The sequence below is a fragment of the Pristis pectinata genome, chromosome 37 (assembly GCF_009764475.1).
Source record: "Pristis pectinata isolate sPriPec2 chromosome 37, sPriPec2.1.pri, whole genome shotgun sequence".
NCBI lineage: Eukaryota > Metazoa > Chordata > Chondrichthyes > Rhinopristiformes > Pristidae > Pristis > Pristis pectinata.
The window spans coordinates 6,887,243-7,108,849 of NC_067440.1; the positions used below are offsets into that span (position 1 = coordinate 6,887,243).

General features: G+C 49.0%; 3 protein-coding genes, 1 long non-coding RNA gene and 19 other non-coding genes across 29 annotated transcripts; 11 read left to right on the plus strand and 12 right to left on the minus strand.

Annotated features, from left to right (window-relative positions):
* Window positions 1-762: 762 nt before the first annotated feature.
* trnak-cuu (transfer RNA lysine (anticodon CUU)) lies at window positions 763-835 on the plus strand. Its single transcript has one exon. It is a non-coding gene; the product is annotated as a tRNA-Lys (tRNA).
* A 949-nt stretch (window positions 836-1,784) lies between these two features.
* Window positions 1,785-1,857, minus strand: trnak-cuu (transfer RNA lysine (anticodon CUU)). Its single transcript has one exon. It is a non-coding gene; the product is annotated as a tRNA-Lys (tRNA).
* A 654-nt stretch (window positions 1,858-2,511) lies between these two features.
* On the plus strand, window positions 2,512-2,584 carry trnak-cuu (transfer RNA lysine (anticodon CUU)). Its single transcript has one exon. It is a non-coding gene; the product is annotated as a tRNA-Lys (tRNA).
* A 1,294-nt stretch (window positions 2,585-3,878) lies between these two features.
* trnak-cuu (transfer RNA lysine (anticodon CUU)) lies at window positions 3,879-3,951 on the minus strand. The gene has a single exon. It is a non-coding gene; the product is annotated as a tRNA-Lys (tRNA).
* A 1,688-nt stretch (window positions 3,952-5,639) lies between these two features.
* Window positions 5,640-5,712, minus strand: trnak-cuu (transfer RNA lysine (anticodon CUU)). The gene has a single exon. It is a non-coding gene; the product is annotated as a tRNA-Lys (tRNA).
* A 311-nt stretch (window positions 5,713-6,023) lies between these two features.
* On the plus strand, window positions 6,024-6,096 carry trnak-cuu (transfer RNA lysine (anticodon CUU)). Its single transcript has one exon. It is a non-coding gene; the product is annotated as a tRNA-Lys (tRNA).
* A 981-nt stretch (window positions 6,097-7,077) lies between these two features.
* trnak-cuu (transfer RNA lysine (anticodon CUU)) lies at window positions 7,078-7,150 on the minus strand. The gene has a single exon. It is a non-coding gene; the product is annotated as a tRNA-Lys (tRNA).
* An 802-nt stretch (window positions 7,151-7,952) lies between these two features.
* Window positions 7,953-8,025, plus strand: trnak-cuu (transfer RNA lysine (anticodon CUU)). The gene has a single exon. It is a non-coding gene; the product is annotated as a tRNA-Lys (tRNA).
* A 1,246-nt stretch (window positions 8,026-9,271) lies between these two features.
* trnak-cuu (transfer RNA lysine (anticodon CUU)) lies at window positions 9,272-9,344 on the minus strand. Its single transcript has one exon. It is a non-coding gene; the product is annotated as a tRNA-Lys (tRNA).
* A 2,044-nt stretch (window positions 9,345-11,388) lies between these two features.
* On the minus strand, window positions 11,389-11,461 carry trnak-cuu (transfer RNA lysine (anticodon CUU)). The gene has a single exon. It is a non-coding gene; the product is annotated as a tRNA-Lys (tRNA).
* A 316-nt stretch (window positions 11,462-11,777) lies between these two features.
* Window positions 11,778-11,850, plus strand: trnak-cuu (transfer RNA lysine (anticodon CUU)). Its single transcript has one exon. It is a non-coding gene; the product is annotated as a tRNA-Lys (tRNA).
* A 952-nt stretch (window positions 11,851-12,802) lies between these two features.
* Window positions 12,803-12,875, plus strand: trnak-cuu (transfer RNA lysine (anticodon CUU)). Its single transcript has one exon. It is a non-coding gene; the product is annotated as a tRNA-Lys (tRNA).
* A 1,250-nt stretch (window positions 12,876-14,125) lies between these two features.
* Window positions 14,126-14,198, minus strand: trnak-cuu (transfer RNA lysine (anticodon CUU)). The gene has a single exon. It is a non-coding gene; the product is annotated as a tRNA-Lys (tRNA).
* A 300-nt stretch (window positions 14,199-14,498) lies between these two features.
* trnak-cuu (transfer RNA lysine (anticodon CUU)) lies at window positions 14,499-14,571 on the plus strand. Its single transcript has one exon. It is a non-coding gene; the product is annotated as a tRNA-Lys (tRNA).
* A 1,779-nt stretch (window positions 14,572-16,350) lies between these two features.
* On the minus strand, window positions 16,351-16,423 carry trnak-cuu (transfer RNA lysine (anticodon CUU)). Its single transcript has one exon. It is a non-coding gene; the product is annotated as a tRNA-Lys (tRNA).
* Window positions 16,424-16,798: 375 nt separating this feature from the next.
* On the plus strand, window positions 16,799-16,871 carry trnak-cuu (transfer RNA lysine (anticodon CUU)). The gene has a single exon. It is a non-coding gene; the product is annotated as a tRNA-Lys (tRNA).
* Window positions 16,872-17,740: 869 nt separating this feature from the next.
* Window positions 17,741-17,813, plus strand: trnak-cuu (transfer RNA lysine (anticodon CUU)). The gene has a single exon. It is a non-coding gene; the product is annotated as a tRNA-Lys (tRNA).
* A 936-nt stretch (window positions 17,814-18,749) lies between these two features.
* On the minus strand, window positions 18,750-18,822 carry trnak-cuu (transfer RNA lysine (anticodon CUU)). Its single transcript has one exon. It is a non-coding gene; the product is annotated as a tRNA-Lys (tRNA).
* Window positions 18,823-19,246: 424 nt separating this feature from the next.
* trnak-cuu (transfer RNA lysine (anticodon CUU)) lies at window positions 19,247-19,319 on the plus strand. The gene has a single exon. It is a non-coding gene; the product is annotated as a tRNA-Lys (tRNA).
* A 12,513-nt stretch (window positions 19,320-31,832) lies between these two features.
* LOC127586682 (protein phosphatase inhibitor 2-like) lies at window positions 31,833-67,425 on the minus strand. Of its 3 annotated transcripts, none has more exons than XM_052044804.1 (7): window positions 67,187-67,425; window positions 59,954-60,061; window positions 57,220-57,288; window positions 54,796-54,893; window positions 53,397-53,513; window positions 50,724-50,780; window positions 31,833-32,093 (listed from the first exon to the last, which is right to left on the minus strand). In XM_052044804.1, the coding sequence occupies exons 1-7, from the start codon at window positions 67,267-67,269 to the stop codon at window positions 31,969-31,971; spliced, it is 657 nt and encodes a 218-aa protein (XP_051900764.1). In that variant the 5' UTR covers window positions 67,270-67,425; the 3' UTR covers window positions 31,833-31,968. The 3 variants fall into 3 exon arrangements, 2 of the variants coding, with proteins under 2 accessions (XP_051900764.1, XP_051900766.1); XR_007958717.1 differs by lacking the exon at window positions 50,724-50,780 and adding an exon at window positions 42,776-42,916 and having other exon boundaries at window positions 32,032-32,093; XM_052044806.1 differs by lacking the exon at window positions 50,724-50,780 and having other exon boundaries at window positions 31,957-32,093.
* A 5,314-nt stretch (window positions 67,426-72,739) lies between these two features.
* Window positions 72,740-82,742, minus strand: LOC127586661 (uncharacterized). The gene is made up of 5 exons (XR_007958715.1): window positions 82,599-82,742; window positions 78,084-78,157; window positions 76,566-76,639; window positions 75,009-75,082; window positions 72,740-74,427 (listed from the first exon to the last, which is right to left on the minus strand). It is a non-coding gene; the product is annotated as an uncharacterized LOC127586661 (long non-coding RNA).
* Window positions 82,743-89,585: 6,843 nt separating this feature from the next.
* Window positions 89,586-183,706, minus strand: neurl4 (neuralized E3 ubiquitin protein ligase 4). Of its 2 annotated transcripts, none has more exons than XM_052044745.1 (28): window positions 183,456-183,706; window positions 176,466-176,856; window positions 167,632-167,897; window positions 163,330-163,441; window positions 158,125-158,213; window positions 154,462-154,534; window positions 150,575-150,836; window positions 146,847-147,028; window positions 144,492-144,577; window positions 140,604-140,766; window positions 136,896-137,094; window positions 133,965-134,041; window positions 132,438-132,516; window positions 129,937-130,106; window positions 128,142-128,270; window positions 125,272-125,417; window positions 123,065-123,280; window positions 117,699-117,797; window positions 112,412-112,555; window positions 111,128-111,292; window positions 109,317-109,475; window positions 108,077-108,256; window positions 106,780-106,873; window positions 104,562-104,669; window positions 102,960-103,104; window positions 101,429-101,541; window positions 97,723-97,885; window positions 89,586-92,130 (listed from the first exon to the last, which is right to left on the minus strand). In XM_052044745.1, the coding sequence occupies exons 1-28, from the start codon at window positions 183,618-183,620 to the stop codon at window positions 91,926-91,928; spliced, it is 4,380 nt and encodes a 1,459-aa protein (XP_051900705.1). In that variant the 5' UTR covers window positions 183,621-183,706; the 3' UTR covers window positions 89,586-91,925. The 2 variants fall into 2 exon arrangements, with proteins under 2 accessions (XP_051900705.1, XP_051900706.1); XM_052044746.1 differs by having other exon boundaries at window positions 89,606-92,130; window positions 97,723-97,882.
* A 122-nt stretch (window positions 183,707-183,828) lies between these two features.
* Window positions 183,829-220,767, plus strand: gps2 (G protein pathway suppressor 2). Of its 4 annotated transcripts, none has more exons than XM_052044849.1 (12): window positions 183,844-183,948; window positions 185,555-185,645; window positions 186,966-187,093; window positions 192,600-192,709; window positions 194,949-195,067; window positions 199,752-199,831; window positions 201,869-201,945; window positions 202,975-203,143; window positions 204,425-204,511; window positions 207,608-207,687; window positions 217,484-217,567; window positions 218,455-220,767. In XM_052044849.1, exons 3-12 carry the CDS (start codon window positions 187,000-187,002, stop codon window positions 218,536-218,538), a joined length of 984 nt encoding a protein of 327 aa, XP_051900809.1. In that variant the 5' UTR covers window positions 183,844-183,948; window positions 185,555-185,645; window positions 186,966-186,999; the 3' UTR covers window positions 218,539-220,767. The 4 variants fall into 4 exon arrangements, with proteins under 4 accessions (XP_051900808.1, XP_051900810.1, XP_051900809.1 ...); XM_052044847.1 differs by having other exon boundaries at window positions 183,846-183,953; XM_052044848.1 differs by lacking the exon at window positions 185,555-185,645 and having other exon boundaries at window positions 183,829-183,953.
* The last annotated feature ends 840 nt before the right edge of the window (window positions 220,768-221,607 follow it).

The following is a 221,607-nucleotide window of genomic DNA, read 5'->3' on the forward strand; positions in this document are numbered from 1 at the left end:
AGCAGGCGGTCAACGTTTCGGGTCAGGACCCTTCTTCAGGACTGAAGATAGGAAAAGGGGAAGCCCGATATATAGGAGGGAAAAGCAGAGCAGTGATGGGTGGACAAAAGAGGGGAGGCGGGGTGGGCACAGGGTGGTGATAGGTAGATGCAGGTAAGAGATGGTGATCGGCAGGTGCGGGGAGGGGTCAGAGATGTGGGGACAGGCGGCATGGGGGGAGGGGGGGAGAGGAAAAGCAGAGAGAGGGAGAAATGGCCAGGAGAAAAAGGAGAAATCGGCTGGGAAATGGAAGAAGTGATGAGGCACGGTGGTGGGGCGGTGGGTCACAAAATTCAATGTTCATGCCGTCAGGCTGCAAGGTTCCAAGACGGAAAATGAGGAGCTGTTCCTCTTTGCGCTTGGAATTCTCCCGGCAGTGGAGGGGGCCGAGGACTGACATATCAGTGATAGTGTGGGAGGGGGAGTTGAAGTGACTCCATGTGTTTGACCCGGTGGATCTGCTCTCCCCTCCTCCCTATAGAGATACCTATAGAAAATTACAGCCACATGGATCCTATCTCTCTCCTGCCCTTCCCCTCCCTCTCGCTTCCTCTCTCTCTCCTTCTGTCTCTATCTCTCTCTCCCACCCTCTCTCTCTCTCTCTCTCGCACACACACACACACACACACACACACACACACACACACACACACACACACACACACACACGTATGTACACACCCAGTGGCCAGTTCAAGGAACAAAGAAGTGTCTCCCCTCACAGCCCGGCTAGCTCAGTCGGTAGAGCATGAGACTCTTAATCTCAGGGTCGTGGGTTCGAGCCCCACGTTGGGCGCAGCTTCCTTTAACTTCCCTCTGCCGTTCCCCGGCCCTCACTCCCACCAGCTCCCTCACTGCTTCCCACAGCGGCTCGGATACAAACCCTGCCCTCCCAGGGGCACACGGCCACTCACTGGCAGCCAAGGCGAGTTCCCTCCCTTCCCCACCTCTGCGCCTCTTGTTCCTATTACCGACACCCCGGCGCTCGGATTATCTCCCGCTCCCCCTCCCTCTCACTCCTGGTCACACGCGGGGCATTGCTCTCCCGGCACGGGACTGTTCACACACACACACACACACACCCCGACACATGTACACAGGTGCCGGGACACACACTCACCGCTCACCGCCCGCTGACACACACGGACACAGACACAGCTGCGTGGAACCGACCGCTTCCCAAACCCACCCTCCCTCCAACCACACCCTGTCCCCTCCCTCCCAAATGTTCCCCACTCACAACATCTCCTCCTTTCCCTCCCCTCCTTCCCACATGTCTACACACTGGAACCGTGTCTGATATTGTATCGTCCGGGACAGTGTTGGGATATCATGATACACTGGTGAGAGCGCACAGGGATTATTGCGTGACGTTCTGGTCGCTGTACCGTAGAAACGGTGCGATGCCGTTAGAGAGGAAGCAGAAACGATTCACGAGGATGTGGCTGGAAATGGAGGGCTTGAGTTGTAAGGTGAGACTGAATAGTTTGAAGCCAAGAGACTGTGGATGCTGGAATCTGGAGCAAAAATCGAGTTACTGGAGGAATTCAGCGGGTCGGGCAGCATCTGTGGAGGGAAATGGACAGTTGACGTTTCGGTCGAGACCCTTCATCTGGCCTGAAAGAGCAGAGGGGAGAGAGCCGGTACAGGGAGGGGAAGGAGTGGGGCGAGAGAGGCTGGGACGGTTCTGAGAGAAGGAGGTTGAGGGGTGGCCTGGTAGAGGTTTATATCAATAAAGGAAGCTACGCCCAACGTGGGGCTCGAACCCACGACCCTGAGATTAAGAGTCTCATGCTCTACCGACTGAGCTAGCCGGGCTGTGAGGGGGAGTCACTTCCTGCTTTCTTGTCTCAGTCACACACAGTGCGGGGGCAGAAAACGGTTAATGGTTAACTGGCAACTGAACATCAGACGTGTGCACTTTTCTGAGGCTCTGCGTACAAACACACACACGCACAGATATACACACAAACACACACACACACAGATATACACACATACACACGCACAGATATACACACAGGGATCCACAAAAATACGGACACACAGACACACACACACACACACACACACACACAACTGGAGAGCGCGACTGGGAAAACACTGTGAACTAAGTGTGAGAGATTTAAGAGAACAAAGCAGTGGGAAATCACATTCAGACCAACAGGCGGTGCTCGGGGGCCACGGGTTGGAAGCGGCCGCCAGCTGGGTGCTGTGAAGTACGCGCTGAGTGGGCACTGACGGCGGGTGTGAGCAGCGAGACCTCGGAACAGAACGGTTGAGATGGCCGGTGCCCATGGTTGGTTCACTCAGCTCTTCGACAGCCCGTGAGTGTGTGTGTCTGTGTGTCTGTGTCATCTGTGTGCGCAATTTTATGAAAGTCAACGTGTCGAATACTTAATTTCAAGTGAACCATTAACCACTTCCTATCCCCGCACTGAGACAAGGAGCCAGGAAGTGTCTCCCCTCACAGCCCGGCTAGCTCAGTCGGTAGAGCATGAGACTCTTAATCTCAGGGTCGTGGGTTCGAGCCCCACGTTGGGCGCAGCTTTCTTTAACTTTATACTGCCGTTCTCAAGCCCGAGGCAGCTTCTACTGAGTTCTGAGGAGCAGGATCGTTGGAGAGGTTGGAGGGGATTTGATGACACGTGGACATCCTTTCACACCGTGTCTGCATCATTCACGCACAGAATCACTTGCACTCACGCTGTCTTACACATACATACATACAAACACACACAGCCACAAACAAAATGATTCACACACACGTAACCTTGCATCATGACACACAGACAATTCCTATCACGAAGACTTTCTCTGCCACAATCTCGCATAGTTATGTAAAGAAAATTAAAACCACAGGGATGTTCTTGCTCTCTCTCACACACACACAGACAAACACACACATATACACATAGACACACATACATACACAAGGACAGGTACACACGCACATACACACAGGCGTACAAACACACACGCACACACACACACAGAAGATGCTGGAGGAACTCAGCGGGTCGGGCAGCATCTGTGGAGGGAAATGAACCGTCGACGTTTGGGGCCGAGACCCTTCATCAGGACGGGTCGACGTCGCTCCAGATTCCAGCATCTGCGGTCTCATGTGTCGCCCACCTAAGCCAGTCCCACCTGACTGGGTTTGGCCCGTATCCCTCTAAACCTTTCCCATCCACGGACCTGTCTCAGTGTCTGTTAAATGTTGTTAATGTACCCGCTTCATCCACTCCCTCATTCCATGTGCGGACCACCGTCCCAGTGAAAAAGTTGCCCCTCTGGTTCCCATTAAAACTCTGACCCCTCAGTTTAATCCTGTGTCTTCCAGTTCTTGTATCCCCAACCCTGGGGAAAAGACTGTGCGCATTCACCCTATCGATGCCCCTCGTGATTTTATACACCTCCATAACGTCACCCCTCAGTCTCCGTCACACCTCAGTGCAATCATTTTGATGCTTTTGTGGGAGTTTGTATCAGAGGGAAGAGAAAGAGATTCTTTGTGATTGGAATTGTCTCCGTGTGTTGGTGGGAGGTTCAGTGTGAGTGAATCATTGAGGTTGAGTGTGTTTGGAAGGGAGGCACAGTCAGTGGAGGTGTGTGTGTGTGTGTGTGCAAGTGACTCTGTGTGTGACTGATGCAGAGACTGTGTGAAAGGATATGTACGTTTCTCAGTGTGTGACTGAAGGTAGGATTGTGAACAGATGTGTCTGAATGTTTCTGTGTGTTGAGAGCAGCCTCCGGGGCCCACAGTGAGTTACTGGTCCGCACGATGCAGTGTGGGGACATCACATCACGTCCCTGCAGAGGGAAGTTAAAGAAAGCAGCGCCCAACGTGGGGCTCGAACCCACGACCCTGAGATTAAGAGTCTCATGCTCTACCGACTGAGCTAGCCGGGCTGTGAAAGGGAGACGCTTCCTGCCTCCTTGAACCGGCCACTAAGTCTGTAAGTGTGTGTGTGCGTGTGTGTGTGTGTGTGTGTGTGTGTGTGTGTGTGTGTGTGTGTGAGAGAGAGAGAGAGAGAGAGAGAGAGAGAGAGAGAGGGTGAGGGAGGGAGGGAGAGAGAGCGCTGTGAGTACACACACACAGATACACACACACACACAGATATACACACAGATATACACACGCACAGATATACACATGCAGACACAATCACACACAAATACATACACACACAGATACATACACAGAGATTCACACATACACAGATACACACAAACTCATGCAGTCACAGAGATCCACAAAAATACGGACACACACACGCGCGCGCGCACACAACTGGAGACAGCGCGACTGGGGAAACACTGTGAACTCAATGTGATAGATTTAAGAGAAAAAAGCAGTGGGAAATCGCAATCATATCAACAGGCGGTGCTCGGAGGCCGCGGGTTGGCAGCGGTCGCCAGCTGGGTGTTGTGAAGTACGCGCTGAGTGGGCACTGACGGCGGGTGTGAGCAGCGAGACCTCGGAACAGAACGGGTGAGGTGGCCGGTGCCCACGGCTGGCTTACTCAGCTCCTCGACAGCCCATAAGTCTGTGTGTGTGTGTGTGTGTGTGTGTGTGTGTGTGTGTGTGTGTGTGTGTGTGTGTGTGTGTGTGTGTGTGTGTGAGTGTGTGTCTGTCTCTGTGTCATCTGTGTGCGCAATTTTATGAAAGTGAACGTGTCGAATACTTAGTTTCCAGTGAACCATGAACCATTTCCTATCCCCGCACTGAGACAAGGACCCAGGAAGTGTCTCCCCTCACAGCCCGGCTAGCTCAGTCGGTAGAGCATGAGACTCTTAATCTCAGGCCCCACGTTGGGAGCAGTTTTCTTTAACTTTATACCGCTGTTCTCAAGCCCGAGTCATCTTCTCCCGAGTTCTGAGGAGCGAGATCGTTGGAGAGGATGGAGGGGATTTGATGAAACGTGCACATCCCTTCACACCGTGTCTGCATCATTCATGCACAGAATCACTAGCACTCACACTTGTACTCACTCTGTCTTACACACACACACACACACAGCCACAAACACAATGATTCACACACACGTAATCTTGCATCATGACACACAGGCAATTCCCATCACGAAGACTTTCTCTGCCACAATCTCGCAGTTATGTAGAGAAAATTAAAACCACAGGGATGTTCTTGCTCTCTCCCACACACACACACACACACACATATACACATACACACTCAGATAGACACGCACATACACATACGCGTACAAGTACACACACACACAGAAGATGCTGGAGGAACTCATCGGGTCGGGCAGCATCTGTGGAGGGGAATGGATGTCAGAGGGGAGAGAAAGAGATTCTTTGTGATTGGAATTGTCTCCGTGTGTTGGTGGGAGGTTCAGTGAGTGGAGGTGTGTGTGTGTGTGTGCAAGTGACTGTGTGTGATGATGCAGAGACTGTGAGAAAGAATGTGTACGTTTCTCAGTGTGTGACTGAAGGTAGGATTGTGAACAGATGTGTCTGAATGTTTCTGTGTGTTGAGAGCAGCCTCCGGGCCCACAGTGAGTTACTGGTCCGCACGATGCAGTGTCGGGACATCACATCACATCCCTGCAGAGGGAAGTTAAAGAAAGCTGCGCCCAACGTGGGGCTCGAACCCACGACCCTGAGATTAAGAGTCTCATGCTCTACCGACTGAGCTAGCCGGGCTGTGAGGGGGAGATACCTCCTGGTTCCTTGAACCGGCCACTAGGTGTGTGTGTGTGTGTGTGTGTGTGTGTGTGTGTGTGTGTGTGTGTGTGTGTGTGTGTGTGTGTGTGTGTGTGTGTGTGACAGAGAGAAGGGGAGAGGGAGGGAGGGAGAGAGAGCGCGGCCTGTTGGTTTGATTGTGATTTCCCACTCCCACATCACACGCGTGTGTCTGGGTACCGCACTGGCCCGGAGTTAACCGTTTGCTGCCCACACAGCCCCCAGTACTGACAGTGACTGGGACAAGGAACCAGGAAGTGTCTCCCCTCACAGCCCGGCTAGCTCAGTCGGTAGAGCATGAGACTCTTAATCTCAGGGTCGTGGGTTCGAGCCCCACGTTGGGCGCAGCTTTCTTTAACTTCCCTCTGCCGTTCCCCGGCCCTCACCCCCGCTCACTCCCACCAGCTCCCTCACTGCTTCCCACAGCGGCTCGGATACAAACCCTGCCCTCCCAGGGGCACACGGCCACTCACTGGCAGCCAAGGCGAGTTCCCTCCCTTCCCCACCTCTGCGCCTCCTCTTCCTGTTCCCGACACCCCGGCGCTCGGATCATCTCCCGCTCCCCCTCCCTCTCACTCCTGGTCACACGCGGGGCATTGCTCTCCCGGCACGGGACTGTTCACCCGCACACACACACACACCGACACACGTACACAGGTGCCGGGACACACTCTCGCCGCTCACCGCCCGCTGACACACACGGACACAGACACAGCTGCGTGGGTCCGACCCCTTCCCAAGCCCACGCTCCCTCCACCCACACCCTGTCCCCTCCCTCCCGAATGTTCCCCACTCCCAGCACCACCTCCCTTCCCTCCCCTCTGTCCCACATGTCTTAGAGGGACACCAGGTGTCGTCTGCACACTGGAACCGTGTCTGATATTGTATCGTCCGGGACAGTGTTGGGACATCCTGATACACTGGTGAGAGCGCACCGGGATTATTGCGTGACGTTCTGGTCGCTGTACCGTAGAAACGGTGCGATGCCGTTAGAGAGGAAGCAGAAACGTTTCACGGGGATGTGGCTGGAAATGGAGGGCTTGAGTTGTAAGGTGAGACTGAATAGTTTGAACTCAAAAGACTGTGGATGCTGGAATCTGGAGCAAAAGTCGAGTTACTGGAGGAACTCAGCGGGTCGGGCAGCATCTGTGGAGGGAGATGGACAGTTGACGTTTCGGTCGAGACCCTTCCATCTGGCCTGAAAGAGCAGAGGGGAGAGAGCCGGTATAGGGAGGGGAAGGATTGGGGCGAGAGGGGCTGGGACGGTTCTGAAAGAAGGAGGCTGAGGGGTGACCTTATAGAGGTTTATATCAATAAAGGAAGCTGCGCCCAACGTGGGGCTCGAACCCACGACCCTGAGATTAAGAGTCTCATGCTCTACCGACTGAGCTAGCCGGGCTGTGAGTGGGAGTCACTTCCTGATTTCTTGTCTCCGTCACACTCAGTGCGGGGGCAGGAAACGGTTAATGGTTAACTGGCAACTAAACATCAAACGTGTGCACTTTTCTGAGGGTGTGCGCGCACGCACACGCACACGCACAGATATATATACATACACACACGCACACACAGATACACACACATATATACAGGTACACACACATACACACAGATACACACACACAAATACATACACACACAGATACACACACAGAGATCCGCACACAGATACACACAAACACATCACTCACAGACATCCACAAAAATACGGACACACACACACACACACACACACACACAGAACTGGAGACAGCGAGACTGGGGAATCACTGTGAACTGGATGTGAGAGATTTAAGAGAACAAAGCAGTGGGAAATCACAGTCAGACCAACAGGCGGTGCTCGGGGGCCACGGGGTGCAAGAGGCCGCCAGCTGGGTGCTGTGAAGTACGCGCTGAGTGGGCACTGACGGCGGGTGTGAGCAGCGACACCACGGAACAGAACGGTTAAGATGGCCGGTGCCCATGGTTGGTTCACTCAGCTCCTGGACAGCCCGTGTGTGTGTGTGTGTGTGTGTGTGTGTGTGTGTGTGTGTGTGTGTGTGTGTGTGTGTGTGTGTGTTACTGTGTGTGTCTGTGTCTGTGTCATCTGTGTGCGCAATTTTATGAAAGTCAACATGTCGAATACTTAATTTCCAGTGAACCATTAACCACTTCCTATCCCCGCACTGAGACAAGGAGCCACGATGTAACTCACTTTCACAGCCCGGCTAGCTCAGTCGGTAGAGCATGAGACTCTTAATCTCAGGGTCGTGGGTTCGAGCCCCACGTTGAGCGCAGCTTTCTTTAACTTTATACTGCCGTTCTCAAGCCTGAGGCAGCTTCTCCTGAGTTCTGAGGAGCGAGATCGTTGGAGAGGATGGAGGGGATTTGATGACACGTGGACATCCTTCCACACCGTGTCTACATCATTCACGCACAGAATCACTTGCACAAACACACACAGCCACAAACAAAATGTTTCACACACACGTAACCTTGCATCATGACACAGAGAGAATTCCCATCACGAAGACTTTCTCTGACACAATCTCGCACAGTTATGTAGAGAAAATTAAAACCACACGGATGTTCTTGCTCTCTCTCTCACACACTCAGACAAACACACGCATATACACATAGACACACATACACGCACAGGTACACACGTGTACACATACACACACACACAAACACACACACACAGAAGATGCTGGAGGAACTCAGTGGGTCGGGCAGCATCTGTGGAGGGAAATGAACCGTCGATGTTTGGGGCCGAGACCCTTCATCAGGACGGGTCGACGTCGCTCCAGATTCCAGCATCTGCTTTCTCCTGTGTCTCACACCTAAACCAGTCCCACCTGACCGCGTTTGACCCATATCCCTATAAACCTTTCCCATCCACGGACCTGTCTCAGTGTCTGTTAAATGTTGTTAATGTTCCCGCTTCATCCACTCCCTCATTCCATGTGCGGACCACCGTCCCAGTGAAAAAGTTGCCCCTCTGGTTCCCATTAAAACTCTGTCCCCTCAGTTTAATCCTGTGTCTTCTAGTTCTTGTATCCCCAACCCTGGGGAAAAGACTGTGCGCATTCACCCTATCGATGCCCCTCGTGATTTTATACACCTCCTTAAGGTCACCCCTCAGTCTCTGTCACTCCTCAATGCAGACATTTTGATGCATTTGTGGGAGTTTGTGTCAGAGGGAAGAGAAAGAGATTCTTTGTGATTGGAATTGTCTCCGTGTGTTGGTGGGAGGTTCAGCGTGTGTGAATCATTGAGGTGGTGTGTGTTTGGAAGGGAGGCAGAGTCAGTGAAGGTGTGTGTGTGTGTGTAAGTGACTGTGTGTGACTGATGCAGAGAATGTGTGAAAGGATGTGTACGTTTCTCAGTGTGTGACTGAAGGTAGGATTGTGAATAGATGTGTCTGAATGTTTCTGTGTGTTGAGAGCAACCTCCAGGGCCCACAGTGAGTTACTGATCCGCACGACGCAGTATAGGGACATCACATCACGTCCCTGCAGAGGGAAGTTAAAGAAAGCAGCGCCCAACGTGGGGCTCGAACCCACGACCCTGAGATTAAGAGTCTCATGCTCTACCGACTGAGCTAGCCGGGCTGTGAGGGGGGAGTCACTTCCTGCTTTCTTGTCTCATTCACACACAGTGCGGGGGCAGGAAACGGTTAATTGTTAACTGGCAACTAAACATCAGACGTGTGCACTTTTCTGAGGGTGTGCGTACACACACACACAGATACACACACACAAATACATACACACAGATACACACACAGAGAGATACACACACATACACACACAGATACACACACAGAGATCCACAAACACACAGATACACACAAACACATGCACTCACAGACATCCACAAAAATACGGACACACACACACACACAACTGGAGACAGCGCGACTGGGGAAGCACTGTGAACTTAATGTGAGAGATTTAAGAGAACAAAGCAGTGGGAAATCACAGTCAGACCAACAGGCGGTGCTCGGGGGCCACGGGTTGGAAGAGGCCGCCAGCTGGGTGCTGTGAAGTACGCGCTGAGTGGGCACTGACGGCGGGTGTGAGCAGCGAGACCTCGGAACAGAACGGATGAGGTGGCCGGTGCCCACTGGTGGCTTACTCAGCTCCTGGACAGCCTGTGTGTGTGTGTGTGTGTGTGTGTGTGTGTGTGTGTGTGTGTGTGTGTGTGTGTGTGTGTGTGTGTGTGTGTGTGTGTGTGTGTCATCTGTGTGCGCAAGTTAATGAAAGTGAACGTGTCGAATACTTAGTTCCCAGTGAACCATTAACCACTTCCTATCCCCGCACTGAGACAAGCAGCAAGGAGGTGTCTCCCCCTCACAGCCCGGCTAGCTCAGTCTCTTAATCTCAGGGTCGTGGGTTCGAGCCCCACGTTGGACGCAGTTTTCATTAACTTTATACCGCCGTTCTCAAGGCCGAGGCAGCTTCTCCCGAGTTACGAGGAGCGGGATCGTTGGAGAGGATGGAGGGGATTTGATGCAAAATACTTTATCTCACACACAGGGAAACGTGGACATCCTTTCACACCGTGTCTGCATCATTCACGCACAGAATCACTTGCACTCACACTTGCACTGACTGTCACTTCCACACACACACACACACACACACACACACACAGCCACAAACACAATGATTCACACACACGTAATCTTGCATCACGACACAGAGAGAATTCCTATCACGAAGACTTTCTCTGCCGCAATCTCGCACAGTTATGTAGAGAAAATTAAAACCACAGGGATGGTCTTACTCTCTCCCACACACACACAGACACACACACACACACACACACACACACAGAAGATGCTGGAGGAAGTCAGCGGGTCGGGTAGCATCTGTGGAGGGGAATGTTTGGGGCCGAGACCCTTCATCAGGACGGGTCGATATTGCTCCAGGTTCCAGCATCTGCGGTCTCCTGTGTCTCCCACCTAAGCCAGTCCCACCTGACCGCGTTTGGCCCATATCCCTCTAAACCTTTCCCATCCACGGACCTGTCTCAGTGTCTGTTAAATGTTGTTAATGTTCCCGCCTCATCCACTCCCTCATTCCATGTGGGGACCACCGTCCCAGTGAAAAAGTTGCCCCTCTGGTTCCCATTAAAACTCTGACCCCTCAGTTTAATCCTGTGTCTTCCAGTTCTTGTATCCCCAACCCTGGGGAAAAGACTGTGCGCATTCACATTATCGATGCCCCTCGTGATTTTATACACCTCCATAACGTCACCCCTCAGTCTCCCTCGCACCTCACTGCAATCATTTTGATACAATTGTGGGAGTTTGTATCAAAGGGAAGAGAAAGAGATTCTTTGTGTTTGGAATTGTCTCCGCGTGTTGGTGGCAGGTTACGTGTGTGTGAATCATTGAGGTGTGTGTTTGGAAGCGAGACAGAGTCAGTGGAGGTGTGTGCAAGTGACTCTGTGTGTGACTGATGCGGAGACTGTGTGAAAGGATGTGTACGTTTCTCAGTGTGTGACTGAAGGTAGGATTGTGAATAGTTGTGTCTCAATGTTTCTGTGTGTTGAGAGCAGCCTCCAGGGCCCACAGTGAGTTACTGAGCCGCACGATGCAGTATAGGGACATCACATCACGTCCCTGCAGAGGGAAGTTAAAGAAAGCAGCGCCCAACGTGGGGCTCGAACCCACGACCCTGAGATTAAGAGTCTCATGCTCTACCGACTGAGCTAGCCGGCCTGTGAGGGGGAGACACTTCCTGCCTCCTTGAACCGACCACTAGGTCTGTGTGTGTGTGTGTGTGTGTGTGTGTGTGTGTGTGTGTGTGTGTGTGTGTGTGTGTGTGTGTGTGTGTGTGTGTGTGTGTGTGACAGAGAGAGGGAGAGGGAGAGAGGGAGAGAGAACGCGGCCTGTTGGTTTGATTGTGATTTCCCACTCCCACATCACACGCGTGTGTCTGGGTACCGCCCTGGCCAGAGTTAACCGTTTCCTGACCACACAGCCCCCAGTACTGAGAGTGGCCGGTTCAAGGAACCAGGAGGTGTCTCCCCTCACAGCCCGGCTAGCTCAGTCGGTAGAGCATGAGACTCTTAATCTCAGGGTCGTGGGTTCGAGCCCCACATTGGGCAAAGCTTTCTTTAAATTTATTTACCGCCGTTCTGAAGCCCGAGGCAGCTTCTCCCTAGTTCTGTGGAGCGGAATCGTTGGAGAGGAAGGAGGGGATTTGATGCAAAATACTTGATGACACACACAGGGAAACGTGCACATCCCTTCACACCGTTTCTGCATCATTCACGCACAGATCACTTGTACTCACTCTGTTTTCCGCTCACACACAGCCACAAACACAGTGATTCACACACAGGTAATCTTGCATCATGATACACAGACAATTCCCATCACGAAGACTTTCTCTGCCACAATCTCGCACAGTTATGTAGAGGAAATTAAAACCACAGGGAATTTCTTGCTCACAAACACAAACATATACTCATAGACACACAGATATACATACACTTGCACACACAAATACATACACACACAGATAAATACACAGAGATTCACACATACACCGATACACAAAAACACATGCAGTCACAGAGATCCACAAAAATACAGACACACACAGTAATACACACACACACAAACACACACACAACTGGAGACAGCGAGACTGGGGAAACACTGTGAACTTTTTGTGAGAGATTTAAGAGAACAAAGCAGTGGGAAATCACAGTCAGACCAACAGGCGGTGCTCGGGGGCCACGGGTTGGAAGCGGCCGCCAGCTGGGTGCTGTGAAGTACGCGCTGAGTGGGCACTGACGGCGGTGTGAGCAGCAAGTCCTCGGAACAAAACGGGTGAGGTGGCTGTTGCCTGCGGCAGCCCGTGTGTGTGTGTGTGTGTGTGTGTGTGTGTGTGTGTGTGTGTGTGTGTGTCAGTGAGTGTGTGTCTGTCTCTGTGTCATCTGTGTGCGCAAGTTTATGAAAGTGAACGTGTCGAATACTTAGTTTCCAGTGAACCATTAACCACTTCCTATCCCCGCACTGAGACAAGCAGCAAGGAGGTGTCTCCCCCTCACAGCCCGGCTAGCTCAGTCGGTAGAGCATGAGACTCTTAATCTCAGGGTCGTGGGTTCGAGCCCCACGTTGGGCGCAGATTTCTTTAACTTTATTCCCGAGGCAGCTTCTCCCGAGTTCTGAGGAGTTCTGAGTTCGTTGGAGAGGATGGAGGGGATTTGATGAAACGTGGACATCCTTTCACACCGTGTCTGCATCATTCACGCACAGAATCACTTGCACTCACTCTTGTCTAACACACACACACACACACACACACACACAGCCACAAACAAAATTATTAACACACACGTAACCTTGCATCATGACACACTGACAATTCCTATCACGAAGACTTTCTCTGCCACAATCTCGCACAGTTATGTAGAGAAAATTAAAACCACACGGATGTTCTTGCTCTCTCTCTCTCACACACACACAGACAAACATACACATAGACACACATACACACACACGCACAGGTACACACGCACATATACACAGAGAAGATGCTGGAGGAACTCAGCGGGTCGGGCAGCATCTGTGGAGGGAAATGAACCGTCGACGTTTGGGGCCGAGACCCTTCATCAGGACGGGTCGACGTCGCTCCAGATTCCAGCATCTGCGGTCTCATGTGTCTCCCACCTAAGCCAGTCCCACCTGACCACGTTTGACCCATATCCCTATAAACCTTTCCCATCCACGGACCTGTCTCAGTGTCTGTTAAATGTTGTTAATGTACCCGCCTAACCCACTCCCTCATTCCATGTGCGGACCACCGTCCCAGTGAAAAAGTTGCCCCTCTGGTTCCCATTAAAACTCTGACCTCTCAGTTTAATCCTGTGTCTTCCAGTTCTTGTATCCCCAACCCTGGGGAAAAGACTGTGCGCATTCACCCTATCGATGCCCCTCGTGATTTTATACACCTCCATAACGTCACCCCTCAGTCTCCGTCACACCTCAATGCAATCATTTTGATGCTTTTGTGGGAGCTTGTGTCAGAGGGAAGAGAAAGAGTTCTTTGTGATTGGAATTGTCTCCGTGTGTTGGTGGGAGGTTCAGTGTGAGTGAATCATTGAGGTTGTGTGTGTTTGGAAGGGAGGCACAGTGAGTGGAGGTGTGTGTGTGTGTGTGTGTACAAGCGACTGTGTGTGATGATGCAGAGACTGTGTGAAAGGATGTGTACGTTTCTCAGTGTGCGACTGAAGGTAGGATTGTGAATAGTTGTGTCTGAATGTCTCTGTGTGTTGAGAGCAGCCTCCGGGGCCCACAGTGAGTTACTGGTCCGCACGATGCAGTGTCGGGACATCACATCACATCCCTGCAGAGGGAAGTTAAAGAAAGCTGCGCCCAACGTGGGGCTCGAACCCACGACCCTGAGATTAAGAGTCTCATGCTCTACCGACTGAGCTAGCCGGGCTGTGAGAGGATACACCTCCTGGTTCCTTGAACCGACCACTAGGTCTGTAAGTGTGTGTGTGTGTGTGTGTGAGTGTGTGTGTGTGTGTGTGTGTGTGTGTGAGAGAGAGAGAGAGAGGGGGGGGGAGAGGGAGGGAGGGAGAGAGAGCGCGGCCTGTTGGTTTGATTGTGATTTCCCACTCCCACATCACACGCGTGTGTCTGGGTACCGCACTGGCCCGGAGTTAACCGTTTGCTGCCCACACAGCCCCCAGTACTGAGAGTGACCGGGACAAGGAACCAGGAGGTGTCTCCCCTCACAGCCCGGCTAGCTCAGTCGGTAGAGCATGAGACTCTTAATCTCAGGGTCGTGGGTTCGAGCCCCACGTTGGGCGCAGCTTTCTTTAACTTCCCTCTGCCGTTCCCCGGCCCTCACCCCCGCTCACTCCCACCAGCTCCCTCACTGCTTCCCACAGCGGCTCGGATACAAACCCTGCCCTCCCAGGGGCACACGGCCACTCACTGGCAGCCAAGGCGAGTTCCCTCCCTTCCCCACCTCTGCGCCTCTTCTTCCTGCTCCCGACACCCCGGCGCTCGGATCATCTCCCGCTCCCCCTCCCTCTCACTCCTGGTCACACGCGGGGCATTGCTCTACCGGCACGGGACTGTTCACCCGCACACACACACACCGACACGTACACAGGTGCCGGGACACACTCTCGCCGCTCACCGCCCGCTGACACACACGGACACAGACACAGCTGCGTGGGTCCGACTCCCTCCACCCACACCCTGTCCCCTCCCTCCCGAATGTTCCCCACTCCCAACACCACCTCCCTTCCCTCCCCTCCGTCCACGTAATCTCGCACCATAACACATAGAGAATTCCTGTCATGAAGACTCTCTCTGTCCCCTCTCTCTGAAACAATCTCGCAGAGCTACGTATAGAAAATTACAATCACAAACATTCTCTCTCTCTCCCTCACTCACTCTCCCCCCTCTCAGAATCTCTCTCCCTCTCTTCCTCCCTCTCCCCATCACACACTCTCTCTCTCCCTCTCCCTCTCTCTCTCTCACACACACACGCACTCAAGTTCAGACCTAGTGGCTGGTTCAATGAACCAGGATGTGTCTCCCCCTCACAGCCCGGCTAGCCTGGTGGTACGTGCCCTCAGACTCCTGTATCTTCTGCCTGATGGAAAAGAGAGAATGATCCGGGTGGGTGGGGTCTTTGATTATGCTGGCTGCTTCACCAAAACAACGAGAGGTATAGACAGAATCCATGGAGGGGAGGCTGGTGTCCGTCATGGGCTGGGCTGTGTCAACAACTCTCTGCAGTTGCCGAACCAAGCCGTGATACATCCAGATAGGATGCTTTCTGTGGTGCATCGATAAAAGTTGGTGAGCGTTAAAGGGGACAAACCAAATTTCTTTAGCCTCCTAGGTAGAGGCACTGGTGAGCTTTCTTGGTCCCACTCGCACTCAGTGTATGGGAAGGAAAGGGCTAATTCCGGGCACAGTGTGGAGCTCAGACACACGTGTGTGATGTGGAAGTGAGTGGGAAATCACAATCAGACCAACAAGCGGTGCCCGGGGGCTACGAGTTGGGAGCGGCTCCCAGCTGGGTGCTGTGGTCCGCGCTGAGGGGGCGCTGAGGGGGCGCTGACGGCGGGTGTGAGCAGAGAGACCTCGGGACAGAACGGGTGAGGTGGCCGGTGCCCGCGCCGGCTCGCTCATTCATCGAGAGCCCGTGTGTGTGTGTGTGTGTGTGTGTGGGGGGGGGGGGTCTGTGTCTATGTGTGTATGTACACGTGTGTGTGAGAGCGAGAACATCCTTGTAATTTTAATTTTCTGTATGTAACTGTGCGAGATTATATCAGAGAAAGTCTTTGTGATAGGAATTGTCTGTGTGTCATCGTGCAAGATTACGTGTGTGTGAATCATTGTGTTTGTGGCTGTGTGTGTGTGTAAGAGAGTGAGTACAAGTGTGAGTGCAAGTGATTCTGTGCGTGAATAATGCAGACAAGATGTGAAAGGATGTCCACGTTTCCCTGTGTGCGAGATAAAGTATTTTGCATCAAATCCCCTCCATCCTCTCCAACGATCCCGCTCCTCAGAACTCGGGAGAAGCTGCCTCGGGCTTGAGAACAGCGGAATACAGTTAAAGAAAACTGCGCCCAACGTGGGGCTCGAACCCACGACCCTGAGATTAAGAGTCTCATGCTCTACCGACTGAGCTAGCCGGGCTGTGAGGGGCAACACTTCCTGGTTCCTTGTCCCAGTCACACCCGGTGTGGGCAGGAAAGGGTTAACTCCGGGCACAGTTCGGAGCCCAGACACACGTGTGCGATGTGAAAATGACTGGGAAATAACAATCAAACCAACAGGACACGCTCTCTCTCCCTCCCTCTCCCTCCCTCTCTCCCTGCACCTCTCTCTCTCCCTCCACCCCCCTCTCTCCCTCCCTCCTTTTCTCTCTCTCTCTCCCTCCCTCCTTCCCTCTCTCTCTCTCACTCACACACACACACACACACACACACACACACACACACACACACACACACACACACACTTACAGACCTAGTGGTCGGTTCAAGGAACCAGGAGGTGTATCCTCTCACAGCCCGGCTAGCTCAGTCGGTAGAGCATGAGACTCTTAATCTCAGGGTCGTGGGTTCGAGCCCCACGTTGGGCGCTGCTTTCTTTAACTTCCCTCTGCAGGGACGTGATGTGATGTTCCCACACTGCATCGTGCGGATCAGTAACTCACTGTGGGCCCCAGAGGCTGCTCTCAACACACAGAAACATTCAAACACATCTGTTCACAATCCTACCTTCAGTCACACACTGACAAACGTACACATCCTTTCACACAGTCTCTGCATCATCACACACACAGTCACTTGCACTCACACACACACACACACACACACACACACACACTGCCTCCTTTCCAAACACACACAACCTCAATGATTCACACACACTGAACCTCCCACCAACACACGGAGACAATTCCAATCACAAAGAATCTCTTTCTCTTCCCTCTGACACAAACTCCCACAAAAGCATCAAAATGATTGCACTGAGGTGTGACGGAGACTGAGGGGTGACGTTATGGAGGTGTATAAAATCACGAGGGGCATCGATAGGGTGAATGCGCACAGTTTTTTCCCTAGTGTTGTAGAACTAGAAGGCACAGGATTAAACTGAGGGGTCAGAGTTTTAATGGGAACCAGAGGTGCAACTTTTTCACCCGGATGGTGGTCCGCACATGGAATGAGGGGGTGGATGAGGCGGGTACATTAACAGAGGGCAGGGTTTGTATCCAAACCGCCATGGGAAGGAGTGATGGAGGCGGTGGTAGTGAGAGGGGGTATGGGTGTGTGTGTGTGTGTGTGTGTGTGTGTGTGAGAGAGAGAGAGAGAGAGAGAGAAAGAGAGAGAGAGAGAGAGGGAGGGAGAGGGAGCGTGTCCTGTTAATGTGGTTGTTATTTCCCAGTCATTTTCACATCACACACTGAGTGTGACTGGGTCAAAGAGCTAGGAAGTATCTCCCCTCACAGCCCGGCTAGCTCAGTCGGTAGAGCATGAGACTCTTAATCTCAGGGTCGTGGGTTCGAGCCCCACGTTGGGCGCAGCTGTCTTTATTGATATAAACCTCAACAAGGTCACCCCTCAGCCTCCTTCTCTCAGAAACGTCCCAGCCTCTCTCGCCCCACCCCTGCCCCTCCCTCTACCAGCTATCAGCCAAATGAAGGGTCTTGACCTGAAACATCGACTGCCCATCTCCCGACCGGCTGAATTCCTCCAGCAACTCGATTTTTGCTCCAGATTCCAGCATCCACAGTCTCTTGACTTCAAACTATTCAGTCTCACCTTACAACTCAAGCCCTCCATTTCCAGCCACATCCCCGTGAATAGTTTCTGCTTCCTCTCTAACGTAATCGCACCGTTTCTACGGTACAGCGACCCGAACAGCACGCAATATTCCCGGTGCAGTCTCATCAGTTTATCATGACGTCCCAACACTGTTCCGGACGATACCAGATCAGTCACGGTTCCAGCCTGCAGACAACACCTCGTGTCCCTCCAGCAAAAGTGGGACGGAGGGGAGGGAAGTGGTGTTGGGAGGGGGAATATTCGGGAGGGACGGGACAGGGAGGGAGGAGGGGTGGAGGGAGGGTGGGCTTGGGAAGGGGTCGGACCCACGCGGGTGTGTCTGTGTCTGTGTCCGTGTGTGTCAGCGAGCGGTGAGCGGTGAATGTGTGTCCCGGCACCTGTGTCGGTGTGTCGGTGAACTGTCCCGTGCCGGGAGAGCAATGCCCCGCGTGTGACCAGGAGTGAGAGGGAGGGGGAGCGGGAGATGATCCGAGCGCCGGGGTGTCGGGAACAGGAAGAGGAGGCGCAGAGGTGGGGAAGGGAGGGAACTCGCCTTGGCTGCCAGTGAGTGGCCGTGTGCCCCTGGGAGGGCAGGGTTTGTATCCGAGCCGCTGTGGGAAGCAGTGAGGGAGCTGGTGGGAGTGAGCGGGGGTGAGGGCCGGGGAACGGCAGAGGGAAGTTAAAGAAAGCTGCGCCCAACGTGGGGCTCGAACCCACGACCCTGAGATTAAGAGTCTCATGCTCTACCGACTGAGCTAGCCGGGCTGTGAGGGGAGATGCCTCCTGGTTCCTTGAACCGCCACTGGGTGTGTGTGTGTGTGTGTGTGTGTGTGTGTGTGTGTGTGTGTGTGTGTGTGTGTAGGTGTGTCTGTGTGTTTGTGTGTCTGTGTGTATATATGTGTGTGTATGTGTCTGCGTGTCTGTGTATGTGTCTGCGTGCCTTTCTGTGTGTATATATGTGTGTGTGCGTGTGTGTCTGCCTGTGCATGTGTGTCTGTGTGTGGATGTGTGTGTGTGTACATGTGTGTCTCCGCCTGTGTGTGTGTGTGTGTGTGTGTGTGTGTGTGTGTGTGCGCGCTCAGAAAAGTGAACACATTGGATGTTTAGTTTCCAGTTAGCCATCAAACATTTCCTGCCCCCTTACTGAGTGCGACTGAGACAAGGCACCAGGAAGTATCTCCCCCTCACAGCCCGGCTAGCTCAGTCGGTAGAGCATGAGACTCTTAATCTCAGGGTCGTGGGTTCGAGCCCCACGTTGGGCGCTGCTTTCTTTATTGTTATAAACCTCTATAGGGTCACCCCTCAGCTTCCTCTCAGAACCATCCCAGCCTCTCCTACCCCACCATTACCCCTCCCTATACCAGCTATCTCCTCTCTATCATAACTCAAACAGCAATGATTCGGAGTACAGGAAGGAGATAGAGATCTTAGTGGAATGCTGTCATGAAAACAACCTTACCCTCAATGTCAGCAAAACAAAAGAGCTGGTTATTGACTTCAGGAAAAGGGGTGGTGTACATGCACCTGTCTACATCAATGGTGTTGAGATTGAGTGGGTCGAGAGCTTCAAGTTCCTGGGAGTGAACATCACCAACAGCCTCTCCTGGTCAAATCACGTAGATGCTATGGCCAAGAAAGCTCACCAGCGCCTCTACTTCCTCAGGAGGCTGAAGAAATTTGGTTTGTCCCCTTTGACTCCCACCAACTTTTACCAATGCTCCATAGAAAGCATCCTATCTGGATGTATCACGGCTTGGTGTGGCAAATGCTCTGCCCAGGACTGCAAGAAACTGCAGAGAGTTGTGGACACAGCCCAGCATGTCACAGAAACCAGCCTCCCCTCCTGGTCTTTACCTCTCACTGCCTTGGTGTAGCAGCCAGCATAATCAAAGACCCCACCCACCCGGGTCATTCTCTCTTCTCCTCCCTCCCATCAGACAGAAGATACAGGAGCCTGAGGGCAGGTACCACCAGGCTCAAGAACAGCTTCTATCCCACTGCAATAAGACTATTGAACGGTTCCCTTATACAATGAGATGGACTATGACCTCACGATCTACCTTGTTGTGACCTTGCACCTTATTGCACTGCACTTTCTCTGTAGCTGTGACACTTTACTCTGTACTGTTATTGTTTTTACCTGTACTACCTCAATAACTCAATGCAACTGCACCGTGCAATGAATTGACCTGTACGATCAGTATGCAAGACAAGTTTTTTCACTGTACCTTGGTACAAGTGACAATAATAAACCAATACCAATAAAAACCTTGGACTCTTGCCACTAGCGTGCACGATGCCGGGCACCGTGTACACACGGTGTTATCATGTGTGTGTGTGTGATTCACGATCCCCTGACCCTGAGAAGCAGTCTCTTCTTTATGTTGTCTCTGTTGTACATAAGCTGCATCTTCTATTTTCTAAAACTTTATTGAAGCATCCACAATATGTAGTTCATACAATGGACCAATACCAAAGACAGACGGCGAATGTAGCATAGATCAACACTCCAAATACCAGTGCCGAGCCAACAGTCAGAACTACATTGGATCTACTGTCACCTGGAAGGAACAAGGATAATTATTCACCTGAGATATTAGGACCTCGAAGTAAGCCGGCTTGGACGCGGCAGAAGGTGGGCTGGTTTCCCCCACCTGTTTTCCGAGCTCCATAAAAAGTGCTCCCAATAAAACTCTGACAATCCGGCAGTTTGGATGCTCTGGATTAGTGCAGAATGTGAGCCAGGGGTCCCGGGTGCAGTTGGGACGAAGCCTAGAATGTGGCCTGGGGTTGTGGTGCAGAACACCAGGGGTCGGGAACCAGGGTCCGGAGTCCTTGTACACTTCCCACTCCCTTTAAACCCACCAGGTCCACTGGAAAATTTGTTGTACTGCAGTCTAACACGCAATAAAAAAGAAATAAAGACATCTGTGGAATAGCATCCAAAGCTCTGGAAAATCTGCTGGTCTGGCACGTTCAAAGTGCCGGATTATCAGAGTTTCAACGGTGTGAGTGCGGGGTAAAGGAATTCTCGGATCACGCAACTTGACCCACGTCCAGTGCAGTGTGAAAGGTGCTGAGTGGTGGTGTTGCAATGATACTTGTAGCCTCAGTTACCAATCAGTGAGTTCAATCCCCGCCACCTCAGCTGTGAAATTTAAAATTAAGTAAAAATAATTCAGAATTTTTAAAATGAATTTAGCCTCCATTATGATGATTATGTACCTAATGGACTGCTGTTAAAAATCCACCTGGTTTAAGTGTTCTTCAAGGAAGGAAACCTGCCCTCCACACAGAGTTTGGCTTCAGACCCAGTGAGATTGACTGTTAAATGCCCTCTGAAATGGCTAACAAGATACTCTGCTGTATTATAACCACTACTTGGAAACAGCAAAAGGATAAGATCAAATGGGCCACCTGTTATTGACCCAGGCAGCAAGTACAAACATGGTAAAGATGCTCCCAGCCTGGGCAATTATACCCCCTCACACACACCAGGAGGCTGACGTCTAGAACATAGAACACTACAGCACAGTACAGGCCCTTTGGCCCACAATGTTGTGCTGATATTTTATCCTGCTCTAAGATCTATCTAACCCTTCCCTCCCACATAGCCCCCCATTTCTCTATCATTCATGTGTCTATCTAAGAGTCTCTTAAATGTTCCTAAAGTATCTTCCCCCACAACCTCTGTTGGCAGTGCGTTCCACGCACCCACCACTCTCTGTGTAAAAAAACTTACTCCTGACATCAGCCTTATACCTTCCTCCAATCACCTTAAAATTATGTCCCCTTGTGTTAGCCATTGTCGCACTGAGAAAAAGTCTCTGACTGTCCACTCGATCTATGCCTCTTATCATCTTGTACACCTCTATCAAGTCACCTCTCATCCTCCTTCTCTCCAAAGGGAAAAGCTCAATCAACCTATCCTCATAAGACATGCTCTCCAATCCAGGCAACATCCTGGTAAATCTCCTCTGCACCCTCTCTAAAGCTTCCACTTCCTTCCTATAATGAGGCGACCAGAACTGAACACAATACTCCAAGTGTGGTCTGACCAGAGCTACAACATTACCTCGCGGCTCTTGAACTCAATACCTCAACTAATGAAGGCCAACACTCCATACACCTTCTTAACAAACTTATCGATCTGCGCAGCAACCTTGAGAGATCTACGGACGTGGACCCCAAGATCCCTCTGTTCCTCCACACTGCTAAAGAGTCCTGCCATTAACCTTCTATTCTGTCTTCAAATTCGATCTCCCAAAGTGTATCACTTTACACTTATCACACCAAGCAACAGCCACATGTTATATGCACAGGATCACACATTATACCCTACGTCCACGGGTAAGGCTTGTCCCACCAGTAGGAAGGATCCACAAGAAGTGGCAGCACAGTCAATACAAGTGGGAGGGGGCAGCCTTCAGCATTGAAACCAGACCCTAAGAAGTCTCAAGAAATTTCGTAGCACCACTACTGAGTTAGCTGACCAAGTCCCACAGGACATAATTGCCAGAGCAGGTCCAAGGCTAGCAATGAGTGAACCAAAGAGCTAGCAGGTGGGTTCAGCAAGTGGTGACGAAGGTAAACAGCATGTTGTGCGTTATTGAGATGGGGTCAGTGTTCAGAAATAGGGAAGTGTTGTTATAGTTGGTACAGGGTGTTGGCAAGGCCATACAATGAGTACCTCACACAGTTTTGGACTCGTCCTATACTCCGCTGGATAAAAGATTCTGTCTATCTCCTCGATTTCTGCCCCTCGTAATTTTATAAACCTCTAAGGTCATCCCTCAGGGAATGAGCTGCCAGAGGAAGTGTTTGAGGCAGGTACAATGAAAGACATTTGGACAGGGGCCGGGGTGGGAAAGGTTTGGAGAGATGTGGGTCGAACTGGGCAAATGGGACTCGCTTGGATGGGCATCTAGGCCAGCATGGATGAGTTGGGCCAAAGCTGTTTCCGTGCTGTGTGTCTCCGTGACTCTATGACTCAAGCCTCCTACACTCCCGTGAGATTAAACCCAACCTCTCCAATCTCTCCTTATAACTACAGTCCTCCATTCCAGACAACTTCCTGGTGAGTCTCTTCTGCACTGTCTCTGTTGCTATCACATCCTTCCTGTAGTGTGGTGACCAGAACTGTACACAGCTTCTGACAGCATGCAGTGGTGTATCTTTCTGCAAATGATGATGGTCTACAAGGAATTTTGGATGCTCATTTCAAAGCTGTCACATTTGTTCTGAGTCTATCCCATTTCCCACAATGGTACGACTACACAACACACCTCAGGTTTGCTTGGTGTGGAGCCAGGGGCTTTGCGTGCAACAGACGGTGATGTGGTAAACATGGGCATACAGCTGATTGCTAAGGTCAAGGTCAAGTAGATTTATCCCTTGTACTGGTTCACTCTGCCCTGCCTCGGACATGACCTGGATGTGATGTGCTTTAGGATTCGACTTGTTGTATACAGTTCTGGTCGCCCCATTACAGGAAGGATCTGAGGCTGCAGAAGAGGTTCACCAGGATGCTGCCTGGATTAGAGGGCATGTGCTATAAGGAGAGGTTGGACAAACTTGGGTTGTTTTCTCTGGAGTGTCAGAGGCTGAGGGGAGACCTGATGGAGGTTTATAAAATTATGAGAGGCGTAGGTAGGGTCGACGGTCTCTTTCCCTGGGTAGAAATCTCAAATACCAGAGGATACAGCTTCAAGGTGAGAGGGGGAAAGTTTAAAGGAGATGTGTGGCGCAAGTTTTGTACACAGAGAGCGGTGGGTGCCTGGAACGGGCTGCCAGGGGTGGGGGTGGAGGCAGATACGATAGTGGTGTTGAAGACAGGTACATGAGCATGCAGGGAGTGGAGGGATGTGGATCACTTGCAGGAGGATAGGTTTAGTTTAATTTGGGATCATGGGTCGGCACAGACATTGTGGGCCGAAGGGTCTGTTCCTGCGCTGTACTGTTCCCTGTGCTGTTACCAGGCCATACTTCAATGATGGGCACTGAAGCCCACCACCCAAAGTCCATCCAATGTCCTTGCTTCAACAGGTGCCGTTCAACACGGAGCACCGGTTCGTCGACTGGGGCGTCAGCTCATGGATCCGCTGCCTCACAGCTCCAGCGACGCAGGTTCAATCCCAACCTCCGGCGCTGTCCGTATGGAGTTTGCACGCTCTCCCTGTGACCGCGTGGCTTTCCCCCGGCTGCTCCGGTTTCCTCCCCCGTCCCAACGACATAATAATGGGTTGATTGTCCCCCTAGTGCAGTTGAAGTAGAATTGATGGGAACACGGGGAGAATAGATTACAGGGAAAATTAGTGAGGAGGAATGAGATAGCTCTGTAAGATAGCATAGACTGAAAGGGATGAATGGCCTCATTCTGTATCATATGGAGGGAGGGTAGGAGATAATCAGGTGGTGGTCTCCTCGCATACATTTTACCAGTTGACCTGATGTCAATGAGTGATTGAGGTCTTCAAGGGTGACTCCTGTCTGTAGTCCATGGTGTCAACTTCTGGTGGGACGGCATTGGCCAAGGGACAAGACATTCCTGGGGCTCACAATAGATTCATAGAACTATACAGCACGGAAACAGGCCCTTCGGCCCAACTGGTCCATGCCGACCAAGTCGTCTACCTGAGCTAGTCCATTTGCCTGTGTGTGGCCCATATGCCTCTAAACCTTTCCTATCTGTGTACCTGTCCAACTGTCCTTTAAACGTTGTAATTGATCTGCATCCATCACCACTTGATCCACATAACCACCGTCCTTTGCGTGAAAAAGTTGCCCTTTAAAACTTTCCCCTCTCTCCTCAAACCTCTGCCCTCTAGTTTTGGACTCCCCTGCCCCGGGGAGGTGGGTGGATGGAGACGTCCGATACGTTGACTGCGAGCTATGTTCTAATTGTACAGGCTGTTGCTTAATCAGTCTGTGAGAGAGCACTCCAAATTGAAACCATAGAAACCATAGAAAAACTACAGCACAGAAAACAGGCCATTCGGCCCTTCTAGTCCATGCTGAAACATTATTTGGCTAGTCCCATTTACCTGCCCCCAGCCCATACCCTTCCAGACCTCTCTCATCATAATTGTTCCGGTGATCCTCGTAAGGTTGACTGGGTGTATGAATTCGGTGCCCAGGGACGTGCTGGTGACCTGCCAGGTTTAATTCTAACTAGCCATGGTATAACTAATTGACTTGCGCGGTCACTTCAGCGTGAACCAGATCACAGCGGACACACACAGGCGTGACAGGGAGAGCAAGGCTTTTAAACTATTTGAATTATTACTTAAACCGATGATTGATAATGAGCCATGAGTCAACCAGGTGAATTTTTAAACAACAAACCGGTAGCTTTTTGATTACAAATTAATAAGAATTTTTAAATTCCACATTATTAAATGCTTTTGTAGCCAAGGAGGATACAACACACGTCTGGATTGAAGGATGAAATGTCTGGGATATTGGTCCCGTACGTTACGCTATGTGTCATCTGCGGACAGAAGGGTTTTACTGTGATGGGTGTCAGGTGTATCAATGTTGTAGAGGCATGTATGGGGTATATTGGGAGTATTACAGCTAAAATCTAGGCTATATATATATATTAGAGAGTGTCACAGTCAGGGGTGTGTCAGTGTTACAGTGAGGGGTGTATCAGTGTTACAGTGAGGGGTGCGGGGTGTGTCAGTGTTACAGTGAGAGGTGTGGGGTGTGTCAGTGTTACAGTGAGGGGCGCGGGGTGTATCAGTGTCACAGTGAGGGGTGCGGGGTGTGTCAGTGTTACAGTGAGGGGTGTGGGGTGTATCAGTGTCACAGTGAGGGGTGCGGGGTGTGTCAGTGTTACAGTGAGGGGTGTATCAGTGTTACAGTGAGGGGTGTGGGGTGTGTCAGTGTCACAGTGAGGGGCGTGGGTTGTATCAGTGTTACAACGAGGGGTGCGGGGTGTGTCAGTGTTACAGTGAGGGGCGTGGGGTGTGTCAGTGTTACAGTGAGGGGCGCGGGGTGTATCAGTGTCACAGTGAGGGGTGCGGGGTGTGTCAGTGTTACAGTGAGGGGTGCGGGGTGTGTCAGTGTTACAGTGAGAGGTGTGGGGTGTGTCAGTGTTACAGTGAGGGGCGCGGGGTGTATCAGTGTCACAGTGAGGGGTGCGGGGTGTGTCAGTGTTACAGTGAGGGGTGTGGGGTGTGTCAGTGTTACAGTGAGGGGTGCGGGGTGTATCAGTGTCACAGTGAGGGGTGTGGGGTGTGTCAGTGTTACAGTGAGAGGTGTGGGGTGTGTCAGTGTTACAGTGAAGGGTGTGTCAGTGTTACAGTGAGGGGCGCGGGGTGTATCAGTGTCACAGTGAGGGGTGCGGGGTGTGTCAGTGTTACAGTGAGGGGTGCAGGCTGCCCACAGACAGAGGACAAAGTCTGGTGAAAGTGCAGACACAGATAAGTCAGAAGTGATGCATTTCTTGAGAAGATTTCCAACATCTCGACCTTTGTTGCCTTTGAAGGGAAACAGAAGAGGCAGGGAATGCCGAGAGAGATCCCACTGGTCAGCCTGGAGGAGGGTACAGAGACTGGAGGAGGAAAGGGAGTGCGAAGCCTGCCCGTGAAGGGAAAAGAATTTATAAATTTACTTGATAGAAGCTTGGCCAACACAGGAGTAAAGTGTGAAGTTGAATTGGACGATGTAAGCCAATTTCTTGCAGCTGGAGTAAAAACCCATGTTCTTTGAGGGATCAGCAGTGACCCTGGGCCTTTCATGAGTGCCTCACGAAAGAACCTGGCCCTTGCATTTCTATAGCGCCTCTTGTGCTTCAGAACGTCTCAGAGTGCTTTGCAGTCAGACCAGCTGTGATCTTCTTGAGTGGCGGAGCCATTCCTGCCCCTGATTCAGAAGTTTGTGCGTATGTTTGAAATACTCTTTTGGTGTAGGGATTACCGGAGGTAATGTGTGCACAGCAAGATCCCAGTAATGTTTTTAGTCATGGTGATTGAGGGTTAAATATTCGGCCATGCACGGCGGGGTGCACCTATCTGATATTGTTATATTCTCTCCCAACATAGGAGGAGGCCATTCAGCCCATTTGAGTCTAGACTGGCCCTCTGACCAATCCCATCAGGCCCATTACCTTCACTTATTTCCCTGGAACCTGATCTTTCTCCTATTTCCATCAACTCTCGACTGATTCCCCTACCCCCCACCCATGCACTAGGTGTGTAATTTCCAGTGGCCAATTAACCCACCAACCCCGTACATTGTTGGGATGTGGGAGTGAACCGGGACATCCGGGGAGAAACCCATGGGGTCACAGGGAGAACGTGCAAACTCCACACACACACACACACACACACACACACACAGAGCCCTGGAGGTCAGGATAGAATCTGGGTCTCTGGAGCTGTGGGGTTGTGGCTTGTGTATGTGTGTTTGTGTATGTGTGTGTATCTGTATGTGTGTATGTGTCTGTGTGCATTTGTGTGTGTCTGTATGTGTGTGTCTGTATGGGTGTATGTGTGTCTGTATGTGTGTGTCTGTGTGTGTCTATGTGTGGATATGTCTATGTGTGTATGTGTCTGTATGTGTGTGTGTCTGTATATCTGTATGTGTGTGTTTGTGTATGTGTGTATGGTATGTGTGTGGGTGCATATGTGTGGTTATATGTGTTTCTATGTGTGTACTGTGTGTGTTTCTCTGTTTGTGTGTGTATGTGTATCTGTGTGTATATCTGTGTGTGTGTGCGCGCGCGCGTGTGCATGTGTCCGTGTGTGCGTGTGTGTGCGTGTGTGTGTGCGTGTGTATCTGTGTGTGTGCGTGTGTGCATGCGTGTGTATCTGTGTGTGTGCGTGTGTGTGTGCGCACGCGTGTGTGCGTGTGTGTGTGCGTGTGCGTGTGTATCTGTGTGTGTGTGCGTGCGTGCGTGCGTGCGTGTGTGGTGGGGGGGGCAGAGGATGCTTCACAAGATGTCGTTACATCTGACAGATGGCACCTCTGATGCTGGGTCACCGCCACACTCCCTGCACGATGTGCGGGGCCTTGGGGCTGACCCTTCCTCTCTTGTGAAAAAGCCGGTAAAGTGGCCGGGTGCAGCAGACCCTGATCTGCAGATGCCCGCCTTTGCTCCGTTCTCCTCCCACCTCCCTACAACGCGCAGGGTCGCTGGGTTAGTTGGCCCCCCGGTGTGCAGGTGAGGGGTAGAACCTGGGTGGGGGGGGGAGTTGATGGGAATGTGGGGAGAATAAGAAACAGGACTGGCGTCAGTGGGTGACAGACGGCCGGCACGGACTCAATGGGCCGAAGGGCCTGCTTCTGTGACTCTAATCATCTAGAGGAGCACTTGAACCGGCAGGGATAGAAGGTCACAGAGCAAGTGCGGGTAGTACAGATGAGTGCTTGATGGTCAGTGAGATGAAGGGGCCTGTTTCTGTGCTGTGTGACACAATGACCCCATAACCTCCTAAAGTTTCGGCACAGACTAGAAGGGCCAAATGGCCTGTTTTCTGTGCTGTAGTGTTCTACAGTTCTATGGTTCTAACCTGCATTTGCGTAGCACCGTCAATGTAGCAAAACTTCGGAAGGCAACAAAGACGCGAAAATTGACCGAGCCAAGGGAAGGGGTGTTTGGAATGTGACCAACAGCTCGGCCAAAGAAGCAGATGCTGAGATGGCTGGGAGTGGTGGGATGGGATTCCGGAGCTTGAGGGCCAGGCAGCTGGGACGTCATGGCCACTAGCGAGGAGCTGGTGGCCATCCAGCCCAGCACATCACAGAAACCAGCCTCCCCTCCACGGGCTCTGTCTACACTTCCCGCTGCCTCGGGAAAGCAGCCGACATAATCAACGGCCCCTCCCACCCCGGTCATTCTCTCTTCTCCCCTCTCCCATCAGGCAGAAGATACAAAAGCCTGAAAGCACGTACCACCAGGCTCAAGGACAGCTTCTATCCTGCTGAACGGTTCCCTAGATGGACTCTTGACCTCCCAATCTACCTCGTTACGGCCTTGCACCTTATTGTCTGCCTGCACTGAACTTCCTCTGTAACTGTAACACTTTATTCTGTATTCTGTTATCATTTTTACCCTGTACTACCTCAATTCATTGTGTAATGAATTGATCTGTACGAAAGGTATGCAAGACAAGTTTTTCACTGTGCTTTGGCACAAGTGACAACAATAAACAAATTTACCAATTTATCACGAAGCAGAGATCCCAAAGAGTTGGCCTGCAGAAGGAGAGAGGTTGGTGAAGCGGGTTTCTAGGGCTGATTGGCCTGTTCTCAATGTATGCCAGTTATAAGGGAGTATCTTTACAGAACCATCTTAAAATAGAGCACATTTTAACTGTGGTCAACTCGTTAGCAGGGGCCATTGTGAGTCTTAACCTGGGTCTCATCCATGGTTGTTTGTACATAGTGTGAACTTAGGGCCTTCGATTCACCCAAGTAGCCCTCTGGGGCAACCTGTAGCGGACACAATGATTATAGGTATGATTTAATGATGAGATATAATGCTAAACATGGGACAATGGACATACCAATGATGGAAAGAATAGGGAGACATTTGAGATATTGTAGGACAGGTGCAGGTTCACCAGGACACTGCTGGAAAGAGGTAGGGGGAGAGAGGGGCTGTGGGTATGAGGAGGGAATAGCAGAGAGAACCAAGGTTGCAAAGTCTGGTTCTTTCTTAATATGGGGCAACGGAAATTATTTTGAAATTGGAGGAGGGCGAGGACAAAGCGGAGGGAAACAGGCCACTTCCAATTTCCAAGATTAAACGAGATGGAGGAAGGAGAATAATTCAGGTTAGGACCATGTGGAAAAAGTCAACACGGACGCTACGGATCTACAGACTTCACATGTTGGAACATTGGGGGGAAATATGGCAAATGTCAACATGGTCCCAATGAGTCTACGGGCAGTTCCCGTGTTGGACCTTTCCTGTGGTTCTGTTGACAAAGGACCCCCTCCCTCTCCATCCTAGTTGGGTTCATTCCCATTTTGGACAAGTGGCAGATTCTCAAAATCGAGACCTTGACCACACGGTGTGCCAGGGTCCAAGTAACAGAGCTGAGACTTTCTGGAGGCCTCTCTTAACGACAACTCACCTGGAATTAAAGCAACCAGTGGTCAGTTCTAGGAGCACCACCCCCTAGATCATGAACTGAGGGTACAGGGCAGTGCTTTGTCACCACCCTTGGGCCTGCTCAAGAGCTGCTGGATTTGTATCAAGCCTCTGCCTCCTTCTCCTTGAAACATGTAGTTAGCAGAGAAATTGGGCTAGTTTTATGTAGAATGAGAGATATATTCTCCCCCCTGCCATCGGGCAGAAGATACAAAAGCCTGAAAGCACGTACCACCAGGCTCAAGGACAGCTGCTACCCCGCTGTTATAATACTATTGAATGGTCCCCTAGTACGATAAGATGGATTCTTGACCGCACAATCTACCTCGTTGTGGCCCTTGCACCTTATTGTCTGCCTGCACTGCACTCTCTCTGTCACTGTAACACCGCATTCATTAGTGTTTTTCCCTTGTACTACATCGATGTACTAATGTGATGAAATGATCTGTGTGGATGGCAGGCAAAACAAAGTTTTTCACTGTACCTCAGTACTTGTGACAATAATAAACCAATTTACCAACTTAGAATATCCTGTGCCTACCCAGAGACACCCTTGACCCTGGCACCAGGAGGCAACACACCACCCTGGAGTCTCACTTGCGGCCACAGAAACGGCTATCTGTGCCCCTGACTATCGTGTCTCCTGTCACTAAATAATAAACCAATTTACCAATTTAATTTACTGATTTTCAGAAGCCCGTCTTAACAGCAAACCTGTCCTGAGCTAAAGCAACCAAGGGTCAGGTCTTGGGAGATGTTGAATATTGGGCTTTGCAAGGTTGGAAAATTGAATCTTGTTAGCAGAGGAGATCTTCCTAATTTAACCCCAGGTTGCCCACTTCCATTCCCCAACGACTCCCAATGTCACTGGTTGCTATGGGGAATTTGGAACTCTTTTGCCTGCCAGCTTTTTTGTTTAGGGAAAACTGACTCCAAGAATCATCCTGGCATTAATCGAGTCATTAAATAAGCTCTTCCTACTTTGCTTGCCGAGTTACAGTGATCATTACAGAAATCAGATCGACGTCCATTCCAGAGTAGGCCTTACCAACACCACTACGTAGGCTTTCCTCAAGTAATTGTGCCTCATATCCAAGAATCATCCTGGCATTAATCGAGTCATTACGTAAGCTCTTCCTACTTTGCTTGCCGAGTTACAGTGATCATTACAGAAATCAGATCGACGTCCATTCCAGAGTAGGCCTTACCAACACCACTACGTAGGCTTTCCTCAAGTAATTGTGCCTCATATTAAGCATGCCTTAAAGAATCAGAGAGTAATACAGCACAGAAACAGGCCCTTCAGCCCAACTGGTCCATGCCGACAACAGATAGGCTGGTAAGTGAGCGAAAGTCAGAGTGTCATACAGCTTGGAAACAGGCCCTTTGGCCCAACTGGTCCATGCCGACCAAGAAAGCCATCTAGTCCCATTTGCCCGTGTTTGGTCCATATCCTTCTAAACCTTTCCTATCCATGTACTGATCAAAATGTCTTGTGAATGTTGTTATTGTACCTGCAAATATTATAAGGATCAGGTAAAGAATATTATAGCATTCATGTAAATGTTTCCTAGGTGATGATGGTAGATGAGTGGCCCTGTCCTGTTGCTAAGAGTTTACGGCCTACTAAAAAGGTTTCAGGTCACAAGGTTTTGATGCTCAGTTTATTGAATGCTATTGATAAAACGCACCATTCCAGAAACTCACAGTATTTACAAAGTCCTTAAATATCAGTAAAACATTTATAAATGGCAGTCTTTTGTCAACCAGGCAGACAAATTTATGGGACACAATGTCTTAGCAAGGCATTACATAAAGCAGCTATTTAACCACTGCAGGACACAGTTACTTTGTGTGGGTGCTAGCAAATGCAAATCTTGGGAGCCTAGAAATTGCTGCCTCCCCTCGTTTGGGCTGGGATCTTGGAAGGGTTCTGCAGGAGAGAGAAAGCAAGTCAGATCTGTGAATTAGTGCAAATAAGCACGCAAAGCAATTTCATTTCAATGTCCTGGGTCCTTTCCTTATCTTTGACATCTCTTGTTTCTTCCTACTGGCAGCCCTTTATACAGGTCCCCCACACCGGGCTATGAACGCCCGACTTGTGAACAGCCCGTACATATGAGCGAGCGTTTGGGAGACTGGCAGGGATGGATTTGCCGGCTGCTGCAAGTATCTTCTGCCGGGTGGGAACTTGTGAACTGTCTGGATTGTGGATAGTTCACAGGGACGGAACGCTGCTGTATTCTGGGAAGGAGCTGACCTGAACCAACAGGGGTTTAGGGTGACCAAACGGTACAAAGCAAGGCAGTAAAAAGCAGTCCAAAGTAAAAATAACCAGGGGGAGGTTTCTCGGAACGAGTGTCCCAAGCCAAGCAGGGAAGAAAAATATTCCAACAGAATTTGAGATTACTCAGGTTTTGGTAATTTGTTGGAAACAACTGATAGGGGTTAATCATGGCAGCTACTTTCATACCTGTGGCTCCCTTTGGAATTGTATAGGATTATACTTTCAACTATGGAAGTATTGGATATCCAAGCAGCTTTATGAAGTGCTTTTCAATTAGAGATTGTTAGTTGCAAGGTTAGAAAATAGAATCTCGACCGCACAGGAGGGGCCATTTGGCCCGACGTGCCTGTTCTGCCCCTCTGGAAGAGATCTCTTGATCTAACCCTAGGTTGTCCACTTCCTGCCCCCACACCCCCTCGATGCCAAGGAGCCAGTCCTCTTCCAAAGCTCATCTCACTGGAAAGACCGCTAGTGTTCAGAGAGAGTTCAAACCGGCAGGTAAAAATCAACACGGTGCCTTGTCGCTTCTCTCGAAAGCATCGTGGGGCGTGTCGAATGGCAGCCACCGTTTCCCCACACACACCCACCCCCCCCAACTGAGAGGTCAGGAGTGATAGGGATGGGGGGTGCATTTGTGTAGGTCAGGGGTACATCAGGGAGGGGGTGTTGACATTGGCCATGACCCTGGGAGTGTAGAAGATCTCCAACTCCCCGCTACAATAATTGGGTGGGGGCCAGAGAAAATTAACCATGCCACCCACTCGAACCTCTGGTGGGCACTCTCCAGCTGCCAGGTCTCTGACAGAGCGGGGTTGGTACTAACAACAGCACCCGTCCCTGCCACTCCATTGGGACAAGGAAATAGGAGCAGGAGGAGGCCACTCGGCCCCTTGGGCCTATCCTGCCATTCCATTCCATCACTGACCTCTTCTGTTCCAGTTCCCAATCCTCAAATTTTTCAAACATTTGTCCGTCTCCACCTCAAATACACTTAATGATCCTCCCTCCACCACCCTCAGGGGACAGAGAATTCCAGAGATTCACCACTCTCCGAGAGAAGGCATTTCTACGCACCTCCGTTTTAGATGACCGTCCCCTTATTTTGTAGCCACGTTCCCCTTGTTCGTGACTCTCCCACTGGTGAAAACATCTCAACATCTCCCCTGTCAAACCCACTCAGGGTCTTATGTGTTTGAACAAGATCACCCCTCATTCTCCTGCATCCATGGAACACAGACCCAAAGCGTCCATCCTCTCTTGGGAGGACAACTCTCTCACCCCAGGAGTTGCCCTGGTGACTCTCTTTTGGACTGCCTCCACTCCTTTGTTAGGTAAAGGGACACAACACTGTGCACAGTACCCCAGGTGTGGCCTCACCTACACCCTGCACAACCGTAACAAAACCTCCCTATTCTTAAATTCCATCCTCATTTGCAATAAAGGCCCAACAGGGCATTTGCCTTCTTAACTACTTGTTGGACCTGCCTTCTAACTACTTGTGACTCCTGCACCAGAACACCTAGGTCCCTCTGACCTTCATTTGCAGTCTCTCTCTCCTTTTTGATGATAATCCGCCTTTTGATTCCTCTTCCCAAGGTGCAGGACCTCACACTTCCCCACAATAAACTCCATTTGCCAGAATTTTGCCCACTCACTCAATCTATGTCTACGCAGAATTTCAACGTCCTCATCACAACACACCCTTGCACCTATTTTTGTATCATCAGCAAATTTAGGAGCCTTATATTTCTTCCCTCCTCCAGGACATGAATGAAGCTAGTAAACAACTGAGGGTCACGGACTGGTGGGAGAGCCAGTTCCATCGCGGGTACAGCTCTCCCCACTGCCGAGGACATCTACAAGAGGCGACGTCTCAGGAAGGCAGCATCCACCATCAGGGACCCCCACTGGGGGCAGTGCCTTCTTCTCGATGCTGCCATCAGGCAGGAGGTACGGGAGCCCTGAAGACCCAACACCTCAAGGTTCAACAACAGCTTCTTCCCCACTGCCGTCAGGTTCTTGAACCCACCTGAAAAACCCCGACACTGCCTCGGACTGGATTTCTTTTCTCTCTCCCAATCTTGCACTAGTGTCATTATGTTTATTTTGGAAATACGGTATGTTAATTTATGTTAATCCAGGTTGATTTATGTTAATCTATGTTAATCTAGGTTGATTTATGTTAATCTACATTAATTTTTGTTTAACATCTTGTAATGTACTGTGCTGCTGCTGCAAAAAGCTAACTTTCATGGAATTTATACACCGCGTATGTATGCCCATGACAATAAACTCGAACTTGATCCCTGGGGCACTCCACTAGTTACATCCCTCCAGCCTAAAAGGGACCAACTTATTCCACAACATGCTGGAGGAACTCAGCAGGTCGGGCAGCATCTATGGAGGGAAATAAACGGTCAACGTTCCGGGTCGAGACCCTTCATCAGGACCCTTCACCAGATGAAGGGTCTCGACCTGAAATGTCGACTGTTTATTTCCCTCCACGGATGCTGCCTGACCTGCTGAGTTCCTCCAGTACTTTGTGTGTGTTGCTCCAGATTCCAGCATCCGCAGAATCTCTGGTGTCTCCAATTTACTCCAAGTCTTTTGTTTTCTGTGGGATATCCAGTTTGGGTGTGGCTGTAGCACTTTGAGGCTAAGTCTTACTGGGGTGAATGAGCCTCCCTCTCCCTTCCCTGACCCACCCCCGCTCACCCTACAATGGGGAGCCAATTTGCGGGAATTTCTTCCAACACGATTTATACGGAGGTTTCAAAAGATCCACGTCACCAGATGGGCAACGTGGCAACAACATTGTTCCCTGTGACACACTCTAGGGGGAAGATCGGTCTTCATCGCCCTCTTGCCATGTTTCCCACCCACCATGGATGGCCAATTGGATCTGGCCATTCAGCCCTTCAACTCCTCCCTAACCCATGAGTTCGTTGGTCCCTCACATACACCTCCCCCTGCGGTAACGTGATCGCCTGTATTGCTCCTGCAGTGAGAGGTGCCCTGTGGTCCAGGTAATACCTCATAGAGTTACACAGCACGGGAACAGGCCCAACTCGTCCATGCCGACCAAGTTGTCCACCTGAGCCAGTCCCATTTGCCTGCGTTTGGCCCATATCCCTCTCAACTTTTCCTATCCGTGTACTTAAGACCATAAGATACAGGAGCAGAATTAGGCCATTCGGCCCATCAAGTCTGCTCTGCCATTCGATCGTGGCTGTTTTTTTTTAAACTTATTCTCCTGCCTTCTCCCCGTAACCCTTAACCCACTGACCAGTCAAGAACCTATCGATCTCTGCCTTAAATACACCCAATGACTTGCCCTCTGTGGCAACGAATTCCACAGATTCACCACCCTCTGACTGAAGAAATTCCTCCTCATCTCATTCCTAAAGGGACGTCCCTTTATTCTGAGGCTGTGCCCTCGGATCCTGGACTCTCCCACTGATGGAAACATCCTCTCCACGTCCGCTCTATCCAGGCCTTTCAGTATCCGGGAGGTTTCGATGAGATTCCCCCCTCATCCTCCTGAACTCCCATCAAGTACAGGCCCAGAGACATCTCAACTTAAACCTATGCCCTCTAGTTTTAGACCCCCCCTACCCTGGGCAAGAGACTGTGACCGTCCACCTGATCTATAACCCTCACGATTGGAACCCACCATAACGACTTTGGACTCCCGACCTTAAGTGGTAGAATTTACAGCACTAAACAGGCCATTTGGCCCATCTGCTTCAAGCTTTACATAAGCCTCCTCCCATCACATCTCCTCAGCACCTCTTCTTCCTTTCTCCCTCCACTTTGCCTCAGCTGATCCAATCGGGAATGAGTCCCACCTTCCCACCAGTCACTTGGGAAGTAAGTTTCTCCGGAATTCCTTTGCATGTCTCCCTCTTATCAAGGACTTGGAAATTCCACTAGAGTTTGCTATTGGTTAGTTGTAGGAAGTGTTTCTGCTAAACTTTTTCATGACAATTTTGTGCAATTGTTGCAACAGGGAAAAGCTGCAGAGACACATTCCTTCCCCAGCCTGGTACAACAGAGGGAATGATGACTCTTGCATTAATTAACAGGAGTCCTGTATGGTTCTTCCATTTTGGAGCCAAATTATTTGCCAACATAACGGAGATGGCTCAATTCGGACCAAACAGGGAAATTCAGCCTTTCTCATTTTAGCTTTGGGATCTGTGGGCTGTTAAACCACTGGGTGAATTGTCCTTGAGAATTAACTGTAGACAGGTAGCAGTAGTTCCACAAACAATATGGGTACTGAGCCACACACAAAGAGCTGGAGGAAATCAGCGTGTCAGGCAGCATCTGTGGGGGGAAGTCCAGATGAAGGGTCTCGACCTGAAACGTCGACTGTCCACAGGTGCTGTCTGACCCAGTTGAGTTCCTCCAGCAGATTGTTTTTTGCTCCAGATTCCAGTGTCTGCAGTCTGCAGTGTGTGGCTACTGAATTGGGAAGAAGGCTCCCAGCAGCCACATAGAGGCCAGGACCTTCAACTGCAGTCTGATGGTTGATGTCAGTACACCACTTGGCTGAATGGAGACACAAGAGACCGCAGATGCTGGAAATCTGGAGCAACACACAAAACGCTGGAGAAACTCAGCGAGTCGGGCAGTATCTGTGGAAGGAAATGGACAGTCGACGTTTCAGGTCGAAGCCCTTCACCTGGACTGCTGTGAAGGGTCTCGACCTGAAATGTTGACGGCCCACTTTCCTCCACAGATGCTGCCTGACCCGCTGAGATCCTCCGGCGTTTTGTGTCTTGGTTTGCCTTAAGCCGGCTTTACCGTCCAAAGGGGCAAGTGTTGAGAATGACTGAGACAACAGGAAGCGAGGCTTGCCAGCAGGAACATAGAGCAGAGAAATGTACAGCACAATACAGGCCCTTCGGCCCACAATGTTGTGCCGACCTTTAAACCTCTCCTAAGACTATCTAACCCCTTCCTCCCACATATCCCTCTTATTTTAAATTCCTCCATATGCTTACCTAGCAATCTCTTGAATTTGACCAACGTATCACCACCGCCCCAGGCAGCGCATTCCATGCCCCAACCACTCTCTGGGTAAAAAACCTCCCTCTGATATCTCCCTTGGACTACCCACCCATTACTTTAAAGCCATGCCCTCTTGTATTGAGCATTGGTGCCCTGGGAAAGAGGTGCTGGCTGTTCACTCTATCTATTCCTCTTAATATTTTGTACACCTTTATCACGTCTCCTCTCATCCTCCTTCTCTCCAATGAGTAAAGCCCTAGCTCCCTTAGTCTCTCCTCATAATCCATACTCTCTAAACCAGGCAGCATCCTGGTAAATCTCCTCTGCACCCTTTCCAACGCTTCCACATCCTTCTTGTAATGAGGCGACCAGAACTGGATACAGTACTCTAAGTGTGGTCTAACCAGAGTTTTATAGAGCTGCATCATTACCTCGTGGCTCTTAAACTCAGTCCCTCGTCCAATGAAAGCTAACATCCCATAAGCTTTCTTAACTACCCTATACACCTGTGAGGCAATTTTCAGGGATCTGTGGATCTGTACCCCCAGATCCCTCTGCTCCTCCACACTCCGCAGAATCCTGCCGTTAACAGCAAGAAGTGCAGCGAAGTTTTTAACGATTGACACACTAATCATTTTCTGTCAATCGGGTCGAATAATGTCGAATGGGGAGGTTTCTCTGGGTGTTTACATGGAGTCAAACAGTCACACAGCACAGAAACAGGCCCTTCGGCCCACTACATTCATACTGACCTTTTTGCCGATCCACACTAATCCAATTTTCCTTCAATGCCTTACCTATTCAAGTTCCTGTCTAAACATCGTGACTGTATCTGAGAATGGTTAATATTTGGAACTCGCTGCCAGAGGAGGAGGTGGCAGCCCTGTGTGAAAAGCCCTCCCCTCAGAGGGTGGTCAATTTATGGAATGAGCTGCCAGAGGGATATTGAGGCTCTGGTCAGGAAAAAGGAGGGATAGGAATGTTTTAGAGGGATATGGGCCAAACGTGGGCAAATGGGATTAGCTTAGATGGGAATCTTGGTCGGCATGGACCAGTTGGGCCGAAGGGCCTGTTTCTGTGCTGTGTGACTCTATGGATTCTCTGTATTCCACACCCATCGCCTCACCACTAGCGGTTGTATCATGAGCTGCCTATACCCTAGCTCTAGAATTCCCTCCCTAAAGCTCTTGTTCCACCTTCTAGGCCCCTTAAAACCTCTCCCTTTCCCTGTCTCGCTATCCCCTTGTGTAAGCTTGGTGTCAAATACTACGGGTATGCCTGAGGTGCTTTAGTGACAACCGTGCAGACTGCTTCTCTCAAGGACTGGGAAGAGTTGGTGGACTTCCTAGAGATGGAGTGAAACCAGGGCAGGACATGCGCAGTGAACGGCCGGGCCCTGGGGAATGTTGTAGAACAGAAATTGGATTCAACACGGAAAGAGATCTGAGAGTGCAGGTACATAGTTCCCTGAAAGTAGCGACACAGGTAGACAAGGTGGTGAAGAAGGCCCATGGTACACTTGCCTTCATTGGTTGGCGCATTGAGTACAGGAGTTGGGACGTCACGTTAGAGCTGTCCAAGATGTTGGTGAGACCACATCTGAGGTATTGTGTGCACCACACTATAGGAAGGGTGTGATTAAGCCAGAGAGGATGCAGAGAAGATCTACAAGGATGTTGCCGGGACTGGAGGGCTGGAGGTGTAAGGAGACACTGGACAGGCTGGGACTGTTTTCCCTGGAGTGAAGGAGGCTGAGGGGTGACCTTATAGAGGTTTATAAAATCATGAGGGGGCGTAGATAATGGTTTTTCCCAGGGTAGGGGAGTCTAAAACTAGAGGGCACAGGTTTGAGGGGAAAGATTTAAAGAGGACCTGAGGAGCAACTTTTTCACACGAGTGTGTAGAAGGTATATGGAACGAGCTGCCAGAGGAATTGGTAGAGGTGGGTACAGTTGTAACGTTTAAAAGATATTTGGACAGGTACATGGATAGGAAAGGTTTAGAGGGATATGGGCCAAACACAGGCAAATGGGACTAGCCTAGATAGAAATCTTGACCAACATGGATGAGTTGGATCCAAGGGTCTGCTTCCCTGCTGAATAAGTCTATAAAACTATGAAGGTTTTATGGAGTGAGATAGCATTTGGTAGGAAAGAGACCATCTAGTTTCTCAGATGCTCCTAGAAACAGATACTCCAGATGTGGACCACATGGTGTTCAGTTATTGGATCAACTAGGAAAGAGCGAGACGCAGATTAAAAGATCAAAAGAATTTGTACACCGATTCCTCAGGGACAGCTACTACATCATAGAATGACATTCTTTCAGACATCCTTAGAATCTAAGACTAATATCTAAAGTTACCTCTACTGAGGTAACCCTTAATGAGTAGGACATTTTCCTCAGGCCATGTCTACCCTGGCTCAGTGCATGGTGCACTGTTTCTCTGCCGAGACAGCAGATCATGGGATTAGGTCCCACTCTGGAGGCTACATTCGGAATCCAAACTAGGAGGACTCGGATAGGTTAAGCGAGAGGACAAAGATCTGACATCTTGTGGGAAAATGTGAAACTGTTTTGGCAGGATAAATGAGAAAGAATATTACTTAAATGATGTGTGACTGCAAAACTCGGAACCTGGATTCACAAAAGGCTAGTATGCAAGCACAGCGAGTAATTAGGAAAGCTATCTTTCTCCCAGGGTCGAAATGTCGAATACTCGAGGGCGCGCATTTAAGGTAAGAGGGGGTAAGTTCAGAGGAGATGTGCAGGGCAAGTTTTTTTACACAGAGAGTGGTGGGTGCCTGGAATGCGCTTCCAGGGGTGGAGGTGGAGGCAGATACGATAGAGGTGTTTAAGAGGCTCTTAGATAGGCCCATGAATGTGCAGAGAATGGAGGGATGTGGACCGTGTGCAGGCAGAAGGGAGAAGCATTTAATTACTAGATTAATTAGTTCGGCACAGACATCATGGGCCAAAGGGCCTGCTCCTGTGCTGTACTGTTCTATGTTCCATGCTGTATATTTTGTTCTATCAGAATATAATTGTTTATTGTTGGGGGATTGAATATAAAAGAGGTTATGCTTCAGGTTATATAGTGCATAGATGAGACTATATCTGGAGTACTGTGTCCAATATTGGGCTCCTTACTCAAGGAAAGGTTAATGGGTTAGAAGCACCGAGTCATACAGCACAGAAACAGGCCCTTCGGCCCAACTGGTCCGTGCCGACCCGTCTAAGCTATACACAAAAAGTGCTGGAGGAACTCAGCAGGTCAGGCAGCACCCGTGGAGGGAAATAAAGTCGACGTTTCGGGTCGAGACCCTTCATGACTGGAAAGGAAGAGGGCAGAAGCCGGAATAAGAAGGTTGGGGGGGGGAGGGGGAGGAGCGCACGCAGGGAGGGGAGAGGTGAGATCGGGTGAGAGGGGGAAGGTAGGTGGGGGGGGGCGGGAAGATGTAATGAACTGAGAGGTGATCTGTAGAAGAAGCAAAGGGCTGAAGAAGATGGAGTCTGGTGGCAGTGGGCAGTGGTAGTGTTTGGTAGGAAAGAGACAATTGTTTTTTGATGGGGGGGGATTGAACCTCCTACCAGTTTCCTCCTCCTTCAGCCCTTTGCCTCTTCCACCGATCATCTCTCTGCTTATTACATCTTCCCCCCCCCAACTCACCTACCTTCCCCCTCTCACCTGGACTCACTTGGACTCACCTGTCCCCTGCCTGCGTGCGCTCCTCCCCCTCCCCCCACCTTCTTAAACTGGCTTCTGCCCTCTTCCTTTCCAGTCCCGACGAAGGGTCTCGGCCCGAAACGTTGACTGTCCATTTCCCTCCGCGGATGCTGCCCGACCTGCTGAGTTCCTCCAGCACTCTGTGTGCGTTGCTCCAGATCCCAGCGTCTGCAGAATCTCTGGTGTCCCCATCTAAGCCAGTCCCAGTTGCCTGCGTTTGGCCCTTATCCCTCTAAACCTTTCCCTGTCTGGGTGTCTTTGAGCGGCTATGAGAAAAATTACCAGACCAATACCTCAAATGGTTGGGTCACCTTATTCAAAATGGTTGGACAGGCCAGACTTGTATCTACTGGAGCTCAGGTGTGAAGGGGCTTGATTGAAACATATAAGATCCTGAGGGGGGTCGGGGAGGGATGTGGCGGGATGGAAGGGGTCAGATGGTGTTTCTTCTTGTGGGAGAATCTACAACCAGGGCTCACCCGAGGACGGAGGAGGAAATCTTTCGATTCAAGAGGGCAGTGAGTCTTCGGAACTCTCTTCCTCAAAGGGCAGGGGAAGCAGATCCTGTGAGTATTTTTTGAAGGCGGAGGGAGATCGATTCTTGAGAAGCCGGGGGAGGGGGGTGTGGGGGGCTGAGGGTACCAGGAATGGGGAGTTGGGGTCACAGCTAGGTAGTCTGTGATCCCATTAAATGCAGGGGGGGGCGATGGACTCAAAGAGCTGTGTGGCTTCTACTTTGCTTGTCCTCACAATCACTTTGCTCTCCCCGGTGGTACAGAGAACACAGAACAGCACCGGACAGGCCATTCGGCCCACAATATTGTGCCGATCTTGATGCCGATTTACACTACATGTCCACCTGCGTATCACTCACATCCCTCCATTCCTTTCATATTCATGCATCTATCTAAAAGCCTCTTAAACCCCACCAAACTGCCTGCCTCCACTACTACCCCTGGTAACCCATTCCAGGCACCCACCACTTTCTGGGTAAAAAAATTGCCCCTCACATTGCCTTTAAACTCCCCCCCTCTCTAACCTTAAAGCGTGTCTTCTGGTTTTACATTTCTCCCCTGGGGAACAGATTCTGACTGTCTACAGTGTCTACGCCCCTCATAATTTTAAAAACCTCTATCTGGTCTCCCCTCAGCCTCCGACGCTCCAGGGAGAACAACCCTACTGAGGGAGTTCTGCACTGCCAGAGGAGCAGCGTTTTGTTCTAGTTTAAACAATGTGCACCCAGCTCAGCTGGGGAACTCCCACCGCCCCTCGTTGGCTCCTACCGAACAATCACCACCAACAGAAGCAGGGATCTTGCTGTGTACTGGCCTCATGAAGTACGTTTGCTGAGTATGCGAAGGGCGCTATATAATTCCGAGCTCCTTCTCTGCTTTAATAGGGGCCTCTACCACCCTGGTCATTCTCTCTTCACCCCTCTCCCGTCAGGCAGAAGATACAACACGTACCACCAGGCTCAAGGACAGGATGGGGAAGGGACATGGTTAAGACAAGAACCCGGGCTACCTGTAGGGAATCCTGACAGCCCAATTCCTTTTCGGAAGGAACGGTAGAGAGAATCTCTTACTTTGACCACCCTGTACCAGACGCATTCACTTTCATCTCCTCCCTCTCTTGGCACCTCAGAGTAGACAACAGCACTTGGCCATCTTCCTGATTAGAGAATGGAGCCAACTCTTGGGATATCCGGACAGTTGGGTACCTGGGGCTGTGGCAGTGACAGAGACAGCGTCAGGTTCAGCCGGTGACATTCCCTCTCTACCATTCTTCCCGAGAAAGGGGCAGGGCTCCCGGGACGTCCTACAGGTAGCTATGTTTTTGTCTTAAGCATCTCTCACCACCACGTCCCACCCCGATCCTGCTCTGGGTGATTGAAGCTACATGTTCGAAGGGACAGTCATGCCTCAACTCTAAGCAGGCCTTTGGGCCCAGACCTTTCAGTGGGAAATGGGCCGGGAAAGAGCCAGGTTCGACCGCGATGCCCACTGCAGTCAAACAGCCATTTGACTAACGGAGTGATTGCTGGTCGAAGGTCTGTAGAGGACGAAGGGGGGCAAGGGGGAAGGATCTGCCGATGTCTGCAGGTGGACCCTGGAGTTCGGATTACGTGGGACGTTAATGGAAGAGATGAAGCCACAAGGGCAAGGTGGTTGGAGGGGTGGACAATGGGGGGGAGGGTGTGGGATTGGGGAAAGGAGTACAGAAGAAGCCGGGATAAGGAGACGATCGCCATCTGACGTTCCCTGTAAGGAGAGGTTGGACAAAATCGGTCTGTTTTCTCTGGAATGGCGGAGGCTGAGGGGAGAGGTTTATAAGATTAAGAGAGCCATAGATAGACAGTTAGAATCTCTTCCCCAAGGTCAAAATATCATACCATGCATTTAAGGTGAGAGGGGGAAAGTTCAAAGGAGATGTGCGGGGCAAGTTTTGTTACATGGAGAGCGGTGGGTGCCTGGAATGTGCTGCCAGGGCTGGGGATGGAGGCAGATACAATAGAGGGGTTTAAGAGACTCTTAGACAGACACATGGATGTGCAGAGAATGAAGAGATGTGGACATTGTGCAGGCGGAAGGGATTAATTTAGTTAGGGGTTTAATTACTAGTTTAATTAGTTCAGCATCACACCATGTGCCGAAGGGCCTGTTCCTGTGCTGTACTGTTCTATGTTCTATGTTCCTCCCCCTAACTCCACCTCATCTCCCCGCCCCTCCCAACCTCAAACTCGCCATGTCGAACGGCCAGCTAATGTTCTGACCTGGAATGCACTTCCTGCTGAGAGACAGCAGAAGCAAAATCAATGGAACTCACCAACATCACCAATAGCCTGTCCTTGTCAAATCACGTAGATGCCACGGCCAAGAAAGCTCACCAGCGTCTCTACTTCCTCAGGAGGTTAAAGAAATTTGGTTTGTTCCCTATGACTCTCACCAACTTTTACCGATGCACCACAGAAAGCATCCTATCTGGACGCATCACGGCTTGGTACAGCAACTTCTCTGCCCAGGACCGCAAGAAACTGCAGAGAGTTGTGGACACAGCCCAGCGCATCACGGACACCAGCCTCTCCTCCTTGGACTCTGCCTTTACCTCTCGCTGTCTTGGTGAAGCAGCCAGCATAATCAAAGACCCCACCCACCCGGGACATCCTCTCTTTTCCATCGGGTAGAAGATACAGGAGCCTGAGAGCACGTACCACCAGGCTCAAGGACAGCTTCTACCCCACTGTGATAAGACTATTGAACGGTTCACTTATACAATGAGATGGACTCTGACCTCACGATCTACCTTGTTGTGACCTTGCACCTTATTGCACTGCACTTTCTCTGTAGCTCTGACACTTTACTCTGTACTGTTATTGTTTTTACCTGTACTACATCAATAACTCAATGTAACTGCTCTGTGTAATGAATTGACCTGTACGATCGGTATGCAAGACAAGTTTTTCACTGTACCTCGGTACAAGTGACAATAATAAACCAATACCAATACCAATGATTCGAGAACCAAATCAGTTTATGTTCTTCGAAATAGCGGTGCTGTTGGGGGGGAGGGGAGGGTGGAGCTAAGTAGCCGCCAATCAGGTGAAGCCTTCAACACAGTCTGCCTGTAAGGTGCCAACGTCAGCCCAACGGAGGAGATTCCCCAGGATGTCGCCTGGGACGGAGTGTTTCAGTTACGGGGAGAGACGGATGAGCCGGGTTTGTTTTCTGTTGAGCAGAGGGAGTCGAGCGGGGAAAGGGAACCTGACAGGGGTGTACGAAACCCATGATGGACAGGTAGAGAGTTGGAAAACTTTTCCCCGCGACAGAGGTGTCAAAAACCATAGGACGTAGGCTTAGGATAAGAGGGAAGAGGTTAGTGGGGATCTGAGGAGGGTTATTTTCCCCCCAGAGGGGGGGTTGGAATCTGGAGCACACTGCCTGAGGGGGTGGTGGAGGCAGAGACTCTCACAGCATTTAAGACATCCGGTGAGCCAGCTGTCAAACCTTCCAGGGTTTCCAGATAATCCAATGGGAAATTATTGGAATTTTAATATACCCCCTAAATGCAGTACGTTAAAGGGACAAGTTAACATTTAGGATTTTTAAAGGAAGGCAGTTATAACTCTAAAACATAGAACAGTACAGCACAGAGAAATGGGGGGCTATGTGGGAGGGAAGGGTTAGATAGATCTTAGAGCAGGATGAAATGTCGGCACAACATTGTGGGCCGAAGGGCCTGTACTGTGCTGTAATGTTCGATGCTCCATGTTAAGATATAGAACATAGAACATAGAACAATTACAGCACAATTCAGGCCCTTCGGCCCACAAAGCTGTGCCGAACATGTCCCTACCCTAGAAATTACTAGGCTTACCCATAGCCCTCTATTTTACTCAGCTCCATATATCGATCTAACAGTCTCTTGAAAGACCCTATCGTATCAGCCTCCACCACAATTTCTGGCAGCCCATTCCACACACTCACCACTCTCTGAGTAAAAAACTTACCCCTGACATCTCCTCTATATCTATTCCCCAGCACCTTAAACCTATGTTGTCTTGTGACCACCATTTCAGCCCTGGGGAAAAGCCTCTGACTACCTACCCTATCAATACCTCTCATCATCTTATACACCTCTATCAGGTCCCCCCTCATCCTCCGTCTCTCCAAGGAGAAAAGGCCGAGTTCCCTCAACCTGCTTTCATAAGGCATGCTCCGCATCCCAGGCAGCATCCTTGTAGATCTCCTCTGCACCCTCTCTATGGCTTCTACATCTTTCCTGTAGTGAGGTGACCAGAACTGAGCACAATACTCCAAGTGGGGTCTGACCAGGGACTTATATAGCTGCAACAATACCTCACAGCTCCTAAATTCAATTCCCCGACTGACGAAGGACAATACACCATCTTTATTAGTCATGTGTACATTGGAACACACAGTGAAATGCATCTTTTTTGCGTAGAGTGTTCTGGGGGGCAGCCCGCAAGTGTCGCCGCGCTTCCGGCGCCAACATAGCACGCCCACAACTTCCTAACTCGTACGTCTTTGGAATGTGGGAGGAAACCGGAGCACCCGGAGGAAACCCACGCAGACACGGGGAGAACGTACAAACTCCTTACAGGCAGCGGCGGGAATTGAACCCGGGTTGCTGGCGCTGTAATAGCCTTATGCTAACCGCTACACTACTGTGCTTGCCTATCTTCTATATGTTCTATAGGAACAGGCCCCTCGGCCCACGACGTCTGTGCTGACTATGATGCCAATTTAAGCTGTGCATCTGCCTGAACATGGTCCACCTCCCTCCATTCCCTGCCTGTAGTGTACTGTACCTGTCCGAAAGCCTCTTAAACGCCACTATTTTATCTGCCTCCATCACTACCTCTGTTCCAGGCACCCACTAAAAAAAAACTTGCCCCGCACATCTCCTTTCAACTTTCCCCCACTCACCTTAAAAGCTGCCCTCTAGTATTCAACATTTCCACCCTGGGAGAAAGATTCCGACCGTCTACCCTGTCTGTGCCTCTCGTAATTTTATAAACTTCTATTAGTCTTGCCTCAGCAGAGAAAAGCCTTCAGCAGAGTAGGTATCAAAAACATCAGTAAACAAAGGACGACGGGACTCCCTTACACAAAAGATAGTAAATAGTGAGCTCAGTTAATCACTTAAAACCCGCAATTGATAGGTGAGGACATGCTACTGTTGATGGACTATGATCTCGTTGAGGGGTGGGATAGGTATGAGGGCCTGAGTGGTCTCCTGTCCCCATGTTCTGAGGTTCCTACAATTGATGGACATCCCCAGATGAGGCCGCAGATTTTAGCAACCTTCCTAATCCACATTGAGGTCCCAAGGATTTCCAAGTCAGGATGGTGGGTGATTTTGAAGTTAATCTGCTCCTTCTGGCATAGAGCAGGGAAGGGGGAGGAGGTAAGGCATGTGGCTGACAGTAAAGCCTCAGTCATGGAGTCACAGAGTTATATAGCATGGGAACAGGCCCTTTGGCCCAACTTGTCCATGCTGACCAAGTTGCCTACCTGAGCCAGTCCCATTTGCCTGTGTTTGGCCCATATCCCTCTGAACCTTTGCTATACACGTGCCAAATTAAACTAATCCCATCTGCCTGCACTTGATCCATATCTCTCTATTTTCATGTGCCTGTCTAAATGCCTCTTATACCCCACTATCCTATCTGCCTCCACCACCTCCCCTGGCAGCCTGTTCCAGGCACCCACCACTCTCTGTGTAAAAAACTTGCTTCACAAATCTCCTTTAAACTTTCCCCCTTTCACCTTAAACCTATGCCCGCTACTGTTTTACATTTCCATCCTGGGAAAAGATTCTGACTGCCTACCCTAGCTATGCCTCACATAATTTTATAAACTTCTATCAGGTCTCCCCTCAGCCTCCGACACTCCAGAGAAAATAATCCAAGTTTGACCAACCCCTCCGTATAGCTCGCACTCTCTAATTCAGGCAGCATCCTGGCGAACCTCTTCTGCACCCTCCCCACATCCTCCCTGTAACGCGGTGACCAGAAATGCACACAATACTCCACATGTAAACTAATCGTACAGCTGACACATGCAGGACATTAAGTGTGGCTGCTGGGATAAGTTATGGTGGTTCAGGAATACTTGCCTTAAAGACTTTGTGTGTGGGGTGGGGTTTGCTTTACTTTTAAGGCTTACATTAGCTCATCTCTGGGGATGGTTTCGTTGTTGTCTAAACTGCCTATTTGAATTTTGTCTACCTGTATCGATCCAAATTATACTTGGTTTGGGTCACTGAGGGTTCTAGTTCAGACTGAAGGTTCACATCGGTGGACACTAGTTGTCCACTGACCCCTGTACCTGACCCGTGGACCTGGGGTCGGGAAGGATGTCGAGAGGGTGATTTGGCTTCATTTCTAGGGGTTGCGGTGAACAGTGGGAGTCGGGATCCCTGTCTGGTCACCTCTCTTCCAGGTCCCACCCCTGTGGCAGGTTGATAGGGTCAAGTTTGCAGTGTGAGAGGTTCTGATTGAGGGAGGATGGAGGGGAGAGGTAGAGGTGGGGATGGGGAGGGAGAGAAAGAGGGGGGGAGAGAGAGTGAGGGAGAGTGAGGAGGAGAGGGAGTGTGGGAGAGGGAGAGAGGAAGGGTGGGAGAGGATGGAGAGAGAGGGGGAGGGGAGGGAGTTTGGGAGAGGGAGTGTGGGGGGGGAGAGGGAGACAGGGAGAGAGAGGGAGAGGGGGGAGGGAGGGAGGGGAAGAGGGAGGAGGGAGGGGGAGGAGGAAAGGGAGAGAGGGGAGGGGGGAAGAAGAGGGAGAGGGGGAGGGGGGAGGGGGGGAGTGGGAGGGGAGGGGGAGGAGGGAGAGGGGAGAGGGAGGAAGAGAGAGAGGGAGGGGAAGGGAGAGGGGGAGGAGGGAGAGGGAGGGGGGGAAGAGGGAGGGGGGGGGAAGAGGGAGAGGGGGAGAGGGAGGAGGAGAGAGAAAGGGAGGGGGAGAGGGAGAGGGGGAGAGGGGGGAGGGAGAGAGGGAGAGGGGAGGGGGAGAGGGGGGAGAGGGAGGGGGAGAGAGGGAGGGGGGGAGAGGGAGGGGGAGAGAGGGAGGGGGGAGAGGGGGGAGAGGGGGAGAGGGAGGGGGAGAGGGAGGGGGGAGAGGGAGGGGGGAGAGGGAGGGGGGAGAGGGAGTTTGGGAGGGAGAGGTGGAAGGGAAGGGGGAGAGGGTGTGGGACAGATGGGCAGAGGGAGAGGGGGAGCACACATGGAGATTCGCGAGGGTGAGGAGGGGCCCTTATCAACAGGAGAATGATTGAGAGCACACAAATGGCAGGGGCTCAGGATAAAACAAAAGGCTTTTCCCTAACCGTGTGTAACGAGTGAAGCAACTGGATCTGTGCGGGAGATGTAGTACTTAACCACTGGGAAGACTTGGGTTTAGTTCAAGGACTGGTGTGTTAATAGAATTAAAAAAGAAAAGAAAGACTTGAATTTCTACAAGACCTTTCCCAATGTCAAGCGACTTCACAAAGCAATTTAGAGCCAAGAAAATTCTTCTGGTCAGAGATGTGAGGTAGGAAATTTAGACACAGCAAACTCCCAGGTGCAGCAATGTAACCACCAGTGACGTGGCAGAGTTAAATATTGGACCAGTCACCAGGGGGAACGTTCTTCCTTATCAAAACAGCGCCAGGAGTGAGTAGACAACAGGGTAGAGATGGATTTCTCTTTACTTGTCTGGATGAGTGCAGTAAGAAGCTCGACACTATTCAGGACAAAGCAGTCCGCTTGACTGGCTCCATCCAGTACACTGAACATTCAATCCTTCCACCACTAAGCATGGTGAAATGCACAGTAGCTACTCATCCTGTCGATCCCGACAGCCCCTGCCAAACCCACAGCCTCCATCGCCAAGAAGGCGCTCAATCCCTCCTTCTCCAGGGCCAGGTAGGGATGGGAAATAAATGCTGCCTTTGCCAGCAAAGATCATAAGGAACGAATAAGTTACAAACAAGTCGCTTTGTTAAAATGGAAGAGGGGCTGAAAATGAGAGATAAGGGGGGAAATAGATCCATAGAGAGAGGGAAAGAGATTTAGGGAAGAAACCACAAAGGAAAAGTAGGTTAGACGTTGAAAACTCTAATGTCTGAAAAGGTTATCTAAGCATTGGTGTGTGCAGGAGCTTGATGTGTACCACATGCCCACTGTCTTCCCTACATTACAGTAACCGTATTTCAATACAACTGGTTGTATTGTCTGCAAAGCACTTTGGGAGGTCATTCATTGACAAATAGGTACCACAAAAACATCTTTTTTTACCCTTGAAAGTGGAAAGTGAACTTCCTGGAGGAAGCATTTGGCAAAGATGGGAGGTTAAGGATGATGAGCAAAATGAAGAATCGCAAATCGATGAAGACGCTCGGGCTGGAAGAGGTAGCAACTGCCGGTGGTCCTGTCAGTGGAGACGTGTAGGTGGCAGGAATTTGAGGAGTTCAGTCAGCCAAGGTTCATTGACAGGCGTACAGGAACACAGGAGTCAGAATAGCCAGCAAGAGGGGTGAGCATCAAGTTCATACAGGGAGTTAACAGAAGCAGTGAGGACCATCAGAAGAGTAAGAGATTGGCACTGACCACACAGAGTGAGTGTGAAGGTTGTATGGGGGAAGACCAATCATTTAAAAAGATCCCGGTAAATGATACCCTCCATCTAATCCATGCTGCATTTGCCCTGGGAATGTGTGATGGGACAGTGTAGAGGGAGCTTCACTCTGTGTCTGAACCCAGGAGTGTGTGATGGGACAGTGTAGAGGGAGCTTCACTCTGTGTCTGACCCTGGGAGTGTGTGATGTGACAGTGTAGAGGGAGCTTCACTCTGTGTCTGACCCTGGGAGTGTGTGATGTGACAGTGTAGAGGGAGCTTCACTCTGTGTCTGACCCTGGGAGTGTGTGATGGGACAGTGTAGAGGGAGCTTCACTCTGTGTCTGACCCTGGGAGTGTGTGACGGGACAGTGTAGAGGGAGCTTCACTCTGTGTCTAACCCGTGCTGTACCTGACCTGGGAGTGTCTGATGGTCATCCAGTTCCCTGTACTTATACCCCTCATCGTGAACAGCTGGGGAAAGAAATCATAGCAAAAGCATAAATTAGATAATTGAAATACACTTCATACTCTTCTGGGATGAATTTTCAGGTCTTCCCTCATCACTGGCTTCAGTTGTTTATGAAATAAAGCTGGTTGCAGTCCATGCAATTATCTGGTCTAGATCTCCAGTGGTGAGTACAGTGGGTTAAACATTCACTTCCTCCAGTACTATTGTACTGTAGAAGCAGTGTGTACCAGCTACAACATGCACAACCAGCTACCTGGCCCAACAGGGGCCCCTAACCCCATGGACTCAGCAGGAAGGACAAGGGGGCAGGGCGATGGTTCCCCACCGAGTCACCAGCCATCTGGAAGTTGTAAGTTCGGAGTTCATCAGTGCATGTTGGGGTATTGGCATCAGCAAGCTTTGCCACAAGTAACGTCACGTTATTCCAACAAAGTCAGGGAAGAGAGACCACCGTGTTCACTCAGTCAGGTTCTGCGCGAGACCTGGGCTCTCGAAATGGCCTTGAGGGAGTACCAATCACTCCCACCCATCACATGGGTGAATGTTCCCTGAGGCCTTAGCCAGCCTCTACAATCACCAAGAACTTCTCCAAGAGGCATCCTCAACGTCTCGGCTCCCCAGCTACGGTTTTTCCATTATCTTCTCCCTGAGGATAGTGTAGACCCCAGGTGACCACCTGGGCCTTATCACCATGCCTACCACCCCTCCTGTCTCTCTACACGCTGCGTCCTCTATTCGACCGCGAGAGTGGCACCGTCAGCCGATACCGATCCTGATCCTGTTCTCGTTAGGACTTCTGGAACAACTAGGCTTCCCACAAACATTCCCGGCTCCTCTCTGACACCTTCCCACTCCAGTGAGGCAAGTCAACGTCAGATAAGATCAAGCGATGTTTGGCGTGAGAGAGCTTCTTAATGATTGGCCTGTAGACCTGGTCTGACCCTTGACCTAAGACCGTCAGGGTCAAATGGGCAAGGACATTAGCGATACCTCCTGTAATGCCCAGGCAATATGGCGTATGTAGGAACCATCAAAGATAAAGGTTTGGAAGCTTGGGTATTGTTACATAACCAGGGAGTGATATTAAATCAGCACACAGTGAACAGATCCCCCAACAGTAGTCGTTAAATTAGTTACACTCAGTGGATTTAATCAAGGGATGCCCACTGTTAGGGCATTATATCAAAGATTCGGGGGTGGTGGGTTTGTGGGGTTGTTGGTATCACAACTAATTCAGAAGCTCCTTGAGAAAGATGACTTGTGACTCTCAGACCCTATACTCTCAAGGGGTACGTCTGCTCACTTGGGTCTCTTGAACATGTTCGCAGGGAGGTATCTGTACACTGAGGTCTCTCAGTCAACTGTTCAGCAAGATACTTATACACTAATATTCTCTATTGCTCTGTACATAAACTAGTGTCCCTCAGTCTATCTGTCCAGAAGATATCTATGCAGTAACTAGGGACTCTCAGATCCCGCCCCCATCTCTCTCTCTCTCCCTCTATCTCTCTCTCTCTCCCTCTCTCTCTCTCTCATTCACTCTCTCAGAGATAGCTGTACAGTAACTTTTCATCTCTTTCTTGCTGTTGAGTTGTCTAAATGACTGAAGTCTCACAATCTCTCTCTCTCTCCCTCAAGCAGATATCTGGTCACTAGACTGGGGTCTCTCATTACCTCTCTCTGGAAGATATCTGTACACCAACCAGAATCTCAGTCCCTCTCTCTCTCTGGGAGATGTCTGCACATAGACTGGATTCTTGCAATCCCTCTCTCTCAGGGAGAAATTAAGGTCTCTGAAAATTCCTTTTTCAGAGATACTGAGCTTTCTTATTCCCCTTCTCTCAAGGAGATATCAGATCACCAGTTGGGGGTGTCTCAGTTCCTTTCTTGGAGAGGTATCTCTCCACTGACTGGGGCCTCTCAATCCCTCCCTCAGTGGGATTTCTCAGTCATTGATTGGGGTCCTTCAGTCCCTCTTTTAGGGGAATGACTATCCAAACACTCATTGTGGCATCTCAAGAGTCTTTCTCAGGAGGATACGTACTGTTTTCTCTCGACTCTCTTGCAAGGAGATATCAATACACAATTAGTCTCAGTTCCTCTCTCTCTCCAGCGGTCAGTACACCAACATGTCTCTCAGTCCACTTTACGGGGAGATAACGGATTTCTCAAGTCTCTTTCTCTCTGTACCTGAGTTATCTGAGTCTCTCCACTAACTGGGGTCTCTTTGTCTCTCTTTCTTTCTCTCTTGATATATCTACATCTCTCTTTCTCTGTCTGTTTCTCTCTCTCACTCTCTGAATGTCACTTTCTGTCTGTCTCTGTCTCTGTCTCTCTCTCCCTCCATCTGTTTCTCTCTATCTGTCCTCTCTCTCTCTCTCTGTCTGCCTCTTTCTGTTTTTCTCAATGTCTCACTCTCTCTCTGTCTGTCTCTCTTTCCCTTTGTCTGCCTCTGTCTCTCCCCCCTCTGTCTCTCTCTCTCTCTCCCTCTTTCTTTTTCTCTGTCTGTCTCTGCCTCACTCTCTCTGTCTGTCTCTCCCTCTCCCTGTTGCTCATTGTCACAGTATGCGTACACACATCTCACTGCAGAGGAGCTTGTTGACGGTAACATTACTCACAGTCTGAATCATCGTGGTCTTCCAGCTCCTCGCGAGCTATCAGTTCCCGTGCTCGCTTTATGTTCTGCCCCTCATCGTAAATCTGCTTCCGTCTGAGCTCAAACTGCCGTTTCCTTTCTTTGGAGAAGAGAGGAAAAATGGGAGGTAAATTCCTGAGGGAATAAAACAGGGCAGACATGCAACTAAAACATGAGAAGTACTGAACCAGCCAGGGTTTCTAATTGAATTATTTTCATTGTTTTTTTTTAGTTTGAGCGATAGTCAAGGATACAGGGTTTCAGGACTGAGGGACCCCAGTCAATGGGGAGATGTCTGTATAGAGATCTCCCAGGGCAAGGACTTCACGGGTCAGACACAGAGTAAATCTCCCTCCACACTGTCCCATCACACACTCCCAGGGCAGGGACATCAAGGTTAGATACAGAGTAAAGCTCCCTCTACACTGTCACATCACACACTCTCAGGGTCAGACACAGAGTGAAGCTCCCTCTAAACTGTCCCATCACACACTCCTGGGGTAAGACACAGGGTGAAGCTCCCTCTACACCGTCCCATCACAAACTCCCAGGGTCAGACACAGAGTGAAGCTCCCTCTACACTGTCCCGTCACACACTCCCGGGGTCAGACACAGAGTGAAGCTCCTTCTACACCGTCCCATCACACACTCCCGGGGTCAGACACAGAGTGAAGCTCCTTCTACACCGTCCCATCACACACTCCCAGGGTCAGACACAGAGTGAAGCTCCTTCTACACCGTCCCGTCACACACTCCCAGGGTCAGACACAGAGTGAAGCTCCCTCTACACTGTCCCGTCACACACTCCCAGGGTCAGACACAGAGTGAAGCTCCTTCTACACTGTCCCATCACACACTCACAGGGTAGGAGCACTCTGATTTATAAACATTAAACCCTTCAAACATCATTAACCTGTGAATTCTCTTTGCATAGTCTCCCTGTTAGTTTGAAATATTAATCTAATTAAGATGTATAGAGGGGATTTGATAGCGTAACTAGGTGACAAATGGGGTTGCAGGTGTGGAGGTGCTGAGGGACACATGAAGGACCTCACCAGAAATCTGGAGTCAGGTTGATGTCAGGAAGCACCTCTTCTTTCTAAGGTTGGTGGGAGAATCTGCTGAGGTAGTGGTTCACTTACAAATGTCATAACCAATGTTGATAGACCTTCTCTGGGTGAGCATTGGAGGAGGGAGATGGATGATTGGCATTAAATAACTACTTGGCACAACCTAATTCAAGGACAGAACAGACTTGGAGGGACGATTGGCCGCTTTGCTTCCCTCCACGACGCTTACACGAGCTTGATTAGCGCTGTGGGTGGAAGTCACTCAGGAGGGGCTGAATGCCCTCATTGTTCCAGCGGGGAACGGTGGCTCACCTCTCTCGACCAGGGGAATATCATCGTCAACAACGTCCGCGATTCTCATTCGTGTTTTCTCTTGTTTGCCTTTGTTTCTTGTGGTCAGAGCTCCCATCCTAAACCATGAACAGACAATTACATCCATGAAACGTGCTGTGTTGCCCCTACAAAGTTTCCCTCTGCCGCCAGAGAGGTGACAGAACAGAAGAGGGAGGGTTAGAACTCCTGCTGTAATGGACAGGGAGCAATGGCCAATCAGCAGCCAGTATTTTTTGTGCTGGTTGGTGATTCGTTGTTCAACTTGCTTGCGGGCTGCCCCAGGGGAAAGTTGGTTGGATCTCCCTGTTGGAGGGTGTCCCCTGTACCAGCTGGTTACAAAGGTGGTCCTATTGTGATGGGGTGTGTGGATCCCCCTGCTTCTGGGAGAGCAGCTTCTGAGGGTCTTACACAGTGGCGCAGCGGGTAAAGCCGCTGCCTCACAGCTCCAGAGACCTGGGTTCGATCCCGACCTCCGGTGCTGCGTGTGTGTGTGTGTATATATGTCAGAGTGTGCCTGTGTGTGTGTCTGTGTGTGTGCATATATGTCTGTCTGTGAGTGTATGTGTTTGTATGTGTGTGTATATATGTCTGTGTGTGCGTGTGTGTTTGTGTGTGTTTCTATGTCTGTGTGTGTGTGTGTGTGTGTGTGTGTGTGTGTGTGTGTGTGTGTGTGTGTGTGTGTGCGTGTGGAGTTTGCACGTTCTCCCCGTGACCACATGGGTTTCCCTGGGGTGCTCCAGTTCCCTCCCACATCCCAACGACGTGCGGGGTTGGTGGGTTAATCGGCCGCTGTAAACTGCCCCCCTAGTGTGTGGGTGAGGGGTAGAATCTGGGGGGGAGTTGATGGTGAATGTGGGGAAGAGTAAAAATTGGGATTAACGTTGGATTCATGTAAATGGGTGGTTGAGGGCTGGCATGCACTTGGTGGGCTGAAGGGCCTGTTTCTTTGCTCTATGACTCTACAATTACCAAGGTCTCTCTCTTTTTCTCCCCAGACCCCTCCACAATTCTCTTTCCATCGTCTCTTCTTCTTTCTCTCTCTATCTCTCTCCCTCTGCCATCGTATCTGCCTCCACCACCACCCCTGGCAGCCCATTCCAGGCACCCACCGCTCCGTGTGTGAAAAACCTGCCCCGCACATCTCCCTTAAAATTTACCCCTCTCACCTTAAATGCATGTCCTCTGGTATTTGGCATTTCTACCCTGGGAAAAAGATACTGGCTGTATATGCCTCTCATAATTTTATAAACTTCTATCAGGTCTCCCCTCAGCCTCTGACACTCCAGAGAAAACAACTCAAGTTTGTCCAACATCTTATAGCACATGCCCTCTAATCCAGGCAGCATCCTGGTGAACCTCTTCTGCACCCTCTCCAAAGCCTCCACATCCTTCTTGTAATGGGGCACCCAGAACTGTACACAAGTGTGGCCTAACCTTATACAGCTGCAACATGACTTCCTGACTCTTATACTCAGTGCCCTGACCGACGAAGGCAAGCGTGCCGTACGCCTTCTTTACCACCCTATCCACTTGTGTTGCCGCTTTCAGGGAGGTATGGACTTGGACACCAAGATCCCTCTGTACATCACTGCTGTTAAGGGTCCTGCCACTTACTGTATACTTTCCCCTTACATTAGACCTTCCAAAGTGTAACACCTCACACCTGCCCGGAGTAAACCATCTGCTATTTTTCTGCCCATATCTGTAACTGATCTATATCCTGGAGCATATAGATCAGGGTGGAGACAAAGAGGTGGGGGAAGGGTCAGGTTGGAAACAACGTGGGCAGTGTGGAGCAGTGTGTGGGTCAATGTGAGCATGGCTGAGTTCGGCTGTAGGGCTTGTTTCTGTGCTATATGACTGACCTAGCAAGTGGATCCCGGTGAGGAGGGGGTGGTAGGAAGATGGAGGAGGGGGGGAGTGTGGGAACGGTGAGGTGAGAGGTGGATGTGAGAGGTGGAGGGCTGCAGATGGTGGGATCTGATAGGAGAGGGAGGTGGAGCCTGGAACCAAATAAGGGAGGTGGGGAGGGCAGATGGGAACCTCTCCACAACCCCACCAATCTTTGTGTCATCTGCAAACTTACTAACCCACCCACCTACATCTTCATATATCACCAACAACAGAGGTCCCAGCACTGATCCTTGCCAGAATAACACCCTTCCACCACTACCCCATGGACAAGCCAATTCTGAATCCAAACTACAAAGTCGCCATGGATTCCATGCATCTTAATCTCCTAGACTGTATCTTAACAATTCTATCTGAGCCCAGGTATAACTTACTCATGAGGTGTCCTTCCATCTCCTCATCTACCCACCACCCGCTCTGGGTCTTGCAATTAAACACACTGTCCGATCAGTCTGTCCGCAGGCAAGGAATGAAATCAGAAGGTTAACGCACCTTGCTCTCAGTTCTTCTATGGAGAAACTGGGTCCCGAGCTGCTTCCTGCCTCATCGTCGGGGTTGTATCTGGAAGGAGAGGATAGATAACAAGCTCACCCAGCTATCTAGACAAGATCCAGACCAGTGTAATCACACTTGTGACCCCTTATTGTAAAAGGAACCCTGAGGGGTGACCCTACAGAGGTATATGAAATCATGAGGGGCATAGATAGGGTGAATGGACAGTCTCTTCCCCAGGGTTGGGGAATCAAGAACTAGAGGGAAGAGATTTAATAGGAACTTGAGGGGTAACTTTTTCACACAGAGGGTGGTCTGTATATGGAACGAGCTGCCAGAGGAAGTGGTTGAGGCAGGTACATTAACAACATTTAAAAGACACTTAGACAGGTACATGGATGGGAAAGGTTTAGTGGGATATGGGCCAAACACAGGCAGATGGGACTGGCTTAGATGGGAATCTTGGTTGGCAGAGTGAGATCAGTGTTAGTGCCGCTGAGACCACTTGTTCCCACCAGACAGCAGACTGGCCCATGCAGGTGAGATGAGCCACGCTGTTGGTCTGGCAGATGAACCAGCTGATTCACCCCATGGCTCTCTGAGAGCCAGTACCCAACCACTGAGTCAGGCTGGTTGGCTCAGCAAAGAGGAGCGATCTCAAGGTTCCAGCACGTCCCAAGTGGTTGGACAGGAACGTGGATGGGAAAGGTTTAGAGGGATATGGGCCAAACGCAGGCAAATGTGACCAGCTTAGATGGGCATCTTGGTCGGCATGGACGAGTTGGGCCGAAGGGCCTGTTTCTGTGTTGTATGACTCTGTGACTCTAATGGTTAGTATCTCCTCTCCATCTCACCACCCACATCCCCTTCTAGAACCTGCGAATGTTAGAATTCAGAGCAAGGTTAGGCCAACTGGCTCCAACTTTCATCATGACTGATCTTCAAGCTCAGTGCCATTTTCCAGCACAATCCCCATTTCCCCTAACAGGGCGGCAGAGTGGCGCCGCAGGTAGTGCAGCTGCTCCCAGCTCCAGAGACCCGGGCTCGATCCCGACCTCTGGCGCTGTGTGTGTGTGTTTCTGTGTGTGTGCCTGTGTGTGCGTGTGTGTGTGTGTGTGTGTGTGTGTGTGTGTGTTTCCCCCGGGTGCTCCGGTTCCCTCCCACATCCCAACGACGTGCGGGGTCGGTGGGCTAATCGGCCGCTGTAAGTTGCCCCCCTGGTGTGTGAGGGGTAGGGAGAATGGAGCATGTGTGAGACAGAATATGTTACAGGGAGATAAATGGGGGAATGGGAGAGTTGGCATAGACGTGATGAGCCGAATAGCTTCATTCCATGAAACATAAAATATGAGATTCCTTTAATATGTGGAATTTAGAAGGAATAGGCCATTTGGCCCTTCATGCTTGTTCTATCATTATGGCTGACCTTTTACGTCAATGCCACTTTCCTGCACAGTTGGAATTATCCTGACTGGTTGCATCAGGGCCTGAAACGGAAGTTCCAACTCATAGGAACGCACGAGGCTGCAGAGGGTCGTGGACACAGCCCGGTCCATCGCAGGCACATCCCTCCCCACCACTGACAGCATCCACAGGAGGTGCTGCCTCAAGAAGGCGGCATCTATCACCAAGGATCCCCACCATCTGGGCTGTGCCCTCTTCTCGCTGCTACCATCGGGCAGGAGGTACAGAAGCCTGAAGTCCCCACACCACCAGCTTCAGGGACAGCGACTTCCCTTCAACCATTCGGTTCTTGAACCAATCGGCACAACCCTAATCACCACCTCAGCAACAGGACACGACGGACCACCTCTCGCACTGCCGTGGACATTTCTAATTTGTATTTGCACTAATATCTGGTTTTGCACAGCCTTTTTGCACTGTCATGTACAATTTATATTCCGTGTGTTGTCTGTACCTACGTGCCTGTGATGCTGCTGCAAGTAAGTTTTTCATTGTCGCCGTACCTGTTCTAGACTACTCAACTCAGGGAAACATCCAGCGCTGTAAGAATTCTGCTTAAGTCTGGCCTAGTCTACACAATCTGCCACATCCTCTCACCAGCTTCCGATCCAATGCATCCCTGCTCTTTGCCTCAGACACCCTTTACGTGGTGAGGCCCCTCTGGTCTGGCAGTGAGAGGGGCTGGAAAAGGATGCAGCAGGTCATTGTTGAGGTTCCTCCCGAGCAGCTGTGTAACAGAGGATCTCCGATCTACCGGCTGTTCCCCTGGGGTCCCTCCCACATCCCACTGACCCCGCATGTTGTTGGGAAGCGTGAGGGAACCCAGGGGAAACCCACACAGTCACAGGGAGAATGCGTCTGTATTCACAGATCTTACACACACACACACACACACACACACACACACACACACACACACACACACACACACACACACACAGACTGTACATGCAGACACAGACACACACACGCAGACAGACACACAGACAGATACACACACACAGACACACACACACACAGATTGTACATGCAGACACAGACACAGACACACGCAGACACACACACACACACACACACTCATACACAGACACACTCACACACAGCGCCGGAGGTCGGGATCGAACCAGGGTCTCTGGAGCTGGAAGACAGTGGTTCTATTGTCATCTTTGTAATTTCCTTTTACCATTTCTCCAGTTCTACCTCTCTCTTCCAATCTGCAGACCCACTGCGGAGGGAGGTGTAACTGGCACACGAAGACGGCTGGCCATACCTGAAAGGAGTTTTGGCTTCATTGATGGCCATGAGCCCATAGTCCTTTCCTGCAGGCTTGTAGGTGGCGATGATGTTCATCTCGTCCCAGGTCTGGGATTTCTTTTGACTGCAAGATAGTAGATAAAGGAACAGAGTGCTGGATGACCTAGTGTGGTGGCAGTTTCAATATTACCATACAGGTAGTTCTGTGGTTCATAATGTGTGCCTTGAGTGTAGTGGTTAGCGTAACGCTATTACAGCGCCAGCGACCCGGGTTCAATTCCAGCCGCTGTCTGTAAGGAGTTTGTTCGTTCTCCCCGTGTCTGCGTGGGTTTGCTCCGGGTGCTCCGGTTTCCTCCCACATCCCAAAGACGTACGGGTTAGAAAGTTGTGGGCATGCTATGTTGGCGCCGGAAGTGTGGCGACACTTGCGGGCTGCCCCCAGAACACTCGACGCAAAAGATGCATTTCACTGTGTGTTTCGATGTACATGTGACTAATAAAGATATCTTATGTTATCTATAGATCGCGATTGATTCCGTGGGCCAAAATGATTAATACGTAATTTAGATCAGGAACAAGCTGTCTGTCTTGGAAAAACAACTGTGTACATGTAATCTCCCCTCAGTAATCAGACACCACTGTCTCTTAAGAACGCAGGCTGCTAGTTTCACTGCGGGAGGCCACTTGAGTGAGTTGCTTTGGAAACTGACAAGCAATCACTTCCACTGACAATGATACTCTATTAAACAATGTAACATACAACCTTTAGTATTTATGTCTTGGAATAACAGAATAAACATGGCTATTAAAAACGCCTTCAGTTTTGAAAATCCTGAGGGAAAATAACTTAGTTATTCGAGTCTGAAACTCTCTAGCCCCTGACACAATTGTTCTTATGGCACAATTTTCTGAGGTTTCTTAGGAACTGCTGTGTTAGAGTAGAAGCTTTTCCCCAGAGAGTAGTGAATCCGCAGAATTCCCAGGGAAGCAGTAGAGGCTACCTCATTAAATATATTTAAGACACAGTTAGATAGATCTTTGCCTAGTAGGGGAATTAAGGGTTATGGGGAAAATGCAGGTAAGTGGAGCTGAGTCCACGGCCAGATCAGCCGTGATCTTATTGAATGGCGGAGCAGGCTCGACGGGCCAGATGGCCTCCTCCTGCTCCTATTTCTTATGTTCTAACCCACTGGCTCATATTCCCCCATAACCTATTCTCCTCACATTCCCCTCCCCCAGAATCTACCCCTCGCCCACCCACTAGGGGGGCAATTTACAGCAACCAATTAACCCTACCGAGCCCGCACGCCGTTGGGATGTGGGACAACGCTCATCTTGGATGACACTTTAACTCATTCTCTCAAAGTGGAATCACTGGCAAGGGAGGCGGACATTTACCACCTGGAGACCCTGAGATGGCAATGGCTAACTAAGTGACTTGTTTCAAGGATTCAGAGGGCAGTCGAACGTCAGCCGCGTTGTTTCCTCCCCCACTGGAGTCACACTTGAGTGGTTGCGGAGGGAGGTGAGTCATCTATTTGACCTTTTACACCAATCCGATAGCAGATCGATTTATAACTTACATAGTCTTTAAAAATTACTAAATGGAAATGTTCCTTCATCAGGAATTGAACACAAGTCTCTGAGCCATTAATCACCCTGAAATATTGATGCTTATGGTGCAGGAAAGAGGCATAAAATTTGCACATAGTAAGATCTCACAGACAGCACAATACCCACATGTAGCTCAATTGTACGGTTGGAGACATTAATACTGTGTGTCTATCCATTACAATGTGTGATATACGACATAAAGACACAGAAATATGTGGTATAGTGGACAATGAAGAAGGTTTTCAAAAATGACAGAGGGATCTTGATCAGCTGGGTAAGTGGGCCGAGGAATGGCAAATGCAGTTTAATTCAGATAAGTGCGAGGTGTTGCATTTTGGAAAGCAAAAAAACAGGTAGGGCTTTCACACTGAACAGTAGGGCCCTGGGGAGGGATGTAGAACAGAGGGGCCTTGGAGTACAAGTACGTGGTTCCCTGAAAGTGGGAGTCACAGGTAGACAGGGGTGGTGAAGAAGGCTATTAGCACCCTGGCCTTCATTAGTCAGGGCACTGGGTATAGAATTTGGGAGGTCATGGTGCGGATGTACAGGATGTTGGTGAGGCCACACTTGAAGTATTGTGTTCAGTTTTGTTCACCCTGCTATAGGAAAGATGTTATTACTGGAAAGAGTGCAGAGCAGATTTACAAGGATGTTGCCAGAACTTGAGAGACTGAGTTATAGGGAGATGTTGGACAGGCTAGGACTTTATTCCTTAGAGCGTAGGAGACTGAGAGTAATCTTATAGAGGTGTATAAAATCATGAGGGGCATCAATAAAATGAATGCACTGTCTTTTTCCCAGGGTTGGGGAATCAAGAACTAGAGGACACATAGGTTTAAGGTGAGAGGGGATTTAATAGGAACTTGAGGGGCACAAAGTATGGTGTCTATGTGGAACGAGCTGCCAGAGGAAGTAGCTGACTTGTAGAGGACAGTTGAACAGGTACATGGATTGGAAAGTTTCGAGGGTTATGGGTCAGGCGTTGGCAAACAGGACTAGCTTGGATGGGGCATCTTGGTCAGCATGGACCAGTTGGGCTGAAGGGCCTGTTTCCGTGCTGTATGACTATTATGACCCTATAAAGACCTTGGACAAATTTCACACAGGCAGCACCATTGGGCTTACGCAAATTGGACCTAACGGCCTATTGATCTTAGTGTCACATTACAGCATTTGTATAGCCACAGTAGTTCTTGGTGCAATGGCTGGAGAGGGGGCAGAAACGATTCACGAGGATGTTGCCGGGACTGGAGGGCTCGAGTTATAAGGAGAGACTGGACAGGCTGGGACTCTTTTCCCCAGAGCGCTGAGGGGTGACCTTATAGCGGCGTGTAAACTCATGAGGGGCACAGATAAGGTGGACAGTCACCGTCTTTTTCCCAGGGTAGGGGACTCTAGGGCATAGGTTTAAGACGGAGATGGGAAAGATTTAAAGGGGATCTGAGTTTTTCACACTGAGGGTGGTGCATATGTGGAACGAGCTGCCAGAGGAAGCGGTAGAAGTGGGTACAATGCAACAGTTAAAAGACATTTGGACAGGTACATGGATAGGAAGGGTTCAGAAGGAAATGGGCCAAATGCAGGCAAATGGGACCAGCGTAAATAGGCACCTTGGACGGCAGGGACAAGTTGGGCTGAAGGGCCTGTTTCTGTGCTGTATGACTCTCTGAATAGGCTGAATAGATTACTTCTCTGCTGATTGACCCCAGGAGTCCAGCATTCTACAAAAGGGGTTCATTCTCACCAAACCAGACGGAAGTCACCCAGTCAGACTCACATCAAGAGTCACAAGCCTGTTGGCCCAGTGGCCCAGCAGGTAGGGCCGCTGTCTCCCAGTGCCAGAGACCCAGGTTCGATCCCCACCTCTGACGCTCTGTCTGTGTGTGTGTGTGTGTGTGTGTGTGTGTGTGTGTGTGTGTGTGTGTGTGTGTGTGTGTGTGGCTAACGATGGCTAACACGAGGGCACATTATTTTAAGGTGATTGGAGGACGGTATAAGGGGGACGTCAGGGGTAAGTTTTTTTTTTACACAGAGAGTGGTGGGTGCATGGAACACACTGCCAGCAGAGGTTGTGGGGCAGATATGTTAGGGACTTTTAAGAGACTCTTAGATAGACACATGAATGATAGAAAAATAGGGGGCTATGTGGGAGGGAAGGGTTAGATAGATCTTAGAGCAGGATAAAATGTCGGCACAACATTGTGGACCGAAGGGCCTGTACTGTGCTGTAGTGTTCTATGTTGTGTGTGTGTGTGTGTGTGCGTGCGTGCGTGCGTGCGTGCGTGTGTGTGGAGTTTGCACATTCTCCCTGTGACCGCGTGGGTTTCCCCAGGGTGCTCCGGTTCCCTCCCACATCCCAACAACGTACGGGGTCGGTGGGTGAATCGGCCGCTGTAAATTGCCCCTCTAGTGAGTGGTTGAGGGGTAGAATCCGGGGGGGGGGGGGGGGGTGGCAGTTGATGGGAATGTGTGGAGAGTAAGAAAAAAAGGTATTACTGTAGGATTGGTGTAAATGGGTGTTTGATGGTCAGTGCGCTCAGTGGGTTAAATGGCCTGTTTTCACTCTAATTGTCCTCACCTACAGCTGCCCAAAGACAGGCGGACCTTGTTAATGGGCTGGGATCATCCCTGGGAGATCCTACATTAACGTAAGAACAGAAGCTGCCTGCATTTATATAGAGCCAGTGCCACAGAGGAACACCAAGGCTACGGATCGAAAAGGAACGAATGGGAATAGTATAGGTAGGTATGAAGGTGGGCATGGATATGCTGGGCCGAAGGGCCTGTTTCTGCACTGTATGACTCTATGACAAAAACACAGTCAAAAAACTGCCCCCCAAACCCCAGCAGATATTGAGTATCCACAAACAACCAGCTCTAAAAGAAAAAGGGAAAAGCAAAGGCTGCACGTTGGAAAATACAAGGAATGGGATTGTAAGCCGTGGCGTTGGGACGGAGAGAGGGGGTGGCGCAGAAAGGGGGAAGGAAGTGAGATAGGAGTGAGAGGCTGTGGGGGCAGGGAATTTTTTTTTCTACAAAGTAAACTTTATTCATAATAAAAGGCGAACTATATACAATTACAAAACAGTGCAAACCTTTACATTCTTGTACAGATCATTCACTAGCGTTACCTTTTTATATAGAAAACAGCACCGATGCCACACATGTGGCTCCCTGGGGCGGGGGGGGGCTACCCCAGTCCCGTATTTACAATAGTTAAGGGGCTTTCTCCCCTAACCCCACCCCTCCCTCTCCAGTGGCAGAAGAACCCTAAACTGTAGTCCTTCCCCACCGAGCCCTTGCGCTGGCTGCACCAGCTTCAGTGCGTCCCTCAGCACGTACTCCTGCAGCCTGGAATGTGTCAGTCGGCAGTATTCCCCTACGGACATCTCGCAGCGCTGGGAGACCAACAAGTTTCGGGCAGACCAAAGGGCGTCTTTCACCGAGTTGATGACCTTCCAGCAGCAGTTGATGTCCGTCTCCGTGTGCGTCCCCGGGAACTGCCCGTAGATCAGAGAATCCTCTGTAATGCAGCTGCCGGGGATGAAACGTGACAAGGACCCTTGCATCTTTCGCCACACCCTCCTCGCAAACCCACAGCCCACAAAGAGGTGGGCAACCGTCTCGTCCCCAGCGCAGTCCTCCCGGGGGCAGCGCGCGTTGCGAGTGAGGTTCCAACCATACAGGAAGGGCCCCTCTCACTGCCAGCCAAGCGAGGTCTGAGGGAAGAGTCGAGGGACGGAGGTGGGAAGGAGATGGGACCGGAAGGTGTGCTGGGGTGGGAGTGGGGAAGGAGAGACAGACACACATTTCTGTGAAGATGGCAAATGGACAGACAGCCCCTGAATTTTTAAAGCGATGAGGTAATTGTCCTGGTCATTCGACCTTGTAGGAGGATGTCGAGTGGGATTGCAGTATCTGAAATCTTCACCAACTGAGGCAATGACTATGTGCATTTATATAGCGTCTTTAAAGTCACCAGATGTCCAATAGTACATGACAATTAGCAAATTTGACAACCACTTAAGGCAGACAAGCGAAAGCTCAGTCAGAGGTAAGCTTTCAAGAGCATCTTCAACGCAGTTATGTTGAGAGGAAAACCACAGCCCAAGTTGCAGGTGGTAACAGTGGGGCGATTGAACTCAGGACCATTTGAATGGTGAGTTTGAGATCTCAGAGGGCTGGAGGTGGTTGCGGAAAGAGGAAGGGGAGCAGGAACATAGAACAGTACAGCACAGGAACAGGCCCTTCAGCCCACAACATCTGTGCCGAACACGATGCCAAATTAAATGAAATCCTTCCTGCCTACTCATGATCCATCTCCCTCCATTCCCTGTATGTTCATGTGTCTCTCTAACAGTGTCTTAAGCCCCACCGTCGTATCTGCCTCCACCACCTCCCCTGGCAGCCCGTTCCAGGCACCCACCCCTCCCTGTGTAACAAAAACTTGCCCCGCACATCTCCTTGAAACTTTCCCCCTCTCACGGTAAATGCGTGTCCTCTAGTATTCGACATTTCTACCCTGGGAAAAACATTCTGACTGACTACCCTATCTATGCCTCTCATAAATTTATAAATGTATCAGGTCTCAAGCCTCTGACGCTCCAAAGAAAACATCCCAAGTTTGTCCCCACTCCCAAGTTTGTCCAACCTCTCCTCAACTCACACCCTCTAATCCAGGCAGCAACCTGGTGGACCCCTTTTTATAAGACATCTTTATTAGTCACATGTACATTGAAACACACAGTGAAATGCATCTTTTGAGTAGAGTGTCTCCTTCCAAAGCCTCCACATCCTTCCTGTAATGGGGCAACCAGAACCGCGCATAATATTTCAAGAGTGGCCCTGACAAAAGTTTAATACAGCTGCAACGTGACTTCCTGACTCTTATAGGAAGGTTGTGGAAGTGTTGGAAAGGGTGCAGAGGAGATTTACCAGGATGCTGCCTGGTTTGGAGAGTATGGATTATGAGGAGAGACTAAGGGAGCTAGGGCTTTACTCTTTGGAGAGAAGGAGGATGAGAGGAGACATGATAGAGGTGTATAAAATATTAAGAGGAATAGACAGCCAGCGCCTCTTTCCCAGGGCACCAATGCTCAATACAAGAGGGCATGGCTTTAAAGTAATGGGTGGGAAGTTCAAGGGAGATATCAGAGGGAGGTTTTTTACCCAGAGAGTGGTTGGGGCATGGAATGCGCTGCCTGGGGTGGTGATGGAGGCAGGTACATTGGTCAAATTCAAGAAATTGTTAGATAAGCATATGGAGGAATTTAAAATAAGGGCATATGTGGGACGAAGGGGTTAGATAGTCTTAGGCGAGGTTTAAAGGTCGGCACAACATTGTGGGCCGAAGGGCCTGCATTGTGCTGTACTGTTCTATGGTTTATCCTCAATGCCCTGACCGATGAAGGCAAGCGTGCCATTATGCCTTCTTTACCACCCTAACTCTTGCAGGGAGCCCGAGCTCCCTTCGTACGTCAGTGCTGTCGAGGGAAAGGGGTGGGGGAAGCGTTGGAGATCGGCCAGCCAGGGTTGAGAATGGAGATCTCGAGGAAGCCAGTGTGGGTCGGCGAGCGAGAGGTGGAGATGCTGGTGGGACGGGTCAGGGCTGGAACTCGATGGAGCCTTCACTCACCTGTCCTCCTCTGAATGCCTTCTGCTCCTCACTAGGTTGGAGCTACTGGTCTTCTTCAGGATGCCCTTGACAGGTTTGTCCATTGCCTGGGGAGAGTTGGGTTGGGATTGGGAGGGAGGGAGGGGAGAGGGGCTTTCCTTTCCTTGGAAGGGCTTCAGGACTGGGGCTGGAGGATCAGGTCTTGCCCCCTAGAGCTGAGAGGCTCCCATGGCAGTGCCGAGGCACTCATCCCCAGTGTGGCTGAGAGTGTGGCCCCGCCCCCCCGCGGCCAGCTGGGCTGGTGGGCGGGGCCAGGAGCCGCTCCGCCTCCCCCTCCCCCTCCGGCTCCTCTCTTGCGTCACACAAGGGGCGGGGTTGCGTCGGCTGTGACGTCGTTCCGTCGCCGGCCGCGCAAGAAATGGAAACACACCAGGCCCCGCCCACCCCGGAAGAGGGCGCCAGAGGCAGAACGGGGGGGGGGGGGAGGGGGTGGAGGAGGGGGATGGGGAGGGGGAGGGGTGAGAGGGGGATGGGGGAGTTGGGGTGGAGGAGGGGGATGGGGAGGAGGAGAGGGGTGGGGAGGGGAGTGAGGGGGTGGAGGAGGGGGATGGGGAGGAGGAGGGGGGTGAGGGGGTGGAGGAGGGGGATGGGGAGGAGGAGGGGGATGGGGAGGAGGAGAGGGGTGGGGAGGGGAGTGAGGGGGTGGAGGAGGGGGATGGGGAGGAGTGAGAGGGGGATGGGGGAGTGGGGGATGGGGAGGAGGGGTGGGGAGGGGATGGGATGCGATGGGGGATGAGGGGGTGGGAGGGGGGATGGGGCGGGGATGGTTGGGGGGTATGGGAGGGAGGACGGGGGTGGGGGAATGGGATGCGATGGGGATGAGGGAGGTGGGGGTGGGAGGGGATGAGGGGGATGGGGGTGGGAGGGGATAGGAGGGGGGATGGGGGTGGGAGGGGATAGGAGGGGGGATGGGGGATTGGGGGTATGGGAGGGGGATGGCGGGCAGGGATGGATGGGGAGATGGGGGATGGATGGGGGGGTGGGATGGGGTGATAGGGGGCGAGGATGGGGAATCCGGTCCCACCCGGGTAACAAGAGGGAGTTTGCTCCAGATCAAAAGGTCTGATTCAAAAGGCGATGCTTGGTGCACAGACCTGTGAGAATGTTTGGGTCATTGGGAGTTAAAATACAAATCAGTGCAGATTTGATGATCACCAGTGTAAAATGGTCCACGGCAATAAATCCGGTCAGGAATACAGGTGACGGTCCCATTAATGAGTGTTCAAGACCGAACAAATTCATCAGAAGCCACAAGCAAACGAGAGACTAAACTCCTGCGGATGGAGATTGGTGGTGGAAAAGTTTCAGCAGGGTGTTGACACACAAGAGACTGCAGATGCTGGAAGCTGTTGCGAACAAAAACGTTGCTGGGTGGAGCGTAGGCGAATGAGGGGTGGTATTGTAGAGGTATTTAAAATTGTGAGGGGTGCAGATAGGGTGAACACACGGTCTTTTTTTTCCCAGGGGTTGGGGAATCAAGAACTAGAGGGCATAGGTTTAAGGTGAGAGATTTCATAGGAACCTGAGGGGCAACTTGTTCACTTGGTCAATATATGGAATGAGCTGCCAGAAGAAGGTACATTAACAACATTTAAAATATACATGGACAGGTACATGGATAGGAAAGGTGTAGAGAGACATGGGCCAAACGCGGTCACATGGGAATAGCTTCAGTGGGAATCTTGGTCGGCATGGACCAGTTGGGCCAAGGGGTCATAGAATCCCTGCTGTACGAGTCTATGACCAGCTGAGTTCCAGCAGCAGTTTGTGTTTTAGCTTTAGCGGGATGTTGCCTGGATGGGCTTTGGATGGACTGGGCTTGTTCTCCCCAGAGTGAAAGGAAGCCAGCTGCTGACCTGATGGATGTAAGTTTATGGGAGGCGTTGACAAGGTCAGGGTCATAATCTTTTTTTCCATGGTAGGAGTATCAAAAGCAAGAGGGCATTGGTTGATGGTGTGAGGAAGGAGTTTTAAAAGGAGGGGGGAGGGTTTGATATCTGGAACATGCTGCCAGAAGGGGTGGTGGGATCCGATACAATCACCATGTTTAAGTGGCATTTAGACAAGCAGTTAGATAGGCAAGGCACCGGAGACTGTCCTAATGTGGGTAGTGTAGGTTGGCAGAACTGTCAGTGTGGACGTGGACACATTTCAGCTGTACCACTGTGATTCTAAGTACAAAAATTAATGGTATTTGACAGTAGGGCAGGTTGAAAGGGCTGAGGTTGAGGGGGCAGAGGGGAAGAGTTGAGGGATGGAGATTGGAATTGGTTTATTATGGTCACTTGTACAGTGTAAAACATACCTTACCTACCGTTTATACAGATCAATTCATTACACAGTGCATCGAAGGTGCACAAGGTAAAACAATACAGAATGCAGAATAAAGTGTTACAGTTACAGAGAAGATGCAGTGCAGGCAGACAATAAGGTGCAAGGTCATAACGAGGTAGATTGTGAGGTCAAGACTCCATCTTATCGTGAGAAGTAAAGGACTGCGGAGGCTGGAATCTAGATGAAAACCACAATGATGCTGGAGGAACTCAGCAGGCCAGGCAGCATCTGTGGAGAAAAGCAGGCGGTCAGCGTTTCGGGTCAGGACCCTTCTTCAGGACTGAAGATAGGAAAAGGGGAAGCCCGATATATAGGAGGGAAAAGCAGAGCAGTGATAGGTGGACAAAAGAGGGGAGGTGGGGTGGGCACAGGGTGGTGATAGGTAGACGCAGGTAGGAGACAGTGATGGGCAGGTGCGGGGGAGGAGGGGAGAGCAGATCCACCGGGGGATGGGTCACAGGTAAGGAGAGAGGAAAAAAGGTAGAAGAAAAGAGAGATGGGCTAGGAAAGGGAAGAAGTCCATCTTATGTCACTGGGGAACAGTTCAATAGACTTATAACAGCAGGATAGAAGCCGTCCTTGAGCCTGGTGGTACATGCTTTCGGTGTACCACGAGGGTACAGTTGGAAGGGTGTGTGAGGAAGGAGAGGCGGGCACGCATTTCTGTGAAGATGGTGCTCTTCAAATGGACAGACAGTCCCTGAATTTATAAACTACTGACAGGTCTCCTCTAGTTCCCAAGTTGTACATCAGTCGTTCTCGTGTTGTTCAGAGTCCTGTCCTGACAAAGGATCACAGACCTGAAATGTTGACTGTTACTCCTTCCACAGATGCTGCCGGGTCCTTTATTTCAGTATTTTCAGTTTTTGTTTCAGATTTCCAGCATCCTGTGTTTTTTTTTGATTTCATTCCATGGTCCTTGTGAAAGGTAAAAAGAAAAACTGTCAGGGCACTGTTCCAAGCACAGCAGGTGGTGTGCGGGCCAAAATCCTGCCCACACCCAGTGGCACAGAATGCTTTTGTTTCTGGGATCATGCTGTGCCTATCCAGCTCATAACAGAACGAATCTACAGCCATACCAAGTGAAGAAATTAAACGTATTATTTTTAAATTTAAGGCAATTTCTTGACTTGTACAAAACTTTATTGATTCGTTTGCAGTCATCTTAATATCCCTCATTTAATCAAAGTTAAGGTCGAATTTATCGTCCCATGCACAAGTCCACGTGAGCACAGGTGCAGTGAAAAACTTCCTTGCAGCAGCATCACAGGCACAGAGCATCAGATCACTTTAATTGGTCACCAAGTGTTGTCAGACGTTTAGCTAATTCACACATTTATGAGGTGGACCGTTTTCTACTCAAATTACTGTCAGTCAATACAAGTGTCATCGTACGCACAAAGTATTGTGAGCAGATTATCAATCGGATGAGCTTGAGAGGCTAGAAGCAGCCTCAAAATTACTTCACCACGACCAGGCACAGTAGTGTAGTGGTTAGCATAACGCTATTACAGTGCCGGCGACCCGGGTTCAATTCCGGTCTGTCTGTAAGGAGTTTGTACATTCTCCCCGTGTCTGCGTGGGTTTCCTCCGGGTGCTCCGGTTTCCTCCCACATTCCAAAGACGTACGGGTTAGGAAGTTGTGAGCATGCTATGTTGGCGCCAGAAGCGTGGCGACACTTGCGGGCTGCCCCCCAGAACACTCTATGCGAAAGATACATTTCACTGTGTGTTTTGATGTACATCTAATAAAAATATTTTATAAACAATTTAGGTGAGTAGTCTGAAGAAAGTAATAGTGCGTACATCTGTAGAGCACCTTCCATGTTGATGAAGTATTACAACATAGCATGTGGCCAAACATATAGCAGCACCCAAGGGCCTAACTTGGTCATTCCCTGCACCCACTTTTCCACGATTGCTCTGCAAATTACTCCCTAAAAGTATCCTGACTGGTTGCATCACGGTCTGGGACGGCAATTCAAATGTGCAGGAACATAAGAAGCTGCAGAGAGTAGTGGACTCTGCCCAACACATCACAGGCACATCCCTCCCCACCATCGGGAGTATCTACAGGAGGCGCTGCCTCAAGAAGGCAACATTCACCATCAAAATCCCCACCATCCGGCCCGTGCCGTCTTCTCACAGCTCCCATTGGTCAGGAGGTACAGAAGCCTGAAGTCCCCACACCACCAGGATCAGGAACAGCTACTTCCCTTCAACTATTCCGTTCTTGAACCAACCGACACAACCCTAATCACTGCCTCAGTATAGCAACACTGTGACCACTTTGCACTAAAATAGACTGATTTTTGTTCTAATTGTGTTCTTTCTTGTAAAAATTTTTCTTGTGAATGCTGCTTTTTGATGCTATGTGCCTGTGATGCTGCTGCAAGCAAGTTTTTCATTGCACCCGTGCATAGGTGTACTTGTGCATATAGTAATAAACTCAGTCTTAACTTTGACAGATACCCTAACCACTTCCCGTTTGAAGGCACTGGTTGTTTCGCTTAGAATTCCAGACCTTATTCATTGTGCAAAACCTTTGAAATTCACTACCCTGGACAGCCGTGGAGACCCGGACATCGTGTTCATTCAGAAAGATCGACAGATTTCTGGACATTAAGGGAATCAAGGGATTTAGGCACAGGGAAGGTTCAGTGGTTCAGCTGCTATCCTACAGCTCCACAAGAGTCCCAGGTTCGATCCCGACCTCTGGCGCTGTCTGTGTGTGGAGTCTACACGTTCTCCCTGTGGGCTCCCCCCCCCCCCACCGGGTGCTCCGTTTTCCTCCCACATCCCAATGACGGGCGGATTGGTAAGTGAACTGCAGCGAGGGGTGGAATCTGAGGGTATTTGATGGGAATGTGGGGAGAATAAAAAAAAAGTGGGATTATCGTAGGAGTTCATGTAAATGGATGGTTGGTGGTCGATGGGCTGAAGGGCCTGTTTTCAAACTGCCATCAATGACCATGAAAATAGAGTGGGACAGAAGATTAGGATGACCTTAATGAATGGCAAAGTAGATGCAAGGGGCCAGGTGGTCGACTAATTCTTATGTACAACCAGATTCTTGTTACTTTTTTTTAAAAATATAAACGTTTATTAACTAAAAGCACCACAAAAGGACAACCAGTGTCAATACACTACAACTAATACAGAAAAAGAAGAAACAAACTAAGCATTGACATAACTACAGCAAAATAACGCTAACACCCGCGAAACGCACCACGCACACTTCAGAGAAGAATCGCATTCTCAGTGCCCACGACACACTCCCGATCCCGAGGGGTCCACCGAGCGCGGAACTCGACCAGGGTGCCCGCAGAGACTGGGTGCTCCCTCTCCAAGGACATCCACGCGCGCACGTAAGACAGGCGGACCAGCTGGAACCCTCGACCGCCGGGACCCGTGAACGGCCAGCTTGGCCAAGGCCCAGCAGAAGACCCACCAGGAGATCCTCCGCTGCACCGGGTGACTGTAGATCAGCAGCGTTGGGCTGAAGTGCAGCCAGAACTTGAGCAGCAGCCCCCTCCGGATACGCAAAGAGGGGCTGCAGATTCTTGTTACTTACCCAGTATTCCCAACTATTCTATTGAGCTGCAGTGCGCAGGGGAAATGGAACCCACTTCCGCAGGGCTTGGCAGGAGCCAAAGCCGTCACCGTTACACCCAGGGAAAGCTGTGGACAACAGGTCCCAGGCTCGCTGGTAAGTGAATAGCACAGGAACAGGCCCTTTGGCCCAGCTGGTCCAAGATGCCCAGCTTAGTCCCATTTTCCCACATTTGGCCTGTATCCCACTAAATCTTTCCCATCCATGCACCGGTCCCAGAACCTTTTCAATGTTGTTATTGTACCTGCCTCAACCACTTCCTCTGGCAGCTTGTTCCATATACAGACACACCGTGTGTGTGTGGAAAAGTTTCCCCTCAGGGTCCTATTAAATCTCCCCCCTCTCACCTTAAACCTGGGACCTTACTGCACTGCACTTTCTCTGTAGCTGTGACACTTTACTCTGTACTGTTATTGTTTTTACCTGTACTACACCAATGCACTCTGTACTAACCCAATGTAACTGCACTGTGTAATGAATTGACCTGTATGATCAGTATGCCAGACAAGTTTTTCACTGTACCTTGGTACGTGACATTAATAAACCAATACCTGTGCCCTCTAGTTCCTGATTCCCCAACCCTGGGAAAAAAGACTGTGCACATTCACCCTATCCGTGCCCCTCATGATGTTATACACCTCTGTAAGATCGCCCCTCATTCACCTACACCCTCCAAGCCTGCTCACCCTCTCCAGATAACTCTGTCCCTCGAGTCCCGGCAACATCCTCGTAATCATAAATCTCAAAGAGAATTTGGAATCGACTGCGATACCCAAGCAGAGCTGTTGGTGTTAGTGGACACTTGTTTTAATGAGCACACAGTAACAATGTGAACGCCAGGCTTTGAGCTCCAGCTTTCTTTTCTTTTCAATCTTTTTACTGAATTTCAAATTAATATACAAAACATTAGTGATTATACACACGGTGCAAAGAGATCAGGATAACGATGTTAATATATATACTCACAAGGAGTAAAAAAATATAATCTGGACCTCCCGCTCTCTTGCTGAGTAAGCATGATACAAAGAAAAATTGAAAAGACATTTATTTACATGAAAAAAGAACCCCCAAATCAAAAAAAAACAATAAAAGCAAACCAAAAACTTTTCAAAAAAAAAGGACTGATATTTCTTGGATTAAAAAAAAACATTATTATGTCATCAGCTCCGCTCCACTCAGCTTTGTTTTCATGCAGCTCTGTGGGACTATTCCAATTCTGAGTCCTCTCCTCTTCTTCCGAACTCGAGGAACTGCGCTGTGAATACAAGATAGTAATTATTACCCGTCTGTAGCCAACTCGGGACATCTCAAAGCAGCGGGAAGACACCTTTAGCTACGTTGGGAATGTGGTTGGCCAGCAATTCCCGAGATCCCAGCACGGACCACGGAGCAGGCACCCCGACAGGTATGAAACATCCCCTGGCGGTGTTGCTAACACAGTAGGAGTTGTCCATCAGGCAGTGCCGTAACACACACACACACACACACACACACAGACACACACACAGACACAGCGCCGGAGGGTGGGATTAGCCAGGCAGCTACCCTACCAGCTGCAGCACTCTGTCCCAATCCCTCCACTTCAAACAGACCCCTCCAGAGAGTTGAAAGCCCCTTTCTGCCTAGAAGCACCCTGGTTAACCACAGTGCCCAGCTCAGCACCTGTCCCAAGCACATACGGCACAGAGGGGGCCACAGGTCAGACCACCGCTGCTTCCTTGTCTGGGCTCACGTGTTGCTCTGAGCCACCACTGGCGAACACCTTGCCACGGAGGGGAGCAAGTGCCGTGTGAGTGGCTGCAGCAGGAAGGAACGCGGCAATACATGCGACCGTACCTGGAGAGGCGCCGCCGCCCACAGACGCAGTCACGTCCCCATCTCAGCCTCCGTCCACAGCGCGCACGGACACCCTGCAGAAGGAAGCCACACCGTTCAGCCCTCAGGTACAGAACGAAACACTCCCGCCCTGTCCAATCTCCCGGTCCCAGGGCAGGCGGCATTCATTCTGTGTACACCGTCACAGTGAACACTTTCACCACAGGCTGCAGTGAAAAGCTGCTCACACTCTGCTGACATTCCCGGTGCACAGACTAGATTCTCAGAGGCGGGGACACAGAACAGAAACAGGACCTTCAGCCTGAGACGCACCCACCGTCACCCACCCATTTATACCCACCCTACATTGATCCTGTTTTATTTTTATTCCCTCCCTGACATCGCACCAACTCCCCCCTCTCCCCCCCCGATTCTACCCCTCACCCACACCAGGGGGACAATTTACAGCGGCCAATTAACTTACCGACCAGAACGTCATTGGGATGTGGGAGGGAACCGGAGCACCCGGGGAAACCCACGGGGTCACAGGGAGAAAGTGCAAACTCAACGCAGACACGCGCGCTCAGACACACACAGAGCGGAGGAAGTCAGGATCGAACCCGTGTCTCTGGAGCAGCGAGGGAGTGGCTCTACGCACTGTCACTGTGCGGCACCATACCTCAGTGAAACTGAGCACGTTCAGCACAGACAAGATGCAGCAGAGAAGCTCTTCCAAACCCCTCAAACCTACACTCCCAGTGTATTCCACGACCTCTCTGACTGGGAACGTTCACTTCAGGTGGCCTGGTGCTGAGGGTCCCAGCCTTGTCGCTGGTCCATTCAGTGCACCCCGTTCAGTTTCACTCATAGACGACAGACGATTCTCACCCTGGTCTCAGGACCGAACAGGATTTCAAAACACAATCAAAGATCAAGGATGTCTCCGCGTGTTAAGGCTTTAACCTGTACTACAGCAAGGTGAAGAGTAAACTCCTGGTTGATGGGAGCCGACTCTTAGTATCCCCTGAATCTGAGATCACAGAAGGGTCGACACAGCCCTGCCAACTCCTGGTAAAACACTCCCTTGAAAGAGCCCTGTCATTTCGCCAGTGACCCAGGTTCAATCCTGACCTCCGGCGCTGTGTGCACGTGTGCTTTGCACATTCTCCCTGCGACTGGATGGGTTATCCCCGGATGCTCCTGTTTCCCCGATAAAAATAAAAAAGATGTTTGATGTAGGATTATTGTAATTGGGTGGTTGATGGTTAGTACAGATTTGGTGGGCCGAAGGGCCTGCTTCTGCGCTGTTTCTCCATGACTCCATTAACCAGAGCACACTGGACAGATACAACATTTCCTGCCATTTCTGATCACCTCCAATGACCACGGTGCCCAGCTCAGCACCTGTCCCAAGAACATACGGCACAGAGGGGGCCACAGGTCAGACCACCGCTGCTTCCTTGTCTGGGCTCGCGTGTTGCTCTGAGCCACCACTGGCGAACACCTTGCCACGGAGGGGAGCAAGTGCCGTGTGAGTGGCTGCAGCAGGAAGGAACGCGGCAATACATGCGACCGTACCTGGAGAGGCGCCGCTGCCCACAGACGCGGTCACGTCCCCATCTCAGCCTTCGTCCACAGCGCGCACGGACACCCTGCAAAAGGAAGCCACACCATTCAGCCCTCAGGTACAGAACGAAACACTCCCGCGCTGTCCAATAACCCGGTCCCAGGGCAGGCGGCATTTATTCTGTGTACACCGTCACAGTGAACACTTTCACCACAGGCTGCAGTGAAAAGCTGCTCACACTCTGCTGACATTCCTGGTGCACAGACTAGATTCTCAGAGGCGGGGACACAGAACAGAAACAGGACCTTCAGCTCAAGACGCACCGACTGTAACCCACCCACTTATACCCACCCTACATTGATCCTGTTTATTTAAAACCCCTCCCTGCATCTCATCAGATTCTACGCCTCACCCACGTACTAGGAGGACAATTTGCAGCAGCCGATTAACCCACTGGCCCCGCACGTCGTTGGGATGTGGGAGGGAACCGGAGCACCCGGGGGGGAAACCCATGCTGTCACAGGCAGAACATGCAAACTCCACACACACACACACAGCGCCGGAGGTCAGGATCGAACCCGGGTCCCTGGAGCCGTGAAGCAGTGGCTCCACCCGCTGTAGACAAGACACAGTGGAAGAACTCTTCTATACCAATCAAACGTACTCTCTCAGCGCAGACTCTGAGCGAACCTCTTACGCTCTGCAAGCTGGAAGTCTCTGCACGTTCTCAAAGAACACTACAGCACAGTACAGGCCCTTTGGCCTGCAATGTTGTGCCGACAATTTATCCTGCTCTAACATCTATCTAACCCTTCCCTCCCACATAGCCCTCCATTCCTCTATCATTCATGCGTCTATCTAAGAGTGCCTTAAATGTCCCTAATGTATCTGCCCCCACAACCTCTGCTGGCAGTGTGTTCAATGCACCCACCACTCTGTGTAAAAAAAAATTTACCCCTGACATCCCCCTTATACCTTCCTCCAATCACCTTAAAATTATGTCCCCTCGTGTTAGCCATTGTCGCCCTGGGTAAAAGTCCCTGTGACCGCGTGGGTTTCCCCCATGGACTTCAGGCCCCCACCCCGAGCCCCAAGACAAGCGGGTCAGTGGGCCAACTGGCTGCTGTAAATTATCCCGAGAATGTGGGTGAGTGGTTGAATCTGGGATTGAGGGAAAATAAAAAAAATTGACCTAGGATTAGTGTAAATTAGTAAAAGTCAGTATGCCCTTGGTGGGCCGAAGGGCTGGTTTCTGCGCTCTCTCCATGACCCCATTAACCAGAGCACACTGGACAAATACAACATTTCCTGCCATTTCTGATCACCTCCAATGACCACGGTGTCCAGCTCAGCACCTGTCCCAAGAACATACGGCACAGAGGGGGCCACAGGTCAGACCGCCACTGCTTCCTTGTCTGGGCTCGCGTGTTGCTCTGAGCCACCACTGGCGAACGCCTTGCCACGGAGGGAAGCAAGTGCCGTGTGAGTGGCTGCAGCAGGAAGGAATGCGGCAATACATGCGACCGTACCTGGAGAGGCACCGCCGCCCACAGACGCGGTCATTTCCCCATCTCAGCCTCTGTCCACAGCGCACACGGACACCCTGCAAAAAAAAAGCCACACTGTTCAGCCCTGAAGGGTCCAGACCAGGTGCTGGGTAATGGGATTAGTGGAGATGGGTGCCTGATGGTTGGCAGGAGATGTTGGGCCTTTCTCTGAGCTGTACAACTCCATGTCCTGATGACAAGGATCAAACCCGTACTGCACTAAAGAAGCTTGTTAAGCTGCAGGGAAGGTGTCCGATTGGGTAAAACCTTGCCCTCCCTGCGGTGGGTCACCCAGCTGAAACTTGGACCCAGTTTCTCTTCCCACAGATGTTGCCCAGCCCATCCATGCCAACTTTATACCCCATCTACACCATCCCATTTACCCGCAGTATGACCCTATCCCTCTATACCTTGTGAATTCACGCGCCTGTCTAAATATCTTTTAAACATCATGATTGTACATCCTTGGGGAATTTCCGTTCTTACGGACGCCCATTCATTGATTTTGTCTGTGAGTCGGAACACACACAAAAATCACTCGATGTGGTAACCGTATCTCCACAGTATTGTAATGAATGGCATCAAATGTAATGGTGGCACGTACCACCAGACTTAAGGACAGCTTCTACCCCACTGTGATAAGACTATTGAACGGTTCCATTATACAGTGAGATGGACTCTGACCTCACTATCTACCTTGTTGTGACCTTGCACCTTATTGCACTGCACTTTCTCTGTAGCTGTGACATTTTACTCTGTACTGTTATTGTTTTTACCTGTACTACCTCAATACACTCTGTACTGACTCAATGTAACTGCACTGTGTAATGAATTAACCTGTACGATCGGTATGCAAGACAAGTTTTTCACTGTACCTCGGTACAAGTGACAATAATAAACCAATACCAAAAGCACACGAGACTGATAAGAACAATTACTGAAAGTGAAGAGACAGCGAGAGAGGAAACTGGTTCTGCTGTTCACAGGAGTGACAGGATGTTAATGCATCAGATTTTGAATTTAGTAGTAAGGGAACTTGCTTCCATGCATTCACCAGCATTCATTTCAAGCGGACTAGAATATAAAAGCAGGGATGTACAAAAGCAAGGCGTTGGTGAGACCATATTTGGAGAATTGTGAGCAATTTTGGGCCCTGTATCTAAGGAAAGATATGCTGGCCCTGGAGAGGGTTCAGAGGAGGTTCACAGGAACGATCCCAGGGCTTAATGTATGAGGAGCATTTGACGTCTCTGGGCCTGTACTCAATGGAGTTCAGAAGGATGGGGGGGGGGGGGGGGGGGATCTCATTTAAACCTACCGGACACTGAAAGGCCTGGATAGAACGGACGTGGAGAGGATGATTCCATCAGTGGGAAAGTCTAGGATGAGAGCGCAGCCTCAGAATAAAGGGACGTCCCTTTAGAACTGAGATGAGGAGGAATTTCTTCAGCCAGAGGGCAGTGAATCTGTGGAATTCGTTGCCACAGAGGGCGGTGGAGGCCAAGTCATTGGGGGTATTTAAGGCAGAGATTGGAGGTTCTTGACTGGTGAGGGGGTTAAGGGATACGGGGAGAAGGCAGGAGAATGGGGTTGAAAAGAAAAAAGTTCAGATTGAATGGCAGAGCAGACTCGATGAGCCGAATGGTCTAATTCTGCTCCTGTATCTTATGGATGAAGGGGTACCCATTAAGTTGGGTGTTCATAACCTTGGGGTGACCTGTATCCAATGCCACCACCTCCTCCGGCAGTATGTTCCAGATATCAACCATCCTCTGTGTGGAACACAGACACCCTCAGATTAAAGAACAAGCTGCTGGAGGAACTCAGCAGGTCAGGCAGCATCTGTGGAGGGAAGTAGACAGTCGAGACCCTTCATCTGAATTTCTGACCCTCAGATCCCCTCTAAAACTCCTTCCACCCACCGTAAAGCTCTGCCCTCTCTAATATCCCTGCAATGGGGGGAAAAATATCTTGACTAGCTACCTCCTAAAGCCCCATTCTCCCTTCTCCTCCCTCCCATCGGGCAGAAGATACAGAAGCCTGGAAGCACGAACCACCAGGCTCAAGGACAGCTTCTATCCCGCTGTTATAAGACTATTGAACAGTCCCCTAGTATGAAGAAATCGACCCGTGACCTCACAATCTACCTCGTCGTGGCCCTTGCACCTTATTGTCTGCCTGCACTGCACTTCCTCTGTAACTGTAACACTTTATTCTGCATTCTGTTATTGCTTTTCCCTTTGTACTACCTTGACGTCCTGATGTTGAGAAATGATCTGTATGGATGGTATGCAGAACAAAGTTTTTCACTGCACCTCAGTGCATGTGACAATAACAAACCAATTATCAATTCACTCCAGGGAAAAGCCTGTCCAATCTCTCCCCATAACGAAAGCCCTCCAAACCAGGCAACATTCTTTGTGCTCTCTCCAGTACAAACAGTACATATAATGTCATTTAGAACATTACAGCACAGTAAGGCCATTCGGCCCACCATGCTGTGTCAACATTTTATCCTGCTCTAAGATCTATCTAACCCTTCCCTCCCACATAGCTCTCCATCTCTCTGTCATTCATGTGTCTATCTAAGAGTCTCTTAAATATCCCTAATGTATCTGCCCTCACAACCTCTGCCAGCAGTGCGTTCCACGCACCCACCACTCTCTGTGTAAAAAACTTACCCCTGACATCCCCCTTATACCTTCCTCCAGTCACCTTAAAATTATGTCCCCTCATGTTAGCCATTGTCACCCTGGGAAAAAGTCTCTGACTGTCCACTCGATCTATGCCTCTTATCATCTTGTACACCTCTATCAAGCCACCTCTCATCCTCCTCCTCTCCAAACAGAAAAGCCCTAGCTCGCTCAACCTATCCTCATAAGACATGTTCTCCAATCCAGGCAGCATCCTGGTAAATCTCCTCTGCACCCTCTCTAAAACTTCCACATCCTTCCTACAATGAGGTGACCAGAACTGAAAACAATACTCCAACTGTGCTCTAACCAGTTTTATAGAGCTGTAACATTACCTCACAGCTCTTGAACTCAATACCCCAACTAATGAAGGCCAACACACCATACAGTATACGGGACAGGCACGGTAGTGTAGCGGTTAGTGTAACACTTTACAGCGCCAGCGACCTGGTTCAATTCCAGCCGCTGTCTGTAAAGAGTTTGTACATTCTCCCCGTGTCTGTGTGGGTTTCCTCCCACATTTCAAAGATGTACGGGTTAGCAAGTTGTGGGCATGCTATGTTGGCGCCAGAAGCGTGGTGACACTTGCGGGCTGCCGCCAGAACACTCTACGCAGAAGATACTGTGTGTTTTCATGTACATGTGACTAATAAAGATATCTTGATCTGATACGCCTTCTTAACAACCCTATCGACCTGTGCGGCAACCTTAAGGGATCTATGGACATGGACCCCAAGATCCCTCTGTTCCTCCACACTGCTAAGTCCTGCCATTAACCTTGTATTCTGCCTTCAAATTCGATCTCCCAAAGTTTATCACTTCACACTTACCCAGGTTGAACTCCATCTGCCACTTCTCAGCCCAGCTCTGCATCCTATCAATCTCCTGTTGTAATCTACAGCAACCTTCTACACTATCCACAACACCACCAACCTTCGTGTCATCTACAAACCTACTAACCCACCCTTCCACATCCTCATCCAAGTCATTTATAAAAATCACAAAGAGCAAGGGTCCCAGAGCAGACCCCCGCAGAACTCCACTGGTCACGGACCTCCAGGAAGGATACGCTCCATTTACAACCACTCTGTCTTCTATGGGCAAGCCATTTCCTTCATTACACGCATCGTCCTTTGCCTCCATAGACACACTCTAGTGAGTCATAGAGTCATACAGCATGGATACAGGCCCTTCGGCCCAACAAGTCCATGTTGCCCACCCAGCTCGTCCCAATTTCCTGCATTCAGCCCATATCCCTCTAAACCCTGCACATACCTATCCAAGTGCTTCTTAAGTGATACTGTTGTACCTGCCTCACCCACTTCCTCTGGCAGCTCGTTCCATATGCTCAGCACCCTCTGCGTGAAAAATTTGCCCCCACCCCCCAGATCCCTTTTAAATCTTTCTACTCTCACCCTAAACCTATGCCCCCTAGTTTTGGAATCCCCTACCTTGGGAAAATGACTGCTACCATCCACCTTATCTATGCCTGTCACGATTTTATAAACCTCTATGAGGTCGCCCCTCATTCTCCAATGCTCCCAGGAATAAAGACCTAGCCTGGCCAACCCACCCCAATAGCTCAGGCCCTCTGGTCCTGGCAACATCCTCGTAAAACTGCACTCCTTCCAGTTTAACCACATCTTTCTGATAACAAGGTGACCAAAACTGTGCACAGTGTGGCCTCACCAACGACTTATACAACCGCAGCATAGTGTCCCAACTCCTACACTGTGAGAAAAGTTTTTTTTTAAATATAAGCGTCCTTTTATATTTTCTCAACTAAATTTTGGTGCTGGCTTACCGAGGGGTGTTGCAGCTGCTCTGTCCTGCTACCTGCAGCTTGACAGACAGCTCCAGGACGGTGGATGGCGGTGGATTCCGAATGGGAGCACTGCCCACCATCCCCCACCGACCGACCATAGCGACAGCGCAGAGCGAGAGAGAAAGGAAACGGAAGCGGCCGACACTCGAGGAGCCTTCGTGCAGCTTCGGGCGCCCGAAGAGTGTTCGGTAATTTCCGACGGTGGTCGACACCCGAAGAGCGTTCGGGATCTTCCGGAAATAGCCGGCACCCCGGAGACCGACGGGGAGGTTCCGGAAATAGCCGATGCCTCGGAAGGACGACGGAGATCTCCGGAAATAGCCGGCCCCCCCCGAAGAGCGTTCGGGAACTTCCGGGATTCCGGAAATTCCCGAAGAGCTCTCCCATATAGAATTAACAGTGCATTTAAAAAATTTTTCCACTTTATTTGAATAAATATGCATTGCTGAATATTAATATAAAGGCAAAATAATGTTGATTGCGAACATCTGAAAACAGAAAATGTAGGAAACTCTCAGTCATCTGTAGAGAGAGGAACTCTCATCAGAACTGGGGAAAGTTAGTGATAAAAGATTAAAGACGCAGAGAGTGGAGAGAGCAAAAGGGGAAGTCTGTGACTGGGTGAGAATTATTCTCCTTGGTCCACTCTGAAGCCCATCATGATTAACATCTTTAAAAGGCCTGGTGTTTCTCCAGCAGAAAGCATTGAGAATGAGCTTGATAAGAGAGACCAAGAGTCATTGAGCAATACAGCACGGATACAGGCCCTTTGGCCCAACCAGTCCATGCCGACCATGGTGCCCACTCAGCTAATCCCAATTTCCTGCATTCGGCCCATATCCCTCCAAGCCCCATCCCTCCACGTATCTATCCAAGTATGGTGGTGTAGGGGTTGGCACATTCATGTAGTGCTTAGCATAACGCTATTACAGCGCCAGTGACCCAGGTTCAATTCCGGCCACTGTCTGTAAGGAGTTTGTACACTCTCCCCGTGTCTGCGTGGGTTTCCTCTGGTTGCTCTGGTTTCCTCCCACATTCCAAAGACGTACAGGTTAGGAGGTTGTGGGCGTGCTATGTTGGCGCCGGAAGCGTGGCGACACTTGCGGGCTGCCCCCAGAACACTCTACACAAAAGATGCATTTCACTGTGAGTTTCAATGTACATGTAACTAATAAAGATATCTTAAATGGTACAATCGTACCTGCCTCACCCACTTCCTCTGGCAGCTCATTTCCTATACTCACCACCCTCTGCGTGAAAAAGTGGTCCCCCGGGTCCCTTTTCAATCTTTCCCCTCTCACCCTAAACCTATGCCCCTAGTTTTGGACTCCCCTACCCTGTGGAAAAGACTGTTACCATCATGTATCAAGAGATACAGAAAACAATTAATCCTGAATACAAGGTTTGCTTAGATTGGAAACATCATCACTTCCCAAGGAGAGAAACATCCCAGATCAACAAGCGTTTGAAGGCTGAGGTCTAATTAAGAGAGAAATGAACTGTGATACTTGGTGTATGAAAAGCACGTGGGAAAACCTAGTAACAAGCTGACAGGCTCTACTTCATTAGGAGTTTGAGGGGATTCGGTATTTCACTAAGGACCCTTACAAATTTCGACAAATGTACAGTGGAGAGCATTCTAGCTGGTTACATCACCGCCTGGTATGGAGGCTCTGATGCACAGGATCACCAGAGGCTGCAGAGGGTTGTAACCTCAGCCAGCTCCATCATGGGCACAACCCTTCCCACCATTGAGGACATCTTCAAGAGGGGGTGCCTCAAGGCAGCAGCATCCATCACTAAGGACCCTCACCATCCAGGATATGCCTTCTTCTCGTTACTACCATTGGGGAGGACGTACAGGAGCCTAAAGACCAACACTTAAGCTTCCCCTCCACCATCGGGGCTTGATTGGTCCACCATTGGTCCATGAACACCACCTCATTATTACCGGTTTTTTTGCACTATTTATTTAGTTTTGTAACAGTAATTTTGCCTTTACACTGTACTGCTGCTGCAAAGCAACAAATTTCATGTCATCTAAGTCCGTGATAATGAACTGGATTCTGACAAGCTCAACATTCATCAAGTCCTGATGCAGTTCCTCTCCCCCCATGAATGCTGCTCAACACCCACCACCCGAGTTCCTCCAACAGCTTGCGTGTTGCTCCAGATTCCAGCATCTGCAGTCTCCTGCGCCTCCACAACATTCTTCACAAGATTCTATCTCCTCCTCACTCTCCCTAATCAGCTGAAAGTCATCGAGCTGCAGCTCCAGGTACCTAGCACGATCCCTGAGGAGCCACATCTCAATGCACTTTGCGCAGACGTAGTCCTTGGGGAGGCTGGCAGTCTCCCAGGGTCCCCAGCTCTGGCACTCCAAACATAAAACTAATCCCAGATGCATACTGCTGTGACACTGTCTAATGTTATTCTTCATGACCATCTATGACTCAGACACCCATGCACAAGAGCCAAGAATGAAGGAGAGCTTGTCACAGGCAGAGGGGCAGTCAGTACCAGCTTAAAAAGGTCTCCTCGACTAAGACTTGGTCTTTGACATGACGAGCTTGATTCCACATCATAGTGCACCATCCAATGCAATTTCAGTACCGGCATAGCCTAACTAGAGGTTGAAAGCTCACTCATCATGAGAAACTAACCTCTAGTGCAGACAAAATCCTAGCTGGCTTATTATGACATAATGGAACAGTGCTAATGCTAACGAGTACTAACATGACCTTATTCTCTCTTCTACCTTCTGAGAGAACATACAAGAGCTTAAAAAGCCTGAACGACCAGACTCAAGAACAGCTTCTTCCCCACTGCTGTCAGACTCCTGAACCGATCACTCCTTTCACATCCCTTTCCTGGCAGTGCTACCACGTTCTCAGACTCTTAATTCTACCTCTCTAGAGGTGTACAAGATGATAAGAGGCATAGATCACATAATTTTAAGGTGATTGGAGGAAGGTATAAGGGGGATGTCAGGGTTGAGTTTTTTTTTTACACAGGGAGTGGTGGGTGGGTGGGTGGAACGCACTGCCTGCAGAGGTTGTGGGGGCAGATACATTAGGGACATTTAAGAAACTCTTAGACACATGAATGATAGAAAAATAAGGGGCTATGTGGGAGGAAAGGGTTAGATAGATCTTAGATGTCGGCACAACATTGTGGGCCAAAGGGCTTGTATTGGCCTGTAAGTGTTCTATGTTCTTTTTTGGTTATTCAGTTACAACCCTTTAGCATTGCTTTCTGCACTACTTCAGACTGCACTGCAATCTTTGCACCGTTCTGTTTTGTGTTTGTTGTTGTATTTACCATTGCCTTGTATACTGTTTACTTTGTGAGCTTCACGAGAGCAAGGAATGTGACAATAAACTAATCCGAATCCTTGTATCTCTTGTCAATGAAGTTTTAGTTGTGTACTTCATCTCTGCACCAATTAACCAATGAAAGCAGGTGAAAGGGCTGACCTTTATTACTCACAATGGCAATCGGTTGATATTTTTCCTCCAACCCTCCGAGTGTCCCCAAAATGCAATAAGATAGAAACTAATGCCTGTGTAGGCAGGAGGTTAGATGAGTCCTATATCCTTTGAATTAACCTTTAAGTAAACCAACCAATCCCTCCCCATGTGTTTCTTCTTTTCTTCCCTATCCTGGTCTCTTTCGTTTTCTCACCTATTCCTTTTTTTCCCCTTTCACCCCTCCCCATGGGGCACCTACCTCCATACCTTTGACCCATCCCCTGGTGGATCTAATCTCCCTCTCCCACACCTGCCCATCATTATCTTTTACCTGCATCTACTTATCACCACCCTGTGGCCACCTCACCTCCCCTCTTTTGGCCACCTATCACTTCTCTTCAAACTAGAGCAAGTTGGTTCAGGGATTTCAGGAAGCAGTTCTTTTACCTAAGTTCAGAAGAACGAGGGGTGACTTTATTGAGATGTACAAGATCCTGAGGGGACACTACAGTGTAGATGTTTCCACTGGTGGGAGAGTTTTCAATGAGGGGTTATTCCTTTTGAAACCGAGATACGTAGGAATTTCTTCTTGCAGTGGGTAGGGAATCTCTGGACTTCTCCAGCCCTGTGGGTTGTGGAGGCTGAATGAGGTATTTAAGGGGAGGTAGTTGCTTTTTTGGAAGATTGGGGGACTGAGGGCTATGCAGGACTCATTTTCTTGGGTTCTCACACAATCTGACACTTGCTGTCTAACAGGCTGGGCTCTGGTCAGTGACTTGGCAGCTAGTGCTGCTCACAGCTCTGATGACCCAGGTTCAATCCCAACCTTAGGAGCTGAGCTGCTGTCTGTATGGAGTTTGCATGTTCTTGGTGTGACCTGTGCCTCCCAGACCATAGTCCAACCTATTGTAGTGGGTGGCAGAAGCAGGGTGGAATTGATGGGCAAGGAAGGTAGAAAGGGATGTCAAGGGTAAGTTTTTTTTAAACACAGAGAGTGGTGGGTGTGTGGAACACACTGCCTGCAGAGGTTGTGGGGCCAGATACATTAGGGACATTTAAGAGACTCTTAGATAGACACGTGAATGATAGAAAAGTGGAGGACTATGTGGGAGGGAAGGGTTAGATAGATCTTAGAGCAGGATAAAATGTCAGCAGAACATTGTGGGCCGAAGGGCCTGTACTGTGCTGTAGTGTTCTATGTTCTAAAGAAGTTGGGGGCTGGGAAATAGGACTGATGGGCCAAACTGCTTCCTCTGTCAAACATTTACAAGACTCAAAGTCACTGCATTTTTTGCATAAAGGGTTTGGAGTCAACATCAGAAGAGGGAGTTAAGACAGATGCGCAACAATCCAGTGATGTCAAGATACAGGCCAGTGCAACTTTTCGTATTCTGTTTAAATACCAAAGTTGCAAAAAAGCTTCTACCTCATTATAGAATTATGGATGAGGGAGCAGTTGGCTTCTTTACTGACAGGGTACCATGTAAATATTAGCACATACCACTTCACGTGTCATACCGTGTGGCCAATGGAACGACCTCCATTGCCCACCTCCAGTGATGTGTGTCTCCGTGTTGAGTGTGTGTGTTCCTGTGCGTGTGCAGTTTGCACGTTCTCCCTGTAACCATGTGGGTGCTCCAGTTTCCTCCCACATCCCAAAGACTTACCGCTTGGTAGGTTAATTGGCTGCTGTAAATTGTGTAGTTGAGGGGGAGCAATGTTGGTGGGAATGTAGGGAGAATTTTTAAGAAGTGAGATTAATGTAAGATTAGTGTAAATGGGTGGTTGATGCTCAGTACAGACTCAGTGGGCCGAAAGGCCTGTTTCTGTGCTGTCTGTCTCTATGACACCCATGCAAAATTCTATCATAGTGGTTCAGGGAAAATTACTTGTGCAAACTTAAAACAGAACTTCTGGAATTGTGATGTTCATTTGGGGCTTGTGCATCTTAAGGATACACCATTCGGCAAGTAACAGCCTTCATTTGTATATTACTCATTCATCTGTATTTTTTAAAAATAGTTTATCTTTGGTAAGAGAATTAAAAGAAAATCCATCGGTCCTTGTTGGACTCAACGGTCACATTCAGGCTCTGGAGGAACCAGCAGTGTCTCTCTGGAGAGCAGAAGGTTCCACCGGGCAACGATGCCAACTTGGGCTCTCTCCTCACTCCCACCTCCTACAGCACACCTATCGAGAACAGGAGGAAAATGGGAGGCATTTAAGGCATAAGCAAACATGCTCTCTGGCTTGGGTTAGACAAACACTGTCAAACTGGCAGCACTTCAGAAGTGACTGTTTTAAGAGAATACAGCAGTACAGCACAAGAACAGGCCCTTCGGCCCACCATGTTGTGCCAAAGTCATTAAACACCTAACTAATCCCTTCTGCCTACACAATGTCCATATCCCTCTGTTCTCTGCACATTCACGTGTTCATCCAAGACCCTCTTAAACGCCTCGATTGTATTTTCCTCCACTACCACTCCTGGCACCCACCACTCTGTGGAAAAAAACTTACCCCACACATCTCCTTTGAGCTGACCCCCTCTCACCTTAAAATGCATGCCCTCTAGTATTAGACATTTTGATCCTGGGAAAAAGATACTGGCTGTCTACTCTATGCCTCATATTCTTATAAACTCTGATCAGGTCTCCCCACGGCCTCTGCTGTTCCAGAGAAAACAACCCAAATTTGGCCAACCTCTCCCTGTAGCACATCCCCTCTAATCCAGGCAGCATCCTGGTGAGCCCCTACTGCACCCTCTTCAAAGCCTCCACATCCTTCCTAATAATGGGGCAACCAAATTTGAATGCAATACTCCACATGCAGCCTAACTAGAGTTTTATAAAGCTGCAACATTACTTTCTGACTTGAATTCAATGCCTCAGCTAATAAAGGCAAGCATGCCACACACCTTCTTTACCTGTGCAGCCACCTTCAGGGAGTTATAGACTTGGATCCCAAGATCCCTCTGTACATCGACACTGTTACGGGTCCTGCCATTAACAGTGAACTGTCCTTTTACATTTGATCTCCCAAAGTGTAACACCTCACACTTGGTTGGATTAAGCTCCATCTGCCATTTCTCCGCCTGTACCTGCAACTGATCTGTATGTTAGGGAGGGAGAAACTAGGTGAGAAAGAGACACAAGCAGGATAATGGGAAATGATGAGAGAGCAGTTTACCCGAAGGTGGAGAATTTAATGTTCATTCCAGAACATTGCAAAGTGTCCAGACAAGGCAAGATGTCATTCCTCTAGTTTGAGTTGGGCCTCAAGTAAACAGTGGAGGAGGCCACAGACCGGTCAGGATCAGAGTGGCATTGACAATTCAAGTGGCAGGAAGCTCAGGATCAGCCCTGCAGATTGAGCTCAGGAGCTGTGCAAAGGGAACATCAAAGGAAGTAAAGGAGGCAGGAGAAACTATAGTAGCCTCCTGTTATGTTTGCTTTTACAAAGACCGATATTCAAGCGGTTTAAAGACCGACTTGTATATTAATATCATTAGTTTTATTTATTTATACAAAAATTGCTAACTTCCATTTTCTGAACCGCTGTTTCCAGCCAAGATTATTATTCTTATGCACAATGGCTTGCAAGCCACAAAGTTCACGATTGAAAAGATAAATTAGTCTCAGAGCTGCAAGGGGACTGAGATAAGGGGGGGGTGGAGGGGACAAAACTCCCAAGACATTGGTACATGGCTGATCAATGACGGCATGAATGCTCAGGCTCCCTGCAGACGTTGGGTTAAAACAGTGCTGGGATAGGGCCAGGCCTGATGACTTCCACAACGCTATCCACCACGCCACTGCTGGGGAAAAAACACCAACATGACAGGTCAGCTCCTCTTGGATGCTGCTCGACCTTGCGAGTATTTTTGGGACCGTTTCTGTGTCAAAAATGCAGCACAAGTTAACCATCTCCAAATTCTTCACGCACACAGGTGTGCGTACATTCACTCAATGCTGAGTTATTTTTCAAATATACTTATGCAATGTCAGCATAAACCATAAAATCTCAGCATGAGAAGGCCGACAAATCAAATCAAAGGCCAGGTGAGAGGGTTCAAATGGAAGCTCTACAGGTACTGGGGGTAAAAAAAAACATTAAATGTACCTCTTCCTCTCAACTACTGCAGAGATCTGACTTGTGTAAGCTGAGCCTCTGGCACACTGGGACAATGTACAGTGGAGACATAGGATCTACAGAAGCAAAGTTGGTTCCCCTCAGTCTCTGGAGCTCTCCCCTCTCTTCAGTCTGTTCCTGTTGCGATGCCTTCTGCATTTGGAGGACATCACTCTTACAAAATGTCTGGCATTTTTTTTTTAAGGAAAAGATGGTGGGTGGGAAGGGGTGGGGAAGGGAATATTTACAGTAGATTGACCAGACAGCTCAGTGCAAAAACAATACCTTACGGTTGCAAAAAAAAGGACAAAAAAAAACTGGTCTGCAGATTGCAAACCACGCTGGTCTGCCCAGGGAAGCAGTCATCTCTGCAAAAAAGTCGATCGACAGGCATTTGACTGAGGTGTACAAAACTGAGGGGGTGATAAGGAAGCGCGCGTCCCCCTAGCAGAGAAGGTAATGACTTGAGGGCGTAGCTTCAAGTTAGTCGGTAGAAAGATTAGAGGGAAGTTCAGAAAGGATGTTCCTACACGGAGTAGTAGGAGTCTGCACCTCACTGATGGAAGTAGAGATCCTCACCATGTTTAAACAGTACCTTGAGAGCTGTAACTCAGATAGCTACGGATTCACAGCTGGGAAGCGGAACTGCCCTTGGTCGGTATCAACAAGATGGGCCAAACGTCCTCCTCCTGGAAGCGACCACAACTCTTGCTGTGCTGGGCCAAACCGGCTTCAGGCAGTAAAGCTCACCGGGGTTGACTGGGCATATACCCAGCACTGTGGTGGCAATGTCGTCATGATCTGGCCCTGCAGCTTGGTTCCTTTCCTGCCTACTGGCAGAACATAGATTCATGCCACCAACCACCACCTCCCCCCCCCCATCCTTTACAAACCACCCGCCCCACCCAGCAGTTCACACACTGTACAAGTCTGCAGATCTCCCTGCAGCAGCCATGCAGGTTTGCCAAGGGGACTTCTGTCGTTGCAGCTTGTGGCCCGTTTTCTAGTCTCAGGCAGCTTGGGTTCTGCTGGCTTCCTCGACAATGGACATTCTCTGTAAAAAAAAACCCTCCAATACCCCCAAAATAGACGAGGCACAATTAGCCAGCAGCAGAGACCTTTCTGCTGTGATCCCATTTATCCAGCTTCCAAAGCTGGCCAGGAAACCTCTTGAGAGTTCAGACGCAAGACACTTTTTCCTCTTTAAAAACCTAGAAAACGTATTGTTGCAGTGGAAAGCCCACCTCGCCCTTTCCTCCACCCACTGCAAACTTCCAATAAAGGTCTCCCCCCCCTTCCTCAACCACACGAGTAACTTCAAATGAACAGCCGAGTCCGTCGGATAGTTCTTGTTTGTCGTTCAGCTGATACAAGAGTCAAAAGTGCAGCGTTCCACTAGTGCGAGAGTCGTGTCAAAGTGTGCAAGGGCGGATGCTACTGTCCCGTGAGTTGCAGTCCGTCCCTGTAGCCTGCACCGCCCCAACCCTCCTACCCTGAACAGCCAACGCCACTGCCCCCCCCCCCCGCCCCCCTGTTGCTGCCATTGCAGAGTTCAGTCACAGCACTTGAAGTGGCATTCTCTCTGTGGGATCTTACACGCTCTCGATCTCTCTTCATAAGCGGGAACAGTGAAGGGTGAGGTGGGGGGTGGGGAGTGGGGGGGGGGGGGAGAGAGGGTGGGGTTTGGTCTTTAAACGGAGATCTTTCACTCCACCCGGATCAAGAGGCCGTAGAGAACGGTCGAAGCTCTTTCCTTAGTGATCCACTCGATCTCGTTGTTGCTGAACCTGGGGTCGATGGACTCGCTGGCCCCGATCGACTGCGGCCCAATCTTGTATGATCCCGGCCGCACGCACACCTGGAAGGCCACCTGTGCCTGATGGTGCCTCTGGGATTTTACGTCCTTGAATCTGGGAGGGGAAGACACGGGCACAATGAGCGACGATCACAGCCAGCGGGGAAAGACTTGGTCCACTTTGAAAGAACCCTCCCCAGACCCTGAACTCTGCCCAGACCCTTGCAAATTTTTAGTTTCTACATAGAAACATTGAACAGTACAGCACAATACAGGCCCTTTGGCCCACAATGTTGTGCTGACCTTTAAACCTCGCCTAAGACTATCTAGCCCTTTCCTCCCACATATCCCCTATTTTAAATTCCTCCATATGCTTATCTAGCAATCTCTTGAATTTGACCAAAGTACCTGCCTCCACCACCACCCCAGGCAGCGCATTCCATGCCCCAACCACTCTCTGGGTAAAAAACCTTCCTCTGATATCTCCATTGAACTTCCCAGCCATTACTTTAAAGCCATGCCCTCTTGTATTGAGCATTGGTGCCCTGGGAAAAGGCGCTGCCTGTCTATAATATAACATATATAAGAAATCCGGCACGTCCCTAATGACCTTCACCAATTTTTTATCGATGCACCACAGAAAGCATCCTATCCTGATGCATCACAGCTTGGTAAGGCAACTGCTCTGCCCGAGACCGCAAGAAACTGCAGAGAGTTGTGGGCACAGCCCAGCGCATCATGGCAACCAACCTCCCCTCCGTGGGCTCTGTCTACACTTCTTGCTTCTCTGTACTGTTATTGTTTTTACCTGTACTACCTCAATGGACTCTGTACTAACTCAATGTAACTGCACTGTAATTATTTGACCCGTACGATTGGTTTGTAAGACAAGTTTTTCACTGTACCTCGGTACAAGTGACAATAATAAACCAATACCAAAGACCCCTCCCACCCCGGACATTCTCTCTTCTCCCCCCCTCCCATCGGGCAGAAGATACAAAAGCCTGAAAGCATCTGGCTCAAGGACAGCTTCTATCCCACTGATAGAAGAGTGCTAAATGGTCCCCTAGTACAACAAGATGGGACTCATGACCTCACAATCTACCTTGTTATGCTTTTGCACCTTATTGTCTGCCTGCACTGCACTTTGGTTCCCTCCTGTTTTAAGAAGACCACTATCATCCCGGTACCAAAGAAAAGCAAGGTAACATGCCTCAATGTCTACCGACCAGTGGCTCTGACATCCACCATCATGAAGTGCTTTGAGAGGTTAGTCATGGCACGCATCAACTCCAGCCTACCAGACAACCTGGACCCATTGCAATTCGCCTATCAGCGAAACAGGTCTACAGCGGAAGTCATCTCCCTGGCCCTACACTCAGCTCTGGAGCATCTGGACAGTAAAGACACATACGTTAGACTATTGTTTATTGACTACAGCTCTGCCTTCAATACAATAATTCCAAGCAAGCTTGTCACCAAACTCCGAGACCTAGGACTCAACACCTCCCTCTGTAACTGGATTCTTGACTTTCTAACAAACAGACCACAATCAGTGAGGATAGGCAGCAATACCTCCGGCACGATTATTCTCAACACTGGTGCCCCACAAGGCTGTGTCCTCAGCCCTCTACTCTACTCCCTATACACTCACGACTGCGGCCAGATTCTGCTCTAGCTCCATCTACAAGTTTGCAGATGATACCACCATTGTAGGCCGTATCTCAAACAGCGATGAGTCAAGAGTACAGGAAGGAGATAGAGAGCTTAGTGGAATGGTGTCATGAGAACAACCTTTCCCTGAATGTCAGCAAAACAAAAGAGCTGGTCATTGGCTTCAGGAAAGGGGGCGGTGTACACGCACCTGTCTACATCAATGGTGCTGAGGTCGAGAGGGTTGAGAGCTTCAAGTTCCTGGGAGTGAACATCAACAGCCTGTCCTGGTCAAATCACGTAGATGCCACGGCCAAGAAAGCTCACCAGCACCTCTACTTCCTCAGGAGGCTAAAGAAATTTGGTTTGTCCCTTTTGACTCTCACCAACTTTTACCGATGCACCATAGAAAGCATCCTATCTGGATGTATCACAGCTTGGTACAGCAACTGTTCTGCCGAAGACCGCAAGAAGCTGCAGAGAGTTGTGTACACAGCCCAACGCATCACGGACACCAGCCTCCCCTCCTTGGACTGTCTTTACCTCTCGTTGTCTTGGTGTAGCAGCCAGCATAATCAAAGACCCCACCCACACGGGACATTCTCTTCTCCCCTCTTCCATCGGGTAGAAGATACAGGTACCTGAGGGCACGTACCACCAGACTTAAGGACAGCTTCTACCCCACTGTGATAAGACTATTGAACTGTTCCCTTATACAATGAGATGGACTCTGACCTCACCATCTACCTTGTTGTGACCTCGCACCTTATTGCACTGCACTTTCTCTGTAGCTGTGACACTTTACTCTGTACTGTTATTGTTTTTACCTGTACTACCTCAATGCACTCTGTACTAACTCAATGTAACTGCACTGTGTAATGAATTGACCTGTACAAGCGGTTTGTAAGACAAGTTTTTCACTGTAACTCGGTACAAGTGACAATAATAAACCAATACCTATATTCTGCATTCTGTTATTGCTTTCCCTTGTACTAACTCAATGCACTGATGTTTTGAAATGATCTGTATGGACGGCATGCAAAACAAAGTTTTTCACCATACCTCAGTACATGTGACAATAATAAACCAATTTACCACATTGATCCAATTCCCGTTTTATGCTTCCCAACCTCGGATATAGATTCCTAGAGAGAGAGACAGCAGGAAAGAGGCCCTTCAGCCGAATGCGCTGCTGTAAACTGCCCCTAGTGTGCGAGTAAGTGGTAGAATCTGGGAGGAGCTGATGGAGACAAGGAAGTGCCAGAAGAAGGGGACTAGTTGGTGGGGATCCCAGATTCTACCAGGGCACCAGGGATTTGTGAATGAAACGTCTCTAAAAGATGCTGCAAGGGAAGGGGAAGATTTATCTGGTGGTGGTGGTGGAATCTCACAGAAAGTTGCCAAGGTTATGGTGGATGACCCTTCGAATGTGGGGGCCAGTGGGGTGGAAGGCGAGGACAAGGAGATAGGCCTATCCCTGCTCTGGCTGGGAGGAGAACAGGTGAGATAATTGGTGATTGGTTTATTATTGTCACATGTACCGAGATACAGTGAAAAGCTTTTGCTTTGCATGCCATCCTGACAGATCATTCCATAAGTACACTGAGGTATGGTAAAGGAATAAAAAAATGCAGAATGCAGAAAATGAAATGCAGAATATAGTGTAACGGTACAGAGAAAGTGCAGTGCAGGTAGACAAAGTGCATGGGCCATGATGAGGTAGATTGAGATCAACTTTAGCATGTAAGAGGTCCATTCAAGAGTATTGTAACAGCTGACCTTGAGCCTGGTACATGTTCTCAAGCTTTTGTATCTTCTGCCCAATGGGAGGGTGCAGAAGAGGGAATGACTGGGTGGGAGGCGCCTTTGATGATCCTGGCTGCTTTCCCGAGGCAATGGGGAGTGTAGACGGAGTCAATGGAGGCTGGTTTACGTGATGGACTGTGTTGTGTTCACGACTCTCTGCAATTTATTGTGGTCTTGGGCAGAGCAGTTGCCTTACTGAGCTGTGATGCATCTGGATAGGATGCTTTCAATGGTGTGTCTATAAAAACTGGACAGAGTCATCGGGGACATGCCAAATTTCCTTAGTCTTCTGAGGAAGTAGAGGCGTTGGTGTGCTTTCTGGGGGTATAAAGAAACACGGCTGAGAATTCTGTCAGCTATGATAAAGGAGGAGCTACAGTTTTGAGGGGGGAAAGACATCTCGGGTGCATTGGAAAGGAAAGTGCCATCAGTAGAGCAGCTAGAGAACATGGGTTAATGCAACAGTCCTTAGAGGAAGCAGTGGGGTAGAAGGTGATCTCAAGGTGGTGGGTTTGCGATGGGTACTGGTCGAGATGGAGTTAGTGAGGACAAAAAACACAAGGTTGAATCAGATATGGACCTTGTGAAAGTGAGAACCAGGGGAAACCAGCAGCAGAGGACATGGAATTGTCAAGTGCAGGAAGCAACAACAATGCAGTCATCAGCTTACCAGAGAAAGGGTTGAGGGAGGGGACTTGAGGACTGTCCCACAGAGCAGTGTTGGATTCGACTGTTTTAAGTAGTTTTTTTTAAAACGTATAGTGTTTAATACACTTCAAGTAGCTGCACAAGGAGTGGCCGCTTCCTAGCTTATTGGTTCGTCCATCAGGTGAATATGTGTTTTCTCACTGGTTGGTTTGGCCACAGGTACCTGATAGGTTTCTTGATTGGACTATTGTTAGCTAAGGAGTACCTCTTAACTCAGGTATAAAAGGTGTCATTTTTTTGTTAATCTCTATCTTGCTCTCTTCCCCCACCCCCCTCCCTCCTCCACCCACACCCCCCCCCCCACCCCTAGCTCATCTGGTTCCTTTGTCTCGGCTCATCTCCCAGTAGTAAAGCTAGTGCCATGTGCTCTGTGACTGTTTCTTTGTTTTAAACTTTTTCCAATAAAACTTTATGAAGCACCAAGTTGTTTTCAACTCATTCCTGGACTCCTGAAAGAACCTGCGGATGCGACAATAACCAGATCCGACAGCAGCGAGTAGAGCCGCTACCTCACAGTATCAGAGCTGTGTGTGTGTGTGTGTGTGTGTGTGTGTGTGTCCCCGCGCACCCCTCTGCGCATGCGTGCTTGTGTGGAGTTTGCACGTTCTCCCCGCGACCGTGTGAGCTCCCCCCCCCCCCCAACCCAGGGCGCTCCGGTTCCCTCCCACATCCCAACGACGTGCGGGGTCGGTGGGTTAATCGGCCGCTGTAAATTGCCCCCCTGGTGTGTGGGTGAGGGGTAGAATCTGGGGGGGGGAGATTATTAGAATGTGGGGATCTTGAGTGTAGATGGGTGGCTGATGGTCGGCATGGACTCGATGGGCTGAAGGGCCTGTTTCTGTGCTGTATCTCTCTGCCATTGCCTGGTGCCAATCCACTAACCACTCGATCCAATCAGGTCAAGTTTTGGGAGATGCACTGCAGGAAATCGAGCAATGATCTTGGCAGTGTCCGCACACATCACAAGACAAAGGAGCAGAAGTAGGCCATTTGGCCCATTGAGTCTGCTCCGCCACTTCACCATGAGCTATTCTCCCATCCAGCCCCGATTCCTGGCCTTTTCCCCATATCCCTTGATACCCTGACTAATTAGATACCTATCAATCTCTTCCTTAAACACCCCCAAAGATCGGGCCTCCAGAGCTGCATAAATCCATAATTCCATAAATCCATGACCCTCTGGCTAAAGAAATTTCTCCTCATTTCTGTTCTAAATGGGTACCATCAAATTCTAAGACTGTGCCCTCTTATCCTGGACTCACCCACCAAGGGAAACAACTTAGCCACATCTACTCTGTCCAGTCCTTTCAACATTCGAAATGTTTCTATGAGGTCCCCTCTCATTCTTCTGTACTCCAGTGAGTACAGTCCAAGAGCCAATAATCGCTCAGGGTACGTAAGCCCTTTCATTCCAGGAATCATCCTCGTAAATCTAAAGCCATCCAACCGCCCAGGCAGTGGGCGTGCCCACTGGCTAGTTTAGCCATCAGGTTACTCCCCCCCTGCTCAGCCGCTGAAGACAACACTGCTCGGCACTTACCGTATTTTGGGGCAGAAGTGATCGAGCCCGATGTATCGCATTGTTGGAGAGAGGCTAACTTTGACAGCGTCCTTCTCCTGTGCGCTGTTCCCCTCGGGCTCGTTGTATCCATTCTGTAGCTCCACCTTCGTCTGCTTGGTGCAGAATATCGATGCACTCCCTGCTTTATGTTGGGAAAGGGGTTGATACAGGAGCGGTTGGGGGTTGGGGGGGTAGTGAGGAACCAAAGGGCACAGGGAAGGTGGTGTGATAGGAGGAAGAAAAATTGAGCTGTTAAAATGCCAGTTATTTGAGATCAATCTAAAAGCTCAACATGCACAGTATACAATGCATGAGAGCTGCTGAAATGTGTCATTTGGGGCCACTTCAAGCCCGTGCTGTCCCTGCCCTGGGAGTGTGTGATGGGTCAGTGTAGAGGGAGCTTCACTCTGTGTCTGACCCTGGGAGTGTGTGACGGGACGGTGTAGAGGGAGCTTCACTCTGTGTCTGACCCCGGGAGTGTGTGACGGGACGGTGTAGAGGGAGCTTCACTCTGTGTCTGACCCTGGGAGTGTGTGATGGGTCAGCGTAGAGGGAGCTTCGCTGCATGTCTATCCCTGGGAGCGTGTGACAGGACAGTGTAGAGGGAGCCTCACTGTGTCTGACCCTGGGAGCGTGTGATGGGACAGTGTAGAGGGAGCCTCACTCTGTGTCTGACCCTGGGAGTGTGTGACGGGACTGTGTAGAGGGAGCTTCACTCTGTGTCTGACCCCGGGAGTGTGTGACGGGACAGTGTAGAGGGAGCTTCACTCTGTGTCTGACCCTGGGAGTGTGTGACGGGACAGTGTAGAGGGAGCTTTGTTCCATGTCTAACGCACACTGTCCCTTTTTTTCCCTTTTTCTGAAGTGATTACAGAATCACATTACTACAATATTACAGTACTTCATGAGGTGCACTATTTACAGTTTCAAATTATAACATGGCCATCACTATCCAGAATACAGTCGAGTCCCTAAGGTGCCCACCGATCCCAGAGATCCCCCACTGTACCCGTGGATACCGCGTGCTCCTTCTATGGGGACACACGGGCACAGACGTAACTCCGGAAGAGAGGCAACTCTCAACTGCCCGCCGCCTAGACCTTGACCAGGCCCAGGAGCAAACTGACCAGGAGATCCCCGGACCAACCCATTGCCTCCACACCAGGTGACAGTCCCTGCCCTGGGAGTGTGTGATGGGACAGTGTAGAGGGAGCTTCGCTCGGTGTCTAACGCACACTGCCCGTGCCCTGGGAGTACTTGACAGGACAGTGTAGAGGCAGTTTTACTCTATATCTAACCCAATTGTACACGCACTGGGAGTGTTTGGTGGGACGGGGGTGCAAAAGATGAGTCAGTCAAGATATCATGTCCATTTAAGATTATTCATCTATGGGACCACTAGTACACTCATTTGGTTCCTTAATGAGCAAATAACAAACTATACCACTCTATAATGGTTGTAAACTCTATGAGCATGGGTTCAATCCTGACCTTGGATGCTGCCTGTGTGTGGAGTTTGCACGTTCTCCCTGTGACCACATGGGTTTCCCCCGGATGCTCCAGTTCCCCCCCACATCTCAACAATGTGCTGGGTCGGTTGGTTAATTGTCACCCTTGTGTGTGGGTGAGGGGTAGAATCTGGGGCAAGTTGATGGGGACTTGTGGACAATAGGTTAACAGAGGAAATTAGTGGGGGAATGGGAGTGCTCTGAGCTGGCATTCACTTGGCCTCCTCGGTGGTAGGGAAATATGGATTCTCCAACTGCCAGTGGTAATCAAACCCATCAATGGGTGAGCCATTTATATACAACCCCCACAACTTCCCTGCATCACCCTAGCCCTAACTGAATTATCATTTTGGAACTTCACCTACTCGTGAAATAAAATTTGAAATAGTCTTTCACACTTAGACCTTTCTCCTTATCTTAATGATCTTGCAGCCCACAAGGTCAACTGCTGCAAAGGATCCCTTCCGAGGAAAAGTACTAATCTCCTTTTTGCAGAGCTCAGACTTCACAGCCCCATCACCAAACTGGTGGTGCCTCTGCACTGCCCCTCCACAGCTCAATGTCTAGTCTTGCACCCAGCAGGACAGCCGTGCCTGGTGAGTGTGAAAGGACCTCCCCCTCCCACCATGGGACGATACTCTCTATTGTTTGTGGAGGGACCTGTAAATCTTCCAGTACCGTACACAACTCAGCAACAAAACCCCAGCCCCACCCCGAGTGGAGGTTGCATTTCAGCTGTCGTGCTTTGTCCAACTAATCCTGAGCGGCTTCAGTTTCAACTGCCCCTTTGCCGATTTGGTAAATCGGCATTTTGTCCCATGTGCAAGAGACAGCCCTGCGGCCCAACTTGTCCATGCCAACCATGTCGCCAAACTGAGCTTCTACCAGTTGCCTGTGTTTGGCCCGTAACCCTCTAAACCTTTCCATCCATGTATCTGTCCGAATACCTTTTAAACGTTGTTAGTGTAGCTGCCTCAACCACTTCCTTACACCCACCACCCTCTGCGTGAAAAAGTTGCCCCTCGGATCCCCTTCAAATCTTTGCCCTTAAACCTATGCCTTCAGTTTTAGACTCCCCTACCCTGCGAGAAACACTGTGACCATCCACCTTATCTAATGATTTTATAAACCTCTACAAGGTCACCCCTCAGCTTCCTACACACCAGGGAAAAAAGTCCCAGCCTTTCCAGTCTCTCCTTATAACTCAAGCCCTCTAGTCCCGGTAACATCCTCATGAATTGTTTCTGCCCCCTCTCCACCTTAATGACACCCTGCCCTGTTTGGTGAAGAGAACTGCACACAATACTCCAAATGTGGTCTCACCAACGTCACGTACAGTTGTGGAGGGAGCTTGGTCTCCCATACAGATGGAAGATGGAGGGTTCAGAGAACCAGTACAGCTCTGGTGAGTGAGAGGCACCCATCAAACCTTAACCATGTAGAGTTTGACATTAACATAGCAACATAAGAGGTAGCTACACTTTTATGAATGCACCATAGAAAGCATCCTATCTGGATGCATCACAGCTCGGAACGGCAACTGCTCTGTCCAGGACTAAGAAACTGCAGAGCTCTGTGGACACAGCTCAGCACATCACGGAAACCAGCCTCCCCTCCATGGACTCTGTGTCTATACCTCTTGCTGCTTGGCGAAGCAGCCAGCATAATCAAAGACCCCACCCACCCCGGACATTCTCTCTTCTCCCCTCTCCCGTCAGGCAGAAGATACAGGAGCCTGAGGGCACGTACCACCAAGCACAAGGACAGCTTCTATCCCACTGCGATAAGACTATTGAACGGTTCCCTTAGACGATAAGATGGACTCTTGACCTCACAATCTACCTTATGACCTTGCACCTTACGGTCTACCTGAAATGCACTTCCCTGTAGCTGTGACACTTTACTCTGTCTTCTGTTATTGTTTTTACCCTGTACTACCTCAATGCAATGTGTAATGAATTGATCTGTACGAACGGTATGCAAGACAAGTTTTTCACTGTACCTCGGTACAAGTGACAAAAATAAACCAATACCTTCTGAAAGGCTCAATTGGTTACTTATCAGCGAGTCAAGATAGATCCCAAAATCTGTTAACTGCATATGCAGTGCAAGAGGATTTTTTTTATTCTTGCCAATATGCTGTCATTTAGGGAACTACTTCCTTCCCCTCCATGTACCTGATACCAGCTCCCCATGGTCCAGGGCACGCCTCAGGGATCCCACACACGTCCCGTGGTAAGCTGTGTGCCATTTCTTGTAAACGTTGGTGACTTCGCAGCGTGGATTCAACCTGCAGAGGGCAACGGGTGATACGTTTGAGGTGAGGCATGAGAATGAACTTTTTATTGGAAGGGCAACGTTGTAAGCTCGGATTCCCCACCGAGAGTTGCATCCATAAAGGCCAGAGTCCCAAGGTAGAACAGGTGCTTAACACATTGTTACACCAGACTGTAGGGGGTCCACCGATTTGTCACCGACACTATTGTACTAGTTCTGTCACTTCACACTATCAGTGTGCCCGTCACCCAGACTATCATTACAACAGGTCTGTAGTCTTGTAACTGTCACTACACCTTACAGTTGAATATTATCCTGTGACTAATACTACATCCCAAGTGTCTGGCATCCTGTAACAGACAATACACCCTCTTGGTGTAGGCCAATCACTGTGTGACTGATACTTCACCCTATTAGTACGCCTGACACCCAGACTACCACGACACCCTATTATGGTGGGCCCATCACTCTGTGGATGACAATACACCCTGTGCCTGACACTACAGCCTATTACACTAAGCCTGTCACTTTCTTACTGACTCTACCCCTGTACTATGGTGAGCCTGTCACCTTATGACTGACAACACACCTTCTTAGTGGTGGAACCTTGACTCAAGCTACACCTGATTATAGTAAGATTGTTGCCCTATGACAAACTATACCACAATACCACTGGACACCTCCCACCCTCTGATACTACACCTTTACTGGTCTGTCATCCCATAACAGACAACACACTTTTGGTGTAGGTCAATCTGTGTGACTGACATTTTACCCTATTAGTAGCCCTGTCACAAAACTAACACTACACCCTATTACAGTGGGCCCCTCTCTCTGTGGCTAACACTACAACCTCTGGGCCTGACACCTGTGGCTGACATTACAACCAATAACAATGGTCCTATCACCCTGTGACTGACACTACGGCCTATTACAGTAAGCCTGTTATCTTCTAAATGACTATCCCTCTACTACAATAGGTCCGATGCTCTGCGGCTGAAACTACAACCTGTACAGTGGGCCTGTCACTACACCCTATTACAGCATGCCTGTCACTCTGTGCCTGACACTACACTCTATTACAGCGTGCAAGTTGCCCTATGCCTGACACTACACTCTATTACAGCGTGCAAGTTGCCCTATGCCTGACGCTATACCTATTGCAGTGCGCCTGTCACTCTGTGCCAGACACTACACCTGATTACACTGGGCCTGTCACTCTGTACCTGAACCTACACCTGATTACAGTATGCCTGACACTACACCCTGTACCGACTGACACTACACACACCAGAACCCAACGCCCTGCAAAGCTGCACCAACTGTCCTAGTTTCCATGCAAGAAGTGAGTGCTGCCGTCCTCTTCACCATGCAGTGGCCGCTTGGCCTTTAAACTGCGCCCTCCCCCCCCTGCGACGTTCAACCACTCACCTGAGTGCGAACCTGCACCAGCCGAAGGGGAGGGCGTAGTCTTTGGGTGGGTCGCCCCGCTTGTAGTACGCCTCGTCTCCGCGCAACTTGTGGCAGGACTCACAGTAGCACAAGTTGCACTTCAGCTCCTCGTTGAAGTATCCGTCTGCAAGCGACGGGGACACGAGTCACTGTGACATCAACTAACTTCCCACTCGACTCCCATTTCACTTACCCCCTCACCTGGTTCAGAGAGGCTTATTGTCATTTACCCCAGGGTGCAATGAAACTCCTTGTCCGTGTGAAGCTCACAGAGTAAACTGTGTACACAGCAACAATAAGCAGCAACGGGCACAACAAACAGAACAGTGTGAACCGAGGCGGTGCAAAACGAAATGTTAAAGTGACAATAACGGAAGAGGTAGAGTGAAGAGTCCAAGAACGTGGCAGCACCACCGGGAAAGGGACGTGAGAGAGGGGACTGGTTCAGGAGTCTGACAGCAGTGGGGAAGAAGCTGTTCTTGAGTCTGGTCGTCAGGGCTTTCAAGCTCCTGTATCTTCCCCCAGAAGGCAGATGACCAGGGGTGGCAGGTATCCCTGATGATACCGTCAGCCTTCCTGAAGCAAAACGCGGTGAAGACGGACTGGATGGAAGGGAGTGACGGGCCTGTGACGGACCGGGCAGTGTTTACTGCTCTCTGCAGGTCCTTTTGACCCAGAGCAGAGCGGTTGCTGTACCAGACTGAGATGCAACCCATCAGGATATCTCACTGTCCCAGTCAAATTTCCTCCCTCCTTTTCTGCAGTTTTGGCCACAACGTGGCTCCACGTATGGGCCTTGGAGTCTTCAGCTATGGATGGCTTTCAAGCTCATTTGACCACATAACCAATCTCATCAGCGGTTTGGGGCTAGAGGGGCAGTGGTGGGGGAAAAGGTAGTCATATCACAGAGACTAGCTCAATCCTACACTTTATACAGTAGGGAAGTAGGGAGATTGTACGAGGCAGAAACACCACCAGCTCAGCTGAACCAGTCCCAGAGTGAAAGGGGAGAACTTTCAGCAGAATCTGTATGAAGTACATTTATTATGCAGAGCCTTGGCCAGACCAGTCAAGTGTCTGAATGGTGCATCTCAAGTAGTGTACACTGGCCTTTATACGCTTGTGTTTAGAAAGTTGGAAGGTCTTGCTGAAAGTGTTAAAAGGGATGCCGGAAGGTTAACTGGAGAGCGAAACCAACTCCTCTCTTAGGGACATTAAGAACGAACCAGGCATTTCAAGGGTGAATTTGGGGTAAACCTTCACACAGACAGTGGCAGAATGTGGAACCTCCCCATGAAAGTCTGTGGATGTTGGGTTTCAATTAGGTGTTGCAGGATCCATTATTGGTGGATTTTTGTTGGGTTGGCTGCCCAGGGTTTGGAAGAAGAGGCTGGTAACTGGGAAAGAAAGAGCTTTTCCTGTTCCATCCAACCTCCAACACCCTCCCTTCCCACTTTTCTGATCTGGAAACCATCTTACCTTCAGATTAATATTAGGACCCAGGCCAGGTGTTGATCATTGACTAGAGCCTCAACATCCCTTTTCTTCTCAACTGTGACAAAATGAAGAGAAGCTTCTCACCTGGCAGAGGAAGGAGCTCCTTAAACCTGGCACAAAGGGCCTGATATTCACACGTTTTCATGGGATTCACTTCAGGAGGCGGTGTCCAGCACAGGTTCTCCTTGATACCTTGGAGGAAGGAGTAACAGAGATCTCAGTGGGCAAACCAGTGGGGAAGTTATAGAAATTGGGGCAACTGTGGCAAAAGGGCTTGGGTGAAGGATAGAGGGCTCGGCTGCAAAGTTCGACCCATCAGATTGCCTGCTGGCACTCACGGAGTATCACTCTTCACCTAGTCAAAAGGTTACCAACTTGTCCTGCTCAAGAGACTTCAATGTTAAAACCCACAATGACCATTTGGTGCAACACCGAAAGGGTCTGTCTTATGGTTGAGACCATAAACTGAGGTCCCACCTGCCCCCTCACAGAAGATCTCACAGCACATCTCTGAAGAGCAGGAGAGATCTACCAGCTGCCCCCACTGCTAATTTTAATCCATCACTCAACATCACTGCAACAGAACACAGGCAGTCCCTGGGTTACGTGAGGATTACATTCCTGAGAACTGTCTAAGCCGATCTCTCCTCAAGTTAGAAGTGTCCATTTTCTATATCATATCTCTCTATATACACGCTGTAATTTCGTTTCACAGAATAATCACCCTAATGCTACCTGCAATTAAACTAATGGAATATATACTGCATCCAGTCATAAAGCACAAAAACAGGCCCTTTGGCGCAACTGGTCCATGCTGACCAAGATTCCCACCTAAGCTAGCCTCATTTTCCTCTTAAACCTTTCCAATCCATGTGCCTGTCCAAGTGCTTTTTAATGTTGGAACTGTACCTGCCTCAACCACTTCCTCTGGCAGCTCGTTCCATATAACATCACCCGCTGGGTAAAAAAGTTGCCCCTCAGGTTCTTATTGAATCTCTCCCCTCTCACCTTAAACCTGTGCCCTCTATAGTTCTTGATTCCCCAACCCTGAGAAAAAGACTGTGTGCATTCACCCTGTCTATGCCCCTCATGATTTCATACACCTTGATAAGATCATCTCTCAGTCTCCTATTGCTCCAATGAAAATGCCATTAATGAATATCATGAAACATTATTACAACACACAGAAAATGCTGGAGGAACTCAGCAGGTCAGGCAGCATTTATGGAGGGAAATAAACAGTCGACGTTTTGGGTCGAGACCCTTCATCAGGACACATTATTACTAGCTTGAAAAATGTAGGCGAGAATTTGCGTGGTCAGATTTCTGTAAGTCATTCATAATCCAGGGAGCCCTATACGTGATCATTATTACATCGCGGCTGGTACCACGTAACCGTGTGCTATCTAGATCACTACAGTGGCTCATACGAGAAAGCATTTCAGAAGGTCACAGAGAGATACAGCATGGAAACTAGCCTTTCGCAGCAACTGTCAATCACTCATTTACACTAATCCTATAATTAATCTTTTTTCTCCTCCCCAACTCCCCCCAGATTTGACCTCCACTCCCCTCACCCATCCGAGACATACTGCTCTCCACTCACTCCGCACCAATCCCATCCTCACCATCGACCCACAGACAAGGGTGGTGCCGTTGTACTCTGGCAGACTGACCTCTACCTTGGAGAAGCTACAGGCAGCTCTTGGACACCTGCTCCTACCTTTTCCTGGACCATGACCCCACCAACGATCGTCAGGCCACCGTCTCCCAGACCATCACGGATCTCATCACTTCAGGACATCTCCCCTCCACAGCCTCCAACCTGATAGTTCCCCAACCCCACACTGCCCGGTCCAGATGAAGGGTCTCGACCCGAAACGTCGACTGTCCATTTCCCTCCCCAGATGCTGCCTGACCCGCTGAAGTTTCTCCAGCATCTTGTTTGTTGCTCCAGATTCCAGCGTTTGCGGTCTCTTGTGTCTCCCGCCAGATTCTGCCACTCACCTACAAATCAGGGGGCAATTTACAGCAGCCCTTTAACCAACCAACCAACCCACACCTTTGGATTCACTGGAATGAAAACACTTTGGGACTCCCAGGTCACGAAAGACACTATATAATTGTAAAGATCTTTCTTTTTTTTGTCCTGGTGTCAGTAATGACCACTTTCACTTTTGGAGGGAGTCCAGATTCATAAGTAGCTTCTGCAGCCAATTCAAACCCCTGATAAGCTCAGGTTGCCGATGAGGTTCTCCCTCGTCAACCTCACTGGAGAGAAAGCAATGGGGTTCATACTCACCATCAACCACGTCAGCTTTCTCCACGTCACCCTGACAACGCAAGTGGCTGCCGTCACCTCCTGGGGCCATGATGTCATTGGTCACTATGGTAACCTGCCAGATTAAGACGCGTTAGTCCAGAGAATTAGACTAGGAGAACGATTTGGCAATTTTCACAAACTTGGGAGACTCAAGTCAAAAGTGGGCAGGAAGAAAACACAACATTTTAACCAAACTCAACATCGATCAAGTTTGAAGTTAAGTGTGGAGGGTTTTTAAAAGGTGAATAGATTGCAGATACTTTGATGATCTCCGTACATGGCAACTGCTCTGCCCAAAACCGCAAGCAATTGCAGGGTTGTGAACGCCACCCAGTCCATCACACAAACCAGCCTCCTTCCACCGACTCCGTCTAGACTTCCCGCTGCCTTGGGGAAGCAAGCAGCCAAGGACCCCTCCTGCTGTCCACGTGGAGGTTGTCCTTCCCCCCCCCACCCCCACCGCCCCGTGATCATCTGGGTTTTCGACACGTGCTCCAGTTTCCTTCCACACGCCAAGGACATGATAGTGGGTCAAACACACAATCTGCCGGAAGAACTCAGCGGGTCAAGCAGCATCCATGCGGAACGAAAGGAATTGTCCACGTTTTGGGTCAAGACCCTGCATCTGGAATTCCATTCCTCCTCCCACAGATGTTGCTCGACCCGCTGAGTTCCTCCAGCAGATTGTTTGTTGCTCCAGATACCAGCACCTGCAATCTTGTGCCTCCATGCTAGTGGGTTAATTGGCCGCTGTAAGTTGCTCCTCAGTGTAGGCAAGTGGCAAAAGATTCAAAGGGGAGTTGTTGGGACTAGGTTACAGGGAAATAATCGGAAGAATAGGACTGAGAGGAATGGCCCACATCATAACGAAACACGTATAAGACGGAAAGGGATTTGATCTATCGGAACTGTCTGAACAGAAGAGGTTGGTCCACTGAGACATCTTGAAATGGGAGAGAATGGAGAGGTTTAAATCAATGATACAGCAATAATGAGAGCTATTGAGCTGCCTGGATTTTAAAAGGAGAACGATTAGTCCATTGAACTCTTCCACAACGGGTGTGATTAGGCAAAAGGTTGGTCCACTGACACGTTATACAGAGAGGGTTGTGATCAGGGACAGTTCGTTGTCTTTAGGATGAGTGATTGGTCCACTTGCATATTATACAAAGGGACTGAATGAAGTAAAATGTTGGCCCAACGATATTTATCGTAACAGCTATTCATTCAGAGTACTTAACCGTAGGACTCCCCACGTTCCAGTAGAGACGCTCACCTGTTCACATTGACCGTATAGGTCGACGACTACGAAACAAGGGTTAGGGACATCTTGGGCAGCGACACCTTGGTCCATTCCGTTAACATACAGGTGCAGACTTTGTGTGTTGTCGACCAGGAGTCCAAGGACAGTCCCCTCCGGACACGTGTCCAGGTTGGGACCATAATTGTCACAAATCTAACCAAAATTGAAAAAAAGAAATGAGATTTTAAACCGTCTGCTCACAGACCTTTGCCATTTGATTCCACTCATGAAAAATAAGCAAACTGTTTCGGAGACAATTCTGGGAGGATGAGGAGGGGGAGTCACAGACGACACCAGGAGGAGAAGGGTGGGATTTAGAGATAATGGTGGGAGTGGGAGCAGGGGAGAGTGGGAGTTACAGAGGCTGGAAGGGAAGAATTGACAAAAATCCAGCAGGAATTGGATGTTGGAAATCTAAAATAAGAACAAAGAAATAGGCAGCATTTACGGAGAGACGGAGAGAGTTAACGTTTCAGGTTCAAAACCCTATGTCAGGACTGGGAGAGTGAGAAAAAAAGTTTAAGTTGCAGAGAAATATTAACCAAAAATTGGAAGATACTGATCTTAAAACGATTAAACGAAACATAGCAATGCAAAATAAATCTTCATTCGGGACAAGTTCAAGAAGCCAGATTGTGAAATTGTTTGTCTCCTAGAGAGAGTTTTAGGATGCATTTCACAGTGCAGGGACACTTATTCTTGTTTGCAGCTTGACCATTTGAGTTTTTGAACAATAAACTCATTTCATTGACAATCACCTCAATGTCTCCACTTAAGAACCCAGTATTTTAAGGATACAGACCGTCTCCAGGTTACGAACAGCTGACTTACAGACACCCTACATACGAACGAGCTCCCAAAAAGTATTATTAAATTCAAAAGCCTGACATACGTACACACGTCCGTCCCTACGAATAGCAGGACTAGTTTCCTCTCTCTACTTTTAGTAATTGTTCTTTCTTATCAGTCTTATGTGCTTTTGATAACATTTCAACATTGTGGAGGTATGGTTACCACAGAGAGATTTCTTGCGTATTTTCTGACTCATGGACAAAAATCGATTCATGGACATCTGTAAAAATGGAACCCGTTTATTACCTGGGGACGACCTGTAATCATCCAACACCCCTGACTGCAAGGCATGAACGCTGACTGCTAACAAAATGTGGTGAGTGATCCAGGGAAGCAGAACCGTGGGGAAACGCAACCTCACCTTTAAGGAATTATGAAACACAGAGCCTCGCTGGATCAGCCAAGCAGAACGTTTGATTGAGGAGGCAGTGCCTGGGAAATTAAACCGCTCAGGGCAATGGCCAATCACACCCAACGAGAGTGAGGAGGTCCACTGTGTATTTAAACGATCGATCCGAATCTGAGAAGTTACAAAAATGATGCAAAATTAATGATTTTCTGCACTCCACATGGCAAAGGGGCAGTGAGGACCAATTCAAATCAAGGCTTGGTCATTGGCAGTGAAACCATGTGGTAAATCAGATGGGCAGGCACTGTAGTGTAGCGGTTAGCGTAATGCTATTGCAGCGCCAGCGACAAAGGTTCAATTCCGGCCGCTGTTTGTAAGGAGTTTCCCAATCCCCCACATTCCCAATTCCAGCCACACGCCCCCCTCCCCTCCACAACCACCCCCCCCCCCACCCCCAGTGCCAGCACCCACAGTAATACACAATCCACGGATAGTAAATCAGTGGATAACGAGGACTTAGAGTACAACAGGCAGGCACGGTAGTGTAGCAGTTAGCATGACGCTATTACATCGCCAGCGACCCGAGTTCAATTGCGGCTGCTGTCTGTAAGGAGTTTGTACGTTCTCCCCGTGTCTGTGTGGGTTTCCTCCGGGTGCTCCGGTTTCCTCCCACATTCCAAAGATGTACAGGTTAGGAAGTTGCGGGCATGCTATGTTGGTGCCGGAAATGTGGCGACACTTGCGGGCTGTCCCCAGAGCACTCTACGCATAAGATGCATTTCACTGTGTGTTTCAATGTACATACAGTATGACTAATAAAGATATCTTAAATGGAGCCGCTGTTTAACATCATTCGACACATGGCATGTCCTTTTTTTAAATATTTGTTCAAGGGATGTGGGCTTTGCAGGCTGAGCCAGTTGAGGTCTATTCCAGGTTGCTATGGGAAGGGTGGAGATCACTGGAGTCCTGATGGAGATTTTTGCCTTGTTGCCCTCAAGAAGGTGGTGGTGAGCTGTGTTCATGAACCGCTGCAGTCCAGGGCGTTTTAGTGGTTTATTACAACTAGATGGCTTTGCTGGGCCATTTCAGAGGTGCAATGAAGAGTCAACCACTGCACAGTCAGGTGTGGACCAGATCGGGTATGATAGTACATTAGCAAACCAAATGACGAGAGTGCGTCCCCTTAGGGACTAATCCATGTCTGGAGCCAGGGTTGATAAATCCCCAGAGCCAGATGAGATGTATCCCAGGTTGCAGATCCATCGCAGGTTACCATGGGAAGGGTAAGGGTGGAGATAGCTGGGTCTTTACAACAGTTGACTATGGTTTTCATGGTCATCATTAAACTTTTAAATTCCTTTATTAGTTATCACCATCTGCCGTAACGGGATTTGAACCCAGTGAGATTAGATACCCATTTGCCCTGGGTATCCAATCCAGTGGTAATCCCACTGCGCCATCGCCTCCTCCACGACATGCGGCACACCACTGAAGGACTGAAGGCTGGTGTTACGGAGGAGAAGAGCTTCATCACAGCTGGGACCAAGATGGAGAAGTTGACTCTGGAATGAGGTGGAAAAAATGGCACTGGGTGGCCCACTTCCATGCTGCACGTCTCCATGACTACCGTAAATGGCATGCCTGATGGTCAGTGCAGACTTGTGGGCCGAAGGGCCTGTTTCCATGCTGTATGGGACTGTGTGATAGCATAGACACCCCCCTGCCCCCTCATGCTAGGACACTGCTCATTTATGGCCAACAGCTTGTCAACAAGGCAACATGGGGTGCATGTCCACCCATTTGCCCCAGCCCCACCATACCTGAAAAAGCAGTTGCCTGGGTAACGGCTGTGCAGATGCCACCACACCCTGGTTGTAGCTGGCTACCCGGGTGGCGGTGTGCCCATCGTTGGACAGCAGTATGTTCCTGCCATGATTCTCCATGAACTCTATGGTTGCCATGAACACTGATGCCTCGTTCTCACACTGAAAGAGAAAGAACAACCATTTGTTTAGGTATGTGGAACTATTCTTGCAGAATAAGATAGAGAAGAATAACTTACACACATCCCCACTTCCCAACCGTCCCATCCTAAATCTGAATAGGCATGTTCTACCTTTTTTTGTGGGGATGGGGTGAAGTGGATTTAGGGCTTGAGATCTTTTCAGGAATGTTGGGGCCAGGGAAATAAAATAATTCACTGGTCTCATTTAAAGTATTGTATACTCCCAAGTCAGGGACAGCAGGGGTTAGACACAGAGTGAAGCTCCCTCTACACTGTCCCATCACACACTCCCAGGGTCAGACACAGAGTGAAGTTCCCTGTACACTATCCCATCACACACTCCCAGAGCAGGGAAAGCACAGGTTAGATACAGAGTGAAGCTCCCTCTACACTGTCCCATCACACACTCCCAGGGGTCAGACACAGAGTGAAGCTCCTGGGTTGCTATGGGAAGGGTGGAGATAGCTGGGGCCTTGACAGAGGTTTTTGCATCGTCTTTAGCCATAGGCGATGTGCCCGAGGGATAGCTAATGCTGCTCCTTTACTTGAGGAGGACAGCAGGGATGAGACAGGCAGGTACAGGCTGGTGAGCCTTACATCAGAGGTGGGGACATCATTGGAGAAAATTCTAAATTTATGTACATTTGGAAGGCCAAGGGCTGATCAGAGATAGACAGCAGGAATTCCTGTTAACCACAGCACATATCTGAATTCCAGTAAACCTGTCTATTCTAGTTCTAGTCTAAGCACAGGAATACCTCAGTGTAACACTGATGCTGATATACAACAGAAATGAGGCCCTGGATTTTAAGTTTCCTCTATGGCAAATGGTTGGTCTGAGGAGCTGGGGGTCACCTCACAAGCCTCAGGGCTAAGTGAGGCAGGGTTCTTGCCCCCAGTCCATCATCCACAGACCCTGCGCTGGCATGTCTGGCGAGGGCAATATGTTTCCTCCATGATAGAAAAGTGCACCGACTGGAAACTGGAACAGTGGGCTCTCAGAGTAGAGCATTGGAGGGCGATCCAAAGCTCACATAACTACACCCAAGTGAGAGTCAGTGGCTTTGTGGTAGGAAAGCAGAACATATCCTTTCCTTACAGGGCTCGGATCTTCCTCCTCTTCGCTGCAGCTGCCCGACGACATCGAGGGCGGTTTGGTGCTCTCGGTCTCTTCCAGGGTGCTGGAGCTCACGATGGACACCGACACAACCTTCCCGTACAGGTCCACGACTGCGAAAACATTCTAGTGAGGCAAAGACAGTAGGAAACAGCAATTGGTATTGGTTTATTATTGTCACTTGTACCGAGGTACAGTGAAAAACTTGTCTTGCATACCGATCGTACAGGTCAATTCATTACACAGTGCAGTTACATTGGATTAGTACAGAGTGCATTGATGCAGTACAGGTAAAAACAATAACAGTACAGAGTAAAGTGTCACAGCTACAGAGAAAGTGCAAGGTCACAACAAGGGAGGCTGGTGTCCGTGATGCGCTGAGCTGTGTCCGTAACTCTCTGCTGTTCCTTGCAATCAGTCGCAACCCCCAGACTCTGTAGTTTTTGGGAAAAGAAATGGTTGCTTGATAGTCAGCATGGACTCAGTGGGCCAAAGGACCTGTTTCCATGCTGTCTCTCTCTGACTCCAGGTCACACAGTTAGATCAAGACCACAGCATTCGACCCCAATGGTTTGTGCTGGCACTTATGCCCCAGATCAGTGCCCCGTGCACCTCACAACATCTCACCCAACAAGTATGAGCCGTTTCCCCTTTATTGCTTACTCTATCCACCTTCATCTTGCATGCATCCTGCTGTCCACCTCAGCTACTCCGTGGTTCCACATTCCCAGGCATTGCACTTTGTCTACTTGCAACTGTAACAATACATTCTGCATTCTGTTTTCTTTTTATTCCCTCCAGTAATTACACATGGCATGATCTGTCTGATTTGCACGCAAACAAAAGCTTATCACTGCTTCTCATAACATGAGGATAGGTTGAGCGAGCTAGGGCTCTTCTCTTTGGAGAGGAGGAGGATGAGAGGTGACTTGATAGAGGTGTACAAGATGATAAGAGGCATAGATCGAGTGGACAGTCAGAGGCTTTTTCCCAGGGCGACAATGGCTAACACGAGGGGACATCATTTTAAGGAGATTGGAGGAAGGTATAAGGGGGATGTCAGGGGTAAGTTTTTTTTTACACAGAGAGTGGTGGGTGCGTGGAACGCACTGCCGGCAGAGGTTGTGGGGGCAGATACATTAGGGACATTTAAGAGACTCTTATATAGACATGTGAATGATAGAGAAATGGGGGGCTATGTGGGAGGGAAGGGTTAGATAGAGCCGGATAAAATGTCGGCACAAAATTGTGGGCCAAAAGGGCCTGTACTGTGCTGTTATGTTCTATGTCATAATATAAAAATCAATACCAATCACACTCTGGGTAAAGGAGTTTTTAAACCAACATTACATTTAATGATTCATGTTAATCTAAATATAGGCTTACATAAATAGTTACATAAAATATGCCAGAAGACATTATATTGTATTGAGCTATAAGATTTAAAATAAAACACGGCTCACCAGTTATCCCAAGACAGAGGGACAGGTGGGGAAGAAAAAAAGGCAACCCCTCCAAACGTTTAAAGGAGATGTGTGGGACAAGTGTTTTTCTCTTTACAGAGAGGGGGTGTGTGAGGGAGAGGGGGGGTGTGTGAGGGAGAGGGGGGGTGTGTGAGGGAGAGGGGGGGTGTGTGAGGGAGAGGGGGGGTGTGTGAGGGAGAGGGGGGGTGTGTGAGGGAGAGGGGGGGTGTGTGAGGGAGAGGGGGGGTGTGTGAGGGAGAGGGGGGGTGTGTGAGGGAGAGGGGGGGTGTGTGAGGGAGAGGGGGGGTGTGTGAGGGAGAGGGGGGGTGTGAGGGAGAGAGGGGGGTGTGAGGGAGAGAGGGGGGTGTGAGGGAGAGAGGGGGGTGTGAGGGTGAGAGACAGAGGGGGGGTGAGAGACAGAGGGGGGGTGAGAGACAGAGGGGGGGTGAGAGACAGAGGGGGGGTGAGAGACAGAGGGGGGGTGAGAGACAGAGGGGGGGTGAGAGACAGAGGGGGGGTGAGAGACAGAGGGGGGGTGAGAGACAGAGGGGGGGTGAGAGAGAGAGAGAGAGAGAGACAGAGGGGGGGTGAGAGACAGAGGGGGGGTGAGAGACAGAGGGGGGGTGAGAGAGAGAGAGAGAGATGAGAGAGAGATGGGTAGGTGCATGGAGCGCACATCCGGGGCGGAGGTAGTGGAAGCAGATACAATGGTGGCATTTGACAGGCATTTAGACAGACATGAACAGGCAGGGAATGGAGGGATATGGATTGCGTGCAGGCAGATGGGAGTAGTTTAATTTGGCATCATGGTTGACACAGACATTGTGGCCAGAGGACCTGTTTTATGTTCTTAGAAATTTCTTAATGATGATTGAAAATAGAAAGATATTAAAACCACAGATAATGAACAATCTAAATGCTCCACATCAGGATCAGTAAAACCAGCCAGAGTACAGAGAACTGGGCAATTTATCTTGTCAATCACACTGGGATTGATTTTGTGCCCGTGACTACACAATCATTCTCCACTCCCTGCCTCGTACCAAAGGAGTCACCTACTTTCAGTTATAGGTCTCATTTGCTTTGGGTAAAGAGAACGTAGAACAGCACAGGAGCAGGTTCTTTGGCCCACCACATCTGTGCTGACCACGATACCAATCCCAACTAATCCCCATCCTTCCTGCAGGTCATCTCTATCCTTCCAACTCTTGCCTGTTCGTGTGTCTGTCTAAGTGCCTGTGAAATACCACCATGGCTTCTGCTTTCACCACTTCCCCCCGCAGCGCGTTTCAGGCACAAAAAGAGGAAGTCATTTTGCCATCGAGTCCAACAGCTCAGGAGAAGGCCCTTCGGCCCACCTCCTCCGTACTGACTGCCAAGCTCTCATCCCATTTACCAGCACTTGGTCCGAGGCTTTCCATCCTTGGCAATTCGAGTGCTTGTGCAGATAGTTTTTAAAATGTCAGAGTCTCTGGCTCCAGCACCTTCTGGGGCAGTGCATTCCAGACTGCTACCATCCTCTGGGTGAAAGGAGTTCTTCCTCAGATCCCCTCTAACCCTCTTCCTTCTCACCTTAACTATTAACACCTTAACCTTATACATTACTGGTGGGGGGGGGACGGGAGATTTCGATCAATCCCTTCATTGTTGTATAACTCCACCTCTCTCCTCTGCTCCAAGTAAAACAAACCCAGCCTACCCAGTCTCTAGTCATAATTGAAACGCTCCATCCCAGGCAACGTCCTGGTTTGCTCCTTAAATAGATTTAAGATATCTTTATTAGTCACATGTACATCAAAACACACAGTGTCTGCGTGAGTTTCCTCCAGGTGCTCCGGTTTCCTCCCACGTTCCAAAGACATACGGGTTAGGAAGTCGTGGGCGTGCTACGTTGGCGCCGGAAGCGTGGCGACAATTGCGGGCTGCCCCCAGAACACTCTACGCAAATGATGCATTTCACTGTGTGTTTCTTTTGCAGAGAGTGTTCTGGGGGCAGCCCGCAAGTGTTGCCACGCTTCCAGCGCCAACGTAGCACGCCCACGACTTCCTAACCCGTATGTCTTTGGAACGTGGGAGGAAACTGGAGCAGCCGGAGGAAACCCACGCAGACACGGGGAGAACGTACAAACTCCTTACAGACAGCGGCCGGAATTGAACCCAGGTCGCTGACGCAGTAATAGTGTTATGCTAACCGCTACATGCCTGCCTGTTGTCCTCTAAGTCCTCGTTATCCACTGATTTACTACCTGTAGATTGTGTATTACTGGAAGTGCTGGCACGGGGGGCGGGGTGGCTGGAATTGGGAATGTGGGGGGTTGGGAAGATCGGGAACGTGGGTGAATTTGGGGCAGCTGTGCAGCCAAAACCAAGGTCTGGAGTGTTTGCCTGTTTCAGCTTGTTTCGACAAGCCCAAGTTTATGGTGGATGGTCACAGTCTCTTCCCCAGGGTAGGGCAGTCTAAAACTAAAGTATGTAGGTTTAAGGTTAGAGGGGAAAAATTTAAGGGGAAACTAAGGGGCAATTTTTTCCCACACAGACGGTAGTGGGTATATGGAAAGAGTTGCCATAGGAGGTGATAGAGGTGGGTACAATTCCGACGTTTAAAAAACATTTAAGCAGGTATATGGATATGATGGACTTGGAGGATGTGGGCTAAACACAGGCAAATGGGATTACCTTAGATAGGCACCTTGGTTGGCAATCAAAGGGGCCAAAACACACAAAGCACTGGAGGAACTCAGTGGGTCGGGCAACATCTATAGAGGGAAATGGTCTATCGATGTTGCAGGTGGAGACCCTTCACCAGCCCAGATGAAAGATCTCAACCCAAAACATCGACTGTCCATTTCCCTCCATGGATGCAGCCTGACCTGCCGGGTTCCTCCAGCGCTTTGTGCGTTGGTCGACATGGATGAGTTGGGCTGAAGGGCCTGCTTCCGTGCTGTATGGATCTATTTAATGGAATTTTAATATAACCCATCTTCCTAACCTAATTCTTTCAGCAACAGGATCCAGGTGATCTGCCCACCCCACCCTCATTGGCTAATATATCATCCCTAAAGTTTGGTGGGCAGAACTGAACACTAGACGGAATCTAACTATCTCTCTGTACAACCATAACCATTACACACAACCCTTTGTAATTCAAAATCAAAGAAATAAACTGCAGCTGCTGGAAATCTGACATAAAAACAAAATTTGGGAGACACTCAACAGGTCAGGCAGTGTCTGTGGACAGAGAAGCAGTTACCGTTCCATGTTGAAGACCACCTGAGACGAGAGTCTGCATCCTTTTGTTTCCTGCAGTGAATTAGACTCAAAGATCCCCACCATCTGGGCCATGCCATCTTCTCGCAGCTCCCATCAGGCAGGAGGTATAGAAGCCTGAAGTCCCCACACCACCAGGTTCAGGGACAGCTACTTCCCTTCAATCATTCGGTTCTTGAACCAACCTGCACAACCCTAATCACTACCTCAATAATAGCAACCCTACGACCAACTTGATCAATGGACTATGGATTTTTTTTGTTCTATTTGTTTCTTTAAAAATTGTGTATAATTTATGCATTTCTTGTGAATGCTGCTTATCTGATGCCATGTGCCTGTGATGCTACTGCAAGTAAGTTTTTCATTGCACCTGTGCATGTGACAATAAACTCACCTTTGATTAACCAACAGATCTCTGTGCACCAGCATGGTTCTTGCTGTTCCAACAACTGAAAGATACCTCTGCCCACTTAGCCACAAGTGAAGGACCTTGCACCCTGCTGCCCATCCTCCCCTTGGCTCTCGGTTGACCAGCCTACCTTGGCAATGCCGGCCGCCGCCACACCCATGTCCTCTCCGTCGACAAAGATGTGCATGGTGTCGTCGCTGCCCCGCTTCACACCAACTCGGTTTCCTACCTGTGGAGAAAAAAGCACGGCGTAAGAGTGGTGGGTGCCGTACAATGCTTTGTTGTTTGTGATATATAAATGCTTCAGACGAAAATGTTGATTAGCAAGTTTGCGGATGACACATAATTGGTGGAAGTGTGGATAGTGAAGGCAGCTGTTGAAGGACAGTAAGATATGGGCAGAGAAATGGCAGATGGGTTTAATCCATTGTCGCCTTTTAGGAGGTCAATTATAAGGCAAAAGCATACATTAAGTGGTAGGACCCTTTGGAGCATTGATGTACAGAGGGATCTTGGGGTCCAAGTCCACAGCTCCCTGAAAGTAGCCACACAAGTGGATAGGGTGGTAAAGAAGGCGTACGGCACGCTTGCCTTTATCGGTTGGGGCATTGAGTACAAGAGTCAGGAAGTCACGTTGCAGCTGTATAAAACTTTGGTTAGGCTGCATTTGGAGTATTGTGTGCCATTCTGGTCACCCCCATTACAGGAAGGACGTGGAGGCTTTGGAAAGGGTGCAGAAGAGGTTCACCAGGATGCTGCCTGGATTGGAGAGTATTAGGTTGGAGAGGGTGGACAAAATTGGATTGTTTTCTCTGAGGCTGAGGGACGACCTGATAAAAGAAGATAAAAGAGGCACTGATAGGGTGTGCTCTGCATTCTATTAATGCTTTTCCCTTTGTACTACCTTGATGCACTTTTGTTTGGAACGATGTCTGGACGGCATGCAAAAGTTTTCCACTGTATCTCAGTCCATGTGACAATAATAAACCAAGTACCAGACAGTCGGAATCTTTTTTCACAGGGTGCAAATGTCAAATATCAGAGGCATAGGTTTAAGGTGAGAGGTAGAAAGTTTAAAGGAGATTCATGAGGCCTTTATACACATACACATACACACACACACACACACGGTCATGGGTGCCTGGAATGCACTACCTAGAAAGGTGGTTGAAGCAGATACGATAGCAATGTTTAGAGGCATTTAGACACATGAACAGGCAGGGGATGGAAGGATATAGACCTGGTGCAGGCAGATGGGATTAGATTGACATTACGGTCAGCACAGACACGGTGGGTTGAAGGGCCCGTTCCTGTGCTGCACCTCTGTTTGTCCCAACTTTCACCATCTCTTGCACGAGCTGATCAAATGACCAAGCTCCATGTGAACCAAGGCAGCTATCCCACCATTGCGGGGAAGAGCATCTCAGCTGGGTGTACGCTATCTCAACAGCTCCCTCATCGTGGAGGAGCCTGATGCAAGGGAGTGAGGAGAGCAGGGAGCCTTAGCACAAACTTTTGCTCCCCCCACCAACATGTCCTCTGCAGAGATCCACAAACCCTTCGTGGGTCAGGCAGTGCGGGAAGGGGGGGTGGAGGTTGCTTTTGATCCATTTGGCTCAATGCCACTGTCTGCTGCTTTCCAACACAAGGGCAGGCACGGTAATGTAGAGGTCAGTGTAACGCTATTACAGCACCAGCGACCCGGGTTCAATTCCCACCGCTGTCTGTAAGGAGTTTGTATGTTCTCCCTGTGTGTCTGCGTGGGTTTCCTCCGGGTGCTCCGGTTTCCTCCCACATTCCAAAGACGTACAGGTTAGGAAGTTGTGGGCGTGCTATGTTGGCGCCAGAAATGTGGCGAAACTTGCGGGCTGCCCCCAGAACACTCTACGCAAAAGATGCATTTCACTGTGTGTTTCGATGTACATGTGACTATTAAAGATATATCATCTTATCTTAACATATCACACACTCTGCCTTAAGATGAGGAGCTTAGTGCTCACTTGGTAGATCTACCGTTGCCCTGGAACCAGGGACGTCCCACAGTTCTCCCTGCCAATGAAGCAGAGCGAAAGCTTGGGCACTATTGTGATGGGGGAATTGCTGTAACCTTTTAGAACATGGAACATAGAACACTACAGCACAGTACAGGCCCTTCGGACCACAACGTTGTGCTGACATTTTATCCTGCTCCAAGTTCTATCTATCTCTTCCCTCCCACATAGCCCTCCATTTCTCTACCATTCATGTGTCTAAGACTCTCTTAAATGTCCCTAATGTATCTGACCCACAACCTCTGCCAGCAGTGCGTTCCACGCACCGACCACTCTCTGTGTAAAAAAAACTTACCTCGACATCCCCCCTATACCTGCCTCCAATCACCTTAAAATTATGTCCCCTCGTGTTAGCCATGTACTTTATTCCTAACATATACAGCTATGAGGCGAGACTGGAGAGGCTGGGCCCTGTCTCCCCGGGGCAGCGGAGGCCAAGAGGGGAAGTGATTGAGGTATATGAAATTATGAGCAGTACAGGTAGGGCAGACTGCAGGAAACATCCCCATGTCAGAGGTAGATAAAAATATCAGAATCACATTTCATGCATAAAATTATGAGAGGCATAGATAGAGTAGACAGGTTCACCCCACCCTTTTATTCTGGCTTCAGCCCTCTTTCTTTCCAGTCCTGATGAAGGGTCTCGGCCAGAAACATCAACTGTTCATTCCCCTGCACGGATGCTGCCTGACCTGCTGAGTTCCTCCAGCATTTTGTATGTGTTGCTAGAGTAGACAGCAGGTATCTTTTTCCCCCAGGGTCGAAATGTCTAATACTAGAGGGCATGCATTTAAGGTGAGAGGGGGAAAGTTCACAGGAGATGTGTGGGGGGCAGGTTTTTATTTAAAACACAGAGTGGTGGGTGCCTGGAATGTGCTGCCAGGGGTGGTGGTGGTGGCAGATACAAAAGAGGCATTTTAGAGGCTCTTAGACAGGCACATGATTATTCAGAGAATGGAGGGATATGGACATTGTGTAGGTAGAAGGAATGAGGTGTCATTAGCTTAATTAGTTCAGCACAACATGGTGGGCTGAAGGGCCCGTTCCTGTGCCGTACTGTTCCATGTTCAAGTAACAAGATCCCACAACCAACAATATAATGGCTGATTGGTTTGTTCTTGGTGCTACTGGTTGAGCACTCAGTATTACAGTCACAGTTATAGAGCAAGGAAACAGGCCCTTCGGCCCACCAGGTCTATGCCGACCATTAACCATCCATTTACACTAATCCCATTTCTGTTTATTCTCCCTACATCCCTCCAAATTCCAGCCCTCACCAATATACGAGGGATAGAGGTGGGGGCAATTTATAACAGCCAATTGACCCACCGACCCCACACCTTGTTGGGCTGTGGGAGGAAACTGGAGCACCCGGGGGGAAACCCACACAGTCAGAGGGAGAACGTGCAAACTCCACACACACAGACGGCGCCGGAGGTCGGGATCGAACCCGGGTCTCTGGAGCAGTGAGGCAGTCTCTCAAAGGCGGCAGTGCTGCCCCACCTGGTGGCCCAACCTGCAAACTGCAGTGGGCCAGGAGTGAAGAGAGATCTTAACGCGAGTGCCAGGTTCTGTGGAACTTGGACACAACGCTGGCTTGGCTACAACCTGAGCATTTGCTCCTGTGCTGGGCACTGCACTCGAGGAAGGAGAATACTGGAGAGGGTGCAGAACAGATTTACTGTAAATGGTGGCAGGGATGAGGGTGATACCAAAGAAGTTGGAGTAATTCTTGTAAGTGTTGCATCTCTGATGCTAGGTGCCTGTGAGCGTTTGTCGGCTCTTGGACTGTACTCATTGGAGTACAGGAGAATGAGAGGGGACCTCACAGAAACATTTTGAAATTTGGAAGGACTGGACAGAGTAGATGTGGCTAAGCTGTTTCCCTTGGTGGGTGAGTCCAGGACTAGAGGGCACAGTCTTAGAATTAGAGGGTACCGGTTTAGAACAGAAATGAGGAGAAATTTCTTTAGCCAGAGGGTAGTGAATTTATGGAATTTGTTGCCACGTACAGCTGTGGATGCCCGATCATTGGGGACTTTTAAGGAGGAGATTGATAGGTATCTAATTAGTCAGGGTATCAAGGAATATGGGGATAAGGCCGGAAATTGGGGCTAGATAGGAATAGTTTTAGTTTAGCTCATGGAGCAGACTTGATGGCCTACTTCTGCTCCCTTGTCTTGTGATCTTGTGACGCTGCTGCACAATTAAGTTTTTCATTGCACCTGTATGTACACAACAATAAGCTCGACCTTGACCTTGCATTCTCCTTGACTGAGGAAGATTTGATAGGAGGTGGACAATATTGTGATGTTTCTCCTGGGACAGGAGGAAATCTGTCCCATCAAGTCTATCCTCTCTCTCAAAGCATCTCCTTCAGTCCATTTTCCCCACAGTTTCTGGAAACCTATTCTCCCTTTACTTGCCTGATGATTCCCACCCCTCCAATTCTCCCACCACCCACCTCCACTAAAGGGCAATTTACAGCGGCCAATTAACCCACCCGCACGTCTTTGGGAGAATGGGAGGAAACCGGAGCACCTGGGGGGAAAACCCACAGGGAGAATCCGCCAACCAAGATTCCCATCTAAGCCAGTCCCATTTGCCCACATTTGGCCCACAACCCTCTAAACCTTTCCTGTCCATGCACCTGTCCAAAGTGTCTTTTAAATGCTGTTATTGTACCTGCCTCAAACATTTCCTCTGGCAGCTCGTTCCACATGCGCACCGCCCTATGGGTGAAAAAGTTGCCCCACAGGTGCCTCTTAAATCTCCCCCGTCTCATAAACCTACGTCCTCTGGTTCTTGATTCCCCAACCCTAGGAAAAAGACTGTGTGCATTCACCCTGTCTATGCTCCCCTTGATTTTGTACACCTCTATAAGATCACCCCTCATTCTCCGCTAAGTCCTCGCCTGCTCAAACCCTCTCTGTAATTCAGTCCCTCCCGAGTCCTTGTAAATCTGTTCTGCACTCTTTCCAGCTTAAAGGCATCTTTCTTATAGCAGACTGAATTCAATACACCAACATCCTGTACAACTGCAACATAACACCCCAACTCCTATACTCAATGCCTTGACTAATGAAGGCCAGCGTGCCAAAAAATCTCCTTCGCCACTGTCTACCTGTGACGCCACTTTCAGGGAACCATATACTTGTACTCCTTAAGTCCCTCTATTCCATAATACTCCCCAGGGCCCTACTGTTCATGAGAGGGTCTGATATTAATGGCTTAGAATGGGTGTTCGAATCTTTGAAATGGGCTTCTAACGTGCAACCTTATCAACTGAAGCAAAAACTCCAAACTAAGCCACAAAGAAGCAACTAAAGCCTGAAGAGAAGCAGAACGAGATGATCCCTCGATCCACTCTCATGTCCTGCATCACGAACAGGGGTGAACGATGCCGATCTCATCGGCTAGTGCCCGCCCCTCCGCCCGGACTTACCGTCAACCGCTCCAGTGAGAAGCCATAGTTCTGCTTCTGCAGTGCGCCGTTGCGCCTGACCTCCGAGCCGCTGACCAGCCAGCTGACCTTCGACCTCAGCTCCAGCAACGAAGATGGCAGCCCCGACGAGGCACAGGAGATCTCAAACGGCTGAAGGGTGGTCAGTCCAATGTGCAGCGAGCCCGACCACTGCTCGTCGATCTCATCAATCTTAACCTGAGGGCATCAAGACCAGGGGGCTTGCGAGAGAAAGCTTAGCAGCGGATGATGCTAATCACACCTACACTTTCCCAATCACTTCCAGGCAGACCGGATCAAAAAAGTTCCCTCCGACAACTCCAATCTGAACGGGATTGTACAATGCTGTGCTCCGCTAATTAAAAACAGAAAATGCTCGAAACGCTCAGCAGGCCAGGCTGCACCTGTGGAAAGAGAAGCAGAGTGAACATTTCCAACTCTGTTTCTTCCACCGCAGATGCTGCCTGTCCTACTGAGTGTTGTCAGCTTTTCCTGGTTTTATTTCAGATTTTCAGCATCTGCAAGCGCTTTGATTTTCAACTCTGCTAATTCAAGTCAAATAGTTGGATGTCAAAATTCCATTCAAGAAGGTGGTGTGGGTTTATAGAGGGAATGTTACCATCGCTTGTTGAGGCACTTTCTGGGCACAGAAGCTTAGCAGACTCTCTCAGTGTGATCATCTGGTAACGTGACCGTGTGGAGTGACCTCAATGTATTTATTCAGCTAAAGCACAAAATCCATCAGCCTGGGGGAGGAAGGTCAATCATTGAGTCATAGAAATTGCAGAGAGTTGTGATCACAGCTCAGTTCATCACACAAGCCAGCCTCCCCTCCATTGACTCTGTCTCTACTTCCCGCTGCCTCGGGAAAGCACCAAGGGCCTCCCCCTCCTCCTGTCAGGCAGAAGGTAAAAAGGAGAGCACGTACCACCAGGCTTAAGGACAGCTTCTATCCCGGTGTTATCACTCTTGAACAGACCTTCCATATCATAAAGATGAACTCTTGATCTCCCAAACTACCTCGTTATGACCCTGCACCTTATTGTCTACCTGCATTGCATTTTCTCTGTAACTGTAACACTGTTTATTTTTTCCCTTTGTGCTCAGTTGATGTATTTACGAATGGAATGATCTGTCTGAATGGCATACAAACAAAAGCTTTTCACAGTATCACAGTACATATGACAATAATACACTAATTAATAATTACAGCATAGAAACAGGTCTTTTGACCTACTATGTCCATGTCAAACATAAAGCACCCAGTCCCAGAACCTGCCAACTTCTCCCACTCCCAATTCTGTTATCACCCAGCTACATGTGGAGGAAATTTACAGTTGCCAATTAAGCTCTGCTAGCTGTGCCTATCTGACAATGCGTTGAAGATCACCACTCATTGTGCAAAGAGCTTAGCCTCCTGATGTCTTTGGTCACACAGAGACACAGCAATGGAAGGAGGCCCTTCAGCCCACTGAGTCCATGCCGACCATCAACCACCCAGTTACACTGATCCCTTTTTATTCTCCTCACACTCTATTCAACTCACGCCAGATTCTACCCCTCACCCACACACTAGGGACAACTTATAGCAGCCTATTAACCCACCAACCTGCACGTTCCTCTACTGATCACCTTAAACCTGGTTGCTGACAGCCCGGTCCATTGCGGGCACAGCCCTCCCCATCACTGACAGCATCTACAGGAGGCGCTGCCTCAAGGCAGTGGCATCGAATATCAAGGATCCCCCACCATCCGGGCCATGCCCTCTTTCTCGCAGCTACCATCGGGTAGGAGGTACAGAAGCCTGAAGTCCCACAAGCCTGAAGTTCCCTTCATTCAGTTCTTGAACCAACCTGCACAATCCGAACCCTACCTCAGCAACAGAAAACTACAGACCACCTCATGGACTTGTCTCTGATTGTGCTTTTATTGCAATAATGCCTTGCTTTGCACAACCTCTTTTGTCTTCACTGTCTTGTATAACTTATGTCTGTGTTGTTGTCCTAATCTATGTGCCTGTGATGCTGCTGCAAGTAAAATTTTCATTGTACCTGTACCTCACCGTACTTGTGTACGCGACAATCGACTTGACTTAGCACAAGTTAACATTTTGTACACCCGTTCCGGCGTGAAGCAGCTCCATCAGACCCTTCTCCTAGCCTTCCCTGCTCCAACACCAATCGAGTTACCTCAAAGATTTCGTCAGGTTTCAGCTCCTTCATGCTGAAGACAATCCCGTGGGAGAATCCATGGACTCTTACTGCCCGGCAGCCGTCGTTCTGGAGGGCCACGTACTTCCCGCAGTTGGTGTGGAAGCGGTGCGCGATGCCTGGTACTGGAGAGAAACAAAGGGGTCCGGTCAGCTCCAGGACAATGAACCACCCTCCTACCCCAACGAAAGGAAAAAGGGCAAGTCTTAAGGATTTTAGCATCTTTAAAAACAGCTAGCATAAAGCCTGGATGAAATACATCCCAGCCAGCTAAATAGGGAAGCTCCAACTCTTTTTCTTCCCCACCACCCCCCCCACCCAAGCCTTTTGTTTCTTTCTCCACAGATGCTGCCTGACCTGCTGAGTATTTCTATTTATCCTCACTGTCTAAAACCTGAAGATATAAACCAAATAATTACACATCAGTCAGCTTCACTTTGGTGATGGGTAAATTCTGTTAATCCTTCCTCGAGTCACACACACAGACCCTTCGGCCCACCGAGTCCATGCCAACCACCAATTTACACTCATCCTACATAAATCCCAGGTTATTCTCCCCACATCCCCATCAACTCTTCTCCCAACACTCACCCACACACTAGGGTCAAGTTACAGCGGCCGATTAACCCACTGACCCCGCACGTCGTTGGGATGTGGGAGGGAACCAGAGCACCCAGGGGAAACCCACGCGGTGTCAGGAAAAACATGCAAACGCCACGTGGACCGCAGACAGCACCCAGGTCTCTGGCACTGCGAGGCAGCGGCTTTACTAGCTGCACCACCGTACAAACCTTTATTTAGAATGACATAAGATTAGAGACAGCCATAGATTTGCTAAGGGAAGATACTATTGAACTAACCAGACTGAATTTTTGTGAGGAGATACAGGAGGGTTGATGGTGGCATGCATTACACGTGGCCTAGATGGATTTTAATTTGCAAATGATATAAAAACTGGTTGTGTGGTTGATAGGTTTTAAACTACAGGAAGTTATGCATGTTCTGGCCAGAATAATGGAAAATGAAAATTAATTCAGTGAAATGAGAGGCAATGTATCTAGGTGCACCTAGACATGATATTATACAATAAATGGCACAATATCAAGAGAGGTGAAAGAACATAGGGACCCTCCAGTGCATGTCCACAGATCCTTAAAAGGTTGCTGGACTGACCAATGAGGTGGCTGAAAAGGCATAAAGGATGTATTCCTTTATTAGTTGGCACAGAATTTAAGGGCAAGAAGCTTATATTAGAACTGTAAACAACATTATTTAAACCACAGCTTGAGCACAGTGCACAGTTCTGGTCACTACATTGCAGGAAAGAAAAAATACAGAGATTACTTACCAAGACTGGAATGTTGTAGCGGTTAAAAACAAGAATGAATAAGCCAAGGTTGTTTTGGAACAGAAAAGGCTGATAGGAGACAACTGAGCTATGACGGGACTCGATCATGTAAATTGGAAGGATCTACTTCCCTTCAGAGGGGGTCATAAAACAGGGTGCATCAATTTATAGTAATTTAGAGAAGAGATGACAAGAAAAATATAATCACCATAAGAGTCTAGAACACTCTACCTGATAAGATGATAAAGGCGGAAAGTCTCATCACATTCGAGTAATGCTTGAATAGCCATGACTCATGAGGGCTGCAGGCCCAGTGCTGGAAGGTGGTATGAGGCAGGGTAGTCCTTTATTGATTGGTACAATCACAATGGGCTGAATGATCTCCTGTCCTATAGATTCTCCATAACTTAGTTGTTCCCTAATTGTCATAAGTTGATCAACCAATAGGCAGATACGTCATGCATTTAATTTAGCAAATTAACTCCAGGCAGCTTGGAGAAAAGTTGAATTGGGAGAAGCATGCATTGGTTACGTAAAGAGGATTGACCATGACATTCAAGTGCCCAGGTCTTGTTCATTGCTTTGTGGTTTTAGAATGCAGAAACAGCCACAGGAAGAGTTTGGTTGCATCTCTCTTGGATCTTAAGTCCATAGGTCTCTGCAAGGGGCAACACAAGTGGGGTGGTAAAGGCAGTGTACAGCATGTTTGCCTTCATCAGTCGGGGCAAGACTTAGTAAGTCACGTTGCAGCTGCGTAAAACTTTGGTTGGGCCACATCTGGAGTATTGTGTGCAGTTCAGGTCGCCCCATTACAGGAAGCATGGGGAGGCTTTGGAGAGGGTGCAGAAGAGGTTCACCTGGATGCTGCCTGGATTAGAGGGTATTAGCTATAAGGAGAGGTTGGACAAACTTGCATTATTTTCTCTGGAGTGTCGAAAGCTGAGGGGAGAGCTGATAGAAGTTTATAAAATTATGAGAGGCATAGATAGGGCAGACAGAGTCTTTTTCCTGGGGTAGGAAAGTCAAATACTAAAACACACAGCTTTTAAGGCAAGAAGGGTGATGTTTAAAGGAGATGGGCAAAGGTTTTTATTTTAAAAACAGAGTGTTGGGTGCCTGAAACACGCTGCCAGGGGTGGTGGTGGAAGCAGATACAATAGTGGCATTTAAGAGGCTGTTAGATACACGAAAATAAAATGGAAGGATATGGATCAAGGGCAGGCAGATAGATGTAGTTTAATTTGGCATCATGGTTGGCACAGACATTGTGGGCCGAAGGGCCTGTTCCTCTGCTGCACTGTTCTATGTAATACTTTGTGTGTTGGAGCTCCCCCTCACTCCCCGCTTTGAGGACATCAAGGCAGCCAGGGCAAGGGTAGCAGGCCCCACACTCATTTACTGAAGGGCACTGCCAAGTGCACTGAAGGCAGTGAATACTTCTTAGTCTCGATGTAAGGTGGCTGGGTTGGAGGTGCACAAGGGGCACAGTGTGTGCGCGTACCTGGAGAGTGTATTGGAAAGGATTTCTCAGTGGCATTGCTCAGGGACAGGCTGTTGTCCACCGGTAATGAGCCGCTGGTAATGGACACTTGGACGCATTGTCCGTACAGATCAACCACAGCGTACAGCTCTGTGGGGAGAGAAAACAGGAAAGCAGTATTACAGTACGCACTCCGGACTCAAAACAAACATTTCGCCCTTTCCCCACCAACTCCCTTGCAAGCACAAACCCAGTAACATGGGTCATCATATCACCCCAAACCAGAGTAGGTGAGGAGAATCTGGGATCAGGGTCCTCCTCCTGTCTGGGGCAGCTGAAGGCACATTCAATCAGGCTATTTCAATCTGTCTTTTCGATCAAGGTAACAGGCAATGCAATCATCAACAATCCGCGCTTGGGCATTACCTGAAGTGAGCTGTGGCGTGCAAACCCAGCGTTATCTCACAACAGTACAGGGGGCAGGCTGGAGTAGTAAATAGAGGGAGAACAGACCTCTTGTGACGGATATTCACTATCCAGGGTCAGGAGGGCTCTTTGCTAAACTCAGCTTTTCGGCACAGCAGAAGAAACTGTTCAAGGTTCAAGATGTGTATTGTTAATTTTATGACTAGTACTCTTTACCCATCCTCTTGAGAAACAATACTGTCTGGGCTTAGAAAGCCTATTGTTCACTTAACTGAGACTGCAACCTGCTCAGAAGAAACAACATTGTCTATGTCAGACTAAAGCTCCAGCCATCTGACCTGATCGTCACACGCAGATTAGGTCATCGCTAGATGACTGGCAAAAAAAATCTAAGTGTTAGAAGGCAGTCAGGGTTGGGAGGAGTTACGGAGATGAAATGTCCACTCCTCTGCCTCACCCAAGGAGGATCTCTTCCCAGAGCCCCCTTTCTGCGACAGATGACATGTTTGCCTTCAACTCATCGGGATGGTTTTCTAGTGTGTAAGAATTGTACTTGTGTTTGGAAACCCTCTGTAGAATTATAATCTCTGTATTACTCCTCAAAATAAATGTGCTCCATTTAAATTAATCTTCAAGGCGCGGCATCCGTCATTAAGTACCCGGGACGTGCCCTCTTCTCATTACGACCACTGGGGAGAAGGTACAGGAGTCTGAAGACCCACACTCAACGATTCAGGAACAGCTTCTTCCCCTCCGCCATCAGATCTCTGAACACTACCTCGTTATTCCTCTTTCGCACTGTTTATTTTTTTGGTAACTTATAGTAATTTTTAGGTCTTTGCACTGCATTGCTGCTGCAAAACAACAAATTTCACAACATACGTAGTAATATTAAATCTGATTCTGATTATAACTGTGTTTAATCTGCTTCATTAGCTGGAAGTATCTCCTCCTTGGTTGGGAGTGGTGGTGGACCCACTGCTCAAAATAGTGATTATGGACAGCTAAATGCCTTCAGAAAAGTGACTAAGGTAGTTAAGTAAATTAGTCTTTGCATTATAGGTTGATAAAGTACAATCTCCCTAAAGTGAGGGTACAGATAGACACCTGTAACTGTAAGGTCTTGGCTTAAGTACACTCAATATCACAGTTCTTGTCCTCACACTCAACCTGGTTGTGGCCTTTATCGTCTGCCTGCACTGCACTCTCTCTGTAACTATAACACTATATTCTGCGTTCTGTTATTGCTTTTCCCTTGTACTACCTCAAAAGTACTTATGTTTTGAAATGACCTATATGGATGGCATGCAAAACAAAGTTTTTCACTGTATAGCGGTACACGTGACAATCATAAACCGAAAGCAAGGACCAGCACCCTTAATTGTCGTACCTGGCGGCAGCCCAGAGCAAGCCACACCCTGGTCTACTCCGTTGATGTAATAGTGGAGGTCGCCGCTCGAGCTGCGCATCATCCCGATCCGGGAACCAGTGGTCAGCGAGTCCAGGTCACAGCCGTAATTGTTCCGCATCGTGTTCCCATCTTGCATGATGGCCGTGCCGCTGCGAGGGGGGGAGGGAAAGGGTGAAATTCAACCAGAAAGGTGTCAGTGGTGAGGGGGACATCGAGTGACACCCCAGCAGAAAGGGCCGGGGAAGGGAGATCAAGTCTCTATCGGTTACTAAGTGGGAACACTGGGGCTGACTGGCAAAGCTCGTCTTGTCATCAGCCGAAGAAAGTACAGCCGCAACATCCCGTCATTTGGCCTCCTGCCACAGTGGGGGGGGGGGGATGACCGCAATGGGCTGAATAGCCTTCTGTGTTTGTTGACCCACTCTGTTCCCAGTCCAGTCATCGAAATTTAAAAATTCTTCCAAGGCCTTGCTCCTCCCCATCTCCGACCTGCATCTCAGCACTCTGCAATTGTAGCCACACTAATCATTCCCAATTTTCCCATCGGCAGCTGAGCCTTCAACTGTCAAAACTCCGGAACTCCCTCTCTGAACTTCCTTTAAGATCACAAAGACAGAGAAGGCCATGCACCTAATGTGGGTAACTGGCATTAGTGTAGCCGGGTGCAGTAGTCAGCACAGATTTGATGGACCAAAGAGCCTGTTACCAGGCTGTCCTTCCAGTCAAGTCGTTGAATATCTACCTTAATAGTTCTTTATTTCATTCTATTATTTCGTATCTCTTATTTCACATGCTTGAGTTGTAAGGAGAGGCTGGATCTGCAGTGTCTTTTTCCCTGCTGGAGTGTAAAAGGTTGAGTGGTGATTTTATGGAGGTTTATAAAATCATGAGGGGCTAGAAAAGGTGGATGCTCACAGTCTTTTCCCCAGGGTAGGGGAGTCTGAAACCAGAGGGCACGGGTTTAAGGTGAGAGGGGAAAGATTTAAAAAGGGACCTGAGGGGCAACTTTTTCCCGCACAGAGGGTGGTGGGTATGTGAAACGAGCTTCCAGAGGAAGCCGTAGAGACGAGTACAATTACATTTGGACAGGTACATGGATAGGAAAAGTCTAGAGAGAGACATGCCAAACGCAGGCAAATAGGAATAACTCAGATAGCCATCTTAGTCGGCATGGACGTTAGGCCAAAGGGCCCATTTCAGTGCTATACAACTCTATGACCCCATCTCCTTATGACATAGGGGACTATTTGGCCCATTGAGTTCATGCCAGCTCTTAGAGCAACCCATTTTTCCACCTATTTTCCTGTATCCTATTTTCTCTCATGTCCACCAGCTCCCACGACCCAACTTACAGTAGACAACTAATTCACCTGCCTGCGTGTCTTTAGGATGTGGGAGGAAACCAGAGCACCCAGCAGAAACCCAGCCAGTTACAGCAAAAGCACTCAAACTCCGCAGACAGCACAGCAGGCCATGGTTAAACCTGGTTATGAGAGTAGTGAGGCAGCAGCACTCCTTGTGTTTAAGTTCTCCAGCTGGATTTGAACTTGGTCAATAGTCCAGACCTTTGCCAGCCCTGTCAGTTAACCTCTCTGCTACTATACCAGCAATGCTCCTCTCTAATTCCTGCCCCAATGCATGGTAACTCTCAACTCCACCATTCAGCTAGGATAACTGTTGTTGTTGAGTTCCCTGTTACTGCCACTTTCCTCTTCTCCCCCCTCGGTGCCGGAGGCCTGGTCGCTGTGGCTTTCCCCTGGTGGGTCATCCCCCCCCCTTCAGTGTCCAGGGTGGTGTGCCTGTTGTTGGGGGGGGGGGGGGGGGGGGTTGGTGGTGGGTGGGGACGGTCATGGGGGTGCTCTGCACTGCCTGCCTGTTCTCCATTCTTCTCCTGACGGTTACCCAGCTAGCTGCCTCTTGCTGCTTGGGTGTGACTGCCTCCTTGTGGCCCTCGTCCTTGGTACTCCTCGTTGTCCTGTGGAGGCTGGGGGTCATCAGGCTGCAGCTCCAGTTCCCTAGCACGGTCTGTGGAGAGCTGTAGCTGGATGCACCTCATGCAGATGTAGCTATCAGGAACGCAGACGATCCCTCCAGGACATCCTCCCTTTCTACAGCTTTGACACTGTCCCTGATCAGTAAAGCCACTCTACATTAGGGACATCTGAGACTCTTAGATAGGCACATGAATGATAGAAAAATGGAGGGCTATGTGAGAGGGAAGGGTTAAATAGATCTTAGAGCAGGATAAAATGTCGGCACAACACCGTGGACCGAAGGGCCTGTTCTGTGCTGTAATGTTCTATGTCTATGTAATAACCATGGATAGGTAGTAAATTTGGCTTTATTAGCGCTGCACACTAGTCCTACACAGAACCTCTCCTGGACATGGAGGAGACAGTTGAAACTACTACCCGTTTTGAGTCATTACAGAATATCTCAGCCCACCCTAACCCAAGACTGTGTTCACACCTCGTCATTACCTCAGCATCCAGGTGTCATAGTCAATATCCGTCATGGTACTGGGGAACTCAAGATCTTCTGGACGGATTGCTGTAACACCTAAATAAGAGAGAATCTTAATATTAATTATGACAGGAAAACTGTCATTAAAATGGAGAATATAGGGAAAATTGAGCATAATGAACACAAGATAACTGGTGGCTATGAGCATGTAGCTCAGATGAATTCAAGCACAATTAATCTCTGTTGGCACATACACAGCATGGGCTTCTGTTCCATACAGATCACTCGCACACACACACCTTCGATATGAGGCATGCAACAGTATATACTTAACATACAGGCACACACACACTGCCCACATCAACACACAGCAGCATGTGCTATCTGGATACTTGGAGGACATGCATTACTAGATAAGCATATGGAGGAATTTAAAATAGAGGGATACGTGGGAGGAAGGGGTTAGATAGTCTCAGGTGAGGTTTAAAGGTCGGCACAACATTGTGGGCTGAAGGGCCTGTATTGTGCTGGACTGTCCTATGTTCTATGCACAAACACCCATCCATGGAGTTTTCCTCAGATATAACACATTGACCTCATATTCCCCACCCTGATACCCTAACATGCAAAACAATCCAGATATGTGCTCTCCTGAAACATATTCCCCAGATACAATCCAATTTTGTACCTACAGGTACTGTAGATTCACGCCATTGCATATTACAATGGCTCGATGCAAAAACCTCTTAGAACCTCCCACATCATGGAGATAGAATCTCGCTAAGTTGCTGTCTTCAGGTTGGTTACTTAGCAGGTTTTAAGTTTACTGCAGCCTGATCTTGTGCAAAGTTAAACTACTTGAAGCATGCATACATACACTGTCCTGGAGATTAAAAGGGACAGGTTTGCTGTCAATTAGACTGTCACAGGTAAGGCACTGATACAGGTTTACCACCAATTAGACTGGTACGGGCAAGCATGGTAGATACCATTCCCTGAAGACAAGAGTGAAAGAGATGGGTTTTTACAACAATAGCTTTTTATTCCATATTTATCTAATTGACTTTAAGTTCTCCAGTTGGATTTGAACTTGGTTAATGAATCTGCCCCGTCATTTTGAGAGATGCAGCGACCATCCTGTCACTGAATCTCTCCAACCTGAGCTGTGGTTGCAACCCTTGGTACGAAACCGACGCACCAGTACTTTGGTTCAGCTGGCATACGCGAGCAGCACCTTTCCAAGGGTTGAGGGTGGTGGCGCAAGAGTGCAAAGGTGGGATAAAGAGAACCAGGGCTTACTGGCAGCTCTCGCCCACTCTGGATTGGTACTTGACCCACGAGCTGGTCTCCAGTCCCAATGGCCATGCTTCATGATATTCCACAACATGGCCCATCGCAACACAGGCTGAGTTTCTTGTAAATGGGCACGGGGAGAGGAATCCAAGCCCCAATCTCCCTCTCCCACCGCTAACAATAGAACCTTGACTCTCACACACCCCACCCATCCCCGCCAACACCATCACACTGCTCGCCTCAATACTCACCTGCCTCTATTGATCCGGACCACCGATCCACCATCTTCTGAATTAGAATTTCAAACATTTCCCCTTCCCTCAACGTTCTGCAAAATGAATCGACAGAAGGGTTTACCACAAGAGTTGAAAAGAGAACATGGGGTAAGCCACTTGGCCTCACAAGTTTGCTTCGCCATGTAATAAGATTGTGGCTGATTCTGCAAGAACTACCCAGCCCACGCTGCCCAAGTCTCCACATATTTGATCTAACTTCCCTCGAATACACTCAATAACTGAGCCCCCTTTGGCAGACCAGAAACCCTAGCCCCAAATGCTGACCCGTTACTCTAGGTCCTATAGACCGAGATTCTGCAGCCAGTGGACACAGTCCCTCAGCTTCCAACCTTCTGAAAGATGCATGCTTTCCATTGAGATCACCATTCAATCTTCCAAACTCCTGTGAGTACAGGCAATGCCCGTGTTACGGAGTGGTTGTGCTCTTAGAAAATGACCCTATCACGATTTTCCCTAACATGTAGCCATGTCACTTGTGCATCTGTCAAGAAACGTCAACTGAAAAAAAAATTTGTACTTATTTACTTCATTTTCCCCCCACATAAATTCTGAGAGCCCAAACTTTATCCCGTATCTCAAGTTTCTGGGCAGTGATTTGTCAATTTTCTAAGTGCCAATTTCCGTTCCCTAAATCTCCGTAACACGACGGTCAGTTATGTTACAGTTTTCTACCCAACATCTTCACAGGGAAATACCCCAGGAATTGAACTGATCTAAACAGGAAGGGAAGGAGATAAAGGGGATTACACAACCCCAGGGGCACAGCATCTTAATCCTGACCTCAATCTACCTCAGTATAACCTTGCACTTTATTGTCTACCTGCACTTCACTCTCTCTGTAGCTGTGACACTTTACTCTGCATACTGTATTGTTTTACCCTGTACTACCTCAATGCACTGTGTAATGAATTGGTCTGTATGAACAGTATGCAAGACAAGTTTTTTGCTTTACCTCAGTACATGTGACAATAATAAACCAGTTCCAATTCCATTAAACTTTTGCCCATTCGCCCAACAGGGATAATGTTAAAATTGTTCAATGATATCCTGCACAGACCTTACTCCTCATACCTTGGACAGAGACATCCCATTGTGGAGCTCCCTAATTCCGATGGGACCCAGCCCTGACAGGGAGGCCTTCCATTTCCCTCCACAGATGCTGCCTGACCTGCCGAGTTCCTCCAGCAGCTCGATTTTTGCTCCAGATTACAACGTCTGCGGTCTCTCATGTCTCAGCCTTGTATTTCCATCGGTTTTTACTCTGCCTCTAATTGGACTCTTTTGTGAGTATGGTCACACTTGTAATGTAAGCTTGCAGACCCTCCCAACATCACCTCTCAGTGGTCTCCCACCCCACCACCTCATTGCTCAGGACCTTGATACCACATCAGCAGGAGCTAATCATTTGCTGCACAAATCCACCTAAGATTATGAGGGATCTCCTTCAGGTGCAGTGCTGGCCCAGCGGTGCAGCTGGTAGAGTCGCTGCCTCACAGCTCCAGAGACCTGGGTTCGATCCCGTCCTCTGGCGGTGCCTGGGGTGCGCGAGTTTGAACATTCTCCCTCTGACCACGTGGGTTTCTCCGGTTCCCTCCCACATCCCAACGATGTGCGGGGTCGGTGGGTTAATCTGCCGCTGTAAATTGCCACCCCACCCCCCCCGGGTGTGTGGGTGAGGGGTAGAATCTGGGGCGAATTCATGAAAATGTGGGGCTGCAGGCACCTTCTGCTGGGTTGAAACTTGGTTCGTGGCAATATCATTGCATCTTGCAGAGAAATCTGAATGGTTGATTTAAACGTCCTGGTTTCACCACACATTGCCCTTGGTTGGACTGTTTTTGTTTACATACATTGCCGGGCAGCTGCATTTCTGACGCGATCATCTCAGGTAATGAACAGTTCTCAGGAACGGTGCCCCTTTTGTAACCTGGGGAGGACCTGTACAAATAGTGTCATCAGTCTCCAGACCACTTGTGGCAAGTGGCTCCCCGCAGTGTGCTGCTTAACAGCAAGCATCACTGCTACAGCTTGTGATTTCGAAACCACTGGTCACCGATTGCAAGTTTCAATAGAAGCAGTTTGTTGGCTAATATCATGTTCTTTCAGATATTTAAACCTGTTATTTTCTTTTGAACCTGCAAACATATTTCTCATTTACTCATGACATAGAAAGCAGCCATCCAGCCCACCAAGGGTATGTTGGCTCTTCGAATGTTCCCACCAATCCCACGTCCACTTATTTCCCTAACTGGAATTGGAATTAGTTCATTATTGGCACATGTACAGTGAAAAACTTGTCTTGTGTACCGTCCATACAGATCAATTCATTACACAGTGCATTGAGGTCGTACAAGGTAAAACAATGCAGAATAAACTGTCACAGCTACAGAGGAAGTGCAGTGCAAGTAGACAATAAAGAGCGAGGTAGATCATGAGGTCAAGAGTCCATCTTATCGTACTGAGGGACCTTTCAATAGTCTTATAACAGTGGGATAGAAGCTGTCCTTGAGCCTGGTGGTACGTGCTTTCAGGCTTTTGTATCTTCTGCCCGATGGGAGAGGGGAGGAGATGCAATCTCACATCCTTATCAACCAGCCCAATTCTTTTCCCACCCTCTCACACTGGGGGTAACTTATAGTAGATCATTTAATCTACTGCACTTGTTTTAGGATGTGGGAGGAAACTGGAACACCCAGAGGAAACCCACATGGTCACTGGGAGATGTGCAAGGTCAGAATTGAACCTGGGCCACACGTCTAAGGTCTACAGCTGCGGGAGGAATTCGGTGGTGGGAAGATTTAGATCATGATGGATCAGCCAAAAGCATGAGCGGTTATGATCACCTGTACTCCCAAAGGTGTCAAGGCAGACAAACCATCCACCTACCTGCTAGACATGACGATGGCGTCGTTGAATTCGCTGCGACAGTTCTGCCGGAAGGCAGTCCGCCCACCGTTTGTGATCACAGCATTGTTCCCGTGGAGGTGATGGAACCGGAGGTCGTTGCTGGGGGTGAGTGAGAAGATGCTGCAGGGAGAGATCTGGTTGTTGCCCTCCAACATGTCGTCAGGCAGAGGTGGCAGATCTGGTCAAGAAGGTCAAGTGGAAGGAAAAGAGGTCACCAAGGATCAAAGCAGTATTGATAGGAACAGTGCACAGAGGAGCTGGAGGAACTCAGCGGGTTGGTCAGCATCTACAGAGGGAAATGGACAGTCAACGTTTCAGGTCGAGACCCTTCATCAGGACTGGAAAGAGGGGAGATAGCCAGTACAAAAAGGTGGGGGGGGAAGGGGTGGAGCAAGAGCTGGCAGGCGATGGGTGGATCCAGGTGAGAGGGGCGTGAGAGGCAGGTGAGGGAGGGGGGAGCGGGAATGCTGCATGAAGCTGGGAGGTGATCGGTGGAAGTGGCAAAGGGCTGAAGAAGATGGAATCCGATAGGAGAGGACAGTGGACCATGGAATAAAGGGAGGGAGGTGGGGAGGGGAACCAGAGGGAGGAGTGTGTGGGTGACGGGCAGATGGAGAGGGCGGGGAGGGGAAAGATGGGATGATGGGGGCCCAGTAGGATCAAAAAATTAAAAGGGAAGGGACAGGGTTAGTGGAAGTTCGAGAAATTGATGTTCATGCCGTCAGGTTGGTGACTGCCTTTCCACCTTCTTCAGTCACCTCCACCTATCACCTCTTACATCGTTCCCTCTCTCTTCCCTCCTCCCCTCACCTGCCCATCACTCCCCCTCACCTGGATCCACCTATCACCCAACAGCTCTTGCTCCAGCCCTCCCCCCCACCCCACCTTTTTAATACTACCTCCCCTCTTCCTTTCCAGTCCTGATGAAGAGTCTCGACCAGAAATGTTGACTGTTCATTTCCCTCCGTAAATGCTGCCTGACCCGTGGAGTCCCTCCAGCTCCTTTGTGTGTTGAGCCTCTGCAGTATCTCGTGTCTCCTTGAAAATAACAGTACACCCTGCATTATAGAGGGATTGCATTTCTAGAAAACTGTCCGTATTGCGATATTCCGTAATATGACAAAATCTGTTGTTTCTTTTGCATTTGGTGTTTAGTTATTTTTCTCACAAATTCCGTCAGAGCAAATTTTTTTATTTTGTATCTCCAATGTTTTTGGTAATGATTTATGAATTCCATAAGGGCGAATTTCTGTTACCCCAACTCCTATAATGAGGGGGTACAATGTATGTGGTAATATGTATACTCGCAATTAAGTGTTCCTATCAGCACATCAACAAACTCAGAAAAGGCGGCACAGTAGCGTAGCGGTTAGCACGACGCTATTACAGCGCCAGCGATCGGGGTTCGATTCCCGTCGCTGTCTGTAAGGAGTTTGTACGTTCTCCCGTGTCTGCGTGGGTTTCCTCCGGGTGCTCCGGTTTCCTCCCACATTCCAAAGATGTACGGGTAGGTTAATTTGGGTTTAAAATGAGCGGCGTGGACTCGTTGGGCTGGAAGGGCCTGTTACCACGCTGTAAATAAAATTTAATAGAATTTTTAAAAATTTTTAAAAAATTAACCTCAATCATAAAATCACATAAAATAGCAGCCACAGGACATATGCCACTCAAGGCTGTGAACCGTTAAACAACAGGGATCATCTTTTGCCTCTATTCCACTTTGAACAATAACCTATTGGCCTTGAATAGGCAAAGGTTGAATTGGTTAAGACTTTATTCCCTGGAGTGCAGGAGAATGAGGGGAGATCCTAGACAGACATACAAAATTATAAGGGGTATAGATAGGGTGAATGTATTCAGGCTCTTTCCCCTAAGGTTGGGTGAGACTATAGTTTTAACCTCTATGTCTAGTTTGAGGGTGAAAGGTGAAATATTTAAGGGGAGTCTGAGGGGGGAGCTTCTTCACTCAGAGGGTGGTGTGAGTGTGGAACGAGCTGCCAGTGGAAGTGGTAGATGCGGGTTCAATTGTAACATTTAAGAGATGTTTGGATAGGTGCATGGATGGGAGGGGTTTGGAGGGACATGGTCCGGGTGCAGGTAGATGGGACTAGGCAGAAGATCAGGTTGGCATGGACTAGATGGGCTGAAGGGCCTGTTTCTGTTCTGTAGTGCTATATGACTGAACATCCACACAGCCATCCAAAGTAAATTCCGAAAAAGGAAAAAAGTTCTCATCTTAGTCTTAAGTGGCCAAACTTTGTGCTGACACATAATCACAGATAATCCTCTGGCCCACCATGTGCCAATCACCAAACATGCATTTACACTAATCCCATTTTATTCTCCCCACATTCCCATCAACTGCCCCTGCCCCCCCCCCCCCAACCAGAATCTACCACTCAGTCACAAATGAGGGGCAATCTACAGTGGACTATTGTCCTACCGACCCACACCTTTGGGGTGTGGGAGGAAACCCAAGCCGCCACAGAGGGGACCAGCATACTCTGCCAGACAGCACCAGAAGCCAGGATCGGCAATTTAGGATTGAAGCAAGGGGAAGATTAGTGAGTATGGAATTTTGGAATTCATACCAAAGAGTACTGTGGCTGAGCATGCCAAAACTAAAAGAGTGATAGATTTTTTCCAACACTGAGGAACTCGCAGGACAAGCTGGAACCACGGAGCCCCAATAGAAGAAAATAATAGCTGTGACCTTAATTAATAGGGGAGCAGGCTTAGGAGATCATACTTCCCACAAACCAGCCTCCCCTCCATTGACTCCGTCTACACTTCCTGCTGCCTCGGAAAAGCAGCCGACATAATCAAGGACCCCTCCCACCCCGGTCATTCTCTCTTCTCACCCATCAGGTAGAAGATATAAAAGCTTGAAAACGCGTACCACCAGCTTCTGTCCCGCTGTTACCAGACTCTTTGGACCTCATTGTGGACCATGCACCTTATTGCCTATCTGCACTGCACTTTCTCTGTAACTGTAACACTATTCTGCATTTTGTTTTCCCTTTGCAACACTGAGATGTACTTATGTATGGAATGATCTGCCTTGATGGCATGCAAACAAAGCTTTTCACTGCATCTCAGTACATGTGACAATAATAAGCCAATCACCAATTATCTCACCCGCTCTCCTCCCAGCCAGAGCAGGGACAGGACTCTCCTTGTCCTCGCCTTCCACCCCACTGGCCTTCACATTCAAAGGGTCATCCTCCATAACCTTGGCAACTTTCCCATGAGATGCCACCACCACCAGGTAAATCTTCCCCTGTCCTTGTAGCATCCTTTAGGGACCATTTCATTCACGAATCATTGGCTGCGTGGTCCAATCTGGTTTACCTGCACTGCACATTCTCTGTAACTGCAACACTATATTCTGGATTCTGTTTTTCTTTTTACAACCTCGATCTACTTATGTATGGCATGCAAACAAAAGCTTTTCACTGCACCAGCAGCAGTATCAATACATGCTACAACCATCACCAGTTATGAGGGGGCCTCAACAGACTGCTTCCTGTCTGTCAGTTCCATTTTGGGAGAGTGACTGCATTGGAAGTGGTGCTCGGAACTTGGGACAAATCAGAGAGTAGGACGCAGAAGGGTAGAAATTGTACCAAGGATGATAAAACTGAGCAGGACAGCACGCAGCCAAGGACAGTTAAATGGTAGACCCACCTATATCATCTATGATAGTGGCTTGGGCAGCTTGGCCATAGAGATCAACTACGGCGTAAACATTGGACGGTACGTTGGACGCTGCAAGTCCCTGATCCACGTTGTTTACAAAGAAGTGCAAGCTTCCATCTTCTTTGCGCATAACGCCAACTGTGTCACCTGCCTTGCTCCAGGAGGGGAGAACCAAGGTTGGGTTTGACAGGGAGGGAAGAAAAACAAAATTAGAACAATTCAGCAGCACGGGTGAACACGTTAGAACTGGAGCAACAAAGAGCATTCCAACATCTGCAGTCTCTAGTGTCGACAAGTTAGAACTGTGTTTACTTCCCTTGAAACCTCCAAGGGTCTACAGAGAGTACTCAGAGACCCCACCATGTGTTCTTGAGAAGCCACGTCAATTTTTAAAAAAATTTTCATTTACAGCGCGGTAACAGGCCCTTGCGGCCCAACGAGTCCACGCTGCCCATTTTAAACCTAAATTAACCTACCCGTACGTCTTTGGAATGTGGGAGGAAACCGGAGCAGCTGGAGGAAACCCATGCAGACACGGGGAGAATGTACAAACTCCTTACAGACAGTGACGGGAATCGAACCCTGATCACTGGCACTGTAGTAGCGTCGTGCTAACCGCTACGCTACCATGCCGCCCCAAATAATTCACATCCGGAGATCAGGGAGGATGCAAGTATCTCCAGGACCAGTGCTGTATGGAATAGCACTAACACTGCACAGAAATAATTACTAACACGTAAGCGTTACAGGACGTTGTACCATGTGGCTCGTTGACCATGCACTTCATCACCTCATTTCCAACTTATTGACATTGACTACGCTGCAAGTCGTAATATCTGTGCTGTAACTACCTTGGGCTAAGCGTTACAGGACGTTGTACCATGTGGCTCGTTGACCATGCACTTCATCACCTCATTTCCAACTTATTGACATTGACTACGCTGCAAGTCGTAATATCTGTGCTGTAACTACCTTGGGCTAAGCGTTACAGGACGTTGTACCATGTGGCTCGTTGACCATGCACTTCATCACCTCATTTCCAACTTATTGACATTGACTACGCTGCAAGTCGTAATATCTGTGCTGTAACTACCTTGGGCTGTCTCAAGGTCACAGATGACATCACGGAGCAATTATTTCTGCCCATACCCATATGAGCTCCACAGATCACCTTTGGAACTCTACTCTGGCTCTGTGCAAGTTAGTTACACTTCCACTACTGTGACAGTAGGTCGTGGAGTGAAATCTCACCCCACAGGCAGATGGATACAACCTCAGAGTACAGGACCAGGACCAGGGGAGTGCTGCACTGTTTTCTGGGGTCCCTCTGCCCTCTCAGATAAATGATCCCACAGACACTTTTGTGAGGCAGACAGGGGAAAGCTCTCTCCACTGTCATGGGCCAATATATAGCTGTCAACCAACGCTCCCTCTGTGCCCAGTTTCCCATATGGTTGGCAGACACCAATGAATCGAGAAAATACAATTCCCCAACAATTAAGAAACCAATGCCATTCAGAGCAAAAATTGGACTATCTGAGCTCAGGTAGCCTTGAATAAAAAAAAGACCTGAATTCTAACCAAACTGGTCTTCAGAAATTCTTCCAGAAGATAGTTAATATCACCCACCAAATCTCCTCCCCCATCAGGTTCCACCTGCCCTTCACCTCTCCCCTGATGGTTCCCAGTATCACCTTCCTTGCCTGTCAGATTCCAGCACTGGTAGCCTTTGTGTCCGTGTTCAACACCCTCCAGTCTCTGCCTCCACCTTCATCCTTCCCCCGCTCCACTGGGCTCCATCTCCCTTTTTGTTTCTTTGCCCATCTCTCAACTCTACCTTCACCCTCTTCTCCCCTCACCTGGCTCCATCTGTCCACCATCCTTCACCCTTTCTCAGTCCACCAATCACCTACCGGCCCCTGTCTCACCCCTCCCCGTCCCTTTATACTGGCCTTTTGCCCCTCTCCACACTCAATCCTGACGCAGGGTCTCAACCCAAAATGTCGACAATTCCTCCCCTGCACAGATGCTGCTTGACCCGCTGAGCTCCTCCAGCAGATTGTTTGCTGCTTCAGAAGTTAAATTAAGTTTTCAGAGACTCAAATACAAGTGATGACTGAATTAAGAGAGTCTCTTAACTTCCTCAACTTTGCCCTTGGGAACTCAACTGGAGAATAATCACCGTTTTCAAAGAAAGTCTGACAACATCTTCTCATCTCAGGATGTCCTAATGACATACTTTCAGACGTGTAGCTGTTTCTGCATTACTGCAATGGCCAATTTCGAAACAGCAAGCTCCCACAAGTAGTACAGAGGAAAGTGATTAATAATCAGTTGTTACTGACGTTGGAGGAAGGATAAGTATTGGCAAAAGTCACGAGGGAGAAATTCCTTACCCTTCTCGAGAATAATGTTCTTTGATTTTTATACAAACATCTGTGAAGGAAAACCGAGTCCTTGTTTCAATTTCTGTGATTTCCATATTTCTTTACGAGATACAAGGTGGTGATTCGGCCCATCGAGTTGATGCTGCCTCCCATTCCCCACTCATTTTCCCTACTACCTATTCGCCTCATATTCCCATTAGCTCTCCCCAGATTCTGCCCCTCACCCACACTAGGGGGAATTTGCAGTGGCCAATTAACCTAATGTCCCGCACAGCTTTAGGATGTAGTGGAAACCGGAGCACCCGGGGGGTGGAAATGCCACACAGTCACAGGGAGAACGTGCAAACTCCACACAGTGCTGGAGGCGGGGATTGAACATAGGTTGCAGGAGCTGCAAAGCAGCAGCTCCACTAGCTGCAACAGTGCAGAACTTCCCCAGTGCAGCATTGGGAGCATCAGCCTGGATCCTGCCGTCAAGCCTCTGGAACATAGCACAGCACAGGAACAGGCCCTATGGCCCACAATGCCAAATTAAACTAAATCCCTTCTGCCTGCATGATTCACATCCCTCCATTCTGTGCACATTCATGTGTCTGTCTAAAAGCCTCTTAAACACCACTGTCGTATCTGCTTTTACCCTGGCAGTCCAGTCCAGGCACCTACCACTTTGAGTTGTCTGCTCATCTCCTTTAAACTTTCCCCCTCTCACCTTAAATGCACGTCCTCTAGTACTTGACATTTCTACCCTGGGGAAGAAAGATTCTGACTGTCCACCTATTATGCCCCTCGTAATTTTATAAACTTCTGTCTGGTATTGCCCACTCCTGATTCTCTTTCAACTGAGTTATCAGTTCATTTTTCGAGGCTGTTAACAGGCTTGTAGGGACATGGATTTAAATTAATTGGTAGGATTAGGCAGGAGTTGAAGAAAAATGTCAGACTAAAACCTTTATACAGGCCGGCCAGAGTAAAGGCAGCATACTGACCATCAGGTCTTAGAATAACCTGAGCATTTCACAGTCACCATTCCCAGTCATGCCAGAGGAATTAGTCGAAGCAGGTATGATAACAACATTTAAAAGGCAGTTGGACAGGTACATGGATAGGAAAGGTTTAGAGGGATATGGGCCAAATGCAGGCAAATGGTACTAGCTTAGATGGGCATCTTGGCTGGCATGGAAGAGTTGGGCCGAAGGACCTGTTTCCATGCTGTATTATTCTATGACTATCAGGTCTCCCTTCAGCCGCTGACGCTCCAGAGAAAACAACCCAACTTTGTCCAACCTCTCCTTAAAGCTTATATACTCCAGGCAGCATCGTGGAATGGATCTTAAAACCATTACTACACAAGACAATATTTTTGGATGCAAGGATGGTATTCACTGAGCCTTGGTTCTGAAGAATGAAACTGCACTAAATTTGCTGTTTTATGTGCAGCTGGACATCCATCGCACATAACCAACATCATTAAAAAGTACAGTGGCCTCACCTTTAAGCGATCAAGGTTGTGACCATACTCATCTAGAATTGTAGTTCCATTGTGCATCACCCCATTACCGGTCATCATCCAAGTACCTAAAAAAACAAACCCACCTTTTCAATTTAAACAAAAGCAGGGAGGGATCATGAGCAACACAAGATGTGGTATTGGATTTTCTCTAATATCACATAAGATATCTTTATTAGCCACATGTACATGGAAACACACAGTGAAATGTATCTTTTGCGTAGAGTGTTCTGGGGGCAGCCCGCAACTGTCGCCACACTTCCACCACCAACATAGCATGCCCACAACTTCCTAACCCGTACGTCTTTGGAATGTGGGAAGAAACCAGAGCACCCAGAGGAAACCCACGCAGACACGGGGAGAGCTTATAAACTCCTTACAGACAGCGGCCGGAACAGAACCCCGGTCACTGGCACTGTAATAGCGTTACGCTAACTGCTACACTACCGGGCCTGCCCTACACTACTGTGCCTGGAGAATAAAATGGCTCAGGGTAGGACGAGTACAAAAATGGGTGCTTTACGGTTGGTGCGGACTTGGTGGGCCAAAGGGGCAACTTCTGTGCTGTCTATCTCTATGACACAGTACACACAGGGTTAATGGAGACACAAGAGACTACAGATGCCGAAATCCAGAGCAAAAAACTAATGGAGGATCTCACCAGCTCAAACAGCATCCATGGAGGCAGAGGTGTCTTCACAGATGATACTTGACCCACTGAGTTCCTCCAGCAGTCTCCCCCCCGCCCCCCCATACTCCACAGCCATTCATAAAATTTGGTGCAAAGAACACTTGTGTGCCTACACCACTCAGGATCACTCAACCTGTTCTCATAGATTGACTGGGTGCATTGATTTTTTTATTACATCTAACTGCACATGCTCCTTGAACCAGCTAGATACAAGTGAATGGCTTAAGAATCTGTTAATGGGCAAAATGACTGATGTGGAACAAGAGATGCATAATTCGAGTCATACAGCCTGGAAACAGGCCATTCAGCAACTGAGTCTGTGACAACCATCAAGCACTCATCTAGGCCAATCCCATTTTATTCTCTCCACATTCCCATCAACTCCTTCCCCAGATTCTACTACTCACCCACACACCAGGGGCGCAATTTACAGCGGCCGACTAACCACCGACCCCGCACATCTTTGGGATGTGGGAGGGAACTGGAGCACCTGGGAGGTGGTGGTTGGGGGGTTGGGGCGGTGGGGGCGGTAGAGGGAACAACCCATGCAGTAACACAGTGAGGACGTGCAAGCTCCTGTCAGCACCAGAGGTCAGGATCGAACCTGGGTCACTGGAGCCATGAGGCAGCGGCTCTACCTGCTGCGCCACCCTGCAGAGTAAGATTTGTAGGTTTTCCTCCCTAAATTAGAGTCATAGTCATCGAGCAATACAGCATGGATACAGGACCTTCAGCCCAACCAGTCCATGCCGACCAAGGTGCCCACCCAGCTAGTCCCCATTTCCTGGGTTCAGCCCTCTCAGCCCCGCCTCTCCATGTACCTACCCAAGTGCTTCTTAAATGACACTGTTGTACCTGCCTCACCCACTTCCTCTGGCAGCTCGTTCCATATACTCACCACCCTCTGTGTGAAAAAGTTGCCCCTCAATCTTTCCCCGCTCATCCTAAATCTATGGGCAGGCAAGGTAGTGGAGCAGTTAGCATAACGCTATTACAGTGCCAGCGACCCGGGTTCAATTCTGGCTGCTGTCTGTAAGGAGCTTGTACGTTCTCCCCGTGTCTGCGTGGGTTTCCTCCGGGTGCTCCGGTTTCCTCCCACATTCCAAAGACGTACAGGTTAGGAAGTTGTGGGCATGCTACGTTGGCGCCGGAAGCGTGGCGACACTTGCGGGCTGCCCCCAGAACACTCCACACAAAAGCTGTATTTCACTGTGTGTTTCGAAGTACATGTGACTAATAAAAATATCTTATCTATGCCCCCTAGTTTTGGACTCCCCTACCCTGGGGAGAAGTCTGTTACTGAACACCTCAAATTATGCTTCTCATAATTTTAAACACTTCTATAAGGTTACCCATCATTCTCTAACGTTCCAAGGAATAAAGACCCAGCCTGGCCAACCTCTCCCTATAACTCAGGCCCTGTAGTGCTGGCAACATCCTTGTAAATCTTTTCTTAAATTGCTTGTTACTTAATTTACTTTTTTTCTACAAACATAACTAAATTTCCTAAATCACCAATTGGAAAATTCGAGCCTCTGGACTACTTGACCACTACTGTACTGAATTATGGATTGGAAACAGTATAAAGAGGGGGAACAGGTAAAGGGAAAAAAATTGAATACAAGTAGGAGTCAGAGGAAACACACCTGAGCGTAAATTGGTCATAGTGGACGGCAGCTGGAGGTAAGCAGGATTGTGGGTGGTCACGCCAATTTCTATCGACCCAGCCCACTTGTCTACCATCTTGTCAATACGTACTTGGAAGATTTCGTTGCTCCTGAGGGATCTGTTGCTGAGTACCACGCCGTGGTTAAAGTCATCCGTTGCACTGTGGAGAAAGAACACACAGATGTCATATAAACCAACACAACTACAAGAACCATTGGTAACATAGAACATAGGAACAGGCCCTTCGGCCCACAATATCTGTGCTGACTGTGATGCCAAATTAAACTAAACCTATCTGCCTGTACATGGTCCATATCCCTCAATTCTCTGCTTGTTCATGTGCCTGTCTAAATGCCTTTTACACACCACTATCTGCCTGCTTCCCATCACCTCCCCCAGTGGCAAGTTCCAGGCACCTACTGCTCTCTCTGTAAACAAAAATCCCCCGCATACCTCCTTTAAACTTTTCCCCTCTCACATTAAAACCTATGCCCTCTAATATTTGACATTTCTATCCTGGGAAAAAGACAATGACCATCTACCCTATCTATGCCACTTATAACTTTATGTGGTTCTATCAGGTATCTACCCCAGCCTCTGACACTTCAAAGAAAACAATCCAGGTTTGTCCAACCTCTCCTTCTAGCTAATACCCTCTCATCCAGGCAACATCCTGGTGAACCTCTTCTGTATCATCGCCAAAGCCTCCATATCCTTCCTATAATGCGGCAACCGACAGAGCCACACACAATACTCCAAGTGCAGCCTAACCAAAGTTTTATGCAGCTGCAACATGACTTTGTGACTCTTATACTCAACGCCCTGACCAATGAAGGGAGGCGTGCCGTACGCCTTCTTTACCACCCTATCTGCTTGCATTGCCACTTTCATGGAGCTATGGACTTGGATCCCAAGATCCCTCCGTACATCATTGCTCCTAAGGATCCTGTCATTTACTGTGTACGTTCCCCTTACATTTGACCTACCTAAGTGCAACATTACACACTTGCCCAGATTAAACTCCAGCTGCCATTTCTCCACCATACCTGCAACTGCTCCATATCCTTTGACAAGTCAGTGGTGGAAAGGGTGAGCAGCTTCAAGTTTCTGGGTGTTAACATCTCAGAGAATCTACCTTAGGTCCAACACATTGATGCGGCACGCCAGCGGCTCTACTTTATTAGGAGTTTGAGGAGATTTGGTACGTCACCAAAGACTATTGCAAGTTTCTACAGATGTACGGCGGAGAGCATTCTGACTGGTTGCATCATTGCCTGGTGTGGAGGCTCCAATGCACAGGATCGAAAGAGGCTGCAGAGGGTTGTAGACTCAGCCAGCTCCATCACAGGCAAAACCCTCCCCACCATCGAGGACATCTTCAAGAGCGAGTGCCTCAGGAAGGCGACCTCCATCATTAAGGACCTTCACCATCCGGGACATGTCCACTTCACGCTACTACCATCAGGGAGGAGGTACAGGAGCCTGAAGACCCACACTCCACAATTCAGGAACAGCTTCTTCCCCTCTGCCATCAGATTTCTGAACGGTCCATGAACACTACCTCGTTATTCCGCTTATGCACTATTTATTTTTGTAACTTACAGTAATGTCTTGCACTGTACTGCTGCTGCAAAACAACACATTTCACGACATACGTCAGTGATAATAAACCTAATTCCGATTCTTCTTCACTATGCACAACTCCACCAATTTTTGTGTCATCCACAAACTTACTACATTTTCATCCAAGTCATTTATATGTACACCAACATAACCAAAACCACTGGCAACATGCATAGCGTATAATGAAATATGCATGCATATAATGAAAGTAGTAGTAAAACATGTCTGTCAGGGCATCTGATGGCACCTCGTGATCCAGTGTTCTGAGGCGTCGTCAGTCTTGTAACTTCAAACATACTGCAGCGAATGTGCACATAGTAAAGCCCAAAAAGCAGCAATAATAACAGACAACCGGTATTTTTTTTTTAGAGCGATGTTGGTTGAAGGAAAAATGTTGGCCCTTGGCACCAGAAAGAACATCCCTGCTCTGCTTCGAATAGCACCTGCAGATCCGTTACATCAGTCTGGGAGAGCAGATAGGACTTTGGTTTAAACGCACAATAACAGAGTGATCGGAAAACAAAGGGAGTGTTAGAACGCACACAAAATGCTGGAGGAACTCAGCAGGTCGGGCAGCATCTATGGAGGGAAATAAACAGTCGACGTTTTGGGTTGCGACCCTTCATCAGGACTGGAGAGGTCCATGGTGAAAATGAGGCGGTCAGGGCCGGGGAACTGAAAGTTGTTGAAGTCATGGAGAGCTCGCGGTGTCACGGATGTAGGTGGGAAGGGCGTGGATCAAGGGGTCAAAATGGAGTGTTAGGCTAGAACATGTGCATAAGCTGCTGAAACTGGGATTCCAGTCCAGACCTACCAACTCAGAAGATGATTGAAATATGGGAATATCAGTGTCAGCCTGAGTGTGAGAACTAATGAGGGCCAAAACTGAGGCTCCAAACAGCTTCAAATTTATAACTATTGGAAACAGGTGTGTGAAATAGCTGTGAAGAATAAAACTATTAAAAGGGACAAAAGTGAACAGGACCTCTGGTTTGAGACCTCGAAATGTAGTGTGAAATCTGGAACTCTTACACATCCCCTTAATGGTGGCGCTGCCATAGTCTCAGATTCTTAATTCTACCTCAGTTACTAATTCCGTTATTGTCACTTTAGCATTTCTTTTTGCACTACCTCAGACTGCACTACAACCTCTGCACCATTCTGTTGTCTTGTGCTCATTGCTGGATTTATTATTAACATGTACACTGCAAGCTTCACATGAGTAAGGAATTTCATTGCACCCTGGTTTACGTGACAATAAACTAATCTGAATCTGGGAGCTGAGACTGAGAGCCAATGAATGCTTCAATACTGAAATGGAGTTTTTATTAAGTAAGCGAAGGTATTGATGAATACAACAGCCTTCTTAACACTTGGTTATACTACATAATACTGCACCTCATTCCAAAGCACACTGGGACACAAGTTAAATGAATCTTCTCTTCTAATGGTCAGGCTGCACAGTGCTTTCCAATGCTGCGATCTTCAGATCACAGGATCAGAAGAAAGCCTTTCAGCTTTTCAAAGATCATAGCCGGTCTATGGGTTAAGTTTATTTACGACTTGCTACATCGCACCCAATCGCTTCACCAAATTAAAAAAAAATCCAAGTTTAGTTTTAAAAATTTTAAACCGATTCCCTGCTCGTAGATAAGTAAAAGTGGTGACAGAGGTGGATAGGGTAGTGAAGACGACATTTAGTATGTTTGTCTTCATAGGTCAAGACACTGGGTATAAGAGTTGGAGTGTCATGTTACAGCTGTACAAAACATTGGTTAGACTGCACTTGGAGTATCGTGTGCAGTTCTGGTCACCACACTACAAGAAAGATGTGGTAGCAATAGAGAGAGTGCAGAAGAGATTCACCTCCAACACTGCAGAGAAAACAACCCAAGTTTGTCCAACCTTTCCTTATTGCTCATGCCCTCTAATCCAGGCAGCATCCTGATAAACATCTTCTGCACCCTTTCCAAAGCCTCCACGTCCTTCCTGTAATGGGGCAACCAGAAATGCACACCAAGTGAACTTGGAAGTGCCAGAGCAGGGCTGAATTCAAGAGGGTGCAAGGAGACTGCGTACTTACTGCGGCCTCAGGGCTGTCCGGCCGTCGCATACGATGGCGGCCTTCTGCCCACAGTTGGGGTGGAAGAGGAGCCGCTCCACCTCCACGTCCCCCGAGTCAAAGACACGCCGCCCCACGTCCGGCGACAGGGCCCTCATGATGGCGTTGTTCCTGCGCAGGCGGTCCGAGTGGTTGTGGTTATGGACGATGGTCACCTTCACTGCCATGCCATAGAGATCCACCACCCCGTAGACAGTAGGCAGGGTCTGGGTTGCCGCCACCCCTGAGGCAGGAATCGGGGAATGGGATAAAATGGGGAAGGCGAGGAAGGGTAAATGAAAGAGAAAGGTGAAAAGGTGGAAAGAAAGAGGGGAAAAAAAATGAATCACTGAAGGAGAACAAGTGTGCCCGGTACCATCAACAAATGTTTCCAACTCCTCTCTAGACTTACGGACACAAGGGGTCGATGGATGATAACTCTCAGCACAGTGAGTTGCTGAAAGAAACACCAAGAGACATGGTTGACCTCTGCATAACTTTGAGGTGGAAGCAGTGAGATTGCACCCAATACGAATGTTAAATTCTACCTTGTAGGTTCTGGAGATTAACATTATAAGAATGGAAACCTACAGGGTCAAGTGATACCAGGGCAAGTTTCAATCTGTTGGAGGAATCCTGCGGATCGAGCAGCATCTGTGGGGCACAGGAAACGAATTGGCGATGTATCAGGTCGAAAGCCTGCATCAGGCTAAAGGGTCTGAATGCAGGGTTTGACCTGAGATGTCAACAGTTCCTTCCCCCATCCTCAACAGATGCTGCTCGACCCACTGAGTTCCTCCAGCAGATTGTTTGGAGCTCCAGATTCTAGCATCTGCAGTCTGTGTCTCCAGGATCTGAGATTTGGTCACTGGAGGGATGACGTGATGCATAAAGGCATGAATGCCATCACCAAGTCCAACCAACTGGGAAAATGGACCCACTTGTGACTCCAGTCCCACTCTATGTGATGGATTCTGAAATAACAAGCCACTTAAATGTTAAACAAAAATAAAGTAAGGCAGCACAGTTTGCACAGCTAGTAGAGCTGCTGCTTTATAGTTCCAGGGACCCCGGTTTGATCCTGACCTCTGGTGCTGTCTGTGTGCAGAGTTTGCATGTTCTCCCTGTGACTGCATGGGTTTCCCCTGGGCGCTCTGGTTTCCTCCCATGTCCCCACCCCCAAAGACGTGTGGATCAGTAAGTTGCCCTCAGCATGTGCGTGAGTAGTGGAATCTGGGAAGAATGAAATGGAACTGGATTAGGATCTTGTAGGGGTGGGCATAGATAGGGTGAATGCACACAGTCTTTTTCCCAGGGTTGGGGAATCAAGAACTAGAAGGCATAATTTAAGGTGAGAGAGGAAAGATTTCTTAGGAACTTGAGGGCAACATTTTTATTACAAGAAGTGTGGTATCTACGTGGAATGAACTGCCAGAGGAAGTGGGTGAGGCAGGTAGATTAACAACTTTTTAAAGACAGTTGGACAAGTACAAGGATTGGAAAAGTTTAGCAGGTTATGGGTCGAACGCTGCAAATAGGACTAGCTTGGATGGGGCATCTTGGTCGGCATGGACCAGTTGGGCCGAAGGGCCTGTTTCCGTGCTACGTGACTCTATCACTTGGATCAGAATAGATGGTCAGCTTGGGCTCAGAGGGCCAAAGAGACGACTCCTGTGCTGTACTTCATGGCAGGGCAACTGGGCTACATGTGACCCACTTACATGCCAAGAATTCATGAGCAGTAGCTGGGAGATAAATAAAATACCTCAAATCCTGGCTCAGAGAAAGGAAAGAGAATTGGCTGAGGGAGTTTGCATTAATTATGGATTGAAATCCTTGAAGACACCTAGTAGTACATTTGCTGATTGTGGGTCTGCATTTTCCCTCTTCTGCCCAAGTACATCAAGTCAATTGATAGCACAATGGAGCCATCAGGCATGATGCTAACCAATGAGATGTATGCTAACAGTTCGAGGTTATACATACAGAAATACATTTGAACATGAAACAGACATTTGCTAGTTTTGGGGAAAATGCTGGGACAAAATTGGATTGCTGTTTCAAAGAGGCAGCACAGGACCAACAAACTAAATGGGCACTGTACAAAAAAGCAGTCTAAAATGCTGCAACAGAAGTGAAAGGAAACATCACCTCTCCATGCAAGTGATTGGAGCTTAAGTACTGAACATGATCATAGGAGTTAGGAGATTTGAAAAGGACAAAAACAATGGTCAGGGAGATATACCAAGAAAGGCAAATGGACAATAGAAAATAAAGACCTGTATTTACACAGCACACAACCTCAAGATATGGCAAAGGACATCACAGCCAGTGAAGTAACTCCTATGTAGGAAGCACAGGTGCCAATTTGCCATCAGCAAGCTCTCCAAATACCAAAATGAACACAAACGAAAAAAACTTTTAGTGATGTTTGTTTAAAAAAAGACATAAGCAGGTCTGATTTTAACATTTCTTCCTAACTGCAATAAAGCACTAATTCAGTTTCTCAATAGTGAGATACAGCACAGAAACAGGCCCTTCAGCCCAACAAGTCCATGCCAACCATTAACCACTCATTTGCTGTCATTTTACATTAATCTCACATTCCCATTGACTCCTCCCCAGATTCCACCACTTACCTAAACACAAGGAGCAATTTACAGCAGCCAATTAACTTGCATGTTTTTGGGACGTGCGAGGAAACCAGAGTACACGGGGGAAACCGGGAGAACGTACAAACTCCACACACAGACAGCACCAGAGGTGGGGATCGAACCCAGGTCTCTAGGTCCTGTGAGGCAGTGGCTGTACCAGCTGTATCACTGTGCCACCTTGGCTTTTCATGTCCAAGTCTCGAGGAGTGGGGCTCGAACCCACGACACTTTGACTCAGAAGGACATTTGTAGGACTCAAAGTTATTATGGCAGGCTCACAGGACATTGAAATGGCTCCACTGGAGTTCAAAAAGGCGTGTAGAAAACAGCAGAAAGGCAGGGGGAAAACAGATGCTGGGCCATCGGTTGCCTTGTTGATACTTAATGAGGTTTAGCTAAATTGGCGAGACTATTATCCAAGCTTAAAGGTTGTACATTCTCTAATCCCATTCCAGAGACTTGAAGGATTAACAACACCTAACAAATTCTGAACGTGCCATCTTTCAAAGAGGGCCTTAAATCAAGACCTCATCTGCCCTCTTAGAGGAATTTAATAGGATCCTGTGGCACTCTTAAGACACTCAGCAGATGAGGGAGCAGCCACGCAAGATGATGTTAACATTCGGTCAATACCTTTCATCGTCACCTGGAAAGGTAAGAGGTAAACAAGGTTTACAATGCTCAAGTATAGGACAGAGTGTGGTTGGAGAGAACACAAAAGGAAGGTGTAAGATAGGGTGGAGGGTAAGAGAGACTAAAGGGCCAAAGGTAGATAGAGCTGGATGAAAGGAGTCATTTGCCCCTAACATTAACTCTTCCTTTCCACAGATGCTACCTGACATGTAAAGAATTTCCAGATGTCCTGTTTTATTTCAGATTTCTGGCATCTGCACTATTTTGCTTATTATCCATCTGGCCCCTGTTTACAGCGAGAACACTATGCACAAATTGGGTATATGTTGCCCAGATTAAAATAATGACTGTGCTTTCTTACAGAGGTCCTGAAAAAAAAAGTGATGCAAGCTCCTTCCTTCTCCTTCATTCAAACCGAATGGTGCACATCTGCGGCCATTTGCCCACAGGGGAAACTAAGGCCTCACTAAACTGTGTCGATGACGTCCCTTATCAAGTTGGGGTAAGAGGGGCTAGTAGGACTTCCAGGCCAAGCTACAGACCGCACCAAACTTAAGCTAATGTCAGCAAAACGGGCCTTACCTTGGTCAATACCATTTATATAAAAGTGCAATGCTCCACTGGATTTCCTCATGAGGCCGATGTGATCCCCCTCCTGCGGAGCACAATAAAAGCACCTCAGACAACATGCACTCTTCCCAACGTTCAACAGAAATCAAATGGAGATTCTTGTCCAATATCCACTTTTCCTCATTATTTAGTGATAGCAGATTAGCTTATCGTCATATATACCAGGGTGCAATGAAATTCCTTGCTCGCACGAAGCTCACAGTGTACGTGGTGATAATAAGTACAACGACATGCGTGAAGTAGCAGAATGGTGCAAGGATAATAGTGCAAACTGAAGTAGTGCAAAAAGAAATGCTGAAAGTGACAATAACGGAATAACCGAGAGGTAGTTAAGAGTCCGAGAATGTGGCAGCACCACCAGGAAGGGGAGGTGAGAGAGGTGATTGGTTCAGGAGTCTGACAGCAGTGGGAAAGAAGCTGTTCTTGAGTCTGGATGTCCGGGCTTTCAACCTCCTGTGTCTTCTCCCAGATGGTACAAGACAGAAAAGGGAATGGCCGGGGTGGCAGGAATCCTTGATGATACCGTCAGCCTTCCTGAAACAATGCACGGTGAAGATGGACTGGATGGAAGGAAGTGACGAGCCCATGATGGACTGGGCAGTGTTTACCGCTCTCTGCGAGCTCTGTCCGTCCAGAGAAGATCAGATGCCATACCAGGCTCAGATGAGTTTCTTAGCATCTACACATTTTAACCCATCTGTCCTCCATCCTCACTGATGCCACGATGTCTGGAATACTTCCCTATTTCTTTATGTAGGTAGCAATTTTGGCCCATTGAGTCTATGCCAGCTCACAATGCCAGTAACCACTAACGTTCCCTGTAACCCATTCTCCCCACATTCCCCATCAACTCCCCCCAGAGTCTACTCCTCACCCACACACTAGGGATGATTGACAATGGTCGTTTAACCTACCAAGCCAATGGGGAGATGGGTTAGAGAGCATTGACTCCACTGATGCTACATGCTCCAATGCTACCTATTCAACTGCAATGGGAAGCCAAATTTTCTTTTGGTTCAGTATTCACGTGGTCACTGGACAACTAGGGATAGTTCTGACCTACTTCCCAACCTTCTCCTTACCCGGACCCCAACTGCAGAGGTCTAGTTTAGTGGCACGCTGCTCCTGAGATCAGTTACATTGGCGGATCCAAGAGATGGATGCTACCACCTTCCTGGATCACATCACTCAGCATCTGGACCCCTCACACAGAACAGAGAGGCAGAGGTTTGTTTCCCAGACTCTAGTGGAGCATCATTTGATTAGATTAAGCTATGGGCAACACAGCCAACAGAGGCACTTCCTCACAGCTCCAGCGACCTGGGTTTGATCTGTGTGGAGTTTGCATGTTCTGACTATAACCACATGGGTTTCCTCCAACAATCCAAAGACAAGCGAGTTGGTAAGTTAATCGGACACCATAGATTGCCTGTCTTGTGTTGATGAGTGGTCAAATCTGGGATGCAGTTGATAGGAATGTGGGGAAAATATAATGGATTACAAGAGTGTTAGTGCAAAATCAGGTGCTTGATAGCATGGATTCGATGGGCTGAAGGGTCTGTTTCTATGCTGCATCTATGACTGACACTAACAGTTAAGTGCTTTAAACGTGCAAGCCTAATTAAAGCATTTCTCATATGTTTTAGTGCTTAAGATATCTTTATCAGTCACTTGTACATCGAAAGACACAGTGAAATACATCTTTTGCGTGGAGTGTTCTGGGGTCAGCCCGCAAGTGTCGCCACAATAGAGAAGTGTTGCAAACATTCTTAAAGCAAATACAACATGCATTAGTTTGTCATGAAGTCAAGGAGCAAAACATGAAGGTCTGAATCAAAAAAAAACACAAAGAATGGCTGGAACAGAATTATGTTTAAAAATTCCAAACTGTGAAGGCCAATTTAGACTGTGTTGTTATTTCAGAATCAGACAGATAACCTGGGATGGGAGCTGCAAGGGCACTTTTCTGCGCTGTATTATCTTATAATGACATAGTTCGTTAATATGTCAGTGATAATAAACCTGATTCTGATTCCACGCTCCATTTAAACTACCGATCAAGAGACATAACAGATGAGGGCTTAAAGCTAAACAACATCTGTAACGGAAGGCGAGACGAGTATTGTGGAGGTCCCATTCGAGGAGCAGCTGAGTTTGTGAGAAAGCAAACAAGGATGAAAAGAGAGAGCTCCATGTGTAAAAGAAGAAAGGGCTAATAAAGAAAATATATTTTGAAATGGCCTGGGGTTAGATAGCCTGGGAGACTTAAGTTACCATGAAGAATCAAAGAGGAAAAAGTGTATGAAAGAATGGGGTCAGAGAGAAAAAGCAAGTGCAACCAGGAGGAAGAGAACCTGCAGTCAACTGAGCAGCCAACTTGCACTTCCCAGGGTGAAGGATACATGCTGAGGGATGCACCAAAGTTCAGTACAGCCACCACAAAGGCCCTGTGAGGAAGGACACAGTCCAAGGTCCTGCTGCCACTGGACACTGAGGGGCTGGGTCCTGTGTAACAGCCTCTCAAACTCTTCATGGGTGCACTGTTTGACAAGTATACACAAGTGGCATTTACACAGTGTATGCAGAATGCATTGATTTGACGGCACAATGAATGGAAACGGATATGTACTGAGTATTTCCTGTATATATACTCCATGAATAAAGTATATTTTTGAAATTAAAAAGGTATAGAGACTGTACCACCAACAGACTGGCTATTGCAACAATCTGCCAGAGGAACTCTGCAGCTCCTGTCAGGGGAAAGGAATTGTTGACATTTCAAGTCAAAACCCTGCATCAGGACTGCTTGACCCACTGAGCTCCTCCAGCAGAGTGCAGCATCGGCAGTCTCTTGCGTCTCCAGACTGACTATTGCCTTGGTTAAATATTACTTCTTTGTACTGGATATAGCTTGCATAAACAAATTGCTCGTGCATACAACCAAAATAGTAGGTTGTTTTCATCATGAACAAAATGCTGGAGTTAGGTTAGATCTTGAAAGCGAGACCAAACTGCCAAATCTTACAGTCCCATCACTGTGAAACACCAAGTGTGGATAGTCAGAAGCTTTCTCCCAGGGCTAAAATGGTGGCCACAAGAGGACACAGGTTTAAGGTGCTGGGGAGTAGGTACAGAGGAGATGTCAGGGGTAAGTTTTTTACTCAGAGAGTGGTGAGTGTGTGGATTGGGCTGCTGGCAACTGTGGTGGAGGCGGATACGATAGGGTCTTTTAAGAGACTTTTGGAATAGGTACGTGGAGCTTAGAAAAGTAGAGGGCTATGGGTAAGCCTAGTAATTTCTAAGGTAGGGACACGTTCAGCATAGCTTTGTGGGCCGAAGAGCCTGAATTGTGCTGTAGGTTTTCTATGTTTCTAAAGTGTTTTAAGTGTGCAGCAGAGAAAGGCCATTGAGCTGACACTTAGCCTCATCCCAATCCTCTGCAACTTATTCTTTTCTCCCTGAGGTGTTTTCCACATTCCCCTATAAATGGTTCTGTATGTTCTCCCCATTCTTGCTTCTCTGGAATTTCCTCGTTGTAATTAATGGAGCCTGTCGCATCTACAACTTCCCAGCTTTGCATTCTCTCGGGCCCCACGACACTGGACGACTCATTACCTGCAGCTCGTCCAGGCTGAACTCGCAGTACTCCCTCCGCGTCCCCTTCCCATTGGTCAGGATTCCACAGCCGCTCATCATAATTGTCCCTGCAAGGTTAAACGGAGAGAAAGCGTGGAAGCAGCTCCCAAAAACCAGTGCCCCACCCTCTCTCTGATGCTGCAGTGATAGAACATGGAACAGGCCCTTTGGCCCACGATACCTGAGCCAAACTAAAGTAAACCTATCTGCCTGTACATGATCCATGCCCCTCCATTCCCTGCCTGTTCATGTGCCTGTCTAAATACCTCTTAAATGCCACTAATGTGTCGACTTCCACCACCACCACCCTGGGCAGCACGTTCCAGGCGCCCTGTGTAAAAAAACTTCCCACACATATCTCCTTCAAACTTTCTCCCTCTCACCTTAAATAAATAGATAGATAAGATCTTTATTAGTCACATGTACATCGAAACACACAGTGAAATGCACCTTTTGCGTCGAGTGTTCTGGGGGCAGCCCGCAAGTGTCACCACACTTCAGGCGCCAACATAGCATGCCCACAACTTCCTAACCCGTACATCTTTGGAATGTGGGAGGAAACCAAAGCACCCGGAGGAAACCCACACAGACACGGGGAGAACGTACAAACTCCTTACAGACAGTTGCCGGAATTGAACGTGGGTCTCTAGCGCTGTAAAGCGTTACACTAACTGCTACACTACCGTGCCTGCTATGCCTCAATTCTATTTTGGGAAAATGATTCTGTCTACCCTATCTACGCCTCTCATAATTTTATAAACCTCTATCAGGTCGCCCCCTCAGCCTCTGATGCTTCAGAGAAAGCAACCCAAGTTTGTCCAGCCTCTCCTCACAGCTCATGCCCGCTAATCCAGGCAGCATCCTGTTAAGCTCTTCTGTACCCATTAGCACAACTTAATCTCACAAGATCACAAGACAAGGGGGCAGAAGTAGGCCATTCAGCCCATCAAGTCTGCTCGAAAGAAAAGGGGAAAAAATAAGAAAAAGAAATGAGAAATGGGGGGGGGGGAGGGCAATGAGAAAAAAAACTATTCTAACCCCAATTTCCGGCCTGATCCCCATATCCCTTGATACCTTGACTAATTAGATATCTCTCTGTCTCCTCCTTAAACGCCTCCAATGACCTGGCCTCCACTGCTGTACCTGGCAAGGAATTCTATAAATTCACTACCCTCTGGCTAAAGAAATTTCTCCTCATCTGTTTTAAACCTGTACCCTCTAATTCTAAGATTGTGCCCTCCGGTCCTGGACTCACCCACCAAGGGAAACAGCTTGGCCACATCTACTCTGTCCAGTCCTTTCAACATTTTAAACGTTTCTATGAGGTCCCCTCTCATTCTTCTGTACTCCAGTGAGTACAGTCCAAGAGCCAACAAACGCTCATCATACATAAGCCCTTTCATTCCGGGAATCATCCTTGTAAATCTCCTCTGAACCCTCTCCGACATCAGCACATCCTTCCTAAGATATGGGGCCCAAAACTGTACACAGTATTCCAAATGAGGCCTCACTAGTGCCCCGTACAGCCTCATCAACACTTCCTTACTTTTATACACTATACCTCTTGAAATGAACGCCAACATAGCATTTGCTTTCTTTACCACCGATCCGACCTGGTGGTTAACCTTTAAGGTATCCTGCACGAGTACCCCCAAGTCCCTTTGTACTTCTGTACTTTGAATTTTCTCTCCTTCTAGATAATAATCTGCCCGCTTGTTTCTGTTTCCAAAGTGTACAACTGCACATCTCACAACATTGAATCTCATCTGCCATTTCCTTGCCCATTCTCCTAAACTATCTAGGTCTCTCTGCAACCTTCCTGTCTCCTCAATACCCTCTACTCCTCTACCTATCTTGGTGTCATCCGCAAACTTAGCCACAAAACCACTTACTCCTTCATCCAAATCGTTAATGTACAGGGTAAAAAGAAGCGGTCCCAACACTGACCCCTGTGGAACACCACTAGTAACCAGTAGCCAACCAGAACAGGATCCTTTCATTCCCACCCTTTGCTTCCTGCCAACCAGCCAATGCTCCACCCATTCTGTTATTCTACCTGTAATTCCATGACCTCTCGTCTTATTAATCAGTCTCTTGTGCTGCACCTTGTCGAAGGCCTTTTGAAAGTCTAAATACACAACATCTACCACCTCTCCCTTATCCGCCCTACCTGTGATTTCTTCAAAAAACTCCAATAGGTTGGTCAGGCAGGATCTTCCCTTCACAAACCCATGTTGGCTTGAACCTATCTTGCCTTGCACCTCTAAGTATTCCATAACCTCATCCTTGAGGATCAATTCTAATAACTTTCCCACCACCGACATCAGACTAATAGATCTGTAATTTCCTTTATGCTGCCTCCCACCTTTCTTATACAGTGGAACTACATTTGCGACCATCCAGTCCTCCAGAACCATGCCGGAGTCTATCGATTCCTGGAAAATTATCACCAATGCCTCCACTATCTCTAAAGCCACCTCCTTCAGAACCCGGGGATGCACCTTATCTGGTCTGGGAGACTTATCAGTCTTTAGCCCATTTAGTTTTCCTAGCACCTTCTCTCTAGTAATCTTAACTGAACTCAGTTCCATTCCTTGACTAACCGGTATATTGCTGATGTCCTCCACAGTGAAGACCGATGCAAAATACTCACTTAGTTCCTCTGCCATCTCTTTATCATCCATTATAATCTCTCCCACACCGTTATCGATTGGTCCTATATCAACCCGTGTCTCTCTTTTACTTATATATTTAAAAAAACTCTTAGTATCCTTTTGAATATTATCCGCCAACTTCCTTTTGTAATTCATCTTTTCTTTCCTAATGACCTTCTTAGCTTCTTTCTGCAGGTTTTTAAAAAAACCTGTTTTCCCACTAATTTTTTGCTTCCGTTTTCCCACTAATTTTTGTTTTATTTATGCTAACTTTTGTTTTCCCACTAATTTTTGCTTCCTTGTATGCCCTCCCTTTTGCTTTTATTTTTAGCCTTCTCCTCTCTTGTTATCCACATTTGTGCCTTTTTTCCATTCAAAACCTTTTTTCTTGGAATATATCTATCCTGCATTTTCCTTATTTCTTGTCGAAATTCCATCCATTTCTGCTCCGCCATCCCTCCAGCTAGTTTACTCTTCCAATCAATTTGGGTCAGCTCCTCTCTCATACCACTGTAATTTCCTTTGTTCCACTGAAATATCAATACACCAGTTATCAGCTTCTCCTTCTCAAATTTGAAACTGAACTCAAATCATATTGTGATCACTAGTTCCTAATGGTTCCTTTACCTTTAGTTCCTTAATCACCTCTGGTTCGTTACAAAGCACCCAATCCAAAACAGCCAATCCCCTGATGGGCTCATCAACAAGTTGCTCCAAAAAGTCGTCCCGTAGACATTCCACAAACTCACTCTCCTGAGATCTACTGCCTTGCTGGATTTCCCAGTCCACCTTCATGTTAAAGTCCCCCATAATTATCTTAACGTTGTCACTCTGGCACGCTTTTTCTATTTCTAACTGCAACTTATAGTCCACTTCCTGACTGCTATTAGGGGGCCTATATATAAATGCTACTATTGTCTTTTTACCATTGCTATTTCTTAGCTCCACCCATAAGGATTCCACCTCTTCTGACCCAATGTCCTTCCTTTCTATTGATTTTATATCATTACTAACCATCATGGCCACACCTCCCCCTCTGCCTACCCGCCTATCCTTCCTATACATTGTGTACCCCTGGACATTTAATTCCCAATCACATCCGTCATAAAGCCATGACTTGGTGATTGCCACAATGTCGTATTTATTAATCTGTAGTTGTGCCACTAGGTCATCTACTTTATTCCTAATGCTACATGCATTTAAATATAGTACATTTAGTCCAGTATCTGCTATTGATTTTGTTGTACTTCTATTGTTCAGCAAATTATCCTGACTTTTCACCTGTCTGTCCTTCTTACCATCCTCACTGCACACTATCTTGGACATGTTTCTATATACCTCATCCTCTATCCCAACATCCTGGTTTGTTGTACTTCTATTGCTCAGCAAATTATCCTGACTTTTCACCTGCCTGTCCTCTTGCCATCCTCACTGCACACCGTCTTGGGCTTGTTTCTATAAACCTCCTCTCTTACCCCTAACATCTTGTATCCTAACATCCTGGTTTCCATCCCCCTGCCAGATTAGTTTAAACCCTCCCCAACAGCTAAATTAAATACTCCCTCCAGGATATTGGACACTTTGGAGTTCAGGTGTAACCTATCCTTAGTGAATAGGTCATGCCTCCCCCAAAAAAGGTCCCAATGATCCAGAAATCTGAAGCCCTGCCCCCTGCACCAGTCACTCAGCCATGCATTCATCTGCCAGACCTTTCTATTCTTGCTACCGTTAGCACGTGGCACAGGTAGTAATCCTGAAATTACCACCCTAGAGGTCCTACTTCTCAGCTTTCTTCCTAACTCCTTGTATTCCTCCTTCAGGACCTCTTCTCTTTTTCTACCTATGTCATTGGTACCTACATGTACCAAGACTTCAGGCTGATCACCCTCTCCCCTCAGAATATTCTGGACCCAGTCTGTGACATCCTGTACCCTGGCACCAGGGAGGCAACACACCATCCGGGATTCATTGTCGGTTTTGCAGAATCTGTTATCCGTTCCCCTCACTATAGAATCCCCAATAACCACTGCATTTCTCTTTCCTCGCTGTACATATGCCATCACCTTAAAACCCCTTTGTTTTTGTTCTCACTCTGTAACTAACCTCATTTCATACTTTTTGTGTATTTTCTCTCTCTTAACTGTCCAATTTACTATTCAACCGGATTGCCTCTACAATTCATCCCCACGGCAACCTTGGTCTCTCCACATCAGAGATATTCCCTTGTCCTCCTTATCACTTCCCCAACCCTTTCTGCCACGCTAACTTGCTATTGCTTTCCCGGTTTTGACGAAGGGTCTTCAACTGGAAACACAAACTGTTTCTCTCTCTCTACAGACGCCGCCTGACCAGCTGAGTGTTTCCAGCATTCTCTGTTTTTATTTCAGAGCTCCAGCATCTGCAGTTTTTGTGATGTTCAGGACTTCTTACCAGTAATGAAGAGTTACTGGATGACCTCAAGGTTATGGAGGGTGCAAGACTACACATCTTAGACTCACAACAAAACTGCATCAAGGCAGGATCTCCTGACCTGATCGGAGATTGGTCATTGTTGCCGGGTAGTCCAAGTTATTTGGATTATGCACAGTGATGCCAATCTCAATGGACCCAGACCACTTGTCAACCAGCTTGTCGATTCGGATCTGTGGCATAGGTAAAATAAAAATTGTTTAAAATATATGTAGAGCAGAAAGAGATTTTACAGATTCCATTTCAAAATTAACTAGATATTACAATTTTTATAATGCATAACATATGTATATAAAACGTGTCTTTGAAAATACATCAAATAACTGCCCTGAGCCAATTAACACCAAAGCTATAATATCTGCAAACTTGCACTCATTAAGTACAAAATTATAAGAGGCATAGATAGGGTAAATGTAGAACACTACAGCACCGGAACAGGCCCTTTGGCCCACGATGTCTGCGCCAAACACGATACCTGCGCCAAACACGATGCCAAATTAAACTAAATCTCTTCTGCCTGCACATGATCCGTATCCCTCCACTCCCTGCATATTCATGCGTCTATGTAACAGCCTCTTTTGCCACAATCATATCTGCTTCCATCACGACCCCTGCACTATTCTAGGCACCTACCACTGTCTGTGGAAAGAAAAACTTGCCCCACACGTCTCCTTTAAACTTTCCCCCTCTCAACTTAAATGCACGTCCTCTGGTATTTGACCTTTCTACCCTCGGACAAAGATTCTGACTGTTTATTGCATCCGTGCCCCTCATAATTTCATAGACTTCTATCAGGTCTCCCCTCGAACTCCGATGCTCCAGAGAAAACAACCCAAGTTGGACAAGTTATCTAGTTAATATTTAGAGGGGATCCACCATCCTTGAGGGTGGTCGGAATCTGGAACGTACTGCCTCAAGGAGTGGTGGAGGCTGAGATTCTCACAACATTAAATAAGTAACTAGAAAGGCTCCAGGCCAGTGCTGGAACATGGGATTAGTGTAGATGGGAGGCATAGACATGGCTGTGGGAGGGGCCCATTTCCTGTGCTATATGACTCTATTACTGTATCTTAATAACAGTATGTTTACCTTGAGGTCCAACATACAACCTGAAGAACAAGAGGATATCCACAGCCAAATTTTATTACCCCATTGGAATTCCTATCTTGTAAAGAATAAAGCTTCAGCCTTGGGCAGAATGCACCAGGTGTCACATGAGGATAACAGTACTTTCACATCATACGACACAAGGGCACCAGCACAACAAATCTGATACCACACACCCAGTGAGGAACACAGGACCAAGGTGTGCTTTACGTGCCAAGGTGTCGTGGTTCCATTGCGATTCTGATCTGAGCCAGTTTTGCATCAGACCTCCTCTGGGTGCAGGGGAGAAAGAGTCAGAGAGCCAGTGGCAGATGAAAGACGAAAGAGAGGGTGGGGCAGCGATAGAAGGGTTTGTAATGAGAGTAAAGAAGTTCACGCAGAAGGCCCAGGTGAGGTCACTTAGAGTCAAAGTTGTACAACATAAAAACAGGCCCTTCAGCCCAACGTATCTATGCTGACCTTTTTATGCCCGTCCACACTAATCCTATGTGGTGCATATCTTTCTATGCCTTAAGTGCCTGTCTATATGTCTCTTAAACACAGTGATTGTATCTGATCACACCACCTCCTCTGGCAGCGCGTTCCAGATATCAACTAGTTTGTGTGTAAAAAATAAAATTTCCCTCAAATTCCCTTTCTCTCACCTTAATCCTACGCTCTGTTTTTGAGGACCTATGCTCTGAAATTCCCATCAACTTTTCATCTCTTTCGACCTTGTCTCCTTAATACCTTTGCCCAAGCCTTTGATCACCTTTCCTAACATCTTGCATGGTCCAATCCAATTTTAAATAATTATTCTGCTGTGAATTGTCCTGGACATCAAAGGTACTTTATAAATACAGGCACTGCCAGGTTATGACAGGGTTCTGATCCTGTGAACGATTTACAAGTGGGAAACATGGTCGCAGACAGAGTTCCCACCTGGCCGAAGACGACTGCAGCCCCGCAGCAGCTAGCAAAATCTATCTTGCCGGGTCTCTACCAGCTGCGTATAAATCAGGCGTTCGTAAGCTAGGGAGGACCTGGATTATTTTCTCAGGACTGTTGGAGGCCGAAGTGAAACCTGAGAGGAGTATATGAGAAGCATAGATAGGGTAGGTAGAGTTTCTCTCCCAGGGTATAAATATCAAATACTAGAGGACATAGGTTTAAGGTGAGAGGGGGAAAGTTTAAGGGAGATGTGCAGGGCATGTGGAAAATGGGCTGAAAAATGGCTGATGGAATTTAATGCAGACAAGTGTGAGGTGATGCACTTTGGGAGGACAAACCAGAGTAGGACTTACACAGTGAATGGCAGGGCACTGAGGTGTGCGGTAGAACAGAGGAACCTGGGAATTCAGGTCCATAGTTCCTTGAAGGTGGTGTCACAGGTAGAGAGGGTCATAAAGAGAGCTTTTGGGACTTTGGCCTTCATAAATCGAGACAATGAGTACAGGAGTTAGGATGTTATGTTGAAGTTGTATAAAATGTTGTTAAGGCCGAATTGAGAGTATTGTGCGCAGTTCTGGTCACCTACCTACAGGAAAGATATCAATGCTTGAAAGAGTGCAGAGAAAATTTACGCAGATGTTGCCAGGACCTGAGTTATAGGGAAAGGTTGAATAGGTTAGGACTTTATTCCCTGGAGTGCAGGAGAATGAGGGGAGATCTTATAGAGGTGTACAAAATTATGAGGGGTATAGAAAGGGTGAATGCATGCAGGCTTTCGGCCCTAAGGTTGGATGAGACTAGAACAAGAGGACATAAGTTTAGGGTAAAAGGTGAAACATATATGGGGAAGCTGAGGGGAAACGTCTTCACTCAGAGGGTGATGCGAGTGTGGAATGAGTGTAGATGCGTGTTCAACTGTAATATTTGTTCCGAGCCAGGTTGCTCTTTGGTGAGTGTCCCTTTAAGGCACCTGGATGGTAGTGCGGTAGTGTGTGTGGCTTTATCTGACTGCTATGAGTGGGTAGCAAATAAGCATCTATAACTGGAATGATGTACAAGTCTGAAGACAGATTTTCATGGACATGCTGGCAACTGCACAGACGGAGAGGGAGAGCGCGAGAGAGATAAAAGTTGGTAGCACTGACTGCCAGTCTCTGTATCTATGAGTGAAGCACAATCGTTGTGACTGTCACCTCATAATCCATGTATGGATATTTGGAGCAATCTGTGGAGGCCACTTTGTCGATAACCTGTACCAGGAATCAGGTATATCTGTGGACGGCCACGTATGGAGTGCCCTCAGAGTGGCAGATATCTCTGACTGAAAGCAAGAGTTCTCTGGCGATTGGGGTGTTGCATTGGTTCCATCGTGGAACTTGTGGAATTTGTAAACTCCTTCTCTCTACGTTCTAATGTGGTTTTCAAAAGCCTTTGCTCATCGTTTTGCTTCATGACTTGCTGAACTGAACTTTAAGAACTGTTCTTAGACTTGGGGTTTGGGAACTTGCCACACACACACACACACGCACGCGCACACGCGCACACACTTCAGGTTATTTTGGGATCAATGTCTGATATCTCACATTTTTATTTCTCTGATTATTACAAGTAGTTATTAATAAATAGATTCTAACATTTAAACATGGCTCGTTGTGTTTCTATTGTTGCTGGTACACAACACATTTAAGAAAAGTTTGGATAGGTACATGGATGGGAGAGGTCTGGAGGGACATGGCCCGGGTGCAGGTAGATGGGACTAGGCAGAAGATCAGGTCGACATGGACTAGATGGATTGAAAGGCCTGTTTCTGTCCTGCAGTACTCTATGTTAGTGTTAGGTGCCTGGACTGGGCTACCAGGGGTGGTGGTGGAAGCAGATAGAATAATGACATTTAATAGGCATTTAGACAGACACATGAACATGCCAGGAATGGAGGGATATGGATCGTGTGCAGATAGATGGAGTTAGTTTCATTTGGTCTCAAAGGGACGGCACAGACAATGTGGGCCGAAAAGCCCGTTCCTGTGATGTTCTATTACCTGTTCAAGTTATCATTCATATTGTTCCTTACTGACAAGGTTGTACTTAATCGACAGGCATTTTGGTCTCTCCTTAGGATAAGTCGGGATAGGCTGTAAGCAATGGTCCTGCCAGCAGCATCCACATCTTGACCAGGAGGTCACCTCACCCCCCGCCACACTCAGTAACACAGCAGAAAAGCAGGGCCAGTATGTTGTCTGGAATCACCGAACAGGAGATGAGCCAGAAGGAAGATGATACCAATGAGTGAGCGGTGCGTGGCCCAACAATGGACGGACAAGCTCACCTCAAACATCTCATTGTCCCGCAACGGCCGGTTGGTCATGACCACGCCGTTGTTGAACTCGTCGAGCGGCCGCCTCCTCTCCGCCGTCTTGTTGTTATTACTGAGCTTGATGAGGGTGCCGCACTTCTCGTGGAAGAGCAGGGCGTCGTTGGAGGTGACTGAACAGCTGTCCAGGGGGCTGCCCAGGCTGACATTCAGCAGGTTGCCGTTGTACGCCGAGAGGATGGCGTTGTTCACCACGTCCGACAGCTCCATCCCCACGAAACCTGGAGGCACAAGAATGAAGCGTCACTCTGGCCGGACACTGCAACTCCCGCCCAATGCCAGCAGGCATCGCCCTGGCCCCTCTCCTCAGCAACTCCTCGAGCCTCACGGCTTTACCTGTTCATCTCACATGGTTCTCATCCCCCAACAAAATCCTCACCTCTCAACCTCTTAAAAAACTTCAGATGTTGGAAATCTAAAATAATAACATCTTCCTGCTCTGCATTTCTCTCTGGGAGTGGAGGACGTGTTCAGCCTGACCTGCCGGGCACGTCTTCCTGCTCTGCATTTCACGACTCCTACGTTCTTTTGTCTATGTTTTGTCGGGCAGGAGGTACAGAAGCCTGAAGTCCCACACCATCACGTTCAGGAACAGCTACTCTCCCACAACCATCAGGTTCTTGAACTGACCTGCGCAACCCTAACCCCACCTCACAAACGGAACACCACAGACCACATCTTGAACTAGCATGGAGTTGTATCTGATTAGTGCAAGAAAAAGTCTTGTTTTGCACAGATTTTTTTCTTTGCCATCTTGTATAACATGTTCTGTGTTGTCTGAATCTACATACCTGTGATGCTGGTGTAAGTTTTTCATTGTACCTGTACCTCACTCACTGTACTTGCACATATGACAATAAACTCAATTTGACTTGACTATGCAACACACACAAAATGCTGGAGGAACTCAGCAGGTCAGGCAGCATTTAAGGAGGGAAATGAACAGTCGACGTTTCGGGCCGAGACCCTTCATCAGGACTGGTAAGGAAGAGGGCAGAAGCCAGAATAAAAGAGTGGGGGGGGGGGGGGGGGGGGGGAGGGGGGGGAGCACAAGCTGGTGGCTGAGAGATGGGGGGGGGGGGGGTGTGTGGAAGAAGGAGTGGGGATGATGCAAGAAGCTGGGAGGTGATAGGTGGAAGAGGCAAAGGGCTGAACAAGATGGAGTCTGATAGGAGAGTACAGTAGACCATGGAATAAAGGAGGTGGGGAACCAGACGGAGGAAGGTGTGGGTGAGGGGCAGGTCGTGAGGGTGGGGGAGGGGAAAGAGAAGGGGTAAAGGGGCCAGAGCGAGAAGGGAAAAACCAAAGTTGGGGGCGGAGGGAGTGGTTACTGGAAGTTAGAGAAATCGATGTTCATGCCATCAGGTTGGAGACTATCAAGGCAGGATACGAGGTGTTGTTCCTCTAATCTGTGTTTAGCCTCAACTTGGATAGACATGTCAGTGAGGGAATGGGAAGTGGATTTAAAATGGCTGGCCACTGGGAGATCCTGGCTCTTCCAGTGGACGGAGCGAAGGTGCTCGATGAAGCGGTCCCCCAATCTGTGTCGGGTCTCACCAATGTAGAGGAGGCCTAACTGGGAGCATCGAATGCAATAGATGACACCGATGGATTCACAGTGCTGTTTAGGGCCCTGAATGATGGTGAGGGAGGAGGTACAGGGGCAGGGGTAACACTTAGCACCATCGGTGTCATCTATTGCATTCGATGCTCCCAGCTAGGCCTCCTCTACATTGGTGAGACTCAACAGGGGCAGGGGTAACGCTTAGCACCTTTATCTTAAGTGCCTGAAGGGGGATCGGTGGAGGGGAGGCTTGACTACGTTCTCACTAACTGCTCCCATTCATTCATTGACCAGGTAACCTTGTTTACAGCTTATCCCCATGGTCACCCTGGTTTAACCCTTTCAGAGATATTCCCCTCAACCTCCCCCCTGCACCCTCACTCCAGATTAACTTTGGGCTACGGGAGGAAGAAACAGGAGCACACAGGGAAGGCCCACATCGTCACAGGGAAGATGTGCGCACATTGCACAGACAGCACCCAAGGTCAGGAATTAACGTGTCACTGGAATTATGAGTTCTACCTGCTGTGCCTTCTTGGATCCTGTCTTCCATTCCTGTTCAAAGCACCACCCTCCTCTAATAATAACTCACTGCCCCATTTATACCTGCCTCCCAATACCACTGAACCCAGGCCACAACCCCCGATGCCAGCAGTGAGGGAGTGCAGCACTGTTAGTGGTGCCATTGTTTTGAACGAGTTGTTGCAAAATCACAGTGCCAATGGAAGAGCAGCAGGATGCTGCGAATACTCAGCAGGTCAGGCAGCAGCTGTGGAGAGAGAAAAATGGCGTTTCTGATGAAAGCTCATGGAGCCAAAACGTTAGCTGCTTCTCTCTCTACTGATGCTGCCTGACCTGCTGCGTCACACCCCAATCTTGGACACTGTTACAGAACTTAAGAATAGGAGCAGGGCCCTTCAAGACCACAGCTTATCATCTACCTCAGCACCATTTTCTAGTACTGTCCCTCAAGTCCCTTTATGCTTAGAAATACAGAAATCTGTTCTTAAATCAACATAACGACCTAGGCTCCACAGCCATCCCTGGTAGAATATTTCAAAGGTTCACCACATTTCTCCTCACCTCATTGCTGAATGACTTACCCCTCTTTCTCCAACTTTGCACCCCAATCCTGGCCTCCTCAAGACAGGGGAAACATCCTCCTTGCCCCTAGCCTGTCAAATCCTCGTAAAAATTTTGTAAGTTTCAATAAAAACTTTCTTCGAACTTTCTAGAGAATAGTCTCAACTGACTGACTTCTTGTACGGCAAATCAGCCATCCCTGAACCAGTCTTGTAAATCTTTGCTGCACTTCCTCCAGAGATCAGAGACTAAAACTGTACATAATAACAAAGCCATGTTTTCATCCTGTACAACTGCAATCAGTCATCCTTATTCCTAGTAATTAATCTCTTTCAAAATAAAGGCTACCATACAATATGCCTTCCAAATTGCATGCTGCACCTACACGTTGGCCTTCAGTGAATTGTTGTCAAGCACACCCAGACCACTAACAGTGCCAATTTCTCACCATTTAACAAATACGCCACTTTTCTTTTACGTGTACCGAAATAATAACATCCTTATTATTCTGGATGAAAGATGACTTGCTTCTGCTCTGGTTTTGTTGGTCTCGTCAATCACCACAGAACCAATGTGGGAACCGCAGTCTCTCTAGAACTTTGAGTCCATGCAATGGGAGCACGAGAACCTTGTGCAAAGAGCACCTACCTCACATCTTACCCACTTACCTGCCCCTGCGGAAGAGTCAGTCATACAGCACAGAAACAGGCCCACGGGTCCCATTGAGTCTGCACTAAGCATCAAAGGGAGGAGCACCTTTGCTCTATCAGCCGCAACAGCCAGGACCTCCAGGCGGCCGGCCATTTCAATTCCACTTCCCATTCCCACACTGACAGGTCTGTCCACAGCCTCCTCTACTGCCGCGTCGAGGCCAGACGCAGGTTGGAGCAGCAACACCTCATATTCCGTCTTGGTAGTCTCCAACCTGACAGCATCAACATCAGTTTCTCTAACTTCCGGTAACCCCTCCCCTGTTTTCCTCCTCCACCCGTCCCCTTCGTTTTCCCTCATTCCTGTGGCCCCTTCTCTTTCCCCTCCCTGCCCTCACCCTTCCCTTTATTCCATGGTCTACTGTCCTCTCCTATCAGATTCCTTCATCTTCAGCCCTTTGCCTCTCCCACCCATCACCTTCCAGCTTCTTGCATCATTCCCACTTACAGCCCCCTCCCTCACCCCTCATCTCTCACCCGCCAGCTCGTGCTCCTCCCCCTCCCCTTTTAGTCCAGCTTCTGCCCTCTTCCTTTCCGGTCCTGATGAAGGGTCTCGGCCCGAAACGTCGACTGTTCATTTCCCTCCATAGATGCTGCCTGACCTGCTGAGTTCCTCCAGCGTCTTCTGTGCATTGCTAAACATCAAGCACCCACTTACATTAATCCTACACTACTCCCGTTTTATGCTCACCACATTCCCATCAATCGCAGATTCCACCACTCACCCAAGTACTAGGAGCAACTTACGGTGACCAATTAACTCACTGACCTCCACACCTCTGGGATGTGGGAGGGAATCAAAAGACCCACACAGGTCACAAGGAGAACGTGCAAACTCCACATTATAGGAAGGACGCTATAGCACTGGACATGGTGCAGAGGAGATTCACTGAGAAGTTGCCTGGGATGGAACGTTACAGTTACGAGGAGAGACTGGATAGGCTGGACTCCGCTCTGCTGACAGCAGAGGCTGGGGGGGGGGGGGGGGGGGGGCGGGGGGGTTACCTGATAGGAGGCAAACAAAGGGGTGGACAGCGTGAGACCTTCCCCCATAACAGAGATGTCTGCAACCAGAGTGCATAGGTTTAAGGTGAGGGGTTAGAGAGGATCTAAGGGAAAACATTCTTCACCCAGCGGGTGGTTGTAATCTGGGACACAACCACTGAGAGGGTGATGAAGGCAGAACATTCTAAAAATGCACTGGATGAGCACTTGAATCACCAAGGAATTTACTGTCACCAGGTTATTTACAGTCTGAGTAAATACATTCCTCCTCGTCTCAGCCCTCAATGGCTGATCCCTTTTCCTGAAGCCATGGTCCCTGGTTGTAGATTCTCTACCATGAAGAAACAATCTCTTGGCGTCTTCCAGTCCCTCTCTTGGGATTGTTTTCAATGACATTGTGCCTCACTCTTTTTCAGTCTTCAATGCCCAAAAGCCAATTGTAGTCAACTGTAGTCTTCTCAAAGGATAGCCCCATCACCCCAGGCGTCAGTCTTGTGTATTCAATTCTTGCTCTCTATGTGCTCGGTCTGTAGGGTAGACCCTTCGGCATAGACATGGTGGGCCGAAGGGCCTCTTTCTGTGGTGTATTACTCTATGACTATATTAGATTTTGCAAAGCAAGTCCATTGGCATCACTTGGCCAGGAAGCAGGCACCTCAGCTCATTGTGTCCATGTCTATTCATCTACCCTACAGACCAAGCACAGAGAGAGCAAGGACTGAATACACAAGACTGACGCCTAGGATGATGGGGCTATCCTTTGAGAAGGCATTGACTACGATTGGGTTTTAGGCATTGAAGACTGAAAAAGAGTGAAGCACAATGTCATTGAAAACAATCCCAAGGGGGGAATTGGAAGACGCCAAGAGATTGTTTCTTCAAGGTGGAGGATCTACAACCAGGGACCATGGCCTCAGGAAAAGGGATCAGCCATTGAGGGGAAATTTATTTACTTATACAGTTCTAACCCTTTTGTAATTCTTCAATCCAGAAGCTTGAGGATGCTCAGGATTTGAGGAATCAAAGAATCCAGGAGAAAGTTAAATGCGAGGTGAAAAATCAAAAGAACTGGAAACAAAAACAAAAAAGGCAGGAAAGACTCAGCAGCTCAGGCAGCGTCTGTGGAGGGAGAAACAGGGTTAAGGGCTCAAGTCGAAGACCCTTTGTCAGAACTGGGAAAAAGAGAAAACATGTTCAAGTTGAAGAGAGGATTGGATAGGAAATGGAAAAGACAAAGGAAATATCTCTGATAGTGCAAGACCAAGTCTGTCGTGGGAATAAGATGTTGAACACAAGCAAAGACGGTTAAAAGCTGTAAAATAAGGGAGGTCAGAGAGAACACAATCCTACATTAACTCTATTTCTCTTTCAACACTGCTTGAAAGAGAAATGCTGAGTGCTTGCAGCATTTTCTACTTTCTTTAGTAAATGAGGTACCAAGAAAACCTGACCTTTTGAATTGCAGAGTCATATCAAAAGGCAATATGGTCTGTTCCTGCCTCTGTTTCAGTTCTTAAGCACTCCCCGGACAGATGTAGCAAGGTTTAGGTAAGAGTTCTTTCTACACCATCATATCGATACATCAAATTAGGTAGAGCGTGGGTTGATGCAGAGTGAAGCTCCAACATCGCTCCGTGTCCACTTGTTGAAATATTAGAAAATGCTTTCCTCTTCCATGTCAGAGTACTCCGAAACCCGCCACGTCATAGACGCAAATATGAGAACAATTGTTGAACCATTCTGCTCAGAGATAGCTTTCTGTCACCTAAACTTCCTCATGCAAGGTTTGATCAGACACATCTCATGAGTGAGCCCAGGTGTCAGACGAGAGGAACTCTTCACTTTTAAATCTGATGGTAAAGTGAATATCCTGGGGCCTGCTGGGTTCCATGATCATAATTTCACCATGGGGTGGCGGGAAGAGATACAGAACAGTACAGCACAGGAACCAGCCCTTGGGCACACAATGTCTGTGTCGATCATGATGCCAAATTAAACTAGACCTATCTGCCTGCACATGATCCATACCTGGCATATTCATCTGCTTGTCTAAATGCCTCTATCGTATCTACTTTCACCACCTCCCCTGACAGTGCGCTCCAGGAACCCAGCACTCTCTAAAAAATTTGCCCTGCGCATCCCCTTTAAACTTCCCCCTCTCACCTTAAATGCATGTCCTCTAGAATTTGACTTTTCTACCTTGGAAAAAAGATTCTGTCTGCCCTATCTCTGCCCCTCAATTTTTTTTTATATAAGCCTCTGTCAGGTCTCCCCTCAGCCTCTGAAGCTAAAGAGAAAACAATCCAAGTTCATCCAACCTCTCCTTATAGCTAATACTCTAATCCAAGCAGCATCCTGGTGCGCCACTTATGCACCCTCTCCAAAGTCTCCACATCCTTCCTGCAATGGGGCAACCAGAACTGCACACAATACTCCAAATGTTGCCTTAGCAAAGCTTTATATAGCAGCAACCATATTGCCTTATACTCAATGCACCGACCCATGAAGGCAAGCGTGCCATACACCTTCTTTACCACTCTATCCGCTTGTGTTGCCATTTTCAGGGAGTGATGGATTTGGACCCCAAGATCCCTCTGTACATCAATGATGACCGTTAACTGTACACCTTCCCCTTACATTTGACCTCTCAAAGAGCATCACCTCACACTTGCCCAGAGAGAACATAAGTATAAAAGCAGGTGGGATTAATCGTGGTGAGCCTTGGCTGCCAGTGTGGATGCTGTTGCAAGTCAGACGAACTTAAGAAACAGCAGGAACAGGCCTCTCAGCCCTTCAAGCCCGCTCTGGTCCCCTTCAAGATGACGATCTTCCTCCTCAGTGTCATTTCCCAGCACTATCCCTACATCACTTGATGCTCTTAACATCTTGGGATTTATCCACCTGTTTTAATGACTGAGACACCAAGTCAGTCCAAAAACACACCATCCTCTGGGTGAAAAAAAACCTCTCGTCTCTACCCAATATGGCTCGTCTTCATTCTCATACTGTCCTTGCTGGTCCGAGACTCCACAGCTCGTGGGAAACATCATTAACACAAAGAAGGAAAAACAGTATTATTAAAAAAAGGGTGGTGGGGGGTGCAGAATGAGTGCTAAAGTGTGGAAAAGAAAGCGTGGGGTGATCTTATTGGAATATTGAAGATCCTGAGTGGCCTAACAATGTACAGGGTGAGACGTTCCCACCGGTGGGAGAATCTCAGACGAGGGAACATGGACACAGATAATGGGGTAGTCATTTAAAAATGAGGTGCATAAGAATTTCTTCTCGTAATGGGTGGAACTCTCTATCCCAGAGAGTCGCAGAGGCTGGAAGAAGAGATAGATAAATTTTTTTTTAAAATATCAGGAAATTGAGGGCGATGGGGAACTGGTGCAGAAGAGGACTGGGGCAGATCATATTGAATGGTGGGGCAGTTCTGAGGGGTCGAGTGGCCTCTCCCTCCTGTTTTCATGCGTGTTCTTATAATCAGGAACGTTTTGTATTGCTGTCGCACCTCTAATGAGACTAAATAGCACCAACATCTTTTCTCCTACAGATCCTCCCCAGGTTACGGGCGCCCAACTTATGTAAATCGCGTACATATGAACGAGCATTTTGGGGCCCCTCAGGGGATCATGTGCCGTGGACGGTGAGAATGCGATTCTTCTCTGAAGTGTTGCGTGTGCGTTTAGTGGATGTTTAGTTAGCATTATTTTGCTGTAGTTATGTAGATGCTTAGTTTGTTTTCTTCTCTTTCTGCACTGGTTGTAGTATTTTGACACTGGTTGTCCTTTTGTAGTGCTTTCAGCTAATAACCATAGAACAGTACAGCACAATATAGGCCCTTCGGCCCACAATGTTGTGCTGACCTTTAAACCTCACCTAAGACCACCTAACCCTTTCCTCCCACATATCCCTGTATTTTAAATTCCTCCATATGCTTATCCAGCAATCTCTTGAACTTGACCAACGTCTCAGCCTCCACCACCACCCCAGGCAGCGCATTCCATGAGCCAACCACTCTCTGGGTGAAAAACTTCCCTCTGACATCTCCCTTGAACTTCCCACCCATTACCTTAAAGGTTTATATTAAAATATAAACTAATAAACGTTTATACTTAAAAAAAAAATGAGTATTTGGAAGACTGGCAGGATGGAGTTGCATCTTCTGCCACTTGGTGCACGGCTGCATTTCCGACTCGCGAACCGTCTAGGTGACGAACGCTTCACACAGGAATGGAATCCTGTCATAACTCGGGGAGGACCTGTATTTATTATTTAACCAGAGAACTTCCGCTCTTCACGATGACCTCATTTGTCCCGACAATATATTGCACGCACCGTTCCAAAATATAAATCACTTGTTTTTCTAAACGACGGCTGGGCTTTGGTGGTTGAAGAGGTACAGGGAAAGATCCAAACGTTACCTTCCTCAGCAGTGGTGGCCCTGAGGGGTTCCTCTCTCCGGAGGATGGTGTCGCAGCCCAGCACCGTCACCTGAGTGCACTTGCCGTACAGGTCCACTACTGCCCACACCTGTGAGGGCAACCCCAGGGCGGCTACCCCACAGTCCCGGCCATTCACCCATAGGTGGAGCTCCCCGTTGGCCGTCCGCTGGATGCCCACTTTGTCGCCCTCGCTCAGCTGGTCCAGGTCCTGCCCGTACTCCTCCAGCACGGAGCGGCCGTCACGCAGCACCGAGCAGCCCGAGATGATCCACGAGCCGCCCTTCAGTCCCGTGGCGCTGCTGGGGAAGTCCAAGGTGCTGGGATCCAATGCGGTCACCCCGATCTCAATTGAGCCGCTCCAGGAATTCACCTGCGGGTGTAAAACAGGGGGACGGAAACAGTCAAGCGACCGGCCATAGCATGTAGAACATGTTATCATGCAGAAGATACACTGGGTCCACCAAATCCACCCTAGCACCCTCCCATATCCCCCCCACCCCACCAAACCACTCCAAGAAATTCGGCGTGTCCCCGTTGACCCTCACCAACATTTACAGATGCACCACAGAAAGCATCCTATCCAGGTGCATCACGGCTTGGTACGGCAACTGCTCTGCCGGGACCACAAGAAACTGCAGAGAGCTGTGGACACAGCCCAGCACATCACAGAAACCAGCCTCCCCTCCATGGACTCCGTCCATATTTCCCGCTGCCTCGGTAAAGCGGCCGACATAATCAAGGACCCTCCCACCCCGGTCATTCTATCTTCTCTCCCCTCCCATCGGGCAAAAGATACAAAAGCCTGAAAGCACGCACCACCAGGCTCAAGGACAGCTTCTATCCCGCTGTTATAACACCATTGAACGGTCCACTAGTATGATAAGGTGGGACTCTGACCTCACAATCCACCTCATTGTGGCCCTTGCACCTTATTGCCCATCTGAACTGCACTCTCTCTGTAACTGTAACACTTTATTCTGTATTGTTATTTTGTAGTTAACGCTATTACGGCGCCAGCAACCCGGGTTCAATTCCCGCCGCTGTCTGTAAGGAGTTTGTACGTTTTCCCCGTGTCTGCGTGGGTTTCCTCTGGGTGCTCCGGTTTCCTCCCACATTCCAAAGACCTACGGGTTAGGAAGTCGTGGGCGTGCTATGTTGGCGCCGGAAGCGTGGCGATACTTGCAGGCTGCACCCCAGAACACTCTAGGCAAAAGATGCATTTCACTGTGTGTTTCGATGTACATGCGACTAATAATGAAATCTTATCTTACATTGACCCTCCACTAATCGCATTTCATTCTCCCCACGTTTCCATCAACTATCCCCGCGCCCTCCCTCCCCCCCCCAACCAACTGCCAGATCCGACCCCTCAGTCACACGCTGGGGGCAATATTTAAAGTGCAATATTTCACTGTTTTGATGTACATGTGCCTAATAAAATTATCTTATCTTTTTCCTTGTACTACCTCAACGTACTGATGTGATGAAATGATCTGTATGGATGGCACGCAACAGTTTTTCTCTGTACCTCGGTATATGTGACAATAATAAACCAATTTACCCTTCTCGCAGCCTCCCATTAGCCCCCATGCACATTCAGTCCCACAGCAAGCCCATCATCACCCTGCAAAAGCATGGCAGGAGGCCAGAAAGGGTAGCTCATAGGAGCACGAGGTCGTCAGTTTGCCCTACAGCCTGTTCTGCCATTGGACGAGATTGGAGCCAACCCCAAGATTCAACTCCACACTTCCCTTAATACTTCCAGTTAACAAATAAAACCAACCACTGGCCCAACACAATGTCTGGCTTTAATTTTATTATGGAATTCAATCCAAACAAGTGCGAGGTTGCGAGATCAAATTCTGTTAGGACGTATGGAGTAAATGGCAGGGGACTGAGGAGCGTTGGTGTACAGAGAGACCTTGGGGTGCAAGTCCATGGCTCCCAGAAAGCTGAAGGGGTGGGGTTACTGGATGTTAGAGAAATCAATGCTGAAGCCATCAGGTTGAAGACTCCCAAGGCAGAACATTTTTATTCGATCGTCAATACAATCCATTAATACAATTAACATTGGCCCTAACGAAGATACTACTAAGACTCTAGTAGTCACATCCTGCAAATCTGAGTTCCTGCCCAGCATCCCTATTCTCCAACTTTACCTACAAAGCAATTTCTCAGGGATTCAGGTTTGAATCAGGCATGGAGTTTGCACGTTCTCCTGTAAATGCGTGGGTTTCCACTGGGTGCTCCAGTTTCCTCCCACATCCCAAAGATGTGCTGGTGGGTAGATTAATTGGCTGCTGTATATTGCCTCTGGAGTGACTGAGTGGTCAAATTGATGGGAATGTGGGAAGGATAGGTTACAGAGAAAAGTACTGGAAGTGAGAAGTCCAGTATCAACTCCAACGGGCCGAATGGCCTCTTATTTCGTATGGAAAAACGAGAAAGGTCAATAAATCACTTTTAATATGAACTTCAACTTTAAGTTTAAGGGAATATCATCAAATGCATTCAGAAAGTTAGTGCAAAGAATATCCACAGACATTCCACCGTCTGCTTCAAAAATCTCAGCCTCCCTTTTGCAAATCTGTGTGCAGATACCCTGATCAACTGAAAGTGTCTAAGGCGTTCTGTCATTATCCTTGATTATAGACTCTAATAACCTCCGAACCACATATGCCAAGCTGCTGGTCCATAATTGCACAATTGCTGCTTCACTTTCATTGTGCATCTCCTCAGATCTGTAATCTTCTAGTCCAGATAAAAGGTCCCCAAATAAAGAGAATTTGTGAAAACTGTAGCAACAAACAGTCTGCTGGAGGAACTCAGCGGGTCGGGCAGCATCTGTGGAGGGTAGAGGAATTGTCAACAAATTGTCAACCACAGATGCCGCCCGAACTGCTGAGTTCCTCCAGCAGACTGTGCGTTGCTCCAGGTTCCAGCATCGACAGTCTCGTGTCCCCATAGTGAAAACTATCGTTATTCCCAACTGCCACATTCACAGCTACAAAGATCTTGCGACATGAACAAACCAGACTTGCTGCTCTTTAGTGCCAGCAGTTCCTTCATCATCATTTAACTGGTGTTAAATTTGGCAAGTCCCTGCTTTAAGATTAGTTTTCTCTGGACTTCCAGAGTGTGTTACTCTTCTCTGTACTGTCACTGAACGTGCAAATATAAGATTATGGGGAACACAGCTACACAACCCTGGGCTACAGTACTGGGGAGCACAGATCTGTCATTGAAAACACTGGAATACAGCACTGAGCAGGACAAGTTTGTTACTGTATAGCAATGATCTACAGTACTGGTGGGTACAGGTCTTTTCTGATGGGCACAGTTCTATAGGCAAGAGTTTAAAAAAACATTATGTAGAATATTTAATTGGTAGACTACATTTTGTGCTCAATTTTTTCGTGATTGTCCTTGGAATGTGAATAGAAACATAGAAAACCTACAGCACAATTCAGGCCCTTCGGCTCACAAAGCTGTGCCGAACATGTCCCTACCTTAGAAATTACTAGGCTTACCCATAGCCCTCTATTTTTCTAAGTTCCATGTACCTATCCAAAAGTCTCTTAAAAGACCCTATCGTATCCGCCTCCACCACCGTTGCCGGCAGCCCATTCCACACACTCACCACTCCCTGAGTAAAAAACTTACCCCTGACATCTCCTCTATATCTACTCCCCAGCACCTTAAACCTATCTCCTTGTGGCCACCATTTCAGCCCTGGGGAAAAGCCCCTGTTTATAAGTAAGACCAATAACTTCAGAGTTGTAGGATTCAGAGCAAGTCCCTCTCAGGGGCAATTAGAAACTTCTCACCTACAGGAGGACCCTGGGTGACATCAGAGTCATAGAGCTGTACAACACTGAAACAGGCCCTTACACCAACCACATCCGCGCTGACCTTTCTGCCCATCTACTTTAATCTCATTTGGCCACATTAGGTCTGTATCCATCTATGCCTTGCCTATTCAAGTGCCAGTCTTAATGTCTCTTGAATGTAGTGATTGTATCTGATTCCACTGCCACCTCCAGCAGCACATTCCAGATATTGTGTAAGATATCTTTCCCACTTAAAGCTCCTTTGTCTCACCTAAATCTATGCCCTTTTGTTTTTGATACCCCTACCATGGTAAAAAGATTCTGACAATATACCCTATCTATGCCTCTTATAAATGAGCCCTGCCTACCCAATCTTTCCCCATAACTGGTCCTACATTCCAGGCAACGTCCTGGTCAATCTCCTCTGTACCCTCTCTAGCAAGAGGACGTCCTTCCTATGGTGTGGTGACCAGAACTACACACGACATAACCTCACAACTCCAGGCACTGACCTACGAAGGCAAGCACATCTTCACCACCCTATCTGCCAGTGTTGCTACTTTCAGGGAGCAATGAATGACATAGATGCCTCAGTTGATCCACATTCGCTGGTGCCCTTCCATTTCCTGTACCCCCATCCAATTTCCCAAAACGATCATCTTGCACTCCACAGGATTAAGTTCCATCTGTCAACACTCTGCCCAACTTTTGACCCGATCTGCTGTAGTCTTAGACAACCTTCACTAGCCACAATACTGCATTACTCGCAATCTTACCAGTAATACCTCGTATATTTACATCCATTAATATATATCACAAACAAGGGTCCCACCACGACCTCTGTGGTACACCGCTGGTTACAGACTTCCAATCACAAAAGCATCCTTTGACCACCACCTTCTGATCCAATTAGCCAGCTCACCTTGGATCCCTTGTGCCTTAACCTTGTGGACCAGCTTACCATGTGGGACCTTGTCAAAACCCTTATTAAAATCCATACAGACAATTTTTACTGCCCTGTCTTCAATCTTTTTAGGTACCTCCTCAAAAAACTCAATCAAATGGAAGACTCGAAGGCATGTCAGTTTCTGTGATCACATCTACTTCTACCCCACCATTGTCTCTCGTTCCCCTTCCCCATCTTCCCCAACATCCCAGTCCCCACCCCGCCCATTTATTATCAGATTTCCTCTGGGTCATCCACTCCCCAAAAATCACCATTTACCCATTAATCGCCACCTTCAGTTACGACTGAGAGATCTCCATTCCCATATCACTGACTCCATCCCTCTCCTTGTCCACCAACAGACAACGAAACAGACTTCTCGCAGTCTTGATGCTCTTTCTGATCGCAAGTTGCGCTTCTTCACAACCAAGCCTCTCCACTATCGTTTCCTTGCCACTACCTATCTCCAATTCTTCCACAGCTCATCTCAATTGCTGCTGAAACCCTCATCGTTGCCTTTGTTATGCAATCTCAATCCTTCCTAATGCAGATCTGGCCAGCCCCTTCGTTCCACTCATTGCTCGTGTGAGGTTATCCAAATCTCCGCTAACCCAAAGTAACTGCTGACCACAGTGGCTCTCAATCCATAAACAACCTCAAATTTCAAATTCTCGTTCTTGTGAACAAACCCTTTCCTCTATAAGCGGCGGAAACCCGGGTTTTTTTTTCCACCCAGAGAGTGGTTGGGGCGTGGAATGCGCTGCCTGGTGCGGTGGTGGAGGCAGGTACATTGGTCAAATTCAAGAGATTACTAGAGAAGCATATGGAGGAATTTAAAATAGAGGGATATGCGGGAGGAAGGGGTTAGATAGGCGAGGTTTAAAGGTCGGCACAACATTGTGGGCCGAAGGGCCTGTATTGTGCTGTAATGTTCTACGTAACTATCTCCAAACCATCTGATTCTGATTAAACTCAATGCTGATTCTGAAATCCCTGCAGTCCACCCTTTCTGGACTCTGATCACCAACTGTTATTGGCTTCTGAAAGCACAGCCAGATCTATCCTCTGGCATTCCCTCCTTAAACCACTCCATCTCGCCATGAGATAGTCCTCCTTTACCATCTGCCCCAATCTCCTGGATCTCAATACTTGTGACACAACCAATCCCTAACTGCTTAAATCCCATATTAAAGAACGATCAATACACTCTCAAACAATCACAGGTTCCAGTTCAAGTAAAAATATCAAAGGCAAACGAAAAGGGAACTTTACTCTGTATCCAACCAGTACTGATTTGCCCTCAGGGTGTGTATGATGCTAACAATGGGATCTCTTATCTCATCAACCACCGACAACACTGTTCCAACTGACACTTGATTTCTGCCTCTGGTGGTTGCTGCTTGCCTACTCTCCCCAGGGGACCCCTGCGTCGGGAGCAGCTGTGGAAGGGAGAAAAAGAAATGATAGGGAGCTGTTTCTTTTTTAAATGATCTTCATTTTAACGATATTAAACCCCAAGCACATCACACTGAGAAGAGGGCAGATCCCACCCCAGAGCTGGGACCCACCCTCTTTCCAGCTACAGGGGTGGGGGGGTGGGGTGGGGAAGAAAACAGATTAACATAGCAGGATTATATTAAAGAAACCACCCTTGCATTTATGGGGTTTGAGTGTAAATAATTGTGTAAATTATTGAAAAATGATTGAATATAAAATATTATTCAGAATAAAACCCCCTCCAACACACAAAGGGGGGGGTGAAGAAAACAGATTAAAGCAGCAGGATTGTATAAAGAAACCACCCTTGCACTTGTGGGGTTTGAGTGCAAATAATTGTGTAAATTATTGAAAAATGATTGAATATGAAATATTATTCAGGGTAATAAAACCCCCTCCAACACACATGGGGGGGGGGAAGAAAACAGATTAAAGCAGTAGGATTATATTAAAGAAACCACCCTTGCACTTGTGGGGTTTGAGTGCAAATAATTGTGTAAATTATTGAAAAATGATTGAATATGAAATATTATTCAGGGTAATAAAACCCCCTCCAACACACAAGGGGGGGGGGCTCATTTTAAACCATCTCTGCAGCCCCGGGTGTAGGCCTGGATCCCCGGCGTTTCCTGGCGGCGGTCCCCCCTCCTCAGAGGGGGATGGGGGGGGGTGGTCGTGCCCCTCAGGGCGGCTCACCTTTCGGTCGATGCGCACCTGGAAGAGCTGCCCGTCGCCGAGCGGCTCCCGGCTCATGGCCAGGCCGTGGTTGAACTCCTCGGTCGGCTTGTTGCGCTTGGCCGTGCGGTTGCCGTTGAGCAGGGCCACCAGCTTCCCGGTGCGCAGGTGGAACTCGGCCGCCATCCTTACCGCAGCGGCCGGGGCGGGGAGGGGAGGGAGGCGCCGCACGACCCTTCGCGACTGAGGGGCACGGCTCCACCTTACGGCACCGCCCGCTGCCCGCCGCCTGCCCGCGCCAAACACTTTACGGCCTCTGCCCCGCAGCCGCGTCGCCCGCCCCCTGCTTCTTTACGACGACGGCGGCGGGGCAGGGTTGCTGCCACCCCCACCCGCCCCTCACTCCGGCTTTGCGGCAGCGGGTCAAGGAGTGGCGGAAGTGACGGCGCCGGCCATGGCGGCCGAGTGAGGGTCGGTGTGGAAGGGGAGCGGGAGAGCGGCGGAGCGGGGCCTGGTGAGGTACCGAGGGGAGGGGAGGGGTGGGGTGTGTCCGAGGGGAGTGGAAGGGTCGGGTCCGTGGGGAGGGGAAGGGTCGGTGGGGTGGGGTCCGTGAGGAGGGGAGGGGAAGGGTCGGAGGGGAGGGGAGGGGTCTGTGGGGAGGGGAAGGGTCAGAGGGGAGGGGTGGGGTCTGTGGGGTGGGGAGGGGAGGGGTTAGGGAGTGTCCGAGGGGAAGGGTCGGAGGGGAGGGCAAGGGTCGGAGGGGTGGGGTGTGGTCTGTGGAGAGGGGAGGGGATGGGAGGGGGTAGGAAGTGTTGGAGGGGAGGGAGTAGGGAGTGACTGAGGGGAAGGGTCCGTGGGGAGGGGAAGGGAAGGGTCTGAAGAGAAGGGAAGGGTCTGGGGGCAGGAGAGGAAAGGGGAGGGATCTGTGGGGAGGGGAGGGGGTCTGAGGAGAGGTCAGTGGTAAGTAGTGCCTGGTGGGGTAGGAGCTGAGGCAACCTGGTGGGTGGGGGAAAGAGACGGATGGGGGAGGGATCTGGTGAATGGGGGAGAGCAATCTGAGGAAAATTGTCTGGGGGAGAAGGTCCAGGGAATGAAAGGAGGGATCAAGGGAATGGGGGAGAGGAATCTAGGGAATAGAGAATGGGGGAGAAGAATAAGGAATTTGGGGAATGGGATCTTGGGAATCTGCGGAAAGTGGGATCTTGAGGGGGCTGGAGAGAGGAATCTGAATGAATGGAATTGGGAGATAAGTATCCAAGGAGAAAGGTGCCTGTAGGGAGATCTGGGCAAGAGGGATCTGAGGGAGGATGATCTGGGGAGAGGAAACTGAAGGGAGATATAGTTGATGGACGTGAAGGATTTGTGAGGAAAAGGAGTAGGGGATCTGTGGGTGGGATCGAGGGATCTCAGAAAGTATTCTTGGAGGATGATCTGGGAAGGGGCTCTGAGGAAGTCATATCCAAGAAGAAAAGAATTTTGGGAGGAGGGACAGGAAAGATCTAGGGAGAGGATGCTGGTGGAGGGATATGAGGGAGCCAAGTCTGGTGAGGGAGTAGGCTTGGGGAAAGAAATACAGTCAGTGGGAACCAGAAGGAGACGTCTTTGTGGAGGGATCAGGGTGAGGGACCTGTGGGGAGGGATGTGGAGAGAGATACCTTGGCGGGAGGAATCTAAGTAGATGCACCCCGGAGGCAGAAGGAATCCAGGGATGGGAACCAGGAGTGAGATGAGTGAAGTGATTTGGTGGGGTGGAGCAATAGGTGGATCTGAGGGGGTGAAGAGATCTTAGGGTGAGGGACATAAGGGAGGATCGCCTGGGTTCTGACAAAGGGGGTGATTCAGTGGCAGTGAAGTGGGAGAGGAGCTGATGCTTGACGAAGGGAAAGTGAAGAAAGGATGAATCTGGGAGTTGGGAGGGCACCTTGACAAAGTAATTCCGGATGAGTGACGGGTTCTGGGTGAGAAGATGTGTCTGGAAGTGGAGCAACACACAACCTGCTGGAGGGACTCAGCGGGTCGAGCAGCATCTGTGGGAGGAAAAGAATTGTCAACGTTTCAGGGAAGCAGTCCAGATTCACGGTTTCGACCCAAAATGACAACGGTTCCTTTCCCCCCCACAGATGCTGCTCGACCCGCTGAGTTCCACCGGCAGGTTGTGTGTTGCTCCAGATTCCACCATCTGCGGTCTCTTACATCTGAAGTGGTTTTGGGGTGAGGATGGGCATGTTTGCAAGGGTAATCCCTTAGATAAATTTAGGAAAAAGGGTGGAGATCTGGAAGAGATGATGTGTGCACTACCATGTGACTCGATGATGACAGACAGATATTTTTTTCTCCACTGGAATGGTGGATAGCCACACTGAGATTGTAGTTTTCTCAAATGCTTGCTGCCCTTGATGAGATAAGATATATTTATTAGTCACATGTACATCGAAACGCACAGTGAAATGCATCTTTTGTGTAGAGTGTTCTGGGGGCAGCCTGCAAATGTCGCCACGCTTCTGGTGCCAACATAGCATGCCCACAACTTCCTAACCCGTACGTCTTTGGAACATGGGAGGATACTGGAGCACCCGGAGGAAGCCCACGCAGACACAGGGAGAGCGTACAAACTCCTTACAGACAGTGGCCGGAATTGAACCCGGGTCGCTGGCGCTGTAATAGCGTTACGCTAACCACTACATTACCGTGCCTGCAATATCACAGGGGGTTGAGAGTTTGGAAAGAGGTGCTGTCAAAGGAGTCTTGCTTAAGTACATTTGGATTAATCATCCCAGCCATAAATCCAATCCCATTGCAAATCATGGAAAATTTAAATTTGATTAAATAAATTCTGGGTAAAAATCTAGTATCAGAAATGATGACCCTGAAACCACCAGCTGATGTATAAACCCATATCCTTCAGAGAAGGAGATTTGAAGGCTTGTGCGTCAACAGACTCACTTCAACGTGGTTGACTCCCAGCCGTCCAGCAAGCTACTCTGTTCAAACTGAGCTTACCAATAGTGAGGGCATCCAGGCAAAGAATAAATAGAATTGGGAGTACAGGCAGTCCCTGGTTAATGCACCAGTTCTGTTTTTACAGACGTCCATATTTTATCTGTAAGTCAGAAAATACACAAAAATCACTGGATATAGTAAACACTAAGTCCACAGTATTGTAATGAATGGCATCAAAAGCACATAACTGTCAAGAAAGAACAATTCCTAACAGTGGGGCGAGAGAGAGGAAAATAGTTCTGCCGTTCATAGGAACAAACGTGTACGTCTGTCAGACTTTTGAGCTCGCTCGTATGTTGGGGTGTCTGTAAGTGGGGCGTTCGTCACCCGGAGACAGCCTGTACACTACAGTTGCAGCACTCTCACTGCAGGGCGATGGGGGAAGTGGGTTTGATACAGCGTTCCTGTGGGAGGGACGGTGATTCCACAGACTGCTCTGTCCTGGATGACACTGGGAGAGCACCAATCTTACCAGGCGTCGTTTGTTTCTTTTGCCGTCCTCACGCTGCCTCTTATTGGTTCCTGGTGCAGCTTCTCGTATCTGGTTCCTTCCGAATCTGAGACGATGCCAGCCTTACTGGAACGGCCCAAGATGTCGAGCGCGATGGCGCGGGCACTTCACCAGCACATCATGAAGGAGAGAGCGCGGAAGCGGCAAGGTGAGGGCGTCGAGGAAGGGTGTGGGTGCGTCAGACAGAGCCAGAGAGGTGGGGAAACGAAGGCGTCGGACCACCATTTCAATTGCGTCTTTAGGAATGGCCAAACTTTTGAATTCAGCAAAGATGTGGAGCGCACTGCTTGAAAGGGGAGTGGAAGCAGATTTGGTATCTACACGGGGACTGGATTTGATAACTTTGGAGAAAAATGTTGGTCAGTGGGGCTTAATTAGGTAAAGAGCTGGTGTTAGCTTGGTGAACTAATTCTTTTTTTTCGGTTCTGTACAAGTTCAATGTGATGTTGAGAATCGTAAGGGTCTGGCAGAATGAGGGAGTTGAGTGGGATCAGCCACAAAACTGAATGGAGGAGCAGCCTTGATGGGCAGATACCTACTGCATTCGGTGCTCCAACTTCAACTCCCCCCTCCCACACTGTCACAGATATGTCAGTCCTTGGCCCCCTCCACTGCCGGGACAATTCCAAGCGCAAACTGGAGGAACAGCACCTCATTTTCCGTCTTGGAACCTTGCAGCCTAACGGCATGAACATTGGATAATCCCCACCCTCCTTCCCCACAACACCACCCCCGCCCCCCCCCCCCCCCATGATGCTTCTTCTCCCCTTTCCTAGCCTCTCTCTCTCTCTCTCTCTCTCTCTCTCTCTCTCTCTCTCTCTCTCTCTCTCTCTCTCTCTCTCTCTCTCTCTCTCTCTCCCTCCCTCCCTCCCTCCCTCACCTTTGACCCATCCCCCAGTGGATCTGCTCTCCCCTCCTCCCCCGCACCTGCCTATCACTATCTCTTACCTGCATCTACCTACCACCACCCTGTGCCCACCCTGCCTCCCCTCTTTTGTCCACCCATCACTGCTCTGCTTTTCCCTCCTATATATCGGGCTTCCCCTTTTCCTATCTTCAGACCTGAAGAAGGGTCCTGACCCAAAACGTTGACCGCCGGCTTTTCTCCACGGACGCTGCCTGGCCTGCTGAGTTCCTCCAGCATCATCGTGTTTCTCATCTTGATGGACAGAGTGGACTACTCCTGCTTCTCTCTCTCTCAGTCAGCACAGGGGGCCCATAGACCTTCAGGGCAGAGCAACTGTGCAGACACCAGCCCCAGGGCAGTGCTGAGGGAATGCTGCATTGCAGGAGGGAGGGGCAGCAAGGAAGGAGCACCGCTCTGCAGGCGGGGGTGACCCTGAGGAAGTGCCTTGCTGCAGGAGGGGTGGTGAGGTGGGGCACTGAGGGAGCAACGCTCCGTGGGAGGGGCACTGCTGACGGAGCAATGCTCTGTGGGAGGGGCACTGCTGAGGGAGCGACGCTCTGTGGGAGGGGCTGTGCGGTGGGGGGGTGGTGCTGAGGGAGTGCTGCTCTGTGGGAGGGGCAGTGCTGAGCGAGGGTCAAAGAGATGTTGAGGATCCTACAGTGATATTGAAAGATAATTAGGAAAGATCTCCCTTGCATTTATTCCGCAACAAACCCCCTGGAGAAAAACAGAACACGCACCTGTTCACCCATTGCTTTTTTTGTGGGATCCTGCTGTGCAGATATTGGAGCCTTGTATTACAGAAGTATCCACAGTCTTGTTAAGCCAGGTTTTTTTTTCCCCATGTGACTCGTTTTAATATCAAGGTCAAAACTAAAAGATTTAGTTTGGAGAATAAGCAAAGGTTTCATTTTATACGTGGTCATGAAGCATTACTGAACCATATGGCTGCGTAAGACCATGTGGAGTCAAAGACAGCACAGAAACAGGCCCTTTGGCCCAACAAGGCCATGCCACCATCAACCACCTCTTTACACTACCCATTTTAGTTTCATTCTCTCTCTATATTCACATCAACAACCCTAGATTCGACCACTCCTCACCACACTATGTTTACAGGGGCTAATTAACCTACCAACCCGCGTGTTTTTCGGGTGTGGGAAGAACCTGGAACAAACGCAGTCGGTCACAGGAAGAACATGCAAACTCCACACAGACGGCACTGGATTATGAAGCAGAGGGTCTGCTAACTGTGCCACAGTGGGATATAAGATACGGGAGTTGGGTAGGCAGATGGGATTGAGATACCACCAGTAAGAAGGATAAATAAACTTAAATCGGGGGAGGAAGGGGTTAGATAGTCTTGGGCGAGGTTTAAAGGTCTGTCGTCCCGAAATCAATTTCCCTATCCGTCCGCTGTAAATAACACAGTGCCACGAGGTCGATTCGAACAAATACCTTTATTAGCAGTGCACCGCTAGGAGAATTCTCTTCAGCACTCACTAATAGTCGCTTCCCGAGTTCTCCCAGTACAAAGGGGTAGACAGAGATTTATACAGGAATTGTCACGAACACTTTAATGAGTCAGGTGCCGGAGTTCTTGGTTGAGCAGGAAACGGACAAAGGGCTACTGCAGATGGACAAAGAGCAGCCTCACACCACAGGTTCAGCTAATCATTTTGCAATCGGGTGAGACAAAGGCAGGTATCACCTTCATTGTTTGAGACAGCCTTCCCATTTCCCGTTAAGATTGACCATCATCTCCATAGTCAAGCATAATGGGAATCCAATTAAGTTCCAGACACAGCAATTACCACACAGCACCCAGCCCAGGTAAGCAGTGGTGTGGCTGTTCTGGCCTGAAGGACACTTTTTAAATCAGTATTTCGAGCAGCCATAATTCTCATCCGTCTTAAGATATCAATACAGTTATAGTTTATTAATCCTACACCTCCTCAGGTCAGCACAGCTTTGTGGGCCGAAGGGCCTGCAGGTTTTCTATGTTTCTAAACCAGACACAGGAATTCATAACATGGAAGGCCATTCAAATTCTCATCACTGTCCCAAAATTCATTCCCATAATGTTTGACCTGTAAGTTTAATTGCATCTGCTTACTTTGACTCTCAAGTTTTAGTACTTTTGCCCAATCCAAATCGTTATCTCAATTTTAAAGCTGCAATTGCCTCCGTCCCTCACCACCCCACTCAACCCCACATCTTAGTTGGAGGGAGAAAGTTCCAAGTCTCCACCCGTTGCTTGAGGAAGTGCTTCATGACATAATGTTTGAAAAGCCTGCTCCTGATTTTAAAACTGATCTGACCTTGGTACCTCCACCGCTCCCTGTCTCAACCAGGAGCACTAGTTCCTCTGCATCTACCTCATCAATTCCTAAAGATATCAATCAAGGAACATCCCTTATATTCCAATTCAAGAGAAAATAGCCATGCTTTCTGCAGCCCCTCCTCATAATTGGAAGTTTTCTGGTGAATCTACTCCACACCCACTTCAAGGCCAATAGATCCCTTCTGTAATACAATACCCAGCACTTTTGCGATCTTAGATTAATTCCTCAGATGAAGAAAATTTGAACAGAATGGACCTGTACTGATGATCTGTACAAGAGGCGATCTCATTGAAATACACAAAATCGTTAGAAGCAAAGGAAAAACGTCCCAATCCAGATGAAGGGTCAACCTGAAACATCAACTGTCCATTTCCCCCCACAGATGCTGCCTGACCCACTGAGTTCCTCCACTGGGGCTTGTTTTTGCTCTAGATTCCAGCATCTGCAGTCTCTTGTGTCTCTAAATTGTTAGAAGGGCTGTGAGAAGAGTTTAACACTGCTGGCATTTAGTTCAGAGATAGGAGATATCCTTAACTTATCTCAGAGGATTGTAAACTTCTGGACATCTTCCCTCCAGAGAGTGTGAATGTTTGCCCACTGAGTTTCAGTCTTGGAGCAAAGGCATAAGATGTAGGAACAGACAGGAAAGGTGGTGATAGATGATCAGCGGTAATACTGAATGGCAGCAACAACTAGCTCTCAATGTCAGCAAGACCAAGGAACTGATTGTGGACTTCAGGAAGGGGCAGTCGGGAAAACACACACCAGTCCTCATTGAGGGGTCAGTGGTGGAAGAGGTGAGCGGCTTCCATTTCCTGGGTGTCCACATCTCAGAGGATCTATCCTGGGCCCAACACGTTGATCCAATCGTGAAGAAGGCACGCCAGTGGCTCTACTTCATTCAGAGTTTGAGGAGATTTGGTACGTCACCAAAGACTCTTGCAAATGCCTACAGATGTACGGTGGAGAGCATTCTGACTGGTTGCATCACAGCCTGGTGTGGAGGCTCCAATGCGCAGGATCGCAAGAGGCTGCAGAGGGTTGTAGTCTCAACCATCACGGGCACAACCCTCCCCACCATCGAGGACATCTTCAAGAGGCGGTACCTCAAGAAGGCAGCATCTATCACTAAGGACCCTCACCATCCGGGACATGCCCTCTTCACTTTACTACCATCGGGGAGGAAGTACAGGAGCCTGAAGACCCAAACTCAACATTTCAGGAACAGCTTCTTCCCCTCCGCCATCAGATTTCTGAACGGTCCACGAACCCATGGACACTGCCTCATTATTCCTCTTTTGCACTATTTATTTATTTTTGTAACTTTTAGTAATTTTATGTCTTTGCACTGTACTGCTGCCGCAAAACAACAAATTTCACAACGTACGTCAGTGATGAGAAACCTGACTCTGATTCAGAGGGTGAACCATAGAACCATACAGCACAAAACAGGCCCTTCGGCCCACCACGTTGTGCCGTCCATCAGACCACCCTCACACTACCTAACCCCTTCCTCCCGCATATCCCTCTATCTCACACTCCTCCATATGCCTATCCAACAAGCTCTTGAACCTGTTCAATGTATCTGCCTCCACCACCACCCCAGGCAGTGCATTCCATGCACCAACCACTCTCTGGGTGAAAAACCTCCCTCTGACCTCTCCCCTGAACCTCCCACCCATAACCTTAAAGCCATGACCTCTCGTCTTGAGCATTGGTGCCCTGGGAAGGAGGCGCTGACTGTTTACTCTATCTATTCCTCTCAATATTTTATATACCTCTACCATGTCTCCTCTCATCCTCCTCCTTTCCAGTGAATAAAGCCCTAGCACCTTAAGCCTCTCCTCATATTCAATACTCTCCAATCCAGGCAGCACCCTGGTAAATCCCCTCTGCACCCTCTCCAACGCCTCCACATCCTTCCTATAATGAGGCGACCAGAACTGAACACTAAGTGTGGCCTAACTAGAGTTTTGTAAAGCTGCATCATCACCTTGCGGCTCTTAAACTCAATCCCGTGACTTATGAAAGCCAACAACCCATTGGCCTTCTTAACTGCTCTTTCCACCGGTGGTTGAGGAGCCTTGTGTCACGTTACAGTTCCAGCCCTTCCATGTTCTTAACTTCCATCCATTTATATTGCAGCCACCTGAAGTTAAAGGCCAGCATGCTATTCAGGGCTTCTGATGTTTCCTCCAAAATAGTTTCTGTGGATCTGGGGGGAATGCCATGATCTTCCCTCGCGCGAGGGCGAGGGCGAGGGCGAGGGAGAGGGAGGGGGAGAGGGAGAGGGAGAGGGAGAGGGAGAGGGGGAGTCTGGAAGCGAAGACTCTCTGGCCTCCCCTTCCCCAGAGCAGGAGCCATGCCTCAATTACTGATCCTGCTCTTGTGGCCCATTGCAGAGGAGGAGGAGGTGGACAAGATGATGGAGCAGAAGATGAAGGAGGAGCAGGAGCGCAAGAGGAAGAAAGAGATGGAGGAGCGGATGTCACTGGAAGAGACAAAGGAGCAGGTAAGTGGGACTTGCGGGAAAAGTATTAAATCCCACAGACTCGGGGGTCTCTATTGTAGCATATCACGGACAGCTCGGACTCCTAAAGGCGGATTTTCCCCTAGCTCTGTCTAACACAAGATCACATCCATATTTATAGTCAAAATGTTCGTAACAAGAAGCACTTAACGTGCCCAGCAGAACAGATGGAGTTACACCATGTACCTTAAGATACTTATCATACACGGGTCAGCTTAAAGGGCTAACAGGCCTCAGTTTCAAGGTATATTAACACCTGAACATCTAATGTCAAGAAATTTCTTCCGCAGTGGGGGTTCAGGTGGTGAGGGGTATGACCACCCTGTTATAGGAAAGACGTTATTAAACTAGAAAGAGTGCAGAAAGATTTACCAGCATGTTGCCTGGACTCGGGGGGGCCTGAGTTACAAGGAGAGGTTGTGTAGTCTAGGACTTTATTCCCTGGACCGTAGGAGATAGAGGGGCACATAGATTATGAGGGGCACAGACAGGGTGAAAGCACGTCATCTTTTTCCCCAGGGAGGGAGTGCTAAAAGCTAGAGGGCATAAGTTTAAGATCAGAGGCGAGAGATTTAAAAGGGGCAGCTTCTTCACACAAAGGGTGGTGCGTATTTGGAATGAGCTGCCAGAAAGAGTGGTTGAGGCGGGCGCATTAGCAACAGTTAAAAGCCATTGGATAGGAGAGGTTTAGCAGGCTATGGGCCAAACTCGGGCAGCATTGGATAGGAGAGGTTTAGCGGGCTATGGGCCAAACACGGGCAGCATTGGATAGGAGAGGTTTAGCGGGCTATGGGCCAAACACGGGCAGCATTGGATAAGAGAGGTTTAGGGGGCTATGGGCCAAACACGGGCAGTATTGCATAGGAGAGGTTTAGCGGGCTATGGGCCAAACACGGGCAGCATTGGATAGGAGAGGTTTAGGGGGCTATGGGCCAAACACGGGCAGCATTGCATAGGAGAGGTTTAGCGGGCTATGGGCCAAACACGGGCAGCATTGCATAGGAGAGGTTTAGGGGGCTATGGGCCAAACACGGGCAGCATTGCATAGGAGAGGTTTAGCGGGCTATGGGCCAAACACGGGCAGCATTGGATAGGAGAGGTTTAGAGGGCCTGTTTCCATGCTGTGTGACTATGATTCGATGACAAGACCAGGGCTGATGAGGGAAGATGCTCCCTAGAGTCACGCAACATGGAAGCAGGCTCTTCAGCCCACCAAGTCCGCGCCAAGCGGTTAGCGTAACGCTTTACAGCGCCAGCGACCCAGGTCGAATTCCGGCCGCTGTCTGTCAGGGGTTTGTACGTTCTCTCCGTGTGCCTGTGTGGGTTTCCTCCGGGCGCTCCGGCTTCCTCCCACATTCCAACGACGTACGGGTTGGGAAGTTGTGGGTGTGCTATGTTGGCGCCAGAAGCGTGGTGACACTTGCGGGTTGCTCCCAGAACACTACACAAAAAGATGCGTTTCACTGTGTGTTTTGATGTATATGTAACTAATGAAGATATCTTACGTTAACCCTCCACTAATTGAGTTTCATTCTCCCCGCTTTCCCATCAACTATCCCCCCACCCCCACCGCCAGATTGACCCTCAGCTGGGGGCAATATTTACAGCGGTCAATTAACTCACTGACCCCTCACGTCGTTGGGACGTGGGAGCAAACCGGAGCATCCGGGGGAAACCCCCACGGCCACAGGGAATGAGAATGTGCAAACTCCACACAGACAGCACCGGGGTTGAACCCATGTCACTGAAGCTGTGTGGCAGCAGCCAACTAGCTGCGGTGCTGTGCCGTCTGAACGTAGCTCTTGTTCTGAAAGCAATCGCTGGATGCCGAGGGAGGAAGCCGGCCGTGATGGTGTGTTCCTAGTGCTGGGGTGGTAATCGATAGAGTTTGGGAGTGAGGCACATTGTGGGGGCAATGCTGAGACAGTATTATTGCCCATTTGTCAACAGGGCAGACTGGAGATTGGGAGCAAAGTGGGAACCATCTCAGAACCGATTGCTGAGGGCCCTCAGCTCGACCAAAGCAAAGGGTGGAGGTGCCCCACTGCAATACAGTGTCTGGTGTTCTCAACTGGAGAGAGACCCTGGCTCTTGGTGCACCGAGGAGGGGGATTGAATGTGGATGCCCTGTAGTGTGCGGCTGATGCACTGTACCCCGATGCTCTGACCCCACTGTTCCCAGCCCGCTATCTCACCCCTCACTCCGTTTGCCACCTCCCAGATCTCCAAGATGGAACTGAAGCTGCAGAACCTACAGGAGGAGAAACACCAGCTGTTCCTGCAGCTGAAGAAGGTCCTGCACGAGGAAGAGAAGCGACGGGCCAAGATGAAGGAGCAGAGGTACGAGGCCCTACTTTGGGGTTTTCCCTTTTGCTTTCCATACCTTAAAAACATGTGGGGTGGGGGTGGGAGGAATTGTGTGAGGCCACCTACTGTTAAATGTTTGTTCGATCTGGACACTGATCTTCACCAGAGTACACAGTTCCACAAGAGAAACAAAGGACAGCAGCTGCTGAAATCTAGATGAAAAACACGACGATGCCGGAGGAACTCAGCAGGCCAGGCAGCACCCGTGGAGAAAAGCAGGCGGTCAGCGTTTGGGGTCGGGACCCTTCCTCAGGACTGAAGATAGGAAAAGGGGAAGCCCGATATATTGGAGGGAAAAGCGGGGCAGTGATCAGCCCGCCTCCCCTCTTCTGTCCACCTATCACTGCTCTGCTTTTCCCTCCTGTATATTGGGCTTCCCCTTTTCCTATCTACAGTCCTGAAGAAGGGTCCTGACCCGAAACGTTGACCGCCTGCTTTTCTCCGCGGATGCTGCCTGGCCTGCTGAGTTCCTCCAGCATCATCGTGTTTTTTTTTACACACAGTTCCACAAGTATGACTGCTCCCTTGCAGCTTGGCCTAATTTGAGTTCACACGTGGCAGACTGTAAACTGGCTATCCCACTGCAGCAAGTAAAATCCCCCAATCTCCATGCTCATTGAACTCCTGATCTACCTCGTCGTGGCCCTTGCGTTTTATTTGCCTACCTGCACTGCACTTTCTCCCTTCCATCATGCAGAAGATACAAAAACTTGACAACAGGTACCAACGTGCTCAAGGACAGCTTCTCTCCCGCTGTTATAAGACTCTTGAACAGACCTCTAATATGATAAAGATTTCTCAGTCTACCTTGTTGTGGCCCTTGCACCTTATCGTCTACCTGCACTGCACTTTTTCTGTACCGACGAAGGGGAGAAGGATGACTGGCAGGTGTTCCTGCCTATCATCCTCCTGTAGCTGTCTCCGCCTTCACCCTCCCCTCCCCACTCTTGGCTGTGCTCTGTCCGCCTCCATCTATCACCCACCTGCCTCTGTCTCCCAACCCCACCCATCTGTCAGTCGTCCTTCCCCCACCCCCTCTGGCCCCTGTCTCACCACTACCTCTCTCCTTTTTATACTGGCCATCTCCCAGCTGAGGCATGGGTAGAGTAGACCGCCAGTACCGTTTTCCCCAGGGTCGAAATGTCTAATACCAGAGGACATGCATTTAAGGTGAGAGGGGGTAAGTTCAAAGGAGATGTGCGGGGTAAGTGGTGGGTGCCTGGAATGTGCTGTGTAATGAATTGACCTGCACGATCGGTATGCAAGACAAGTTTTTCACTGTACCTCTGTACAAGTGACAATAATAAACCAGTACCAATACCTGGCGTGATGGTGGAGGCAGATATGATAGAGGTGTTCAAGAGGCTCTTAGATAGACACATGAATGTGCAGAGAATGGAGGGATGTGGACATTGTGTAGGCAGAAGGGATTAGTTTAGTTGGGCATTTGATTACTAATTTAATTAGTCGGCACAACATTGTGGGCCGAAGGGCCTGTTCCTGCGCTGTACTGTCCTGTTTACTGTTCTACCTCCCCTCTCCACTCTCAGTCCTGATGCAGGGTCTTGACCCCAACCGTCGACAATTCCTTCCCCCCTCCACCCCCCACAGGTGCTGCTCGACCTGCTGAGTTCCTCCAGCACATTGTCTGTGACTCTACGGAGAGCCTTCCTGACTCCCCAGGAGTGCGCATGGACAGACCCAGATTTAAGAGGCAGAAAAAGGTTGATGGGCATTTGGGCTTTCGTTTTATCATGAAAAGGGAGTGAAGTCCAGAGGCCAAACACAAAAATAAATGACAGCAAGGTATTTGTTCACTCACTTGTCCCCTCAGATGTTGTAACAGCTCCCAGGAAATTCAGCCTTTGGGACCTGCAGTTGTATACTCCGACAGAAACTGGGTGAGCAAAATGGGATAAGAGGTGGTTAGAAGGAATGGAGGGGGGGGGAAGAGGGGGGTGGTGCAACTGTGGTGTTTGTAGGGTTGTATACGACCGTGTCAAGTAAACTCGAAGTGAGTGGTAGTTTGGTGGGAACCAAGTCCAGCACTCGGGTTGAAACTTGCCCAATTAGTGTGTCCTCATCAGTGGCAAGTGCAGTGAGAATTCCTTCCCAGCTGTTTTTCCCAGGGAAAGAGAAGAAAAAAAGAGGGCATAGGTTGAAGGGAAGAGGAGAAAGAATTAATAAGGACCGAAGGGGCATTTTTCACACAGGGTGGTGGGTCTGTGGAACGAGGTGCCAGAGGAAGTAGTTGAGGCAGGTACAATAACAACGTTTAAAGGACATTTGGACCAGTACGTGGATAGGAAAGGTTTAGGGGGATGTGGGCTGAACATGGGGAAATGAGACTAGCTTAGATGGGCACCATGGACAAGTTGGGCCGAAGGGCTGGTTTCCATGCTGTTTAACTCTAATGCCCCCCCCCCCCAGCCCCCTTACAACCCCACGCCCACTGTCACAACACATCCAAGCTGTGAACCAGCCTTGATGCTGGATGATTTGCAGTGGGATCTGACCATGCCGTGGGGATCTGACCATGCCACTGTGGCCTGTCCCCCATGAATACATCCTGGGTGTCAGCAAGCTGACTCCGAAGGGAGCCTTTTAAGTCGGCGGCTCTTGGGAGTACGGAGGTCTGGTCGCAGTGGGAGAGAAAAGAGAAGCATAGTTGCATTCTCCCTAGCAGGAAGTATTAAAAAAATTAATGCTATTATTCTGTGATCTGTCTATGCATCTGCTCCTTCATCCCCGGCAGAGTATTAAGAGACCCATAGAAGCCTTACCTGTACTACCTCAATGCACCCTGTACTAACTCAACGTAACTGCTCTGTGTAATGAATTGACCTGTACGATCACTATGCAAGACAAGTTTTTCACTGTATCTCCATACAAGTGACAATAATAAACCAATACCATAGAAGTAATCGCCCCTTCTTTTCGTTACCCCTATGTTGTGAAACAGATTCGGGGTCTCAGAAGGCAAGGACTTTGAACACAGACTGGAGATGAATGATTTATTTACAAAAGACAAATGTGGGAAAATGGTGACGGGGATAACACACACATGCACGCACAGTTTATAGTGAGCGTGGGGATATCACAATGGGGTAAAATACGTGTACACACACACACACACACACACACACACACACACACACACACACACACACACACACACACACAAAACGAACTAGTTATAAATACGTGTACACACACACACACACACACACACACACACACACACACACAAAACGAACTAGTTATATACGACCAAGGAAAAAACAATACGATACCTGCCACCCCTTGAACCAGTGCAGGCACAGCTCTATGCTACTAGGGACACTAACTAAAGTGTTCCCAACCCTTTAACAGTGCACACCTCACCAAAGATTTCTCCAGCGCCATTTCACAGTGCTCAGCCTGGAGCGAAGTGGGTTCATCCCTCGGAGCAGACAGAGAGAGAGAGCCGAGCACATGTGGCACTCTTTATAGTGCTGGAGGGCTGTGGGGGTGGGGGGGGGGGGGGGTCCAGACCAGGTAATTTACAAAGGCCAATGGTCAGGTGTGCGCTAATGGGTGAGGCAGGGCCAAACCTTGATTGGCAGTGGTGTGTCTTCCGACCAGGTGGCAGTGCTGTCACATGACAGCCACGACCCGCCACAATACACTGTACTACCTCAATGCACTCTGTACTAACTCAATGTAACTGCACTGTGTAATGAATTGACCTGTACGAACGGTATGCAAGGCAGGTTTGTCACTGTACCTCAGTACAAGTGACAATAATAAACCAATACCATAAAAGTAATCGCCCCTTCTTTTCGTTACCCCTATCCGTGAGGCCTCGCTTGAAGAGGATCTCCTCCCCCGTTACAGCTGCAATGGACTCCTCAGTCAATATTGCAATGCCACCTTCTCTTTCACTCTCATGCCTGACGCTTCTGTATCCTGGAAGGCTGACTTACCGTTCCCATCCTTCCTTCAAACATGTCTCCGTGATGGCAACGATATCATATTCCCATGTGCTGCTGAAAGCTCATCTTAAGTTCATCTGTCGCTGCATTAAAATAGATGCAATACAGTCTTGCATTCCCCTCATCTGCCTTGTGTCTGCTGTATTGGCAGTTTTCCTTCTAAATTTGACTGGACTTCTCCCCCGTCGGTACCGCTACTCTGTGTCCCATTCCCCTACCAACTTAGCTTAAACCCTGCCCAACAGCAGGAGAAAACCTCCCTGCAAGACTGTTCGACCCATTCCGGTCCAATACAACCCAGCCTGCATGTGTATTGGGCCCACCTACCCCACAGCCAGCCCCAGTGATCCAGAACTCTAAAACCCTTATATTTCTGAGGTAGACACATTTTTCTTTGGAGAGCTCGGTTGCATTTCTGTGACAGAGAATAGTCGCATTTCTGTGGTAGAGAATGCATTGCACAGACACACCCCTGCAAGGTCGTGATCAGCAGTAGGAACCAGAGGAACCTCTCCCACTAAATGAACAACAGGGGGGAAAATTACAGCATCCTGATTACTGCCTGGCTTGGGTTCATTAAGACCGCCAAGAGTTGGGAGCAAACCTGGGACTATCATGTACCCTTCTCCACCCAGTGAGCAGACAGCTTCATTATTATTCTCTCTTGTACCTTGCATTCCCAGTGACCTGAGCACCCTGACGCAGGCAGCATACCCGCAGGCTCTGGCTATCCATTCCAGCCCGCACCTGATCAACGTACAAGGTAAGAGTACGTCCGCCTGCTTGCCCTCGACCCTCTTGAGTGAGCTCATGTGTGTGTTCCTGATGTCACCTCTGAATGTACTGCCTCTAATCATTTGCAATGCTCCCTTATTTGTGTGTGTGTAGTTTGTGTGTGTTCTTAACATCACCCCCTGAATGTACTCCCTCTAATTGTTTGCAAAGCCCACTTATTTGTGTGTGTGTGTGTGTGTGTGTGTAGTTTGTGTTCTTAACATCACCCCCTGAATGTACTCCCTCTAATTGTTTGCAAAGCCCCCTTATTTGTGTGTGTGTGTGTGTAGTTTGTGTTCTTAACATCACCCCTCAATGTATTCCCTCTAATTGTTTGCAAAGCCCCCTTATTCTGGACTCCCCTTTTGCTTGCTGCCACCTCCTGGTCGAATCCTTCAAATTAAATCAATGCACTCCTTTGACAGAACCCACTTCCAGGAGTAGATATCAAAGGGTTTGGAACTGAAGAGCGAGGTTTATATGCTTCCAGTGTTTGGAGTTCTGGTCCAGACTCGTGTCTGGAATGCTGCATTCAATCTGGAGAAATTCCTTGTTGCGGCAACAGTGTGGGTTCAGTGGCTCGAAGGATTACATAACTAGGAATAGATACGAAAATAGGAGCAGGAGTAGGCCGTTCAGCCCCTCAAACTCACCCTGCTGTTCAATCTGATCGGTCCCAGGCCTCTTCAATGCCATATACCCCTCAACTCAAACCTTCAAAACGTATGCATCTCTACTTTAAATCCCCCCCAGTGATCCACCTCCACAACCCTCCAGGGACAGAGAACTCCTTTGATTCCCCACCTTCTGTGAGGAGAAGTCCCGACACACCTCAGTGTTAAATGACTGACCCCTAACCCTGTAACTCTTATCCCCTCGTCCGAGACTCTCCCACTGGTGGAAACATCTCCGCACCGACCCTATTACATCCCTTCAAGATTTTATGTTTCAATAAGATCGCCCTCATTCTTAATCTTGGATAGTAATTCCTTGAGGAAGGAAGATTAAAGGGTGATCGGAGGTTTAAAAGGATTTCATGGTGTCGAATTATTCCCACAGCCAGTGAGAATCTAGAACCTGATAACTAGAGTTATGGAGGAAGCTGTGGGCTGATGAAAAGCTGGAACTCCCTCCCCAGCGCTCTCCCTGCCGAGGGTGGTGGTGATAACACTATCTCCTCAGCACACTTATAGCTGCATTTAGGGCTGAACATCAGGTGCCAGCCCTCAAATTTTGGGCAAGGGTGTTAAGGAAAAAGACGACGGTGTTGGGTAAATGAATTGAGGGCTAAGCTGAGCTGCAGTCTAACTGAACGGGTCCTGGTAATGAACTCCACACGCTTTCCTTCAACGTTTCCACCTCCCCCCTCCCCCCCCCCCCGTCTCGGAGGAGATTCACTGTGGTGGAGGGTGGGGTAACTCATCCATCCATACCTCGAGCAGCAAGACTTGAAGCTGTCCATCTGTGAGGAACGTCACAACTCTGCATTCCCACAGTGGCAAAGCGGGTAGTGCCGCTGCCTCCCAGCTCCAGAGACCCAGGTTCGATCCCAACCTCTGGCGCCGTGTATGTGTGTGGAGTTTGCACATTCCCCTGTAACTGCGTGGGCTCCCCATCCGCCGCCCGCACCCCCCCCCCCCCCCCCCCCCCCCCCGTGTTCCGTTCACATCCCAAAGACGTTGGGGGGGGGGGGGGGGGTGGAGTCGGTGGTTAATTGGCCCTAGTGCATGGGTTACGGACAGAATTTGGAGGGAGTTGGGAATGTGGGGAGAATTAAAAAATGGGACTTCAGGTTTCTGTACCTCCTGCCCCATGATAGCTGCACCACCACTGTTGTATGTACAGGGCGATTTGGGTGCACAGGAATACCTTTTCTGCATCTCCCCCATCTTCTCAGGACCTCTGCTGCCCCAACCCCTCATCCCTGGTTGCCCCAAACTCACCCCCCCCCCCCCCCATCTCTCCCTGACGAGAACAACTAAGCGTGGCCCGTGTTTTCACCTAACCTGTTCCTCTTTCCTTTCAGAAGGCCACGGGAGACCCGCTGGGCTGTTGGGAGATCGCCCAAAATCGCAGATGTTCACATCTGGGGCTATCGCACAGGTAGGTGACCTCCCGCCCGCAGAACGGTGGGTTGGCGGTTAGTGCTGCTGCCCTGCTCTCGATCTTGGGTGGTGTCCGTGTGGCGTTGGCACGTTCTCCCCCTGATCATGTGCATCCCCGCCCTCTGCCCCGCCTGCTCCAGTTTCCTCCCACGTCCCAAAGACAATTCGGGTCAAGACCCTGCGTCAGTCACACATGCTGTTTGACCCGCTGAGTTCCTCCAGCAGTTTGGTTTCTTGCTGCAGACTCCAGCACCTGGTGGGATAATTGGCCGCTATAAATTTCCCCTCGTATGGTGCTGAACGGGAGAATCTGGGGGGAGTTGATGGCAATGTAGGGTGAATAGAATTGGATGAGTGTAAATGGATAGTTGATGGTCGGTACGGTCTTGTTGGGCTGAAGGGCCTGTTTCTGTTCTGTCACTCTGTGACTCTGACTCTATAAGGAAGAATGTCGTTCTTTTAACGAAAGCGAGTGTGGCGGAAACAGATCCCGTCAAATTCCAGAAGTAATTGGATAAGGAATAAGCTTGGAGGACGTCCGTGAAAATGGGACTGATTAACCCGCTTTTGCTCTATGGTGAGATAGCATGAATTTGATGGGCCAATTGGCCTCCTCCCATGCCAGGACAAGTAGGACCGTCAAGCTGAGAGGCGCTGGCCGCTGTAAGTCTCCCCGAGTGTAGAGAAGTGTTAAAGAATCAAAGGGGAGTTGATGGGCTTGTGAGAGAAAAGAAGAGCAGGGCGAGGGGGAACTTGGATGATGGGATTGCTCTGCTGAGAGCTGGCATGGACCCAATGGCCTGAATGGCCTCCTTGTATCTCACGGTAAGTAAATGAGGACAGTTTGGAAGCCAACACAAGAGATGGTGGTTGCAGGAATCTGGAGCCAAAAGCCAAACTGCTGGAGGAACTCAGTGGGTTGAGCAGCATATGTGACTTATGCAGGGTCTTGGTGGTGGTAAAAGTCTCCATCCCACTCTTCCATTGGTCCGTCCTACCCTTCTCACCCTCGTGTTTCTCTTTCCAGAATCGTGCATTCACGGCACAGGCTGGATTCACGGCTGCACAGACAGACCACCCACAGTACCAGACCGGCCAAGCAGGACATAGCAGTTACCCTGTTAATCAGACACAGCATGGACCACCTTACGGACCAGGACAGGCCGTGACTTATACCAGCAGCCAACAGCTTCGAGGTGAGACAACTGCTGAGCGCGCTTTGTACCTTGTAGTTATTCCACAGTACCTTGCCTGCTGCAGGGCTGCAGGCATCTTCTGCTGGTACAAGGTACATAGATACATAGAACACTACAGCACAGTACAGGCCTTCAGCCCACAATGTTGTGCCAACATTTTATCCAGCTCGAAGATCTATCTAACCCTTCCCTCTCACGTAGCCCCCTATTTTTCTATCATTCATGTGTCTATCTAAGAGTCTCTTAAATGTCCCTAATGTATCTGCCCCCACAACCTCTGCAGGCAGTGCGTTCCACGCACCCACCACTCTCTGTATAAAAAAAACAACCCTGACATCCCCCTTATACCTTCCTCCAGTCACCTTAAAATTATGTCCCCTCGTGTTAGTCATTGTCGCACTGGGAAAAAGTTTCTGACTGTCGACTCGATCTGTGCCTCTTATCATCTTGTACACCTCTATCAAGTCACCTCTCATCCTCTTTCTATCCAAAGGAAAAAACACTAGCTCACTCATCCTGGTAAATCTCCTCTGCACCCTTTCTAAAGCTTCCACATCCTTTATAATGAGGCGACCAGAACTGAACACAATATTCCAAATGTGGTCTAACCAGAGTTCTCTCAAGCTTCAACATCACCTCACGGCTCTTGAACTCAATACCCCAACTAATGAAGGCCAACACTCCATACACCTTCTTAACAACCCTGTCGACCTGCGTGGCAACCTTGAGGAATCTATGGACGTGGACCCCAAGATCCCTCTGTTCCTCCACACTGCTAAGAGTCCTGCCATTAACCTTGTATTCTGCCTTTGAATTCGATCTCCTGAGGTGTATCACTTCACACTTTTCCGGGTTGAACTCCATCTGCCACTTCTCAGCCCAACTCTGCATCCTATCAATGTCCTGTTGTAATCTACAGCAACCTTCTACACTATCCACAACACCACCAACCTTTGTATCATCAGCAAACGTACTAACCCACCCTTCCACATCCTCATCCAAGTCATTTATAAAAATCACAAAGAGCAGGTACCTTGTAGTTATTCCACAGTGTCTTGTACCAGCAGAAGATGCCTGCAGCCCCGCAGCAGCCAGGAAATCCGACCCACCGGTCACGCAAACGCTCATACTGACGTCCATAAGTCGGGCGTTGGGAACCCAGGGAGGACCCTGTACCTCATTACGTGACTTGGTGCGCAGTGTCACCCGATAACACTCCCTGTTAAAGGCGCCGCGTAGACGCAGGTCGTTGTTGACTGTGCTCGCTTGTTCTTTCGCCAGGGCCTTCTGCTTTCCAAGCCATGTCGGCATACCTGCCGCATCAACAGGCTGCCTACGCGGTCCATGGGCACTTCACCCCTCAACAAGGTAAGGGCCCGTCCGTAGGGAGGAGTCAGAGGCCGGGAAATGAATGAAACTGCGGAGGCTGGAATCTGAAACGGAAGCGGAAAATCCTGGAAGAACTCAGCCAGTCAGGCAGCAGGGGAACTACCGGATACTGACAGGCCTGGATAGAGTGGACGTGGAGAGGATGTTTCCAGTAGTGGGAGAGTCCAGGATCCGAGGGCACAGCCTCAGAATAAAGGGACGTCCCTTTAGAACTGAGATGAGGAGGAATTTCTTCAGCACATCTGTGGAACTCATTGCCACGGACAGCTGTGGAGGTCAAGGGAATATAAAGCGGAGGTTGATAGGTTCTTGATTAGTAAAAGTGTCTAAGGTTACGGGAAGAAGGCAAGTGAATGGGGTTGAGGGGGAAAAATAAATCAGCCACAATCAAATGGGTGAGCAGACTCGATGGGCCGAATGGCCTAATTCTGTTCCTGTGTCTTACAGTCATCCGTGCCGACTCTGTTGCCCAGTGAGCTAGTCCCATCTACCCAGGTTTGGCCCATAGCCCTCTAAACCTCTCCTATCCATGCTTTTAAACATGGCTAAAGTGCTCACCTCAACCACTATTTCTGGCAGCTCATTCCAAACACGCACCAACCTCTTGCATGAAGAAGCTGCCCCGATGTCCCTTCTAACTCTCTCAAACGTACGCCCTCTTGTTTTTCAGCGCCTCCTCCCTCCGTGCCCCTCGCGATCTTGTATACCTCATCAGGTCACCCCTCAGTCTCTTACGTTCCAGGGAGTAAAGTCCTAGGCCTCGCCACCCCTCCAGCAGCTGTGGAAAGAGAAACCAGTCAGTGATTTGCATCAGAACTGGCAGGAGAGTGTGGAGGGAGGTTATATAAACAGCTATTCCAAAGCCACAATGCTCGGACAAGAGTTCCTGATCTAACTCTTCTTTCTACCTTTTTCAACCTTGTTCTTAATTGTTATCTTCCTATTGCAAAGGGCATTAGTGAGAGTACACCCGGACTACTGTGTGCGGTGTTGGTCTCCTTATTTATGGAAGTAGGCACCTGAACTAGTTTGGGGTCCGAATCCATATGATGCTCAAAGCAGCTGCACAGGTTGACTCTGTGGTTAAGAAGGCATACAGTGTGTTGTCCTTCATCAATCGCAGAATTGAATTTAGGAGCCGAGGGGTAATGTTGCAGCTATATAGGACCCTGGTCAGACCCCACTTAGAGTACTGTGCTCAGTTCTGGTTGCCTCACTACAGGAAGGATGTGGAAGCCATAGAGAGGGTGCAGAGGGGATTTACGAGGATGTTGCCTGGATTGGGGAGCATGCCTTATGAAAACAGGTTGAGGGAACTCAGCCTTTTCTCCTTGGAGCGACGGAGGATGAGGGGTGACCCGATAGAGGTGTATAAGATGATGAGGGGCATTGATCGGGTGGATAGTCAGAGGCTTTTCCCCAGGGCTGAAATGGTTGCCACAAGAGGACACAGGTTTAAGGTGCTGGGGAGTAGGTACAGAGGAGATGTCAGGGGTAAGTTTTTTACTCAGAGAGTGGTGAGTGTGTGGAATGGGCTGCCAGCAACGGTGGTGGAGGCGGATACGATAGGGTCTTTTAGGAGACTTTTGGATAGGTACATGGAGCTTAGAAAAAGCTATGGGTAAGCCTAGTAATTTCTAAGGTAGGAACATGTTCGGCACAGCTTTGTGGGCCGAAGGGCCTGAATTGTGCTGTAGGTTTTCTGTTTCTAACTGGGCTAGTACCTGGGATGGGCAGGTTGTCTTGTAGAGTCGCGCATTGGGGAAACAGGCCCTTCGGCCCGTCAGGTGTGGGCAGACCATCAAGCACCCAGATCGAGCTAGGAATTAATCTAGAGAAGCTGCACAAAAAGTACATCCTTCACACTTCCTTATGGATAAGGGACCATTCGGCTCATTGGGTCTATGCTGGTTCTCAGAGCCATTCCCCCACTTATTTCCTTGTAATCTATTCTTTCTCACATGTTCATTAACTCCCCACCCCCCCGATTTTCCCCCCGAAGGGGCAATTTAGTTCTGAATTATCCTCCCAGCTGCTCTTCCCTCCTCCATCTGCCTATCCCCCTCTTCATCTGTGTCCACGTATCGCTTGCCCCACTCCTTCGCTCCACCTCTTAACATAGAAAACCTACAGCACAATTCGGCCCTTCGGCCCACAAAGCTGTGCCGAACACGTCCCTACCTTAGAAATTACTAGGCTTACCCATAGCCCTCTATTTTTCTCAGCTCCATGTACCTATCCAAAAGTCTCTTAAAAGACCCTATCGTATCCGCCTCCACCACCGTTGCCGGCAGCCCATTCACCGCACTCACCACTCTCTGAGTAAAAAACTTACCCCTGACATCTCCTCTGTACCTACTCCCCAGCACCTTAAACCTGTGTCCTCCTGTGGCAACCATTTCAGCCCTGGGGAAAAGCCTCTGACTATCCACATGATCAATGCCTCTCATCATCTTATACACCTCTATCAGGTCACCCCTCATGCTCCGTCGCTCCAAGGAGAAAAGTCCGAGTTCACTCATCCTGTTTTCATAAGGCATGCTCCGCAATCCAGGCAACATCCTTGTAAATCCCCTCTGCACCCTCTCTATGGCTTCCACATCCTTCCTGTAGTGAGGCGACCAGAACTGAGCACAGTACTCCAAGTGGGGTCTGACCAGGGTCCTTTATAGCTGCAACATTACCTCTCGTCTCCTAAATTCAATTCCACGATCGATGAAGGACAATACACCATATGCCTTCTTAACCACAGAGTCAACCTGTGCAGCTGCTTTGAGTGTCAGACCCCAAGATCCGTCTGATCCTCCACACTGCCAAGGGTCTTACCATTAATATTATACTCTGCCATCATATTTGACCTACCAAAATGAACCACTTATACTGGCTGTCTCTCCTCCACGCTCTGTACTGTGGGCTGTAAGGACTCGACCCGAAACTGTGACCGTCCCTCTGCCTCCACAGATGCTGCCTGACCTGCTGAGTTCCTCCTGCAATTTGCATGGTTTTTTACTGCAGTTTGCTGTATTATGTTTCCTGTGATCCAGATTCTAATCCCTATTTTCCTCTTTATTCCAGGCTTTATTTCCCCGAGTACATCTATTCCTTTGCAAAAGCAATTGGAACATGCAAACCAGCAGTCCGGATTCACGGATTCTGTAAGTATAGTTACACGCATTGAGGTCCAGGACAATCCGTGCCCTCAGTTCTACTGTCGAAACTACTTCCCAAACACCAGTGGCGCAGCGGGTAGAGCCGCTGCCTCAGAGCTCCAGAGACCCGGGTTTGATCCCGACCTCCGGCACTGTCTGTGTGTCTCACCCCTCCTCCTCCTCTCCTCTTTATACCAGCCAGTTCCCTTCTCCACTATCAGTCCTGATGCAGGTTGTCGATCGGAAATGTTGACATTTCAAACCACCCCCCACCCCCCCCAACCACCACAGATGCTGCTCGACCCACTGACTTCCTCCAGCAGATTGTTTGTTGGTGGTGGAGTTTGCACATTCTCCCTGTGACCGCGTGGGTTTCCCCCGGGTGCTGCGGTTCTCTCCCACATCCCAAGGACTTGCGGGGTCGGTGAGTTGATTGGCCGCTGTAAGATTTTCCCCCAGTGTGTGGTTAAGGGGTAGAATCTGGGGGGGAGTTGACGGGAGTGTGGGGACAATGAAATGGGGTTGGTGTAAATGGGTGGTTCATGGACAGCACAGACCTGGTGGGCCAAAGGGCCTATTTCCGTGCCAAGTGACTCCTTTATCCGTGTCTCTCCAACATACGTTCATCGTAAAAAAGAAATCCCTTTGGATTCTGCCCTTGTGCAGAATCCCACTTATGGGGCAGTAGTTTGGCAGTTAAGCTAACATCTAGGCTTGAAAAAGCTAGTCAAAGTCAAGTTTATTGTCATCTGCACAAGTCCAAGTGTGCATAGGTGCAATGAAAAACTTCCTTGCAGCAGCATCACAGGCACACAGCATCAGAGACACAACATTCACAAGAAAACCATAAATTAAGCATAAATTGTACACAATTTTTACAAGAAAGAACACAAAAAAAAATGTCCATTGCAGTGGAAAGTGGTCATGGTGTTGTTATTACTGAGGTAGTGATTAGGGTTGTGCAGGTTGGTTCAAGAACTGAGTGGTTGAAGGGAAGTAGCTGTCCCTGAACCTGGTGGTGTGGGGACTTCAGGCTTCTGTACCTCCTGCCTGATGGGAGCTGCGAGAAGATGGCACGGCCCAGATGGTGATAGTGACAGTGGAACAGATTGTTATGAAAGCCTGAGATTAAAATCGGAAAAACCGGCAGATGCTAGAAATCAGAAATAAGAGCAGAATATTCTGGAAACACTCAGCAGGTCAGCCAGCATCCAAGGAGAGAGAAAAACAGAGTTAATATTTCAAGTTAAAGACTCTTCGTTGGAATCGGGAAAAAGAAAACAAGTTTGTTTCCCTGCGACTGAAAATTAGTTTTCTCACTTTCCCAGTTCTGATGAATGGTCTTGGACCTGAATCGTTAACCCTGTTTCTCTCTCCATGGATGCTGCCTGACCTGCTGAGAGTTCCCAGCATTTCCTGCTGTAAAAAAAAGCAATTGATTGTCTAAAGCCTTTCGGGAAATGATGCCTATTCTGGAAATCAAAAAAAATATCTGCAGATGCTAGAATATCTGAAATAAGAACAGAAATACTCAACAGGTCGAGCAGCATCTGTGGAGAGGGAACCAGAGTCAACATCTCAGATCAGAGACCCTTCGTCAGGACTGGGAGGGAGACAAAATGCTGCAGGGAGGGAGGGGGACGGGGGAATCCGGTAGGAGAGGGCAGTGGACCATGGAATAAAGGATGGGGGAGGGGAGGGGAGGAGATGGGCAGGTCATCAAGGCGGGGGGAGGGAGTCACAGGAATAAGGGAAGACAAAGGGGTGGGGGGAGAAAAAGAAGAGGTGGGGTTACCAGAAGTTAGAGAAATCGATGTTGAGGCCATCAGGTTGGAGACTCCCGAGGCGGAATATGAGGTGTTGTTCCTCCAACCTGCGCCTGGCCTCAATGTGGCAGTAGAGGAGGCCGTGGACAGACATGTCAGTATGGGAGTGGGGTGTGAAATCGAAGTGGGTGGCCACCGGGAGGTCCTGGCTGTTGCGGCGGACGGAGAGAATGACCACTTCTCATCAATATTCATCTTTGTAGTTGGAAACTCAGAGGAATGATAGAAGATATGAGCATTAAAATGGAGGAGGTATTAAGTGCCCTGGGTCAGATGAGATGTATCCCAGGCTGTTGTGGATGACAAGGGAGGAGATTGCTGGGGCCCTGACAGAGATGTTCAAATCTTCGCTGGCCACGGTTGAGATACCAGGTCACCAGAGGACAGCAAGTGTGGCATCCTTATTCAAGAAGGGAGGCAGGGATAGGCATGCTGAGACAAATGTTAATGATCGGGACATTATTGCAAAAATTCCCGAGGAACAGGATGGATACACACTTGAAAAGGCAGGGATTGATCAAAGATAGCATGGTTTTGTTGGGAGATCCTGTCTGACCAATTTGATTGCATTTTTCGTAGAGGTAAATTGGTTTATTATTGTCACATGTACTGAGGTACAGTGAAAAACTTTGTTCTGCATGTCATCCATACAGACTAATAAAGATATCTTACATCGGTACGTTGAGGTCGTATGAGGGAAAAGCAATAACAGAATGCAGAACATAGTGTTACAGTTACAGAGAAAGTGCACTGCAGGCAGGCAATAAGGTGCAAGGCCATGACGAGGTAGATTGGGAGGTCAAGAGTCCGTCTCTTCATACTAGGGGACCATTCAATAATCTTATAACGGCAGAATAGAAGCTGTCCTTGAGCCTGGTGGTATGTCCTTTCAGCTTTTTGTATCTTTTGCCCAATGGGAGAGGGGAGAAGAGAGAATGTCTGGGGTGGGAGGGGTCTTTGAATACGTTGACTGCTTTACTGAGGCAGCGAGAATTGTAGACAATGTCCGTGGAGGGGAGGCTGGTTTCCATGATGTGCTGGGCTGTGTCCACAACTCTGCAGTTTCTAGTGGTCTTGGGCAGAGCAGTTGCCGTACCAAGCCGTGATGTATCCAGATAGGATGCTTTCTGTGGTGTATCTGTAAAAATTAGTGACAGTCCAAAGGGGACATGCCAAATTTCTTTAGCCTCCTGAGGAAGTAGAGGTGCTGATGCACTTCCTTGGCCATGGCTATTGGTATTGGTTTATTATTGTCACTTGTACTGAGGTACAGTGAAAAACTTGTCTTGCAAACCGATTGTACAGGTCAATTCATTACACTGCAGTTACATTGAGTTAGTATGGAGTGCATTGATGCAGTACAGGTTAAAAACAATAACAGTACAGAGAAAAGTGTCACAGCTACAGAGAAAGTGCAGTGCAATAAGGTGCAAGGTCACAACAAGGTAGATCATGAGGTCAGAGTCCATCTCATCGTATAAGGGAACCCTTCCATAGTCTTATCACAGTGGGGTTAGAAGCTGTCCTTAAGTCTGGTGGTACGTGCCCTCAAGTCCCTGAAGGGGCCAGCACAGGTAAGGTGCTGAAGAGGAACTGAGATACTGGCTTCATTAACCCAGGCATAGATATAACAGCAGGAACGCTGTGGTTATAGCTGCATAAAACCTCCACTGTGGCCTAACCAATGTTTTATAAAGCTTCTACCATAGCGTGATTATACTGGAGCTGGTGCAGAGAAGCTTCATGAGGATCTTGTCTGGGATGGAGCAACTCTGAGGAGGGACGAGATAGATTGTTTCCCTGGAATGGAAGAGGCTGAGGGGGTCCTGATGGAGGAATATAAAATTATAAGGGGCGCAAACAGGGTAGTTCATAAGAGTCTACAAATCATAAGAATGTAGTATTTGCAGGATGCATTGCCTCAAGAAGGCAACATCTGTCATCAAAGATCCCCACCATCCAGGCCGTGCCATCTTCTCGCAGCTCCCATCGGGCAAGAGGTACAGAAGCCTGAAGCCCCACACCACCAGGTTCAGGAACAGCGACTTCCCTTCAACCATTCGGCTTTTGAACCGACCGGCACAACCCTAATCACTGCCTCAGTACAGCAACACTGTGACCACTTTGCACTAAAATGACCTTTGTTTTCTTTTGTACTAATTGTTCTTTCTTTTAAAAATTGTGTATAATTTGTGTTTAATTTGTTTTTCTTGTGAATGCTGTGTATCTGACGCTCTGTGCCTGTGATGCTGCTGCAAGTAAGTTTTACATTGCACCCGAGCACACGTGGACTTGTGCATGGGGCAATGACCTCGTCTTTGACTTTGAAACTCTCCCCATAACATGTGTCAAGAACTAGCAGACAGATGTTTACGGTGAGGAGTAGGAGGTTTCGAGGGATTGAAGGAAGATTTTTTTTCACCCAGGGGGTGGTTGGAATCTGGAACGCACTGCCTGAGGGGGTGGTGGAGGCAGAGACTCTCACAGCATTTAAGAGGTATCTGGACAAGCACTGGAATCACAGAGAAGGCTATGGAGCAAGTGCTAATAAAATGATTAGTGTAGATGGGTGAGGTTGTGACTGACTGAACTGAGCCACACGGAAGCTGTAACTGGGAGATCTTTATTCACACAGCAGATCTGGAGAGAGAGTCTTAGAGCATCTCACTCTCTTAACACTATGTTTTTATACTGTTTAAACACGAAGGCAACAATGAACTGCAGTTTCAATGGCTGTAATCACCTAAACTTTAACATTTTGAATACGGTAGCATATACGGCAGGCACGGTAGTGTAGTGGTTAGCATAACGCAATTACAGTGCCAGCAACCTGGGTTCAATTCCCGCCGCTGTCTGTAAGGAGTTTGTACGTTCTCCCCATGTCTGCTTGGGTTTCCTCCGGGTGCTCCGGTTTCCTCCCACATTCCAAAGACGTACGGGTTAGGAAGTTGCGGGCATGCTATGTTGGCGCCGGAAGCGTGGCGACACTTGCGGGCTGCCGCCCAGAACACTCTACACAAAAGATGCATTTCACTGTGTGTTTCAATGTACAGCGGCATGCAAAAGTTTGCGCACCCCTGGTCAAAATTTTCTGTCACTGTGAATAGCTAAGCGAGTAAAAGGTGACCTGATTTCCAAAAGGCATAAAGATGACATATTTCTTTAATATTTTAAGCAAGATTACTTTTTTATTTCCATCTTTTACAGTTTCAAAATAACAAAAAGGGAAAAGGGCCTGAAGCAAAAGTTTGGGCACCCTGCATGGTCAGTACTTAGTAACACCCCCTTTGGTAAGTATCACAGCTTGTAAACGCTTTCTGTAGCCAGCTAAGAGTCTTTCAATTCTTGTTTGGGGGATTTTCGCCCATTCTTCCTTGCAAAAGGCTTCTAGTTCTGTGAGATTCTTGAGCCGTCTTGCATGCACTGCTCTTTTGAGGTCTATCCACAGATTTTCCATGATGTTTATGTCAGGGGACTGTAAGGGCCATGGCAAAACCTTCAGCTTGTGCCTCTTGAGGTAGTCCATTGTGGATTTTGAGGTGTGTTTAGGATCGTTATCCTGTTGTAGAAGCCATCCTCTTTTCATCTTGCATCATTTTCTCCAAACTTTCCTGTGCTTCACCACAAAATTCAGCGTCAGAAGTTTGCAAAGGAACATCTAAACAAGCCTGCTGCATTTTGGAAATAAGTCCTGTGGATTGATGAAGTTAAAATAGAACTTTTTGGCCGCAATGAGCAGAGGTATGTTTGGAGAAAAAAGGGTGCAGAATTTCATGAAAAGAACACCTCTCCAACTGTTAAGCACGGGGGTGGATCGATCATGCTTTGGGCTTGTGTTGCAGCCAGTGGCACGGGGAACATTTCACTGGTAGAGGGAAGAATGAATTCAATTAAATACCAGCAAATTCTGAAAGCAAACATCACACCGTCTGTAAAAAAACAAAAGCTGAAGATGAAAAGAGGATATCCTTCTACAACAGGATAACGATCCCGAACACACTTCAAAATCCACAATGGACTTACCTCAAGAGGCACAAGCTGAAGGTTTTGCCATGGCCCTCACAGTCCCCCGAACTAAACATCATGGAAAATCTGTGGATAGACCTCAAAAGAGCAGTGTATGCAAGACGGCCCAAGAATCTCACAGAACTAGAAGCCTTTTGCAAGGAAGAATGGGTGAAAATCCCCCAAACAAGAATTGAAAGACTCTTAGCTGGCTACAGAAAGCGTTTACAAGCTGTAATACTTGCCAAAGGGGGTGTTAGTAAGTACTGACCATGCAGGGTGCCCAAACTTTTGCTTCAGGCCCTTTTCCTTTTTTGTTATTTTGAAACTGTAAAAGATGGAAATAAAAAAGTAATCTTGCTTAAAATATTAAAGAAATGTGTCATCTTTAACTTTATGCCTTTTGGAAATCAGGTTATCTTTTACTCGCTTAGCTATTCACAGTGACAGAAATTTTGACCAGGGGTGCCCAAACTTTTGCATGCCACTGTACATGTGACTAATAAAGATATCTTATATTGTCAGGTAACATATTTACAATGGGAGCACATCCCAACTAGCAAAACCCCTTTGAATATTCAATACTGGCGTCTGTTCCAAAAGCCTCTGAGCACAAACTACAGCCACCCAACATATACCCCATTTGTTTCCGTGTTACGGGATGGTGCCATGACTATACAACTAGCCAGAATATTAAGTGACAAAACAGACCTGTCCTGAGCTGTGCATGAAATGGCAGGGATACACGTTTAACAATGTGTTAATACAGGAGATGGCCACTTAATGCTTGCCCTGATCTCATCCTGAAGTTTCCAATCAGCACCAATTGACATGAACATTCATCTATTGTCTTCCCCTGTGTAGTTTCAATGGTACAGTATCAGAATGTCCCACGCCCAATGATTGGTTTCAATAACCCCAAAGCATCAGTTGAAGGTTCTCCCACCTTAAATAATCTCCACCCCCTGCCAACCTTCTTCCCTTGCCCAGCTTTTTTTTCTACCTTTCTCTCCTTACCTCTGACCCATCCCCCAGTGGATCTGCTCTCCCCTCCTCCCCCGCCCCCCCCCCCCCCGCACCTCCCTATCACTATCTCTTACCTGCATCTACCTATCACCGCCCTGTGTCCACCCATCACTGCTCTGCTTTTCCCTCCTATATATCGGGCTTCCCCATTTTCCTATCTTCAGTCCTGAAGAAGGGTCCTGACCCGAAACGTTGACCGCCGGCTTTTCTCAACGGATGCTGCCTGGCCTGCTGAGCTCCTCCAGCATCGTCATTCAGTTAGTCAAATCGTGAACAGGTTTTATTTCCTGAAGACTGGTTCTCATTTTAATTAATATCCATAAATTCATAACTCCAGAATAATCCCTAACAGGTAATTGATGGACAGTGGGCCAAAGGGCCTGTTTCTGTGCTGTATGACTCTAGGACAAATCACTGCATGTAGTTCAGTGAATGGGGGAAGGACGTGACTTGGGCTTCCCCCACTTTAATTCCCACCTCTCCTCAATTAACACAATACCCCAGACACAGCGGTGATGTTCAAGGTTATCATAGCACGGTACAAGTTGGTCGTGATTCCACACTGTGTGTGATAAGAGATAAGATATCTTTATTAGTCACATGTACATCGAAACACACAGTGAAATGCATCATTTGCGTAGAGTGTTCTAGGGGCAGCCCGCAAGTGTCGCCACGCTTCTGGCACCAACATAGCGTGCCCACAACTTCCTAACCCGTACGTCTTTGGAACGTGGGAGGAAACCGGAGCACCCGGAGGAAACCCACACACGGTAGCGTAGCGGTTAGCACAATGCTATTACAGCGCCAGCGATCGGGGTTCGATTCCCATCGCTGTCTGTAAGGAGTTTGTACGTTCTCCTGTGTCTGCGTGGGTTTCCTCCGGGTGCTCCAGTTTCCTGCCACATTCCAAAGACGTACGGGTAGGTTAATATGGATTTAAAATGGGCGGCGCGGACTCGTTGGGCCAGAAGGGCCTGTTACCACACTGTAAATAAAATTTTTTAAAATGTACAAACTCCTTACAGCGGCGGGAATTGAACCCGGGTTGTTGGCGCTGTAATAGCGTTACACTAACCGCTACACCACCATGCCTGCCAACCACTCTGCTCTGGGCCAACGGGACTTGAAGAGAGTGGTAAACACTGCCCAGTCCGTCACAGGCTCGTCACCTCCTTCCATCCAGTCCATCTTCACCGTGCGTTGCTTCAAGGAGGCTGACGGTATCGTCATTGATACCTGCCCCCCCCGGCCATTTCCTTTTCTCCCAGGAGGTGGAAGAGAGAAGATACAGGAGCTTGAAAGCCTGGACATCCAGACTCAAGAACAGCTTCTTCCCCACTGCTGTCAGACTCCTGAACCAATCACCCCTCTCACATCCCCTTCCTGGTGGTGCTGCCACGTTCTCGGACTCTTCACTCTGCCTCTTCCGTTATGGTCACCTTAGCATTTCTTTCTGCACCGCCTCAGTGTGCACTGCCTCAGTGTGCACCATCTCAGTGTGCACCATCTGTGTGCTGTACCTCAGTGTGCACCATCTCAGTGTGCTGTACCTCACTGTGCACCATCTCAGTGTGCTGTATCTCAGTGTGCACCGCCTCAGTGTGCTGTACCTCACTGTGCACCACCTCAGTGTGCTGTATCTCAGTGTGCACCGCCTCAGTGTGCTGTACCTCAGTGTGCACCACCTCAGTGTGCACCATCTGTGTGCTGTACCTCAGTGTGCACCATCTGTGTGCTGTACCACAGTGTGCTGTACCTCAGTGAGCACCATCTCAGTGTGCACCGCCTCAGTGTGCACCATCTCAGTGTGCTGTACCTCTGTGCACTGCCTCAGTGTGCACCATCTCAGTGTGCTCTACCTCACTGTGCACCATCTCAGTGTGCTGTATCTCAGTGTGCACCGCCTCAGTGTGCTGTACCTCAGTGTGCACCGCCTCAGTGTGCTGTACCTCAGTGTGCACCACCTCAGTGTGCTGTACCTCAGTGTGCACCATCTCAGTGTGCTGTACCTCAGTGTGCACCATCTGTGTGCTCTGCCTCAGTGTGCACCACCTCAGTGTGCTCTGCCTCAGTGTGCACCATCTGTGTGCTGTACCACAGTGTGCTGTATCTCAGTGTGCACTGCCTCAGTGTGCTGTACCTCAGTGTGCACCATCTCAGTGTGCTGTACCTCAGTATGCACCGCCTCAGTGTGCTGTACCTCAGTGTGCACCGCCTCAGTGTGCTGTACCTCAGTGTGCACCATCTCAGTGTGCTGTACCTCAGTGTGCACCATCTCAGTGTGCTGTATCTCAGTGTGCTGTACCTCAGTGTGCACCGTCTCAGTGTGCTGTACCTCAGTGTGCACCGCCTCAGTGTGCTGTATCTCAGTGTGCTGTACCTCAGTGTGCACCGTCTCAGTGTGCTGTACCTCAGTATGCACCACCTCAGTGTGCTGTACCTCAGTGTGCACCACCTCAGTGTGCTGTACCTCAGTGTGCACCACCTCAGTGTGCTGTATCTCAGTGTGCACCGCCTCAGTGTGCTGTACCTCAGTGTGCACCATCTCAGTGTGCTGTACCTCAGTATGCACCGCCTCAGTGTGCTGTGCCTCAGTGTGCTGTACCTCAGTGTGCACCATCTCAGTGTGCTGTATCTCAGTGTGCTGTACCTCAGTGTGCACCGCCTCAGTGTGCTGTACCTCAGTGTGCACCATTCTGCTGTTTTGCACTCATTGCCGTATTTATTATTACCGTGTACACTGTTTACCCTGAGCTTCACACGAGCAATGTACCTCAGCGCACTGTGTAATGAATTGACCTGTACGGTCAGTATGCGAGACTAGTTTTTCACTGTACCTCGGTACAAGTGACAATAATAAACCAATACCATTGAATTCCATTTTACCCTGGTGTATGTGACAATAAACTCATCTGAATCTGAACACCCTTCACATTGTCTTTCAGGCCGGATTAGCCTACGTGCACCAACAGAGACCTGCTTCACCTGGAGGATTCCCCCATGGGACCCCACCCCAGCAAGCCCTCCCAGTAAGTGTATGGACAGAAGAGAGTGGGTGTTACTGCAATCTCAGGGCATGGTGTACAGGACGGTGGAACACTGGGTGGTGGGAGAACCTAGGACCTGTCCCACAGCAGCATTAATTCTGTCCCAGCCCTGCGCATTACTCGATAGGGCGATGAGAGGTGAGATTTACTCTGTGTCTAATCCATGGTGTCCCTGCCCTGGGAGTGTGTGACGGGACAGTGCAGAGGGAGCTTCACTGTGTCTGACCCCGCGAGCGTGTGACGGGACGGTGTAGAGGGAGCTTCACTCTGTGTCTGACCCCGCGAGCGTGTGACGGGACGGTGTAGAGGGAGCTTCACTCTGTGTCTGACCCCGGGAGCGTGTGACGGGACGGTGTAGAGGGAGCTTCACTCTGTGTCTGACCCCGGGAGCGTGTGACGGGACGGTGTAGAGGGAGCTTCACTCTGTGTCTGACCCCGGGAGTGTGTGACGGGACGGTGTAGAGGGAGCTTCACTCTGCGTCTGACCCCGGGAGCGTGTGACGGGACGGTGTAGAGGGAGCTTCACTCTGTGTCTGACCCCGGGAGCGTGTGACGGGACGGTGTAGAGGGAGCTTCACTCTGTGTCTGACCCCGGGAGTGTGTGACGGGGCGGTGTAGAGGGAGCTTCACTCTGTGTCTGACCCCGGGTGTGTGTGATGGGACGGTGTAGAGGGAGCTTCACTCTGTGTCTGAGCCAAGCTGTACCTGTTTGAGGGTAGAAGGAGTCTTACTGTAAGGCTGCAGTTAAATAATAACAATACTTATACGGACCTGAAACATAATCAACCGGTAGTTACTTTCAATCACTGACGGGCATCTCCCATGATGGGTTCAATGTCCCACTGAGACCTTCTCTTGTGTCTTTTCAGACCGGATTCCAAGCAACGGGGCAGGCAGCTCCGCGGCACACGTACCTTCAACACAGTCAGGGTCAGCGCTATTACCACCAGTAACGGCGTCCGCACCAGCTCCCCCACCCTCCCCCACCCTCAGTCCTGCTGTCAGAGGAGGAATCGATCGTCGTCAGGAGTCCATGTCTCTGTGAACTGAATGTTAGCCGCACCTGCTTTCACATGCAAAGGAGGCAGATTAACCCCTCTAAGTTAAACTGCGGGAGCAGAGGATGGCTGTGGGCAACTGCCTAAGTGGATGTCAGATAGCAAAGGCCAGCTGACTGCCAGCCAGCAGGTAAGCCAAGCCACATAATCTTCTCTCTGCTCGAACCGCAGTCTCTCTTTTGACAGCCTGTACTGTATAAAGCTCGCCGAACCTGCCTCATGGTATACCTGCCTCGGGCCTGGGTGACAGAAACCTGGCCATCGACAGTCCAGTTGGAACGCTGCGCCATTTAGATTTTGCCTGTAAATACCCTTTCAACTTGCCTTCCCAGCTCCTGCCTCCACTCTCTCCGTCTCCCCCTCTCTTGTCGATAGGAACTCGGCCTTGACAGGGCAATCTGATCTTGTGTTACAGGTTACTGAGGGTCAATGGTTCTCCTGGCTGGTTTTAGCTGCCCCCACCACATACCTTCCATTAACTGATCCTCACCGTCACTGCTTGTTCTAATCACCTGCCGTCCTGGAGGGAATGATCAGAAAGTTGTTCCCACACGGGAACGGGCCATTCAACTCATTGAGTCCATACCGTTCTTCAAAGGACATTCAGTCCCATTGCAATAATTTCAACCCTCCCCGTGTACGTTCTCCCCGTGTCTGCGTGGGTTTCCTCCGGGTGCTCTGGTTTCCTCCCACATTCCAAAGACGTACGGGTTAGGAAGTTGCGGGCATGCTATGTTGGCGCCGGAAGCGTGGCGACACTTGCGGGCTGCCCCCCAGAACACTCTACGCAAAAGATGCATTTCACTGTGTCTCGATGTACATGCGACTGATAAAGGTATCTCAATATTTCTGGATGACACAGTGGGGCAGCCGGTAGAGCCGCTGCCTCCCAGATCCAGACACTTGGGTTCGATCCCGACCTTCAGCGCTGTCTGTGTGTGTGTGTGTGTGTGTGTGTGGAGTGTACACGTTCTCCCCGTGACCCCGTGGGTTTCCCCCTGGGGGCTCCGGTTCCCTCCCATGTCCCAACGACGTGCGGGGTCGGTGGGTTAATTGCCTGCTGTAAATTGCCCCCCTAGTGTGTGGGTGAGGGGTTAGAATCTGGGGGGAGTGAATCAAGGAGTAATTCAGGATGGAAACAGGCCCTTCAGCCCAACTCGTTCATGCCCACCAAGGTGCCCACCATTTTGGCCCACATCCCTCTCAACCCCTCCTATTCATGTACTTACCCAACTGTCCTTTAAATGTTGTCGTACCTGCCTCAACCACTTCCTCTGGCAGCTCGTTCCACATACCCACCACCCTCTGCGTGAAGAAGTTGCGCCTCGGATCTTTCCCCTCTCACCTTAAACCTATCCCCCTTAGTTTTTAGTTCCCCTTCCCGGGAAAAGTCAATGGGAATGGGGGGGGGGTAGGGGAGAAGAATAGCTGACAGGGAAAATTAGTGGGGGATTGTTCTGTGAGCCAAGGAGATTCACTGGGTTGAAAATCCTGCTGCTGTGTTGTAATATGGAAATATCCTTCTGAAGTTCCACGCCCAGAACCGGGTGGGATACTCCGGTCACAGACTGAACTTGTAGGGTTACCCGAGGGAAGGGCTTTGCAGTGAATTCACTACAGGACAACAATTTGTACAGAGCGGGAGCAAAAAAGGATCAGACAAGCTGGCTGTCGGGTGTTGGCCGATGGATGCCAGGTACAAATCTCAATAGCGCTCATGGGCTCTCGGAGAACAGATGGGCCCTGGGGTTAATCTTATCCAAAAACAGCAGCCCCTCTGGCAGTGCGGCACTCCCTCAGCGCCGCTCCGGAGCGTCCAGTTGGCTCAAGGCTGTGGTGTGGAACCTGTGCCCATTTGCCTCAGAGGCAAGGCGGCTATTCGCAGTTTATGCTGACACTTCAAGGGAGATCAGAATACCCACACAAGAACATTGGATGGGTGTGTGGATGAATCTGCAGTGTTCTGACCTCATGAGAGGATTCCTCTCTGCATAGTAAATGTTTGCATTGTATTTCTGTGTAATTGAGCAAGGTTTTTGTATGATAAATACTACTTCATCCAAACCAGACGTTATTGTACTTTCTTCATTGTTGCCTCCTATTAAAAGATATTGACAGTCTTAACGATGATGAATTGGCTTTTTTTGCTCAGGGATCCTGAAAGAAAATGGCTCAACACAAGTGTAGGATTGGACTTGGGCACCTTGCTGAGCCAGAATTAGAGGGAGTGTTACTCTGTGCCTAACCCCTGCTGTCCCTACCCTGGGAGCGTGTGGCAGGACAGTGTAGAGGGAGCTTTACTCTGTGCCTAACCTGTGATGAACGTGCCCTGGGCGTGTGTAACTGGACAGTGTAGAAGGAGCTTCACTCAATGCCTGCTTCTCCCTGGGAGTGTGCAACGTTGACATACCTGTAACGTGGAAACGTTTGATTTCCCACAAGTGCCGCTCCTTCCTTTGTGAGTAACTTGCTATCAATAGTGCTGGATTAGATCTGCTCTCAAGCCGTGTATTTTTGGGAATAAAGACTGGAATCACAAATGTACTTTAAGGGAAAATGTTGAGACCTTAATGTGTCCATTTTGTTCTCATAGAGTTGTACAAGACAGAAACAGGCCTTTAGGCCCAACACATCCATGCTAATCCCAGTTGCCTGTATTTGGCCTTTCCTACCCAAGGACCTGTCCAAATGCCTTTTAAATGTACTTGCCTCAATCGCCTCCTCTAGCAGACGGATAGTTGAAATGCAAGTCCGCAAGACGAAAGTTGATATCTCCAGTCATGGGTGAAGCTAATTCTGTTACTCTGCAACCCCATCCCAAACGTCGATTGGCTGCTAAGCGGACCGAGGTGGAGTCAGTGACCTTGAGAATTGGTTTGGGGGGGGGGCGGGAAGTGAAATGTTGGAACAGATTAGCTTTAGAAGAGGTAGTAAATGCCTTGGTGATCTGTAAGATGGATACGT

Bases quoted from the DNA above. Each gene is read 5' to 3' on its own strand.
- gps2 (XM_052044848.1), top strand. From the start codon at position 187,000: ATGCCAGCCTTACTGGAACGGCCCAAGATGTCGAGCGCGATGGCGCGG. The intron at 192,710-194,948 runs GTAAGTGGGACT...GCCACCTCCCAG, and splicing joins TGGAAGAGACAAAGGAGCAG to ATCTCCAAGATGGAACTGAA. The intron at 199,832-201,868 runs GTAAGAGTACGT...CTTTCCTTTCAG, and splicing joins GCACCTGATCAACGTACAAG to AAGGCCACGGGAGACCCGCT.
- neurl4 (XM_052044745.1), bottom strand. From the start codon at position 183,620: ATGGCGGCCGAGTTCCACCTGCGCACCGGGAAGCTGGTGGCCCTGCTC. The intron at 144,578-146,846 runs GTGTGTTTCCTC...TTGTTTTTTTAG, and splicing joins TATGACCAATTTACGCTCAG to GTACTTGGATGATGACCGGT. The intron at 128,271-129,936 runs GTACGACAATTA...CTCTCCCCACAG, and splicing joins TTGCTCTGGGCTGCCGCCAG to AGCTGTACGCTGTGGTTGAT.
- LOC127586682 (XM_052044804.1), bottom strand. From the start codon at position 67,269: ATGGACAAACCTGTCAAGGGCATCCTGAAGAAGACCAGTAGCTCCAAC. The intron at 54,894-57,219 runs GTGCGTTAACCT...TTCATGGTTTAG, and splicing joins ATAGAAGAACTGAGAGCAAG to GATGGGAGCTCTGACCACAA. The intron at 53,514-54,795 runs GTGAGCCACCGT...TCTTCTCCAAAG, and splicing joins TATTCCCCTGGTCGAGAGAG to AAAGGAAACGGCAGTTTGAG.